Genomic DNA, 251,150 nt, shown 5'->3' with positions numbered 1-251,150 from the left:
AGATATGTGCACTTCGGGAGAAGGTTTTGTGGCTTGAAAAGCATTGTAGCAAAACAACGCCACTGCTGGTATTTTATAAAGACGGACTATATGACTTTTAAGCTGGATTCATATTTTTTGGATTAATGAAGCATCCCTGTCCATCTATAGTATTAGAGGCTTTGCTTTGAAATGTGTATTATTTTAAAGCACATTTGTGAGTATTGGAAAACATTTGTGATTATCTTGGTTAAAAGTCAACATGAAACAACATTTGCATCCAATTTTATGTCCATAACGTGACAACAGATATTTAATGAAACATATTTTAGCCACTGGTAATGGATTGAACAGTGAAAAGTGGGCATGGTTGGAGGAGTGAGGTTGAAAAATAAGTTAAGTCTTATTCTTTTAATAAGATTTAAATAAGTTTTTTTTTTTTTTTTTAAAGATTATCGTCAATTATTTTCTTACATGCTCTGATGATTCATTGACAATACAATCAGAATCATATGAAGAGGGTCTATTTTGATTTCATTTTCACTATAAAAACTGTCGGTGAGATCCACGGTCCACAAACGGATTTGACGAAACACTAAATAACCTGGAATACTTCAAATGAAGATGAAACGTTCACTGCAAAAAATGTAAACATTCACTGCGACACTTTGTTAGCCCTCTGTTTTAATAACCCAATATAACATTGAAAACATGAACTGTTGCGTTGACTAGCTTAGCTTTTAGCCTTGACCTCCAGTTGTTTGAATTTTGAGTTGTGCTGGTGTGACAAAGGAAAAGGGGCTTGTGTGTTTGACGAACATTCGTAAAGCTAAAAAGAAAACATAAAGGCCAACTTATGTTTTGTCATTTGCAGTGTGTTTCTGATGCGCTTTTCTCTCAAATCTCTATTTCATTTTCACACAAAACTTACCCATTCAAGACTTACCGCCGCTAATTCAAAACTGACCGAAGTCGTATCTGGTTGGGGGACAAAAACGCATTTGTTCTCAAAACATTTTCACTTTTAAATAAGAAAAAAATACAATATGACAAACAAGGATATTAAAATTGTTACTATCATAGCGAGATGCATGTTCTATTGCTACCAAACTAGTACTAATCTGTTAGTATTACTCCGATTACATCCCGTCTCTTCCTATTTGAGAGCTACAATATTTCACATTCAAACACAACAGCTTAAATATGACTAAATACATGGGGAGATTTATAGAAGGTGAGCTGGGCACAGAAGGTGAGCTGTGTCCTCTTTCTGTGACATCCACAAAAGTTTGACCTAGACAATGTTTTTGGTGAGAAATTTAAACATTGTGTTCACTGTATACACAATCAAATATCAAAACTGTTTTGGCATACATACATCAATACATTGCAAGTAATATTGGCTGATTTATCTACTCTTATAAACGTCAAACTAACAAGTGATGGAAATGTTTAAAAAACAAGTACTTTCTTATCTCAAGTATTCAAACTATAGTAATCCTGATGGTAGGATTGTTCATGATAGCTTCATTTCGAAATATAAAACAATATCATCAAGCTTTTTCTCCATTAATGTGCTCTGTGGTTGAGATCTGGGAGTCTTTGGAGTGCTGTTAGAAATTAGTTAGCCTAGAGTTGTGCGAAGAAAAATGCTGAAGTAAAAAGCGACCGCTCATTGCTGCATTACACTGAGGCCTGTTTCACACCACAAGCGTAAGCGGTGCTGCAGCACAACTGCAATAGCAGGCTCTATGTGGATTTTTCAAATGGCAGATTTCGTAGTTGTATACTACCCATACTACTCGTATACATGCCTATGGCAGAAGTAGTATGAGTAGTATGCAATTCTGAACTCAGCAAAAGTGTTTTATCTTAAACATTAGCACCGAAGCTTTAGCGCCATTGTTGTGTTCTTAATTATGTAAGACTGCAATTCATAAAGCAACGCAAGTAAATGAAAAGCTCACTGCTGTATTATTAGTTCATTCATAAACGCAGAAGATTGTATGGATAAATAGGTTTATCGTGCATTTTACTACACGTTTTCACAAGGTTAAGAGCTTAAACTATATATGCAGCTCCGCTTCTGCTAAGCAGTGTTGTGCTGCTTCAGCCCGAAACATAATATACACAAGTACTGGAATGCAAATCTTCCTAACTATGCAAGCTAATCTTTGTGTATTGTTACGTTCCGAAATATGACAGACCGCATTTCATAAGCAACGCAAGTATGTGTTGCATTCTCACCGCAAGTGGCATAATAGCGGACAACAGTTAAATGTCTTCTAGTCAGTTTTCTCTTTCAGGTCAACTACTGTCATAGCAGAGCAACAGTTTAGAGTCTTGCTGAGCAAGTTAAAGTCACATGTTACTAGCTGGCAACCAAAATAATAATAGCCGCTTAAATGACAGTACTTGAGCATGCTTGCAATGTGTTGACAAAGCGTTTGCATTGGCATACTCGCAATGTTACTAGCTTATGCGGATGGCATGAATGCTGTAGCCTGTTACTATGGACAACAAAATAAATATACCCAGTGTATGCATGCTGTGTGAAACAGGCCTAAGAAGTATAAATGAAATAATGACTGGAAAGTCAAGTGAAGGACCATCAATGGCATATTAAAGAGAGTCACCTGTGCTTTTGACAAGGAAAAGTTGTCTGGGTCATGCTAGCTGCCCGTCAGACCTGCTCACACACAAACATGTTAGTGATTGTCTATATGAGAATGCACCTCAGTCAACAGTGAGAGAATATAAACAGATCTGCAGCTGGATGTGCTTTAGAAAACCAGTGTGCAAGGTGTGAAACAAAAGGTTGGAGGGGTCTTAAATGTGAAGTGTGTAATTTTAGCACCTCTAGTGACACCAAACATAACTTAAAACAGTTTCCTAAACATTCCCTGGCTGCCATTTGTTAGACAAACAAAGAAATGCTACAGTTTTACTTTTCAGGGTACTCAACCTACAGATGGCTTAATTATACTGTAGGTATCTCTCTATATAATATGGAATAACTGAGTGATATAACATCAAATAATTACACACTCATTAACAGATATCTTGTTCACCTGAGGAGGTTTCCTATAGCAACAGCGCACTGCTCACACGGTTTCCAGATCAGTATTAAACGATATATCGACAAAACAAACAGTTAAGTCTTTATCTCTCACTTTTCAATTGATTTATATACTACAAACTTTTTTTTAAACATATGTCTATGTTTAGACATAATTTAAGATGCTTGGACAAACGGCTAGGGGCGTAAGAGAGTTGGTTGCGCAAAGCGAATCTAAACAGATTGCACCCTGAAAATTACTAGATTCCCCTTTAATTTTAATTAATAATCCTTTAATAGTACACACATTGCCTGTCTGTCTGTGTGTGTGTGTGTGTGTGTGTGTGTGTGTGTGTGTGTGTGTGTGATGGACGGGTGAAATGGCCGGATGTTTGGAGGACGTCCTCTTAACCCAACCAGAATGCAAGACTTTGGTCGAATGAGCATGTACGCACACAAAAACACGCACTCGCACAGATCTAGTGAAAAGACATGATAAAGCTGCTCAAGGAGCAGAGAAGGAAGCATTGCTAATCTACTACAGGTAGATTAAAAGAAGCTTTTGAAAAGAGCTTTCATATTGCATGTTCACAGAGAATACAAGCTTAAATTGCTTAGCCTAGACATATATATATATATATATATAAAATTGGAAGAAAGCTATATCCTAGTATAATGGCTAAATATCACTTTCCAATTCTAAAATAATTAATACCAAGAATATATATATATATATATATATACTAAGATATATATATATATATATATAGATAGATAGATATATATATACTGCATATAAATATACATAAGTACATGGGTATATCTACACATATATATTTATAGTGCCATAGACTATACATATATATGCATATATTTATAATATAGCCACATTTACACATGTGAATATACAATTAAAAATGACTATATTGCAATGCTAAGATTGAGTAAGACTCAACTGAACATTCACATCATTTTAAGTAAGCTTAAAACCCAAAGAAGTTTAAGTGTATTGCTATATAAGAAAGAACCAAGGTCCCCAGCAGGTTTTCGGGAGAAGCAAGTCTAACTGAGTATTGCTTTTGTAAGATTGGTGTGTTTTTGGATCCATAGATAGGGTATGGATGGGTTTGGGTGGAGAGAGTATGAAGTTTGGGCTGTTTCTGTGCGGCGGGGTCAGCCTGGTCAAGCCTGGAGTGGTACGACAGTTTAGAGCCACACAACCTGATGGTTCTAGAAGTCTGAGAAGAGATCTTGAGGACCCAAGTGAATAAAAAAAGGAGCGATGGTCCGCGGCTGGTAAAAGGGATTGTCAATGAAAAGACCACCTACAGTGAGGACAAGAGCAGAGAAAGCTGCGATTAATGGTGCGGACCGGGTGGAGGCAGCCGCATACACTCTGATGGTGGAATGGGGTTAGGGTGTGCCACAGGGGTGGGTACTAGGACCTCTGCTCTTTCGGGCTGTATGTGGGGTTTTCATTGCACTGGGAGCGTTTCAAGGTTAATAAACAAGACATCAACAATGTAAGCTGCATGGTTATCACTTTCCAACAGAAAAAAAAAATCATACAAGAAAAATAAAAAGAACAAAAATGGAAAGAACTTTGGAGCTCATTCTTTTGATATAAAAAGGCAGAGGAAATGTGAAACATATGTAGCAACTTGCGGAGTTTCCATACAGATGTAGTTAGTACATAACTCTGACAAATCAGATCTGTTTTGATTTTGGAGAGAGTATAGTACAATGACAGCAATCACTACCAAAGAGGACAGAGCCATTGGTTTAGAGTGGACACTTGATGATGACCATGACGAATGTGTGGGGGATGAATGGGAATACAGCGAACACTCGTGTAACCATGGAGATTGTATTCCTCTTTGGTAAGCGATGATCATGACCCAACCATCAGCCAGCACAAGCATTTGTCGAAATGACAAAACAAAAAGCAAAGATATTTCTGAACATATCTGGATGCATTACGGTGTTAAACGTTTTTGTTCAAGACTCATCAGCCATTGTTCAGATTCATTAAAAAAAATCTTAAGAAAATCTTACATCTTGACTCTTTGTACAAGCGAGCCAATGGTATATTAAATGAATACTAAATACTAAACCTGTAATACTTTCTTCTATCGAACACAAAATATGGAGCCAGAACAATGACACAAGTATTTGAATTTTTTTCATTTGAATTCTAGACCTTTAACAATTAACAGAATTGAAAGAGAAGAGGGTGAATAAATGACAGAATTCAGATTTTTGGGTGAACTTTTCCTTTAAAGGAGAGATGTGGGGTGTAAGAGAAAAAGGGACAAAAGAGACCCCAAACAAAATGCAATGGATCTTGGTATGAATTTGCTTGTGTTGGCCTTTGGAGGAGTATGAAATAACATCTCACACACAATAAGACACTCACCAATAAGTAAAAAAAAAAAAAGAAAAGAAAAAAAAAAGAAAGAAATTTCAGTAACATGTCTCCATGGATCCCTTGTTGCTGCTTTCGATTCTCCGTTGTGAGGCTGTGACTGGAGGCTCCAGTGTGTGTCCGTGTGTGGTTTGAGTGGTCTTGTGTAATGAGTGGCTTTGTATGGTTGAACTCTCCAAATATCTGCTTGGTTGAACAATAGAGTTAACATCAAGAGCCTGACTAACCCTTCTGTGGGAGACGTGGACATGTTGTTTGATGTCCAAGAATTAAATTATCTTAGCTAGTGCAAGACAGGGCCAACATTCATTCATTGGGACAGAAAGAGGGTCATGTTGGGCAAAAAAAAAAGGGTTAAAAGGCCATCGGGATGAGCGTTATATGCCACAAAAGAGCCACTAAACTACAGGCTGAAATAAGTCTCTGAAGCAAGCTCTGTCTGGAAACACAAGCTGCTAGAAAAGAATTAAAGGAATGGTCCTGGTTTACAACAAGTTAAGCTGTAAAGAAAGCATCAATAAAATCAACTTGTCCCTCAGTTTGTAAAAACAAGCAACGTGTTTACAGTAATACACATTGAATGAAAGTCTACATGAATTATTTGAGTGCCGGGATGACTGTTAAAATACAAACTGATTCGAAAGTATAACCACAAGAATTAAAACTACAAATTTGAACAAGTCATAAAATCGCTTACAAACTTTGCAAATTAAAATGCAATCATTCAACTCCTGTCATGACCATGCAAAGCCAGTAATCCCGGCAACTTTTGCATGAAGTAGTCCCACTTCTGAAAGGACGATTTAGACATTTTTAAAGCACTACTTTTTACAGAAGTTGTAATATAAGCACTTTAACAAATACAAAAAGATTTTGGCTTTTAAACTCTATGAAATGTCTTCACAGACTTCCATTATAAGTGCATTACTATGTTTGTTTTTTGTACTAAGTTGTTTTTCTTAGTACAGTTGTTTTGTACTAAGTTGTTTTCTTGAGTGTCTAATGTATTTTCTGTTGTCATGCCATAAATGCTGTCCTTGGAGCTAATGGTTCATTCGCGTCATGTCGGAATTACCTTCATTACGATATTCCGACTTGTAAAAGTAGTTCAAGTCTCAAATAACACTTAGAAGTGAATTTATGAATTAATGTGGGGATTACTGTTGAAGTCAGAAGTTCACATACACGTACGCCAAATACATTTAAACTCAAGTTTTTCACAATTCCTGACATTTAATCGTAGAGAACATTCCCTGTCTTAGGTCAGTTAAAATCACTATTTTAAGAATGTGAAATGTCAGAATAATAGTAGAGAGAATTATTTATTTTAGCTTTTATTTTTTTCATCACATTCCCAGTGGGCCAGATGTTTACATACAATTTGTAGTAATGCAAGTATTTGGTAGCATTGCCTTTAAATTGTTTAACTTGTGTCAAACTTATTGGGTATCCTTCTACAAGCTTCTTACAATAAGTTGTTGAAATGTTGGCCCATTCCTCCAGACAGAACTGGTGTAACTGAGTCAGGTTTGAAGGTCTCCTTGCTTGCACGCGATTTTTCAGTTCTGCCCACAAATTTTCTATCAGGGCTTTGTGATGGCCACTTTGTTGTCCTTAAGCCATTTTGCCACAACTTTGAAGGTATACTTGGGGTCATTGTCCATTTGGAAGACCCATTTGTGACCAAGCTTTAACTTCATGGCTGATGTCTTGAGATGTTGCTTTAATATATCTACATAATGTTCCTTCCTCATGATGCTATCTATTTTGTGAAGTGCGGCAGTTCCTCCTGTAGCAAAGTACCACACAACATAACGATGGTCATTATGGCCAACAAGTTTAGTTTTTGTTTCATCAGACAAGAGGACATTTCTTGCTGAGCAGTTTTTCATGTAAAGACTTGTTTTACTGTGGATATAGATACGTGTCTACCGGATACCTCCAGCATATTCACAAGGTCCTTCGCTGTTATTCTGGGATTGATTTGCACTTTATGCACCAAACTACATTCATCTCTAGGAGACAGAATCCATCTCCTTCCTGAGCGGTATGATGGCTGTGTGGTCCCATGGTGTTTATACTTGCGTACTATGTTTAGTTTTATAACTTCAATCTAAGTGTATGTAAACTTCTGACTTCAACTGTACATACATGCATATAAATATATATATACACATGCATACATATATACATATATAGTATTATGGTAAATTCAGATCTGCAAATTTTCATTTAAAATTCTATAGTAAAACAAATAAATGCCTCATCACTAACTATAGAGGTTTCAAATATACACCAGTCAGTGCTTAGCAGTTGAAGATAAAGGTTTATTTGTCAGCAGTAGTTTGAATTAGATCTATACATCTTTAACACAGCTCCTGATATTCATACATAGATTACGCCTGTGTAAAAACACAGCCTATTCTCATTCTACATAAAAACAAACAACCATAACAAAAAAAGAAATGCTGATATAATTTAAATTTCCAAGAATGAGGTAACAATTCACAGTACAAATCCTTCAAGTCTTTCTGAAGAACATAAAACCTGTATTAAAGTTAAAATCAAAAGACAGAGAACAAAATAAAAAACACTTTACAAATACCCTTAAATCTGGCCATGCATTTTATAAGATTGTGCTATTTGGCCTTCCCTTCTGATGTCAATTTAAGCTGTGTATGTGTTTGTGTCTGTATGGTGGGCTCCTGAGCTAAAAGAAGGAGTAGTGGGGGACTGGGTAGGCGGGCACTTTCATGATGGGCAACAGAAGCATTCTCTTGGGCAAACCTAGAGAAAAAATGAAAAGAGTACTCCACATAAGTCCAGGATCAAATAGAAGACTTAAGGGTGTTTTGTTTTTAAATGAAAGCTAGTGCAGATTCAGTCCTATTCTAGAATGGGGTTTATACGCCCGAGAAAGGGAAGGAAAGGGAAAAAAGGTAAGGCCAGGTGAAAAGAGAGGGCATAATCAAATAGGAGTTAAGACACAAGCACCTGTCTGCTAAAGTGATTATGTGATAAGCTGTAAGATATACAAGATGTAAGATATACAAGATGTATGTGGACCATTGACCTTGCAAACTACAATGCATATTTCATTTTATGAATAATGGGCCTTGATTATAGGGCTGGGCGATATAGATTGAAAAAAATTTATAATAATAAATAAATAAATATATATATATATATATATATATATATATATATATATATATATATATATATATATATATATATATATATATATATATACACACACTGCATATCTTTTCCATCTTTCAATTATATTTAAATCAGGGGAACCATCTTTTGATTTAAAATGTGTAAAGCAAGAAAAAATTAAGTAAAATATTTATAACGCAAATATAAAAAATTAAATTCTTATTAAAAAATAGATTCAAATGCAATTCACACAAAACAATTACTTGAATACACTTTTCTAATTAACGTGTTTTCAATGACTTAAAGTTTGTTCTTAAAGTCTAAAATGTCATGTTGTGTAATCACCTGAAGACTGTAAAAAACTAAATTCACTTAAAGCTGATCTTCTTGAAAAAAAATTAAAAAGCTGTCACGAGTAGTGCAGAATAAACTTCTAAAAAATAAGCAGTGAAAAAAAAATATTTATAAATATCATTAATATTAAAAAAAAAAAATAAAAAAAAAGTGTCCACCATATCAAACTTATGTGGTGTAACCAACACGTAATTGTGCGTTTTCACACTGTAATTACGAGATGGCAACTTGGACCTGTTCACGTCCTGAGATCTCGTAAATTATTCGTTTCTAAGTAAAAAAGTAAAACGCCAAAACACCTTTGTTTTTGAAAACAGCAAGAAGTTTATCACTACATTAATTCACCACTATATGTTGTTGCAAAATGTTTAAGAACAAAAAATGGCATCAATAGCATAATGAAAGGGTATCACAGAAATATGGGTTCACACCATATTGGTTCTTTTTACATGACATCACGACTGTCAAGTTGGAGCTTTCATAGAATTCTGAGTCTACAACTCATAATTAACAGTTTTACGGAGACATGAACAATTATTCCATGTCGAAATCTTATTACGGTAATTCCGACATGACGTGAACATACCAAGTAGCCATTTTGTTGGCATGTGACAAAAACAAACTAAAAAACAAACAGAGAGGACCCCTTCAGACCCACAAGACTGTTTGCAAAGTTTTAAAAAGAATTATTTTGCAACAAATTAAATATCAGATCTTTTAAAAAAGATCTGATAGTTTTTATGAAAACGCTCATTTTGTTCAGGTCATCTGGAGTAACCCTGAAAAACATTCTTGGAAATATTTATTTAAAAAAATCATGATATTTGTAAAAATGTTCTTTTTTTTATTATTTATTAGAATCTTTTTAAGTCATTTAAATAATAATTGTATTTATTTATTTATTTGTTTGTAGAAAATGCTATATATTTTTTCCAAACGTTTTTGACATATAGATCAAATTTCTATGAATTTGCCACTTGTTTAAAAATTGATTTCAAAAGAACGGACTCACGAAAATGAAAAGTTTACTTGCATATTCCTGAACAGATTTTGAAAAAAAGCTTGTTAAAGTCAGCAAAGTATTCAAATTGTTTGTAAATTTGATATCACCAACTAAATAAGTTCAATAAATCACCCAACCCTAGACTTAACTACTTGACAGATTTTCTGAAAACTAAGCATCTAATCACATGTCTAAAAATGAAAAGTTGAGATCAAGTGTCTGACTCATGCAACTGAACTCTAGGTGGGGGCATATGGAGGGTTTCAGGAGTGATTTGTTAGCTGGCACTCTTATGTGGAGTGTTCATTCTATGGTGTGTCTGAGATGCATGTGTGTGTTTGTGTGAGTGAACAGGACTGTAATTGTAGTCTCACAGTCGTTCCCATTTAGAAATCCCAAAGCAGCAACAGGAGGTAGACAGCGTAAGATGACTGGTGAGAATAACTGCATGCACACAGCTCTCAGGCACCAAACCAGAGAGACGGCAAAGAGAAGGCAGCGCTGTTCTCTTATAACACAATACTGGGTTTCACCTTCCACCTAAAGGAACACTCTTTATGTGGCAGGCAGAGACCAGGAACGACCCCATATCCACCTTTCACACACCCCCTACATTCCCCAAGGAATAAACACACAAAATCCAGCAAACAACCCTCCTAATTTAGCCCTTGTTCTCGCTAACTCCACCTAACCTAGTCCCACCTGCACATAAGGCTCATTCAAAGCATCTTTGACTGGGCCGGCCAGAGAGACGATCTTAATACTACAGACTACACAGATATGTGTGCACAAGCAAGTGTGTGTGTGCTAACGTGTTTACTTTGGTGTCTGTTTATGAATTGCTGCGTGTAAATGTTTATAAAAACTGACAGACGTGTGCATATTCTTCTATTTTCTAGTTTAGATATTTATAAGTTGCAGTGCGCAGGTGTTCATGGCCGATTCTCGAATAGTGTGTCTGCACGTAGTTTAATGGAGTAAATTAGGAGACATATCTTCCTAGGATCCCACGCGGGTACTAGGGGAAACGATGACATTCGGAATACTGAAAACTGAGGTTTTAAACTTTAACAGATTAATGTGGATGTGGCTTCAAATAAGTATGTGCAGCACAGGTGGTTGCATAGAATATTCTAACTGTTTTAGGCCTGTTTTTTACGTCTGCTGTTAACTGTATGTTAAACTGTATCGTTTGGCTGCAATGCACCCAAAGCTTGAACCAATGATAATTAGCTTGTACCAATAGGAATTTCAGTGAGTTCGGTAATCGAAATTGCTTGATTCCTTAGCTTCAAAACATGTTACGCATTCCTACCTTTTAAACTCCATCAGATACTACTCTTGTCAGATTGTTTAGGTGATTTCATCATTTCAGTCTATTATGATGGACTTCAGAAGATGAACTGATGCCAGATCCAACTGTAAGACATGGGATACTTCATATGCTACTGCTTGAATCTTGGCTTTAGGACAGATCTCACCAAAATGACCTGCTAGTTGAACTGCGATGCACCTCACTGATCTCTGCCTGCATCACCTTGGTCTAATGATAGACTACAATCTTAAAATGGAATATATAGACAATCAAATAATGGCCAACAAATCCCTTCATCAGCCAACTAACAAAGGACAATTCATCAATGTGAACTTCTGCAGATAATCCAGGCTGAACTTCAAAGATATTAGTCATTAATCTTCCAGTTCATAAAACATCTTTGTATAAACACTGACCCTAAACACATACTGTACCTTCCTTCAAATTTTAAACCATGACCTACACTGCACATAAATAACTATTATTGGCATATATTCATGATGTTAGCCAGAGGGGAACTGGCCCTCACAGTGAGCCTGGTTTCTCCAAAGGTTATTTTCTCCATTAACCAACATTTTACAGAGTTTTGTGTTCCATGCGACAGTCGCCTTCGGCTTGCACACTGGGGTTATGAATACAATGATTTCATTTTTATACACTATTTACAATCACATTTAATCAAACTACACAATGATGACTAAGACTATAGATATTATAGTTTCATTTTCTGTTAATGCATGATTTTATGTAACAATGTGTTGTGAAAAGCGATATACAAATAAAAATGACTTGCATGCATACTGAGCTCAACGGTGCCCTCCCACTTTCTTTAGTTGTCTTGGTTTCTGGAAGCAGTGGCTTTTAAAAAGCAGTAGCCAAGGGTGTGCCATAGTCCCAGGTCCACCCAGAATATTATAGATTATTCTTTGACTTCAGATATATATGTATAAAATACTTTACAAAATAAATGCATAAATCTTGATTTCTGAACGTGTGAAAGAACTGTTTGAATGCGCCACCTTTCTATTACAGAAAAGTTGGTAAAAAACAGATATGGGGCGAAAATTTGGCCCATCTATTGTTATATTCACCCTTGCATAAAAGAGTTTCCATAGAACATTACGGATTGTGCACATAAAGTCATTAATAAGGGAATGACCTACAATCCCATGAAGCCTTGCGAATGACGTAATCAGGGGAAAAAAAAAGACAAAGATGGAAAAATATAAAACTATTTATTTAAAGTTGTTTTTTATAAGTACAGAATCAGTATATTTAAAGAATATTACAAAATATTCAGATATATGCTGAGTAGTTTGATATAGTAGATATACTAGTTTGTGAGTGTAAGGAGAGTTATTATATCATTCACAGTGCATTATGGGAGAGGGCAGTCACTGCTGGACTCTTTTACCAGCGGTTCTCTGATCGGGGGATCTTTCTCATAAGGATCCATGGGGTAGTGTAGTTGTTCACCAGGAATTCTACACTGCTTTTAAAATATGAGGTTGAAAATTGCAGACTGATGGCTTCAACAGAAGCACTGACCATCGATTAACAACCATGGAAGCTCACGGTAAAATGTATGGGATTTTTACCTCTGGACCTAGAATGTTGCGCTCTATTAACAATATAGAAAATAGCTGCCTGCAGGCGTTACAAAGGCAGCAGATTAGTAAACTGGCTTTTGTTAAATGGTCTTCAGTTTGAGTCATCACATCGCAAGTATACTAGCTTTTACACTGTTAATGTTGGCCTTCAAGCATCTATGTTTCAAATTCTCTCTCTTCGGTCCACCGAGCCCAGCAGTTGCTTTGAATGATGTAGCTTTGTGCTGTAGACAGCATGACTATGCTGATGCTCACAGAGCAGCCCAGACTCAAGAGAAATGGGCCAAGCATCGAGCAGGCAGACTACACGAGCAGAGTCACGCTCAGGCCAGGTGCAGTAAGTCTTGCTCCAACTACAGTTAAGAACCAAAAGGTTATGATTTGGTTCCATCGTCCAGGGAGTCATTTCTCTTAAGGTTTCTATGTGGACATGAGATTTTGGGGTTCTGCTAGGGTTGACAGCCCAATTTGCGAGCTGAATAGTAAATGGGGGCAGATTTGGAAGCTAGATCCTGACTGGAGGAAGGGAGGATGGGAAGGAAGGGGGTACGTACCGTATGCAGGAGTGGCGGCCGCTGCGCTGTACCCGTAGGGAGCTCCAAAGCCTGTGAGAACATGGCATTTATGATGGATGGTAAACTTTAAGTCACTTTCACATGACCTGCATCAGGGCTTCAATAAACCTTTTAACACAAGCATTGTGACCTCCATATGGCAACATGATTGATCATTGGAAGGACGATTTTAGAAGATTGCTACGCAGCAAGAAAGTGGGAAATGTAAACAGTAAACGGTCAAAATATGGAAAGAAAGAGATGTTGGAGAGCGTTGGGTGTGATCTGATTACAAAGTAATTAGGTACTGTAATCTAATTACTTTTTTGTACAAAAGTAGTGTAAAATCACATATTGAAATCTAATCTGATGACAGTTACTGACTTTCAATTTAGTTATTCCTATTTATGCTCATTACTGGTTAACCATTTCTAAAATATTATGAAGAATTAAAACATGAATTATGTTCATATGCACATCTGTTTGCATTCATGTGACAGCTAGATGGCGCTAACCTCATACAGAGTCATCGCAAGGGTGAAAGAAGTGTATTAATTGCATGTAACAATGAACGAGGAGTAAATATAGATATTATCTAGTGTTTGTAGCAACAAAAAAATACTAACTTCTTTGAAAAGTGTTTTGGAAAGCAATTTAAATGTACAGTAATTAGTAATGAGATTACCAATGAAATGTAATCTGCTTACAATTTTAGAGAAGTGGATTACTTTGAGTACCCCAACACTGGTGCTGAAACAATATTTTGTCAATATAATGCTATTCCTTTTCCTCACAATATTTGTATTAATCTATGTGTGTATTCATATAATGTCCAATGTTTCAATAATGAAGAAGCAAGTCATCTATATAAGTGGAAATTTTGAGACAGTTTCTCAATATGGTTAATGCTGCTTCTATGAGGCGTGAGAGCGATTGGAACTGAACTCGATTGATTCAGTCTTTCTCTCGCAGACTTGCCGCAGTTTCAATCATCTTCCAAATTTGTATTACAATATATTGAAACTAGGGCTGTCAATCGATTTAAATTTTGTAATAAAATGTATGTAATGATATGGCAATTAATTAATCGAATTAATCGCAAAAAATTGCATATAATAAATATTTGGTCAGAAAGCTCCTCAAATAACAATAATTCAATATATCAATAAATAAAGATCAAATAACCATAAAAAAAAGTTATATTTCAATAATTATACATATAATATATATTATACAATTATAATTCAGATAATTAAAAAGCATTACATTATTGTGGCAGGCGATTAAAGTGTCAGGAAGACAAAAAGTGGCAATATATTGTTTATTCCACATTATTGAACTATTGACCTACATTCCACAGCAATCCATTTTGTAACTGAATTCATCAATCTGTAAGAATAATAAATTTATTATGAGGGATTTTTTAAGGGGGCAACAATGTACACATGCCTCAGACAATCGCATTTAGAGCGCTTTGGTTGTGTCGCATGTGTCTATGTTAGGTTACACAGTTTGAAACTTCGAAAAACAACTCGAGAAAGTAAAAAAGGATGTCTCATCCCTTAATGTCATGATATCCTTCGAAAGGTCAGCGGCAACCAGGGTCAAAGTCTAAATAATTGCGTTTCACCAATTGACCTGCATGCAATCGCTCCATAGAGATCAATGCACAGGGAAACCCTGATGCAATCATGTGAAAGGACCTCTTAAAGCCGAAAGTTTGAATTGTATATGAATTCAATGTAAAAATGAGCTTATTTACAAGTGGAAATGGATGCGGACAATTCTGTAACAAAAACACCAGGGAGTGGTGTTCCCATTGACATTTAAGGCCTATTTACACCAAGTCAGATGCACCTACAAAACACAAATTATCCACATCAAGTTCACGAAAAACGTTTCATATCAAAACTATTCACACTAATACCAATGCGGAATATTCAGCAATTCACTGAAACATTTTTGGATACCTAAATGAATTGTTCTGTTTCTGATCAACACAAAAAAAGCAACCGAAAGATGAAACATTGCAGTATGATATTTAGGATGCATTGTTGCCAGGCATTTTTTCATGACAAATCTGTAGTTTGGTGTAAACAGGCCTTTAGTCACTACTACGTCTTTGCACGCACCTTGTGTGACATATCCTGGTGCTGCGGCAGAGCTGACGAAAGCTCCTCGCATGAGGGTGGGTCTTCCTCTTCCCCGTGCCGCCTGGACCGTGGTGGCAGACACAGCAGCGGCTGCAGCTAATGCCCCTTTAGTCTGTGGTAGACAGAAACACACTTAACCCAACCATGCACCTCAAAGCTTTAACAAGTTACAACACTATGGAAACCAGAGAAATATCCTTGATTAGAGTCTATGAATTATAGTTGGCATTGATTGCTTTCTCTGAGGAAATAAAAATTAATTACTTGACAGGTCCTTTCGAAATCCTTGTGGGAATATTGATCACAGAATATCTAATGGAGAGGTCATGAATTACAAGGGACTGACCCTGGCTATATGAGGGACACACTGAATACTGAACAGCACGTTCTGAGAAACTGAAGTGGATGTCATTGACCAATAATCAAAGAGACTGATAATCTACCTGAGGGATTATTTTTTTCTTCTTGTTGCCAGCTGCATTGGGCCCAGAGAACAGTTTCTCAAGAGCTGCGAGGGCAGCGCTGGCTTTGGCTACTTTCTTATTGGGTCCTGCGCCCCGAAACTTCTGCCCGTCCACTTCCACCTGCCAATGAGAATAAAGGGATGAGGGTTTTCAACAGGAAGTTACATCATGTATTCATTATAAAGGTCTGAAATGTGAGAAGCATTGTGTTGCAAAATGTGACTATAAGAGATTTAGGTAGAGACTGACCCATTTTTGAGATTGCTGATACTGATAACACTTTCGTGACAAAGCCAATAAACAGTTAAAAGGCTGATTGTTTTGGTTTTGTTTAATCGATATAATGACCGTTTAAGATTTTTTATAAATTATTCATCTTTTCTGGGACTGGGTGGGCCACCCAGACCTAGACGCTACAGTCAAAACTGAATGACATTTCAGATACAGTTTATGGTGCAACAAAAACTTCAATAATACACAGAAAAAAAAATATTTGGTGCATTACACGGTACAGAGGAAGGGTTTAATTAATTTTATACGATGTATGTGCTGCTGATGGGGCTTTCAATAAACTCGCATATGCCTGATTTAATTTAGAACACTAATAAAAGGATGTATTAAAGGGAACATAAAATATGGAAACATTTAGATGAATATTTATTGTCAATAACAACAGATCCCTATGAGATGTCAGTGATAGTTTATTTTCCACATTAATATACTGTGGTCTAGAGGTTGACCGATATATTGGTTCCACTGATACATGTGTATTAGTGCAGATAGATAGATATAGAAATATCCGTTGCATTTTGGAACTTTTGGTTACCAGAAAAATTAAAAGCCGATTGTTTCAGACTATGACATTAATCAGTAAGCGCTCTTCATCCAGCTCAGTGAACGAATCTGTCCACCTCTACTGCGGTCGTATTGTAGTGAAACATTGATACTCTGATCGGTGAACTATCGCCATAGATTTTGCCAATAACAGATATCCCAAAAGCAACTGTTGTCACTGCTTAATCAGTAAAAAAGATTTTTACATTCAAGTCTACTAGCCCCAGAGTACATTCACTGACCATCTCAATTTTGAAAAACTATCGTCCGAGTAATCGTTAGCGGGTCTTCTACCACCTTAGTTATTGGTATCTCTCAACCTCTACAGTGGTCCTAACCTAGTGAATCATTGATAATCAGATTGGGGAACTATTGTTATTGATTTTTGCCGACAATCAATAAAAATATAAATGCTACATTGAAATCTGCTAGACTCAGCCACACAGTCAGTTCACTGATACATATTGCACACAAAACTGTAAAGCATTTTCTCGACCTGGCAAGCTCGATCTGACTAGCTGTTTTGGCATTAAGGGCACACAGGTTTTTTTTATGTCAGATTGGAAGCTAAATTATCTGGGATGATACAAAAATAAACCAATCACTGGATATGCCAAAGTTTGCAAGGTTAGTATCTTAAAATCTTTGAGAAAGTTTTGTTTGAGGCACTAAATCTCAAATTTTGTTTGAGGCACTAAATAGACTGCCGGTCAGACTGTCTATTCCCAGTTTTAGTGTATGGTTCTCACCCAGAATAAGCTACAATGTGGACCACACTTTGAGACTTTGGTGTGGCTCACCTCCATGACGAAGCGTTTGTCGTGACTTCCTCCACTCTCGGAGATGAGCTCGTACTTCAGGCCTCGACGTTTCTCATTGAGCTCCATTACCGGGTTCTTCCCACTGGCCGTCAAAATAGGACCCTGAGTTCGCACCTAGTACCAGAACATTGTAAATATTTAAATGCGCAACACTTTTTTAGTATATGTAGATCCGCCGATGTTGTTTGTGTACCTCCAGCATGTTGGAGTTGTCTGAGGAGTGTAATGTATTATTGCTTAAGTGTGTGGACGTCTCGCTCTTGCCCTCCCCATCTGACTTCTCGTCTGCACTCATGGAGTCCAGGTCAATGTCGAAGCCTGTGGGGTAACCCATTGCTTGCAGCACCTACAAATAAGATTCACAAATAAATCAAATTACATAAATACAGCATGGACACTACAGGTCCAAAAGTAGGTGGACCAATCTTAATTATTTAGCATATGATGACATTCAAGAGAATTATATGGTTCCAACTTTATGGCAACAGTTTGTGGGGGCCATTTTCTGTTTTAGCATAAACAGAAAGATTGGATCTTGATAGTCCCTGGTCACTGTAAGCTACACTTCAAATGTGTAGCATGAACATTAATTTGTGTGTGTGTGTGTGTGTGTGTGTGTGTGTGTGTGTGTTTTCCACTTAAGACAGACCAACAGATTTGGAACAACAGGAGGTCACATAAATAATGACAGAACTTTCAGTTTAAGGTCAACTATTTCTTTTAATGACTACACTACATCAGCCCAAATTTTTAATGAGAATTTAACTTTTGTTACAAAAATGAAACCATAAGCATAAAAGATTCAAGTTGTCAAAGAACCTAAAGAAAAGCTTAGATAAACAAGAGACTTTCACTTTCTCAAGCCAAACGTTTTGAAGCTAAAATATTCCAAAAGGAAGAAACATGCTGGGAAAGTTTGGTTTATCTCTGTTGCCTTCACTGAGCAGGAGGCATCAAAGTGGACTGTTTCTTGGATACTGAGCTCATTACTGAGAGTGAAGTCGCCATTTTGAAAAGACTGTGCTTAATTAAAAGTCAATGGAAGCGATACATCAAATATGTCCACAGCATCGACTCAATGCTGCAGATATCAGTGTCAGTCAAGCATCCATTGTGAGCCAATTTCAGAACACAGTAAACAAGAGCAGATTGAGATAAAAAAAGAAACTGATGTTTTCACCAAATAAAAATGACAACGAACTTTCAATCCTATACATATACTCAGGATTGGGAGGGTTACATTTGAAATGTATTCAACAATACATGCTGTAAAATGTAATTTGTAACATATTATGTTAGATTACTCAAGGTTAGTAAAGTATTCTAAATACTTTGGATTACTTCTTCAGCACTGGTACATTGTTTCACTTGTTTTGACTGTAAAAACTCTGCTAGTACAGCAAGACAAAATACACATGTTAAAAATACATTCTCTGAAAAACCTAAATATCTTGTGCAGTGTTGTTTCTAAAACAAGATTAATTTAATTGATCTTGTTTTAAGGATTTTTAGATATTTTTTACTGGAAAGAAATACTAAAATTATTATCCAGAATAAAAATGTTGCCCTATTATCAAAGGTCTTACTAGAAAAAAAGAAATTGTGATCTAACGTCAATTTTCTTGATAAAAAAATATGATCGTGCCTGGTAACATCTGCATATAAAATGGCTTGAAATAGCATATTAGCTTAGCATAAAGCTGACAATTTACACAAGGTTTATTTCTATTTCTTCTGCTCTAAACTTACTACAAACTTCTCTGTCTGCTCGTATGAATGTAACACATCATAAGAAAGTGTTTCACCACTGTACAAATACACTTTGGATCACATCATTTACATGTATAAATGTTTTCCATCTGAAAACACTAATTATTAAATTAAAAAATGCAAAGTAATCTCTTCAGTAATCAAAATACTTTTTTCTTTTTTTTTTATGGAACTGTATTCTAATGACCAACAATTTAAATTGTAATTGTAGTGGAATACAGTTACTAATATTTTGTATTTTAAATACGTATTCCAGTTACATGTATTCCGTTACTCCCCAACCCTGCATATACTATACAGTACCTCACAAAAGTGAGTACACCCCTCTCATTTTTGTAAATATTTGATTATATCTTTTCATGTGACAACACTGAAGAAATTACACTTTGCTACAATGTAAATTAGTGAGTGTACAGCTTGTATAACAGTGTAAATTTGCTGTCCCCTCAAATAACTCGACACACAGCCATTAATGTCTAAACCGCTGGCAACAAAAGTGAGTACACCCCTAAGTGAAAATGTCCAAATTGGGTCCAATTAGCCATTTTCCCTCCCCAGTCTCATATGACTCGTTAGTGTTACAAGGTCTCAGGTGTGAATGGGGAGCAAGTGTGTTAAATTTGGTGTCATCACTCTCACACTCCCTCATACTGGTCTCTGGAAGTTTAATATGGCACCTCATGGCAAAGAATTCTCTGAGGATCTGAAAAAAATAATTGTTGCTCTACATAAAGATGGCCTAGGCTATTAGAAGATTGCCAAGACCCTGACACTGAGCTGAAATTCGGTGGCCAAGACCATACAGTGGTTTAACAGGACAGGTTCCACTCAGAACAGGCCACGCTATGGTCGAACAAAGAAGTTGAGTCAGCGTCATATCCAGTGTTGTCTTTGGGAAATAGATGTATGAGTGCTGCCAGCATTGCTACAGAGGTTTAAGGGCTGGGGGTGGGGTTAGCCTGTCAGTGCTCAGACCATACGCCGCACACTACATCAAATTGGTCTGCATGGCTGTCATCCCAAAAGTAAGCCTCTTCTAAATATGATGCACAAAAAAGCCTGCAAACAGTTTGCTAAATACAAGCAGACTAAGGACATGGATTTCTGGAACCATGTCCTGTGGTCTGATGAGACCAAGATAAACTTATTTTGTTCAGATGGTGTCAAGCATGTGTGGAATCAAACAGGTGTGGGGTACAAAGACAAGAGTGTCTTGCCTACAGTCAAGCATGGTAGTGGGAGTGTCATGGTCTGGGGCTGCATGAGTGCTGCCGGCACTGGGGAGCTACAGTTCATTGAGGGAACCATGAATGCCAACATGTACTGTGACATACTGAAGCAGAGCATGATCCCCTCCCTTCGGAGACTGGGCCACAGGGCAGTATTCCAGCATGATAACGACCCCAAACACACCTCCAAGACGACTACTGCCTTGCTAAAGAAGCTGAGGGTGAAGGTGATGGTGATGGACTGGCCAAGCAAGTCTCCAGACCTAAACCCTATTGAACATCTGTGGGGCATCCTCAAACGGAAGGTGGAGGAGCACAAGGTCTCTAACTTCCACCAGCTCCGTGATGTCATCATGGAGGAGTGGAAGAGGACTCCAGTGGTAACCTGTGAAGCTCTGGTGAACTCCATGCCCAAGAGGGTTAAAGCAGTGCTGGAAAATAATGGTGGCCACACAAAATATTGACACTTTTGGCCCAATTTGGACATTTTCACTTAGGGGTGTACTCACTTTTGTTGCCAGCGTTTCAGACATTAATGGCTGTGTGTTGAGTTATTTTGAGGGGACAGCAAATTTACACTGTTATACAAGCTGTACACTCACTACTTTACAAATGACCTTACAAGTGTCATTTCTTCAGTGTTGTCACATGAAAAGATATAATCAAATATTTACAAAAATGTGAGGGGTGTACTCACTTTTGTGAGATACTGTATATGTCAAGTATACTAAGCATGTAAACAAAAATGCTTTTAGCTACATAAACTCAATTTCATGCATCTTGTAATGTGTCAGAACGCAATTTTCAGCATTGCAACAACGGGTACTGTAGCGCACAACAGTCTGGTTCCTGAAGTAAAAATCCCATTAATTTTCTCCATAGGGTAATATATTTTTAATGGTAACTTAAAAACCTTAAAAGACAGACCGATCATAAGCTCCAATGTAGTTAATCGATGGTATATGCTTCTTCTGAATCATCAGCATGCACTATTTCAACAATTAAAAAAAAAAGGTGTTTATTTCTGGTGAAGAACTACATTACCCACAATCCTTATGAGAGATCAACCAATCAGAGAATCACTGCAAATAAAGCGCGCAAAAAGAGTTCTTGGTGTGTTCAAGTCATGTCGAATTCGTATTTATGAGTTAGGCTCACATGAACACTACCACAAAGTCGTAATTATGAGTGGGAAACTCCTAATGTTTTTATGAATTTTTTTTTTGTTGAGCCCCATCTGTGTTAAAAATAAACACTCACTAAGCTGGTTTAAGCAGCGACAAGCATATGCAACAAAACTACATTTCCCATCATGTCTACTTTTAAGGTAATTTTTCTCTTTCAGGTTAATTATTGTCATGTCTATGGAAATGTTTCAAGAGAATCTTAAGTTAGTTAACTGTCAAAATGTTTATAGCTAGCTACCTAAATAATGAAAAATAAAATTTGATGGCACAGACATTTCAAGGTAACTATCTCCCCCTTGAGCCCTGTGGTTTGTTACTGCAACAGTAACTCAATAACATAAGTTTAAGGCAACATAAAACACTGTTTACAACCCATTTTATTTCTGCAGTCAACTGTATTTCCACGTTAAATAGGGCATTCAATGAGCAAAAATTTTTTGTGAAAGCCTTGATTTTATCCATCAGGTGGGACAGTAAAAAGTTGGTGTTAAATACCAGCTTGGCACCAGGCGGCTGAAGAGGAGGGCTTAAAATGTACAAAGGCTAATTTTAATAAAAGATTATGAGGACAAACTTTTTTTGACCACTTTTTAAAATATGACTGGGACTGTGCATTAAGAAAGCAAACAGTGTCTTTTTGATTTCATGTTGAATTTAAGCATGTCCAAGGAGACTTTGGACTTGGATTATTATATATTTGTTTTTGTATATTTTTAGGGTAAATGCTTTAAATGCATTAAACGTGTGTCTATGCATAGGGGAAGAACCTCATAAGAACAGCAGCGTTCATTTGTCAGTCTGACCTAAAGTGGTGTTGGTGCCGTTAATGGGTGTAAAAAAGACAGAAAGAGGATTAGTCCAGTTCTGTGCTACACATAGTCTTTGTTCACAAACACACTTTGGGATTACATGGATTTGAGCCTTGTTTGCATCCTGGGATCACTGGTAGGAGGGGGTACTTGTGGAACAAGCTTAACCTTACTGAATAGACTGACAATGGTACGACATTCTATATTATCTTGCTGTAGTGACAGAGACAATTGACTCAAATCTACAAACCTGGTTTTAAACTGGTGGTTTAAATTGGCTATACGATTGAGGCAAAGCAGTATAGAGTTTAAAGGAATACTTCAACCTAAAATTTAAAGTTCTGTCATCCTTTACTCACCATCATGCCATTTCAGAACCTCAAGACTTTTCCATGGGACACAAAAGGTAAATACTTTAAGAATATCCTGGCCACTCATTTCTAAATATTTGTATAAAAAAATGAAAGAGGACTGGGTTTGTAAAGTTCCAAAATGACAAAAAGCACCATAAATATGGTCCATATTACTTGTGCACTATATTCCAAGACTTCTGAAGTCATACAATAGCTTTGTGTGGGGAAAATACCAAAATGTAAGTTGTTATTTACTGATGATATTTCCCTCCGCCAAAGCTCTCAAAAGTCATATGGACTGGCAAAATGACGAATCAACGCCATTTGACCCCAATGATTCCATAATTGACATCAGAGCTAAAGTGGAGGGGAAGATTTTCAGTAAATAGTGACTTAACTTTTGGTCTGTCCCTCAAAAAATGAATGAACGGGTTTAGAGGCTTGTGGCTGAACTTTGTAAAATAGCTGAAATCGCTTTTCTTGTAACAAGTATAACAACTGAATTCCAGGTATACCTTTACAGCCACGTGCAACTTGGCTGTCTTCTTCGAGGAGCCGGAGGCCTCGTAAATAGTGCCGTCGAGGTCTACAGACATGGTGAAGACGGGGGCGTGAACCGGACCAGACTGAGACAGCAGTTTATACTGCAGTCCCGGCCGGATCTGGTTCAAGCGCATGAGAGCGTTCATGGGTTGGTTTGAGTCTATTGCTTTACTGTCAAGAACTGCTGCAAGGGAAAGACAGAGAAACGTTAGTGATTATAGCAAAAGAAAGCTGTCTTTAGATGCACAGCTCATCTTCTAACTTTGTACTACCCTAACTTGTTCCATCAGCAGACTAATTGCTAAATTCAGCTGCTTTGAAAGCAATTTATTTGAGTCCAGAGAGGAACACAGGCCTGGGACAGCGGCGTGGCTCTAAGAGAAATTAAGAATCAATGGCATTGATTTCCCAACGGTTGCATGCTTCCTGCACAAGAGAAAGAGATGGAATCAAAGCAGGTGGAGAGAGAGAAGGGGAAGGCGAAAAAGAAAAGACTACAGCAAGATTGAGAGCATAAACCCAGATAGTTTGCAGATGAAGAGAATCTAGGTAAGAGATCAGCGGAAAATTTAAGATGGGGAAAAATTAGACCAGACATATTTTAATCTGTCTAAAAGACGATAAAAAACAAAACAAACAAAAAAAATAAAAAGATAAAATGTCCATGCCAAACACTGAAAAGCCTACATATCCATGTTGCTCCAGTTGGCAGAGACAAAAAATTCTAATACATGGAAAGAAAAAGCTTGCATTTCAAATTCCAATCACATTTTAATGGATAAGGGAATTTTGAGCAAATATATAAATGCCATCAACGGCACGTTTGTGTGTCATTCAGTTACCACTGAGCCGCATTACAGACGTCAACCAGAGCAGCTCCTGTCCGGAAGAGCGCGTGAAGTGCTTCTCAAGACGCACGATAATTTAAACAATCATATATAAACTCTGGCTTAACTTTAAATGATTGTGCAATGGCAAATGTTCCTGGTCATAGCAGGTTCATACACGCAGTGTTAATGACATGCAGTGACACAGAGGAGGAGATGCACGCTTACTCTGTTTCTGTGGAGTGATAAAATGATCAAACCAAATCTCAAAGGTTTTGTTTCATTACAAATAAGGGCACGAGGGTTTAATCAAAGAGCATCAAATAATGGGCCAGTGGTGGCTCAGTGGTTAAGGCTCTGGGTTACTGACCAAAAGGTTGAGGATTCAAGCCCCAGCACTGCCAAGAAACCACTGTTGGGCCCTTGATCCTATCTGCTCAGGGGAGCTGTTTCATGCGCTCTGCGCTCTGACCCCAGCTTAGTTGGGATATGCGAAAATAACTGCATTTCATTGGCTCTGTACCTGTACTCTGCACAATGACAATAAAGTTGAATCTTCATCTTAATGTGAAAATGAATAAATTAGGACAGAAATATTTTACTTAATATATTTCATAATATAATATAAATATAATGAAAATATATAAAACATTCATATTTTATTGTTATTAAAAAATATAAAATATGAGTTCCAAAAACAACGGATTACATTTAAAATGGACCAAAACTTAAGTTGTCCAAAAAGATACATATTTTAAGTTTTTACAAATATTTTGAAAATTAGAAACATGATTTTTCATGTAATTCACATGTTTTTAAAGCCTTAAAAGAATCATACATCCCTATTTTATTATTTGATTAATATATTTGAAGTTAAATATGTAAAAATGACATCTTACGGTGTATGAAGCACACATGCACCTTGAGAAATATGACAATTTATATGACAATTAATCATGAGAGCCCTAGAAGAGACAATTAATCGACATCATGCCAATTATTTGTTGGACAATTAATTGTCAGGAAAATGTCATAATTGTGACAGCCTTAGAAGACAACAAAGCTTTTAAGGCCAGAGAGTGAGCGAGATGAACAGAAAATACAGGAAAGAGCAGGTTTGTTTATACTGTGGGGTTCAAATCTCAGAGTCTGCTTGTGAAAATGTTTCTATTTTTTATTTTCTAATTTTATAGATTTTATTTCAATACAAATAATATTATCAGCTGAAAAATGTATTAGCCTCTGTTTATTTCATGTCTCCCTTGCACAGAATCTTACATATTTCATATTTACTTTACCATGTTTACTTTACTTTTTTTGTTTATTCTACAACTTTGTGTATTTCAAAGTTTAATTGGAAAAATGAAATCCCGGAATTGTATTGTGCTCTCAGATTTTCGGTCCCCACTGTACTGTATGTAAACAATGTAAACAAAAATGATAAGGGCACAACACCTTACACATTGCACAATAATCAAAAAAGTGCATTATCTATTGACAAGGCCGTAGGTAGATTTTGGAATGATGAAATGATGCAAATACATAACACACAAATGTCTAATATGGAATAAAATGTTGAAATTACTTTAATAATTGTTTTACATAATATAACTCACAAAAAAGTAAATAAGAACATTTTCGTCAACAATGTTTTTCTGGTTTTGACAAAAGGGGGAACTACCACAACTGTAAATCAGGCTGATTCTCAGATGAATGTAATAATTTCAACATGACAAATATTCGGCTATTAATCAGTCGATAATGCATCGATCTTTCAGTTTTCATCACTACTCAAAGTGTGTGTGTGTACGTGCATGCATGAGACCTTTTCTCAGGTTGCGTTTCATCTTCTTGATGAGATCTTTGTCATCCAGCAGACCGTCTTCATAAGGTCTCTTTAGCCCTAGACCTGATATATCACAAGAGTACAGTTAATGTCCTGATAAAAACGACCGCACAATGACTTCTTTTCCTAAAAACACACACGTACATCTAAGGGGGAACACTGGACATCATTTATAATTCGTTAGCATGCATACTCACCTTCTCTGTCTGACCAGGGGTATTTCTGTGAAGGTTTACTTGAAGGGAGAGGGTCCATTTCTAACACCTTATTGATCTGCCCAAATGCCATGAGCCGCAGATAATGCTGAAACGAGCGTGCACGTATACACACACACACACACACACACACACACACACACACACACACACACACACACACACACACACACACACACACACACACACACACACACACTTGATAAGTTACAAAAGGCATCAAGGTTACCATAGAGCAGTGGTTCCCAAACTTTTTACAATGGCGTAACCCTTCAAACATTCAACATCCTTTTGTGTATTAATAAATAAAATTCACACAAGGTCATTTGGAAATATGTCTGTTTAACACAATAATCTTTGCAAAACAACTCCCTCATATTAAACATGTTTTGTACATGTTATATTAATCATATACGTATACTGAATAAATGACTTACCGATTGAGATGTTTAAAGCTGAAGTATGTAATTCCGGCGACACTATAGCCACCAAACGGAATTGTGAAAATAAACTTTGTTTTCAAAACAGCTTTCTTAAAACACCCCTTGTCTGTCGTTGGTTGGTTGAGTAACATTGTTGGGGTGGGTCTAAGCGGCTCTCTCAAAACAAACAGAAATGTTCATGGTGCCACAGAGTTTACAGTTTTCGAGAATATTTACCTAGGAATAGCAGCTACCTTACAGTTGTCTCTGAATATTAAGCTTGGATTGGAGAAAGCATTTTTACATACTTCAGCTTTAAACAACATTATGTCAAAATGGTACAAGCTTATCCTACTCAAATGCATGTAACATCAAATTAACAACAATTAGGTCAGAAGTAATCCAAAAACAATCAGATTAGATTAATTTTAAAATGTAATCCAAGAGATTACATCAATGAGTACAATTTTAGTCATATAATTTGTAATCAGTACCGGATTACAATTCAGAAGTAATCCACCAGTACTGAAAGAAAACTTTGAATGAATCATCACCTTCAGAGGAATTATAGAGCACAGATTACTACATAAATAGTTCATATGCTGCAACTAACTCACACCAACAACTCAATGAAACTCATATTGACAAGACTATTAGCTTTAGTTATAGCCATCAGGATACCCCATAAAGTTCAGTTCAAGGCGTATTACTATGAAAGACATTTGAGCAAATATTGGATAACCCTTTATTTACAATAATCTGAAAATCTGATTCATCTCTTAACAGCTAACAGATGGAGTTGACACTTTCATATTTTCCAATAAACAAGCACTTTGATCAAAGGACTTATTCACAACAAACTGATGGAACGCTTGAAATTCAATATAAGAGAAGACTAAAGTGACATGTTAAGGGAGTAGATAACCCTGATTATCCCGTTTATTACATGACTAATTGCCAAATTAATAATTCAATGAACATGAAATAAAAACCTGAAATGAAGTTGAGTTCGAAATGTATTTCAGTTGAAATTGGAAAAAACTGAAAGTTGGAATACTGCATGCTAAACAGCTTTAAACAATCCACTACATTCACAAACAGAGGTAATAGAAGCACATAAACATGTTTTCTTATTCATTATGCTCAAAAATGATTGTTGTTTTAATTTATGAACCCGGCTAAAATAAGATTTGATGAATTTGTTAAGTGGCTAAAGAGTTTTTCATTTCAGTGGAGTGTATACTGGAAGGAGGAGTGTGTGTCACACTTTAATCTCCTGTGAAACAATTAGGCACATTGCGATTCTGATCTCGACTGCATGAGCGTTCAAAGGAAAAGCACTGCAGAAATCAGAGATGCAACTCTCTCTCTCTCTCTCTCTCTCTCTCACACACACACACACACACACACACACTCCCAAAGGGCAGAGAGTAATGGGTCGATTGCATATTTTTTTTCCCACACTCATTAGCGAACCAATAATCAAGGTGCTCTCTGAGGATATGCGTCTATAGGTTAAGGCTGAGAGTTATGTCGAAAATTCACAATATATTTGCATTTGCAATGATTTTGCTGGTGATTTTGATTCTTCCTAGAAGCCCCCAATTTTCTTTCATTAGACTGATTTTGTGATCCTTACTTGTCTCACAACTTTCAAGTATGAGAGTGGTAAGAACCATGTTAACTTGCTCCTCTGACTTTAACAGCTTCGACTTCAGCAGTGTGCGTGTATGTAAGACATAGCAGTAATCTAGAGAACAGAGATTGAGATAAGCAGCTTTCAGTGCAGCAGGAGTTCAAGACACACACATATTTCTCCTCTTCTTACTGTCATTCTCACAGGCACACAAACACACTATCTCTCTAGGGCCATCACCTGCATTTGACATGGAAGACTAAGGTCTGGTCATACCTGTGCACTGTATGTGATGGCCTCCGCCTCCTCATCTGTCATGGCTGACAGCGTGTTAGTGGGCTCCTTCTCACAGGGATCATGCAGGCCTGGTCCATCTGAGAGGGAACGAAAGACATCTATACTTTACTCGGGAAATGCAGTTGATGAAATAAATCAAACTTTTTAAAGAAATAGTTCAACCAAAAATAAAAATGGACATGGTTACTATGAACTGTCGTAACTGTTCCTTTTAGTAACATACAGAAAGGTTATAGGTCGGAAGTAAATTAAACCCTGCAGTGCATGTCTGCCACTAAGTTATGCCTTGAAGCTACAATAAAAAAAACACAAAATACATTTATATCAATGTGGGACTCGTTTCCCATGCAAGCAGATTAAACATTAATCCCTGCATCTCATTATTAATGAATTAATGAAAGAGAAAGCCAGCACAGGAGTGCAGAGGAATGGACTGGATATGTCAAGCGAAGATAAATGAGCTTCTATTATTCCTCTGGGCCACAGGAACCAGAGCTTTGCAAATGAATCTCAGATCTGATAGTGACAGTTCTGCTGTTGTCACACTGTACTAGATATGGGTCTTCCAGCGACCAATTCCCATGTCCAGAGAACAGGGTAGCTGATGGGTGATATAATCATCATAAATGAGCAAGTAAAATATAGACAAAATTGCAGATTATTTTACACAATATTTACGCAAATTATAATTCGATAACTAGGGGTTTGCAGATTATGGAAGTGACAGTGAGTTGAATCAACACTTCTGTTAATCGGCAAAATAAGCAGTTATTAGCAGATACTGTAACCTTAAAATAACCAAATATTGGCCGATATATCAGTCTATCGCAACACTTTACAACACATATTAACATATTTAACATGCATTTTCAAATATTTGGAATGGCTATGAAAAAACATCAGTTAAGATGATATATACTGATAACTTTAGCCAATATTGATAGACAAAATGTTTATTAAACGGCCCATGATCAATACATTTTTAACAGTGTTTTTATTGCATTCTAACCATTTTTCTTTTATTTTAAGAAAACAAGGGATGAGTTGGAATACATTTTTGTGGTAATTAACATTATGCCATAAATGCTGTTGATTGAGCTCAACTAATATTGAGCCCGGAATTTTCCTTTAAGTAGACAGCTGGCATTGTTGAGAGAAGACAAATGCACTGTCTGAGTAAGAAAAAAGGCATGATAAAACCTGGAAAAACCAGTTGCAAATATCGGGCAACACCAATATCGGCACATATATATGAAGCAACTCTAATAATCATTTGATAGCAAATATTTGGATAACCACTGTTTTCCATCTATAGTTTAAACTTAGGATTTAACTTGATAATCTGCCCACATTCAGATGTTCTGCACAAAATGGAATTACAATCTGCCTGAAGCACCTGTGTTCTCCTCCAAATCTAAAGAAACTCTTCTGTTTTTTACTGATAAATGGAATTTTCAAAATTAGTTTTTTTTTAATCACTTCTTTCTGGGGCAATTCCTACCTGGCAGAAGTATGCCTGAGGCGAGGCACTCCATGACCCGACGCAATGCTTCTCCTGCTCCCAGAGGTCTGTTACACGTGGCGATGGCCTTTTCACATATTAACTCCAAAGGCTGAGGACACAAAAATGCACTTTGAAAGACAGGCCTACCGTTTATGGATCATTTGGCATGTCAAAGATCTAAAGATGTAAAAACAGCCTATTAGACTTTAACAAGACAACGGTTACTAGATGCTGATTGGTCAATAGAGCGTACCAGCTTTGATATATAATAACGGCAATGATGCAAATCACGTGTGATTGAAGAAGATCTATTGTATACTCACCCATCCTTTCAGTGGCTCCCACGCCGGAAGTCTATTGCACATGTCTCTAAGTATTCGCAAGATGATCACGCATGACTTTAGGCAGTTAACTCTAGCCTGAGAAAACCAGAGGAGTCGGCCAATGAACAGAAAGCAACAAAGGCAAACTTTAACCACCAAAACTCTAGATAGCTTGACTCTGCTATAAGTGTGTGTGGGAAAGTGTGTGTTGCTGGTCTGTGTGTTTTTGTGGATGATGGGAGGGAGGGAGAGGGGCTTATGTTGGGTGGGAGTAGGGAAGATACAGTCCAGGAAAAGCACTAGACAAATTCCTCATGATAACAAGCAGGTTATGGAAAAACAAAAACAGGCAAAAGAAAACAAAGTATAACAATTGCTTTTGTAGCCTTACGATACATCAACATTTGTGATGAGGTGTTGAGCTGGAGGAAATCAAGGAAAATGGCATGTCGTTTTGGGTCATAAGGCTACAATAACAATGAGAAGAAGTGAGCGCCAACCTGGAACCATTTGGCATGTCGCAGAGAGGCCAACGCCACCAGGCACCTCTGTCTATCCAACAGGTCCACCGGCTCGCTCGACTCAACGCTCTCTATCGGTGAGAAGAACGGGACAGGAAATCAAATCACACACGCGTAGACACGCACACTCACACACATACAAATACGTTCACATGATGAGGGAGGACTGTTAAGGCACAGCGGGAGGGGAAAAGGAGAAAGCCGATTGGCTGTTGTGATCCAGTGCATCCAAAAGAGATGAAAGCTTGCATCTCTTTGGCTGGCTGGAAACTAGGAGGGATTCGCAAGAGGTTTTAGCATGTGCAAAGTGTCATGAAATGCTAAGAACAGCCTAGAAACTGGATGAACGAGGCTATTTAATGAGAGTTACACCACGTCCTAACCTGGCAAAATGTAATAAGCGACAAGCAGTCAATTTTTCATGTTCAAGATTTATGGTACCAAGAGTTTATGTACTAATCAGCTGACAACAAGTGACACACGACAACACATGTTGAGGGTTGCTCTGGGTAGCTTCACCCCCAGTGAAATCTCATTGATCAAAAATAGGTTCCATATAGCTGTATATAAAGAACAACCGTGGAGTTTTGAAAGTAAAAATCCTATTCTTATATAACGTAAAATGATAACCATTTTTACTGATAATGTATAAACCTTTCAATCAGACCTACCTTGAGATTTCAAGGTTGGTAAAAGATGGTATATTTTTCTGTAGAAGCCGCATGTCAGTATGCTTTCAACTTCATTTTTAAAAGACGTGTTTAATATCCAAATTTGCGAAGAACTACAACACCGATAATGCGAAGAGATTCACCAGTCATACACAATTTTACACTGACTATGCTTAAAGAGAGAGTTCATATTGCATACAATGTAAGTCAATGGGTCCAAAAATCTAAAGATCTGAAAAAACTCAAATAGTTTTTTTGGTGTACTTTTTAAACATACTGAGGTCACCAAAAGGTTGATGGTAAACACTAGAATATGTAAAAGCAACGCTGCGTCTCATTCATATGCAATTATACCAGAATTGAGTTCTTGGCAGTGATTTTTCATTTTCGGGTGTACGATTCCATCTTATGTGTACATGGTGTCCTTGTGTTGTCTGATTTTTTGAATAAACTGATTTTAGTGGTTATCAGTGCATTGGTGTGCATGTTAACATGCTTATTGTCAAGTATAGTTTCATATGTTATATTATTGCTTTTTATTTGATTAACATTGCTTTGTATTTGAGTAAGTCATTTGCAATGCTTCATGGAATAAGTTGTCTATTCCTACAATACATTAAGTACACAGTCTTGTACAGAGTACAAAGATTGATTTGGCTGATTTTAGGCAAAAAAAGTCAAAGTATTAATGTTATTCATCTCATAGATGGTTGGCTTGATTCAAGGCTGGAACCAAGGACGCTGTAAGGAACCAAGGCCGCTGCAAAAGTTGGCACTCACTGTTGCGCACCATTAAACTTCAAATATATTCTGATTGGCTGATATTTTGTCACTTTGAACAGCATTCTGCTTTCATCAAGGACAGATTTTATTTTATTTGTATTTATTTTTTTACTGCAGTTATGTCGTTCTTGGTTAGGTGTTAATGTGAAAAGCAGCCGCACACGCTAACACCTTCAGTGAATCAGTACCAGTTTGTGCTTGGATTGACACTGGAATAATGAAAACATGCAGTGGATATTGTTATTGACCAGTCACAACAAGAGAAGGAAGATCAAACGCTCGCACACAACACACTCGCACACATTTAGATTTTTCAGAAAATCTCTTCATCTCTCCCGCCCAAATAAAACAATCTTCTAATTGTTTCTTTCATTAGCTCAGTAGGTGAGAAAACTTTAAACCAATGATCCTGATAACATTGTATTCCTCTGCAGAGAGAGAGAGATAGATAGAGAGAGAGAGAGCAAATAGATAAAAGCAAACACTGCTGCAGGGTAAATCCAAAAGGGAGGTGTACAGGATATTAATCATGCATGGTGGAGATTATGTGACAATAACTGAAACATTATTCCTTCTTTCATAATTCTTCGGTGGATTTTAATCAAAACAACCCAGCTGAGGCTGGTTACAGAGTAAGATCTGTCAGAGTGATTGAGGTTTACTCCTCCCTTTAATCAATAACACACACATACTGCAAACTCAACATCAATCTTTCATCACCCCACAAACTTCAGCTTACATAGTCAAAATGAGATGAATGGTTCATTCTCAATTATTATTCTTACCAGATGAACATTATTGTAGAATGTTTTGTACAGTACTACAAAGTAAAAATATTTTTTTCTTTAACAATGATCAGTAACAATTAGAGGCATTACAACAAATACTACAATGATGGGAAAAAAATATCTATATTTATTTTTCTCATTTTTAATTTTGGACCTGGACAAGTCATGTCTAATATTGTCTTGTTGTGTGTGGGTTGATGAGTTGATGGTTGATGAGTACTGGCGAGATTAAGCTGTTCTTACACAGACAGGGCCCTTGACCCCGGCCGGGAAATACGAGGTGCTACTGTCGTGATCTACAACCCATCCCTCCATCTCTCTCTCTCCCTCCTGTTATCTCTCATCCCTCACTCCAGGGGCAGTGTCCACATCTGACACATCTGTTAGATGGATAAGGTGCGCACTGGCAGTAGTATTGATTCCTCAACCCAGATACATTATTTCATTTTCTTCCCCACCTGCTTCTAACGTTCCACATCAAAGAGGGTGTGTGAGCAAATAAACAAGGAAACATGTGTCGTTGCCTTTGGAAAAGTGTCAGAATGCAGTTCTTAATTAAACGTTATTCATGGCCGATGCTGACAACTAGAGAGTGAGGTGGCTGATGGCATTTATGTGTGTGAAATACACATACCTACAGTCCATTAAACTTTTGATGGAGTTTTTCCTCAAACTCACTAAAACTATCTGAAAATATTTGACAGGGCTGTTTGTAGATATTGGAAGTGACAAGAAAACTTCACTTAACCCTTAAAGCTATGCTACATTTTGGCTGCCGCTTGCAGTTTTTCACGCCTTAATTTAAAAGCTCACCCTACATGCACACAAAGAACTAATCGCAAAAATGTTTTCTCATTTTACAGAAAATAATTTATAAACAATATTGTATATGATTACAATCTTATGATGTCTTTGCAAGTCTGTGATTCAGGCTCCATTTGCACATGTCCCTGGTAAAAGTGTTAGTTCATGTCAATAGATGGCAGCATGTAACAGGAAAATTCATTTTCCTCCATTACAATATACAGATCTGAAATGCAGGTGGTGCTCTAACGCAGCTGAGCACTCATCATGTGCTCGTACATAGGCATTCAGTCTATTTTGTGATCCCAGGCACCTTTCACATGGTTTCATTGAATATTTTGGCCTCTGAGTGGACTAGAAGCTTAATAAAGTTTTCGTTGGAAAACAGATATCCTCAAATTTGCGATGATAAACAAGATTTCATTGTTGGTAGTCGAGAACATATTTGGTCAATGATTTATAATGCTTTTTCTGATGGACTGCTTATTTTATTCTGCACAGTAAGACATTACTTTGGATTATTCACCAAGCCAGCTCACAGACAAGTAGATAATGGCTTGTTTTGTGGCTACTTGGGGTTTACAGAAGCAGTGACTGGAGCAAACATGAGCCATTTGCTTTGTTGTCTTGCTGAGATCATATTTCACTTCATGATTCTTTTGATAATCATTCAAACTGTGGTGTTTTCACTTCCATTTTTTTTATCTTGAAAAACTTTTATACTCCTATTTCTATATCATTACCACAGGGTGGAACACACAGGCTTTCATGTCTTGTTCTTTTTTGTAACATAAATGCAACTTAGTTCAAATCACTTGGAATGTGTTTAGCCAAAATTTGGTGTGTGTGTGTGTGTGTGTGTGTGTGTGAGAGAGAGAGAGAGAGAGAGAGAGAGAGACAGAGATCCACATCACTGCAGCTCTAATTGTTCTAGGTTAGATGCTGTCCTAACGGTACAACAGCTTCAGCGGCCAAAACACTCAGTCACGGGTCATGGCACCAAAAACTCCCTCCAACAAAATGCTTCCATCCAGACTTAACTGATCTGTGTTCAGCTCTAAAGAGCCTCTGCATCAGCAATAACAATCCGTATGCCCAATCAGACTTCATATAATACATTTGCATTAATGCCATGACTTAAAAAAAGCAGAGCAAGAGGGGAGGATAGTGATATGAGGACATTGGGGAGAGTGAGTTAACTGACAGATGAAAGAAAGGAAAATAACACACTAACACTAATGGCTCTTACACTCACCTGTAGCCCCTGCCATTGTCTATCCATAACACACTGGGCTGCTCTTAATGTTGAGATGAGAATGTAATATATTTTGTGAGAAAATGAGCCTAGTGGTTTATCATCAAAATGTACTCTTTCTTTGCCTCTGAAACAACTTTTGTTTTCTGCTGATGTGACCAAAGCAGTGCAGGTTTTCTTCATTTCTGAAGCAAATGCATGTGGTGCTTGCAATAATCGCCACCACAATGCTAAGGTGCATTGATATGCAAATTTGTATGTACTCTGAATGTTTTGTAGCATGTTTCTGCAGCCTTTAGTCTTTTCTGGAGAGTTCTTGGGTACTGCTAGATGGTCGCTCAGGTGTTTTGGGTGGTTCCTACAGAAGGTGGTTACTTACTAGGGGTGTAATGTTTCCCGGTAAAAACACGAAAAGTACGATTAACCACCCACGGTTCGGGAAGCATTGGCACCGCGGTCGGTTCAACTCAAGTTTAATGATGCAACTGTAGCAAAGTTTTGGTCAAGAAAGCAAAGCGTCAAACAGACACAGTTACAACCTCCGCTAATGAACGTGAATTGGTCTGTAGAAGGAATATTTTTCGCCTGTTTCTCACGTGGGTCAATTTGACGACATCACAGTTCTGGGCGCATTGTGTATAGTTGAAAATTCTTTCTGGGAACATTTTATTTTTGCAGTCAATTACAACAGCACTGGTCAAAAGACGTTTACAAAGCTGGCACTGTTTGCAGACATCTCTAAAAACCAGTGCTGTATACTGGTAATACATGTCAATAACGTGCATGAGAGTTTATTTAAAACGCGCATGCAAGTTCTTCCTGTTTTTCTTTGCACTGCTGTAATCTATCACAAGCATCAATAATGGGCTTTGATTAATGGAAAGGGGCAGGGAAAGAGCCGCATGTGAGCCGAAACTGCACACACTTCCTTCCATTTGTAATCAGGCTCTCGGTGCTAATTCAGACACACATGAAACAATAACTAAAGCACTTGGGGTGTTCATGTGGGATTTCACGTATTATTAAAATACTTGAGCAGCACTATCACAACATCCCTTCTCTAATAGCAAGGTTATTCTTCTATAGTGGCGTACAGCTTCCGAATATTGAATATATGTTGAGATGAGTTTGAAGTGCAATTTATGTTGATGCATGTAGCGTATTACTGCAGGTATTAAGTTAAAACTTTGATTTAATATTTAGAGAAACGTTTTTTTTTTTTTGTCAAGTACCCTAATGAAAATTAACCATGGTTTTACTATAGTATTATTGTAGTCACCATGACTGCTGTCACCATGGTTTTCTGAGCAGAAATCATGGTTTTAATACAATTTAACCATGGTTTTATAACAGTAATGCTGTAACCATGTTTATATTGTGTTACTATGATTTTACTACAAATGCCATTGTTAAACTATGGTTGCTGTTGTAAAACAATAATTGTTTTTCAAGGGCAAACCTGTTGAAGTGTTTACCAAATAGATTATTCTTTGGATTTGGCAGTAATATTTTTTTTCTGAATAAAGCGGTACTGAACCGTAACGAAATCGTGACCTTAAACCGTGATACAAACCGAACCGTGAGAAATTCGAACCGTTACATCCCTATTACTAGTAAGTAATAGGGATGTAACGGTTTGAATTTCTCATCAGTAGACCCAAGTCAAAAGAGCCTATCACTAAGGCTCTATGATACTCTGGGGCCAGATCCCCTCAGATCCCTCCCAAAAAATTAAGTAAATGGGATTTATTCGGTTATTTTATAATCTGCCAGGTAAAATTCTTAGGGTGTTTCTTCAACTTCAGGTACGTTTAACTTCTTGTTAAAAAACATTTTCAAACTAATTTATTTAATTTGTCTACTGACAGGGTCCAACTGTGTATGTACATGTACCACAAGCAGACTGGTCATTTCTTTTATTTAATTTAGAGATTCATGAAAATTCCCACCACAGTGTCATTTTTAGATCCTTAAATCCTGTCTAGTGTTCAATAGAATTCTGTGCTGAAAATGACGCTGATGGAAATATATATATATATATATATATATATATATATATATATATATATATATATATATATATATATATATAGTCTAGGTTCCGTATGTAACCTCCGTTCCCGATGGAGGGAACGAGACGTTGTGTCAGAGAAGCGACACTAGGGGTCTCTCTTGAGCGCCGATATTCACCCCTGAACTATGAAAAAAGGCCAATGAGAGTTGGCAACCAGTATTTGCATGTCCCGCCCCCGGACATACGGGTATTTAAGCGGCGTAAATACGGGAGTACATTCAGGATTTTTCTGAGGAGCCGGAAATGGTCCGGCCACAACAGGGGCTCGGCTCAGCGACGTGGCAGGGGAGACACAACGTCTCGTTCCCTCCATTGGGGAACGGAGGTTACATACGTAACCTAGACGTTCCCCTTCTGTCGCTCTCTCCACGTTGTGTCAGAGAAGTGACACTAGGGGTCCACTTAAAAAGAGCCATGCGCTGAGCCGTGTACGTGATCCGCTGATACAGGAGCGAGCAGGTATTCCTACGTGCAGAACGACCAACTGTATCAGGCTGCACGTACCCTTCCCCAATGCCCCATTTAAGCCATCAGGATTCCTTATCGTTACCCTGGAGGGGGGGAACAAGGTGACGGCCGCCAACATGGGAACGGGCCAGCCTGGCTGGGCCTCTTTTCTCTCTATGTTTCTCGCATAGAGCAACTACGGCCGGGGCCCTTACACGCATTGAGGGAAGGGGGTCTTAGCCCTTATTAGGGTGGAGAAGACCCTGCGGAGGCCACACCTACCCGGGAGGGGAGGCAAATTTTGAGTGGCAAATACATCGCATGGCCTATACTTAGGTCTTATGCGGAACAGTAGTGCGGTGGTAGATCCAGCCTCGCAGAGGGGGGAAGCATACGGCACGGCACCCGAGGCAGCTGTAACTGCCTAAGGAAAATCACGGAGTCAACTCTCATGAGGGGACAGAACCGTGGTTTTACACACAGGGGGAGTCCGAACAGGAGGCCTTAACTGTGGTGCACATATACCAGTACAGGGTAGCTAGTGGTACCCGCAGTGGTTTGGGCCGTGAGTTCCTCCGCAGAACTGCGACCCACGAGGGCTAGGGAGGAGTCAACCAGTGTCCCAAACCTGGGATCTCCTGGGAAAGAAGGCGCACTGTTTCCCCTGGTTAGGGGGAAGGGCGCTGGGTGCAAGCGATTCACCCGGTCTGATCGTGGACGTGCCACCGAGTTCTACGGGCTCGGTACCTGAGAGAACACGGGGCGATACTGACTCAACTCGGAGATTGTAGTATCTCGCAAAAGTGTTAGGTGTTGCCCAGCCCGCTGCTCTACAAATGTCTGCTAGGGCAATGCCCCTAGCCAGTGCCCACGAGGACGCAACACTCCTAGTGGAGTGGGCTCGGACCCGCAAAGGGGGGGGGGCACGGCCTGGGTGTGATAAGCCAGGGAAATGGCGTCTACAACCCAGTGGGCGAGTCTCTGCTTGGAGACAGCATTCCCTTTCTGCTGTCCCCCAAAGCAGACGAAGAGCTGCTCAGAGCGTCTGGTGCTCTGTGTGCGGTCCAGGTAAATACGTAAGGCACATACTGGACACAGCAGTGAAAGGGCTGGGTCTGCCTCCTCCCGGGGCAGCGCTTGCAGGTTCACCACCTGATCCCTGAAGGGTGTGGTAGGAACCTTGGGCACGTAGCCCGGTCGCGGTCTTAGGATCACGAAAGTGTCCGCCGGACCAAACTCCAGGCAAGCGTCGCTAACAGAGAACGCATGCAGGTCCCCGACCCTCTTGATGGAAGCGAGCGCGATCAGCAGGGCGGTCTTGAGAGAGAGGGCCCTGAGTCCAACTGAGTCAAGCGGCTCGAAGGGGGTCTCCGGAGTCCCATAAGGACGACCGAGAGATCCCAGGAGGGAAACAGGTTAGGCCGGGAGGGAGTCATCCTCCGGGCACCTTTTAGGAACCTGACGATTAAGTCGTGCTTACCAAGAGACTTGCCGTCTACCGTGTCGTGGTGGGCCGCGATAGCGGCAACATACACCTTGAGGGTGGAGGGGGACAGCCTCCTCTCCAGCCTCTCCTGAAGAAACACGAGCACTGACCTAACTGCGCACTTCTGCGGGTCTTCGGCTCGGGAAGAACACCAGTCCGCGAACAGACGCCACTTCAGGGCGTAAAGATGCCTGGTCGAAGGGGCTCTGGCTTGGTTAATAGTGTCTATGACGGCCGAAGGTAGGCCGGCTAGATCCTCCGCGTCCCAGCCAGGGACCAGACATGGAGATTCCAGAGGTCTGGATGCGGATGCCAGAGCGTGCCCCGTCCCTGAAAAAGAAGGTCCTTCCTCAGGGGAATTCGCCAGGGAGGGGCTGTCATGAGGAGCGTGAGATCCGAAAACCACGTCCGGTTGGGCCAGTAGGGGGCCACCAGAGTGACTTGCTCCTTGTCCTCCCTGACCTTGCATAGCACCTGTGCAAGAAGGCTCACTGGGGGAAAAGCGTACTTGCGCAGCCCCGCGGGCCAGCTGTGCACCAGAGCATCTGTCCCAAGGGGAGCCTCTGTGAGGGCATACCAGAGCAGACAGTGGGAGGTTTCCTGGGAGGCAAACAGGTCTACCTGGGCCTTGCCGAACCTGTCCCAAATCAGCTGGACCGATTGGGGGTGGAGCCTCCACTCTCAGCCGGGCAAGTTTTGCCTTGACAGCGCGTCCGCTATCACATTGAGGTTGCCGGGGATGTGAGTGGCACGCAGTGACTCCAGTCGCTGCTGACTCCAAAGGAGGAGAAGACGGGCGAGCTGTGACATGTGGAGGGAGCGTACTCTGCCTTGGCGGTTTGAAGCCACCGTGGTGCTGTCTGTCCTGACTAGGACATGCTTGCCACGAATCAACGAAATAAATTTCTTCAGGGCAAGAAAAACGGCCAGCAGCTCTAGGCAGTTGATGTGCCAGCGCAGCGGGCCTCGGTTCCACCGGCCTGCGGCTGCGCACCCGTTGCACACGGCACCCCAACCCAATTTGGAGGCGTCGGTTGTAACCAGAACGCGACAGGACACCTGCTGCAAGGGTACTCCTGCCCGTAGAAAGCAGAGGTCTGTCCAGGGTTTGAAGGTTTGGCGGCAGGCGGGGGTAACTTCCACGCCGTGCGTGCCGTGGCGCCATGCTCGTCTCGGGACTCGAGTCTGGAGCCAATGCTGAAGTGGTCTCATATGCATCAACCCCAGTGGCGCGGCCGCCGCGGAGGATGCCATATGCCCCAGGAGCCGTTGGAAACGTTTCAAAGGGACCACGGTGCCTGGTTCGAAAGAAGCGAGGCATTCCAGCACTGACTGAGCACGCTCGTTGGAGAGACGTGCTGTCATTGAGACTGAGTCTAACTCCAAACCGAGAAAAGAGATGCTCTGGACCGGGGTGAGCTTGCTCTTTTCCCAGTTGACCTGAAACCCTAAACGGCCGAGGTGCTCGAGCACCTGGTCTCTGTGTGTGCATAGTAATTCCTGCGAGGAGGCCAAAATGAGCCAATCGTCGAGGTAATTGAGTATGCGTATGCCCGCTCCTCGTAGCGGGGCAAGAGCCGCCTCTGCGACCTTCGTGAAGACGCGAGGGACAGAGACAGGCCGAAGGGGAGGACCTTGTACTGATACGCCTGGCCGTCGAACGCGAACCGTAGAAAGGGTCGATGTCGAGGGCGAATTGAGACGTGGAAGTACGCGTCCTTCAGGTCTACCGCTGCGAACCAATCTAGATGCCGGACGCCAGATAGAATTTGTTTCTGGGTAAGCATTTTGAACGGGAGTTTGGACAAGGTCCGATTGAAAACTCGCAGGTCCAAGATCGGTCGTATGCCGCCGCCTTTCTTGGGTACAACGAAGTAAGGGCTGTAGAAACCCTTCTTCGTTTCGGTCGGAGGGACAGGCTCTATCGCGTCCTTGATTAGAAGGGAGGCGATTTCCTCGCGCAGGGAGTGGGCATGTTCGCCGTGCACTGCGGAGGAATGAACGCCCACGAAGGGGGGCGGAGACCTGGCAAACTGAATTGCGTAACCGAGTCGGATGGTCCGGTGCAGCCACCGTGACGAGCTGGGCAGTGAAAGCCATGCCTCTAAGCTCCGTGCTAGGGGCACCAAGGGGACGAGTATTTTGGACGTACCCGGCGGGCTTCGCAGCAGTGCGGAACAGGTAACGCGGCGTCGGAGGCGCTGTGGCGTCCCGAGGCTCTGGTGCTGAGAATAAACTCAAAGCACTTACCTTGTTCCGCGCACCCGGCAGGGGCGGGTTCGTGACTGAGGAGGAGGTCTGATGCTGGCGTCCTCTGGACTCGTCTGAACCGGCCGGCCGGGGAACAGTCGTGGGGCTGAGGGCGGAAGCACCGCATCCTGGGCGCCGAGACTGTTGAGGCCTGAAAGCAAAGTGCCGTGAGAACGGCATTTGCGGGCCATGTGACCCAGAGGTAAAGGAAATAGCTCTTTTATTGAGAATTTGGTACCGCAGCCCCGTCAGGGGTGCAGCAAATGAAAAAACAAAAGATTCTCCTCCCGGCCCTCCACCGGGGACGGAGTGGTCTTACCACCTCCGGAGCTAACTTCTCGTCCTCTGGGTCCGCTGTCTCAGGGACGCTTGGGAGCCTTCCGGGTCCTCGAAGGGGTCCGTGAGGCAGGGGGCGTACGCTTCCTGCGGTTTGCTCGACGCCGGGGCTGAGAGCTGGGCCCAGGTTGGGGCGGAGCAGAAGGTCTTCTGGCCGCGGGAGGACACCCTCGGTGAGCAGGTGGGGCCTGGGCCGTGGCGGCAGGCTTGCGGCGCAGCATGATGTGTGAAATGGCCTCCGTCTGCTTCTTCACCAGGGAGAACTGCTGGGCAAAGTCCTCAACGGTGTCGCCGAAGAGGCCGAACTGGGAGACAGGGGCGTTGAGGAAGCGAGTCTTGTCAGCTTCACGCATCTCAACCAAGTCCAGCCATTGCTGACGTTCCTGGACCACCAGAGTGGCCATCGCCTGCCCGAGTGCCTGCGCTGTGACCTTCGTCGCTCTCAGGGCGAGGTCGGTCGCTGAGCGCAGTTCCTGCAGCGTGTCGGGATCAGGGCCACCCCGTGCATGTTGCGAAGTGCCTTGGCTTGGTGGACCTGCAGGAGAGCCATGGCATGCAGGGCGGAAGCGGCGCGTCCGGTAGCGCTGTAGGCCTTCGTGGTGAGCGAGGATGTTGCTCTACAGGACCGGGAAGGGAGTACAGGGCGGCCCCGCCAGGTTGTAGTGCTTCCGGGACATAAGTGGAGCGTAACAGCTCTATCCACCTGGGGGATCTCCGTGTACCCGTGGCGCGCTCCGCCGTCGAGGGTGGCGAGGGCGGATGAGCAAGTGACGGTGCGACAAGTGGAGAGGGGTGCTCTCCACGAGGACGTCAGCTCATCATGCACCTCTGGGAAGAAAGGAACCGGGGGGGGGCGAGGCTGTGAGCGGCGCCCCACGCCCAAGAACCAATCGTCCAGCCGTGATGGCTGTGGGGAGGATGGAGGGTTCCAATCCAGGCCCACGCTGTTGGCTGCCCGGAAAGCATATCAGACATCTGTGCGTCGGCCTCCTCCTGGGCGTGCAAGCCCGGCGGCAGCCCAGAGGAGCCCTCAGCATCAGAGCCCACGCCCTCCGATGTCGCGGCGAACTCATCTGCTTCCATCGCAAGAGGGTAGGCAGACTGGCTGTGAGGCAAGTCGCCGCCACCTCGAGCGGGGACGGGAGTCAACGAGCGTGCCGGGCGCTGGTGGTCCGAGGGGCATACCGGCGAGCTGCACCGCTGCCATCCCGAATCGCCTCCATCGCCAGCCGCGTCATCCTCAATCCCGTGGGAAGAAGGAGCGACGCGGGGCGGCTGGAGTGACTTGCTTACGGTTGTAAGCAAGCCGCGATCGCTAACGTTGTCATGGTCATGTTCTCGCAATGAGAACATGAACCATCCACAAATGCAGCCTCAGTGTGATCACTGCCCAGACACACGAGACAACGCCTGTGGCCGTCGGAAGCGGAGAGTACTCTACCGCATCCAGGAACAACACAGGGGCGGAAAGGCATCTTTATAAAGACGCGTCCTTAAAAGGACGTTCAACGCCGCTGTGTTTTTTGCTCTTTTAGAGGAAATTACTCTTTTAAATAAAATCACTCTTTTATGAATGAAAGAACTCGTGAGAGATCTTTCTTATCTGCAACTGTCGATGCGCTCAGGGGCAGAAGTGCACAGCCGTGCAAACAGGAGAAAGCCGCTGTTGTGTGCCGTAGAATCCAACAGCATGCAGCAGAGGATAGCAGGAACTCGGTGTGTAAAACGCAGCAGTCTGCAAACACGACCATCGGCTCCGAAGAAATTTTCTGAATGAACTCCCGTATTTGCGCCGCTTAAATACCCGTATGTCCGGGGGCGGGACATGCAAATACTGGTTGCCAACTCTCATTGGCCTTTTTTCATAGTTCAGAGGTGAATATTGGTGCTCAAGAGAGACCCCTAGTGTCGCTTCTCTGACACAATGTGGAGAGAGCGACAGAAGGGGAAATATATATACATACCCACACACACACACACACACACACACACACACACACACACACAAACACAACAGTTAGTTTCGGTCCTCGAATCTGATTGGATGAGACGTTCATGAGGACTGATGGTCTGACACCATCAGCACTCCGATGCTTCACTATGTGTGTATCACTCCGCTTGTGTTCGTGCTGTTCTAGAGAGTACATTTTAACTAAAATGTAAGAGCAGTGCAAATGTGTTCAGAGCTACTGTTGGTCTTCTTTTTTTACATTACATATGTTAACCAGCAGGTGGTGGCAAAAGATAATTTTTTTTGTGTGTAATATGAGCTAGTTAGGTGATGTGAAGTGAATCAGTGTCAGCTAGTGTTTACATAAAACAGCTCTTCATGATCGCTTGTATTACTACTACACTACTAAAGCTAGGAAATAACTTTAAACAAACAAATTCAGCATTACAGCTCATCATAGCTGAGAGACACAACAGACTGATCAATTACACAATGGGTGCTGTTTAAAATGTTCAAAAAGACACTGCGTTTTCTATAGTGATAGACTCTTGCGCACCGGGTTCCACGAAATAGGGAGAAATACCCCCAACTTGGATGCTATTTTTCCACTGAGAAAGCTGATCTCTGCTTGGGAGTGGCAACAGGTGATTGCACATGCTCAGTCTCTCTCTCTCTAACTCAATTGTACAGACTGTTGAGTTACCATAGACTTTGTCAGTTCGAACCAGTCTGGAACCACAGAACTGCCGCTCACCGGATGTTTTTTGATTTTGGTGCCAGACGGGCTGGTTTGAATAACGACCATCGGGTTCTTGGTTCTTACCAAGGCCCTTCTCCCCCAGTTGCTCAGTTTGGCCAGGCAGCCAGCTCTAGGAATAATCCTGGTTGTTCCAAACTTATTCCATTTAAGAATTATGGTGGCTACTGTTGTCTTTGGAACCTTCAATGCAGCCGAATTACTTTGTAGCATTCCCCAGATCTGTGCCTCGACAAAATCCTGTCTCTGAGCTCTGCAGGTAGTTCTTTTGATCTCATGGCTTGGCTTTTTCTCTGATATGCATTTTCAGTTGTCAGACCTTATATAGACAGGTGTGTGCCTTTCCAAATCAATTGAATTTGCCACAGATGGACTCCAATCAAAGTGTAGAATCATCTCAAAGATGATCCAGAAAAATGGGATGCACCTGAACTAAATTTCAAATGTCATAGCAAAGGGTCTGAATACCTATGTCAGTGTGATATTTCAGTTGTTTCTTTTTAATACATTTTAAGTTATCAAAAATCTGGTCTTTGTTTTGTCATTATGGGGTATGGAGTGTAGATTGATGAAATTACAAAATAGCCTTCGAGTGATTCCTAAATAAACATTGATTCAAGCTTTTACGCTATGGCAACTAGTTTGGGAACAACTGGTTTAGTTTGTCAGTTTTAAACATTCATATTTTATTATGGATTTTCATACTTTGATATTGAAGATCTGGGTTTGGGACAGGTTAATACAAATCTATGAATAAAAGACTGGTGATAATGAAAACTGTCTAGGTTTAATATGACCTTCATTTAACAAAAAGAAAAAAGTTGAAATCTGTTAGTTACAACAAAAATCAACCCCATGAACATCAAATTGCCTAAAGTTGAAGAAGCCCCCTCATGACTGTATCACAAGTTTAATATTGAGGACTTGGATTGTTTAAATCTGAAAATGTGCTTTCACTCTAAAATATGTTGCATTAAGGAAGTTAAATGCATTGTAATGCTCTCTTTAAATGGAGTTCTCGGTGTTTTATCTCTCTTTCTGCCTATGCTCCTCCAACACTCTCTCTTTTTCTGCACCTCCTGAGAGTGGCCCCCCGGGTAAAGAGTCTGAAAGTGTGCAGACCACTAAACCTGCTGCTGAATAAGCTTGATGTATGTACGTGTGTTTTGAATATGAGATAATCCCTCTGAGAGAAGTCTGGACACAGAATAAAGCATACACAAAATGTCTTTCTTCTATTAGAACATCACTAACAATGCACACACACACACACACACACACACACACACACACACACACACTTCACCCATCCTATCACCTCCCTTCAGGTCCTTTCTTTATGTCTCTTTAAAGTGTAATAAAGCATAAAAAAGTGTGTCCACATTCTAAGGTCACAAAGGTCACATGCAGGCACACGTGCGCAAACCTTGCTCCCCCGTCTCGCAGTCATCTCTAATCTCTGGGGAGGTGAGCGTGATCTTCAGGGTGAGTTTAGGTTCTGTCATAGTGCACACTTGGATAGCAGCCTCGGGAATACAGCTCTGCACCTCATACTTATCCTCTGTTTGCTTCTGTAGGGGACAAAGGTTAAAGGTCAGTGAGCAAAAACCATAAGCAGAAATATCCTTTCCTTGGCATTTGAGTTGAAACTGGTCACAAAAAAATAACTTTTGACTTCACTGACATCAAACCTACACTGTAAAAAAATGAATTTGAATTTGGTTGCCAGAAATCTGTAAAAATCTGTGCTTGCAAGACATATACTGTAAAAAATACGGCGATCATGTTTCAGGCTTTACGGAATGTAATTTTGATGCCTGTTTATTTTATGATTCACTACTGTTTATATTATTAAATGATATAAACTTGATATACCAACCATGCAGAATTATATAAAATATAACACAGAACACCCCAATGTACATAACTGCTATCAATGTGTTGGGTCAAGAAGGGAATTCTAGCAAAGCCAGATACATTTTTTATTGTTATTTTAATAATAGTTTAACGTAAAAAGTTAAATTATTCTCTTGTTAAACATATTAAACTTTTTAAAGTGAATTATAAGGTAAAACAATACTTTTTACTAAATCTAAATATTTACAATATTTTACAGTAAAATTATGTCATGTTAAAAATATTCTATATATTTTTTTACCATATATTACAAGTAAAAAAAAATTTAATTGTTACATTTTTACATTCTTTTAACGTTAAAAATACAGACATTTTTACAGTGTAGTGCAATGCATCTAAAGGCACTATATTTTATGTGCACAAGAACAATTGAGATTTAAGAGCAAATGGGAAGATTTTCACACAAATATTTCATATCATATATTAAATTAAAAGACGTCAATGAACCTGGTCAATGACACACTGTCACAATGCATTTACAAACCAGAATATGAGGCGGGAAGAGAGTTTAGATGCTTGCTTTAATGTTTAATGTAATCTGGTTAGATGTGGGTGTACTAAGTGTTAACAGGGTCTGTAATACATTCAATTAATTCCAGCCACAAATTTCCAATTCACCAAGCTCACCAAGCTCTTTTCATGTAAACCAGAGATCAATTACATCTCCTACCGCTGTGACCTCAGTATGTGACTGAGTGTAACAGGAGAGACTGCAGTATAGAGCAGATTTCTCTATCACACACAAACATTGGTGGATGGTATGACCAAAATCTTCTTTCTATCCATCTATCTATCTATCTATCTATCTATCTATCTATCTATCTATCTGACGCTTCACTGTGTGTGTGAATCACTCCGCTTGTGTTCGTGCCGTTCTGATCTAAAGTGTAAGAGCAGTGCATATGTGTTAAGAGCTACTGTTTGTCTTTACTGTTTGACATTACATATGTTAGCCAGTGGGTGGTGGCAAAAGATAATTTGTGTGTGTAATGAGCCAGTTAAGTGATGTGAAGTGAATCCACATCTACATCTACATACAACAGCTCTTCGTGATCGCTTGTATTACTACTACACTACTAAAGCTAGGAAATAGCTTTAAATGGCTTTAAACGAACAACTTCAGCATTACAGCTCATCACAGCTGAGACGCAACGACTGATTAATTACACGATGGGTGCGGACATTGCATTTTCTATAGGGACCGACTCTTGCGCATCGGCTATCGTGAAATAAGGAGAAATACCCCTGCTTGAATGCTATTTTTCCACTGAAAAAGCTGATCTTCAGAAAACTGACAGCATCTCTGCTTAGGAGTGGCAACAAGTGATAGCACACGCTCCATTTCTCTCTATCTCTCTCGCACGCACGCACGCACGCACGCACGTACTCACTTTTTACTAATTTAAAAAAAAATTATTGATTATTGAACTGTTGTATATAAGCAATATCACACTCACAATCATGCTATGACCGCACTTTTGCTTGTGTGATATTGCTTAAATATATTCATACATGCCATTTTATATCACAAAATAGTTATTTTTCTTTTTAAATATTGCATAAATGGTAAATGGTCTGCACTTATATAGCGCCTTTTTAACCTTAACGGTATTCAAAGCACTTTACACTGTGACACATTCACCCATTCATACACACATTCATACACCAATGGCAGTAGAGCTGCCATGCAAGGTGCTAGCCTGCCATTGGGAGCAACTTGGGGTTCGGTGTCTTGCCCAAGGACACTTTGACATGTGGAGTCGTGTGGGCTGGCTGATTTTTAAAACCCAGTATAATTTAAAACAGTTAGTTCTGATCCTCAAACCTGATTGGACTAGATGTGCTCCAATAGTGCTGATATTTCTGGAGATTGCATATTTACTCGAGTATGTTGTCATGAGTGAGTCATTAAACTATTGACACAACTGATTTGAGAAAAAACAAAATATAAAACAGAGAAGATTATCAATGAAATATTGAAAGTTAACAAGAACGATTCGTTCACTTAAAGATTTGTCACCGAGTAATTTACGAAAGTAACACCACTAGTTCAAAACAGAGTATGAGTGCAGTGGACAGAGCACAGTATGAAACAAGAGAAAGCAGTTGACTGCAATTCCATAAAGAACTGATCCATTATATGGAGACTTGACCTGCTGGCAGCAGACTCTGCTTTAATGGGATTTCAGTCTGGGGTCTCAGTGTGTGTGTGTGTGTGTGTGTGTGTGTGTGTGTGTGTGTATGAGTGTATGGCTCAGAGAGGGTCAGTGGTGCTCAACCCATCCCCCCAGCCTGTCCTGAGTGTCTAATTAGGGAAGCTGGTAGCTGGCAGATTTGGATTAATTACACATGATGCATATAAATAGACTGGATCTGGTTTTGATTTTGCAATTTACTGTGGGAAATCCAAAATGTGTTATTTGCCTCCATCTAGTCTCAAGGCTAAATAATGAGGATGGCCAGAGAATGTGTGTGTTTCGGGCAGGTTGTATAATGCATACTCTTCCCAGATATAATTGCCAATTAATTAGTATTTATTAATTCTGAAGCGATATGATAGGTGTGAGAAAGAAATAGATCAATATGTATTTATTTTTCTTATTCTATAAATCTCCACTTTCACTTTCACATTCTTTTTTTTACTTTTGGCAATTCGCATTCTTTGTGCATATCGCCACCCACTGGTCGGGGCTGGTAAAAGGTAGAGATTTATAGTAAAAAAGGACTTGAATATCGAGGTGTTTCTATCCCACACCTATTATATCGCTTCAAAAGGACATTGATTAAACAATACACAGAGATGTGGGGATTACTTTTATGCTGCCTTTATGTGATTTTTGGAGATTCAAAGTTCTGGCCACCATTCACTTGTATTGAATGGACCTACAGAGCTGAACTATTCTTCTAAAAAAAGTGTTCTGAAGAAGAAAGTAAGTCATACACATGGGATGGAATGAATGTAATTTTCATTTTAGGGTGAACTATCCATTTAAACAGATGGAACCTTATTGTAATTGTGACAATTGTTAGTGAAATGTGCAGAGGTTGAGGGGCCCTTTGTCCAGGTCAGGGGAGTGGCAACCCCCGATTAGGGCATTTATGGATGACCTGACAGTAACTGCAACATCGGTGCCAGGTGGATATTGCAGGGGCTTGAGAGACACATCTCATGGGCAAGAATGGGCTTCAAACCAGCCAAATCAAGAGCATTGGTGCTGAGAGAAGGTTTTGAGGTCATTGATGCTGAGAGGAAGTTTTGCTTTAATATCAGCAGCATCCCCATATCATCCATCACAGAAAAACATGTGAAGAGCCTAGGGAAGGAGTTCAACTGCAGGCTTAAAAACACCCCTTCTATTGAAGCAAGTTACCGAGCTATGGAGTCCTGGCTGGCCACAGTCGACAAGTTTGGCCTACCTGAAAAGTTGAAAGCATGGATTTACCAACATGGAATCCTCCCACGCATTCTCTGGCCACTACTGATTTATGAGGTCCGATTAACAACAGCATTGAAAGAAAAGTAAGCGATTACCTCCGTCGGTGGTTGGGTTTACCTCTGAGACTTAATAACCTCGCTCTCTACGGACACTAGACCAAACTCAAACTCCCCTTCAGTAGCATCAAGGAGGAGTTCATGGTGGCTCGTGCTAGAGAAGTCATGCAGTACAGGGACTCTAGTGACCCAAAAGTCTCACAAGCTTGTATTGAGGTAAGAACAGGGCGGAAGTGGAGAGCGGTGGCTGCAGTGGAACAGGCGGAATCCCGTTTGCGGCATAAGGAGCTGGTGGGGACCATGGCTTCTGGAAGAAGCGGTCTGGAGAGTGGCAGTGCAGTGCGCTACAATGTCGCAAATTGGTTAAGGGAGAAGTTAGAGCTGGGTGTGAAGAGGCACGCATTTGTAGACAGCAAAGGGCATGTATCAGATGGGAAGCAGCAGCAGAAGCACAAAAGGTAACATGGCCAGAGCTCTGGAGAGCAATGCCCCAGCAAATCAACTTCCTGGTATGCACCATATTGCCAAGTTCATCCAACATCTTCACCTGCAGCAATGTCGTAGCACCTGCATGCCCATTATGTCAACGAAATGGGACACTCAAACATATATTGAGCTGCTATCCCAAAGCACTGGGAGAAGGGTGATACCGCTGGTGCCATGACCAGGTGCTAAAGGAGACTGGCAGCACCATCGCTATAGCCATCAATATGATCAAGAGCCTCTAACAGGCAAAGACCTGAAGGAGAGTGCCCCAAGCTTCAAAAGAGACCACAGACAGAGATTCTCATGACAGCCAATGACTGGCATCTAAAGGTCAATCTAGGAAAACAGCTGAGGTTTCCTGAGGAGATTGCAGAGACCAGACATTGGAGTCAACCAAGCAGGTGGTCATGCTGGAGCTCACCATCCCTTCGGAATATTGCACTGAGGCCCATGAGAGGAAGCAAACTAAGTATAAGGACCTCGTAAAGCTGTGCCGCAGCGAAGGGTGGAGAGCACGGTGTGAAAAGGTGGAGGTGGGTTGCTAAGGAGTCGCTGGCCAGTCGCTCAGAAGTGACCGGTGGGCAAGAATAGGGCCATTAAGAGTGCAACAGAGGCAGCAGAAAGGTCCTCCAGATGACTGTGGATCACAAGGAGCGAACCGTGGATTGTGCAAGGTACTGGGACACAGGCCAGGGCCTGATCAACCCTGGCAGGTTCACCTGGGTGAGGGTGTCTGATGTTGAAAGACCAGAAACTCCCAAAGACCCAAGGTTACATCACTGATGATGTGTCCCAGTGCACCAGCAGAACAACAGTAGGTGTGTATTACAATTGTAAAGTGTTACCTGACATACTTTTCCAAGATTTATACAACTGCAAAACACATTTGAACTAAAATCACTTTAATAAACACATTTTAACAAGTGCATTACATAATATTCAGTGCTTCACTGTAAGGACACAAAGCGAGCCACAAATTACAACTAGAAAAACTAGAGTCCAATCATGGCTGTGTAGCTAAATGTGTTCTAATTGGAGCTGATCTTTAGGGAAAACAAGCAGCTGTGTACGGTAATGACAACATATGAGATGTAAATTAATTTACAACATGGCTTTTGTGGGTAAATTTAGCATATGTGGGTGTGCTGTTACCTGTATCTGCAGGGGCAGGTTGTCACAGACTGTGCTCAGAAGTGTTTGGGTGGGTTTCTCTCTGCACATGAGCACTAGCTCCAGGTCCATGTCGCCTTTAATCAACAGGCCTTTGGCCACCAGACCGATCCTCATCACACCACATAAAACCCTCCACCACCACCAGCACCAGCAGGACCACTGCTACAGCTGCTGCTCTCACTGGGAAAACACAATTATCATTACCAACTCTATATCAGATTTACACAAGTGAAATATTTACACCCAATCCAGAGCAGTGCCAATTTTATATGTTTGTTGCTAGTTACATTGTTACATTTTCTGAAGAAAACTTGAGTGACGCTTGCCTGTGTACAATTCGCCACCATGAAGTTAAAGTGTGAAATGTTGTGAAATCTGTACATTTTTCCTAGCATTCACTGGCAGTGCTCACTTTGTGCTGCCTTCTAGCGATTCATCCGCGCTGGTCTCTGTCTCCTCTTCCTGTGTGCTGGATGCATTTGATTGGCTGGTTTGAGCTTGGTCTATCCAATCGGATACGTGTTTGAGGGCACCCTCCACGGTGGAGACGAGATTCTGTATCGCCTCGAGCTCCTCAGAGGATGGGTAGATGGTGGAGTGCTTCGCCATGACGTGACGGTCATCGTTCCCGAATGACCGAATGGATCTCTGAAAGACAGAAAAGATTCAGAGCTTTAATAACTAGTGGATTCAATGTACTCAGAAACAATACAAAATATTGTGTAGCTGTGGATTAGGGCTGAGTAATAAATAGTCATCTTAATTTACGTTATCCAGATGTCGATTGTTAAAATCCCAAGATCAATCTTTAACTTTCAATGATGTGTGTAATTAACATGCATATGCTACCAAATTTCAAGCAATGTGATTAAAAATGTCTGTGATTAGCCACTTGCTGGTACTTCTTCAGAATTCACTTCGCAGTGATTGAGATTTGTAGTGGCGAAGAAGTTTATCACAGAGAGTAAAAGTTTAGTTTGACTCGTTTCATGTAATGTTTGTCCAAAGACGAGATCCACACAATCAATTTGACATTGAATAATGCTGCTTTTAATATCCTTTCTGTATTTACAGTCAGTCATTGATAAAAAGACAACAGAGATAGAAACATTTATTTCAAATCACACACAGCACAGATGTGGAAAAGAAGCCATTCGACTCCACTGTCATTAATATGCACTCAACTCAAACACTTCTGAGAAATGCGACACTCACTGAACTGCCGCCGGTCTTATATATATATATATATATATGCAATTTCATAAATGCAATTTCAAAATCATATTTATTGATGGAATACATGATTTTGTAAATTTTTAAAGAGCTAAAATGTGACTAAATGATGAAAAAATGGATGATAAAATAAAATGTGTAAACTCATATTTTCTAATGCACCTTGTTTGAAAGTATGATAACAGCATTAACTGACAGAGAATTTCTTAAGTAAGCGAAACTGACATTATAACTAAAACATACCAAAATGAATCAGAATACAATTTTGGCACTTTTCAAATGACTTGTATTGATTATTGTTTATATGAACTAAAATAATATAAACAAATATAATAAAACTAATTATTTTAATATCTATCATGTGAAAATGATACATTTTTACTCAAATGACAACTTTCCATCAGTCATTAGCACCAATCAAGTTTTTTCAAAGATTAATGTACTTGTTTTGAGGAAAAAGTGACAATAGCTTGAAATAAAATATGAGATAAGTGATATAGAAAATGATTATGAAACAAAGTTAAGGTAAAAAGTTAAAATAACAGTATTTCTGTTATGTCATTTCCAAATAATGCTGTAACATTTTCAAATTACACAAAAATATATATATTTTTTTAAATGCAATTTAATTTTGTGTATTTAGGATACATAAAATGCTAGCAATAAAATTAGCCTTAGTAAAGCATAAGAGTTCAACACATTTATCCCAAAAATTTAAAAATGTAAAAATTTCCACCACAGAATGTAATAAAACAAAATAAATAATTTGAGATGTGGTGAAAATTACATTCAGTAAAAAAAATATATATATATATATATTTGGCCTTCCGTCCACGCTGAGATTTTTGACAGCGAAAAATTAGCTGTTCGAAAATGGATACATTTGAAAACGCTGTCTAGTGTGGACAGGGAAAACAGAAACTTTGTAAACGATGATGTAATTGTGTTCATGTGATGCAGTCATGTGATCCATTAAACCAAAAACAATAATGATGGCGGCCATTGTAGTAGCAGCAAGATAAATGTATCTTTATACAACCTTAACATTGCGTTCCTTCAAAGACGGCGGGAAGTTTAACCGAAATTGGTGTCTGGAGGCGGAACCCCAGCATAATTGCATTTTAGACTGTACATGGAACAGTGATTTTTGGCATGTGGAGTAAGAGGATTTAAGCATTTTCATGTTTTAGTGTGGATGAGCAACTTTTAGAAAACTTTTAAAAACAGTAGTGTTGACGGAAAACGTTTCGAAAACAAAAACGCAGTTTTCAAATGTATCCAGATGACTGTGGACATAGCCTCAGATATATTCTGAAATTTAGGGTTTCTTAAGAGAATATCTTCACCCTAAAACACAGATAAAGTTGTGTGACGATCAAAAACATGGACTCTCAACTTCTGAAGTTCACCTTGACGGACTTCTTCAATTTATCTTGTAAGTAAACTGCGCGTGTGAGAGACAGGAAGTGCAAGGTTGTAGAGAGGTATTCAGCGGCAAATGAAACTTTAATCAATCAACCTCACCTCTGCTTGCCTCCATGACAAAACAAAAGTCTACACAAGCATCCCATTCAAAAAGCTCACACACACATGACAGAGATTCACAAATGCGTGTCCAAAGCCATATGTCACACCCCACCCATCAGGAACACGCCATCAGACATGGGCAAGCTGTATTAACCAGTGAGAGTTCTACATCATCCTTTCGGGTGGAAATCAATTTTAGCTCAGTGACAGTCACCCTTAAACCTCTTCTAATCAGACATGAACATGCACCTCCCCCCAATCCCCCCCTCGCTTGCTCACCCACAAACCTTCCTTCTTTTATCAACTACTGTCTCTCACCTTCTGTCAGTCTCTCCTCTAACCCTCGACTAGATCAAATACCCAGCAAATCAGTTTCTGCATTAAATGAATAGTTCACCCAAAAATGAAAATTATCATCATTAACTCACACTCATCCATCCCAAATGTGTATAACTTTCATCTTCTCCAAACAAATATATCTCAGAATATCAGAAAAAATATCGCAGCTCTGTAGGTCCATACAATGCAAGTGAATGGGTGCCACAATTTTGATGCTCCATTAAGCACATAAAGGCATCATAAAAGTAATCCATTGCATCCAGTGTTATAATCCTTATTTTCAGAAGTGATATGATTAGTGTGGGAGAGAAACAGAACAATATTTAAGTCCTTTTTGATTAAAATTCTTCTCCTTGCCCAGTAGGGGGCGATCTGCATAAAAAATGTGAATCACCAAAAACACAAGAAGAAAGTGAAAGTGACCTGTTTCTCACCCACACGTAATGATCTAAATATATTAATTTAACCACTGGAGTCTAATGGATTACTTTGCTGCTGACTTATGTGATTTTTGGAGCAACCAAACAGCATCTCAGAACATCATTCTGAGATGATATTCTTCTCACCACAATTGTACAGAGTGCTGATTTACTGTAGACTTTGTCAGTTTGAACCAGTCTGGCCATTCTCTGTTGACCTCTCTCATCAACAAGGCATTTCTGTACACAGAACTGCTGCTCACTGGATGCTTTTTGTTTCTGGCACCATTCTGAGTAAATTCTAGAGACTGTTGTTTGTGAAAATCCCAGGAGATCAACAGTTACAGAAATACTCAAACCAGCTCATCTGGCATCAACAATCATCCATGCAATTATCTAATCAGCCAAATGTGTGGCAGCAGTGCATAAAATCATGCAGATATGTGTCAGGAGCTTCAGTTAAATGTTCACATCAACCATCAGAATGGGGAAAAAATTTGATCTCAGTGATTTAGGCCATGGGGCGGCAGTTCTGTGGATGGAACTGCTTTGTATGAATGGCCAGACTGGTTCAAACTGACAAAGTCTACTGTTACTCAGCAGTCTGTACAATTGTGGTGAGAAGAATATGATCTCAGAATGCTATTCTGAGATGTGGGTTGGTGCTGTTTTAGTGGCACACACACACACACACACACACACTCACACTCACACTCACACACACACACACACACACACACACACACACGTTGGTCTACCTATCATTATGAGGACTTTCCATAGACATAATGACTTTTATACTGTACAAACTATAGATACTATCCTCTAAACCTAACACAACCCCTAAACCTAACCCTAACAGAAAACCTTCTACATTTTTACTTTTTCAATAAAACATTGTTTAGTATGATTTTTAAGCGATTTTAATTATGGGGACACTAGAAATGTCCTATAAATCACATTTATAGCATAATACCCTTGTAATTACTAATTTGTAACTTACAAAATTGTCCTCGTAAATCACAAAAACACGCACACACACACACACACACACACACACACTCACTTTATTTTTATTTTATTCTGGTTGTTGAAAAGCATACTCTACTGTACATCTGCAATGGCATATATTTCATGAATAGGTGCAAACAAACATATGCGGGACACTTTATATCTGTTTAACAGTCCAAAAATAAACTGTTCAAGAAAACAACCAAACGATGTTCTGCATCATAAAAAAAAAAAAAGAATATTTATAAATTTAATAAATATATTTACATAGGAATCACAATTATACACAGCCACAAAAACAAGACGTGCACTGATTAAAGCAGCTGTTTTGAGGAAAGTCGCAGCGATACATCTTCCACTATTGTTGGTTATTACAACAGCGTATTCAATTTGCGGTCAGAATAGACACATTTTAGTACAGATTTGATTTGAAACTTGACACAGAATTTGGCACCGAGACTCAATTCGCCAAAGATTTTAGTAAAAATTGAGAATCATTAAGAATCGCTTTGGAATCAGAGTGCAACTCCCTAAATCAAAATCAAATGGAATTGTGAGGTCCAATTCGATTCTTAGCCCAGTTCTGAAGTGTCACAGACAGCAGGGTAAAAGCAATGTTAAATGCAAATATAAAATGCAACTAACCACATAATCATGAATAGTTAGGATAGCAAAACAAATAAGCTTATTATCATTTAAAGAGGAGGATAAAATGCTTCCCATATCAAACCTTATTGTGGCTTGGTATAAGCTTACCCAAATGAGGCAGATGGATGTGTTACAGGTTAAGCTTCAGGTAATTTAGGACATTTTTGTTTGGTAAAGCAACGTTGGGTCATCAATAGTAAAATTTGAACCCTAAAGCAAAACCATTGAGAATTTTCTAGCCAATTAAATTATTTTTCCAGGCCTGGAAATTCCTAGTTTAAATTTTCCATGACCGTGGGAACCATGAAATGTGTTATTAGCATTCCTTCAATCTGCACTGATTCTACACTGCATGATGGTCTGCTTGAACTCTCTATATAGGAGAAATTCTTCTCCAATAATTCATCAAAATTACTTAATTTGAATGAATATGAATATGATGCGCATCAAATTACAGTGCATGTAAATGTTAATTACAAAGATTATGCAAAAAGAGGGACTCATCTACAGTCTCATAAATGCACAAGCAAAACAAGAACAATTATTCAAAAATAATTAATAACGGTGATGTATTTTTTTCTACATTTCAGGTTGCTCCAAAATGTCTGTACCTGTTATAGGTATAACGCCATGCAATTTGGATAAAGCATCGGCTGAATGACAACTTTCTAGACATACAAAACAAAGTAAATCTAAACATGAACATGGTATTTAACATATCCTGCATTTCATTACTATCTATTACAAAAATGTTGTTAAATGTATTGAATCTCATAGGAAACACATATGGGTCATATAAGACCCACATACTGAATGCATTCTTGGGGTAGTGATGTAAACTCTCTTATAATGGAAAAAAAAATATATATATGTATCCAAATTAATGTCACTTAACATGACAGAGTTAGACAGACACCAGAGTGGCAGATCAAAAGACCACTTCATGTACAACCTGTCCTAAACACTTGGGTTAAAAAACTTTCTTGTATCCCAGCATAGTATGTAGAGGCAATTGTAAGAAAGCCATTCGTAGGCTTATTTTCCCTCAAACGTGTTAACAATGTGGTGCTTTGAAATAGAAAAATAGGTTTAAACTAATGACATTTTGAGTTTAAGCTGGGACTATATGTTTGTTAGACCAATGAAAGATGAGGGGAGTACACAGGAAGCCTGAAAGATGTCATAATTACACAGAAATGACACTGTAATGAGTCTTTGATGTAATGAGTAAATGAATATTTATAAAAAAATTAACATAGGGTGAGACTTGATTGGTTTAGAACCTTTCGGCTATTATATTACTGGCTAAAATAATTTTTGTCCCACCCACACAGCCTTGGTAGCATCCGCAGAAACATTGTTTTGGAGGCAGAAAAGGTGATTTTATGTTGTCTTTAGAGATATAATTCTATCATTTTAAGTACATGCAGCATCCACATAACCACAATTGTACTGACTGATGAATTTATTTATTATATATTTATTATACGAAAATAGAAAGGTGTATCCGACTTTTGCACATTAAGGTGTGTTCTCTGTTGTGCCGACTGCAGGAGGCATGCATGCAGCCAAGCACAGAATGACTCCAAGAGATATATGAAAAGGTAGGCGTGTACTGCAACCAAATCTTCACATCAATCCATTCCTCGCAGTTTCATTCACAATCATGAATCTCAATCATATCAGCTCTTTTATCATTTTCATTCTGTCGGCCTTCCTTTACCATTTCTCAATTCAATAGCAGACACACTCAATAGCGTATCAAAGCTCAATCACCAGCACTGCAGTCTCTGGAGTGCGAGTGACCTTTCACGGAATATAGTCATAAAAACAACACGACCCATCCATCTTCTAAATGACATTTGTTGTTTAACTAGCAAGCAAAGAAAAACTAAATTCATTTGTTTCAAATGTGACATCTTTATGCTGCCAACCCGCAACAAGTCAGCCCAGCTTGTCTGTTGAGCACTTACAGCGTTGATGTTTGAATGCGGCGACCTTTAGCGGAGTCAATCAATTACTGTGTGAACAGTGCACTTTGACACTACTATACAAACTACGCATGTGTGTGAATATTAAAATGAGTCGCCCAGAGTCTGGTCGAGCGTGGAACGGGGTGTGGTCTTTTTCGCCATCTGCGGCAGAGTGTGGTTGGGTAATGAATATGCATATTTGTGTGTGTGTGTGTGTTACTGACAGTGGTCTCTCGGTGGCATGAGGCCAGTATTTAACAGGCAGTGCGCAGAGTTTATGAGGCGCTCCTAATGGCCGCCTGTGAGCGGTTGTAAAACATACTGGGAAGTGTAAAAGAGTGTAAAATAGCCGAGGAGGAGCAGAGAGCACTGCATCTTAATCATGCATTATACCAGAGGGAGAGAGAGAGATAGATTGATTGAGGGGGAAGGACAAAAAGGGATAGAGGGACTCAGTATGTAGGAAATATCCAAACAGATGACAATAGTGCTCAACAGTGTCCGCCCATTAGCCTGGGTTTTCCCCAAATATTTCCGCCATAGTTTTTTCAAAAAATGCTCAATAAAGAGTTTAACTAGCTCTGAGGTGAAGCACAACTTTCCAAAATGTGCTTTCAAAGCAAAAACATTACTTGAAAATCTGAAGGAAAAAAAAAAGTCAAATGTACAGGGTACATATGCAAGAATAAATTCAAGTACTACTCTCATTCAGCATTGCAAATTATATAGCCTGATCAGATTAATCTTAAACCAATTATGCTTAAAAAGCAAACACTTTGTAAGGCCATGTAAACACCTGTGCCGAAGAGGAGGGCGTGGCCAGTCTGTGAGGATACATGCCTGGTGCTGGGTTGCCTAATCGGCGGGGGGTGGTAAGGAAAGGGCAAGGGATGCCAGAGAGAGACACGACAGCTCTGTGTGGTTGTTTATGTTGCTGTTTTGTCAGTGTAACAGTTCGGGAAACAAGGATACGGGAACCGGAGTAACAAACAACAAAACTTTAATCAAACAGAACGTCAAACTGAACAGCAACACACACACACACACACACACACACACACACACACACACACACACACACACACACACACACACACACACACACACACACACACACACACACACACACAAGCGGCTGCGCTGTCAAACAGTTAAAGCTAAAAACAATCGGTAGACGCAGATTTTTACCATTGCACTATTTATGTTTTGACATGAAAACCAGAGAAAGAATGCTGATGTTTGGTAGTTATCAGTGTATAGTTGTGCATACGCACTCATTGTGAATTTTTAACATCACCACATCCAATCAAAATGAACAATGTTTGCGTTAAAGGAATATTCTAGGTTCAGTAATAAGCTCAGTCGACAGCATTTGTAACATAATGCTGATTATTTCAACTCTTCCCTAGTTAAACAATTGCGGTTATATTAAGGCACTTAAAATGGAAGTGAATGGGACCAGTCTGTAAACATTAAAAATACACACGGTTTCAAAAGTATAGCTACAAGATGAAACAGAACACATGTTAACATGATTTTACAGTAGTGTGATAAAATCATTGTCGTACATGATTTTAGTGTGATAACTTACAGGATTAGTAAACAATTTTATCCCACTGAAATCATGTAAATACGTGTAATGTTTACGTCTTGCAGCTAAACTTTTTTTATTGGTGTGTATATTCAGACTCGTATCACTGTGAATTCGGAAACAAAAGTTTCCACACTGTCTCCAGTTGATGAAGCAGGAAGTGAGAACACAAGGACTTGTGAGCGCTCCAGTTTCCAGGTGAAATGTCCACAGAGAGGCGCCAAAAGCGAGTGTTAAAGCAAGTTGTTTTTTTTAGCTGTAAATAATGAAATACAGTGAATAGCAAAGCATATTTTAGAAGGCTAACTCTTCCCCCAACCCATCCCTAAACCTAAATATCAGTGGAGTAAACATGTAATCTTACAGGTAAAATGAAACCTCCAAATTAAGCTAGTCAATAATTTGCAAAAATGATTACTTCCTGGTTTCAGCGTGTGACGAGAATTATTATTTTGTATCTTTTTTTTTTTGGTAATCACCATTATGCCACAAATGCTTTTGACTGAGCTTTACTGGAATTGAACCCTGAACATTCATTTTATACACATTCCTGGTCTAATTATGAATGATTCATTGGTGCATAAGATTCCGGTAGAAAACACTATTGTAGTGTGGATGAGAAGTGTAAACGTAGCAAAAGCAATGCATTTTCCAACTAAAATGTAAAAAAATTAAACAATTTGTATAATTGATTTTTTAGTTTATTCCAAATTACAACACATAATCTAATAGTAATCCTGTATATAATCCTACATAAAAGTGAGAGTAAACCAGGCAAAGGAAGATGTCATCAATTTACTGTTTTTTTTTACATGGTGCACTGCGGACAATCTTGAACTATTCAGCGCATTCAAGATGGACACACACAAAACACAAAGTATAAAATATCTATTATAAATACTTAATACAGTCCTGGCTTCAGGAAAGCATATCAATAATTTTTTTGTAAATAGTAAGCAGGACATTTTAGGACACTGATGTCTCTCATTTTAGGACACTGAGTCATGTGTGAATGTTTTAGAGTGACGTCCTCTAATGATGCTGTATATTTATGGCTCCTGCTTGGGCTATCAGATGGATTAGATAACACCACGACAGGCCCTGGTATGTAAAGCTGACTGTGTGCGTGTGTCAAGTCAGTGTTCAGTATTAAATTGATTACACGCACCTAATTAAAATGTCTTGCAATCCAGCAATCAGCTGAAGAGCTCCTATGGTACTTATTATGGCATGGACTTAAAATGACCACAAACAGATGTTGACTGATGAGTCGTCACGAATGTGTGAGTGTGTGTGCGCGCACGCGTGCGTGTGTGTGTGTATCTGTGGTGAGATTGACACAAACAGACTTTGACAATCAGCATGAGCTGCTCTCTCATGCCTGAAGTGTGTAAATCTCAAGAGGACCTAGGACATAGCCTTAGGGAACACCACTTTAAAAATGTATATTCACACTACCATGTTGACAGAAATACACAACAATCCATGTCTTTAACAAACAGCCCATAGTTAGAGCTGAAAGACTACTGGAGCTGGTACAATGTGGTATTTTTAAATTAACTTTCATATTCTGAATGCCTGTCAGCACAGTACTGTGAATTGAATATTACATTTTTCTAAATTCAACTAAAACAATTTACAGCGGAACTTAATTTTATTTATCAGGAATTAATTGGATTATGAAAATTGTCCATAACATATGACAGATCCAGGTGTTTGGAAGAAAGGGATTGAAAGATGAGGACTAAATGACGTCAGCCAAAAGGGAAGCTGCTTCAGTTCTTTCAGATCAAGTTAGAAAATACAATGAATTACATTTTTCTATGGAATAATTTTAAGAGATCAAATATACACAATAAAACCAGGAAACTGTATTAAGAAGGTAAACAGGGCCAATTTGGTTTCACGTTGACTCCAAAGGAATTCAATATTCTCTACAATGGCATTAGTGGCATAACATTGAGAAACCATAGAAAATAATTTTTACTCTACACTGCAAGTCTCATGTTAAAATGTACAATGTTTGACATTTTTTACTTTACTTTCGAAACATTATTGCGTTGCCTCGATATTCCATCCAGCATTTTTAATGCAATATCCCATAATAGCTTTTCAAAAATTGTCACAAATGCTTTTAACAGAGCTTAACTTGACCATTTGTTTAAACCCAAAATCCTTCAATACATAATCATGACATTAATCTCCACTAGCTGCCATTCACTGCATAATACAACACTGAACAATTTTTATACTTATGACAGGGCGGTTCTTTTGGTGCCATAGCACACAGTCAAGCTGACACGCAGCCAGTGTGTGTGTTTGTGCTGATTTGTGGGTTATGCCTCTTTGGCCACAGTCTGACGGAAAGTCAAGCGAAACCAACAAGGTCACCATGTTCTTTGTAGAATAAATCAATAAAGATACAGACGCAGAAAGTGGAGGATACGGAAAACCACAAGAGTGAGAGAAGCGGGAAACTGATTAATGTATATGTGTGCATGTGTTTGTGTGCGCATCCAAGGTCACCCCAGCTGTGGTGGCGAGGCTGGGTTAGCATTAGAGCTCACGCTAGCAGGGCGCTCATTATGCTGGGTTATTTATGAACCCCAACCCCTCCCACTTACTCTTTAATAATTCAAACAGCACAGCCATACTCTCCCAAGAGACCGCACTCCCCCAAGCCGGAGGTGAGGACCATTTATCAAACACTGATCTCTCTCTTCACCCCCCTGCTGTGCTCCCCCTCCTCTCACCTCAAGCTTCCATCACCTTTTCACCAATCACATCGCGGCTTGTTTATTACAGCAATTTAGACAGAAATATGTAAGAGATATCCTCTAAATTTGCCATCAGTTCTGCACACACAGAACTGAAATACTTAAAGGAATAGTTCCAAAACAATTTAAATTCTGTCATAATTTACTCTCCCTTATTTCGTTGCAAAATCGCATATGAGTTTCTCATGTTGAACACAAAAGGAGTTTTTAATGAATATATTGCTCCCTCTGTTCAATGCAATGGTAGTGGAAAGTGTCTCAAATTAAAGCTAAAAGGTATAGTTTACCCAAAATGTTTAATTCTCTCATCATTTCCCATCATTAATCCCCTCATGCCTTCCCAGATATGTATGTCTTATTTTCTTCTGCTGAACACAAATTAAGATTTTTAGAAGAATATTTCAGCTCTGTAGGTCCATTGTAAATGAGTACCAAAAATCACATAAAGGCAGCCTAAAAGTCAAATATATGACTCCCATATCGTCTAAAGCGATATGATAGGTGTGTGTGTGTGTGTGTGTGTGTGTGTGAGAGAGAATTAGATCAATATTTAATGTAAATGTAAATTTGTTTTTAGCACTAAACGTGGCAAGTTCCACTGTGAACGCACTTCTGACATGCCTTCATGGATATACATATATATATATATATATTCTTTTATTTTTATTTTTTTACAGTTGATATTCATGTTCCACATAAGAAAGTTGTATGGTTTGGAACATGAAAGTGAGCACATTTTGACAGAATTGTAATTTCTGGGTAAACTATTCCTTTAATCATAAACACACAAACTGTAAGCTGAAGGGTTTTACCATGGCGGCTGGAGGGTTGCTAGGCGGTATATGTCCGTGAACTTGTGTGAGTGAGCGCGGTGTGTGGAGACGGGGGTCTCGGGACACCCTCTCCTCATGCGCTCGCCTCTCTGCCCCCCCGCTGCGCCCTTCTGTACCAAAACCTGAAAGAAAAAGAACAACATTATTTATACTGTTCCAGTATGCATTTCGCAATTTTTTGTGTCAGCTTCACAACATAAGTGTTTCAGTGGAACAAGGTATAATGACTAAAATTGATGTACATGTATATTGGGTAGTGGACATTTGTCCATAGCAACATCAAGATTTATGTTAGAAATGAATTGAAAGTTTATAAATTACTGTAGGTGCTGTGGACTAGTCACCATTACTTTTAAAGGAATGCTTGAAAAATGTAAAGTTCTGTCTTAATTTACTTACATGTTTAGAATTTGTATCGTTTAGCATTAAAAACAAGAGCCACTGTAAAAAAGCTCCACTCATAGCACTCATGATCGCTCAATTCAAGTTTTTTTACCCAAAAAATATTACAAATTTGGGTTGTTTCTCACCACAACCTATCGTTTGCCTTTAGAAGCCATGGAAGAGGATGCATGGACAATTTTTATGATATTTTGGGGTCCTTTAAGATATAAAGGGATTTTAAGAAGAATTTCTCAGCTCTGTTGGTCCATAGTATGCAAGTGTATGGTCTCAGAACATTGAAGTTCCTAAAAGGACACAAAGTCAGCATAAAAGTAATCCATACGACTCCAGTGGTTAAATCCATGCCTTCTAAAGAAATGTGACCGGTGTAGGTTGGAAAAAAAAAAAAAAAAAAATCAACAAGTAAGTCCTTTTTTACTGTAAATTCTCCTCCCTGCCTAGGCAATATGCACAAAAAAGTGAATCGGCGAAAACAAACTAAGAATGCAAAAGTGACAGAGGAAATTTAAAGTAAAAAAGGACTTAAACATCGATCTGTTTCCCACCTAAACCTATCATATCACTTCTGAAGACATGGATTAAACCTCTGGAGTCATATGGATAACTTTCATTCTGCCTTTGTGTTTTTTTTTATCTTCAAAGTTCTGGCCACCATTCACATGCATTGTATGGACCTACAGAGCTGGAATATTCTTCTAAAAATCTTTATTTGTGTTCTGCAGAAGAAAGTCATACACATTTGGGATGGCATGACAGAACTTTCATTTTTGTGTGAACTATCCTTAAGTTTAGCCTTCACCAGTTCATTTTACATGCCCCTGCAGTTCATTTTTTCAAATTGATATGCGCTAATAATAACTGCATGCTAAATAATGATAAAAGTAATTAGCAAAATGCTGTTCACAGCACAGGATATGTCAACTTCCCAAAAAAGTTTTAATGCCAATACTTCAATCTCATACTTTAATTCTTTAAAAGATCTCTGTCTCTTTGTTTGAAAATGGAAAATGCAGTAGGGGTGTTATGCATATTTCATGATCTGGGTGCTGCCACTCAAGTGAGACACTGCCTACTGTTTTGCTTCTATTATTTCTGCCAACACAGGGAAATGTGTTTGCATGTGTATACTTTATTTCATAGGGCACTACTGCAGGCCTGTTTATAAGTGTTAACTCATAAAGTGCTTCAGCTGCTTAAGATAAATCGGTCTATGAGTGAAATACATATGAATGCAGAACACACGCTCGGCTCTTACCGGAATCACTCTTGAGTGATGGCAATAACCATAATTTCTGGATCAACCATTGAACTGCAAATTTGTACCCTACTTAATCCCTTCTTATCTTGCCAAATGTTTTCTGTGTATTAATGCAATTTCCCTGGAATATAATTTAATTCTGTGGATTAAGGTTTATAGAGTTGAACAGCTGCACTGAGCCTCACAAAAAAAATTTAAATAATTTTAGGCCACAAATACAATGACATCAGATCAGCTTACAGTGCTAATATGCTGTATATTTAGCTTTTCAGGTTACCACATATCAAATAAACTGTTATAACCTCACATACATATGAACCAATAATCTATAACCAAGATAATGTCAGACAGAAAGAAACAGTGTTGTCCGATAAAACACAGCTTAACTCCTAACCCTCTTTATGTTATCTCTAGTTTAAAGACCTCTTAAGACAAACTGCATCTTGTGAGGGACTGCACACAGCTGCCATCAGGGTAATTACGTACAAATGCCACCCTGCAGATCTGCTGTAATAATGTTCAATGGTGTGTGTGTCTGTACAGAGACACTCGCAGTCTGCTCACTGATGGCCTGTCACTGCCTCATTATCACACGGTCACAATCTGCTGAGGATACAATATGTACGAGGAGTTTCAGAGAGACCATTAGTCCAACAATGAACTGGGTGATGACCATTTAGACATATAAAATACTAACAAAACAGAGCGAATAGAAAGTGAACAGTTATACTGTAACATCATCACTAAAAATGACCATTAATAACACACAAACTTGCATTTCCATATCTTTTCCCTGACATTTCCAGTCATTTTTGATTTCTAGAAACCTATTTATAAAAATGATTTGGACTGATTTACAGCCTCCGAAGGAATTTGTGGGCTTTTTAATGACATTTTTTTAGCTTACTTTATGGGCAAATCTGTAGAAATTGTGCGGAATGTTAACTGTAGTAAACCGGGCTTATTTGTCACTGAAAGCATAATCAAATATGCCAAAATATCTAATAAACAAGGGCACAATGGCCGGGGGATTGGCAGAACTTTGCGAACGACAGATGTTCAAATCCTGTGGAAATCTGCAAAGCTTTCTGCTGAATTCTAATTGTGGAGATTCTGTGCAGACCTGTGTACACTGAAAAAAGTTAAACGACCCTGTCATTTATTTAAAGTAAATTTTTATATTGGTCTAATGTAAAATCATGTTTTCCGGTATAAACCTGTTTTGTTCAGTTTGGCCAAAAGCAAATAACATTCCCCTTAGAAAAACTTAAAAGAAACAATTTAGGTTAAATAGTATTTTCGCTTGACACTAAAGAGGTTTTCGTGTCACGTGACCACGTGACGTTGCATCAGGTCGCTCCGTGTCGAGTTTTTCTGTCGGCCATTACATCGCTTCAAAAGTGAAAACCGTCCAATGTACAAAAAACTATTTTAAACAAGGTTTAGAATAAAAAGAATTTGAAATGTTGTTGTTTTAAGCGAAGCGTGTGTTTTCCTTGCACATTTATTGTTAGTGGCAGGATGGACAACTAGTTTACAGACTGTCTTTGTAAAGTAGTTGTTGCGCGCCAAGGCTAACCGCTCAATTAACCTAATTCAAAGGATGATGCTTTCGTTGCCTCCGTTTGACAAGTGTAATATTGACAAAAGTCAATATTGTTGTTAATGTAATTTCGCTGTCACATAAGAAAAAAATGTATGGTAGTAGTGATGGGTCGTTCGTGAATGATTCGTTCATTTTGAACGAGTCTTTTATGTGACTCAGAGGAACGAGAAGTCTCAGAGAGTGATTCGTTAATTTTGTTTTCCGTGCATGTTCATTGCGCATCCTCTGTTGCTTTGCTATGTGAATAGACTTTTATATATATATATATATATGTGTGTGTCTATGGTGAAAGCCGCATGCGAACAACATTCCCCTTATAAATACTTAAAAGAAACAATTTAGGTTAAATAATATTTTCGCTTGACACTAAAGAGGTTTTCGTGTCACGTGACCACTTGACGTTGCATCAGGTCGCTCCGTGTCGAGTTTTTTGTCGGCCATTACATCGCTTCGAAAGTGAAGACCATCTGGTGTACAAGAAAACAATTTTAAACAAGGTAAGAATTTGAAATTGTGTTGTTTTAAGGGAAGCGTGTGTTTTCCTTGCACTTTAAGGTTAGTGGCAGGATGGACAACTAGTTTACAGACTGTCTTTGTAAAGTAGTTGTTGCGCGCCAAGGCTAACCGCTCAATTAACCTAATTCAAAGGACGATGCTTTCGTTGCCTCCGTTTGACAAGTGTAATATTGACAAAAGTCAATATTGTTGTTAGTGTAATTTCGCTGTCACATAAGAAAAAATAATGTCAGTAGTGATGTATCGTTCGTGAATGATTCGTTCATTTTGAACGAGTCTTTTATGTTACTCAGAAGAACGTAGGCTATATATGTGTCTATGGTGAAAACCGCATTACAAGAAACAGAAATGATTAGTTCATCTCTTTTGGTCCGAGTTGTTCGTTCATTTGCATAGCGTATACGGCTGTCACGTGATAGAAGAACGAACGACTTGGTCAAGAAGATTCCACAGGTGAACAAATTTTTCCGTTTCTCATAATTTGTCCTTGGCTGTATTATACATTTTTTTTTTCTGTTGGGGGAGTCTATTGAAAATTGTATTCTGCTCAAATGAGCGAAATTACCTGAATAATGATTATTTGATTTTGCTGAGGGCATGTCCTGCTCTATGTCTGGGCATGTTTTTGCCTAAGGGCGAGGCTAGGCTCTCCCGACCCACACATTTTGTAATGTAAATATAGGGATATCAATATTATGTAATATAAATATTATTTTATGTGTAATTTTTATGATTACGTACTAGACAATGAGTACTGACTGAAGAGGAACAATTCATATTCCATTTATCTGTCAGTTAAATTTAGTATAATACAATAACATCACTATGTCTAAGGCCTAGTTAATAAATAAGTCTGCTGTGACAATTATGCAAACTGTCCCATCAAAAAACTAAATGTGAAATCTGACCTTTCCTTTTGTGTTAACAGGTTTGCTGTTGTATCCTGAATAGGTCGCAATTTTAGACAAATTGCTGAAGTTGGTAAGTCCCAGAATGAAAAACTGTGAACTTTATTTGCATGTATGTTTAAATACAAAATAGAAATGCTGCACTTTAGAGAATAGCTTGGAGCTTACCACATATGTTTACTTACTAATATTGTATGTAAATTTAAATTCAGCAATTTCACTTGCATTTGTAATGTAGTGGAAATTACATGACAGTATGAAAATGTAATGGCACATTCACTTCACATTAGTATTTTTATATTTATTTTTAAAGAATTGCAAACACAAATCAAAACAAAGTTACCCAACCAATGTAATGTAAGTTAATTTGACCAGACAATAACAATAAATAAAATGGTAAGTAATTTAATGTAGTTTGAAATAGCCTTAAAAATCAATCTAAAATATTAACGTTAAAATAGAATGACTGCTGTTATCTTGCATAGAAAATAATCACTATGTTTTTTTTAAAAGCCTATTTACCTATTTCAGCATTTGAATCATTTCAGAGTATGCATATTTTCAGCATTGCTTGATAAATTTAAAATATTTATGGAAACAAATAATGATACCTCTTGAAAGATTTATACTCTATGAACTAGTAAAATGAAATAAATATCTACTTGGTTTGAAAAGCATTGCTTTCCTGCTGAAGTAGTAACTGCATTTTCTTCACTGTACTTTTTTAATGTTCTATAATTTCCTAAAATACATAAAAAATAATAATAACTGACAACAAACTTAAATATTTCTATCAATTAAATGCAAATGTACTATGCTGAATTTTTGTAAATTGTTTTAAGTGGCAAATGGGTAAGGTGGTTTTTTCCCCCTCCTAGTCTTCTGATGAATGTGGAAATGCAAAGACTGTGGTACTTCTGTTTCACGAAGATCTGAGCTTCTTAAACATTATAAGCTTGAACACAGACATTATGGAAGACGCCATTCCTATCCATGCATCTATTTCAAATGTCCATGTACCTGCAAGACTTGGAATGCACTATTGAGCCACTTGTCAAGATGTCATCAATCATCCTCCCAAACTGAACTGACCACATTTAAATGTCTCTTATGCAGTTGCAATCAACGTTCGAATTTAAAAGACTATTTTCAACATATTGCACAGCATCTGCAAAACAGCGAAACAGTTGTTTGTGTGTTTCAGGGGTGTTCATACAAAACAAATATTTATGGTTTGTTTCGAACTCACAGAAGCAGAAATCATAAGGATTGTTCAGTAAATGACTTAAAGACTGGAATACTTGAGAAACAGGGCTCAAGCTTAGATCTTTCTGTTGAAAGTCATTATTCTGACAGTATCCAGATTGATAATGTTGGTACTGAGCCCTCAGATGATTTAAGTACAGAGGACTTGGGTGATTCTAGTTTTGATGTTCAGGATTTAAATGACTTGCAACGTAATGTTGAGCTGAAAGTTGCCTCTCTCTTACTGAAGCTAGAACATATTTATCTTGTTCCTAGTGTGGCTGTTGATGATCTTTTGCAAGAGTTTAACTATTTAAGCACTGCTTCTGTCCCTCTTATCCATCACACCTTAGCTCAGCACTTACAGAATGGTAACTGTCAAGTAGATGAAACTGTTCTTCAAGAGCTAACATCTACTCTTTGTAAGTCAAATCCAGTTACAGCTTCTTTTGGTGGTCAGGGCCCTCTTTCTACTGCCTGGAAGCGAAAAACCTACTACAAAAAACATTTTAATATTGTAGAACCTACAGAATTTGTGCTTGACTCCCAAAACAGAAAATCCTTTCAATACATCTCTGTACTAAAATCTTTACAGCAGATCCTAAATTGTAGAACTTTTTTGGATGAAACAATCAATTTGAAATCTCCCCATCAAATTCAGTCTGATACAATTCAGTATAAATCCTTTTATGATTGTATTAATTACAAAGAAAGTTTGCAGTTGTCAAAGGAGTGTGCTATTTCACTTATTTTGTATATAGATGATTTTGAAATCTGTAATCCCCTCGGCACCTCCAGAAAAAAACATAAAATCTGTGGAATATATTGGGCATTGGGGAACTTACCAGCTAGTTTTCACTCATCGCTGTCCAATATATATTTAGCTGCACTTATTCATAGTGAGGATGTTAAGTGCTATGGTTATGACCGTGTATTGAAGCCCCTGGGTAGATGATCTCATTATATTAGAACAACAAGGACTGTTTATTGCCAAGTTGGGAAAAACCGTGAAAGGCTTTGTTCATTGTGTAGTAGCAGATAATCTTGGGGCCCACAGTATAGCAGGTTTCGTGGAAAATTTTTCAGGTAAATATGTTTGCAGATTTTGTACAGCAGAAAATGAAGACATTCAAACAAAAGAAGTCAAGTCAGGAGCATTTTGTCTAAGAAGCAAGGACATTCATACTTCTCATCTGAAAGCTATTGAAGAAAATTCATTGGCTTGTCATTTTGGTGTAAAAAGGAAGTGTGTGCTTTCAGAAAATCTGTCATATTTCAGTGTAACGCAGAGTTTTCCCCCAGATATAGTTCATGACCTTTTTGAAGGAGTTATCCCTGTTGAGATTGCTCTTTGTCTCACTGTGTTGATTTCTAAAAAATATTTTACATTAGCCAATTTGAACGAAGTAATAACAACATTTCCATTTAAGTGGACTGATAAGACAAACCGTCCCCATCTTGTGCCCCTCACCTATTCAACAAAGAGAACAATTGGAGGAAATGCTCACGAGAATTGGAGCCTGTTGAGATTTCTTCCTCTCTTCATCGGAACCAGAATTCCTTTAAACGAACCAGCGTGGCAAGTGCTTTGTGAATTAAAGGATATTGTAGAACTTGTTGTTGCACCTTTTCACACTGAGGACTCTATTTCTTATCTTGACTTCAAGATATCTGAACACAGGACAGTATTCCATGAAGTTTTCCCCCATGAAAGAATTCGTCCCAAACATCATTACTTGGAGCATTATCCACAATTGATACGCCAGTTTGGCCCCCTTGTTGCACTATGGACTATGAGATTTGAAGCAAAACATAGCTTCTTCAAAAGAGTAATCCGTCATACAAACTGTTACAAAAATGTACTGTATTCATTAGCTCAAAGGCACCAGTTTCAGGCTGCACATAATCTGCACATGTGTAGATTTTCTAAGCCATCTTTGGAGGTTACTGATGTTTCAACGCTTCCCCTGGATGTTATTAAAGAGGATATTGCACTGGCAGTGAAACAGAAACACCCACATATGGACACTGTGAACCTTGCAAAAAATGCATCCTACAATGGCTTCAGCTACAGGATTGGAATGGTGGTAGTCCAGAAGGCTGGTCTTCCAGAGTTTTGTAGAATAATCATATGAACTATTTCACAAGAGACACTATTTTTAATTGTCAAGAAATTGGATGCCTGGTACTTGGAACATTATCGAGCTTATGACTTGGTCATATCTACCGTTAGAGAACTAAGGCTTGTTGGGGCGCATGAACTGACAGATCCCTACCCTCTGAATTACTACATGTATGGTGGACGTGAAGAGATACATACATGCATAAGGTTGTATGGGTGTGGGGTTAAATGTTTGGGAGAATATTTTTATTTTTTTACTTGCTTGCTTTTATCAATTTCTATTTATTTGTCAGACAATGAAACCTCTTTTCTAAGAATGTCCCCTTAGCCTTTAATCACTCCTGATCTAATTCAGTTCCGATAAAAAATTTTTTTATAGTATGTGATTCAGCTGTGCAACCGACTAACAACATGTATTTAATTGTTGAATAGCTTTGCAATTTGAACATTTTGTGTGCATCAGAGATGTCCTTAAATTGTTTCCTATAAAATAGTAGCAGTATCCTGTATATGATATTAAGACAATTGTTAGTTGGTGTCGTTTATTATGGGAAAGTTTCAGTATGATTCAGACAACCAGTTAACTATAAACAAATAGTTCAGGATAAGATTACACTTAAATACCAGAAAATTAAATGAAAAATACCTTTTGCATTTTTATGAATTAATACTTTTGCGAGTGAAATCAATATTTGCATGCCTGTATGTATACTGAAAAAGAGTTATTGGTGGTAATTATTCCTTCTATATAAACAGGCATATCACTAATGAAAGAGAAAGAGACAACATTTGCTGTCCTTATTCAATGTAAAAATGAGACTCCGCTAAACCTAACATAAGGCCTTAGCAGTTCCACAAATCTTGGGAATGTCCTAAAGTAATATTTAGTATAAAATGTCTAGTTTTCCATTAGAATTCTGAAAAGGGAGAATTGTGAATCCATTAATTTGTTAATGTGAAATACATGCAAGTTATTCATATTGGACATGTTATCCATGGACAATTTTGTACTACAACTAATAGTACTGTTTTAATTATTCCATTTACTAGATCCTTTTGGATGGGCTGACATGGCAGTGAAAAGGCCAGCCAAGTTGAGAGTTATTCTGAATCCTGATGACACCAGGAAGCTAATTTTGCCTGATGGAATCCCAGAGACAATGGAACAGCTTATGGATGAAGTCAGAAAAGTTTGTGGGTTAAATGGGAAATTAAGACTGCAGTACCAAGACAGAGACTTTGGAGATGCACTAGTAAACTTGACATCTACTGCGGAACTTGATGATTTGGCAACTGTCAAGGTCATCCCAATAACTAATGATTGCAGCCCAGGATTTAATCTCACAGACTGTGATGATTTTGTGTCTACTCAATCAGATGATACAGAGCTCCTCTCCACACCCTCCAGCACTGTCTCTACAAGAACTCAGATGTGGCCAAGAGAGTTTCCGGTACCAACTTTCTCCTATGACACTGAACTGCAGTTAGAAAAGGGAAATGCGGTGTATAGGTCAAACATGACAAGGCTGACACCAAGTTCAAAAACAAAGTCAGATATTCTGGAAAAGATAGCTGAAGAGATATTCAAGTACAAAGCCTACCCAACAGATGCTGACTTCAGTGATGTTGCTGAAGCACTAATCAAGAAGCATCCATGCCTCTCTGAATCTGGTTCATACAATGGTTGCTACGGGTGGAAGCAGCGGCTGAAGACAAAAATGGGCAACTACCGAACTCAGCTAAAGGGCATTGGGTGTTCTGAATTACTTGCAAATTCACTTAAGTCCAAAGCTCCAGAGTACGCATTGCCAGCAAAAAATGTAAAGAGACCTAGGAGAGGAGAGGCCAACCACATACCTGACATTTCAACTGGAGAGACCACAGACAAATTGGAAAAAGAGAGACAGTCACTTTTAAGTGAAGTGAAGAAGCGAAACAATCGTGCAGTGATAAAGGACAAAATGGCCTTGACTTTTTCACTGCGAAGACAGGAAATTGTGGAAAAGGAATCAGGAGTGGAAGAGATGAAAGAGAGATGGCCTGCATTGTTCACAATGGATGAGGTAAGTAACTCTTTTAATCAATGACAATAGGTCAGTGGTGGCCTGTAAAGTATATTGATATTATTAGTAGGTTTCATAAGAAACCTACTAAGAAAATAAGCCAAACCAATTCAAAATGTTTTAGTCCTTGATGTCAAAAATAAGATCTTACCACACAGTTGTAATGTAACATGTAAGATAATCACATTTGCATGTGCTATATTGTTTTTTTATAGATCAATGCTGAATTTCTGAGAATTACAACCATTCCACTTCAACCACGATTCCTGGCTTCCTTGGACAAGCACCACAGCAAGCTGATTGAGATAATCAGAAACAAGGGAGGAGTTATCAGAGAGAAGACCCAGAATATACTAAAAGTTCTTGATCAGGTATGTACTAGTGCAATACATCAAAATTAGCCTTATATCACGTAAATAGTAACACTGTAAATATAAGCAATAGTGTTCATTTCACATTTGATTGTGTAGTTAGATTACACATTGGAAGATATACTATGTTTATCTTCTGAGCTTGACAGGCCTTTTGACTGGTTTGCTTAAAGCATTTGTAAATCACATTTGCTGTAATGCCAAGTGCTCATTTGTGTATTGTGTAGTGTTTGCATCTTCAGTCAAGCTGCAAAATTGAATTGTATCATTTTGCATTATGTGTGTGTTTGCGCTCTCACCTAGAGCCTTGAGGTGAATCTAAAAAGAGAGTGTCTGCTGAAGTGCCTCATTGTGTACCTTGGAGAAGACGTGGACAAACTTATCAAGGAGTATCTGGTAAGTAGTTTTGCACTAATCACTTATACTTTAGACAAGATAAAACATTGAATTTTTAAACTTTAAAGCCCATATACATGGTCTCAGGTCCTACAAAAATACTCTTATAGGCTTATTGTATATTTGCATTGCATGTGCCTATAATTAGGGCTGCAACTAACGATTATTTTGATAATTGGTTAATCTACGATTATTAGAATGATTATTCGACTATTCAGTGATTATTGCAACGATTAATCATTAGCTCTTAACTGATTATTCAGCTTGTGCCCCGGCTTAAAATGTTGAATTAAACTTGATTACTAACAACAAAGAGGACAAAATCATCTTTTATAAATATCTCTAAATGACAATCACTTAATTAAAGGGAAAAAATTCTTAAGTTTAATTCAGTAAAGAAATCCCCTGCAAAAAATCTTTTTATCAAGTGTTTTTGTCTTGTTTTCCCATTTAAAATTGTCTAAAAATCCTTAAAACAAGATACATTTACTTGAGAAGCAACATATGAGATATTTAGACTTGCTTTAAGAGAATGTGTATTTTGTTTATAAGTGTATTTTTTTCACATGTTTATACTTCTGTGAGTGCAGCAAAGACAAAATATACTTATATTCATGATCTATTCTCTAAAAGCGACTCTAAATATCTTATATGCTGCTGCTCGGGTGAATGCATGATTTTAGATATTATAAAATATTTCTACTTTTAATATTATATTCAACATTCTCAGATAACAATTTTTTCTTCTGCAGTATTGCTGCTAAAGAAAATGTACGTTGTTTTAAATGAGTTTTAGATATTTATAATGGAATACAAGCCAAAACAAATCGTAAATGTATTTTATTGCAGTGTATAATGGGATTAAGACTCTCTCACCTTTCTGTTCACTTCAATCCATCTTTAACTGACAAAAAACAAACACTCTCTTATTAATAAAGCTGCGTATTGCCAATTTTCTTCACGATAAGAAATGCACAGTGACACATATATTATGATTCATTAAGTCGCAAGCCATCGTGTTATAGTTTTTAGTAAGTGCGGGCTCGGGGGACGAGCGTGCCTCCCTGTGACCGAGTATGCATCAGCCGGATGAAGTTTCAATCTCTCCCCCTTAGATCGGGACATTCACACAACTCGTAGAAGAAGTGCTTTCCACACAGAGAAATGCCAGAGTCTGAGTTTGTAGTTATTTACATGATCTGCTTCCGTATTATTTAATCTTTAATAAAGCTAACGCATTAAAACTGCATTTAATATGTAACAGGTTGTTTCCTTTAAAGAGCTCCAACTCCACTTATTCCACAACGAGTGTGCTTCTATATTATTTGGTATTTTTGTATAATTCCCTCATACTTTGGGATCTACATCACCTGAAGCTGTTTGGAAAGTTTAAAGTACATCTGGACTGTGATCTGTGTAATTCTTCCGCTCCTGAATCAGGTGCGAACTGCAGTGCTGCTCTCGTGCGTCATCATTATAGTTAAGTGAGATCAAACAACTATTCGACAATGACATTTTTTGTCAACAATTTTTTGTTGTCTAACGTTGACTAATAATTAATTATTGTTAAGTTCTCTGTCCCCCAGTGGTCATTAATCTGCACAGTTTTTTAGAATTGAATATGTCTAATGCACAGACAAAGTTTTCTGAGCTGGTTTTTATTTTGTAAAACACTGTATAGTGTGGCTGGAACATATCAAGATATTTTAATTACAGTGTGAAATATTTTCCACTTCAGAGCAGCAGCACAGTGCAGATGGAGCTGTGAAAACCTGGACATAAAATGGACATTATATCCAAATACTGCATTGTAGAAAGTGTCCGTCTGTTACCAGATTATGAAATTAATGAAAATATGAAAACACAAGGCAGTTTTATCTTTTAACATTGCAGTGAATCTTAATTGAAGTAAATGTATACTACTGTATTGTACCATTTAATATTTTTTGTCACAGCAGATGTCAAAAGTTTTTGGAGCATAGCTATTATTAATACTTGTACCAATGCTTTATTTGTGATAAAGTCAAATGTTTGCTATGAGAAAAATACTTGGAGGATCCTTCGTTAACTCTGCTGGACTTTGCAAGTCATTACATTTTTGCATCACTAGAACCCCAATTTAAGTTTTTTTCATTGAGATTTGATTGGGAGATTTGTGTAGATAATAGTTTTTTATATTGGTACATCAGACATGCATTTCATCACAATAACGTTCTACTAAATGTCTTGTCTTTTATCAGGTTGTTCAGAAGGATGAATCTAAAACAGAGCTTGAGAGGTGTACAATGGCAGTGTTTGTCATCAGAGAGGAGGAGGATCCTCTCCAGTCACCACATGAAATCGGGATTGTTATTGAAGGTGTGGAAGTCCTTAATGAGTTACCATCAGTTGCACATGCATTTGCTATGTTGTTTGGCCTCATCTATGCTCTTAACTTGAGCTATCCAATTGCGCTCAAATACACTTTTGATGCGCTGCAGAAAATATTCATGGAGATCGAACCAAAGAAAATGACACGCAGAGTGTGCAGTCTGAGTGTCAAGCTCTAACTATTGGAATAATCAACAGAAGACATTTGGATACAGCATGTTTTTTGTTCTGTTTAATAGCTTGTATTCAAATTCATTCTGGTCATTTTTTTCAAAGGATAGCCAAGTTTTAACACTGTTAGAAACTCTATTTTTACGCTTCTTAATGGATATTACATTACATAGCTCAAGTTTTAAAGGAGAGACGTATACCAGTTTTACATGTCAAAATGTATGCGATTAAGGTTGCAGAATGTTTAAAATATATCGAAAAGACCACAATTTTCTTAAAGGGGTCATGACATGAGAAACCAAATTTGCCTTGATCTTTTGGTATATAAGAGGTCTTTGTATCATTAAAACGTCCTGCAAGTTTAATATTTTAAGACGTCCTCCCCATTCTAAACGAATCATTTATTTAATCAAACTCAAAATACAGCTCGTTCTGGATTCATGGTTAGAAGTGACGTGTCGGTTAGAAGTGACGTAACAGCGTTTGCATATGACCGCCTCCAGCACAAGATAACTACGCTTTAAGCGCAAGACAGCTACGCTCATTTCAGTATCGCCGTGCGCCTCACAAGTGTTCAGTCGATGGACAGCGAGCTCTGACAGAGACTACTTGTGCACAGGAAAATTACGATGCCACACAGATGTGCTGTTCCTGGCTGTGGTCAAACAAAACCTCTGAATAAGCTGCCGAAAGATCCAGACGTCAGGGAAAAATGGATGCAGTTTATTTTTTGCGGACGTTCCAGTCACGGCAGTGTTAACTTAAGCGTTTGTTCTGTACATTTTAAGGATGACTGTTTTGAGAACAAATCTCAATATGATGCTTTCTTTGCCAGAAATCTGTTGCTCAAAGATAAGTCCGTGCCGACTATTCTGGGAACAACGACGACGCAAACTGTAAGTAACCTATTTTAAACTTTAAACTACTTTTTAAAGCGCAATTTCATTCATTGTGAATAATCACAGTGTTTTTACTTAGTTTACTTGCATATTGTTCTGGCTGGGGGCGTCAATAATTGATACATAGGCACTGACGTTAGCCAATCATAACAGTGGGCGTTAACACTGAAGTCTTAAATGGAAAACGCCCCCAAAACAGACTGTTTGAATCAGAGGATGAGAAACAGGGTGGGAAAAGGTCATAAATCACTAGATTTTAAAAGTTTTTCTTAAAAAAAATATATTAATACTATAATTGCACCTAAGGGAACATAATAATACAATAAAAAAAACCATGTCATGACCCCTTTAATTTTATACTTGGTATGTTTTTTTTTTGTTTCCCTTCAACTAGTGTTGATGTGTAAAACACATTGGATAGCTTTATTGTCTGCAGAAATTATTGTTTGTTGTACATAAAAGAAAAGGTGATGCATATTTTAAAAAGACATCACAATAAACAAGGTCTTTCGAAGAGAATATTCCTGTCTTTATTAATAGTAAGTAAACTAAATTAAGCATTGACTAACAAAAATGTTTTTATTTTTATCTTAAGTGAGAATTCTACTTTTTATATTATAGCTACTATAGCTTTTGTTTATTGTGAAATTTAAGTTGTTAAAAAGCACTCATATATATATATATATATATATATATATATATATATATATATATATATATATTATTATATTGACCTACATTAAGTAACATTTTGTCTTGTCTAAATAAAATATATTGATTAACGTATAATTAGAAATTATTTATTCTACATAATCAGAAATTTAACTTGAGATAAGTTAATAAAATGGCCTATAACAAAGTAAAAACTATACTTTAGATGTAATTGTAAATATTAGGTTATTCCAAAATGAAAAAATTAAGTTATAGCAAAGTAAAAAAAAAAAGTTGTACATTCTTTGTAATAAATCATCTTTTTACTTTGTGTGAATGTAAATTTTTGCCTTGGGGAAAAGAAATATTTTTTATTAATATGAAATCAAAATTTATGGCTTGAACCAAATCATAAATATAATTTGTGAAAAACGAAAGAATTTGGGTGTAACAAATTAGAGTATTTTTTTTAAGTTGGTCCAAAGTATCATTTTTTTCAGTGTATGAGCAATAGTGATGCTTGTCTTAGCTGCTGAGTGTTAATGAAAACAAGATCTACAAGCTCTCCTGATATAAGATATGAGGGGAAAATGACACCAAGTGCTATTCAACCTTGTAGCTCGCTTATATCAGGTGACAACATATTAGAGGCTTGCTAGAGTTGTATTACACATACAAATTCCACACATCTCAGATCATATTTATACATCAATTCAAGCTTAGGTTAAACTCAGACTCCATTATTATAGAAGACAGTAGGAGATCATTGCTTTCCACACGGCTAATGTAAAGCAGCGGTCAGATCATGTTTAAACTCCATATTTCAGCATGTAAAGAAAAGAAAAATGCACACATTTAGAGAATTATCCTCCAACGTGGGAAAAAGTGAAAAGAACGAGATAAGCATTTCCCAACATTGCTCCATGACTGACCTTCTGCAGTTAAATGCTAATATCGTCTCCTCAGAGGGTTCACTTTCCTCTTTGACGTTATCAATTTTTTAATCGCTTTTTGGTTCCCTCTGGCGGTTTAGAAAATAGAGGTATAATAAAACATGAGTGAGAGCGGGGTTTAACTGGATTCTATCACCAGGACAGTCTGGCCTTCCTGAAGACAGCCCTGCGGCAGAATCACTGCCCTGCAAACAATTAAAGTCTCGCTTTGTTGCAGAATAATGGGGCAAAACACAAATACATGTTAAACGCCCTCCAGATCATTGCCAGACATAACACTAAATAAGCCCTACTGTATCGCATTCACCAAAGCCTTCAATGAAGTACTCAAGATTCAGTTTCAATTAGAATTTATGTGACTTGTTTCTACACAAATATGAACCTTAAAATAAAACTGTTTGAAAATGAATGCAGTATTTAAGAGGCATCTCAGCAATATACAGAGGAGTTTAAAAAGGAGATGTTTAGCTGAAGTTTCATGCTGCTCTTTACCATCCAAACAAAGTGAATGGTGAACGGACTGTCAAGCTTTAGAAATGGCATTCAAATGAGATCTGACAGCTATGGAGGAGCAGATTTTCTGTGAATAACGACAATTTGGTTGATTCCTCATGCAAACTCATTGCATGGCTTGGAATTGGAATTGGAATCTAGGAATACTGGACTACTTTTATAGCAGATTTTTGGTCATTTTTGGAGCTTCACAGTCCAGTCATTTATGGTGCCTTTTGTCATTTTTAGAGCTCCAAAGTCCAGTCATTCATGGCACTTTGTCATTTTTGGAGCACCAAAGTCCAGTTATGTATGGTGCTTTTTGTCATTTATGGCGCTTTTTGTCATTTTTGGAGCTCCAAAGTCCAGTTATTTATTGTGCCTTTTGTCATTTTTTGAGCTCCAAAGTCCAGTTATTTATTGTGCCTTTTGTCATTTTTTGAGCTCCAAAGTCCAGTCAGTTATGGTGCTTTTTGTCATTTTAGGAGCTCCTCTGTCCAGTCATTTATGGTGCATTTTTGGAGCTCCAAAGTCCTGCCATTTATGCCACTTTTTTTTATTTTTGGAGCGCCACAGTCCTGCCATTTTCACTTTATGGAAAAAAGCAGTGTCAAATGTTTTAAAGCATCTCCCTTTTTGTTCAACACAAGAAAAGAAATCATATAGGTTTGCAAAAATATGCAGGTGAGTGAATAATAACAGTATTTTCATTTTGGGGTTAATCATGTGTAATGAAAAATGCTCATCAGATGTTTTTACTGAAATATACAATTGTTTCCAAATAACACATGATTCCAGTAACTGCACCGACATATGTATACAGGAAATCTTTAATTGTCATTTATCGAGAATGTGCCGTTCCTCTGCATATGTAAATGAGAGAATGAATTGGTAGACTGTGATGACAGAACTCATTTAATCAAAACACACCAATACAACTGAGATTTGAGACAATAGGGAGAACTAGTGTGGAACAACAATGTTTTCGACTACAAAACTGATGCAAAACAGTAGATGGAAAAACAATATATTTTGACAGTTGAAGTAGGCGAATAGGTTTACTATCGAGTCTTTGCCCAGCTTTACTAATTACATGCATTAATTCTCTTTTTCTTTAATTGCCTCTCTCTGTGTTTTGAGGAAATTTGCTAATTTCTTCTCTAGGGTAATCAGCTAATGTAAGACACTATTAAATGAGAAGGCTTTTCAATCCATGTCTGGTTCACAGGATTAGCATGCATTGAACACCATCTATTCATAAAAGTTTGGCATTTTAAACCAGAGAGATTACAAATCATCATTGTCCATCACTTTGCGGAACTGGGTTGTACATTTTATCCATCATTGTTTATATATTTCTGTAAGCCCTTCACTTTCTATATGTACATTAGATTTGCTTTGCTATACCAAATCTTAACATTTCAATAATTAGAAATGAAAAATGACTAAAACGATAATATACCAGCATAATATGCAGAAACAACTGTAAGCCATTCAAAGGTTTATTATAACCAACGTCAAGTCACCATGTCATTGTTCAGTATACTGTTGTAATGCTTACCATTTTTAATGTGATTTATCACAAATACACTTAGCTCATGAGATGATAAGATACACAATATTCAGTTCACAAGAACGGGACGAGACAACATTTTAACACTATTTTTAAGAAATCTTCAATGATGAAATACATGACTGTAAAAACAGTCTTTTATTTGACTGTAAGTCACAAAATGCAAAACAATGCAGGTGCATTTTGAAATGTTTAAATTAATCATCTTGTAATGAATGTCACTTCATTTCTACTTTGAGTATGAATGATCATATGCAATATGCAAGCACTGTAAAAGTTTTTGCCACAAACTGGTGGCACGAGATCGCCTAACACCCCTAATCACCAAGTCAAAAATTAGGTAAATAACATTTTGGGCAACACAACCGCTGTATTGTGCACAGCAATAGAAAGACTACTATATTCTGCAATGAGCATGTGTTCATTTTTGGTCCCTCGTTTAAAAAAAAAAAATCCATTGGATTCCTCTACGGAGAAGCATGTTGGCCTGCAGCACTGGCATGGCTTTATCTTATTAGGATGAGGTTGCCAGATCAGCGCCACACTTCTCTGCACACTGATTATTGGATGGCTACTTGATGAATCTTACACATGGTGAAAGCTAAACCTGCTCCCACTCTGAGCCACCAAAAAAAAGACTGGGACGCTAGTTAGCGTGTGTGCAATAAACAGATGTTAATTTTAAGCTCAAAACATACAAACCACCAGTCTGGGAATGTTGGTGTAATCCTGATTTTATGTCTAACTTGATGGAAAACCACAGAAATGGAAGTGTTATGCTAAAGAGCTAAATATTGAGTTCCGTGTTGAAACTTGGAGATATTTAAATAACAGTGCTCATCAAATTTTCACCTCAGAACAATTTTAACCTGATTGACAGTCTCTTAATTACCCTGTTTTTGAAATGCAGATACAGTGGACCTACAAAGTATTTGGACATTTAAGCCACACTTAAAAATGCTTTACATAAAATATCAAACAAGTGGCATTAATTATACACAGAGCACACAAACACATTTTTCACACAAAAATATTTACAGAAAGAATTTTGTTAGATTTAAAATTAGGGGTTGATGATTTATCGGGTTTTACCTTTACCTATCGGTAAAAATCAACGGCAATAGTTGCCGATAATCTTTCCTCCCTTCTTGATTTTATTCATTTTGGACACTTGTGACCTCTATTTCTATGCCTATCACAGTAAGAAAAGACTGAGATTCTTCTTTTTATTGTAACATTTGATAAATCGATTTTAAAAACTATCGGAAGATTAAGGTGATTAGCCCTCTCCAGTACCTTATAGTTATCAGTATTGCCAAAACCTCTATTTTAAATGACAAAACCATAGAAATACCGTTTAAAATGAAGATAAATTATTTGGACACTTTTTGGTTGTCAAACATTGTGGTAGGGATGCACCGATCGATACCTGGATAGGTAACGAGTGTTGACAGGTATGGTTACAAGCCGTTCCCAAAGCAGTGCTCAGTTTTACAACTGATATTTGGACATCTAACGTAAGTTGAGCGTATTGGACACCTCAGTTTTCCAGATCTTTGGAATTGTTTTGTTAGACGAGTAATAAAGAGAAAAAGGTCCATTTATAAAAATAGTGGAAAATGACATCTGTTATATAAAGCAACTCATTTGCAGTTAATTGTTATTTCTACCTCTTTCTAGTCACAGAGCACTTTATTTTCAGAGTTGTTTAAGTGAGAGAAGATCCTGTAACTTAGTGCAGTTTGGGGGAAATTGTAATGTTTAATAATTTATTTTATTATGAAAATAAAATGTTGCATTGAAGAAAGGTAGATTTTGTTTGTATATGCGGTCAATAATAGTTCTTAGAAAGAAAATCGGAAAACAAAATCGGTATCGGCAGGTCACACTTGCAAAAAGTCGGAATCGGCCAAGAAAATTGCAATCGGTGCATCTCTACTGCAAACAGTAAGACCGTAATCTAAAAACACAACACAATGATTCTATAACGATTGGAATGAAATATAATTGATTAAACATGAAAATAATGTGCAGAAATAGGCAATATAACAGTTCAAATAAAACGGTCTCTGATCATTTCTTTGGTTGCAAATTTGTAATTGTGAGATGGTTACAAGCTAAACGATGTAATGCATTAATGTACATTCCTGTGCTATAAAATCTGTACATTATAAAACATCTTGAAAGAAGCATACATTCATGGGGATCTACCTTGTACCTATACAGACTTTTATAAACAATTTTAAATTGTCTATTGTATTTAAACAGACTATCTGCTAAAACGGCAATGGAAAGGGACAACTTATGCATTTGAGGGACATAAGAAAAAATAAAGAATGAATAAGAAAACAGTGGCACACATTTGACTTGACTTGACACACACACACACACACACACACACACACACACACACACACACACACACACACACACACACACACACACACATTGTGTTTCCATGTTTTATGGGGACTTTCCATAGACATAATGGTTTTTATACTGTACAAACTTTATATTCTATCCCCTAAACCTAACCCTACCCCTAAACCTAACCCTCACAGAAAACCTTCTGCATTTTTACATTTTCAAAAACATAATTTAGTATGATTTATAAGCTGTTTTCCTCATGGGGACCGACAAAATGTCCCCACAAGGTCAAAAATTTCGGGTTTTATTATCCTTATGGGGACATTTGGTCCCCACAAAGTGATAAATACACGCTCACACACACACACACACTTATGGAACCTCGGATCTGCAGCAATGTTATAAAATACTCAGAAGTCATGAATATTAGTAAACATAACAGTAAGGTCACTAGAAGAAAACTAAACTTATAAACACATCGTGATCGGTACACATAACTACTGTTCGATTCATTAAAGCATGACAACCAATATAAGCTTCAACCACCCTACCAGAAAGCATATCCAATCATTAATGCAGGTAAAATCACTTTGCCAAACAGTTCAAAATGCATTAGGAGAGTGATGTCACGCCTCTGCTGTCCTGAAACCGCAACTCATTGAACAGCTGTCACACTCGCTTCCCGCTTCGCCAAGACTCACACGACACAGACGGACCTATTCTCTGATTTTGTGGTAAATCCGACCCGACAGCTCTAAATAAAAATCATTATTGTAGACTTTCCCTAGTGAACCAGGCAAAGACAACAGGGTTACTAACATGGATTTTTCAATGTACTCACTCAATAAATAATTTTTGTTAATTAACCAAAAAAATCTTATGTAGTACAGCTTTAAGTGTGACTTAAGTGTCAAAAATGTTTCTACTTTATAATACTTTTTGTACCACTGTTTATGTACTTCTGGACTGGAAGATGTTTATCACACAGAAGAAACAGAGAATATTTGAATAAATCACTTAAAAAACCTGCACACACACCCACTTTTCATTCAAGATGATTGCTCCAATTTCCAGATTCACATTAATCTTTTCAAATATTGCAAAATATCTGTTTTCTCATTTCTCTCTGTCTATCTGTTCTATCGGTTAAGCACAACATTCAGCTTTTTGTGATTGTAAGTTTGGGTGGGATCAAAATCTCTTCCAGTGATCAAATCATGTTTTATTCAAAAATCAAGTTATTTAAACTGACTGGAGAGAAGTTACAGTGGTAACACTGTACAACAGGTTCCATTTGCTAACAATAGTAAATGCATTAGATTTCATGAAAAAAACATTGAACAATATATTTATTATATCATTTATTAATCTTTGTTAAAGCTACACAATGTAACTACAGAAGCCGGAGCTTATTTTCTCTGTGTACGGCTTTGACAACACGCATGGGCGAATGACGCATGTATCCAATTTCCGGCAAAATCTGTCCCGCTCTAAAATATCTGCTCTAAAATAGAAATGATTATTAAAGGTTTATTAAAGTTTATTTGGGTAAAGACATGGTTTGGAAGATGGGTTTTTGCTGCACTCTCTCAATAAATAGTTTTTTATTTTTTTAACTAAAAAGTTACATATTGTAGCTTTAAATGTTAGTTAATACAAATACAGTTGTTCACTGTTAGTTCATGTTAGTTCATAGTGCTCACAAATGGAAACTTATTGTAAAGTGTTACCATTACAGTTATAAATTTGACACTGATTCAGAGATTTACTGGAATCAAGTGCATTTCCTAGAGTGAAAATATTTTAAAACATTATGAAACAGTATGATTTTACGAAACCTCGGTTGCTGAAAGTGCAGGACCTGGCCAGCTTGATATGCGCTCCAAAGCTTTGGTTCGAAACAAAAGATTCATAAAAAGTTTGGAATCATTGTGAAGAAGTGTTAAAGGAATATTCTGGGTTCAATACAAGTTAAGCTCAATCAACAGCATTTGTGGCATAAAAACGTGAGAATTTTTCATAAAAAATGTTTACCTATTCACTTCAATTATAAGTGCCTCAATGTAACCTCGATTTTTGATTTTTGTAAATATAAGGAGGGGTGAGTCCAAATACATTTTCTGGTAATCAACATTATGCCACAAAAGCTGTCGACTGAGCTTTACTTGTATTAAACCCAGAATATTCTTTAAAAATGCAGCAATCACTACCCCCAAGTGTAGGCTGTATATTCTGGTCTCTATGCTTGCTAATCTTTTCTGGGTCTCAAACGTAATAACAATTTTTAAGGTATCATTCATGTCCGTAGCACAAATGGTGCAGACGAGTTACACACCCAAGTTTAATACATAAGGTTAAGCATTGTTCAAATCCATAACCCCAAGTATAGCAAACACCCCTAATAAATAACAAATCAAATAAACCTTCTCTTAGCAAACAATACGGTCTTGGATTTGAGAGGGGAAAAAGACTTACATTCTACAACAGTGCTAAAGTCAGTTATTTGACAAGGTGAAAGACGGGATTTCACCTTTACACTTAGAAACAAACACTTCAAATTTTCGCCCAACACTTCAAATGCAACAATGACGAACCAACCAGTACATGTAAATTGAAGCTATAATTTAGTGTGAAAAGACTCCTACATATTTGTACCTTTTCACATTTACAGCTTAAGCTAAAGTGGAAATGTGGGAGAAAGTTTGGTATGAAAGTGCAGCTTCACCATTCACCATCATTTGTTGATGATTTGGCAGCGCTGAGCAGGAAATTCCGCTGGACACACTTTCGGAAGTATGGATGATGCCAATATTAAAGATGGAAGGGTGGTCTAGGTCTAGGTCAAACCTGAAGGGACAGAAGGGAAGGAGGGGAGGATAACAAGGATGGAGCGAAGTAAAGGATGGCTGAGGAACAATGTGATAAGATGACACTTCATTCTTGTTGCTGTTCTTCAGTTACATCAAAAGCTTTATAATTTCACACTCTCTCCTTTGTGACTTGACTTGTTTCTGATGCTTTTCTCCACTTCCACAGTTTTGTCACTTCGGTATGATACTGACTAACCAGATGCATCGCAGATGAAAGCAAACAGTTCCCAAACATAACTCACTATTTCACTGACACGATTGAAGCTATTGTGCTAGGCTTTTTTTTCCGTGTTTAAATACTTTCTCCTTTCCCGGTTTTATATGTAGAGACAACTAAAAGCAAGCCATTACTACACTGACTTCTCCCAAAAGTGTCTATGTCTATTAAGCATTGCTCTTTTTGCTTGAGGATCCCACCAGTGTTTTGGTGGGACTATCTGTTTGGGACATGACTTTCAAATGACGGGTGAATTGTTTGAGAAACCTGTTTGAAAAAGATCCCCCACTAGTGGCACCAAACGGAATTGCACAAATAATGATTGTGTTTAAACATGTTTCCAGAATACTATTAATACTATATATACTATTAAACAAATAGTCCGACCCAAACTCAAGCCACTGGTTGATGTTTTGGGCTGGTTGGCATGCTTAAACAGAGGAATGTTATGAAAGTGTAACTATGTTTACATGCGTGCTTATAATCGACCTACAGCAGGTATTTTGCGTATTTGAAGGAAAGTTGAGCAAGTTGGCTGAGTATTATATGCATGTCCTGCATCACTTCTGACGGTCTTCTTCGAGAACAATTGTGGTCTGATTAACGTATAAAAATGCTGGGCAAAGCCAAGCTACAATCGCATTATCAAGAGGTCAAGGAAGGTAAAGGAGGAAAGTATTTGACATTCAAAAAATTATACTCTTTAGCTTTAACAACGTGAGATTATTAAACTATGTCCTAATCTATATGTCCAGGCAACACTATTTTAATTCAGTAAAAGCTAGAGCCATTTAATGTAAAATCATTATACGCACTAACTCAGTTATATGGCATTGACAGTACAGTAGACATAAACCTGATTTACAGTTTTGCCTCACTTGTTTGTGCCATCCCATTAGGATATTTAAAATGAGGCCGGATTTATTAAATGAGATGTATCAAATTGCTTTCTTCTTTGATCTCGGATGAGGACATCAAGCAAACACACACATAAAATCCCCAAGCACATACAACCCATGCTCCACCACAATCTAAACAGCACACACACACACACATATTACACATGAACTAAACATAGTGTGTGCATGTATTAATTTAATGGATAGTTAAGTAGTTCCTCTGAAATGAGAAGCCCATTACTGAAAAAGAGATTGACATAGATTGAATGTCTTCTCACTCAAGTGATTATTGCTGGTTTTAGAGTCATCAAGAATATATGTTCTTTGTTTTGTTTTTAAGTTCAATAAGCTCCAAAGTCCTTTTGTGTCCGAAAGACACAAAAGCAGCACTTAAAATATTCCAATGTACATGTCCCTCTTCCTGTCAATTTCCCTAATAATGCAGAAAGTCAATAAATAAAAAAAGTGAAAAAGTGCATGGCATGGTGAAATCTGTCAAATGGAGCTACATTCTTATTGGTTGCTGAAAGCCAATTTTAATTAGCCAACATATTTCATAAATGAGCAAGCAGTGTTGAACTATCCAAGTAGTGGAGGATGTTGAACCTAATGAATAACGCAGGTTCAAAATCTGCAGAAATTTGCAGTGCTTTCTGTGAAATTTTTCAGGATGATTCAGTGTTTGTCTGCTTATGACACACATACAAATACAAAACAGGGTCTGACTTACACTACAGAGTCAATGTTACATGCATTGTAATTTAATATGATTAAAGACTGTCGATTTAACATGTTAATTTAATGTGATTAATCATATAAAACTAATGTGTTTTAAAAAAGTAACTTTTCCTCCTGAACAGTGTGTAAATGTTGTAGTTAAAATATGTCTTATACTACCTTTGGAGCAATAAAGCTTGAAGTACACCTTTGTTTTTATGAGCCCCATCAGTGGGGGTAGTTACCACACCTCAATAAACCTCAGAAGCAGCACAGTCAGAGAATGAAAGCAGGTCTTGTCATTGGAGGGAATATTCCCAGTATGGAAATAAAATATATTGACTTCTAAAGTCATTTTTGTATTGTCTAATTAATGCTTTACGCACAATATTGCAATATATTTTGACCTGAATATCTGAATTTCTATATATCTATTCTGTATATTAGGGTTGTGAATCAATTAAATTATTTTTTCCCCTAATTAATCGCAATTAAATTAGTATATAATGCATTACAAGAAATATACAAAAAAAATCTTAGCTTTATTTACCTCATCCTTTGTCTCAAAAAACTTTAAATGATTTTATTTTTTGCAGATAGAGTTAATGAGACATATTTTTACAGGCATTACTCTTTGATATAAGTATATATACAGCGAGGAAAAAAAAAAGTATTTGATCTCATGCTGATTTTGTACGTTTGCCCACTGACAAAGAAATGATCAGTCTATAATTTTAATGGTAGGTTAATTTGAACAGTGAGAGACAGAATAACAACAACAAAAAATCCAGAAAAACGCATGTCAAAAATGTTATAAATTGAATTGCATTTTAATGAGGGAAATAAGTATTTGACCCCTCTCAATCAGAGATTTCTGTCTCTGTGTCTTTTATACAGGTAATGAGCCGAGATTAGGAGCACACTCTTAATGGGAGTGCTCCTAATCTCAGTTGGTTACCTGTATAAAAGACACCTGTTCGCAGAAGCAATCAATCAATTAGATTCCAAACTCTCCACCATGGTAAAGACCAAAGAGCTGTCCAAGTATGTCAGGGACAAGATTGTAGATCTAAACAAGGCTGGAACTGGCTACAAGACCATCGCCAAGCAGCTTGGCGAGAAGGTGACATCAGTTGGTGCGATTATTCGCAAATGGAAGAAACACAAAAGAACGGTCAATCTCCCTCGGTCTGGGGCTCCATGCAAGATCTCACCATGTAGAGTTGCAATGATCATGAGAACGGTGAGAATCAGCCCAGAACTACACGGGAGGATCTGTCAATGATCTCAAGGCAGCTGTGACCATAGTCATCAAGAAAACAATTGGTAACACACTACGCCGTGAAGGACTGAAATCCTGCAGTGCCCGCAAGTTCCCCCTGCTCAAGAAAGCACATGTACTGGCCCGTCTGAAGTTTGCCAATGAACATCTGAATGATTCAGAGGAGAACTGGGTGAAAGTGTTGTGGTCAGATGAGACCAAAATCGAGCTCTTTGGCATCAACTCAACTCGCCATGTTTGGAGGAGGAGGAGGAATGCTGCCTATGACCCCAAGAACACCATCCCCACCGTCAAACATGGAGGTGGAAACATTATGTTTGGGGGTGTTTGTCTGCTAAGGGGACAGGACAACTTTACCGCATCAAAGGGACGATGGACGGGGCCATGTACAGTCAACTCTTGGGTGAGAACCTCCCTCAGCCAGGGCATTGAAAATGGGTCGTGGAAGGGTATTCCAGCATGATAATGACACAAAACACACGGCCAAGGCAACAAAGGAGTGGCTCAAGAAGAAGCGGCCTAGCCAGTCTCCAGACCTTAATACCATAGAAAATCTCTGGAGGGAGCTGAAGGTTCAAGTTTCCAAACGTCAGCCTCGAAACCTTAATGACTTGGAGAAGATCTGCAAAAAGTAGTGGGATTAAATCCCTCCTGAGATGTGTGCAAACCTGGTGGCCAACTTCAACAAACGTCTGACCTCTGTGATTGCCAACAAGGGTTTTGCCACCAAGTACTAAGTCATGTTTTGCAGAGGGGTCGAATAATTATTTCCCTCATTAAAATGCAATTCAATTTCTAACATTTTCATGCATTTTTCTGGATTTCTTTTGTTGTTATTCTGTCTCACTGTTCAAATTAACCTACCATTAAAATTATAGACTGATCATTTGTTTGTCAGTGGGAAAACGTACAATATCAGCCAGTTTAATTTGCTGAAGTTTAAAATCCCTAAACTATTATTTTCTCTGGCTGCCGTTCAGTCTCTAAAAGTTTACCTGACTGCAGCTTCCTGAATGTCTAGGTCCTTCTCACACAGATGCTGGGGCTCAGTCGTTTCGCTTTTGAAACAGGTTCAGATGAATGTGAGCTAGCATTTTCGGGCAATGCAAAGAGATATAGCAGCTTGCCCATATCTAAATCACACACAATTTCTGTTTTTCTAATAAAACCTTTGATATTAGGGCAAAGATCGTATTCTTGATAATACTTTTTTTTTTCTGTAAAATAAAATAAATCCTTAAAACAAGATCAATTTGATTGATCTTGTTTTAGAAACAACACTGCATAAGATATTCAGGTTTTCCAGAGAATGTATTTTTAACATGTGTATTTTGTCTTTCTGTACTGGCAAAGTTTTTATAGACAAAACAAGTGAAAAAAAATCTAGTGCTGCAGAAGTAATCCAAATTATTTAGAATAATTTATTGATCTTTAGTAATCTAACAGAATACATTACAAATTACATTTTACAGCATGTATTTTGTAATCTGTAGTGGAATACATTTCAAAAGTAACATTCCCAACCCTAATAATGCACAGTGTGACTCAAAAAACTATTTTACACCATAAATTATGATGCATCTGTGTTTACAGTGGACTGCAGACATTTTCAAAAGACTTGATTTCAAAGACCATTGCATGCTGAACTTTGACCGTTACAAGCAGAAAAGTGTTAAAAAAATTTCACAAAAGTTGGAGTTTTTTTGTGTAGTCTTGAGTTACAGTTAAAAGAGCTCTACAGACTTGCCAGGATGCTTTGTGCCTCTGGTATCTTCTGTAATACATTGAAAGAGCTAAAAATACAGCTGCCCAAGTTACAAAATAAGAGCTTAAGGTGAAAGCAATTTAGAATTGATTAGATCAATTGAGAAATATTAATGCAGCAAGACAAACACACAATAATTGTTCAGCATTTGATGAAAACTTAGATAAAATAGGAAGGGATAGAAGAGAAAATGGAGAAGAAAAAAAAGAGGAGAGAGAGAAGAAGTGATTGGCACAGGAAAGAGGATAAGAGAAATACTGGAAAACTGTTGGAAAGCAAAGAAAATACACTGATCAGCCACAACATTAAAACCACCTGCCTAACATTGTGTAGGTCCCCCTTGTGCCACCAACCCGCATCTCAGAACATCATTCTGAGATGATATTCTTCTCACCACAATTGTACAGAGCAGTTATCTGAGTTACTGTAGACTTTGTCAGTTCTGAACCAGTCTGGCCATTCTCTGTTGACCTCTCTCATCAACAAGTTCTGTCCACAGAACTGCTGCTCACTGGATGTTTTTTGTTTTTGTCACCATTCGGAGTAAATTCTAGAGACTGTTGTTTGTGAAAATCCCAGATCAACAGTTTCAGAAATACTCAAACCAGCCCATCTGGCATCAACAATCATGCCACTGTGCAAATCACTGAGATAAAAAAATTTTCCTCATTCTGATGGTTGTTGTGAACATTAACTGATGCTCCTGACCTGTATCTGCATGATTTTATGCACTGCACTGCTGCTACATGATTGGGTGATTGGATAATCATATGGATGATTGTTGGTGCCAGACAGGCTGGTTTGAGTATTTCTGTAACTGTTGATCTCCTGGGATTTTCACACACACAACAGTCTCTAGAATTTACTCAGAATGGTGTCAGAAACAAAAAACATCCAGTGAGCAGCAGTTCTGTGGACGGAAATGCCTTGTAGATGAGAGAAGTCAACAGAGAATGGCCAGACTGGTTCGAACTGACAAAGTCTACAGTAACTCAAGATAACTGTTCTGCACAATTGTAGCGAGAGGAATATCATCTCAGAATGTTATTCTGAGATGCGGCCGACACACGAGGGGATCCTTCACAATATTAGGCAGGTGGGTTTTAATGTGGCTGATAGAAATATTACTATGTGAGGTTGTTTGTGTATACACAGACTGTGTGTGCGTGCGTGCGTGCGTGCGTGTAGATCCAGCCCACTCAACACTTTATATCCCACCGATAAATCAGAGTTTCTTCAGAAGAGCAGAGCCAGTACAACAGCTAAACACAGCTCTGCGGTCAACTTCAACATCATCCCCATGTTCACATTTCCTCTGAACACTCTGGAAGTAAACCACATTCCCAATTTACAGCGGGTATAAAAGAACCACAATTTTGCCAAAAAAACATTTCTCCTGACATCCACTTATAATGTCAGATCTGTTGTACAAAAATCAGCTAGTTTATGTGTACATCATTTTCTGCACTCTCTCTGATCTGTAGCTTGACAGGCTGTTTTTCCTATTGTACCATTAAAAAAATCACTTCCATTAAAACTTCCACTAAATAACTTCCATTATGAATTGGCTACTCACTTTTCATGTAAAAAAAAAACGAAGAATGACATATATTGTGCTCATTTGAGGTGTTAAAAAAAGTACCTATTTTAAAAAGCCACAGAATCCAGATCACAAATCAACTTCCGAAGTTAAATACAGTTAAATAGTGTGTTGCAGCAAAAGAGTATATATTTTTTAAAGAATTAATACAATTGTATTAAAATAAAATAAAAATTGAACCAAATTCCTGATTTCATGATGTTTGTTACATCATTTACTACCATTCATACGCATGCTTTATAAACCAGGAGGCAAACATGTACTGCACAGGCTTCGACTTTCGCTGCCTATCAGAGTTGAACTCAGACCTGTGCATGTGCATAGTGAAAAGATGAGACATAAACCATGGATAAGAAAGTTCCCAAATATATTATATTTTTTGTTTATATACTATTCTACTATAGTACACCAATTATTAAACAGTTAAAAGCATTCCACATTTAAGTTATGAAATCTGACATTTTTTTTATTGAAATTTTGTGAAAATATTTTTTTTACATATCCTCCAGTCCTAGTTTGCAGTATTGGGGGAAAGTAGGGTAGAGTAAGGTAGGGTTGTATATTTTAACAGTTTGAATTTCTTATTTTGTGTCTTTAAAAAATGTACAATAGCAGCAGCAGCCCTACAATGAGACATCAAATCCTCTTGCCCAAATTCGTTGAAGGGCCTAAAGTGATTTAAGCACATCTTAAGTCAAACATATGGGCCTTTTCCACTGCATGGTACAACTCGACTCTGCTCGCTTTTTGGGGGTTTTCCACTGTGGATCGTTCCTGGTACTTTTTTTAGTATCACCTCAGTCGAGGTTCCAAGCAAGAGGAGACAATACTAAATGTGACGTCAAAACCCTGCAGATCACTGATTGTTCAGACAGAATAGTCACTACCAGCATCACTGGATTTGCAAAACGGGACATCAACCTGCTAGTTTTAAAGTTAGCAACAGCTATAGAAGTATCATTTGCTCATTTGTTCACGACTTTCGAATTGTAAAAAGAAATGGCTGTGCGCAAAACCACTCCGTTGTCAATAAACGAGGTGCAGATGTTCCTCTTGTTAGCGACGAGTGAAATGAAAATGTCTTTCAGGAAGTGTCTCAGCTGTTGGCCGCACACGGCTACAACCGGACCTACCAACAGTGTAGGGAAAAGTAAAAAAAAAATTAAAAAAAATAAAATAAAAAGTGACTACAGAACCATCAAGGAAAAGTGGAAGTGGTTTGACCAAATGGACGCTATCTAGACCGGCGAACAATGGGAGGGAGAGTGCCCTGGACTTAGGCACGGCTGGAGTCCACGATGGAGGATGGTATGTTAACTCAATACTCTGCTTGAAACTTTATTTAGTTTACCAGCTACTGGAAAGCTTGTTTCTAAAACAACCAGGCCAATTTAACTGTTACACTTGCGTAAAATCACCATGCAAAAACTGTTTTATGCAGCACAATGAGCTAGTAGCTAACAGCTAGCGGTCGTGTTATTGTATATGGTCAGTAATGTTTGTGTCGCATTTAAGATGATGTCACTGCAGTAGAGGCGGCGCAACTATTACGACCAGCCTATAATCCCACCCACATTGAGGCAGCACTATACTGCAGTGGAAAAGCAAGCTCAGAAAAGTAAAGCAAGTAGAGTCGAACCGAACCGTAACGTGCAGTGGAAAAGTGCCAATAGAGGTATTTGAAATTACGCAAATGTGCAATTAAAGTAAATCTGAGTCGCTTTAAATAATGCGCTCAGCGCACGTTAGCACCACGAACCAAGCGGAGAGCATATCTGTCACTCGGGATACCAGATAGATAGAATTTGTGTGTATGGAGCACAGAACCACTCTGAAACCACAGCCCATGTACACTGAACTCTTTCAAAAGAGCAAGAAAAATCCTGTTTTCCATGATACAACCCCTTGAAAGGACCTTTACTTAACAGTATAAGGGTAATTTTATCTTTTACTCTTCTCTTTGGTTTTCAGTCTCACATGCTAACACGCAGGACAGAGTGATGCTGCAGCTCCCAACTCGGGTTACATCCAAACTTGAGCTCAGGATCATGAGTACCATCTGTTCATCCTGCGATCATCACAGCAGGCTGCACGCTGCCCCCTGCTACTCTGCACCTCTTGTCTCCATCACGAACGTATGTGTGTGTGTGACATGGGTATCTGTGCCCAGGCCTCTGTGAGGCATATTTATGAAATTGGCGAGACAGTGCAGAACAAACTCAGTGTGTGACTGACTGTGTTTATACAGAATAAGGGATTAAGAAGAGTCGGCAGGGTCCAAAATGAACTTACTGGTACATCTGCCAAATGGTGAGAGAAATTTTAACAGCCATAAATACTTTTTAATCAGCCATGAAACTGTATTTTGCATTACTGTATATCTGTATTCTTGTCCTTATTGCAATGGGACAATTTAAGGTGCGGTCACACTAGACGAGCACCATTCACATGCATCAGAACACAGGAGACCGGAAATGCAAGCACATGTGACAAAAGTTCAAGTTTTGTTAACTCTGACCTGAAGAAGGAAAATATTGGAACCTGAGTGCAGGTAAGCGAAAGAGGAAAGCAGAGAACTGTGTGTACATGCATGTGTACCCTGAGCCACTAAAGGACCTTGCGAATCTGCTGCCAAGTCGGGCGGATCAGTGAATCCATCCATTCCAGGTCAAATTGGGCATGTTACTTGACAACACCAAATCATTAGCACGTTCCGCACTGTCTCACTGTCTCTCTCTCTCACTGTCTCTCACTGTCTCTCTCTCTCATTCTCCCTCCCTCCCTCGGAATAACCCACACACTTCAGTCTCAAGTAATAACCATGGCCAACAATGCACTGGGACATGCAGTGTAGAGTCAAACTGATGCAATGTCGTACATTTTTCAGCACCCGTCTTTCTCTCAACCACTCCTATTGCTTCTTCTCTCCTTCTCCCTTCATATCCATGCATTCCCTCCTTTTTTCAGGCTGCCCCCTTCAGAGCCCAAAGATTCCAAACATACATTTTTCACAAGTCTCTAAAAGCGTAATTCAGCAATCAGAACAGCCTGGTTTCTAGAGGCAACCATAACAAACTAGATGGTTAGATGTTGTTTAAAAGGAATAAATGAAAAAACAGAGCAAACTAAAGGTTTGCTTATCAAAATGGTAGCAGGAAGCATATATATTCAGATGCCCACATGCGCGCTTTCACATGTATTGTTGACCTCAGGTGTGCAGCTCATACACGGCCAATAAAACCTTCTAATTAGAGATGGGGAATTCATGCCAGAGGCCTTGAGGTTGAATGGGTCTACAGCGCTTAGCACACCTCTCGCTGTGGGTATATGATGGGTTTGTGTAAGTCTGAGTACACAGGAAGTGGGGAAAGCAGCTAAAGAGAGAAACACAAGGCATATGTCTGAAAGCAAAACATCGTTTTTCACTCGTTTTTAAAAGAGATCTGCTCTTAAGTAGATAGAGTGAAAGGAAGAGATCATGGAGGTCATGTCAGCGAATCCTGCAATATTAAATAAATATTAGCGCACTGTTTTATGTAATGCAAAATTTTAAACATAATTTTAAACTTCCAACAGAGCAACTTAAAAGTAGCTAATACTTCAGTATTTTCATTAGGCTATACGCTATTCTTATATGTTACTATTTATCGCACTGTTTAATACGCAGTAATACATTAAACACTGCCTATTATTCTTTGCGTTTTGATAAAAATGTCAAGTTTAGCTAATTTTCTTATGGGATACCGTATTCCACGCAGTTATCTCCTTTAAATACTGTAAATGGCAAATGTGTTAGGCCTTCTGGGAAGCCTGGTCTCATTGAATCACATTATTGTACGCATCACTGCAGTTTCCTGATGAAATATAAACTTGAGGCTGCGACTTAATTAAATAATAGTCTGCTCCCTTCAAAGTTTTTTTGCGCTGCTCAGTCCAGTCTATATTGAGTCAGAGCATTGTTACAGTGTTTTCAGAGTGGTTCTGTGCTCCACTACTCCCTCTCATGCTTAGAGTAACAGAAGTGATCTGAGTTCGGTTCCGTTTGCTAACGTGCGCTAAACGCTTTATTTACACTAAACTGGCGCGTCCTGCGTGAATCGCTTTTTATTATTATCTGCGGTAGTAGCATCTCAGTCTCCGCAAGGCACAGGTGTCATAATAATAACGCAGATTACAAGATGGGGTATAATTCAAACATCTTTATTAAATGACTGCCGAGTAAACAGCATTAACGGTAACACCTGTAGAGTCCAGAAACATCTCTTCATTCTCTTGTCATTTGTTTACCTCACGAGAAAGCGTGTCGCACTTATTACAATTCCCGCGGAAACAAGTGAAAGCGGAACTAATATTACCAACATCCAACACAATGAAAAGGAAGGAACATACATATAATAAATCTATATACAATATTTAGTTACTATAATAAAATGCATTGCTAAATTAAATATAATAAAATTATGAATAAAAATAATTAAATGAAATGGTGACAAACTAACCAAAATTTTCCACTTTAAATGTAATTACACCAATGGGTTATCAGTTCAACTTCAGTTTGACATTAAGCCTCATTCTTTAGGACTATCTTATATACAGTAAAGAATAGTTTGTATACTAGTTTTTAAGGCCTAGAATAAGAGTAACATTTATATTTTAAAATGATATTTTGTGTATACTGAATCCTGACAGCATATACTGACAATATACTGACAGCAAAAACTAGAAAACAACTATGGTTTAATCAAAAGGGATATTCAGTTAACAGTGACATTGAGCAGAAAGTTTACATATAACCAGTTTTGACAGAGCTGCTGATAAAAGTTAAATGATCCGCATTGATTGACGAGATGAAAAGAAAATTGGAGATCAGTATCGGATGTTAAAATCCTGATTTGAACATCCCTAATATTCAAGTTGACGGTTTCAAATACTAATGTTGATGATTAGTGGGCTGAGATCCTGTCACAAAATGGACAAAAACAGGTACACGGTGGACCGTAACATTTGGATATAAAGAAGACTTTGTTTCACCGTTTATATATTTATTTGTTTGTGGTTGAATTGAAAAAAGGTCTCAGTTTTTTTTTTTTTAAGAGGGCTCAAATGTGAAAACCCCAGCAGCCTTATTGCAGTTGAACATGTGGAAAATATTACCATCATAATCGCAGTTCAAATCGCAATTGCAATATTTTAAAAAATAATCGCAATGTGACTTTTTGTCCAAATCGTGCAGCCCTACTGCATACTGTATAAATAGTATGGGAAGGACATCAGTACGCTATTCTGAACACAGATAAGTGTCTCTTTGTTATGGACGTAAACAGCTCCTTTCCTTGGGGGTTCAATGAGTGTGTGAAAAGAAAACAGATATGGGGCTTATGAGTTCTACATGAGTGTGTGCGTGTGTGTGTGTGGGGGGTTTACGAGGACAATTTTTTTGGTTACAAACTGGTAATTACAAGGGTATTATGCTATAAATGTGGTTTATGAGGACATTTCTAGTGTCCCCATAATTTAAATAGCTTAAAAAACATAAAAAACTATGTTTTATTGAAAATGTAATGAGTTTTTTGTGAGGGTTAGGTTTAGAGGTTGTGTTAGGTTTAGAGGATAGTATCTATAGTTTGTACATTCTATGTAAAGTCCTCATAATGATAGGTAGACCAACGTGTGTGTGTGTGTGGTGATGTGTTTAAGGAGGTAAAAATCGGCTTGTCTCAGCAAACTGCTGAATTCCTAACAGAGTTCAGTGACCTCCGGGCTAGCAGACATACCAGCCACACAGACAGGAAGATGTGTTCATTTCTGTGTGTGTGCATCTTTCCTTTCCAGGATGCAGTTTTGACCCCTGACCCCATTTCCAGTGCACAGCACTCTTGTCATTACATATGCATTACCTCTCTCTCTCATCCTGCATTCTAAGTGACTCAGTGACTTGATGATCCAGTACAAAGCTGCAGCACTTAACGTGTTCTGAGATTAATGTGACGGGATCTGCAGTGTTTAAGACAACAAAGATACACAAAAAGCAAGCAAAACATTTCTAAAATAATATTTATTTTCTTAAATATTTTTTTATATATATATATATATATATATATTTTATATATTTATATAAAAATATATATTAAAAAAATAAAACAATACATTTTCTTAATTTTTTACAACATATTTATTTATTTATTTATTATTATTATTATTATTATTATTATTATTCATTCCCCTCATATTTTCTTTACACTGTATATACTTATATTCGTGTAACTACTGCCCAACCTGGTACTTTATTTGTTTTTTAGATTTTTATTCAGTAATTTAAAGTTAAAATAATTTTACAGGTTCTCAAATGTATTTTTTTTTTTTAGAATTGTATCTTTTTTATTATTATTTATTTCCATTTTATTTTCTGTGCACTGTTTATTTGTATAACTATTGCCAAATCTGGTGATTTTTTTATATAAAAGATGGCATAGAAAATAAAAATCTAAATAATAATTTTACAGTAATTTAATAGTGTTATGTTTAATAGACTTTAATGTTTCATTATTTCAGTTTTTTCTCTTATTTACATTAGTCTTTCCATTATATATCCTTTTTATTATTATTATTATTATAACTATTGCCCGGCCTGGTATTAAATTATTTAGACTTTTTATATAATAGTTTATGTTACAATAATAATGCTAGAATGAATTGTATAGGTTTTTAAATACATTTTTATAATTATTGCAATTTAAGTTTTTTCATTATTTTTTTGCATTTCAAATCATTATTTTATTATGTTATTATATTTTCCTTTTTTTTTTTAATTAAACTTTTGCCCAACCTGGTGCTTTGTTATAAAATTTAATGTATAAAACAGAATATTATATAAAAAATGTTAGTTTTGGTAATTTTGTATGTGTTTTATTATTTACTTTTTTCCATTATTGACTTTTCATTTGTATAACTTTTGCCTAACCTTGTACTTTTTGGGAACACAAATGTACCATTATTTGACAGGCCAATAAAGAGAAAGAGAGAGAGAGAGAGAGAGAGAGAGAGAGAGAGATTGCACGGAAGATGGACAAAAAAAAAGTGAGTCTCCGTGCCAGCTCATCCCGTGGGAACTGTCGTCATGACTACATCCTTCCAGTAGCAGCTCCCTGATTCCCTTGGAGGGATGAATGTAAGACAGGAGGAGGAGAGAGAGAGAGAGAGAGAGAGAGAGAGAGAGAGATGGATGAAGACAGGCAGAGGAGAGGCAGACAAATGGAATGAGTGTTATTGCCGTGAGAGGTTTGGGATTGAGATGCGATATTAAAACACAAAGTGAGACAGAGGCATTGTCTGACAACTGACACAACCAAACTCAATCTAACAACAATTTCAGCATTAAACACACTCCCAATGCAATGTACAACTGCTCACAAGCACTAGCACAGGTGACAATAAGATAAGACAACATGAAGCAGTTTTGCAATGCATTTATCCTCCGTATTTCTGAAACACATTGTCAAACAGAATGTCTTGTGAGAAATAATGTCCGATGAGACTCAGACCGGGAACATTTAGGAAAATGGGGACAATTTTGATTTCAAGTTGACTTTAAGGTTTGTGCCAAATGAGTGGTTCTTACAGTATGTTCGTCTGGTTTTCGACATTTGTGTAAACCCCAGACCACAGAGCTAAACAAACATGCATCTGTCCGGTGTGTGTTTATCACTATTCATTAGTAGCAGTGGGTGAATCCAGGAGTCCCAGCGCTTGACAGAGTGTAAATCAGAACTCTATGCAGCTGCTGGCAGTGCAGAGCAGAGAGCACTCTCTGACAGCAGCTTATGTTTGTGTCTTCCACTGAACAGCCCTTTCTAACACAATCCAAAATGCATCCCAAAATGATGAAAAACAGATATGTTACCAGAGGGATGAGAGAGAGAAGAAAAACAAAGCCAGGCAGAGACCAAAGTGTTCACAATAAAATAAATTGACACAGAGAGAAAAAAAAGAGAGAGCACGAGAGAGAGAGAGAGAGAGAGAGAGAGAGCGAGAGAGAGATAGCGTCAGATGGTGATTTCCGATTAGATGTAGATTTTGGAATAATGGCAAACAAAACAATGAGCTCGTTCACATGCATGTTCTTACACCGATAATGCTTAATAAGCGAACACCATGTGTGGTCATATAAAGGCATTAAACTGCATTTTTTGCCCGTAATGCTGAATTCACATTGCATGTAACACCTTTACTGGCGTTTTTACTGGCTTATCCCATGTGCGCATGTGTTGCGTGCATGCCTCTTCACAGATTGTTGTCAAAAGCGGAGAATTACACAATTATTTCAAATGTCATATAATCGTGGATTTCTTGCTTTGTCGGGGAAAAAAATAAGATTTTTTTTTTGGGTGTAGTCAGCATATTGCAGTGCATGTAAATGAGTCCCTAAAAACATGGAAAATCAGAAAACAGTAACAGTCTTTACAGAAATCTACTATTCCATAATCAAAAAACACAAAACTTAACGAAACAGAACTAAAATAAAAATAAAGAGTTAACAAAAATGTCAGTTTAAATATATGGTATGATGACAATAATAAAATAAAAATAACAAAATTATAAAATATAACAAAATTAAAATAAAATATATGTGTGATACCCTACTGTGATATCAACTTACTAAATCACAATGGCTGCTCTGAGAGAGGTCATAAATATTTGATTATAACCCGTTATATAAAACAAACTGACATCCATCATGTGCAACTAATAGCAATATATACTTCAATATCAGATCTACTATCTACTACAAACGACAGAGACAGGCGTGGGCTGCCAAAGTCATTGGATTCTCAAGGACACTGCAGTGAAATGGAGTGTGTGTGTGTGTGTGTGTGTGTGTGTGTGTGTGTTTGATCGAGAGAGACGAGCAGCAATATGAGAGGCAGCATGGTAATGCAAACTCACGTGGATCGACAGTACGGTGAGCGAGTGTGTGTGTCAATGTGTGGGACTGAGGGCGGGGCTTTTGGATCCAGTCCATAGCAACCTGGGCAGAATATAGCGATGTCGGCAGGGTTTGGGCCTGTTTGCATTGGACTTCCGGAGAATTGGGCATGTTCTTCAGCCCTGCTATTGAATTGAGGGATACAAGACTGAAAAACAAAGTGACCTAGAGTGGAGGAATAGTGTTGTTAGGCTTCGCCTAGTCTCGTGTAGTCAGACCTAACGAATGACTAACGACATTAGGCCTGGTCCATACTGTAGCTTTTTTCATTTTAACGTGCCATATAGTGGTGCGTTAATGTAAAATATATTAAACCACAATAATAGACCAGTGTCAAAAAAATTCAAATAACTGAAAACATTTGTAAGGCTGAACAATTTGGGCAATTGTGATTATTATGAAACAATTTGCAATTTGAACTGCAATATGATTATTAACATAAAAACAAAACTAGTAAGTGGTTCCTTTTGACCAAAATGAAGGCAAACAAGCTCTAATCCCAATAGAAATAATGTTCAAGAAAGGATGTTCACAATTGAGTTTTCCTAAAAACAACCAGACGCAAATAATACTGCTAATGTCCCCATTCCACCACATCCTAAAGGTGCTCTATTGGACTGAGGTTTGGTGACTGTAGAGGCCATTGGAGAACAGTAAACTCATTGTTATGTTCTTGGAACCAGTTAGAGATGACGAATGCTTTGTGGCATGACGCGTTATCCTGCTGGAAGTAGCCATTAGAAGATGGGTAGGCATTGGCCATAAAGGGATGCACATTGCCAGCAACAATACTCAGGTAGGCTGTGGCATTTAAATGATGCTCAATTGGTATTAAGGTGACTAATGTGTGCCAAGAAAACTTTCCCCACACTATTACACTTCCACATCCAGCCTGAACCGTTGACGCAAAGCAGGATGCATCCATGGATTCATGTTGTTAACTCCAAATTCTGACACTTCCAACACGCATGTCGCAGCAGAAATCGAGATTTGTCAGACCAAGTGATGAATTTCCAATCTTCTACCATCCAGTTTTGGAGAGCCTGTGTCCACAGCAGATTCGTTTTTCTGTTCTAAGCTGACAGTAGTGGTATCCGGAGGGGTCTTCTGCTGCTGTAGCCCATCCGCCTCAATATTCAATGTGTTGTATGTTCAGAAACGCCTTTCTACATAGCACTGTTGTAACGTGTGTTTAATAGGGCTACTATCACCTTCCTGTCTATTGGACCAGTCTGGCCATTCACCTCTGACTTCAGTCATTAACAAGCCGTTTTCACCCACAGAACTGCCGCTCGCTGGATGTTTTTGGCACCATTCTCTATACAATCTAGAGACTGTTGTGCTTGAAAATCTCAGGAGATCAGCAGTTACAGAAATACTCATATCAGCCCATCTGGCACCAACAATCATGCCATGGTTGAACTCACTAAGATAATTTTTTTTCCCCATTCTGATGGTTGATGGAACATAAACTGAAGCTCCTGACCCATATCTACATGATTTTATGAATTACACTGCTGCCTCACTAATGGCTGGTTAGATAATTGCATAAATACGTAGGTGTACCTAATAAAAATGTAGTTTTAGAGTGTATATAGTGAATAATATTAACAACAAAAAACATATTGTATTATTATTATAAAACAGTACCGTGTTTATTTCAAATTTTCTTAATGTGCATAGCTATATATTTTTCTTAATGTGCATGGCCTTTATTTTGGAAAAAGCTTTTACTTTGGCAGTACAATGAAAGTTTGTAGTAGAGTTGACAATAGCCGTTTAATGCAGAGATATATTCTCATCCATTATTTTGTCAACAAAATCCAGTGTTGTGAGGTTCCTTTAGATTTGGATATTAACTTTTAGCAGCTAAGCATATTTGAAACTGTGCAAATGAGCAATTAGTGAATCTAGAGAGCTGTACATAACGTGCTCCGTTCATTAGCCACTACAGAAAACAGAGCTGCACACATACAGTAAGTGCAGCGAGCAGTGCGTGCAGACTATTTATTTAATTAAATCGCAGCTTTAGCATAACACGATTTCGATTTTATTTTGATTAATCGTTCTGCCATAAAACTTTAAAAAAAAAAAAATGAATGGTGCAGCAGTCAATGCAAATGGTGGCATTGAAAAGATTGAAAGTAAAAATAATGGCAAAAATAAGTGACCAATCATGGTTTGTTTTTGGAAGGTTTATGTGTAAGATTAAACCACAATAACAAACCAATGTGAAGAAATTCCAATAATAGTGCAGCAGTCTCGATGAATGGTTTCACTGAAACACCCAAAAGAAATGCTGAAAATGTGACCAATCGCAGTTTGTTTTTATGTTCCGTTTAGAGGCTGGTTTGTGTGAAATAAATAATATAGCATTAATAGACCAGTGTAAAAATGTTATAATGGCACAGCTGTAACTGAAAGCACAAAAACAAAACAAATAAATAGCAAAAATGTTTTTTGTGCCATCATCTTTTAAGCTTGCTACAAAGTGCCTCAGACAAAACTGATTCGTGATACATTTTTCCACAAAAGCACTCACTGTATCAACCTGGTACCTACACATGACTTTGTTTCCAGGAAGAATGCCTAAAAAACATGTGTGCCCCTAATTTCGTTAGTTGCATAAAGCCAGTCAATCCGATTTGAGCTTGCCAGATTGAGAAAGTGCTTTTAAGTTTTGTGTGCAATATGCAACAGACAGTCAGTGAACGGACTGTGGGCAGTATGTCGGCGTGCCGCCCAAGGCTGACACTAGTCTTCACCTGACTGCTCATCTTTGTATCCCAAACCAACAGAGACTGATTAAACAGTCTGGTCATATGGAAGTCTGGTCATATGGGTGCGCTGAAATGGCGATACACTCCATTACCTGAATCTGAAAGGAGCAACAGAACACTCTTAAATCCACTCATCTGCACAAAGAGCCATCAGTGAGTAGACTTAAAAGAGAATATTTTATTGGTAAATTTCAGCCTATGCCAAGACAAAAATCGATGCCACCCACCACCATTACTTGGTTATTTTTTGCTGCATACACTTGAGCTCTGCATTTAGAACTTCGTAGCCATGATAAATGGGCCGTCCCCATGTCAGTGGATTGAACAGAGAATCCCCTTGTAACACAGTTGAAGGATGGGCAAGGAGGAGGCAAGAACCGGCTTGTCAACATAAATTATATTTTAATGAGAAACTCAAAAACACAAACAAACACACATGACGGACATGTCCGTAATTCTCTCTCTCTCCAACAATCGTCACCGGCCGCCTTTATCCCTCGCGCGCCTCATCAGGCTGATTGGGGACCGGGCGCGCGATATTCCGACCGGCCCCGCCCCCCTCCGCTCCACACTCCTCCCGGCGTTATCTCAGGCCGGGGTGCCACCGGCATGACGTACACCCCCCATCCCTGGGGCGGGGTGTATCTTGCGTCCCGCGTGGTCATCCCCGCCTTCCTCGCCCTGGGAGGAGACAGCAGGGGAAGACAACAACAACAACAACAACAAAAAAAAACAAAATAGGCGAGGGAAAAGGCCAACACGGTGCGACAGGGAGAGAGAGAGGAGAGAGAGAAAAAGCTCACTCACCGGTTCTCTGATGTACCGTTGCGTGGTCCTCGAACACTCCTCCACACTCAGGCGGACGACAGCCGCTCCAACACCGGGCGAACCGGAGTGAAACCGCCGACCCCCAGCGGGTAGAACGCGCCTCCGCTTTTCTGGCGGCAAATGGGGACACTCCTCCGCCCCTGGCAGCGGCTCTACCGCTCCGGGCGGTCGGAGAGTTTCTTCCCTCCTCCCCTCGCGGACGGCGGTCTTCCCTCGACCCCTCCGCGTCTCTGGGGACGGCAGGGCACTCCTCCGCCCCCGGCAGCGGCTCCCTCGCTCCAGGCGGTCGGGGTATCCAGTCCCCACTTGCCCCGCGGACGACGGCCGTACCCCGCATCCGGGCGGTCGGGCTACTCCGTCCCCCGGCAGATGGCAGCGGCGCTCCCCTGGGTGGACGGCAGGGTCGAGGACTCTGCGACGGGCATCCCTCCTCCTTCCCGGGTTTCAGCACCAATGTAACACAGTTAAAGGATGGGCAAGGAGGAGGCGAGAACCGGCTAGTCAACATAAATCATATTTAATAAAACTCAAAGCACAAACATAAACACACATGACGGACATGTCCGTAATTCTCTCTCTCGTGCTCTGTCACTCCTGCCCTTTTTATGCCGCTCTCCTCATGTTACTGAAATTAGAGACAGGTGTTAGTCATCATTTAGCTCAGGTGTGAGCGCCCTTACCGCTTTTCTCTCCCGGACGGACGCTTGACCACGCCCCCGCTGCCACACCCCTGTGTGGACATAATAGTGTGTGATTACTTTCCTAGTAGTCTATGTTTGTTCTCCTAGAGGCTGCAGTTCCATATCATGAGTGGTGTTGAGGGTTCAACATCTGTCCATCGAAACAGAACAACAAGGCACAGCCGAGCCACAGACTCTGCATGAATTAGAAACTGGGAATGACAGCACCCAGATATTTCAGATATGTTGTTTGACTGAAGTAAAGGGAAATTCCGGTGAAATTCCCGCAGGACGCACGGGACTCGATTAGAATGCTTGCGGTGCGGGATTAAATTTCCGAGCTGAAGGCGGGAGTGCACGATACTTCCAATGAGTTTTGTGCGGGAGCGGATGGTCAGAGAAACAAAAAAACCACAGTACCAAAAATTAAGTAGTCTGTACCAATACCAGTGAAATTTCACAGTTCTCGATACCAATTTCGATACCACAGCAAAAATATGCTAATATGATCATGTGCTATTGAACACATAAGTTTAGTTATTTGTAATAACTATAGTTTAATAATAATTAGTATTTTCCAGAACATGTTTAAAGTTTAATTTAATAATCAAAATGGTGTTAATTCAATTAATTCTTAAATCTTTTAATTAGTGAATATATTACTTTTTGACCTGTCATTGAATTTTGTTTTGACAAACATTTATTAAACCGCTTGATTGTGATAAACTGATTGATTTATTGATTGTGATAAACTGTTTAATTATTGTTATTGTTATTATTATTATTATTACAGAGAATATTACATTTTACTATACAGTTGTAATATATATATATATATATATATATATATATATATATATATATATATATATTTTTTATTATTAATTTCTTACATTTCAGGTATCTAGCTTTTAATTTGAATCATGCTTTTATTATGACGTGCGTTTTTTGCCGGAAGCTTCACTTTACCGGATAAACAGTTCACAACATGGCCCAGTGTGATCATTGCAGACTTTGTCACGTCTGAAATCTCATCTCTTTACATTGTCCTTTGAGTTTGAGAAATGAAATGTAGGACACATGCTGTGATTTCATTATAAACATATATTTTACATGTGCTGCGTGGTTCACAGTGGATTAGTGCTCTGCTTTGTCATCTCAAACAACGTGAATTATTCTCTGTCTGTGGAGTTTCCAGAGCTGAGCAGTCGGATTTATACATTCATTTAAGGTATGCAGCTCATCCACGCTAAGACTGCAGCCTTCAGCGGTTTAATAAAGCACACTAGGACATGTAACTTGGATTAATTTCCATTTCAGCGTAAAAGGAGTAACAGAGCATGCGTTCAAATTAAGCCTGTGAGCATTTTAAAGCTGTTGTATGCCATACTGCACGCAGGTACAGCAGAAACACTGACTTGGTACCGAAGTACCGATACTTTTGACCGCACTAGTGGTAAACAAATGTGGGGTTGTGGGAACAGGATTAAAAATCACTGTGGGCAAAGTGCGGGTGAACATGGGAGCAAAAATTCAGCCGGAGCATTCGGGTACGGGATAGAAAAAACAGTCCAACGTAGACTTGTAGTCTGGAGTATGTGTGCTAACCACTAGACAACGGCTCAAACCAGAAATCTCTAAAATGAGGAAACAATATTAAGTTTGGAGAAGTTTCCTTGTTTCCATTAATACATTTCTGATTGAAACTGAAAGTTAAGGCTGCATCCTACAAATTGGCTCAGAGCAGAACAAATATCTGTGTGAATAGTTTGTTGACCCACTCTTATCTAAAATATTGTATTTAGTTGTGAATAGAATTTATGAACTGAATCTCTATGACATTTCCAGGCGTTTGTGATTACAGATTTAAAAAATTTATATATTTTGATTGACCAATTTGCTAATTAATCATTTTTGAATCATTTTAATGAATCATTTTTGTGAATCATTATAATTTGTGAACCATTTCACTAATGAATTGAAAAGAACTGACTCAAATGAAGGATTCACAAATCAGACATCACTATGGCTTGCGAGCAAGTTTTGCTTTCCACAAACTGAACTAAGTAGCAATATTTAGAAAATTCTCTCATAATTTACTTATGATTTATATCAACCTCATGTTGTTCCAAACCTGTATGAATATGTAATGTGGAACACAGACGGATATGCTTTAATAAGTTAAATAGTTGATAATGACTCACTTTAAAGCATAAAAAGTAGCAAAAAAGTAGTCAAGTGTTTTGGAGAGAATCAACCGGAATTCTTTTTTTTATTTTCAGTGAAAATATTCACATCCATTGCACATTCATGAGTGCATGAGAGAGGCTTGTTACCAGTGGCTTCCGTAGTCATGTGAGAACTTGAGTTGTTTGGAACAATAAACAAAATGACATTAGGGTTGGAGTAAATACTGGCAGAATTTTACGCAGAAGTCAAAGGGGAAGGTTCTGGCTCGTCTCAGGAGTGAGCAAGTCACGTTCAACTGGTAAACATCTTACTAATGCAGGATCCAACGTGGACTAGAAACACAGAAGCAAGCCTATAAACCCACAATCTCTTTCCATGTCCAATGGGAATACATCCATTATCCAGATTACAGTCAAATCAAACAATCCCTAAAGCAATCCTTTACATGCTTCTTGACAGGCCTTCAACTCAACTCTTGAAGTCTGATATTCTGAGGGTTACTAAATTCTTGCAAACTAAGAGGTCAACACTTAAACTGGATCCAGACCATCCTGTACTATGTAATTATTCCAAAAGCAAGCAGAGGGAGAAGAGGCTTTGTATGTTCAACACAATTCAAAAACATACCCTAAATAAAAGAGCAAGCAGAGCACATATTCGACAAGATTCGGTGGTCTCAGGCACCATTGATTTACACCATCTAATCCTAGCCTGACCCCCTCACCCCCCAGGACGACCTTGTTTGACAAGTTAAGAGAGAAGTCACGTACTGTAAGTGCTTACTTCCTGGCTCTCTTCAGTGGCTGCTTACAGAGGACTAACACTGATGTATCTGCACCTGTTGAGAGAGAAGACAAGTAATTATACCTTTCAAAAAATGTCACATTTTTAAAAAAGCTAAGTGTGCAATTTCTGCAGCAAATGCAATATCAAAATAATCTCCAGCCTGCCACTGGTTGAACAAATAAATAGTCCTGTCCCAAACTCACACCTTTGGTTGAGCCAGTGTTGATGTGTCGAGCTGGACAGGGTGCTCAAACAAATAGAGAAATGTTTGGAAGTGGCAAAAAGCCACAGTGTTACACTTTTAGGAAACATTAATCAACTAATGTCATGTAATGAATGACACGTAATGTAAAGATCGTATGCTCCGGCATTTATTGTAAGATCTCGTGTTTTTGTTTTTTTGTCCCTCTATGTTTGTGATTGTTTTGACGGTTAATATGTATGGTGTTGTTGTGTTTCTGTTTTTCTACGCACCGACGGTGGAAACTAATTTCTAATCTATCTACCGTAATTTCCGGACTATTGAGCGCACCTGAATATAAGACGCACCCACTGATTTTTAAATAAAATATTATTTTGAACATAAATAATCCGCACCCGTCTATAAGCCGCAGGTGCCTACCGGTACATTGAAACAAATGAACTTTACTCAGGCTTTAACGAAACACGGCTTGTAACAAAAATAAATAGGCTTTAACGAAACACGGTGTGGCAGCGGGGGCGTAGTCAAGCGCCCGTCCGGGAGAGAAAAGAGGTAAGGGTGCTTACACCTGAGCTAAATTATGTCTTAACACCGGTGTCTAATTTCAGTAAGCATGGGGAGAGCGGCATAAAAAGGCAGCAGCCACAGAGCTGAGAGAGTGACACACGTCAGTCTAGTGTTGGCGCATAGAAGAATTGAGAAACTTTATAAAACTGATTGTAAACATTGCTGTGGCCATTAAAAGCCTTACCTGGAACGTCAAGTGCCCTGCTGAAAACTGTCACACTGGTGCCCGTGTGACAGTTTTCCCAAGAAGGACACGTGAAGCGGGGCACTTGAAATTAGACATAGTGTTAGACATAATTTAGCGCAGGTGTAAGCGCCCTTACAGCTTTTCTCTCCCAGACGGGCGCTTGACCACGCCCCCGCTGCCACACACGGCTTGTAATAAAACATTTGCAGTAAACGGTAGCCTACCAAGAAAGTCATTGGTCACTATCTTCCTCCTCTTGTGCACATGAAACCACTGAAGTCATCTCCTTCGGTGTCGGAGTTGAATAGCCTCAGATTTAGTTGTCTTTTTGCACTGAGTCAATTCCTCACGCTGCTGTTTCCAGCGTCTTATCATCGACTCATTAAGACCAAGCTCCTGTGCAGCAGCTCTATTTCCTTTTCCTTCAACTTGAAAGCAGCATCATATGCGTTTCTCCATGTCTTTGCCATGGTGAGGGTGACAAAATTACTACCGTAATCAGAATGATGGGAAGTTTGAGCGCGCTCGATTTAATCTAAACAGTAAACAAAAAAAGTTGTTTTGACCTTAACCCGTTCGGCAATTTCATTGGTCTAATGAAAGCTTCACGCCGCCAAAAAACTGAGCACGTCACAGAAAGTTTTTTTGTTTTTTTTTTATAAAATTTGAAAGCGGGAAAAATCCATATATTAGCCGCGTCATTGTATAAGCCGCGAGGTTCAAAGCGTGGGAAAAAAGTTGCGGCTTATAGTCCGGAAATTACGGTATCTAATGACTTTCTTATTGTTGACTGCATATTAAGCTGGTACACAAGAAATAATTTAATAAATTACACCGCTTTTAAACACAGCACCGACATCACCGTTCACAAAACAAAAGCTCCCTCCCCAGTTCAATTAGACTATTAATGAAATCTAAGGGGGTAACTAGGTCACTTCAAGGATTTTACTGATTTTATCCTGGAAACACCAAGTGTAAACGCCCCTAAAGATGCATTTGAGACTGATAACAATTCGATCTTAGGAATGTGATAACTGTAACTGCACTAAGTTGCTCAGGCAACATACATAAACCTTTAGAGGAAAAACCTACTAAAGCATGGCAAAAAGGTCAATGTTTCGTCATTCTGAAATGTGTCAGACAGCAATTTATAACATAACACGGGTACCAGGTTCAATGACGTGACACTCATTTTTTTATATCAATTAAATTATTAAAAAATACATTAAAAATGCAATTCATATAAAACACCTACTTGAATAAACCTTCTATGATGAACTACGATGAAAAAAGCAGTGAAACAATTTTAATTAAAAAAAATAGGACTAATAATTGAAAACTTTTGGCCATCAAATCAAAGTCATGTGGTTTTATAAACATGTAGGTAGCCATTTAGCTGTGATAAAAAAATAAAAATAAAAAAAAAAACATAAAAAGGACCACTTTAGATCATCTAAAAATGAATAAATAAAATATTTTTAAATAATTAAGTTGTGTACAGTCACATTTATTTAAGGTGTAAGGAAGTTACTTTAAAAGTGTCAACAACAAAAAAAGTATAAAGTCATTAATTATGTCATAATGTGTGTAATAGGAGCATTTTGACAGAGCAATTCATCAAATAAATAAAAAAAAAAAAAAAAAGATCACAGCTACCAAATTTAACTTCCACTTAGGTCTATTAACTCCTTTATGTACAATTAACTTTTTTTTTCCAGTGTATCATAGTATCCAATCAGACATATCTGTTTTCAAGCATAGTAACATGAGAACATGCATATTTAGTATGTACAATGGGACCATGTGCTTGTTTTATGATGGCCAAGCTTTCACACTTGCACCTTCTAAGAATGTGTTTTGTCCTAAGTGTCAGTGAAAGGGTAGAAATAGTCTTGTAGAACTAGATTACAACTACTCCGGTGCAAAAGACCTCGACTAACATCATAATTGGACTTCTGGGAATAAGACCTGTACTTTGTTCCTCGCAAATAAATGAGAATCATTAAGAGGAATCTGAACCAGAATTTTTGGATTCCTTACGATTCACATCCCGACCCACGATCCACATTGAGCTGGAAGCACTGCGGGGATGGAGATTGCTTTATCCCTTTAAATTACATTTGAGTTCATTAGATGCATCATCACTACAGTCTAGGCAACATTTGTTCAATGTGGAAACTGTTTAAGTGTTGTCACACAATATAAAATGCACCTCTTGTTATAATGTGCAAAACAGAACATACAGCTTCTGGCACTGCTATCGATGATCTATGAATTATTTTAACTGATTGGTATTCAGTGTAAGTTGTATACATGTACACATTAAAATAAGTTTATTCACAATTAATTTGAAAACATAGTTAAAAAATATATATTTTACTCGCTATGCAATTACATAATAATCTTAATTGAAGTAGTCTGATGTTTGTTGTGAAACCCTAATAAAGCACATGTCAGGGATAAGTGCAAAAAGTATTTAAAAAAAAAAAGCCCCGGGTCAAGCAAATCAAACATTTATTTGTTGAGACAGCACTGTGGCCCCTGAATTGTTGAACAGTTTTTATTTAAAATGATAACATTTACATTTACATTTATGCATTTGGCAGACACTTTTATCCAAAGCGACTTACAGTGCACTTATTACAGGGACAATCCCCGAGCAACCTGGAGTTAAGTGCCTTGCTCAAGGGCCCAACAGTGGCATCTCGGTGGTGCTTGAACCCCCCGACCTTCTGGTCAGTAACCCTGAGCCTCAACCACTGAGCCACCACTGCCATGTATTTCATTCTCCATCTCCGTCAAAAGGCATCATGCCAAGACTTTACTGGTGGTTGCCCAGGCTCTTTCCATGTGCTTCCATATTACTGCAGTGACTGACTGTACAGCACGCCTGATTGTTTGATGATAAATAAGGCGCTGAAAATTGTTTTTGCCGGGACAGGATTGACACTGACTCATCTCTAATCTCCCAAATAGAGAAATTAATCTGCATGGCAGTGAATGCACTTATGAGCTATGCAGTCTCATTTTTTTTAACCGAGCACAGAATGGGTGATGCAGGGACAAGGGTGTTGTGCATTAAGATGAAGAAAGAAAAAAAACAGGAAGAAAAACAGAAGTTAACGGATTAAAAAAGCAGAGAAAGAGAGGAAAGGAAAAAGAACAAACAAAAGCAAGGAAGGAAGGACAAACAATATCAAGGAATGAAGGAAGGAAGGAAGGACAGACAAACAATATCAAGGAAGGAAGGACGGAAGGAAGGAAGGACAGACGGACAAACAATATCAAGGAAGGAAGGACGGAAGGAAGGACAGACAAACAATATCAAGGAAGGAAGGAAGGACGGACAGACAGACGGACAAACAATATCAAGGAAGGAAGGAAGGAAGGACAGACAAACAATATCAAGGAAGGAAGGAAGGAAGGAAGGAAGGACAGACGGACAAACAATATCAAGGAAGGAAGGACGGAAGGAAGGACAGACAAACAATATCAAGGAAGGAAGGAAGGAAGGACGGACGGACGGACAAACAATATCAAGGAAGGAAGGAAGGAAGGAAGGACAGACAAACAATATCAAGGAAGGAAGGAAGGAAGGAAGGAAGGAAGGAAGGACAGACGGACAAACAATATCAAGGAAGGAAGGACAGACAAACAATATCAAGGAAGGAAGGAAGGACGGACAGACAGACGGACAAACAATATCAAGGAAGGAAGGACGGAAGGAAGGACAGACAAACAATATCAAGGAAGGAAGGAAGGAAGGAAGGAAGGACAGATGGACAAACAATATCAAGGAAGGAAGGACAGACAAACAATATCAAGGAAGGAAGGAAGGACGGACAGACAGACGGACAAACAATATCAAGGAAGGAAGGACGGAAGGAAGGACAGACAAACAATATCAAGGAAGGAAGGAAGGAAGGAAGGAAGGACGGACGGACAAACAATATCAAGGAAGGAAGGAAGGAAGGAAGGACGGACGGACATACAATATCAAGGAAGGAAGGAAGAAAGGACAAACAATATCAAGGAAGGAAGGAAGAAAGGAAGGAAGGACGGACAAACAATATCAAGGAATGAAGGAAGGACGGACAAACAATATCAAGGAAGGAAGGAAGGACAAACAATATCAAGGAAGGAAGGAAGGAAGGACAAACAATATCAAGGAAGGAAGGAAGGAAGGACAAACAATATCAAGGAAGGAAGGAAGGAAGGACAAACGTTATCAAGGAAGGAAGGAAGGAAGGACAAACGTTATCAAGGAAGGAAGGAAGGAAAGGACGGACAAACAATATCAAGGAAGGAAGGAAGGACAAACAATATCAAGGAAGGAAGGAAGGAAGGACAAACAATATCAAGGAAGGAAGGAAGGAAGGACAAACAATATCAAGGAAGGAAGGAAGGAAGGACAAACAATATCAAGGAAGGAAGGAAGGAAGGACAAACAATATCAAGGAAGGAAGGAAGGAAGGACAAACAATATCAAGGAAGGAAGGAAGGACAAACAATATCAAGGAAGGAAGGAAGGACAAACAATATCAAGGAAGGAAGGAAGGACGGAAAGAAAGGAAGGACAAACAATATCAAGGAAGGAAGGAAGAACAAACAATATCAAGGAAGGAAGGAAGGAAGGACAAACTATATCAAGAAAGGAATGAAGAGAAAAAGGAAAGGAGGAGGGACAAACAACCATATGGTTGAGTATTAATATTTACAGCTGTAAAATTCTGTATAAAACCGAACTAAATAGGACCAAACCAGACACAATATAATGAGAACAATACATTTACAATCAAATATTCTTAAACCTATTTATAGCTACAGCACAGTAGAGTTGCTCCACAAGACCAGCACACTTTAATGACCTGAACCGGAACGTGGAGGTTTCGACCTAGTCCTAGTGCTGCTACGCATTGATCAAGTTGCATTAAAATAGAGGCATTACCAGAAGAGTAATCAATGCACAGCACTCTAATTCAAACATCAATAATTACACTCTTATGTGAGCTGGTATGATGCATTAAAGCGCTGCACACTCAATTATCTATGAAAACAAATTTGGAGTCTGAAGTGAATAATGGGTACCTTATGAAGATAAAGGGCATGGTAATTTATTTTAATTGCTTTCTGTCAGGGTTACAAGCTAATCAAGCTTTGAACGATAGAAAACAAGAAATTAATGACAAAAAAAAAACAATTTAGTCAATAAGAGCTTGTTATGCTTTATGACAGATGAAGAATGGACTATGAAATTCAATAATGTTTCCAAATACAGCTGGTTAAAAAGAAACTGTAAAAGGTATGAAAGCAACCAAATCATGCACAGCAGTATAACTCAACATGTACCTCTACTTGACGAGGTCTATATATATATATATATATATATATATATATATAGTGGCCCCAAAAAGTATTTGGACGCTTAAGCTGAACATAAAAATGCAGGAATTCCTTTGCAATTGAAAGCAAATCATCAAACCAATTTGCATTTATTGTAAAGACAGATGACATGAGCACACTTTTCAAGCAGAACATTTATACCGTATGTCACCATGTAAAGTGTTATTTCTGCATGTAATTCAGTCTATATCCACACACAAAATCCACAGCAAAGCAGGACGTCAGCTGAGTGGAACGTGTGCCGAAGATGGAAAGGGGAATTCAATTAGCGCTCTCAGACAATGTCTCCCACACAATGCTCCACTTTACATACTGCAGAAAAGATCGCTTTCCAGATGAGAATAGCTCCACTGTAGGTTAGATATTGAGCAGACAGTCTCAGTGCTATGAATTTAAATTGATAAAGCTGTTGTAATCTACTAACAGACGCCTCCTTAAGCTTTGACATCGGATATCTTCAACCAGTGAGCCACGACAAAAAAAAAAAAAAAGTTCACCAACAAATAAAAAGTCTTTATTTACTCACCCTGATGTTGTACAGTTCTGTGGAAATGTATTTGCCCCCAACCTTATTTCTTCTGTTTTGTGTATATCTCATACTAAATAGTTTCAAAAATTATATGATAAAGTTATTTATTGAAGCAAAAAGTAATCTAATACCAGCTAGGCATTTGTGAAAACTATTTACCCTTAATTACTAAATCCCCAAATCTATGAAACAGCATTCATAATGGGGTTCAACTGAACTAGACACACACATGCCTGATAAAAGCCAGCCAAAACCTAAATTGAACTTTTTTTAGAAGCATGAAGTCGGTTAAAAATGTACCCAGTAACACATTATGCCAAGGTCAAAAGAAAATACAGCAATTATGAGGAAAAAAGTGATTGAAATACATAAGTCTGGGAAGGGTTACAAAGCTATTTCAAAGGCTCTGGGACTCCAAAGAACCACAGTGAGAGCCATTATCTCCAAATGGAGAAAACTTGGCACAGTAGTGAACCTTCCCAGAAGTGGCCGACCTTCCAAAATTCCTCCAAGGGCACAGCGATGACTCATCCAGGAAGTCATAAAAAAGACAAAGGACAACATCCAAGGAACTGCAGGCCTCTTTCGCATCAATAAAGGTCACTGTTTATGACTCCACTATCAGAAAGACACTGGCCAAAAATGGCGTCCATGTGGCAAGGCAAAAACCACTGCTAAACCAAAAGAACATTAAGGTTTGTCTGAATTTTGCCAAAACAAACATTGATGATCCTCAAACGTTTTGGGAAAATGTTCTGTGATCTGATGAGTCAAAAGTGGAACTGTTTGGAAGACAGGGGTCCTATTATTTCTGGCACAAATCAAACCCAGAATTCAACAAAAAGAACATCATACCCACGGTCAAGCATGGTGGTGGTAGTGTAATGCTGTGGGGATGCTTTGCAGCTTCAGGGCCAGGGCGACTTGCAATAATTGGGGGAAACATGAATTCTGCTCTCTACCAGAAAGTCATAAAGGAGAACGTCCGGTCATCAGTCCGTGAGTTGAAGCTCAAACGAAGCTAGATTATGTAGCAAGACAATTATCCAAAGCATCGAGTAAGTCCACCTCTGAATGGCTCAAAAGAAGCTAAATTAAAGTTTTGGAGTGGCCTAATCAAAGTCCTGACTTGAACCCGATAGAGATGCTGTGGCAGGACCTTAAATGGGAAGTCCATGCTCGAAAACCCTCCAATGTGGTTGAACTAAAGCAGTTCTGCAAAGAGGAGTGGGCCAAAATTCTACCAGAGTTGTGAAAGACTGATCTCCAGTTATTGGAAGCGTTTGGTTGCAGTTGATGCTGCTTAAGGTGGCACAACCAGCTATAAAGTTTAAGGGGGCAGTTCGTTTCACATGGTTGATACAGGTGTTGGATAACTTTTTTGCTTCAATAAAATTTAGTATGAAAAATACATAAAAACTGTATGTCATAATGACAGAATATTCATCAATGTCAGAATGGAGAACTATTCCTTTAAAACTTAAATGGTACATATGGAAAGAGCAATTTCAGTCACATTTACCCATTGACAGCTTTTTTTTAGGACAAACTTGTGACTCGTTGGGTGACATTCATTTTCTTTTCTTTTGGGTTAACGCCATTCTGAACCTGTTGTGTCAGACCTTTGTAAAAACCACAACAACTTTCAGCATTCCAGAGCATTAGTTTCCACCATAATGCCAAGGGGATTGACAGACCAGTCTGATTGCACACTGCAGCTCTGTTCAGTAATGAGGAAATCAAGATGAATCTGCTGGCCAAACCCTGATTTTCTCTAGTCAGCAACTGCAAAGGTCAAGTGTGCCATTATTATGAAGCACCAGTGCCCTTTAGCTTTGAGGAACTCTGTCCCCTCAGCCTTATTTAATATCCTTAAAGAGACATTTAAAAGGATCTGCCACAATATGATCCAGCAACAAATTATTAAGATCCAAATACATTTTTTAAGATGTTTTTAGTTAATCATCTGTATTTCTTGAAAATGTAAGAAGGTTGTTTAAGAAAGAACCCAGATTATTTTATCTTCTCCAACAAAACAGCAGGAAAAGTTATTTTAAAACATCTCTATTGTGGGAAATAAGATGCACTGTTGATTTATGAGTAATATTTATTTTCCAGACATGCAAGAACAGAAACGGAAGTGACTCATGAAAACAAACCAATGCCAAATTGCATCCTAAAAGAAGAATAAGGTACAATTATTTGCATAATGAAGAACATTTTAGGAACATTTTAGATTTATTAAGACTGAACATTAACATTGAAGTTTAGGAACACTAAGTAGTATTGAATTATTTTTGCAATGTTGCTCACAAATTATTGTCATGATAATTTACTTGAAATTTTCCCCCAAATTCTCATTATCGTAATGAGTCATGGCATTTAAAGTTTGAGTTTCCCATTATTCCCAATGGTGATTCTCATTAGATTCTCATTACTGTAATAGTCATTTTTAAAAATGTGACGCTATACAATAATTTTTATTTATATTAACATATATTAAAGGCAGTACAACACATTCTACAAGAATGCATAATTACATTGAAACATAAATGCTTGATTTTCTTTTTTTCAGTTCCATAATAAGAATTTGAGGGAAATTGTCATGAAAATTAACATCATACAAAAACTCTTCTTTCAGCAAAATATAATATAATTCCGGGGGGAATATCATCCGGAACATATTCTTGACAGGTTTTGTGAGATTCACTCATTGGTAAAGGCTGACCGATATGAGTTTTTAAACAGCCAATGCCAGTGCTGATATCCAGAGAGCAGGGTGGCCAGTAGGGTGGCACTTTCTTTATTCAAAATTTCACACAAAACATTCAATTGTAAAAAAACAAATAATAATCTTCAAAAAATAAATAAATAAAAAGGTAGATTGCCATTTCTTCTGATTTCTGTTTAGCTATCCAATTTTAGTAATTTATCTGCATATAAAGAAATTGTTTTGCATATAATCAATTGTATACAGTACACAGAGAATATTACATTTTCTCATAGCGCAAATGAAGCACTTTTACTTTGAAGTTGCACTCACGTGGATCGAGCAAGCAGCAAACAGTTAAAGCTTACACAGGGATTGTAATGGACTGACCATCATGTAACAGAGTTCTGATCCAGACTGCTAGAGCACACGCTTCAGTTCAGAGAAAGATATTTGAGCACTCGACAGGATGAAAATGCTGGATTAACGCGAAGCTTGTGAATGACATCCTATAAAAACGTGCCTCTGATTGCTCCTTCACTTAAAAGCAGGCGATTCTCGCCGCCGTCACGGCCTTAAGAAACAAATTGGTCAAACGGGAAAATGTATCACCTGATGCCGATAGTTAAAAAAATAAAAACATTTGAAATATATATATAGATCTCAGCTATCAGCTGATTTATCAGCCTCTGTAATATTCGGTCAACCACTACTCAGTACAAAATATCTGATATAGGGAATCTAAAACAAAAACTTGCAAACATTAATGGCAACATAAATGTTGGACAAACTAAAAACATTGCATACGACATGAGTGCATATTCTTGTTAGTCAAATCCTTTCTTCTGTGTCTACGTTTTAATGGCTTTTTTATGAGCTTATTCAAATAACTATAAAAAATCCATTAAGATGTTTCAATGCAGGGACCCCTTAATTATCAGTACCAGCCTTAGACATCCAGATGTTCTCTTCAAAGAGCTTAATGCTGCATCTGAACAGAAAGAGAGAGATGCACAAGGATATAGAAAAATGAATGAAAGTAAAGAGTATAAGACAATGAGGTAGAGAGCCCAAATAATCTCAAACAATAAATCTTAATCAGCATCAGCCTTCAGAAAAGTACACAAAATAGCCAATAATCATGTTAGCGCAGAAGTTCAAATAAAAAAAAAAAAAGCAAATGCGCCTAATCAACCCTTAAGAGCAACAGTAACAGCTATGTCCAATATTGCAGTTAGGGACGTGCACGGTCACCATTTTTAACATCCAGTTAACCACAAGGTTTCATGAGTTGGGACACAGGAATAAAGATTGTTTATTGTAGTGGAATTTCCTCAAACTCTACTAAAAACTGCACCAAATAAAGTGCACAGTGACCTATAAGTCTAAATAGCACAATACACACATCTCCAAATTATAAAATCTTGCCTTAAAATCAAACAAAAATAATCAATCTGTCACTACCTATATAGGCTAGGCACTCTGCCCGGGCAGCTTCACATTTCAATGAGGCAAATGAACACAAATATTATCATGCGTGTAGTCACACTGGTGCAGATAAACAGCCTCTTCGAGGTGCTTTAATTTTGAAATGGTTTAAAATCAAATTACATTGAACTTGTCCAATTATTGTAGTAAATATGCACACCAGAGTCTTTTAAACTTTACTCAGTCTCCAAAAATGTGATGTTCCTGCGTGTGGCGCTGAAAAATAAAGTGAGATTCAGCAAGCGCAACCGTCAAAGATGTCAGTCTAGCGCTTGCCAGTATCACTGATCCATAATAGAAAAACTTGTTTCTCGCCGACTGTTTGTCAGAACTCGTCAAGCTCGCCAGGTTGCAGGCCTGTATTGCACATGTAGAATATTGATTTTGGTATTCGAATATTGCTGTATCGAACGGTTAACTGAATGTGCACATCCCTAATTGCAATCAATTCCTAGTAAGATGAGTATTTCAACAAAATATCCAATGAGCAAATCTGTATAGAGTAGTTCGCAATAGTTTAGATGCCAGGTTGGAGGCATGCCACAGCAGTAGCATCATGGTTTTCTGCATCACTATTCAGTGATGATGCCACGCCATGGTAAAACACATTTTGCAGTACTAGCTGAATGTGACTGGATAAAAAGCAGACTAATCTCACTGTGAAATCAGCGAAAGAGAGTAAAAAGGATTTTTGCTGAAATCAGTCTGTGCTTACCAATTCAAAATTCCAACCACTGCCCCCCAGTGGCTGAAGCTGAATTGTCTACAAGTTTAATAAAAATTCGCCCAGCCAACTCTAGCAAGTTTCAGACGTTTTTAAGCAAGGACGCAGACATTCGTAGTCATACATACACCTGAAAGCTCATTGAGAGTCGCCTACAAAAGGTCAGAGTCATGCGGCTGGCCTCTGCTGTGAAAAGCTCACTACCTCTCAAATGATGAAACCATTCTCCTCTGCCATTCAAAAAATAAGGCTTCTCAACGGGTTACAATTCCCTTCCATGAGACCAGACGGATCCTGCTGAGATCTCTCACAGAGACTTCCAGCCCTGTTTGAGCAATAAAGCAGTGCTCTCCACTGCCAAAGCAGTATTGTTAGCCATGATTTCTGCACACAATGGCTATCATAGCAAAGAACCAGATCTCTCCCTGCCCAAGAGGGATATAATCCTCAACAGTCTGTTTTATAGAAAGATCCAGACTTTAGACCCTGACTCAGCCATAACACTGTTAAAGAAGTATAGGCTGGTATTCTGGTAAACATACAAAAGGAAATGTTGGTTACTACATGCAGAAATTCCATGAAGTGATCCAAAAGAGTCTGAGTGTTTAAGCATTGAGGAAATTGGACCACAAATGATCCTGCACATCTCAATTACAATCTCTTATCTGGCCAAACGACTTAAGTACTTGTGACTTTTGGTGGTGCAGCCATTTATTCATTCATCATTTTTACTTGGTAAAAGTGAGAGGGGTACATATTAGGTTCAACTTTCATCAAACTGTGCTACAATTTGTAAACATTGGCTTGGAAACATGTGAAACATTATTCTACATTGTTTAGAAAAGAATTCTAATGGCAGTGTTGGCAAAATTTTGGGGTTACAGTATCTACTGTCAAAGAAAAGAAACACCATTGATACATAGATGGCACTCTTTTCAGGTGAAATACTTTTAAAAAAGCTTGTGTTTAAAACCTCAAAACTCGACAAATGATTCAACAAAACCAAACTTGAACTCAACTCCTCCTGAATCAAGAATAATAGTATAAGAGTTCAATAAGTCTGGAACCAAGCAAAATATAACCAGTCAAATTGAAGACCCATTATGAGTTGGGTTTCAAACTTTCCTCTTACAAAGTGTGCTCAGTTTATCCCTGTAAAAACACTCCCAAATAGAGCACAAACCAGGACCTTACGTGTTTCAACCCTCCACAGAGCAAGTCCCCACTCAAAGTCTGCATCGCATTTCCTGGCATATCCTGTATTGGACATCAAAAAGCCTAAGTCTTACACTGGTTTAAAACGCATATTCAAGTGAGGTAGGAAAAAAAGCACAGAGATTATAGATATTATGTGAGGGCTTTGACTCGATTATTGCAATACAGAGAAATTACTATATTAAAAAGTGATGTAATAGCCACCAGGCAGGGTTATGGTTTTAACCATATTATGGAGTTTTCGACTCAGTGACAACCAATCTAGACATGTTTTACTCAGTGCAAAATGAGCAAAACTACACTTTTTCCAAAATCGACTAGTCAACAATTAGTCAACTAGTCGGTCACAAGTATCCCTGTATAAAGGGTTATGAACACCACAAATCAATCAGTTGCATTTTAAAAGGGCCATTCAAAATAGTTTTCAAAAGTTTAACTATTTTACCTTGAGCAGACACATATCTTAATAAAACAGACATGACAAGAAACTCAATAAAAAATCTGTATAAAACAAAGCAATGTACAGTTTCTCCTGGCTCATCTAATTATCTCTAATGGCACTATTCATACAGTAATGTGCTGAGGTGATCAATGCAAATGGTAAACGCCCCCGACTGTGCCGTAAAAACAAAGTCCATACACTTTTGTGCGCGTTTGAAAGACAGCACGATACACAAGTGAGAAAGCTCCTGTATAGTGACGAAGAGTTAACATTTTCCTCAGAAGAAGAGCGGGACTCCGATGAACGTTTGTATTTTGAAGAGAGACTTGATCCAGATGAGGATACAATTTTGGACGAGTAAGTCATTTAGTTTTCATTAGTTGACATGCTTTTTTTTATATAAACATGTACATATTTTACTAGTGGGACTGTTTACAGACTTGCCAGCCAGGATTTAGAGTATTGAAATTTTAAATATGTCCTAATGAGCAAATTTTAGTTACATTTAAATGCTGTTTCGGCTAAAGCAGGTATTTAAATTGTATGCTGTATGAAATAAATATGATATAAAAATTATATGAATGTTTAGATTATATTTTAACTAGTGTTTATGCTGCCTCATTATCATCAACAAAGCTTGTGCTTGCAAATATGTGTTCAGGTTAAATGAGTAAAATGCACTTTAAATATGCCCATATTAGAAAATCAGCATATTATAATGATTTCTGAAGGATTATGTGACACTGAAGACTGCAGTAATGATGCTGAAAATTCAGCTTTGATCACGAATTGCATTTTACAATATATTCAAATAGAAAACGGTTTACAATGTCACTGTTTTTAATGTATTTTGGATCAAATAAATGCAGCCTTGGTGAGCACTAGAGAATTATTTTAAACGGTAGTGTAGGTCTAAAATTAAGTAAAGTCTTTATGTAAAGAAAATGTATAGTCAGATTACTTCTTTTAACTTAAAACTTGATTTTGATCATTAAGTCTCCTCACATTCATTCTCTTTCTGTCACATTCCTCATTGATAGGCCCAGGGGAGGGGTCTTTTGTCTCCTCAGGTGTGAATTACAATCAATATTCATGACGACTCCTCGCATATTACCTTTCTAACACTAAAAGTGTCTTACAAAAGTTTAATTACTATATTGTTTTGTATGAACAAGTGATCAGGATGGTTTTCACATCATTTTGTAGCAAAAACTCAAGGCTACAAGATCCAGTTCTCAAAAGGCTTGTGGACACATTTTTAGTATGTGTTATATGGCCTTATTTAAATGACTTAAACATTTTGTTTTTTCAAAAAACATGCATAAACGTTATTTTCTCAAAAATATTTTTGCTCACATATTATTGTAGCCCAGTTTGTGCTGAATACAGTGTTATCAGACTTTAGCCATTAATGTGTTTTTAAGCAACTGAAAATAAGCACAAATGTCAAGGCATGTCATAACCTCTCCAGGGCCCAAAACCCCCTCAGACCCCAGAGGGTTAAATGCTCAAAGTTTAAAGAAGAGTTTCTCATTTACCTATCACTACAAGAAAAGATCACAAACAAATAAGCTTTCAAAAATATTGAACTACATTTAGGCAGATCAGGTGCAGAAGAAGCAACAGAACTGAACAGAACATGTCCTGAAAAACTATGTGAAAAAAAAAAATATTATAATGTTTTATTAGATAATCACATTTATTAATAATCACATTTAAAAAAACATTTTACATAAAAATTCTACATTCTATCAGATAATATTATTTCTTGAAATATTATATATAATAATGATATGAGCTGCCAATGTTTGAAATAATGTGTACAATTTACAAGTAATAACATTAAGTTTACATTCATTTGTATAAGCGCTATAAAGATACTGTCACTTTAAAAGTTGTACATGCATCTCACAGACTCGCACAGCTTTTGCGGTTCATTTATTAAAGAGAGAGAAGCCTAGTTTTTTTATCTGACTGTAAAGAACAGAAAGGATATTAAAAGACACATTATTCAATGAAATATGAAAGTGGAGCACAGGATCTCATCTTAGATACATACATATTACACAGAACAGAAGAAATGGTCAGTTTTAATTTCAAGCACTTTTCAACATTCAAGGTGATTTTCCAGGTATTCAAGTACTTAAACTTCTAAAAGCTAAATTCAGGGGTAAAAATCAAGAGATAGGGATTATGATGTTGAGGGGTCATTTCTTCTATGTTCACATGGACAGAAAACAATCTTTCTTTTGTTTTGCCTCGATATGGCTTGTAACTTTATTGGTTCAAAATATATCAATTCTATATATCCTATCCCTAGCACATAGACTAACACACACACACACACACACACACACACACACACACACACACACACACACACACACACACACACACACACACACACACACACACACACACACACACACACACACACACACACACACACACATATATATGGTGTCTAAAATCACTTGCCAGAAATGCATTTTTGAAATGTTAAAATAAAAAAAGAAATTTAACTTCTCAAAGAAAGTTTTATTATGCTAACAGTTACTGTAAAACATTTTTGAGATGTTGCATCTCTAAACCCTTTTTTTTTAAAGCATAGCTACTAAAAAATATTGAGCTCACTTATCTTCACAAACCAACTAGTCAGTAGTCAGGACCTAGTCAGGTGGCTGATTATCCTGACCCATTTCTGGTTCAAAGGAAGCTAGATTTAGGAACAAAAAAAATAAAGAGTCTGGGGGGGAAAAGGCCCTCTTCATACATCACTCTTAACATAATCTGGGCCATGCCCAATTCTTTTACTCCTGTAGTTACCATGGAGACAGGCTCCCTCCCACTCCTGAGTGTTAGAAGACATTGCTATATAGAGGCCAAGTTTTACGCGCAGGGCAGTGCGTGTTATCACCCAACTTGTTTTCTCCCAGCTGCTGTCTCTGAACGCTTTTTCCGCCATGGCAGGAAACAGCTGTTAACTTGCAAATAAGCAGAAGAGGACTCGGTCAATGCCACCTGATTCTAACAGATATGCACAACAAGCAAAGCTTGTCTGGATGCTTACAAAATGTGCCTGACTGTGTTAATGGAAAATCGTGAAATCTTCTCGTTGTGTCCTGACATTAGCAGGCATACTGCACTGCAGTATCAGAGTTAGAGAAGCTGCTGACTTATGGCCCAAATTTTTGGTGTGTTCCGGATCAGCTCGCGCCTGGTCGAACACGTTGCCTTTGCGATTCTCTTCTGACCGCAAGCGAATATGAACACTTTTGACACATTCCCACTACAACTACTTTGTGATACTCTTTAAGTAGAGTCAATGGCCGGAGCATGTGACGATGACTGCATCCGTGAGTCAAGAAAATCTAGCCGGCGCACTGTCAGGTTGCGTGGACTAAATTATGATGAAATTACATCACGCATACTGTGCGCAGAGCGATGGCCTTTGGTGCGCTTGATTATTGCCTTATGGATGCACAACAGAATGTGGTACTAAAAATATTTTTTTCATGCTGCTGCTTGTTTGGAAAGTAGTTTGTTACTAGAATTTACACCATTATAAAAAGCTACTGAAAAAATGTAAAGTGACTTTCAGTTATTTACTCCACCACTGTGGGGAACAGCAAATAAACAAATCAAAATAAAATAAAACATGAAAGCTTCCATAAGGTGAGAAAGTGAGAGCAACAGTATCTCTAGGACACATTTGCCGTGTTTTGGAGACTAGGATTTGTTACCGGCATTACCAGCAGAGAGCATAGAGATCCCTAAAGCCTCTAATCAGATTAAAATTACAAGCTTATCATCAGTGAGGTCTTTGTGTCCCGAACTGCCTGCTGAGATGATTCTAAAGCCAGTTCATGACTGTCAGCATCTCAGACCACATATACAAAGTCAACCAATTTTGATTTTTTCACTGATATCGGTCATTGATTGGATCTTGTTGCATGCATCTAAATAGATCTACATTTTTAACATCAGTTTAGAACGAGGTTCTAAATAAAATATGTATCCGATATCTGGCTAGTATTTTTTTTAATCAGTTCAGATTTTAAATCCACCCTTAATTTATGCAACCCACTGACAGGACAGAGCAGACCAGTTTTGCTCAATCAATTGAAGCAATGCACTATCTGGCATGGTATCCATGTTAACACAGTCAAATTTGTCTTAAGATAATGTAAACAGCCAAAACAAAGAAATCAAAGGCGTGTCGAAATATCGGATCTGTGTATTATGTCTTGCAGTGTAAATGGAGGCTCAGTGACCCCTCTGTGAGTAATGATCCAGGTTTGCTGTTCAAACACAGAGCCTCCAGAGACTGCACCATCCACAACAAGTATTGCACCATCCACAATAAGTATTGCTGAAAGCGCAACCGCTGACAAAGGCAATTTTTGAACATATGCGAGTGTGTGCAAGCAGATTAGTGAGTGCGTATGTGTATAGTGCTTTTGCCTTTCAATTACAGACACTGCAATTTTTTTTATTTACATGGAGCAAATAACACATTAAAGCAGCATTTGACAAGCACCTAGAAGTCAAACTAGTGCTTGATCCATTACCTCAACCAGAACCTTCCAAACCTGTTACAAAAAAAGGTGAAGTTGCAAGACCGAAATGAGGAAAAGATCAAATGTAGAAGGACAGACACTAGAGAACTGCCATTGTTTTGTTCTAATATGTAAAAATAACCCCAACTGAATGGCAAAGTGGGTCAGAGAATTCCCAAGATACCGCAGAGAGGCAGCCAGTTGTATCATGGCAGAAACGGTGCTCAGCCCATCCCAGCTCCAGCCTCACAGACCTGAACATCCAAATATGCTTTGAAACACATTGCGATGCTCTGTGGTCATGTCAACCATTTCTAAAAGCTTCTTTCAATTCCTAAATAATATTTATGCTAATGTATAACTGCTACTTCTCTACCCATCTACCTAGACTAGAGCTGCAGGATTAATTGTTTAAAGATTAAATCGCAATCTCGATTCAGACACCAATGCAATCTAAATGACAACGATTCTGCATGTATATTAACGTTCCCATGGCATGCATTGGTAAGGTGGTCAAATTTTTATTTGAAATTCACTTCAAGGCGTGTTTCTAAATATTTATCTTTTAAACTTGATATGGCATCTACAAAACACAGCGCTCCTGCATGAGATGCTGAATAAACTAAGATGCAACAGCCAAAAACGATTGTCCAGCAGGGTGCAGCCACAATTAACAAGTGATGGAATCTTGCTCAGTTCAATATTTAAAATGCCACTGATGATAAAAATTACAGATATTACCAAGATCTGACAAAATTTGCTACCTGTGCGCGATTACAGATGGCTGCTCTCAAACACTCACTTGTGTGTATTCCGTGCGCTTATGGTTCGTTATGAATGCAGCGCACCTGCACAAGACGCCACTGTATTTTCTCTCTCTTCTTTTCTCCCCATTTTGGAATGCCCAATTCCCAATGCGCTCTTAGTCCTCATGGTGGCGTAGTGACTCAATTCGGGAGGTGGAGGACGAATCTCAGCCGCTTCCGCTTCTGAGACCATCAATCTGCGCATCTTATCACGTGGCTTGTTGAGCGCATTAACGTGGAGATGTAGCATGTGTGGAGGCCCATGCTATTCTCTTCAGCATCCATGCACAACTCAACACGTGCCCCACCAAGAGCAAGAACCACATTATAGTGACCACAAGGAGCTTACCCCATGTGACTCTACCCTCCCTAGCAACAGGGCCAATTTGTTTGCATAGGAGACCTGGCTGGAGTCACTCAGCATGCCCCGAATTCAAACTTGTGACTCCAAGGTTGGTAGTCAGCGTCAATACTTGCTGAGCTACCCAGGCCCCCCAACCCATCTTTAGGCGATATTAATGTAAACACAGCTGTTAATGAATTATGAGAGTGTAAACAGATAGGATTAAATCTGCACTGCCTTGACAAGATATTAAAGTGTAGGGCCTCATGTATTCAGATACAAGACAAAGGCAGGCCTAACACAGTCGTAAAGCCTGACTGAGGCCCACAAAAAAAGTAGTCATAAATCTTACTGATAAAAAACGCGCCAAAATCAAACAAAGGGAGTACAAAACAGACTACAAATCCCAAGAAGCCTTGCTCACTTTACAACTGTGTGAAATTCCAAAAGATCGAACTCTCAACTCCTATTGGATGAGGCACTCAACAGAACGCACCTCAACTATGATGTCATCAGGAGTAGAAATGCAGCGAAAAACGTTCTGTACCTCACTACCAGTGACATTGCATGCCGTATGTAGACGCAGTCCTTGCTGCTCTCAGGTATTGCCTCGTTGCAAAAGGAAGTAACGTGCAACTTGAAACTGCGGCCATACAATCTCCATCTCGCTGGACGAGTTGAGATTACATTGTGTTTCACTGAACACTTTAACGGATCCAAAGGAAACCGCCGAGCAATCTGCATCTTAATCCGTTTGCCTGCAGAAGAGAAGAAGGATCCCCTTTCCTCTTCAGTCAAGTTGACGTCGCTGATTTCTCCGCCAGCCGTCGAGAATCATCAGCCGCCCGCCGACAGAGCGAGAAAACGGACTCCCGTCATCACCCAAGCCTCGAGGAACTGAGTCGGAGTCAAACGACGGATGAACACATGTTCATTATCTATGATAATTATTAATTATTGCTAATAACCAAACCAGCTCCTAAACTGTGAGCCCTACAAAAGCAATGTCTAAATGCATATAAGCTGCATGCTGTCTGTTATAGGTATTCAGGCATTCTTTCTGCATCAAATCAGTATTAATGTATATCTAATAATGACACTGTAAAGAGTGTCAAATATATAAGTAGTTTCATTTTGCATTAAATTACCTTTTTAATGTTTTTATATTAGAATTTGTATAATGTTTAATTGCTAATGTTACTGGAACACTTAAAGCAATGTTTACTCAGTTCTCTATTTAACTACTGGCTCTTGAATCATTCCTTTAAAAACTTGAAGCAATTTGTGCAAGAGAAACACTGAAGGCCTCAAAGTTTTAATTAATTTGTTAATAGTTTTTTTTTACTTTTGTAAAAGTAACAGTGTTATATTGCATATTTGCGTACAAGTGCAATACTAAGTTAACATAGAACTGTTAATAACCACAAATTTTATTATGCACTTTTTTTTGCAATAATATCTATGTGATGTTTCATAATGTATTCATTGCACTCTCTTGTAGACTTATGATATTTTAAAATGTATATCTTTGACTTACAACTTAAATAGCATTTTTGCATAGATTGAAGCACAGAACATTTTGTCAGAACCTCTAGTAAATAGTTACTGTGTTAGTACCCTTATGTCTAGGTTTTGTAAATCACTGAAATAAGCATTTTTCTTCAGAATCATAAGAGAATCGTGATCTTAATTCTAAGCAAAAAATTCATGATTGTTGTAAAAAACAGCACCATCACTATTTGAATTAAATAATGTACAAATCAACCACTGAAAACCCATATTGTTCAACCACTAATATTTATAGTGGTTATGGCTCTCCATATGCACAGGGTGCATTTACTTGCACACCAATATGCTTATAACAAATCAGTTTGGAAAAAGAAAATCCAACAACAAAATAAAACTGTTTGTATGAGACTTGAATTCATCAGTTATTCTCTGCAAGATCTTGCACGTAAACGCACTCAGTAAAACATTACCAGGTCGCTTACATAGATCAATCAGATCTGCTCATCAGCGAGACAACAGAGCCCAAAATAAATGTTAACTACAGTATTTGCGCTCTTAAATCAATTACAAGCCCAGAGCTGGCGTTTATCTTGGCACTGCTGTTCATGTCCGTTTGTTTATTCCTCTAAGAGTGACAGGGAGGTCAAGACTGTGCCCTGGATCTGTAAATAGACAAGAGACCGGGAGTGGGTCAAAATTAGCAGCAGCTGACAAGCAATCTGTTGTGACGCAATCAGAGTTCAACCTGAAAAAAGAAGGTTTACTGCTCCACATACAGTAAGCCACCAGACAATTTAACATGCTAACGAGGCTAGCCCAGCTATTGCCGCACACATTAAGCCTGATCACTGCATGCTAATCAGGAGATATTTAAAAGTAATCCAGCGAGAATAAAAACACTTAGCCAGATTAAAGGGTTTCCTTGCTGTTTGCTATGTGCATAGTGTCCTATGGATATTTGTGCATGCAAACACAGTATTAAATAAAATATAAGATCGAGCAGCTCCGAAAAACTGTGGAAAAAACAGTAAAATACACCAGCAAACATTGATTATTTGTGTGAAAAAAAAACTGTACCTCAGGTAACACAGCATGATAACATAATTACTTCCCTGTTGTTAGGGAGCACCCAAGAGCTTTGTGGGAGAGAGACATTTTGCCTCCATGGAGAAACATTAGCATGGCTTGCCAATTTAGCTAAAGATTTGCAGTGTTGCAATCCACATTCACTTTCCTGTGGAATCAACAACATTTTCTAAAATAAAATAAAAAAATAACAGCGCTGTTTACATTCTCACCTTTTGATTTCATGACAGGACAACACTTTCGCAAACTTTGCATTTTTGCTCTACGGTATGTCCTTGTGACAAACCATTTGCATTGAAATAAATGGATTTGCAGACTTCTCTGAAGCAACGATTGGCACTTGCACTGTCCTCCAGTATCCCAGTTCACCTTGGCCAGTGATGCATGTGTGCGCATACAGTACATATGTGTGCAGGGAAGCCACTGAGAAATCCCTGGGATTTGTCAAGCCCAACAAATTAAGGAAAGATATGCAGCACGGTATTTTCATTGGCGCACGGGACATTTCCAATTACACGCTGCTCCTGTGAGCTTGGCAGTTGGCCACAGTTTCGAACAGCTATGGGAAGGTTGAGAAAGCCAGTTTCTGATGCTCAATGACACTTGGATAGAGAACAATCGGTTTGGGAAAATCGATATTCAAGAGTCAAAAAAGTAGTCCAGCTGAGAGATGGAGGGTACAAATCATTAGCCTAATTAAGGAGAGCAGTTGAGACTGTTTATTGGACACTAGCTGGTGTTGTAAATGCGCACTATGGAAAGTTCAAATTGGACAGATGTGACAAGAGCTACTAGGTGCCATTACAGAAGAATCTTTCAAAAATTCAAAAATTCCACAAAAGCTAAACCACACATAACAAGAACATAACAAAAAAGCTCATATAAAAACAAAAAAACAACAACAAAAACACACCACAAAACAAAAAAGCCCACAAAAAGAACCAAAACAAAAAGAACTCCACAAACAAAAAGCTCACAAACCCCAAACACAACCCCACAAAACAAAAACAATATCAAAAAGCTCACAAAACAAAGCAAAACTAAAAGCTCAGAAAAAAACACAAAACCATAACCAAACAAATTCAAGAACAAAACAAACACAAACTAAGAACAATAAAAAAAAATAAAACAACCAACAACATGAAACAAAACCAAATAAATAAACAACACAAAACACAAAAACAAAACAAAAAACAATTAAAGATACACTTCCTGTATGAAGCGTAGAACTGCAAGTTACTTGTGGAGGAACATTTTCATGGTAAATCCATCAGTCGGCAAAGATGATATTAGACAATGATTGCTATTCATATCAGATAAAGTCAAATGGTGCAAACCATTTCTACTTAGCTAGCAGGCAAATAGACCAAGATAGTAACAGGTTTAGAGACTGGCATTGTTACCAGCATAAAATAAAAAAAATTCCCATTGTCCTTACTTGAAAAGGAAATAAAGCACTGCAGTACCACAATCCATAATAAAATGCCCCATTAAATTGGATAACGCTATCTAACAAACTACCGCTCTAAGAGATCTTTCTGGCTAACTATCTGTCCAATAAAATCTCTTATCTGTAGAGCAAGAAAAACTCCATCTTTGGGTCAGTTTTAAATTCTTTACCACCTCTGAAAAAGACAAGCCGATGTCGATTTGTGTTTTATTACAGGCTCGGTCCCTTTCCCTATTCTTGCAAGACTGTTCGAGGTTTCTTTCTTTTGAAAACGTGCGATTCATCAGAGGGATGCCTTTTTAAATAATCTCTGGTCAATGTTTCTCATGAGTTGTGGCTTCAAACTACTACAACACCTATCACCACAGATATACACCAGTTGCATAGTTGGACCTTCTTTTCTTTATTTACAATGCATGACATACACACACACACAGATAACTGACTGACGTATGCAATTTCCCGCCAAATACATCCCGACAGCTCTAAAATATTAATTATTATTTTAGGCTAACCGTAGTGAATCGGGGTATGGCAAATAAATGGTTTGGAAAACAGACTTTTGATGTACTTGACCAGTATGAGGGAGTGTGAGAGTGATGACACCAAATTTAACACACCTGCTCCCCATTCACACCTGAGACCTTGTAACACTAATGAGTCATATGACACCGGGGAGGGAAAATGGCTAATTGGGCCCAATTTGGACATTTTCACTTAGGGGTGTACTCACTTTTGTTGCCAGCTTTTCAGACATTAATGGCTGTGTGTTGAGTTATTTTGAGGGGACAGCAAATGTACACTGTTATACAAGCTGTACACTCACTACTTTACATTGTAGCAAAGTGTCATTTCTTCAGTGTTGTCACATGAAAAGATATAATCAAATATTTACAAAAATGTGAGGAGTGTACTCACTTTGTGAGATACTGATATATATATATATATACATACTAATATATATATATATATATATATATATACATAGTATATATATAGTTTGTTGCTACAACAATCCATCTGAGAGTGAACAAATTTGTCATGATTTTACACAAACTCTTTCATGAATTTTATATATATATATGATATATATATATATAAAATTCATGAAAAGTTTGTTAAAATCATGATTCATGATTGCGTGCTGTGCAGCAAGCCCGTAGTCACCACAACAGAATGGGTGAAAAGTGGCACAAGACACACTGGCGCGTGCTCTAAAAATGTATTCAATAACTCGCAAGATTATACCTGACAAAACCGCATATGAACGCACACGATCCGACTGTCACCAGTGGCGACTAGATTTTAAATTATTGTCACAATCAATTATGTTTGGTCGCATTTGCGAATATTTTAATTTCAGTCTGGAGCCCTGCTAATGCAACCATGTTGGCAACTACGTTGAGCCTACGGTGTAGGTTCAACACAGATGTATACACTCTCCAAACACTTTATTAGAAAACTATGTTGCTGATAAAGTGCCCAACATGGTCTTTTACTGTTGAAGCCATTTGGTCTCAAAGTCCGACCATGCATTCTGAGATGCTATTCTGCTCACTACAATTCTACAGAGGGGTTATCCGAGTTACCATAGTCTTTCTGTCAGCTTGAACTAGTCTGGACATTCTCTCAGCAGAACTGCTGCTCACTGAATGTTTTTTTTGTTTTTGGCATCATTCTGAATAAACTCTAGAGACTGCTGTGCATGAAAATCCCAGGAGATCAGCAGTTATAGAAATACTCAAACCATCTCAAAACTCAAATCAGCCTTAAGTGCTCATCTCTTAAATGTTTAAGGGAGAGTAGAGAGTACACACACATTATCAGACACATTTGTGTTACGACAACCTAATACAAACATTCCATCATCATTGATCTTTATTATAACTTGTCCACTTACAAATTCAAGCCACCCGCACACACACACACACACACACACACACACACACACACACACACACACACACACACACAAATCCAGAACTGAGCAACATTACCATCTAACAACTATCCTTAATGAACAGGCTGACAGATATTAATGTGCTTTCAAAGCCACTAAGGCAGTTCTGAGAACAGTGAATAAGATTGGTGTCAGATAAGTGCAGTTCTGTCACAAAAGTACAATTCAGTGTGGATAATTTCTTACAATTAAATCTGGCAGCTTAATCCTGTACAAAAGAAATGAATGCAGCAAGGCGAACGCAATAACCCTCACTTGTTTTATCAATATTCTGCTCACTCATATATAGGCTAAACAGAGGGCTCCTTTCATCTGTCTAATAGAGTGGCCAGCCACCACACCGGGCCAGGTCTAATTGGTTAATTCTCCAAGGAGGCAAAGGAGTCAGGACCGTCAAGACAGAACAAACTAATGTGACATCTTTTTTTCTTCTATCCTTCTAAAAATCAGTCCTCGCAATAGCACCGTGCTGGAAACCTCCTTTATTAAATTATGCACACTATCAGATGGGAAGCACTTTGCCTTCCAGCCTTTAATTGAATATCTACATCAGCCATGACAGATTTTTTGAACAAGGAGGTCTAATGGGATAGATTAATTGCTACATGCAATAACGTTCAAATGACAGGAGCTCTATTCCAAAACCTAGAACAGTGCCTACCTAGATGGCATTTAAAGGAATCATAGGTGCGTGCCCTTGAAGTGAAGGCTTTTACAATAGGTAGATTGTAACAATGCAATGTGATGAGCACAATTAAAGAGATGTAATCCAAGATGGTGGCCGAGTTGAGAGAAATGTCAAAACTAGTGCCCAAATTTGTCGGCCGATATTAGCCTTTCACAGATATATCGGTATTGGCGTATATGTTTTCTGATATGTGCAGATATGAAAACTTTTTTCAGAACATATAATGCAGAAAAGAATGCTTGGGGTGACTTAGAATTGGTGTCATAACAGAGTTCATCCAGCAGAGTGCACTCCGGATTCTGTTTACAGAGCTGAGCTGATGGGGGTTCTGCTGATGGTGCGGAGTTAAGCGGTGTCTTCACGGTAAGTTGCTAACTAGTTTGTGAAATACATACTGGAAATTCAATGGCCCCATAATTTTCCCTTTTCAATACAACTAATATAACGTTAACCCTGTCTCTGACAACCATGTCACTCATGTTTATCACATCTGTTTGCCATGTTAGCCAGCTATAGTTTGTCAGTACAGCCAGTAATATAGCAGATTGAAATTAAGCATCAGAGCATCTTTTGGCAGCTCAGCAGACATGGATTGTGTCTGTTGAGTGTTGATTTCACCCTACATTATTACCTAGTTGGTGAGACGCAATGCTGGAAAGTAAACAAGCAACATCCATCTTTTACTCTCCATGACAATGAGCTTATAGCTAACTAGCTAACCATGTAGCTACTTTCATAACTTGTCAGCTGAGTGGAAGCTTATGTGTAAACATGTATTCACCAAACTGTTTTGTTCAGGATTCACAGTTTGGTACCCCCTTCAACTGAATAATTCCAGTCCTTGCATTTACATAAGGTCAAATTTAAAAGTCTGGATTTCCACAGTTGAACGTTTCCCCTGCACTTGTATAGCAGAATACGGTGTAACACTGCTGCCGCTGTTTATCTCAGGTCTCGGCAGCACCGAACCATGAATTATTGTTTGTGACCGTTTTGTTATACATTAATAGCTAAATATTGTTGATGATGTTTTGATAAGCAAGAAAACTTTACTTTATTACAATTTAGAGGTACTTGTACTTTACTTGAGTATTACCATGTCATGTTCTATTACTTTATACTTTCACTCCACTATATTTCAGTGGGAAATATTGTACTTTTTCCAATGCTGACAATGTATAATAATAATGTTATTCATTTTATCAAAGAATGTAAGTTTTTGATAAAAAACATTCGTTTAAGAAAGCAGCCTTCTGAGTACCTTTGCATAGTCATATCGTTGCAAAATCGGTGCACAATCCACATAGAAAAAGTCTGCTCAAAAATTAACTACATAGGCCACCATAGCCGTAATCGATGAATTTCCATCCCTCTAAAATCGGTATCGGTTTATAAATCCATTATCGGTCGGCCTCTAGTCAAAAAGCAATACATTCAATACCGAAAAGTATTAATAAAATAGTTGAACCCAATTTAAAATTGACTAATTCACCCAATATTTGTGTGTGCTATGTATTTTAATGCTTGTTCGTGTATTGCATATATTAGCATAGCAACATGCTAACATCAAACTCTACTCAAAACGGTTATAAATTGAGCATCATGTGCGGTTTGCATCAGAAGCATAGAGTTGCTGCCTATATAGGGTGTTTTATTTTATTTTTTTTATTTTATTTTTTTAAACAGACATTCTTGAGGTTCCCTATCAGTTAGGTAGCTGCCTACGTAGGAAGTAAACACCAAGGTAGCTCAAGTCAAGTGGTTTTTATTGTCGTTTCAACCATATACAGTTAGTACAGTACACAGCAAAACGAGACAACGTTCCTCCAGGACCATGGTGCTACATAAAAACAACAAAGGACCAACACAGGACCACATGAGACTACACAACAAAATAAAATACCTATATAAAATACACTGTACTATGTACTCACTATTTTTAGCAGCAGTGCTACTGTCACACCATAGAATACAAATAGTTCAAGGTAAATAGAAATCTGCACAATCTTATCAGGCTCTTGTTTCCAAAGAGGCAGCTAGTTGTCTTACTGATAGGAACAAACAGTATATCCAGAAAAAAATCTGGCTTGCACTGAGAAAGTTTAGACTAAATCCACAGATAGATTTGGGTGTATATGTAATAGTCCTGAGTAGACAGATGCAACCTCATGCATAACTTGCATACATACAATAGATTTTTAGTGGTGCTTGCTAGGCAATTTCTTATTACTGAAGTTAGGGGTTTGTTTGAATTCCTAACCCAAAGTATACAACTTTAGGGTGTAAGAATGATGAATTATCCCTCAAATCATATGTTGTACTAATTGTTTAAGAAACCAAACTTAAATGTTTTGATTGGCAGACAATAAAAACAAGCAAAAAAAGAAGAAAAAAAATCACATACATTGAAGAAGGGACCTGAGCCATATGAAGAGTGTTCTTTTAACTTGGATCAGCAAGCAACTACCTAGTGACCACCCAGAACACTTCAGAATGCCCCAACAACCACTCACAACACCCTAGCATTGTGTCACCAAGTTTTGCAAGGGCAAGCAACACTCATATTTTCTTCAGAATATCGGTCATCTCTTAAAAGTTTTTATTAGCTCTTTTTTGCTTTTTTTTTTTTTCAAACAAGTTTATTATCTGCATGTCACGTTGCTCAGGTTCAAATATATATATAAAAAAAAATGTCAGCTCCATTTCTGACCATAAAATAACATTCTACATATAAGATTAGATTTGATTAGATTTCAGAAGGAACTGTTCCAAGGTCAGCGTTTAAATAGCATGTTTTGTAAATTAAAAAATTAAAGAGCACACAAGGTTTTCTACAAGCACAAATCAGCTTTGATTTGAAATGACTTTATAGATTTATAATGCAAAATTGATTAATTTATGACCCGTGTGGGGCAGTGTGATGTCACGCACAGAGATAGCGCTTTGTTTAGTTCCAAGTGTTAAGAAATGCTGCCATTTCTGTGTGTGTGTGTGTGTGTGTGTCGTCTCGATGGAAGAATGGTGACCTGCTGGGTCCCTCTCTCTCAGACACCTTACAAGGCAATTCCTTCACCATGCCTGCGTTAGATCTGGATTCTGCTAATCTCTGTATCTGTTTCCACTGGTCCTGTCACCGCATCAGCTACCTTACACACGTATACACAAACTGCCTGTTGACACAGCACAGGGCACTTTCCACTGCATACCCTCTTGGGAGCCCCAGTCCTCCATCCCATAGCGATAGCATCCCATATGCACTCGCTCATGACCAAGTGTACACTTGTACCCTGCTCTCTACTAGCTCCCTTTGAACCCAAAACAGCAAACTAAAATTCATGTATCGAACTAAAGTCACATGATGTTGACCTGAGGTCTTTTGCAGCTTTTGTAATTTGATAGATTGAACAACAAACAATTACCTAGCTGATTTAGTGTTTATCGGTTCGCTGATGCATCTACAGCAAAACAAACAAACAAAAAAAGTATAATTTTACCAGAGTTTGTATTTTACATTTTTTTTATTTATATAATTTATTACAACATAGCTCGTTTGCGAATGTGTATTATATAAATTGTTTAATAAAAATCTAGTCAGTAAGTGTATGGAGCCAATTTAGGGACTAAAGTATTTTTAAAAGTTTGAGATTTGTAACTTAAAAAGGAATGATCCAGGTTCAGTACAAGTTACGCTCAATCAACATAATTTGAAGCATAATCTTAGTTACCACAGAAAATGTTCTCAACTCGTCCCTCATTTATTCTAAAAAAGCAGAAATTGTGTTTACAGAAAATATCTTACAATGGAAATAGGGCCAGTCCATAAACATTCGAATGTTTCAAAAGTATCACCACAAAACATGAAGCTCATATATGTTAACAAGACTCAAATAGTGTAATAAAATTGCTTACATGGCTTACCACCATTATGTTGCCAAGGCAACGATGTTGTAATATTGGATATAAATTTGCACGAATAGGGTTATAGTAAGCGACTCAAGTATAATGTTAACGTCTTGTGACTATACTTTTGTAATAGTGCTATTTGACATTTGTGGACTGGCCCCATTCACTTCCATTGTTTTATTAACAATAGAGTGAAAATATTTTTTTGTGATAATACACATTATGCTATAAATGCTGTCAATTGAGCTTAACTTTGAAGATATTTGGACCTTTAAACCTATTTGAACCTAACTTTGGTGTATTGAACCTGGAACATTGCTTTAAGTTACAAATCTCAAACTTTAAAAAAAATACTTTAGTCCCTAAATTAGCTGCATACACTTGCTGACTGATATTTTACATGACAATTTAGATATTATACTTGAAGAGCTAGGTTTTAATAAATTATATTAATTTTAAAAAAAGAACATTAAAAAGCACATTAAACATTAAACTGGCTTTGTGCAGGCCAGTCAAGGATGTTCACTTTGCTCGTTTGGAGGAAGTTCTTCACCAGAAGTGAGGTATGCTTTGGGTCGTTATCATGCTGGAAGACGAAATGTCGACCCAAACCAAGTTTTGTTGCAGATTGCCTGAGGTTGTCTTTCAAAATCTTCTTGTAGTCTTCCTTTTCCATGATTCCTTGGACCCTGATGAGATTCCCAATTGCAGACGCACTGAAACATCCCTAGAGCATTATACTCTTTTAATTTGATTTATTTTGTCTTTGCCATGATGACAGTTTTATATTACTTCACTAGTTGTTTTGCAAGATACTAATCCTCAATTTGAAGCACAACTTAAAGGCTTGGGGGAGTAATTAGGTTAGTTAGGTTAATTAGACAAGTCATTGGATAACAGTGGTTGTTCCGTAGCCAATCAAACAGATAATATCTTAAGGGGGCTAATAATATTGACCTTAGCAGTATTATTTTATTCCAGGCAAATTGAAATAAATAAGGCTTTCTCCAGAGGAAAAATATAATAAGAAATACTGTGTTAAAACCCCCTTGCTCTGTTAAACATCACTTGGGAAATATTTGAAAAATAATTGAAATATTCATAGAGGGGCTAATCATTTTGTCTTCAACTGTATGATGCAATAGTTTAGTGGATGGTAAATCAGAGCAAATAGATCCAGTATAAATGCACAGCTTTCTTTGCAGTTGTTCAGCTGTTAGCTTGATTTTGACTGTGTGCTGCATGCCAGTTCTTTTATGGGGTCATTCATGGCTTGTGCCTCGCCTCATTAGTCAGACGGAGGTGAAATCCAGCAGCCAATATGCAAATAAACCACAAGCCAAATTCAGTTGGCACAGCAGGACTTGTTGCCCATAACTGTCTGCTGTTTAGTAAATGCCCACCAGTTATAAAGAGTGAATACAGATGTTCAGTATCTGCCATTTGTTATCATTGCAGAGCATCTTGTCCAGTCATAAGACCGCAAATAAGTGGGAAACATTTGTAAAAAAAATCTTTGGCAAAAAGAAGATTTCCTTCCCCTTTTCCTTTCTCAAACACACTCACTAGAATGGCTTTCTTTGTCATGCAAACAGCAGACAGTAAATCAGATGTCCTGGTGGCAGATGGAAAAGGGGTGGACAGTGTCTGGTGCCCGGCTCTGGAGGAGGAAGTGGTCTTTGGCTCGAGTCAAGCTCAAATTCCCCCCTCTTCACAATGTCAGCTATTCCCATCAGCTCAGAAAGCAGGCCAAGAATAGCCCTGATCGGTGAGGGGAGTGAAGGAAGTGAGCGAGAGAGATAGAACATAGAAATCCCACCTTGTTCTGTCAAACAGCCAAATATACTGCATATTAATCTAATATATAGAGAGAGCACTGTTTGGTGTTCATGGGATGTTTCAGCATAAATTGCTCTAAAAAATTATGCCAAAACTCAAAAATGAAAATTCTGTCAGCATTTACATCATGTTTTTCCCATTTTTACTCCACAGTCAGACACGTTAAAAGGACGGTTACTTCTGTACCAAGTCGATCCTTAAATGAAAAAGATGTCATGATACCAGTGTTTTAGTAGTGCCAAATGCGGCAGTACTGAATTCGAAACCTGTTTGCTGACTGACACACAACTGCTTCCATATGCTCACACACGACTTTGACATATTTGGGACAAAAACTAAATGCACAATTAATCAATTTAAAATCGTGATATGTCCTAGTGTGACTATTACACTGTGAAAGGCAGCAATATCTGTCTGCATGATTCGCTTGCTTTAAATGTGTGAAGCAAACAACTCATAGACTGGAAACTCCACAGACATGTAGAATAATTTGCATTGTATGAGATGACAGAGCAGAGCACTCATCCACTGTGAAGCATGCAGCACATGTAGACTATTTATTAATATATTTAAATCACTGCATTTGCACTTTAATGCTCAAACTGAGTCATGTAGTGACTTCCTTTATCTGCTCCTTTATAAAAGCATGATTCAGTATAAAAGCTAGGTGCCTGAAAATGAAGAAATTGCAACAGAAATATATTGCAACTGTATTGAAAAGTTTTATTTCCACTGTAGTTATAATAATAACAATAAATAATAATAATGATGATTAAAAAATAATGATTATAATTAGGGCTAAGCAATATATCACAAGCAAGTATGCTGTTGTACTGAAAGGTTTGGTAAAAAATGCAATGGTGATTTGAAAAGTAATTGTTCTGTTTCCATTTGCTAAGAGTTTTAGGAACTAATTTGATTAGACACCATTTGATAATGAAGTTAAATAAAACTTTAAAACATATGGAAAACACAGGTTTTGGGGGAAAAAGCAAACAGATTTTAGTTGGGCCCTACTTAAAATACACTTAAGCACATGCATTTGTTTTCATTTATTATTTACATTGTAATTTAAGTTTTTAAAATGGGCTAAAAGGAGTGTGTTCAACAGCACATTACCATATAAGCATATTTTTGCTGTGGTATTAAGAACTAGGAGTGAGTAAAAATATAGATTTTCAGATGCATCTTCATTTGAACGATCTCGATAAGGGCCGTCTCACCAGCCACCTCACGATACATATGTCACAATTCAATATACATCACTATACATATATCACGATACAGACTTGATTACAATTCAATTACATTTGAAGTTCAGTTCATTTGGGCATATTGTAGTTATACATTCAATTTTGCTTACAAACAGTAATAACGAAATTCTCTTTCAGCTAATGTGGTTATTAATACAGAGGATGTTCTTACTTTTGTAAATTGTACAGTAATATAATTTTTTCATCATTTTGTCACATTTTCGCTTTTTAAAAATACATAAAGTCCATGTATTTGAACAATAAATATGTCTTGAAATTGAATATGTTGTTTTTGATCAATAAGTGACTGTAAAGTACAGAGAGGATTTTAAAGAGACGTTATTCAATGACAAATTGATTGTGTGGAGCTCGTCTTTAGAGCAGAGCTGATCACATGATATCGCAGCGGCTTCCTATGATGATTACAAGGCTTTGCTTGATAGCGTGGTCACAGCCATTTGAATTCTGAAAATGTCTAATTTCAAGTGCTATCAAGGAATTCAAACAGCTAGACTGCCCTAACATTATTCAGCACTGACGAAGAAAAAACACTGCATGCGCTAAATGTTTTAAATTACACATCATCACCCTTGCATAAATGTATCACAGTAACTGTGGTGTTTTGACAATTGTTATAGCTTTAAATAATTTATAATATATATATATATATATATATATATATATATATATATATATATATATTACAAATTTGGCAGGTGTAGACTATTCACATTGACCTAACCACAGTAATCATTACTTAGCCTAAATCATTAGGAGACTGATGAAAAAAAAGTGATACGTTACGGAGTGGGAAGCATTTTTATAAGCACAGTCCCAAATCAGTGAAGTGCTATCTACTCATGGGTTCAGTCAGAATATAATAACTAGTCCTATGGAAATAAGGTGCTAATTGAATTTAGTTTTAACTCACATAGCATCTTAAAGTAAAAATTAAGTAGTGAATTCAAAAGGTTCCAGATTCTAAAATGATGCAAATAGTACAATTTATGCATGTAAACAATAAACATGTAACAAATTATATATAAGCAATATAATATCTGCAATTGCTGAATTAAAATGACGCTAAAATGTGACCAAAATTTTGAAAAACTAATGATGTGGTAAAATTGGTCAAATTAATAATTTTATAATGTATCAAGTTAGAAGGTCCCCTGTATAATTAAGAACATTAGTAGGGAACCAATTTTCTTTGATATGTCAGCAAAATGGACATTATAACTGATATATACCCATATGATATGAAGCGATGTCGTATCAAATCTGGAATCAAATCGAAAAATGTGTATCAATAACCAGCCAAATTGAGAATTTCACTAGTTTCGGTACAGACTAAAAATCTTTGACATAGTGACAAAACTAACAGTAGGAAAAACTATCAGTTGAAGGAAGAATGTTAAGAACCATTAACCAAACAGAACTGAAAGTAATGAAAATTATTTGGTTCTGGCATTTTGTTTTTTCAAAGGACTTGTTTCAGAACAAAAACTATTCTGTTCCCAACTAATGGGTAAATTTTCTAGCCCCCCCAAAATGACAAAGAATTCCCATTTTAGCAGCCAATAGGAGCACTAGGCTATATCCCCAAAGTCTTCACAAACTATGGGATAGCTTTGTGCAAAGAACAGACTGAATTCACAAGGTTTGACGTCATTGAAGACAAATGCCATTGGTTTTTGTGTCTCATAACCAAAAACAACACAAATCTGCATAATTGTGGATGCGATTTGAGAGCTGCAACAGAAGGGAAAATTTTTAGCGAATGGATTAAGAATAAGTAATGAGTTTTTTGTCAAATTTAGAGCACAATACGTCCCAATCTCCTTTTGTGTTCCACAGAAGAAAGTCATTAGTTTGGTACAACATGAGGGTGAGTAAATGATGGCAGAATTTTCATCTTTGATTGAAACATTTCTTTAAGAAATGCTCAATAAATTGTTTTGTCATATAAAGTGAAGACCAGGCAAAAACAAAAAAATGGAAATTAACACCCATTGCAAATTAGAGAAATTGAAATAAATTAAAATAAAGAGCCTGACTGCACACATTAGGATTAATCCAACACTAAATCTGATGTTAAAAAGACAGATCTTTAGCACTTGCCTGAGAGATAACAAACAGGATAATTTTGTCTTGCTAATTCACACAGACAGCAAGTGAAACCTAACGATGCAGAAACCAAAACATACTGAAAAGTTGACAGCATCCGCGACCATCGACTCCCTCTGCCTTCTGGATACAACTGCACAAAAGAAAAGCTTTTTAATGATTATTCAAGCACTAAACTCTAGCAATAGACCATGAGAGTCCATTTCAGCCCTTCTGGGACCTCTATGAGACAGAGAGAAAAAAATTAAGGTTGTGTAAATCAAAGATATATACAGACACGACACAAATCTATGACCTCGCCACATCTGCCCTTTGACCTCCTGAGCACCTGTCCTCTGCTATGGACAGTCTGCAACTACATAACAATCAAAAGATCCTAAAAAAAAAATAGTTCATCCAAAAATTCAACTTGACATTAACCCGTTTAACCCATTTCAAACACATATGACTTACTTTCTTTCAAGGAACACAAAAGTAGACATTTGGAAGAATGAACTGATTGCTCTTTTCCAATCACAATACACAGAGACTGGAGATTTCACTCTTGAAAAAAGATGCCAAAGCGAGAGGTTTGATAAGGTTAATAAAAGTATACAAAAGATCAGTGTGAAAGGACAACTTAACCCACCACCAATAATTAGCCTTCATTAACAACACTATAACCATTATATGTTGTTTGAGGTTCACTTTTAATATTTGTTAAAAACAGTCATATTTTTGTAAACATGATAATTTTTCACCCTATTTCTGACCCTCTGTCTGAAACACTTGGATTTGGGCTGCTTCTCCTTTAAGACTTGAGTAAACTCCCACTGTTATGATTGGCTCTCTGCTCTTGATTGACCTGCTCTCTCACTGCTCACCACAACTGGGCGGGGCTATGGAAGTGATCAGGTAAAGTTGGAGTTGATGTGTTGTTGTGCAGGTGGTCAGATGCACATATCTACCACTTTGTGACATCACAATGTAGAGGAAGAAGAGAATGAGTCGTTTTGGCAGCTTGGTTTCAAAAAAAGCTCTTTTTTTGGGAAGTTTTGAGTTCTGAGACTTCCAGAATGTTTTTATATTACAATGACCTCTTAGCCTACATATATATATATATATATATATATATATATATATATATATATTTAAAAAAAAATTATTCCTTATTTCATGGAACCTTTATACAAAACTTGAAAACACCACAATTTGCATGTTTTCAAACATTTGTTTCTGCACAAACTGTGACAGCTTGGACCCATGCAGAAATGAAAAAAAAAAAGTTTTAACTTGTCTCTCTCTTGAGGGAATTTCAGTCCTACAAACTAGTGCAATATTTCACATTTCAACCTGAGGCAATATGTGATAGCCACAAGCTATTTTCAGCCAATGTGCCAAGCAATTTCCAAAGCATTTCAGATGATGGGATCACAGCAGTGTTTGTGTCACTGTGAGAGGAGAAAGCGTGTGAGAGACGGAAGCAACACATGAACCGATTGCATGAGGAAACAGGCTTCACAGTTACGCTCTTTGTTCTTGTCAAAGGAAAGTGGAAATTCAGGATCATGTAGATAGCACACAAACATGTATATGTAGAAAACAACCACATTGCGTGTAACAAGTTAACTTTAGCAGGGAAAAAATGAACTGTTTACGCGCACCCTCGCAAACATATGCCATGGGAAACCATAATTACTACAGCAATTATTTCTACAATAAAATTAATGTAACATTTAATTAGCCACCACTGGTATCAGAAATTGAAACAAAATGACAGATTATGAAAGCTGTTTGAAGGAGATCCTATCTTTACTTATTATAGGTTTACTGTAGTCACTAAGGGTGTTTCAACCAATGAATTTCCATGAAAATTAATGGAGTATGTATTTTTGAGACTGCCCACAAAAAGATCAGTTTCTAGCCAGAGCTTAGTGTAACTAGACAAATGTATATTTATTAAAGAAACGTCCGTGAATTTTTGAGATTTAAACAAAAATGTAATATAATTTAACATTAATAGAGGTTTTTGTTTTTTTTAAAGATTCATTTCCATGAGTTTTCCAGGTTTGGAAATCACTATTTTCACACTGTAAGTTCATACTGTACCCGGTCGCTAAAACAAATCAAGACACAGCACAAGCACTAAAAAAAAAAGTTAACCTTTTTTTTTTTTTTTACCGAACATGGCACATAAAAGCATGGCACTGGGAGAAACACTGTGGATGATAATTTGTTACAAAACCATCCATGGTGACTTTATTACAAGTGAATGCAAAACTTTTGCGATGGGATGAAAAACATATTGAGAGGGAACAAAACGTTTTGTGGGTGAATACAAACTATTACAAGACTATCACGTGACTAAAAATATTTTAAGAAAAAGAATTACCTCTCTGTCCTTTAAGAACAAAATACAGTGTAAATGGCCAAATTATCTACAAAATATCACAAGGAAAAAAAAATATATTATCTGATGCAAAACAAATTCCACCAGCGTAATGAATATCTCAAAATATCAAGTTTATTACTGATATTGATTGTAATAGTTGTGTCATGTCGACTAACAAAATATTAGTCGTTGATTGGTCTTATGGGTGCAGACATAAAAAGTGCACACAGTAATTTTTTTGTTTATGTCGTCTTGGACTTACACTGACTCCAAGTGGTGTGGATGCATCATCAATCAAACGCAGTAGATTGATTCAGTTACAATGCCATTGCAGAAATTAACCATTCACAGTCAGCCATGATTCATTTAATCCATTAGTTAAAGTGTCCAATAAAAGGCCCCCATGAGGGGACCCTTTTGACTGGAGTCTTCATCTCATGTGAATGCTCATGAATTTAATACATACGTTTCAAAATTACAATTAATTTATTTAGGTGTGAAACCTTTCAAATTAGAAAATAATGACGGAGTGCACCTTTAAGATTCCATCCGCAAACCTGAAAGTTTTCAGTGTCGAATATAGCCTATACTATATACCATAAAAAGGTATACTTAATTGTATTCCTCTGTATTCCTGGCATTGTGGCATTGTGGCGACAACAACAATGTGGCGACAATGTTGTTATTGGTTACTGTTACTAACATTAATATATATATATATATATATATATATATATATATATATATAAAATAAAAAAACGCGTCGCGGTGAATACAGCTTCGCTGATTTGCGGTGGGTTTGTCAAACTGCGGAAGTCTCTGCAATGCAAGCACCTGCTACGAGATAATCATCAGACTTTACTTAACCGACCTTACACATCTGTGTCTGTTTGAAAAAGATAACTAAAACTCACAGAACTGTCTGTAGCTTACATATATACGCATGCATCTTTAAATCGAAACAAATAACACAGAAGAAAGCGTTTCACTTTCCCAATAATCAAACGGCAGTAAAACAGCCAGCTTCCTCTAGATAAGCAGTGGACGGTGAAACTTATAATATAGCACATACAACATGTAAATACAAACAAGTCTAAACAAGGTGGTGGTAACGTGTTTGCTTGCGAGAACGAGAAAGTCTTGAGCGGTAAAATGCAACTTTTCGCAACCGCTGAGGCAAATGAGCCACAAAAACACGTTAACACAAGCGCAGAAAGATTGAAAAGCGCTACTTACTGGTGAATGAAGAAACGTGTAATAATCCAAATGTATCTTGAATGTGTCTGAGCGAAGGTTTACACTAACGTTGTGGTGTCAGCAAGAGTCTCACACAGCGTGGGTCGCCTGCTTCTGCCTCTCACGCGCACCGAAATGATTAAGGAACGCGCACAGGCGGGCACGAGCTCAATTCATTATCCACGCCGAGGACACCAGACTGTCCTCCTCGAGTTTCCCCAACAACATTCTGTGGCTATCATTATCACCTCTGTACATTTTTGTCATAAATCTTCACTAATCTTCCTTCATTAAGTGAGGATCTGACTGGCAGTCAGGTTGTATACCCTGTGCATGTGTCATTCTATGAAACGGATGCCTATTACAGTTTGATTTTTATTTGATTTTTTAAGATTATAATCATTTAATCAGATACATATTTTTAAGTGTTAATACATTGCACCGTGTCATCTCAAGCTAAATTAACACATTTTATACTGTGCACTATAGGCTATACATCCGGCGTAAAAACCTGTGCCAAGTCAAATGCGGATCACGGATGGTCCTCTGAGGCGACTCCTAACGGGAGCAGTCGAAAGAAGAATAATAAGATACTGTGCCCACTGTACATCGGGATATACTGTCTGAAATACAGAATTGATACATTAAAGCCTTAAAAAAGGTAACAAGGTTGACAGTTTATGGTTAATTTGACATTACAAGGTGTTCAAGGTTGTGAAACTATATCATTCTTAGATAGAGAATTTGATGCAGCTATTTCTACAAATATCCACTTTCATGGGGTATACTGTACTTATTGTCTACTACACAAAATCATTGTAACAGTGTTGACATTTTAAGATCACCCCCTACTGGCAAACAAATAATTACATACACTGCAAACCCTAAAGTTGTCATTACTTGATATGTCAAGTTGTCTTAATTAATAATCACCTGAAATGTCATGTTTTGGGCTCATAACTCAAATATTTAAGTCCACTGAAATTATCTAACTTAATAATCTATAGACTTAATATTTTGAGTACAAAATTGAGGCTATGGGGAATACCCACAATGCCTTGCATTTGAATTATTTAATTATGTTTTCTTGGTCAAAAGGAACCTTTTTGGGGAATTTAAATAGGTGTTATTAAGAATTCACAGAGGTTTTAGCTCTTTTGCTGTATTATTTATGTTGATTTGTTGAAAATATTTGTTTTGTGTAACGTCACCATTAGGTTGATCAGTGTGTTGGACACTTTAATTGTTATCATAGTGTATCTTAAACATGTGCAACGGAAGTGAAGGTATCCAGTAAGCATATCTGTTGCGAATTAATTAATTAATAACTGACCTATGATTAGATATCATCATTAATTGAGCAGATGCTATTGTTATATCTAAAATGGAATGAACTCAATTTTAATGATTAACAACAATAAAAAAAATCTATATTTAAATAGCAAATCTGAGTTAATTCTACTTACATCTAACTCAACTTATATCAGTTCATTCTATATGGACACCAAGTTAATTGAACTTAAATTGAGGGAATTAATTTACTCAATCAGATGAGTGCAATGAACTTATAAGGGTTTGCAGTGTAGGATAAGTGATAAATAAGATACTTTAACTTATCACTTCTTGAATAGATGATGTCATTATTATGACATACCTTTATATATATATATAAAGTTAATTTGATAAAATCAAATTATTACAGACAGAGAGAGAGAGAGGGAGAGATAGATAGACAGACAGACAGACAGACAGACAGACAGACAGACAGACAGATAGATAGATAGATAGATAGATAGATAGATAGATAGATAGATAGATAGATAGATTTTACTTCATAAATACATTTGTGATGGCAACAGGGCTGATGCACAACATAATTTATTGTCTTTTTAATTAGACTATTTGTTATGGCAACTATAATCAAAAATGTTTAGGCTAAATAAAATAAAAACAAAATATTAGAAGCTTTTTCCATGTATTTAATATTCATCAAATGTACATTTGTTAGGAAACCAGGAAGATCTCCAAAAGAAAAATAACACAAATAAAAATATGTTGCTGATTTTTTTGTTGCGTTTAGTTTATTATATAAACAGAAAGTTGGCACCAGCTATTCCTTATTTTTTGTATACATAATGGACACAAACTGTACCCATTTTGTATAATGGCCCATATGCCCTGGAAACTCATTACACGACAACATTTGACGGGTTGCGTTGCCTGCACAGACCTTCAAAGTTAACACCAAACCATAATTTATTTACTGCAATCAAACAACACCATGTCATGCTTGTGATGAGAGCCCAAAAGTGTATGCTGGCAAGCATTTAATTCTTTCACTTCAATGAAAATACTCTCACATTACATCCCCAGTGTTTATTCTCTCTACTTCAGCCCCAGCTACAGCCCAATACATTATTCAACTACAACAGACGCACCAGCACAACCTCAATGTTCGCAAATGCAGCAGCACAAACAGCGAGGTTAAATTAAATACACGCGCGTGAACGCAATTCAATTCGCTTTGAAAGCCGATATAAAATTCATCGTGCGAGGTGCGCTATTGCATTGCATTGCATTTCTTGGCAAAGCATCAAATAACAAGCACAATTGCATCGCTAGGTAAAACTATCTATAGATCAGTTGCTGATAGATCTGCTCGGCTCAGCATTTACTGTATAGTAGCCTACTAACAGCTGCACCAAATGCGTATAGATACAGACAGATGATGTCCTGCATGAGCAGATTAAAGAGTCATCGCAACAGCAAATCATGCATTAAACTCTCACGTGCACACCATTTAAGCCCGATCGGAGCTAAAAGAGTCCAGAAGGAGATACATTACCGTAGAACTGTCTGCCGTACTCCCCACTGTAGCGATATACAATACCTCCAGTCAAGTGTTTCTTTCTCCGGCTGTCTGTCTCTAGCTGCTTTCCAACTGATTCAAGTATTTGGACCACGGGCGCGTTCACGTCATGAAATGCGCGTACTCTGCGTGAAGACTGCTGCTCTGGAAGATCTGATACAGTGCACATCAAACTATGCATGTCAAAGTGTTACCTTTCGACTTAATGACTCATTACAGCTGAGTTTACCTTAGCTTAGACAGACAGACAGACAGACAGACAGACAGACAGACAGACAGACAGACAGACAGACAGACAGACAGATAGATAGATAGATAGATAGATAGATAGATAGATAGATAGATAGATAGATAGATAGATAGATAGATAGATAGATAGATAGATAGATAGATAGATAGATAGATATTCACTGTCTCCTCACTGCTCAGCCTTGAACGTGGAGGTGAGGTCTCAGATTTTCTCTCCTGCATTTAGTTGTGTTGCCGGCCATGAACCACATGCTGTCAAATAGCTGTATAATAATCCAGTGAGGTGAGCATGATTGACGAGATACACAGTGAATTCAATGTTTATGAATCAGCTCCCAAACAAGCGCATGAATGTGTGGTACCAGAGAGTACAACTGCATCATCCAATCAAGGGTCTACTAGTAAGTGTATGAAAATAGATATGTGTGCACTGAGAACAAATCAGTTCTGTGAATATTCTAGGATGGAAGACAAAGAGTATGTAGAATATTCTGGTGAGAGCCTTTCACAATCAGGCAGATTTAACACATTAGGCTGGTCTCTCTTGTAGAACAGCATGCCACACACACACATACAGAGAGAGAGAGAGAGAGAGAGAGAGAGAGAGAGAGAGAGAGAGAGTAAAGCTTCACAGATTATAGAGCTTGAATTCCTATTCTTTCAAAGGGTGTGTTTGTGTGCTACCATATGTCACTTATGCGCAAGAACAAAAGAGCATACTATCCAAACAAGGTCAAACGCTTCTATATGTATCATAAACGGGTTGGATCTCACTTAATAAAATGAAACATCATATGATTGTCTATTAAACAGACATTCCCCTCTAGAGGCAAATAGTGTCCTAAGCAGTGTTGGGGTGTTACAAGTTACAAGTAACGCACGTTACATATATTCCTTGTACATGTTAGGTTGGCATTTCCCACTGAATTTTATCCTGATTTTTGAAAAACATCTTAAGTTGACTCTCACATTGTCGATGGGCACAGCACATGATGATATACTGTGTATGATGCAGGTTCAAGTATTAGACTTTGCTGCTTTATGTAAGACAGTGGTTATTCTTCATTATTCATATGAGCTGTCATGTTGATGGAAAAACAAATCATGAATATTCATATTATTGATTCTTTATTATAAATATGACGTGAACCTACTTTCTAAATATCTGTTTGTTTACTATGTTGTTTTGAGTGCTGTACTGTAGCTAGCATGACCTGTAATGTCTCTTGTATGCAATGCATGGCTTAATTTTATGGAATGCTTAGCATAGCAGAAGAGAGAATGGCTGTGAGAAAAAAGTAAGGCAAAATTAATGCAAAGGTAACGTAATGGGTTACTTTCCATAAAAATTTACTTTTTCATTAATTAAGTTACTTTTTGAAGGAGGAACGCAATATTCTAACAAGTTACTTTTAAAAGTAACGTTACCCAACACTGGTCCTCAGTTATCTCTATAAGAGGTGAAATTTTCTAATAAGTGTGCATGTATTTGCATAAACGCATAAATTACTGAGCTTCAACCTTTAATATTATCATTTGGTAACACAAGCTCCTCCTTCCTATCTTTCTGATTCAGAATGAGCTTCACAATGTACGGTGGGGAAAAGATGGACATTAAAGCTTAAATTTCGTGTTATTTTTTTTTTGGTTATTTGAATTACAGCTGCTACAATTACACAATTAAAAAAAATAAAAAAATAAAAAAGAAATAAAATGAAATTGTCAAGAATTACACGAATGAAGCTTACAGTTATTTCACCATGAAGGACACAGATTAATATCCTTTTTTGTCCAGGAACAACATTCCTTTCAAGAAATCAGGTAAGGTGGGGACTGTGGTTCGGGGTTAGGATACAACATTGTATGCCAAAGGTCACTGTCATTTTGCCAAGTAGCATATGTTACTGGATCATTATCTTATATTGGTCCTGGAACAAAATTCCTAATTTAAAAAAAATAAAAAATAGTCCCAACCTTCCATTACCTCAGCACGAACTAACGCTAAAGTCAGGAAATAAATGGGTTGTTCATGCCCCAAACCCATGCCTATAGCGTAACCCTAAAATTGGATTGGTTGATAGGAATACCGTTCCATAAACAACAAGGATGTTGGACCAGGAACATGTCCAACTTGGCAAAAGTCCCGCCCCCGGACATACGGGTATAAAGGGAGGGAAATGTGTCTGTTAATTCAGAAATTATCTTCGGAGCCGACCGGTTGTGTGAGCAGCGAGCTGAATTCACAAAACTGTTCACCTCATCTCTAAGAGCGTATGCTGTTGGATCTACGGCACATATCAGTGGCTTTCTCCTTCTCTGCACGGCAGTGCAGCTGTGCCCCTGGGCGCTTCGACAGCACTGTCTCACCTCACAGCCAGTCTGCCTATCCTCTTGAGCCCCCTGAGCTGGATGATGAGCTTGCCGCTGCATCGGAGAATGTTCCAGCGTCTGAGTCTGAGTCAGAGGCTGATGCCCAGATGGTCGACATGCTTGCCCGGGCTGCCGTCAGCGTGGGTTTGGACTGGAACCCTCCGTCCTCCCTGAAGCCTTCACGGCTGGATGATTGGGTCCTCGGGAATGGGTGCCGCTCACAGCCACGCCCCCCCCCCCCGGGTCCTTTCTTCCCGGAAGTGCATGATGAGCTGACGAGGTTATGGAGGGCAACTTTTACTGCCCTTAATCGACACCCTTGCTCATCCGCTCTCACTACCCTCGACGGCGGAGTGGTCCACGGGTACTCGGCAGTCCCCCAGGTGGACAGAACGGTTGCGATCCACCTGTGTCCTGAGAACGCCGCCATTGCCCAGTGCTCCCCTCCAGGGCCTCCGGACAGGCCGCTTCCACCTTGCATGCCATGGCCCTCCTGCAAGTCCACCAGGCCAAGGCACTTAAGGATCTCCACTTGGGTCACTAAGGTCACAGTGCGGACACTCGGGCAGGCGATGGCCACCCTCGTGGATCAGAAACGACATCTGTGGCTGAACCTGGTCAAGATGCGGGACGTGGAAAAAGCACGCTTCCTCAACGCCCCTGTCTCCCAGTTTGGTCTCTTCGGCGACACCGTCGAGGACTTCGCCCAGCAGTTCTCAGCGGTGAGCAGACGGAGGCCATCTCTCATATCATGCCCTGTTGTGCCACCAGCACGGGCCAGGCTCTGTCTGCCCACTGAGGGCGTCCTCCTGCGGCTTCCAGAAAACGTGCAGCTCCGCCTCAACATGGGCCCAGCTCTCAGCCCCAGCGTTGAGCGCCCTGAAGGAAGCGTACGCCCCCCGTATCACAAAAACCCTCCAGGACCCGGAAGGCTCCCAAGCGTTCCTGAGACGGATGACCCAGAGATCAAAACATTTGCTCCGGAGCTGGTAAGCAGACCACTCCATCCCCCGGTGGAGGGCCGGGAGGAGAATCCTCATTTCAGTTTGTTTTCTTTGCCCCTTTGGGCTGCGGTACCCACATTCTCAATAAAGGAGCAATTTCCTCTTTCTCTGAATACCATTCTCATGGCACCCCGGTGCCACACCTCAATAGTCCCGTCACATCGGACACGGACCTCCCGCCTCCAAACCCACCACTGTTACCCCCCCGGCCGGCCAGTTCTGACAAGTCTAGAGGACGTCTCCATGGGACCTCCTCCTCAGTCACTAACCCGCCCCATGCCTGGTGTGCGGAGCAAGGTAAGTGCTTTGAGTCTTCCCTCAGCACATGAGCCTCGGGACGCGCTTTTGCCTCCCGACGACGTATAACCTGCTACAGCCCTTACTTCATCGTTCCCAAGAAAGGCTGCGGCTTACAGACGATCTTGGACTTTTGGACTGAGTCTTCAACCGGGCATTGCACAAACTCCCGTTCAAATCTTAACTTGCATCCGGCATCTAGATCGCAGTGGTAGACCTGATCTGGATCTGTGTCAGCAGTGCATGTACACGGTTCAGCGCATGGCGTGATTAAAATTGGACCCCTAGTGTCGCTTCTTCGACACAACGTCGAAGTGAGCAACAGACGGGGAACGTCTAGGTTACTGTTGTAACCTCCATTCCCTGATGGAGGGAACGAGACGATGTGTCCTACCGGCCACGTCACTGAACCGAGCGAACCTCATTGTAGGCTCCTCAGGCAAAATCCTGAATGAACAGATGCATTTCCCTCCCTTTATACCCGTATGTCCGGGGGCGGGACATGCAAATTCTATCTGCCAATTTCTCATTGGCCTTTTCCCAAGTTCAGAGATGCGCGAGGCTGTCAAGAGAGACTCCTAGCGTCGCTTCTTTGACACAACGTCTCATTCCCTCCATCAGGGAATGGAGGTTAGAACAGTAACCTAGACGTTTTATTAGCATGTTCAACATATTACATGCTGTTTCAATCATCATGCCCAGCTATGACACATATGGCTTTGAAATGTACTTGATATCTCAGTATACTGTATTTCTACAAAAGAATGATACCTCAAATTGTATAGGTTGTTGTATAGTTTTGTTACTTTTTGATCGCACTACTATTTTTTACCTGGCGGATGAGAAAACCCATTGACTTGTAATGTTTTTGACTTTGGCCAGTTAACAACATACTAGCAACTACTGCAAGCATGCAAACAACTTCCCAGAACACCCTAGCAAATGCATAGCAATGCACTAACAATCACTCAGAATACCTTTATAGCCACATAGAAATGCCCAAGGAACCGCCCGCTAAACCAGGGGTGGGGAGCCTATTTCTTATTAAGGACCATTTGTGTATTTACAAAATTATTTGCAGGCTATACAATTGCTTGCAATTTCTGACTGTGGGTTCAAATTAATGTACACATTCCGTTACATGCTCACGCAACAAAACCATTTTTTTTTTCTATTGTACAATATTTTGTACAATATTTTGTGTTGTTATTACTTACTCACCCAGCCCACTACCTTTCTGAACTGTTGACATCTGGCAGGTGCTACAGAGCACTGAGCACCAGAACCATCAGGCATAAGAACAGTTTTTCCCTCAGGCTATCCATCTGATGAACAGTTAAAACGGCCCCATTGAGCAATAATTAATGTCCAATAGACAGCTTAGTCTATTTATGTTTATCCAACATACCATACCATATATATATATATATATATATATATATATATATATATATATATATATATATTCATTTTGTGTATTTCTATATATACTTTATTTTCTATTCACTTTTTATTGTTATTCTATTTTTTTTAATATTATTATCTCTGTCTTGTTGCTGTATTGTTTGTGCACTGGAAGCTTCTGTCACCGAGACAAATGAGTAAGCATACTTGGCAATAAAGCTCATTCTGATTCTGATTAAAATTATTTTAAATCATTCATTTATTTTAATATTATTTTATTTAGTTAGAATTAATGGAACAAAGGCCTTTATTTTTGCTTTTAAAATTATTTAGCAACCACTTAGAAATGCCCTGGTAACCACGTTCAACACCCCAGTCACTCAGCATTGTGTCTTCAAGTTATGCACGTTAATTCACATTTGTGCAATTCCAAAACCAAAGTGTGTTTTCTGCACCACTAATGTCACCAATAGGAATTGAAAAAATATATAGAAAGGTAAATTGTCTGAAGAAGATGTGAGTGGTGCTTTCCATGGCAAAGCTTGCTGCCACAATGTCCCACATTGGACCTCAGTACACTTTCCCAAGTCAAAAGAGCCCACTCCCATGTCTCTTTAATGCTCTGTTGCCAAGATATGGTGTTCTGGGTGGTTTCTAGGCTGTTGAGGGTGATCATAGCAATAGTTACAGTATAATGGTGCCTTGCAAAAGCAAACCCCACTAATGATTGTTTTCAGGCTTCCCAAGGTTTTAGGTTTCCAGAACAATTCCCCTGTCTACCATTGGTCTGACAAACAGACAGTTCTATCCAAACTTACTTCAATGTCTTTGATCTAGTTATTGTTGTATGTGCTTCCTGCATCACACCTCCGTGACTGGAAGCTCCAGCCTGACAATCGAGTTGTCTGTCCCCACAGGACTTCTTTCCTGACCTTCCAAACCCAGAACACACAGTCACCCTCTCATCCCTACCTGTAACACAACAAGACAAATGTGGCACAGATGGTCAGCACTCTCTCCTCCCCCCTCCATCCCTTCCTTCCCACTTCCCCAACCTCTCACTCTAACTGACTCGCTCTCTCTCTCTCAAGATGACCGCTTCCCTCCTTAATCATCACAACAAGCCAGATATTCAACCCCGTCCTTTAGGATTTAGCTTTTCTCCATCTTTCTTGAGGAGGTTGGGCTTTGAGCTCTACAAATTACTGTCTTTCCCGCCCATCTGCTGACTCGAATTCAGGTAAAACCACTAAAAGGGTTTCCACCTAAGGGTCATCTTCACTTCAGTCTAAGATCCTGCCAAACTCACCACATTTCCTGTTGTGTCAGTGCCATTAATGACTGGAAGTACCGGTGTTGTTAGACATTCAGAGACAGAGAGAGATAAATAGAGAGAGAGGGAGCGAGAGTGGGCATGAGTGACAGCTGTGTTGCAGGCCCCTTGGTGTATTCTGACCTAAATGACAGGTGGCCATTTCAAAGCTGAGGCTGGGGTAAGTTGGGAGTAAATAACAAGGGGCTGACCCAGCTGAACAGAAAGTGCCTCAGAGGAAATAGCCAAAATATACCTGAGGCAATAAATTTGCTACCAGAAAAGAAGGCCATTAAAGCATCATATCCTCAAATCAGTTGACTTCTTCGACATACAACTGAGATGTTCTTTAAAAATGAGAAACTTCACTGTAAATACTGTGCCATGCTATGAAAAAGATCAACTTATGGTCATCAGGCTGGTTTTTGGAACATGCTAGCATTCTAGTTTTAGGCGGTCAACCATCCCTAACTATCTTGTCCAAGATGAACCACAAGGTTGAAACCAGGTTCACCAGATAGCTAAATCCACCATATAGACCAGCTTGGACTAGCTAATAACCACAAACCAATATCTTGGACCAGCTATAACTCATGTAAGCCCAGCTATCACCTGAATTTCATCAGGGTATTTGTGTGGAGGTTAGCCACTATAAAAATGGAAGCCTATGCGATAATTCTGGCAGACTAGTAGTAGGATTACTTAATTCATTAATTCAATCAATTCAGGCATCTCATCCAATCATGATCCAACCTCTGCCTCAGAAGCACAGCACAGCTTTCCCTCATTACTTCATTTTGCTATGTTGCTTTTACCCCCTACCACCCCATCACCACCAGTTTAGGTTCCATCCTGCTGTAAGAGGTAAGCTTCTCTCCCCTGCTCTCATTGCATTCCGGCAGGATCTGACAGTCTGAGTGAAAATAATATCGCTGAACCATAGGATAGGGCTTGTGGCAAAGGCAACTTTTCTTTCACTAAACTCATGTTATCTTATACTCTCGAGTCCTTTGAGAGAACTTCAGCCAGATCTAGACTCAAGATTGGGTCCATCTCATCCACAAATAATTTCTCATGTAACATTTATGATTGTACAATTATGATTCAAGTGCAAATACTACAAATATACATACACATTCAGTTACATAGAAAAAACCAAATTCTCCACATTAAATAATTAAACTATATTTATACAACAAATTTGGCACAACATTAGCAGCCGAGTTGGTTATGTATTTATGAAAAAGTGTTTTTATTTGTGTTTTCTATGGGCCTACTGGACAAAGAACTGTTGGAGAGACTATTTAGGATTTTTCATTTGACATTAAGAACTTTTACACCCAAACTTGGCATCAAAGCTTACTTATCTAATTTTAGTTATAGTTAAGAGAAGTATAAACAAGTTTGAGGTGACTTTTATGACAAGCACTTATCCATATTTTCAACGTTGCTATCAGAATAAAAGATTTGGGGGAGTGATGGTACGGGCACCACCTGGCCACTTACCCAGTGCCAGGGCGGCAGAACTCATGCTGACATTCACCAGATGGTAGTGCCAGCGTGGCACCAGCACCAGAGAGCTGGCGACGATCTCAGCAGGTGGCATCAGAATAGAGATGAACCGCGAGGGGGAACGAAGGACCGGTGGGTGCTATCGACAACACTGCGTGTGTGAGAAAACAACATCGGCAGTCTGATGCCCTTGTCAGTCCCTGTTTTTAATTTTCAGCAGATGCCTGGTGTCAACAGCAGTTCCATTCAACAGGTATGATACATGGTGTCAGCTGTTTGCAGTAAATGGACACTCTGTTGTCTCAGAATGATTGATGAATCTCCGTTTCGTAGGGCACCAAGGCCAACGGAAAGAGAAAACTGGAGAGTGGGGCCTTATTAAGTGGTTTATTTGGTGCTTGAGTTCCTGCGTGTGGGTGTTAGAGAAAGCAATTTATTTTAGGATACCTGCTTTGTCTGTGTTCTCTTGTTGGCTTCTCCTTTTCTTTTGCTGTCTCTTTTTTTCTGTCTGTTGGCCACCATCTCATAAGCACACATACACAAACATGCACACCTGTCAACTACCTTACATGCAGTCTGGCTGCTGAGTAAACCTTCATTATAAAAATCACCATTAATGGACGACAGTGGACTGAGCACACAGATCATCCTGTCATCCTATCACAGATCATCCTAACCAAATATGTAAGCAAAAAGTGTTTGCTCTATACCAAAAGTAAGCTTTGTGTCAACTGACAGCAAAGGCAGCTGCCTGCTAATGCAGTCTCCTAATTGATATGGAACCTCATAAGTGACCAGGGTTGGGGAGTAACGGAATAAATGTAATGGCATTACATATATAAAACACAAACTACAATTAAATCATTGGTATTTATAATACAGTTACATTGAAAATTATTTTGATTACTGAAGAGATTACTTTGCATTTTATTGTCATTTTTTTCATTTAATATTTAGTCCTTTCAGATGGAAAACATTTATACATATAAATGATGCGATCCAAAGTGCATTTGAACAGCGGTGAAACACTTTCTTATGATGTGTTACATTCATACGAGCAGACAGAGAAGTGAGTTTGAAGTTTGGAGCAAGAAATAGAAATTAACCTTGAGTAAATTGTCAGCTTTTTCTAGCCATTTTATATGCAGATGTTACCAGGCAAGATCAAGAAAATTCATGTTAGATCATAATTTATTTTTTTCTTGTAAGACCTTTGATATTAGGGCAAAAAAAATAATTTGTATTGATTTCCTGTAAAAAAATAAAAAAATGTTTAAAACAAGATCAATTTGATTTATCTTAGAAACAGCACTGCATGAGATTTAGGTTTTTCAGAAAACGTATTTTTAACGTGTATTTTTTCTTACTGTACTGGGAGTTTTTATAGTCAAAACAATTGAAAAAATCTACCAGTGCTGAAGAAGTAATCCAAAGTATTTAGAATACATTACTAACCTTCAGAAATCTAAATAAATACGGCGGGAATCGGCTGAGCAGTCAATGTAAACTTTTAATAAACAAATAAAGCATAAAACTGCTTTCCAGCATAACACAAAACACACAAGACTGATGCATGCGTCTCTCTTTCTCTTTAACTGGTGTCTCCGGCTCCTCTTCATCCCTCTCCTGGCTGACTGGGCTGATTCAGCATAGGGCATCCATCGTTATGGCCTGGCCACACCCTCCTCGTAATCACATATCCCAACGCCTGATTCAGGCTAGGGAAACCTCCGTCCTGACTTACCATCCTGGAGGGGAGGTGTGCCCTTTTGGCCATCCTTCCTCCAGCTGGTCTTCCCCAACTCCTGGGAATCTGAGTAGGATGAGGGGAGGGAGAGGGGAGAGGGAAAGAGCAAGCAGGAGAGACAGATAGAGAGAGAGAGAGAGAGAGAGAGAGAGAGAGAGAGAGAAAACTGGCTCACCGTTCCCTGAAACATGCTGTCGAATGGTCCTCAGCCAGCTGTGCAGCAGCCCTCTGTGATGCCAGGCAATGGCACTGGACCTTACCTCCTGGTGGATGGCAGCAGGCTCCTTCACCTCCCGGCAGATGTCAGCGGCTGCTCCGCCTCATGGTGGACAGCAGAGGCTTTCCTTCGTCTCCTGGCAGACAGCAGCAGGCTCTCCACCTTCTGGCGAACTGCTCCGGTACCACCAGACCATATCTCCTTGGCATCGCAATCCTCCATCAGTAGTGAGGGCTATCCGACAGCGCATACCTCCTCCTTCCCAGGTTTTAGCACCAATGTGACACAGTGGGCAAGGAGGTGGCGGGAACCGGCTGAGCATTGAACATACATTTTTATAAATAATTTTTATAGCCCGCAGCCTTCGAAACAAGACACAGCTTCACATGCAGAGAAACACTTACAGTAATGCTCCTGTCTAAAACACTAGGCTCTAGATTTCCCAAAGTTGGCAAGATTTATTCTATGAAATATTTTAATAAGAGAGTAACATTTCTGTGCTGCTAGCATAATGAAAATGACTATTTTCAAACAATTTTCCCAAACACTCCCCCCTGTCTTCAAATGGTCTCAAAAAATAGATAGTACAAACTTATGCCATTGGTTGATGCTGCTTTGTCAGGATGGTTGGAATGCTGAAAAAGCAATGTTCTGATAGCAAAAGAGCCACAGTGTTTACACTTTTCAAGGAAATCAACCTCAACCTACAAGCTGTTATTGAAGAAGGTATTATAATATTTAAATTACACACATCACATTCAGGCCTGGGTAGCTCAGCGAGTATTGACGCTGACTACAACCCCTGAAGTTGCAAGTTTGAAACCAGGGTGTGCTGAGTGACTCCAGCCAGGTCTCCAAAGCAACCAAATTCTGCTTGCTAAGGAGTGTAGAGTCACATGGTCAAATATTACTCCATTACAAGTGAAAGTTGTATAGACAGATTTTTACTACAGAAGTACTTGGTTTTAAAAGTAAAAGTACATTTCCTTTTTTATGTCAATGCATTGTTTTATTATTGTTGCATTGTTGTATGTAATACTTACAATACCTTATGCCTCTGAAGCAACCTACTGAATACACTGACTAGCTTGTAGTATATGTGGAATAAAGACCTTTAAGATGTTACAAAACCTATAGAAATGAAACTGAATTGAATTTTTTTTTAATTTAACACTCCTACCCACCCCCACAAAAGCAGCATGGTTGTGTTCTCACACAGCCCTGGCTGTGTGCACACATGTATGTGTATACATTCATCCACATTTTAATCAAATGGACAGTGAAATTGCTGTAAATACAGACATGACCACGCACTTTGGCTGTAAGTCCAGGACTAGGAAAGACTGTTTATGAAGCTGTATCATACCTATACATGATAACTGCTCTCTCTGGCTCAGCAACAGTACCAATGCAGATTTGAATGTTCCGGGATGATTTTTATCAAAGGTTTAACCCATTTAATCCCAAATTTTTCCCAGAGATGACATATATGAATTTGTGTGGTATTTGTAAGTATATTAAACAATCAATGTCAATAATGTAAAAAAAATATTTGAAAAGTCCAAGAAAAAATGAGTTTTATCTCTGGTCACAACTGTGACCGGTGGTAGAACACAGGGAGTCTAAGTCTAACATTGAGGATGGCCTCCCTTGTCCTTTTGGTGCAGTACCAAATTTTTTCAGGAGACTTTGGGCAACTACTCGCTGAAATCCAAGGAGATCATAGTCACCATTCATGACATCTCTGTGGAACAGCCAAGTGTTGACCACAGCACTGTGAAGAGTCCAGGTATAAATTGGCCACCACCACTTTTTTGATCTTATTGTGCTGTGGTAACGGGACACCTGAAGATCATGTAGATCTACTCCTCCCATTTGCTGGTTGTAAGAGTGGATTATTTGAGGTTGCTGGAGGTAGTCATATAGGGTTGGGCGATGTCCCCTAAATTGGCAGTTGACGATGTTGACAGTAAAACATCACGATGGATCGTCGGTGGGGCGGGGGGGGATTATATAATTTCATATAATTTTCAAAAATTATATGAAAAATTATTATTTCGTTATTTTACTAACCCAACTATTGACTCGTCGGCGCTTTATCAGTAAGTTGCACGACACGTGAAGCATTTTTTTTTAGCTTTCACTTAAGAAGAGTTGTGCACTTTTTATTTTAATATATCTCTTTACATAAATACTATTTTCCACTTAAAAACTATAATTTCGTTATTTTACTCACTGATGAGCAAAAGGTCGAGGCAGAAATGACCATGTACCTGCAGGAAATGGCCATTGATGGGGAAGAGGACCCGCTGACTTGGTGGAAAACGAACGACAAAAGGTTTCCGTTCATGGCAAGATTAGCACGGAAATATCTGTGCATATGTGCTACCAGTACTCCATCAGAGCGGGTCTTCAGCACAGCGGGTAGTGTAGTTACTCCAATCCGCAGCTTATTAAAACCAGATAAAGTGAATATGTTGGTATTTCTGGCCAGAAACATCGAAATTTAAACATGGTCTATGGTGAAAGATATTAGACTTCTTTACGCATTTTTCAGCCATCCGTTGTGGAGCTATTCGATTTTGCATATTATTTTTTAAACATTCATTTGTGTAGTTCATATGACCACTTTACAATATTTCAATAACATAATTTATTTTGTAGCCTGTGCTGAAGTTAATTGTGCTGCTAATTATAAGTGAAATGTTAATGCCGAGTTTCGGTCTGAGTGTTGTTCCCGTTTTCCTGTTCTTTATTTGTTGTTCTTCTATGTTTTAATAAATGTGTGTTATTCATATTCACCTTGTTTCTTTCATTTGATTTGACATTATGGATTTATGGCCAAGGAAATTTTTCTTTAAAAGTATTAACCAGACAAAAGTTATTTGATGTTCGCTGGTCTGGGTTTATCTTAAACTGCCGCTTCAGTGTATACAAGAGCTTTGTGACAATGAGCAAGATTTTCTGAGACACTACAACTACTAATAATTAATTAATAAAGGCTATTTTCTTGTAGCCTATAACATAACATATTTTAATCTAAATGTACAGTGTAAGACATGTAAAAAAAAGACAAGCTAACAATGTCAAGATCAATATTTGTGTAGCCTGCCTGACACGGTATTTTCACAGACTAACACGTCATGTCTCTGGCATATACCACAGTATTTAAAATAGCATATATGCATTAGTTATATTCTCAATTTAATTTACAGCGCAATCCCTGCAAAGTTTTTAGGTTAACTATAGAAGAGACTAGGATTAGTGAGTCACACTAGCAAGACTCGCAAAAGGGGGCGTGGCATCACGATGGTGGCTCTACATCGTGATGTTGGTCAGCCATCACGATGGACGATGATATCGTCCATCAGCACAACCCTATAGTCATATGCCTTTCTTTCCTTGTTCCATCTCCTAACTGGTAACTCAGAGTAGACCTTTTCCACATTGCTTGCAACAGTGACCACACTGTTATCCCTCCACCTCACCAGTAGCTTTTCTCCTTCAGACAGAACTTCTGTGAAGCCCCTCTGTAACTTTTGGAATTCCTTGAATGGCACATCAAACAACTGGTTTTGCCGCATGGTCCCAGTGCACCCATATCCTCGCTTTGTCATCTCATCAATCAGGGATAATGTGGTGAAAAGGTTGTCATGCGTGAAGTTGCATCCTCCTGGAACACCAGCTTGTTCAGCCAAACCCAGCACTACACTGGGCCCATGACCTAACCCAGTCTCTGGAAGAAGGGTATGCACTCCAGCATAAGGCTCCATGTGGTAGAGGTAACCCCCTGAGGACGCCAGGCTCCAAACCTTATAGCCGTAGCGGATTGGTTTTATGAACTGCTTGTACCCGTGGCGCCCATAGTAGGGAATCATACTCTCATCAACTGACAGCCATTTACTGCATGGCAGAATTTTGTATGCGTTATTGAGCTCCTGGAAGATTGGCCTCACCTTAAAGAAGGGGTCATTGTTGCACTTTGTGTTGTCCACAACATGGACGGAAGCCATAATTTCATCAAATCTGTTTCTTCTCATAGCATTGGAGAAGCTGCTGTTGTGGACATCACCATCTAGTGACCAGAGCAAATGCCGTCGAGGAACAGTACAATATCCAAAGGCGAGGAGCACACCATAGAATACAAGTAGTTCATCCATGCTTAAATTAAGAGGTTTGTATTTGTTCTGAACAGAGTAGAGATTTGACATTTCTATTGTAAGATCTCTCAGAGATGGGAAGTACATTGCTAAAAACACATCCAATGGATTCGGATTTGTTGCTTTTAGACATTGTGCTGCTGTTGGTTCATACACAATGTAGTCAGGCAAATTGCTTTTTGCTGTTTTTTTAGACTTTCTGAAACACCTACTCTTGTTGTTCCTTTTAATCAGCTGAGCAGGGGTGCTTTCTGCCAAGGGCACTGGTATGGTGGTAGTAGTAGCATCTGAAGATGGCAATACAGATGATGAAGCAGCTTCAAGTTGTTTTGTACGATTTCTTGTTCGGATTGTTAGTTTTGGTTGGTCGCCGCAGGCAGGTTCAGGGATGTTTTCTGCCAAGGGCACTAGCATGGTGGCAGTGGTAGCATCTGAAGATGGCAATAAATATGATGAAGCAGCTTCAAGTTTTTTTGAGAGATTTCTTGTTGAATTGTGAGTTTTGGTTGGTCCTCGCATTCAGGTTTAATTTCCTCAAAATGATCAGATCCAAACAGTTCTGCAGTAGAATTCAAAATTCTTGATGGTATGTGAGCTGAGTCACCAGTAAAATCCATGTCAGATGCATCGCTATCACAGTCGCTTTCTATTGCATCCTTCTCTATCTTAGGGACCATTGCTATATTAAAAATTGCAGGCTCTGGATCATCAGTGTCAAGTAAATCCATAACTTGACTTAAAGTCAATCTGAAAGAGAGTTCATAAAAATAACACAGAATTACATATGGGGAACATAAAACATTCATAATACTCAAGTAAGGTACAGATACTCAAAAAGTGTACTTTAGGACAGTACTCAAGTAAATGTATTTCGTTACTGTCCACCTCTACACACATCACATTCAATATCTTCACACAATATAGCACACAATTTGTTTTAATCTGGATTATTCAAAGGTATCTGAAAAAAAAAATGAAAAAAAAAAAACATCCAATGGATACACTGTTTAAATCTTTTTCAATGGTATTACAAAGAATCCCCACTTGGTGCAAATGCAATGGTAAGTTTTCTGGGTTCCAAGAGGATATAACAAAATATTCTAAATATTGAAGATGATCAACCTTCCTCCCACAGTTGACTTTGTGTGACGTACATGAATACCACTTTTTCATCAAGAAAACAGGATCACAGTTTGTGATTTGCGCTCAAGGGATTTCTTCATATAGCAGTTCTCCATGATTAAAGTATATTTTCCTGCTTTGCTATATTCTGGTGCATCTCTGGTCTTTTGAAAGCTGCTTCACAGGTTTGATGTGGAGAAATGAATCAGAGCTGGTCTGAATCAGAGCTAGTAAATATTTGTGTTTTGTGTGGCTGCTCAAATATGTAGTGAATCTTGGGTCCCCCCTGAGGCCAAATGGAGGTTTATTTTAGGGTTAGAAGAAGCTAAAATGGAAATAAGAAAAGAAGACAAGAAGAACTGGGACTTTTTGTGCAGTTAAATTTGACGTGGTGTATATAAAGTATATGTGTGTGATTAACTTTGGGGACAAACAGGCTTGAACATGTCCTCATAACTGCAGTAAATGGTGTTTTTTTTTTTTTCTCCAAAAATACAAAAGATTTTATATGGGCAGGGTTAAGATTTGGAAAAGGGTTAGTTGACATCAAAACGTAAACAGATAATGCACACAACACTTGTACACATTGGAAAAGCCATCAAGAATGGCGGTAAAGGTGTCTCTATCGGGAAGACACGCAGGCTTGAGTGAAGTTTGAGATGCCATTTATTTGATAGATGTAAAACGGGAAATGGTGTCTCTCTCTTTGGCGTAGGCCCCGTCCGGCAGTCCGAGGGAGTTGTACCCGGAACCGTAATGTCCTGCCGGAGATAGGCGGCAGGGGTGAGGAGCCCACCCCCCTGCGGGACAGGGCTCAACTGGTGGTGGTGGGGAGGTGGAGGTTGCAGTGTTAGCACATCGAAACAGCAATGTGATAGATTGTGAGCGGACTTATAAAGCAATGGCTTACGTGTGATTGGCTAGGAGTTATCCAGCTAATGATGTGCTGATGTACACCTGCTGGTCTTCCCGCTAGAACTACGCTCCACTTCCATTTCCATGCAACATGAAATCGGGGTTATGGGCAAAAATCTGCATGTGACGATTGTTATTGCTTAAATCGTTTTTGTCCTTCCCACAATAAAGGAAAAGCATTTAGGTGTTTTTGTGACCTTACACGTTGTCAGCTTATTAAGCATAATAGTGTAAGATAAAGCATGTAAATGTGCTCATTGCTATCAGTATTAGGGCTGCACTCATTAATAACGTACTTTCAATTAGCATTCATTCTAGTGAAAAGGGAGAACGATTTCTAGTCATCTCATGCCAATGCAATATCTCAACACCCTTTTAACCCTAGCCTGATTCCACAAACACACATACACCTAGGCTCCCTAATGGCTGCTCTGGTTTTGGATCCAAAGTGCTTTGATGAAAATAAGCATGGTTGTTTACCTTTTTAAGTTAATCTATATGTAATGTGGCTGGGCCTTTTATCGGCTAGATTGTGTGAATTGCTAGCCTTGTTTAAATGTGCTATTTACCACTGCATTTAGAATGGCATGTGCCCATCCCCTACTGACGATGATGTAGAAACGTGGGTACACATTCACCCCGCCTAAAATAACACACACACACTGAACACATTAAACCAGCCTATGCTGGCTTGCTGGTCTTAGCTGGTCTCTCAGCTCTCTATTGGCTGGTTCTAGAAGTGTTTGGAGCTGTTTTCAGTAGGTCTGGATGGACCAACCTACTACCTTAAGCCAGATAAAACCAGCTTGTCAAGGCTGGGAGACCAGCTTAAACCAGTTAAGAAACACACACACACACACACACACACACACACACACACACACACACACACACACACACACACACACACACACACACACACACTCATGTTGTGTTTCCATGTTTTATGGGGACTTTCCATAGACATAATGGTTTTTATACTGTACAAACTTTATATTCTATCCCCTAAACCTAACCCTACCCCTAAACCTAACCCTCACAGAAAACATTCTGCATTTTTACATTTTCAAAAAACATAATTTAGTATGATTTATAAGCTGTTTTCCTCATGGGGACTGACAAAATGTCCCCACAAGGTCAAAATTTTCGGGTTTTACTATCCTTATGGGGACATTTGGTCCCCACAAAGTGATAAATACACGCTCACACATACACACACACACACACACACACACACACACACACACACATGTTGTGTTTCCATGTTTTATGGGGACTTTCCATAGACATAATGGTTTTTATACTGTACAAACTTTATATTCTATCCCCTAAACCTAACCCTACCCCTAAACCTAACCCACACAGAAAACTTTCTGCATTTTTACATTTTCAAAAAACATAATTTAGTATGATTTATAAGCTGTTTTCCTCATGGGGACCGACAAAATGTCCCCACAAGGTCAAAAATTTCGGGTTTTACTATCCTTATGGGGACATTTGGTCCCCACAAAGTGATAAATACACGCCACACACACACACACACACACACACACACACACACACATTAAACCAGCCTAAGTTGGCTTGCTGGTCTTAACTGGTTTGTCAAGATGGTCTGTTTGGCTTCTAGGGGGGTTTGGGACTTTTTCATTTGGATAAGTTAGACTTGCTTAAACCAGCTTGACCAGGCTTAGAGACCATCTTAAACCAGTTAAAACCAGCTTGGCCAGGCTGAGACATCATGTTAAATCAGTTTAGACCAGTTTTGCCAGGCTAGGAGACTCTTAAACCAGATTACACCTGCTTAAACCAGAGAAGACCAGCAAACAGGCTTATGCTAGACCAGCCTATGCTAGTTTTCTGGTCTTCGCTGCTTTAAGCAAGTCTCCCAGCCTGGCCAAATTTATTTTAATTAGTTTAAGCTAGTCTCAAAGCCTGACTATCTAAAAAGTGCCCAAAACCCCCTCTAAGACAAGCAAACAGACCAGCATGACCAGGCTGGGAGACCAGCTAAGACCAGCAAGTCTGTTTAGGCTGGTTTAAATATGTTGTTTTTCAGCAAGGAGAACGTATTAAATATAATTCTAAGAAAAGAATAAAACCCATAAAATGTAAGTTGAGGAGACAGCTTGGTCAGGCCGAGCATTCACAGAGGTGAGGCAGGCGAACGAGTGGGTGTTTGCAAGCACACGCACACACACACACACAAAGGAAACATTTGCGCCTCAGTATTTAGTCACTTTTCAGCGTTTGTTTACTCCTGCAGAGCAGCTTTGGAACGTTAGCTTTGGCAGCCAATGTGCAAAACCCTCAAGGCCATTCGCTTTTGCAGCTCATTCTTCACCCTGGATTTGAATATATATTTCATTCAAATGGGTTTCTTCCCATTTTTTCTCTCTTGCGCTCTTTCTTTTTTCTCTTCCACTCTCTCAATCCCTCATCCTTCGACTCTTTCAAATGTTTATGTAAATGTGTTCAAAAACGAAATAAACTTCCATCACTCAAATGATCAAGGCATCAGGGATGCTTGCGTGCATGTCTGATTGTTAGCATGTTGTGCTGTATTGAGCGCTGATGAGCCTACTCGATTTTAACCTACACGCAACCATCCCACAACACTCCCAGACTCATTTGAATTCCCAGATTAGTATTGGAGGGAACTGACTGTAATCCCCACTCAGGCATTTGCCTATCTCCTGCATTATCCTCAGGTTCCACTGCGTGTCTGAAAGCTAAACATAGCAGTCATCCTCTGTCTGCTCACTTCTGTCAGACCCATCCACGTCTCTCTGACCCCCTCTGCCCGTCTCACTGCCATTATCACACCCACTGGAGGATGTCAATATGTACAGCACATGGTTTAGTGCTTTTGTCACTGTATTTTGTCATGCTGGGAACAGTGCTGCTTGGAAATATCGGTTTCATGATCCCATACTGGGATTTTAAAATGTAACATTAGAGTTGGTGGACTACCCTGCTGAAAAGACCAGCATATGTTGTGTTTTGGATGCTGGTGTGCTGGTCTTCCACATGCTCTCTAGTTTTATGTTATTATTATGGATATTTCACCCACATATTATAATTCTGTTGTCATTTACAGTACTTACCATCATGTTTCAAATCCACATGACTTTCTTTCTTCCATCAAACAAAAGATTATATTTTAGATACAATGGGACTGACATCATCAGTCACCATTCACTTTTAATATTTTTTAAATAATTAATTTAAAGGGATAGTTCACCCAAAAAATGTAAATGCTCTCATCATTTACTCACCCCCTTGCCATCCCAGATGTGTGTGGATTTCTTTCTTCTGCAGAACACAAAAATGTTAAGAATTTTTCAGCTCTGTTGGTCCATTTCAATGCAAGTAAATGGTGACCAAAATTTGAAGGTCTAAAAAGCACATAAAGGTAGCATAATAGTAATCCATACAACTCCATATAATAGGTGTGGGTGAGGAACTGATCAATATTTAAGTATTTTTTACTGAAAATCGGCACTTTCACATTCACATTCACATCTTTTGTTTTTAGCGTTTTGCATCCTCATGCATAAAGCCACCTACTGGGCAGGGAGGAGAACTTACAGTAAAAAAAGGACTTAAATAATGATCTGTTTCACCTATCACATTGCTTCTGAAGACATGGATTTAACAACTGGAGTCGTATGGATTACATTTATGATGCCTTACTGGCATGAGGATGAGTAAAGAATGAGAGAATTTCGATTTTTGGGTGAACTATCCATTTAATTTTGGTCTGTTCTTCACAAACCTATTGTATGGCTCCGGAAGACCTGTGAATATAGTCAAATGGACTAATTTTATGATCATATGAATGTGTTTTTTTGTCCTTTTTGGCATGACAGACCTTGAAAAAATGTCATGCAGCTCCGAAACAACAAAACAAATCCAACTTTTCTTTTCATAGATCAATATTGGATGAAGCTCTGAGCTTCAGTTGTGTCTCTCATGCAGAATCACTCATCCACTATTTCCCACGTCCCTCTTATGGATTATTTGCGCATGTAAATTAGTGAGATGTTTGGTGAAGTAATTATGGCGAAATCAATTAAGACTCAGACTAATGGAGAAGGGCAGTAACCCACTTAGCTCAGCTGTTGAAACAAAAATATCTGGAAATCTCATATTGACTTTGACAACACCAACATCTGGCCTGCTGCACGGCAACACACATTGCTCAAGAGGGAAGATGGTACGAGAGAGAGAGAGAGAGAGAGAGAGAGAGAGAGAGAGAGATGGATGGATGAATAGTGACAGAGGAAAAGAAACACGGTTTATGTGTGGTGGTGTATCAGTGATCGACCGACACTCTGATTGAGGTTCAATTCACACCTCCTGGACACTGAGATGTGTTACCTCATCTAGTCCTGTCTCTCTCCTTCACTCCCCTCTCTTTCTCTCTTACACAATATGTTTCCATCTCTCTTATTCTGACATTTTCCTTTATCCTCTCATTTCATATACTCCTGTCCATCTTTCTCTGCTAAGACAAGCATCAATCTTATTACTGCTCATATTTAGAGTTAGGGGTTTAAACAAACAACTAACCCTAAATATTAAAATTTGGCTCATAAATCATCCTGTGCTTTTTGCGCTACAGACATGAATGATACTGTAAATCAAATCTTTCTACATAATTTAAGAAAGGTGTTTTTTAAGCCGTCAGACTAATGGTTTTGCCTGATGGACAGTTCCTCAAAAAAGTAATCCACTACAAATTATTAATTACTTCTCTAAAAATTGTAATCAGATTTCAGATTACAGATGTAATCAGATTTCTCCCTTACAGGTTTCTCTTACAGATTTATCCCTGACTCTATACGTGGTGCACCCCCTTCAGCTTTTAGAAATGCAAACAAACTTCCATATAAGCATACTTCATGTTTTAAGTTCTACATGAATAATACTATTTTAGAAAAATAGATAAATAGAAACATTTTGAAAATGTGATGTACCTAAAAGTAATCACCATAACTGAAAGTCAGTAACTGTTCTCTGATTACTAGAATTTAAAATGTAATGTGTTGCACTTTTTGAATAAAAGAGTAATTAGATAACAGTATTATTTTGAGCCTCATTTCAAGTAACTAAGTCATGTCTAGGGACTAGAAAGTCATAGTGACTTGGGAGGGAGGCGTGGCAAGCAAGCAACCACCCAGAACATCCTATCATTCACATAGCAACTTGCTAAAAAAACACTGAACACTATTTCAGCAGCTACATAGCAACACCATCGGTCATTGGTTGAACCAATGTTGTTATGTCGGGCTTGTTGAGATGCTCAAAAAAACAGAACAATGTTCTGAAAGTGCAACAAAGCCACAGTGCTTCCTCTAAAATAAGTCTCTGCATTTAAAGATGGGATAAGAGAAAGTATTTAACATAAAAAAAAATCCACATCTCACCTTCAACAACCATATAGAAATAGCAGGGCAACCCAGACTGATCACACTGTGAATTCTGTGACTGGAGGTCGAAAGTACAGCACTTTAGCTGAAATCGGTTTGTGCTTACCGAAACTCAAACTGCTGCTTCCAGTTTTCAAAAGCTGGAAGTGCTGTTGAATGTATGAGCATGTGTGAGCTCAAGTTTCGAGATGAAATGTACAAACAGTGTCGCTAAAAGCAAGTATTATTAGTTGTAAATTATGTAATACGATCAGCAGAGATGCATATTTTATTAACCCTAACCTTTAACCCCAAACCTAACTCAACCATAAACCTAAACATCAGTGGAGTAAAACTGTAATATTAGAGGAAAAAAACTGCAACCTCCAAACCACGCTGACCATTGCTTATGTGAACATGATTACTTCCTGGTTTCCACGAGACCAGAACCCGTGTCTCTGTGGTTGTTTGCGCAACGGGCTATGAGTAGTACTAGAATAAAACATGTTCATGCTTGAAATAAAATCTGATAGGGGATATCTAGGGTTACCAACTTTCTACCAGCCAGATACCAAAATGTCTCAATCAGCTAAAATGTTAAAAATGGCAAAATACAGGACAAATAGAGTCCCGTATGGATTCAATACGGAATGCAATTTTATTTACGCTGTACAGTAGCTTGGTTGATTTTGGTTTAGATTTGTTATTATCTGTTTTTTTATTCTCAATGGTGCATTCGTGTGATTATCCTGGATGTCTCAACCAAGTGGAGAACATGAGATTACCTGGGTATCCATGGCAAAGCAACTACATCACATGAGCGACCACTTGGACTCCACCCTCTCCTGAAGCGTGTGATTATAGTTAAAAAAAAATACTTAATTATTTATCTTTTCTCATACTAAAAGCAATTGTATCACTTTAGAAGACATTAATTTAACAGCTGGATTAGTATTGATGTTGTATATGCTGACTGTCTGTGATTTTGGACCTTAAAAAGAGAAATCGCAATTAACTTGCATTTTAAGGACCTACTGAGATAAGACATTTTAAAGTTTTTCTTCAAATGTGTTCCGGTGGTCATACAAACCTGGGATATCATGAGGGTGAGTAGATGATGAGAGAAGTTTCATTTTTGGGTGAACTGACCCTTGAATGTCAGTGAGACCAGTATCCTGTCAGTTTCTACAATATTTTGAGGTGCTGCTGTTCCTGCACAGAGAGACTCTCATACAAAGCTCATACTCATTCAGAGCTGTAGATATGAAAGACTGAAGTTTATAAGCATTATAGATTATAGATTTTTTTTTGTAAGGGCAGCGACACGTAAAACAACTCAAAACGTACTAGAATGTACCAATTAGCAATACACAACCAAATAGAAAGTTCCGGCGTGACCATTGCTGATGATGCCATATGCCCTAGGAGTCTCTGAATGTATTTCAGAGGGACCGTCATTTGCCACCTAGATAAGTTCAGGCAGTTCAGCACTCGTTCGTGAGGCGCGCTATCATTGACACTGAGTCTAACTCCATGCCGAGAAAAGAAATGCTCTTTATCGGGAAGAGCTTGCTTTTTTCCCAGTTGACTCAAAGCCCTAAACGGCTGAGGTGCATGAGCACCAGGTCCCTGTGTGCACACAGTAACTCCCGAGAGTGTGCTAGAATCAGCTAGTCGTCAAGGTAGTTCAATATGCGTATGCCCACTTCCCTTAGTAGGGCAAGGGCAGACTCCACAACCTCCGAAGACACGGGGGATAGGGACAAGCTGAAGGGGATGCATGACAAAATGGGCTTCTGTGACAGCATCTTGAACGGGAGTCTGTGCAACACCCGGTTCAGGACTCGCAGGTCCAGGATTGGGTGCAACCCACCGCCCCTCTTGGGAACAATGAAGTAAGGGCAGTAAAAGTCGCTCTTCATCTCGGCTGGAGAGACAGGCTCTATCGCATCTTTCCGTAGAAGGATGGCGATCTCCATGCTCAGAACGGCATTGCTCTCGTTCTTCACCGGCGTGAAGAGAACGCTGTTGAACCGGGGCGGATGCCGGGTGAATTGAATCGCATCGTCAAATCGGACGGTTTTGGCCATCCATCGCGATGGGTTGGGAAGCGATAACACACGCCCAAGCTTGTGGAAGGGGAAGCAGGGAGAAGGATCATATCCGACTTCCTGGGCGTGGGGCCTCTCAGTGGGGGGAAGCAGGGAGAGCCGTGTCAGGGAGCGGGGCTCCGACCCGAGGCGGGAGCGCTGAGGGGATCCTCCAAGCAAGGATCCTACCTTGCTTCGTGCGTCCGGCACAAGGTGGGCTGGCGACTGAGGAGGAGGTCCTCTCGGGGCATTGGAGGTGTGGTTTGTGTTGTGCAGCCAGGCACGAGAAGGCGGGGGCCACGTTCGATGTGCCGGGGCTGTAATCGCCTGGTGTTCGGTGGCGCGGGGGTGGCGACTGGGAACGCTAATCTAACCTGAGGAGAGAGGAAACTGCTCTTTTCTTGACAATATGGGTACCTCAACCCATGTGGTGTGCGGCGAACAGAAAAGAAGGGAACAAAAGATTTACCTCCTGGTGGTCTGTATACCAGCTCCTGGGTTCCTGCAGTCAGCTCCTTTCTCAGGTGGCCCGTCTCAGCCCTTATAGGGGTCTTGGCGGCCGGCCGAGAAACGAGGGGCATCGCTCTCCTGCGGGGGGCTCTATGCCGCGGGCGAGTAGTAGGCTCAAGCTGAGGCGGAGCCGGCTGGGTTGCCACAGGGGGATGCCCTCGGCGAACAGACAGGGTGCACACTCTTGAGCCGCGCCGGGGCAATATGTGCTGTATGGCCTCCGTCTGTTGCTTCACCGCCGAAAACTGCTGGGCGAAGTCCTTGACGGTGTCGCCGAAGAGGCCAGCCTGGGAGATGGGGGAATTAAGGAAGTCTGCCTCCCTCATCTCAGCCAGGTTCAGCCATAGGTGGTGCTCCTGTAACATGGATGTGGAAATAGTCTGCCCGATGGCCCACACTGTGAAGTTCGTCGCTCAGAGGGCGAGATCGGTCCCTGATCGCAGTTCTTGCAGCACATCGGTATCAGAACTACCCTCATGCTGATCTCTTAGCGCCTTGGCCTGATGGACTTATAGAAGGGCCATGGCGTGCAAGGTGGAGGTGGCCTGACCGGCAGCACTGTAGGCTTTCACCACCAGAGACGATGTCGTCCTAAAGGCTTGGAAAGGGAGTGTCGGCCGATTCCGCCAGGTGGCGGCGCTCAGCGGACACAGGTGTGCCGCGATTGCCTTATCCACCTGGGGAATCGTGGCATAACCCTCGGCCGCCCCACCGTCGAGGGTATTGATGGAGTATGAGCCAAAGGATCGGGTCCGGGCAGCAAAAGGTGCCCTCCACGACCGTGGCGAGAAACCAGTCATCTATCGCGAGTGGTTGGATGACTAGAAACAAACTAGAAATTAGCCATTCCTGGGAAACACAAAAAAGACAATGCAACAGACAAGAATGCTCCCATATTTATAGCAACATGCCACAACGTGCTCTCATTACCAATACAACACAAATTTAAATATTTTATAAAGAGCGAGCTCATTTTCAATGTGAAAATAATGAGTGTCGAATTCACATCAAGTTTGCACAAACACAAGTTTTTTTTTTTTTTTTTTTTTTTTTTTTTTAAGGGGAGTGAGGTGAAAACAATGCAACAAACTAGAATGCTTCCATTAACAACAAAACAAACTAGTAGCTTTGTAGATAAGTGCCATGCAATCAAACTAATTACAATGCTTAGTAGCTTTCCTTAGCATGTCATATTTGTCAGAGAAAAGCAAAATTATATTTATTATGATAAAAACTTTCAAAAATAAATCTTTTGTTTGCATTTGATTGTGTTTGTATGTTCTGATGATAGTAACCCTCCAATAGTTTGGCATTATAAATCACTTGACATCCTGTCGATTTTTGAACCATATGGTTGAAATTTTAAATTCATGACAGTTCAAAGTACAATATACCTTTCGGAAAATGTGACGCATTACCAGTAAATCCAAGATCATAGCAAATTTCCTAAATTTTTTTCCATTTGTAGACACATTTTTATTGTTGAAACTCCAAAGACATACTAATTCAGAATTAACTATGGAAATTGCTTTGATATCTATAGATAGTGAGACAGTATCCATAGTTAGATGCCATTGTTATTTATTGAATCCCTTATATATATATAGGGGATTCAATAAGCCATGACAGTTTTTAAATCAAACAAAAACTGCATTGCTGCAAAGCACGCAAGTGGTGCATTTTAGCATCTGAGCAGTTATTAACAGCTTAGGAGCCAAGATAAGCGACAGGATGTGCTTTTTTTAAAGGAAGCGCACTCATACAAAGTAAGCCGTCAGCGTTAAAACATTCTTTTACAGAAAATGATAATGAGGAAATTCTTTTATTAGGCAAAAAGTGGAGGCATGCTTTACATATACACTCTCAGGGGAGAAAAGATCAAAGAGAATATCTTCACATACAAAGCTAAAGAATGTCCTCTCATAAAAATAAATTGTACACTGGAATGGCAGGAATCCACTGATGAGAGGGAGAGAGCGAGAGAGAGAGACAGAGAGAGAGAGAAGGGAAGAAAAAGAGTGAAAAAGAAAGAGAGAGAGGGAAAGAAAGAAAGAAAGAGAGAGAGGTTCCTAAGAAGGTCAATCCCAGAAATAAATGGCACATTCTTTTAAGCTGTATTTCCGCAGCTAAGATTACATTTTTACTTCACTGATGGTTAGGTTTAGGGTTTACTGTATTAAATCATTTACAACTAAAAATACAGCTCACTTTAAGCACCACTCTGTGGACATTTCACCCAGAATCTTGAGCTCACAATTGCCCATCTGTTCACAACACTTCCACTAGGGGCAGTGGCTCAATTTTCGGTAAGCACAGCTGAAGAACTTTTTACCTGTTTTTACCAAATTCACAGTGCGATCATGTCGGTCAGTTAACTGTCTCACACTGACAAAAATGTTAATCAGTATTTTTGTCTTGTTTTCCAGTAAAAATAACTTAACATAAATCTACTAGCAGATGTAGTAAAATCACAATAAAATGTCAGGTATTTGAATTCTAATAATTGCTATTTGATTAAGCATCACAGCATAATTACACTGCACATGTGCAGCACTGTGAAGCAACGTATGACCACACACTCTGTATTGTGAGTGCATGCCAGAGAACAATAATGCACATCATGGTTGATGTGATACTGACTTTAGATGCTTTCTTAAATATGTGTTGTTAACCAGGGAAGTGGAACAGCAGAGCAGGCAACATGCATCATTACATGCAAACTAGTTTTAAGTGTGAAATTGGCTGTAGTAACTTTAATGATTAAAAAGAAAACAACTTTGTCATGGATGATTACTTAGATGACAATAAATGTGTTTTACAAGGCGTATGTTCAAAAAGCATCAAATCACTGAGTTTACAAGCCCACCTATAGCATGCATCCAGCTAATAAGTACGTATGACATATTTCTGACCAAATACACCCCCGTGTCTGTAAATATAGCTCTTTTCATAGTCAGCAGTAGCACAAACAAGACTTCTATGTGCGTAATGTAACTACAGAAAGTGCGTCAGAACAGACAAAGCAGCATGTGTGAGCAAGTCTATTATTTGTATTGTTTTGTAGGTAGAAGATACATACATACAGGTGAAACTCGAAAAATTAGAATATCGTGCAAAAGTTCATTAATTTCAGTAATTCAACTTAAAAGGTGAAACTAATATATTATATAGACTCATTACAAGCAAAGTAAGATATTTCAAGACTTTATTTGATATAATTTTTATGATTATGGCTTACAGCTTATGAAAACCCCAAATTCAGAATCTCAGAAAATTCGAATATTACATGAAATCAATAAAAAAAAGGATTTTAAATACAGAAATGTCGGCCCTCTGAAAAGAGGGCCCCCCTTTTGCATTAATTACTGCCTCAATGCGGCGTGGCATGGATGCTATCAGCCTGTGGCACTGCTGAGGTGTTATGGAAGACCAAGATGCTTCAATAGCGGCCTTCAGCTCTTCTGCATTGTTTGGTCTCATGTCTCTCATCTTTCTCTTGGCAATGCCCCATAGATTCTCTATGGGGTTCAGGTCAGGTGAGTTTGCTGGCCAATCAAGCACAGTAATACCATGGTCATGGAACCAGGTTTTGGTACTTTTGGCAGTGTGGGCAGGTGCCAAGTCCTGCTGGAAAATGAAGTCAGCATCTCCATAAAGCTTGTCTGCTGAAGGAAGCATGAAGTGCTCTAAAATGTCCCGGTAGACGGCTGCGTTGACTCTGGACTTAATAAAGCACAGTGGACCAACAGCAGCCGATGACATGGCTCCCCAAACCAACACAGACTGTGGAAACTTCACACTGGACTTCAAGCATCTTGGATTGTGTGCCTCTCCATTCTTCCTCCAGACTCTGGGACCTTGGTTTCCAAATGAGATGCAAAATTTGCTCTCATCAGAAAAGAGGACTTTGGACCACTGAGCAACAGACCAGTTCTTTTTTCTTTAGCCCAGGTAAGACGTTTGACATTTGAAGCCCATGTCCAGGACCCGTCTGTGTGTGGTGGCTCTTGATGCAGTAACTCCAGCCTCAGTCCACTCCTTGTGAAGCTCCCCCACACGTTTGAATGGCCTTTTCCTGACAATCCTCTCCAGGCTACGGTCATCCCTGCTGCTTGTGCACCTTTTTCTTCCACACTTTTCCCTTCCACTTAACTTTCTATTAATGTGCTTTGATACAGCACTTTGGGAACATCCAACTTCTTTTGCAATTACCTTTTGAGGCTTTCCCTCCTTGTGGAGGGTGTCAATGATGGTTTTCTGCACAACTGTCAGGTCAGCAGTCTTCCCCATGATTGTGAATTCAACTGAACCAGACTGAGAGACCATTTAAAGGCTCAGGAACCCTTTGCAGGTATTTAGCTGATTAGAGTGTGACACTTTGAGCCTACAATACTGAACCTTTTCACAATATTCTAATTTTCTGAGATTCTGAATTTGGGGTTTTCATAAGCTGTAAGCCATAATCATCAAAATTATATCAAATAAAGTCTTGAAATATCTTACTTTGCTTGTAATGAGTCTATATAATATATTAGTTTCACCTTTTAAGTTGAATTACTGAAATTAATGAACTTTTGCACGATATTCTAATTTTTCAAGTTTCACCTGTACATACAAACACACACAGCTTTTAAAGTCACATCGAGTAGCCAACTAGGTTCACATAGGTTAGATTTCCAGGTAACAATGATCAGTTGACTAAAACTGTGACAACTTCTATACAAACCTATTGAACATCACAATGATTTAGTTTTTTTGATCAGAGCTACATATAGAGTGCAGAAAAGCAAATGTGTTCTCTGAAGATTTCAGAGAACAAATCCTACAAATATCATCCTTGTTATATGACAGTCAATGCGGTGTAATCCATTAGACACAAGCTGTTCATGTGATGAATTGGCATGTGCAGATGCCATTCAAATTCATTATTTCTTGATGGAATATTCTTTGTGACAGCTTTATTTTAACACAACTGCATGCCTAAACTGCTGCTACAATATATATTAATAAGTGGTGTTTGCTAAGGCAATCATCTCTATTAATATTATACTTTTTTATTTTTAGGGGTTAGTTGTGCCAATTTTGTGCATGATATTTAAGCGCAAAAACCTTCGTCTTTTGTACTGATCACAAGCAAGCACAATTTTGTTTATAAATGACTTAAATAGTTAAGATGCAGTGCTATTTCAGCGCTGATTGCACCTGCTTAGAGGAATATTCTGGGTTAAAAACAAGTAAAGCTCAACCGACAACAGTTGTCACATAATGTTGAGTACCACAAAAATGTATTTTGACTTTGTTTACCTTTTAAAAAATTAAATAAAATCACAGTTACAGTGGAGGTGAATGGGGCCAATCCATAACGTTACAATACTAACTGGTTCAATTCAAGATGTAGAAAAATGTGTGTTAACATGCTTTTAGTGTGGTAAAATCTCTTAATAACCTTTTCTGTGTAAAGTTATAGCCTTTTAGAATTTCATTGTCATGACTATGAAATGCCAAAAATAATAAAACCCTAAAATGACAGTAAAAACCAAGATTTAAAAAACTTTACAGAGTTTCAACAGAAGGACTAATGTGTTTTTTTGTATTATTATTATTATTATTATTATAAGCTTAACATTTCTGCCTTTTAACCCTCAAAACATTGGCCCCATTCACCTCCATTTTAAGAGCCTCACTGAATCTTTGATACGTGCTTTTTCTTAAAAAAAAAAAGAAAGAAAAAAGAAAGAAGACTGGTTATCAGTATTTTGCCACAAATGTTGTCGATTGAGCTTATCTTGTACTAAACCTGAAATATTCCTTTAAACTATATTGCTGATGGTTAGTGAATAAGACACATTTTTTCACTGCCACACGCAAACGTGCGACAACTATTTATTCCTCACCCTTAGTGTTGCACAGCAGGGATTTTGAAGCTTTAGCCAGGTCTCATTTTATAATATGAAAATAACAAACACTATATGAAAAACTGAACAATCACCAGCCAACCGTTGTTACAACCAATGCAAAGAAGCTAATGTTTCCTGTGTAGAATAACTTCCAAGGAGAAGAAGGAGGAAAGAATAACACATGATTTGTCTATGGAGAGGGTGAAAAAGAGGAATGGAGATCCCACAGGCTCAGCTGTTAAACACACTAAAAGCTGAAACAATGATAGAGAGAAGAAATAAACTCACTGTATATCATAGTTACTGTGCTCATATTACTTTCACAGGCAAGAGAATCAGTTTCACAGAGTGGCATCATGGGATACAATCAGCTTGACTCAGAAAGAGAGGAGTGACCAAGAAGAGGAATGCAGGAAGACAGATTGTCACGTTTAAATGTGTTTTTTGTTCATGTTTTGTTTTCATGCCTTTCATTTTGATATAAGTTTACTTCCTGTCCCTGTTTTTGATCATGTGTCCTTGTCATGTGATTTTCTGTTTCCCCTCATTTGTTCCTGTTATTGTGTGTATCAGGGGCACATTCATCCCCGACAAAACGTAGCAAAAAGTTTATTTAAATGGAAACAGTGGTGCGTTGAACACCCTGTTGTGTTACTCAAGCGTTGCAACTATGGCAGCTGAGAAGGCAATTCTTTGCGTTCTTTTCGAAGAACACTCGGAGCCTGATGAAATTGGTTTAAATACGTGTTTAATACCACAAATTATGCTCAATGTTACAGTCACTGCCCTTGCCATCCAGAATAGCAGAGAACATCCCAATCCAGTGAAGGGATATGTGGAAACTGTGTTTCCTAATCATGGTGATCCAACATTTCTCTCGTATTTTAGGATGACAACTCACTGGATTGGGATGTTCTCTACTATTCTGGATGGCAAGGGCAGTGTCTTCAATTCTAATGTCTTCAATTGTTGCACACACCACGCTGCAGTGGACACATTTTTAAAGCACTTTAGTTGGCACACTGACATCGCTGCTGATTGGTAACACCTCTGACACACCCACTGTAAGAGCCACCTGTAAGTCTCCCATGTGTTCTATGTTTATGGTTTCATTCATAATATTCACTGCACTCGGATTGTAGGTGGTGGGCGTGTCCACCGGGGCTTGGGCGGAAGTGATAGTGGTCTATTTGTTTGCTTCACCTGTGCACCTGAGGACAATGGGGCTTTGACAGAGAGAGGGAGTGAGCCTGGGAGCGAACACTTTCTGTTGACCGCACTCGTGCACTTTCACAGCAATCTTCATGACGTTGTACCTTTAAAGGTGGGGTATGTGATTTTCTTTTTTGACCATTTTTTCAAAATAACTTGAAATCCTATTCCTAACCCACTTACTGGCTGTAAATTAGAAGCACTGAAATGAAAATTAAGCAATTTAATCATCTGTGGAACGGGCAGGACTCGAAAAACTCCAGCCAATCATTTTCAAGACCATCTAGAATCATTGGACAGAAAATGTGTCAATCAAACGGTCGTACCATGCCCCCTCCCCACCACCCTGGCTAGCGTGTCCCGTTCGATGCGCATACTCAAAGCTCGTGACCCAGTAACAGGAAGCGATTGTATTTATGTATGGAGAATAGAGCTTTTATAGTGCTAGTGGGGTTGTTCCACATTTCTATGAATCCTGTTTTGAATAGAAGACCGCTGTACAGGCGCCAGGGCTGGCTATGTTCTTTTTTTTTACAGTTATGAGAAAATCAGCTCTACACCTTTCAAGAGTGGTATGCGAACCCCTCCTCCTGCTGTGTCAACAATTTGCTCTGAAAAATTGTCTGACAGGTGAATGCACTGTTTGACTAGTGAGTCTAGAACACTGCTAGAACACTGCGCATCTGAGTTTTCGCTCGTGCATGATTGCGCGTCCATGTTTTTCGAATGGGTGGAGTCAGGGCCAGCGTTGGAGGAGAGAAGGTAGGACCTTAGAGTTGTGTATTTTCAAAATCTAGCGGCCGTTTTGCAAATCACATACCCCACCTTTAAGTGTTGAAGTGAAATAAATGCTGGAAGTCAGACAGTTGAGTGGAAATGAGTTTTTGCGCGTCGCAGTGTTTTCAGTCTCTCAGTGTTTAGTCCCTCGCGGCTGCAACTTTTGTTTTTGCGTTGTCTACAGCCGCTACAATTAGTCAACAGAAAGGTTTTAAACCAGAGTGTTGTTCTACGGAAACGAGCTGTTCAACAAGGATTCCACGGATCGCAACGGGACGCTTTGGATATCAGAGGAAACACGGAAATATTTGTGGCACCGCTGTATTGGATGGCAGTTTATTCATTACCGCTCGGAGGATAAAGACCGGCGCGATTGATACAGCAACGGAAGCGGTATGTAACTTTTCCATTTAAGCTGTGCAAGTTGTTTGTCTGAACACAGTGTAAATAGGTTACTGCCGCTCGTCCATAGGGGACGCATTGTTGCTTGCTGGTGTTTATTGTTGGTCTTTGGATGTGGTTTATGACGCTAGCGGTTGATTGATTGATGGATTGATGTACTGAACGGTGTGGATTCTTGGATGATTTGATCAACAAGTGGATCAAAATAAAATTCAGACGTCAATGGTTCAGAGATGGATGAACAAAAGAGAGAAATCAAACTCACTGCCAAGGCCTTGGTGAATAAAATTGAAACACTACAAAAGGAACGTAGAAAAAATGTTCATAAAATTAAAAGTCTAATACAGACAATAAAGGATCTCATGCAAAAGATGATAATGCCCCACAAGTGCGATCCCATCTTGAGAAAATGAGTCAAATGGTGGATCGAAACTACTATGTTACATGAGTCTGTGATTCCCATGCTTCCTGAAGAGGAACAAGAAAAACAAAAGGAATGGTTTGTGAATGTACTAAAATGCCACAATGGATTTATGGAGGATGCAAAAGGATGGCTTTCTGAAATGGGGAGACAAACAAGCCGTACTGTTGCTCATGTTGTCACAAATGATGCTCCCATATTTGTATCGCAAAAGGAATCAATGCACAAGTTGGACTGAACCTCATAATGATAATGAGTCTGATGTTTCAAATCACTCTGGGCAAAATGTTCAAGCCTCTGTTATACAAGATGAAATTAAACCAAGTGATAGTGTGTCAAACATAGGAAGTAAATGTTCGAATATTAAGCAGAGCTCGGCTGGAAAAAGGTCCAGTGTCTCAATAACATCATCAGCACGCATTAAAGCAGAGGCAGATATGGCTGCTCTCATTGTAAGACAAAGATTATTGAAGGACAAACATGCATTAGAAGAACAAGAGGAGCAGCTAAGGAAAAACGGGAAGAGTTTGAACTTGAAGTGGAAATAGCCGCATCAGTGGCCAAAGTGAATGTGCTGAGAGGCTCAGGAGGGTCTCGTGCTTCAAGTCATCCATCTGTGAAGTCTAATGGCATGAATTCTTATCTAGAAAGGGGACAAAGAAAAACCAAAACACTTAATGCTGAGGCAAAAGCATTTGTGCCTGAAACGAATATTCCAATACTTGGACAGCCCAATCCACATTTTTTGGGTACAAAAACTCAAGTGGAAAATGTTATTCAACCATCACAACCTCAACCCACATCGTCTAGATGTCCAGAAGTCACGGGACATCAAGATACAGTACAATCACGTCCACTGTTTCAGCACAGGAGTCATCAATTGGCAACACAGGTGACAAGCAGCAGTGATCAAAGTCAAATAATTACGGTTTTGGAAAAACAAAATGAAATAACTGCTTTATTGGTTCAGCAACAATCTCTTTCATTTCTGCCTAAAAGAGACATTCAGGTTTTTGATGGTGATCCTTTGCAATATCACACCTTCAAGAGGGCTTTTGAACACAGCATCGAAGAGAAGGCTGACAATCCTAAAGACTGCTTGTACTTCCTTGAACAGTACACCAGGGGCAGCCAAGGGATCTTGTCAGAAGCTGTCAACATATGGCACATGATAGAGGATATGCCAAGGCTAAGGCTTTGCTACAAGAGCATTTTGGTAATGCACAGAAAATTACTTCAGCCTACATGGATAAGGCTCTTTCATGGACACCAATAAAATCTGAAGATGTGAAATCTTTACAGGCATACAGTCTTTTTCTACGAGGGTGTTGTAACGCCATGGAAGATGTTGAATATATGGAAGAGTTGAACATGCCTACCACTATGCTGACCATCGTAAAAAGTTGCCCTACAAATATAGGGACAGATGGAGAACTGTGGCTTGTGAGTTGCAGGAAAGGAGAGGCCGGAGAGCCACATTTACAGATATTGTCGAGCTTCGTTGAAAGACAAGTGAAGATTGCAAGTGATCCGCTATTCGGGATATACAGGATACACCATCAACAACAGCAATCAAGGACGCTAAGGAAGTCTAGGTTTGAGCCTCGTTCTAGAGCCAAGGGGAGTAGCTTTGCTACCACCATTGCAACAGTGGAAAGGAAAGTTGAATATGGAACAAATTTAAAAGAGGGAAGGTCAGCTGGTATGAAGGCTTGTATGTTTTGTGGAGGTGAGCACACATTGGATCTGTGCCGCCAGTTGGACAAGAGGGTGCATAATGAGAAGATTACTTTCTTAAAGGAACATGGTGTGTGTTTTGGCTGTTTGTGCATTGGGCACATGAGCCGAGACTGTAGGAAGCACCTCTCATGCAAAGTATTCAGTTTGAAGCACCCTACTGTACTCCACATTTATCCAAAAGAGAAAGAAATTAATTTGATGCAAACCAAAGGAGAATCTGAGACCGCAGTGGGTAGTGCTCTGATCTCTGTTCAATCCAGTGGTCTCACTGGGGCCGGTGACCCAGACTGTACACTCTCCATAGTTCCAGTTCAAGTGAAACCTAGGAAAGGGCATAAGGTGTTGATTACCTATGCCTTCCTGGATCCTGGGAGCTCAGCGTCATTCTGCACAGAGCGGCTGATGAACAAGCTGAATGTCAGGGGACGAAGAACTGGTATTCTCCTTCGGACTATGGGTCAGGAGAAGGTCGTTGGAAGCCATATTGTTTCAGATTTGGAAGTGGCTGAATTAGACAGTGATTGTTTTTGTGAACTACCTGATATTTACACGCAGAAAAACATGCCAGTTCATCGAGGCAACATTCCTCGTCAGAAAGACCTCCAACGATGGCCACATCTGAAACATGTCCAGATAAGGGAGATTGATTCAGATATTGACCTGCTGATAGGAACCAACGTCCCCAGAGCACTGGAGCCATGGCAAGTTATTCGAAGCAAGGAGGGGGCCCATACGCAGTCAAAACGATGCTGGGCTGGACTGTAAATGGACCTCTTATAGGCTGATGAAAGTAGAGAAACTATTTGTGGACAGTTAGATGTCACTGTCAATAGGATCTCTATTGCAAACCTCAACGATCTGTGGAAGCAGCAGCTGAAGGTAGATTTTCCTGAATGTAGTCAGGATGAGCAGATGGGGTTATCAAGAGAAGACTGTCAGTTCATGGAGTATGTTACAAAATCTGCTAAATTGGTGGATGGCCATTATAGTATTGGCTTACCTTTAAGAAAAAGGATGTAAACATGCCAAACAATAGAAAAGTTGCCGAACAGCGTGCTATGAGCCTCACAAGGAGGTTTGAAAAGGATGCTCCATTTCATGCTGATTACACGGCATTTATGAATGACATGATCTCCAAGGGCTATGCAGAGAAGGTACCAACCGAGAATCTGGATCGGAGCGACGGCAGGGTATGGTATATACCACACCATGGTGTATATCACCCGAAGAAAGGAAAGATCAGGGTCGTATTTGACTGTAGAGCTACATTCCAGGGAACATCTTTGAACGTTCAGCTCCTACAGGGACCCGATCTTACCAGCATGCTAATTGGAGTCATGACCAGATTCAGAAAGGAGCCTGTTGTACTCATGGCAGACATCGAGGCTATGTTTCACCAAGTCAGAGTACCAGCTGAGGATTCAGATCTGTTGAGGTTTCTCTGGTGGCCGGATGGTGACCATAAGCAGAGCCTAGTGGAGCACAGAATGGTTGCGCATCTGTTCGGAGCCACATCTTCGCCAAGTTGTGCAAGCTTTGCTCTCAGAAAGTGTGCGGAAGATAATATATGGGTGTCTGGACCTCAGTTCCTTGTTGGGCCTGAAGAGGGGTGGCCTAAAACCCCCGATGGCTCTGTGAGAATTCCACCAGATGACCCTGAGGTCAAGATGGGCTTGATTGTGAATGCTGTGCAGGCTGAAGAGAGGATCGATGCAGTCACTCGCTTGATTAACTACTTCTCCTCTTGGATCCGTCTGAAGAAGATGGTTGGTTGGATCCTTAAGCTGAAGAGTCTACTACTGTACTTCAGTCAGAAGAGGAAGCAACTGAGTGTGACTCTTGCTCATTCTGGCTTGGATAAGGACCAACAGGGAAAAGAAATAGAAAAGGAGATGCAGAGTATCAAGGCTAAGACTTGCAGTGGTCTTCTTTCAGTTGAGGAACTTAGAAAAGCTGAGATGGAGATTATTAAATTTTGTCAGAGAAGGAGGTTTCCTGGAGAATTCAACAGTTTGCGAAAGGGCTGAAAGTGTGAAAAGGACTAGTCACATTCACAAACTCAACCCAATACTTGAAGATGGTATTCTGAGAGTTGGAGGACGACTAAGCAGAGCAGCTATGCCGGAAGAAGCTAAGCATCCTGCCATATTGGCAAAAGATTTACACATTTCTGACATAATTCTTCAGCACATACATCAAGAGGTGGGGCACAGTGGTCGTAACCACATGCTAGCTAGCCTGCGCCAAAGATATTGGATCCCTGGGGTTAGTGTGGCTATAAGGAAAACCCTGTCTAAATGTATTGTCTGTCGACGACTGCATGCTGCTCCAGGCCAACAGCAGATGGCAGATTTACCTCAGGACAGAGTTTCTCCAGATGAACCTCCATTCACTCGGGTTGGAGTTGATTACTTGGACCTTTTGAAGTTAAGCTGAGGAAGGAGTACATTGAAGAGGTATGGGGTTCTCTTCACATGCCTCTCCATAAGAGCGATCCACATCGAAGTTGCATCGCCCTTGGACACAGATTCCTTTATTAATGCTCTTCGACGCTTTACAGCAAGACGTGGACAAGTATTGGAACTGCGCTCAGACAATGGAACCAACTTTGTCGGTGCAGAGAGAGAATTGAGAGAGGCAATGGAAGGTTGGAATCATGCTCTAATTAACAGCACCCTCCTTCAGAAAGGAATTAAGTGGGTTTTCAATCCCCCACAGGATCACATCATGGAGGGGTTTGGGAAAGGTTGATAAGGTCTGTGAGGAAGGTCTTGAATTCCACCCTGAAGTTGCAGACCCTTGATGAGGAGAGTCTTCACACAGTTCTCTGTGAAGCAGAAGCTATTATCAACAGCCGTCCTATTACCAAGGCATCCACTGATCCCAATGACTTGGAACCACTAACCCCTAACCATCTGTTGCTGCTTAAGATTATGCCATCTTTGCCACCGGGTCAGTTCAAAAGGAGGACATCTACGCTCGTCGCAGATGGAAACAAGTTCAGTATATATCTGACTTGTTTTGGAAACGTTGGATTAAGGAATACTTGCCTCTTCTTCAGGAGCGCCAGAAGTGGTCTGGTGTCAAGCGCAACTTCCTTACTGGAGATATTGTACTCATAGTTGACTGACTCAGCACCTCGTAACTCATGGCTTACAGGAAGGATTGTGCAAACTATCTCTGACAGAAGAGGACTTGTTCGTCAAGTGCTAATTAGGACGAAGACCAGTTATTTGGACAGGCCTATTACCAAGATTTGCCTTCTACAGGAAGCAGAGGAGTCATGAGGATATCCAGCTGACCTTTGAACTTCTTAGACTTTGACTTTAACCTTGACACTGTTATACTGGACCTTTTTTCTTTACATGACTGACTAAGTGATTGTGAAGATCACTCTTACAAAGACAAAGGACTCTGTCTCTTTCTTTTGTTTGGTCTAAAGAAGAAAGGATACTTTCAAAAAGACTGTCTTATCCTGAAGAAAAGAAAAAAAGATATATTGTTGATCTCCTACATAATGTGCAGTTGTATAATTATTGTGTTAAAATAATTAGGGGCCGGAATGTAAGAGCCACCTGTAAGTCTCCCATGTGTTCTATGTTTATGGTTTCATTCATAATATTCACTGCACTTCGGATTGTAGGTGGTGGGCGTGTCCACCGGGGCTTGGGCGGAAGTGATAGTGGTCTATTTGTTTGCTTCACCTGTGCACCTGAGGACAATGGGGCTTTGACAGAGAGAGGGAGTGAGCCTGGGAGCGTAACACTTTCTGTTGACCGCGACTCAAGCACTTTCACAGCAATCTTCATGACGTTGTACCTTTAAGTGTTGAAGTGAAATAAATGCTGGAAGTCAGACAGTTGAGTGGAAATGAGTTTTTGCGCGTCGCAGTGTTTTCAGTCTCTCAGTGTTTAGTCCCTCGCGGCTGCAACTTTTGTTTTTGCGTTGTCTACAGCCGCTACACCCACCAAATGAGAGAAAAAGTACCTCAAACACCGTTTCGAGGAAACATGTCGTTCAACCCGGAAACCATAGCAAAGTGGTGCACACCGTTTTGAGATTGAACGTGCCCCTGGTTTCATGTGTCTTGTTATCTTATTAACAGTTCCGTTTTATTATTGGTTCCTGTTTATTAGTCTTGCTATCATGTTCATTAGTTTAGTCTCATCATTGGTTGTCTATGTCATGTGATTATCCTTGTCCATGTATTTAAGCCCTCATGTTTGCCATTGTCTTTTGTCAAGTAGTGTAGTTGAGTAACACTCTGTAACTCTTGTTCATGGTCTTGATATTGTTCATATTCTTATTCATAGCTCTCATTTCATGTTCTCGTTCATGGTTTCATTTAGTAGTTTATTCAAGTTGCAGTCAAGTTAAGTCTAGTCTATTTTGTTTCATGTTTTGGATTTCCACGTCTTGTAAATAAACTGCAATTGGGTTCTTCACATCCTCGTTGTCCTCGTCTCGTTCTGTTTTCAGATGCTAACCCAGGTGTGTCGTCATACACACCTGGGATGGCATGAGGGTGAGTAAAAGATTTGAGAATTTGCTAACTAAAGATTTGATGTTAGAGATTACCTCAAATTTTTTGAGCTCTGCTAAATTATGGTTTACCGTTGAACCTCTAATATTCCTTTAATGTAAAGCAAAGAATTACTGTAATACAATAATGAAAATCAACTTTTTTCTGTAATGAATGAAAAGGTAAGAGAGGTGGAGCTAATCACAGAATTTAGTAAAAACAAACCCAAAATGTCAAGAAATACAGGAAACTCAATAAACTGGAAACAAAAAACCACTACAGCCTATAAAGAAAGAAAATTGACAATGAATGCAAGGGAAAACGGAGTAAATGTCAGGATCAGAGTGTACGGAGTGAGAGGCTCATGACCCAAACACAAAGTAAAAAATAATGGGTTTATTTTATACAACAAAAAGGGAAAAAACAAACCAAAACGCCCACGAGGGGGAAAAAACAAACATAAATTACCCCATAGGGAAAAAAGGTATACAGGCTGGGGCAGAGGGTAATGGGTAAACGGGACCAACCAGGCCGACAGAATGAGGGAAGGTAATCCACACCGACTGGAATAAGACTCAAGACCGACTGAACACAGAAGACTGGAAAAAAGACAAACTGGACAGCAAACAAGAGGAGACTAAAATAGGGAGATAAATCAACAGGTTAACAAGACAGGGCAGGTGTGACTAATAAACTAATAATGAGCAAGCAAGGATGGGGGGTATGATGTAAGACAGAGAGACACGTGGCGATACAGAAACAAAACAAAGCCACGTGCTCTCACCAGAGGCAGAGCCAGGAGTTTTTCACAGGGGTGGCCGGCAGGGGCCAGCGATCAGTCTGTGGTGGCACAGAAATTTTCGGGCAGTACATGTTAAGTCTTCTGCTCAAAAATGGCAATTGCAAGTTGGCCTCCCCAAGCAACACCCTAGCTCCGCCACTGGCTCTCACAAGACAACAAAACACTTGAATGGCATGGGCGCACATAGCCAAGACAATAAGGCAATATACGACCATGCCAACTAACAAACAAGATGAGAATGCATAGCAACAGCAAACAACGTGATGCCACGCATCCTCACATTAAATAAAACCTGAGGAAAACGCCACACGATGCATGCAACAGGCGACAAAGATAGGACACCTGTGCGAGAGATTGGCCTCACACACTCCCAACACCTTAGACCCAAGTGAACGAACCTCAGCACAACATGAAGACAGCTCACGACCCGGGTGTAACGTTTGGGGCCCAAGGAGTGGAAGAGAGGAGATGCAGGAGTAGAATCTTTGAGACTTTTTATTATACAAACTGGAGTAGAACAAACACTGGTGTGGAAAGAAACGCTGGACTGGAAACAAACAATAAATCTTAACATCAAACATTACAATGTAAAGCAGACATGTTTACTCACACGACCCTCCACTGCAGCACTGCTGAACATGATGTGAGTCACGCATTGAGCAACTCGTGATGATAGGTGGTCGTGTGAAGGGTTTGTCCGGACTGCACGCTTCTGCTGACTAGTACTGTTTAGTAAAATTTTAGATCTGGTATGAAGCTGCGAAGGACTTCAACATGTCGATAATTAATTCTCCTGTCTCTTGCTGTCGCTCGTGTGTGAGTAGGTGCAGATTTAGTGATTTGGGGAAAGTTTTATGGAATAAAAGAAAATATTCTAGCACTGACTAAGGATACATGGACACCAGAAAGCAGCTTATTGCGAGAAAGCGGGTTACTGCAAGAAAACAGCGTTCCCGTTTACATGCACTGTTTAGGTGGTGTACATTACTCTATACATGTGACTCGGTCAGAAAGCAGCTTTCTCCAATGCAATGTAATTTTCCTGCAATGCTTGTGCAAATTTCCTGCAATACTTGTGCAAATTGTGCTATTTTACTCTCTGTTGATTTGCTTATTGCAGAGTTATTAATAATGTCTGACAACACATTATAAAAACACTCTCTGGCTACTATGAACTACAATACAGTATATACCACTACAATACCTTTTTTCTGTCTCACTCTCCCTCTTTCTTAATGCACTTTTCCTCCATCAACTTGACCTTGAATTAACTATATCCAAATTATAATTATAATAAAAGATGATGTACACATTTCCAGAAAGCTTTGATCAACTTTTACATTTGAAAATGTGAAAAAGATTTTTATATTTATGCTGCTAAATAGGGCATTATTTACAAGTGTCAATGCCCAGATCATAATCATCATCAACACTGTGTATTGGTGACTATAAGTGAGTGCTTTGCTCCTGGAAGCGGTGGTAGTGCAGGTAGTGCAGAATATCCGTTTGGAAAGATATTGATAGGACAGGGCTCTTCAACTACTTGCTTGCGGGAGCTAGATTATCGAGATAAAAACTAGCAGGGGACAAAAAAAAAATCAGTATTCATGTTACTTAAAAAAACACATTTAATACTGTGCATTTATTCATATTAAAATAGTCACTGGGTATACTGCATATTGAATTATATTTCTTTAAGGTCTGGCCTTAAATTCCTTCATAAGATCTGGCTGAAAAACAAACAGGACTTATACTATTAACTAACAAAACATTTTTGATCAACTACTATACAGGTCCTTCTCAAAAAATTAGCATATTGTGATAAAGGTCATTATTTTCCATAATGTAATGATAAAAATTAAACTTTCATATATTTTAGATTCATTGCACACCAACTGAAATATTTCAGGTCTTTTATTGTTTTAATACTGATGATTTTGGCATACAGCTCATGAAAACCCAAAATTCCTATCTCAAAAAATTAGCATATTTCATCCGACCAATAAAAGAAGTGTTTTTAATACCAAAAAATTCAACCTTCAAATAATTATGTCTAGTTATGCACTCAATACTTGGTCGGGAATCCTTTTGCAGAAATGACTGCTTCAATGCGGCGTGGCATGGAGGCAATCAGCCTGTGGCACTGCTGAGGTGTTATGGAGGCCCAGGATGCTTCGATAGCGGCCTTAAGCTCATCCAGAATGTTGGGTCTTGCGTCTCTCAACTTTCTCTTCACAATATCCCACAGATTCTCTATGGGGTTCAGGTCAGGAGAGTTGGCAGGCCAATTGAGCACAGTAATACCATGGTCAGTAAACCATTTACCAGTGGTTTTGGCACTGTGAGCAGGTGCCAGGTCGTGCTGAAAAATGAAATCTTCATCTCCATAAAGCTTTTCAGCAGATGGAAGCATGAAGTGCTCCAAAATCTCCTGATAGCTAGCTGCATTGACCCTGCCCTTGATAAAACACAGTGGACCAACACCAGCAGCTGACATGGCACCCCAGACCATCACTGACTGTGGGTACTTGACACTGGACTTCAGGCATTTTGGCATTTCCTTCTCCCCAGTCTTCCTCCAGACTCTGGCACCTTGATTTCGAATGACATGCAAAATTTGCTTTCATCCGAAAAAAGTACTTTGGACCACTGAGCAACAGTCCAGTGCTGCTTCTCTGTAGCCCAGGTCAGGCGCTTCTGCTGCTGTTTCTGGTTCAAAAGTGGCTTGACCTGGGGAATGCGGGGATGTTTCTACTCCAGACTCAGTCCACTGCTTCCGCAGGTCCCCCAAGGTCTGGAATCGGTCCTTCTCCACAATCTTCCTCAGGGTCCGGTCACCTCTTCTCGTTGTGCAGCGTTTTTTGCCACACTTTTTCCTTCCCACAGACTTCCCACTGAGGTGCCTTGATACAGCACCCTGGGAACAGCCTATTTGTTCAGAAATTTCTTTCTGTGTCTTACTCTCTTGCTTGAGGGTGTTAATGATGGCCTTCTGGACAGCAGTCAGGTTGGCAGTCTTACCTATGATTGCGGTTTTGAGTAATGAAACAGGCTGGGAGTTTTTAAAAGCCTCAGGAATCTTTTGCAGGTGTTTAGAGTTAATTAGTTGATTCAGATGATTAGGTTAATAGCTTGTTTAGAGACCCTTTTCATGATATGCTAATTTTTTGAGATAGGAATTTTGGGTTTTCATGAGCTGTATGCCAAAATCATCAGTATTAAAACAATAAAAGACCTGAAATATTTCAGTTGGTGTGCAATGAATCTAAAATATATGAAAGTTTAATTTTTATCATTACATTATGGAAAATAATGACCTTTATCACAATATGCTAATTTTTTGAGAAGGACCTGTATATATATAACTAAATATGATTTTAACATGTTAGGGCTACTGTTTACAAATGATTAAAACTGAGGAGAAACATTTAGATCTGCAAATGCCTTCTCACATTATCAACCCACAAATGAAAACAATCATCATAAAGTGATGTCATATTTAATTAAGAATGCATTAAAATTTGTCTTTTTGGAAAAAAGAGATAAAATGTCTGTTCTTCCATTTTATCATCTTATTCAGTGAAGAAAAAAATAGTCCTGCAAATTTTTTGAATTTGCACACAATAGCTAGTGTAGAAGTCAGATTTCTTGTAGGTAATCAATGGCAAAAGAAGAAAACATTGATGAAAAGAAAAAAAGATTGAGTTGATGCTGTTTGTGATTGAGCTGGCTGACTCACAGCTCTATGTAGAACCAAATATAACAGGATATTTTCAGGTTCATTATCAAAATATAATTTTTTCCAAGCCCTGCAGACCCTGAACAGACGAGACATGATCGTTTGACACTTCAAGAATAGCGAATAGAAGCAAACAATTCAGCGCATTTTAATTGAATGGTCGGTTTTCAAAATCTATTTCTCTTTTGTTGCATGTGCATACTAAATGTGCTGACAACATTTCTGTTACAACTGCAGTGATAATTTTTCCATCTGTAGATTTGACTGCACTCCACATGACCAAGCAATTTTATATAAAAACATTTGATTGAAAAAGACGTGATGAAATGCTCACCTAAACGGTGCGATCCAACTTTAGCAAAGCAGTATAACTAAACTTTCGCCAGAAAAGCTTAAACATGCGCTCTGGTCTGCACAACTGATGATGACTGAATGCTGTTGCATGCGCCATTGAGCATTGTTAAACTTACCGCTGATTGCAGTGGCTTGCACCTATGAATGCTGAGTTCCCTATCAAAAAGCTATACTTTGATGCTGCGCTGATTTAGCACTTTGGGAACTTCTTTAGGAGTGACCAGCTGTGAATATGTGAGCAACATGTCAATGAAATTGACTAGAATTTATAGCCTGCGCCGGTGACATCATCAGGATACACTGGTACAGGGGTTATAAATAGATGCGCCACAAGCGCATCATCAGATCTTTTGTTTTCAGATCACTCTGTATGTGTTGTGCTTCTTGACCTGTCAGAACTTTCTACTTTCCTCTGTTAGGAGTTAGAATTTGGTAGGCAGTGCGCAGAAACCTTTCTCTTTAAAAAAAAAAAAAAGAATAACTGATAAACAAAGCAAGCAGCAACTAGTTTTGTTTTGTGTGTTTTGGGGAAGAGCATGCTGCTCTTGCGTTGGGGTGGGGCGGGTGCATGCATTGTGATCTGTTCTCAGTCAAAATGCTTCACACTCATCTGGCTTACTTCCGAGAGTCAGCGCCCACTCTTCCATCATGGGGCTCTCGTATGGATCTGGCTGAGGAGCAAGAGACAGGTCCGTCCCTATCGCTCGCTCTCTCCCCAGATCCAGCCAGTCCTTCTCGTGATCCTGAAGCTCCGGCGCCTCTTTGGTTCATGAGGGGGACCTTGAATCTCTTGAGTTTGCGGACTTCGAGCTTCCCACCTCTGAGCATTCCTCGCATGATAATAAAACGGCTGAGGAATGACTCGAGGCTTCAATTAGACTGGCCACGCGAACAATAGACCCCCAAGTGCTCCAAACTGGAGGACAGATTTCTGTCTAGTGGCCAGTCCCTTTCTTTCTTTGATGACCTCCATGACGGGCTTTCTCATTCATGGAGGAAACCTTATACTTCCCGTGTCTTCATGCCCTCGACATAAACATATTTGACTATCGTGGGTGCTGAGGCACGGGGGTATTCCGTGATGCCGCTGGTAGAAGAGACACTTGCGGGTTATCTCTCGCCTGGATCGGCATCATCGCTAAAGAGACCCACTCTCCCCACAAAGCCGAGCAGGACCACCTCTATGCTTGTTGGGAAAGCTTATCAGGCAGCAGGTCAGGCTAGTGCTGCTCTGCACACTATAGCAGTGTTACAGGCGTACCAGGCTGACCTGTTGAAGGACCAAGGTTGACGAAGAGGCTTTCTCAGAGCTTTGTTGAGCCACGGTCTCTCTGCACGACCAAACAGACGGTTCGCGCCATTGGCCGGTCTATGGCTGATTTGGTCAGCACAGAGAGACACTTATGGCTCAACCTGTCGGGCATCAGAGACAAGAACAAAGTTTTCATCCTTGATGCCCTGGTTTCACCTTCTGGCTTATTTGGTGACGATATGAACACAGTCATCACCAGGATCCAGGAGGCAAAGAGTCATGAGGAGGCCTTTGGGCAATTCCTTCCTCACTGCACCGGTCCTTCTAGAAGGGAGGCTCAAAAACAGAGCGTGGCGAATCGCGCTCCCCCTCTTAGAGACTGAGGGCCGGTTCATCGCCCTCAGCAGCCTCCAAAGCAAGACCTCAGGGCCGTCATCTCAAAGTAGAGAAAACCCTGACGGTTTTGCGCCCAGCCTTGTGAGGGTAGCCCCCTTCGGGACGGGGCGTGTGAAACATCCACCTGTACCTTCCCGATACCCCCACGAAATCTCTCCATTCCCACCTCCTCTGGTGTTTCGAGAGTTAGCGGTTTCCAGCGAAATGTTGGGTGTTCCGTTGCTTCCTGCTGTAGTCCAGGACACGGAACACTCAACATCCCCTCAACAGGATGTGTCAAAATTGATTCCCATCTCAGAGAACCTAGCAGCATGGAAGCTACTGCCAGGTGTTTCTATGTGGGTCCTAAGAACAATAGGAAAAAGGCTACAGAATTAAATTTGCTCACCGTCCTCCGCGTTTCAATGGCGTGGTTTCCACTACCGTGAAACCGGAACAAGCATGTCTACTGTGGAAAGAACTGCAAAATCTCTTGGTCAAAGGGGCTATAGAACATGTTCCCCTTCCAGAGAAAGAGTCAGGTTATTACAGCAGATACTTCCTGGTTCCCAAGAAGGATGGGGGGTTGCGTCCGATTTTTGACCTTCAAGGCTTGAATCGCTCAGTCAGGGCATTCACGATTGGTTGGTCATGATTGATCTCATGGACGCATACTTTCATATAGAAATTCTGTCACAACACAGGAAGTTCCTGAGGTTCGCTATCGGGGGCGAAGCTTTCCAATATCGTGTTCTTCCATTCAGCCTAGCCCTATCACCCCGGACATTCACGAAGTGCATGGATGTAGCACTGGCTCATTTGCGACTACGGGGCATCTGCATTCTGAATTATATAGACGACTGGCTGATACTAGCACAGTTACAAGAACTGGCATTACAGCACAGGGATATCGTCATAGCTCATCTGGTTTCTCTGGGTCTGAGACTCAATGTCAAAAAGAGCGTTCTCTGTCCCACTCAGGAAATTACCTATCTGGGGGTCATATGGAATTCGATCATGATGCAGACACAATTGTCTCCTGCTCGAATTGAGACCATTAAGAACACCCTGAGCAAAGTCAGGCTAGGCCAAGGTTGCACTGTTAGTCAGTATCAATGAATACTAGGTCTCATGATATCTGTGTCCTCAGTGATCCCTTTGGGCCTCCTGCACATGAGACCGTTTCAGTTGTGGCTCAAAGCCAGGGGATTTCATCCAAGGGCCAGTCCCCTAAGGCAGAAAAAGTTTACGTGCCGCACACTTCATACCCTTTCTATGTGGTTCAGACCCTGGTTCCTCACTTTGGGTCCCATTCTAGGTGCATCTTGCTGTCGCAAGTTGTTAATGACAGACGCCTGCCTGACTGGCTGGGTAGCGGTCTTGAGTCTCTTAAATAAACCATCAAGGAGGTCTATGTTCACACCAGCTGAACAGACTGGCACTGCATTTTCTCCTTTCGGCCCAGGGCAAGCTCCTGTCAATCAGGGCAGTTTATATCCCTGGATGCCTGAATGTGGTAGAAGATTTACTGTCCAGACAGAAAATACCAACGGGGGAGTGGAAACTCCACCCCGAGGTAGTGGAATAAATCTGGTTGAGATTTTACAGAGCAGAAGTGGACCTCTTCACCTCCCAACAGACAGCTCAATGTCCCCTCTACTTCTCTCTGAGTCACCCAGCCCCCCCTGGGTCTGAACGTGATGGCACATACATGGCCCAGAATGCGCCTCTATGCATTTCCTCAAGTTTCTCTGCTCTCGGGAGTCTTGGCCAGATTTCGCCAGCAAGGGTCCTGTCTCTTACTGATAGCGCCGCATTGGCTGAACAGGGTATTGTTCTCTGAGATAATGTCTCTCCTCGACGGCTCGCCTTGGGCGATTCCGGTCAGGAGGGACCATCTCTCTCAGGCACAGGGGACAATATTTCATCCCCGGCCTGAGCTGTGGAACCTTCATGTTTGACCCCTGAAGGGTACCAACTGAGGGACACTGGGCTTTCACCTGAAGTTATCGAGACCATTCTAAGTGCTTGGGCTCCCTCTACTAGAAGAATTTTGCCAATAAATGGGGTGTCTTTGAAAGATGGTGCAGTGCACATTTTTAGAAACTGTCATCTTTTTGCACTACTGTGTACTGGTCGGCGCCGCACTGTATAGGTATGTTATTAGTCTGTGTAGTCTCACGTGGTTCTGTGTTTGTCCTATGTTGCTTTATGTAGCACCATGGTCCTGGAGGAATGTTGTCTCGTTTCACTGTGTACTGTACTAACTGTATATGGTTGAACGACAATAAAATCCACTTGACTTGACTGACTTGACTTGAATTTTCTAAAAAGAATTGGGTATCTGTAGGCTCTGTCTGTCTTGCCATCCTGCTAAGATTTTGCCCCAGGAATGGATAAAGCAATATTGCAACCTCATCCTGACTACCTACCTAAGTTTCCTTTCCCGACCATACATCCAGTCACTCTCGAAGCCGTTTACAATGCCGGAGCAGGAAAGACTTCACAGACTGTGTCCAGTCTGTGCCCTTCAGACTTATGTCCACCGCACTAGCCAGTGGCATAAATCAGGGCAACTATTCGTTTGTCATGGGGGGCGTAACAAAGGGGCGGCCGCCACCAAGCAAACTATGTCACATTGGGTGAGGGATGCTATTGCCCTGGCCTACAAGGCGCACGGTAAAGCATCGCCAGTAGGTATCAGGGCTCACTCTACCAGAGGGGTCGCCTCCCCTAAAGCCGTGGCTAGAGGTGTCCCTCTGCATCATGTTTGTAATGTGGCGGGTTGGTCCTCTCCGCATAGATTCATAAGATTCTACAAATTGGATGTTCATGCCACTCCAGGCTCTTATGTCCTTGAGTCTACATCACAAGCTCATGTCTGAGACCTCTCGCGCTCTTGTGAGCATAACTACACAACCGTAAGGGGTCCGGACATCCACAGTGCGGCGGCGTGGGTATTCTCGTTCAAAAAGTGCTAAATCAGCGCAGCATCAAAGTGTAGCTTTTTGATAGGGAACGTCTCGGTTACTTAATTGTAACCCTTGATTGAAAGCGGAACGAGATGCTGCGCTTCATTGCTGAGGATGCCCCAGGACTGCTCTTCAGACAAAATACCTGACGATGCACCTGTGGCGCATCTATTTATAGCCCCTTTACCGGAGCATCCTGATGATGTCACCGGTGGAGGCTATAAATTCTAGTCAATTTCATTGACGTGTTGCACAAATATTCACAGCTGGTCACTCCTAAAGACGTTCCCAAAGTGCTAAATCAGCGCAGCATCTCGTTCCGCTTTCATCAGGGAACAGGGGTTACAGTTAAGTAACCTGAGATGTTTTGCCCAGAGAGCGCTCTGGTATTTCAGATCGGAGGGCTAGACAAAGATGATTGGTGGGCAAGATACCAGTTGACTAGCCCTGCCTTAGGAAGTCTAGATTCCATTAGAAAAAATTCTCTCCACAAATTCAAACCAAACTGAACTAGCAACAATGTAGCATAACTAGTAACTTGCAACAGAGTATGAAGAGAAATCACACAAAACTGTCCAAGCTGTTTGGCTAACTTTCACCTGTTAGAATATTCCACTACAGCCTGATCTGAGGGGGAAAGGGGTTGCTTGCATTGATGGTGCTGAAAATAACAGCAATTTCAATCATATCACTGTTGTAACAGTGAAATAAATCATTTCAGCATTAATGATAATAACATATTATCATTGTAAGCATATTATTTGTATTTTTAGGGGGACCTTGGCTTCTGTGGGTGCTAGGCTGATGCTTACCTTTACCTAGTGCTAAGTCTGCCCCTGCGTTCGAATGAGTGAAATATTACAAACGCCACCAATAGTGGATCAAACAGTAATTTGCGAACCCCCTGTTGAAGACCGTGGGATTAAAAAAAGCAGCAGCTTGTTCTCTTATTCCAATGTAAATCCTGTCCTTTTCAGTCATTATAAAATCTTTAAGTCATGAATTTTACATGGTTCCTCGATAGCCGCGGTTTCTGTATTTTGAAGAGGAGAAAGGCGGTGGATGGCTGAATGAATCGAAGCAGCAGAGCTTGTGTTTACGAGACATCAGCAGCTTTGTTTCATGACTGCTTATGGCACACACTGTAAAAGATACAAATATTTTTATCTTTGTGTGCCTGCTGTGTGTCATTGATCACTCAGACATTACTTAAATCAGCTGGCATTTAGCTTTTCTTTCATCAGTTTTCTTAAGAACAGTCTAATCGATTGCACCCTATTTTCTATAACAGGGCTAGTCAACTGGCGGCCCACGGGCCAAATCCGGCCCGCTAATAAACTTTGTCTAGCCCTTAGACTGATTTTTTTTTATAAAACTGCCTCGCCATCTGAAAAACGAGAGCACTCTGTGAACAGTGTTCGTAGCCAGGCGCAAGCCTCAGCAATCAACGGTGAGTTTAACCAGAGCCTTTTTAGCAGAAATGGGCCACTTCTATTAAAATTAATGGGAGAAATTGGAACGCTCAACTAAGAAGCTCTAGCACCCAACGTTCAACAAATGTTGAAATGAAGGCCCACCTTACAGGTAAAAATCATCTCGAGAATGTGCATGCGCATTAGCTATTAGTGTTTTTGTAGTAAACTGAGGTAAAATAGAACAATTTATGATACCAGCGTTGTCAGATTTTGCTGCTTATTCGAAATATGTTCTTCGTTCGGAATCTTGACCAACTGTTTTTAGATTTCGGTGTTCCTCCAAACAAGTAGATAAGACCTGCACTGGCATGACTGGAAATAGCGTCCCGGGAGCATTCAAAAGATGGCAGACAGTGGACTGACTTTCTAGAAAGACTTTGGTTTCACAGCACTCAATGGCATGTGCAACAGCATTCAGTCATCATCAGTTGTGCGGACCGGAGCGCAAGTTAAAGCTTTTCTGATGATAGGTTAGTTACACTACTTTGCTAAAGATGCATCGCACCATTTAGGTGAGCATTTGATTTCGTCTTTTTCAATCAAATGTTTTTATATACATTGTTTAGTTGTGTGGAGTTCGGTCAAATCTACAGATATAAAAAATTATCACCGCAGTTGTTACAGAAATGTTGTCAGCACATGTGCACATCTTAGGCAATAAAAGATAAATCAATAATAAAAATGTAATGTTCAATGTAAATGTGCTGAAATGTTTGCTTTTATTCACTATTCTTGAATTGTCAAACAGGTGTGTCTCATCAGTTCAGGGTCGGTAGGGCTTGTAAAAACAGTGATACGTGAAAATGAACCTGCAAATATCCTGATTATATTTGGCTCTATTCAGCTATGACTCAGACATCTCAATCACAAACAGCACCAACTCAGTTTTTTCTTCTTTTGCCAATGATTATCTACACAAATTTCTGGCTCCTGCACTGGCTATTACGTGCAAATTCACAATATTTGCACAACTATTTTTTTTCACTGAATAGGATGATACTTAATAGAAAATGGAAGAAGTTTGCCCCAGCAAAGTTTTCATCTGGATAATCAGGCCCCCGCAAGAAACTAGTTGAAGAGCCCTGTCCTGTAGAGTGTATAGGCTACTGATTGGGTTTATCATGGGAAACAAAGACAAGGAGAGGGTTATATTATAAATTGCATAATTATACTGGCTAAAATATTTTTACACAAATCTACATTCATTTGTTTTCTAAAAAGTGGCTGTCCACTTTTTTTTTTCCAGTGGTCTTGGTTCCGGAAGTTTTTTCTCCAATTCATTTTCTCCATAGGGATTTCAAAATAAATAAAGAGTCTAAGACATGAACCAAACCAACCAGCTTTGATGTGAATCATAACATTAAAACCTTGAAACTTTTTTATAACACTTCACAGAAAAGTTTATTTTTCTCCTTGACAAATTCAAAATAATGTCTATATTTTCTCCTTGTTCATTGTCACACATAAGTAATACATTATTAAGCATACGTTACTGGGCACAAACCCTTCAACTGTCAGAAACGCAAACAGACGTACACATGAATGAATATACTTCATGCTTTAAATATATTCTGCATAAAAAATATATTATTTTAGAAAAATGTGTAACCCAAGTAATGTTTATTGTACTTAAGTAATTAAATGGAATTTAGTAACTAATCTGATTACATGAATTTAACATGCAATGTTACACTACTTTTTTATATTTTATAAAAGCAATTAGATTACTGTAACTAATTACTTTGTTATAGGATTAAACACAACACATCCCATGAAGCATTAAAAATTACATGATCAAATAACAAATAATGGTAAAATATGAATCTAATGATTTATAGTCATTGATTGTAATTAAAACAATATATTTTAAGGTTAATGGAAAATATTCAGATATTAACTATGCTTCTTGGGAGTGGCTTGTCACTGCTGAGCTTATGTAGCGATTTCACTGATTGGTGGATGTCTCTTCAGGATTGTGGGTAGTGTAGTCCTTCACAGGTAATTCAACTATTAAATTAAACACAGTAGAAAAAGTTGAATACACACATACTTGTGGCTTCTACAGAAGCATTCAGTATATCATCAATTTCTCTATGGAGGAAACAAATATGATTTTTACTTCAGGAACCGTACTGTTAACCTGCTTTCTAAAGATGCATGACTATTTTTGTATTCTGACCATGGTGTAAAAATACACTTTCTTAAAGACTTGTTTGTCTCTCTCAATGTCTTATGTATAATGCATCAGACTGAAGGATGATTTGATTCTGTATCTCTGTTCCTCCTGATTCCACTTCCTCATCAATTACATATTGGTTATCTCTTTATCTAAACCAGGGCTTAACCTTGACCGCCTCCTCAAGGTCGCAAATCACCTCTAGTGAGTCATTAGTGCCTGCTCATCTTGAGAAAATGAGAGAGAGAGATGAAATTGTCAAGTAGCATTTCAATTTTTAATGACTGACATTGTAACACTTTTCTGACACTTACTATTTTATAGCTGCATGTGATAAATCTGAAATCTTTATTATTTTCTTGTTTAATACATTTTTTATTTGGGGTTCATTCATTTTTAATAAAGACTTTCAGGGCACAATCTATGGCTGTGTATTCTCAAATCAGAAATGGAAAATACTGTATTATTATCATGACATTTTGAGTGACATTGGAGTAAGAACTAAGTGAACTAAAATTTAAGGGGTACCCCACCCAAAAAAAAAAAAAATATCTCATCATACCCTCATGCCATCCCAGATATGTGTGACTTTATTTCTTCTGCAGAACACAAAGATTCTTTGAAGAATATTTCAGCTCTGTAGGTCCATTCAATGTAAGTGAATGGTGACCAAAACTTTGAAGATCCAAAAAGCATATAAAGGCAGCATATAATGAAGCATGTAATGGTTTAATTTCCTAAGCGATCGTGATTTCAAGCTTGATTACTTTCCTAGCGCCATAGCATTCTGCACTAGGAAGTGTAATTGAGCTTGAAATCATGTTTCTTACCCACATCGATCTATCTATCACTTCTAAAAATATAAGGATTTAACCACTTGAGTTGTATGGATTAATTTTATGCTGCATTTATGTGCTTTTAGGAGCTTCAAAGTTTTGGTCACCATTCACTTGCATTGTATGGACCTACAGAGAGTAAAAATCTTAATTTATGTTGTGCAGAAGAAACAAAGCAATATGATGGCATGAGGGAGAGAGATTGATGAGAGAATTGTTTTATTTTTGGATTAACCATCCCTTTAATCACTAATAAGTAATTTACAAATGCATTATACTTCATTGATATGCAGTTTTATATATACAATATGAATAAAGGGCAGCTTTCAAATTGTTTCCAAATAGTTAGCAATTTACAGTACCAAACATGTTATAAATGCTTGATTGATATTGTTATTGATACTTATATTAATCAAAAACAAAATGCCCTAATTCCTGATTTATGCCACAATGAAGGGAAATAGAGTGTTATAGTGAGATTTAAAAGTGGGAATATGCCATTTTGATACACTCCGATTTTGTCACTATTCCCCGTTGTCCTCACTGTGTTCTCTGTTTCTCTTGTCACGTCTCCATGTGGTCCGTCCCATGTTTTCTGTTTCACCCTCGCAGTCATGTTCCATGTCGCCCTTCCTTGTTATCCGTCCCGTGTTTTCTGTTTCACCTAACACGCTCCCTGTCATTTCTTCCTTGTTGTCCGCCTGTGTTTCACTGTCTCTGTTAAAAACTACACTTCCCTTCTTCCTCACTCCTCATCACCGCTGTCACAGCGTTATGGTCCGCACCTGTCGCTTGTTTTGTTATCACTGTGTCTGTCTACTTAAACCCCGTCGTTTCCTCTCTCCGTTGTTGATCGTTACCGTTTCATGTTTGTTCCCGAGTGTATGCTGCTGTCTTGATGTTCGCTTTGCTCCCCGTCTTGCCAGGTTTATCCGTTCCGTGTTCCTTTGATGTCTCCCTGTTGTAGTTTCGTTTTACCCACCGTGGTTGTTTTATTTGCAGATGTTTTATTTGCAGATCGCACAGATGTTGCGATCTGCCGGAAATCGGAGATTACACCTGGCAGGAGTACGTGGAGCTCATCGTGGAGACGTTTGCATCAGAGGAACCATCTCTCTCAGTCCCGGTCTGCGAGCCAGAGCCCACGCCTGTCACAGTGAGAAAACTTGTGCCCACGTCAGCCACGATCTACGAGCCAGAGCCCACACCTGCCTTGGTCAGTGAGCCTGCACGGCCCACTTCGTCTGCCCGGAGGAGGAACAGAAGACGGGCTTCCGCCTTCCGGCCAACGTCAGCCACGGTCAGCGAGCCTGTGCCCACGTCAGCCATGGTCAGCGAGCCGGCACCTACGCATATCACGGTGAGCGAGCCAACGCCTACACACGTCACTGTGAGCGAGCCTGTCGCCTCTGAAGTCAGTGAGCGAGCCTGTAGCCTCGACCGTCCCTGAGCCAGCGCCTGTAGCCTCGACCGTCCCTGAGCCAGCGCCTGTAGCCTCGACCGTCCCAGGGCCAACGCCAGTAGCCTCGATCGTCCCAGGGCCAGCGCCGGTAGCCATGACCGTCCAAGAGCCAGCGCCGGCAGCCATGACCGTCCAAGATCTAGCGCCGGCAGCCATGACCGTCCAAGAGCCAGCGCCAGCAGCCATGACCGTCCAAGAGCCAGCACCAGCGCCAGTGGCTAGGACCGTCCAGCAGCCAGTGCCCCTCTAACCCTCTAGGGCTCTGCTTCCCGAGCCTTCCACGACTCCTCCTCTCGAGCTTTCCAGAGCTCCACCTCTCGAGCTTTCCATAGCTCCGCCCCTCGAGCTTTCCAGAGCTCCGCCTCTTGAGCTTCCCGAGCCTTCCAGGGCTCCGCCTCTCGAGCCTCTCGGGCCATCCAGGGCTCCGCCCCTCAAGTCACTCAGGCCTTCCAGGGCTCCGCCCCTCAAGTCACTCGAGCCCTCCAGGGCTCCACCTCTCGAGTCTCTCGAGCCTTCTAGAGCTCCGCCCCCTGAGCCTCCTACGGCTCCGCCTCTCGAGCCTCCTTCGGCTCCGCCCCCAGAGCCCCCTACGGCTCTACTCCCAGAGCCTTCTGAGCCCCATACGGCTCCGCCTCCCGAGCCTCCTACGGCGCCGCCCCTAAAGGCCCCTACGGCCCCACCTTCCTCGGCTCCGCCTCCAGGGCCTCCTACGGCTCCGCCTCCCGAGCCTCCTACGGCTCCGCCCCTAAGGGCCCCTACGGCGCCAACTTCCTCGGCTCCGCCTCCTGAGCCTTCCTCGGCTCCACCTCCTGAGCCTCCCACGGCTCTGCCTCCTGAGCCTCTCACTGCTCTGCCTCTTGAGACCCCAGAGCCTCCCTCGGCTCCGCCTCCTGAGGCCCCAGAGCCTCCCTCAGCTCCGCCTCCTGAGCCCCCAGAGCCTCCCTCAGCTTCATCTCCAGAGCCCCTTGCAGCTCCGCCCCCAGGGTCTCCTGCGGCCTTGCCTGCGCCTCCTTCGGCGCCACCACCCAAGTTTCGACCGCTCCATCTCAGAAGTCCTCCTTGGCTCCGCCAGCTCCCCTAGTGGCCACTCTTCCTCCCAGGCCTCCTGTACCTGTCCCTGTCCGATGGCCACCTCCCAGGGCCCCTAGACCTGTCCCTGTCTTGTGGCCGCCTCCCAGGCCTCCTCGAACTGTCCCGGTCCTGTGGCCACCTCCCGGGTCCCCCGAACCGGCCCCTGTTCTGCGGCCATCCCCCAGACCTCCTAGACCTGTCCCTGTCCTGAGGTCGCCTCCCAGGCCTCCTGGACCTGTCCCTGTCCGATGGCCACCTCCCAGGCCCCCTAGACCTGTCCCTGTCTTGTGGCTGCCTCCCAGGCCTCCTCGAACTGTCCTGGTCCTGTGGCCACCTCCCGGGTCCCCTGAACCGGCCCTTGCCCAGTGGCCAGCTCCCAGGCCCTCTAAACCTGTCCCTACCCAGGGCACGTTCCCCAGGCCACCCGACCTGGTTCCCTGCACACACCCCCAGAGACTGCTTACCTGCCCTCTCGGCCTCCCTGGTCTGCCCGTCTACCCTTTGTGCCCCTGTGGACTGCCTATTTGCCCCCGTGGTCTGTCCCCATGTCCCTTGAACTTCCTTGGACTGTCTCCGTGTCCCTTGTGCCCCCTTTGGTCCGTCTGTTTTTCCCCTTGTCTAGCCCCTCTCGCCTTGAACATTTGTTTATCCCTGCTGTTTTTTCCCTTCTGTTTATTAAGTCCATCTGGAATCCGGCCCTTTTGAGGGGGATTCTGTCACGATTCCCGTTGTCCTCACTGTGTTCTCTGTTTCTCTTGTCACGTCTCCATGTGGTCCGTCCGTGTTTTCTGTTTCACCCTCGCCAGTCACGTTCCATGTCGCCCTTCCTTGTTATCCGTCCCGTGTTTTCTGTTTCACCTAACACGTTCCCTGTCATTTCTTCCTTGTTGTCCGCCTGTGTTTCACTGTCTCTGTTAAAAACTACACTTCCCTTCTTCCTCACTCCTCATCACCGCTGTCACAGTGTTATGGTCCGCACCTGTCGCTTGTTTTGTTATCACTGTGTCTGTCTACTTAAACCCCGTCGTTTCCTCTCTCCGTTGTCGATCGTTACCATTTCATGTTTGTTCCCGAGCGTATGCTGCTGTCTTGATGTTCGCTCTGCTCCCCTTCTTGCCAGGTTTATCCGTTCCGTGTTCCTTTGATGTCTCCCTGTTTTAGTTTCGTTTTACCCACTGTGGTTGTTTTATTTGCTCATGTCTGTTTACCCTCACCATTGTGTTCATTAATAAAAACCGCATTTGGATCCGCACCTCTTGTCTTCCCATTCTTTAACTGTGACAGATTTGTGTTGATGCTATTTACTGCAAAGTCTTGACTCACGTGTGTTGTCACTGTCCTTGTAACATTGATGTTTTTACCTAGTCCTGTTTACCTAATGTCTTCCGCAAAAACACATTTAAGGTCTTCTTCTGAATTCACAGCATATATCATATAATAAAGCCTAATGAACATTAAACCATACAGAACTTTTACTATATGTACAGGTTGGTTACTCCTTGATAAATGCTTCAAAGATGCCCACTTTACATTAAGATACATGTTTATAGGTTACTAATGTTGAATAAATGTTATTAAGCATTTATAACATATGAGGTAAATATGCGCACTATTTGGCTGGTTTTGCACAAAAATCATTTGTAAATCAGTTATCGGTCATTCATGAATCCCTTTATAATCCCTTAACAAAGGAAACAATGTGTTCCCCTAGGTATAAAGGTACTGGTATAAAAGGAGCTGGAATGCAACCACTCATTCAGGTTTTTTATTTGGAACCAAGCGGTTGTGTTCTGCCGATCCATTCACCTCTGAATCCACTGAAGCTGTTGGATTTACAGCAGATTTCAGTGGTTGTGTTCAGAGAAGCTAAACGATTATATATTCCACCATTAAAATAATATATTTACTTTTAAAAGAGAGGCACCTATGAAAGCGTGTTTTTCAAGATGCCTTTTTGTTTGTGTATTATTCAAGGTTGCGGTCACAATCTCTCCTCTTCTGACAGCCACGATTGCTGTCTCATGTGTCTGGGCGCTACCCACACGGAGACATTGTTCATGGATGGTTCATGTCCTCATTGCGAGAACATGACCATGGCAACATTGCGGCTACCCGCCTCAGTCCTTCTACCTACGGGTATGAGGCAGAGTCTGTTAGCACTGGGGGCGATTTGGGGACCTCAATGGGAGCTTCTCCGCTGGGAAACTCCCCACGCGGCTGCGACCCTCGTGGCTCGATGATTGGTTCCTGGGGCCACAGCGCCGTTCACGGCTGAGCTATGCCCACATTCCTTTCTTCCCGGAGGTGCATGAGGATCTCACGTGATCGTGGCGGGCACCTTTTACTTCCCGGACCTGGTTTGTGGGCTCCTCCACTCTCACTCTCCTCGATGGTGGGGCGGCCAGGGGGTACTCGGGGATTCCACAGGTGGATCAGGTGGTAGGGTGCACTTGTGCCCGCAGAGTGCCGCCATCTGACGGAGTCACTCAAAGCTCCCGTCCAGGGCCTGTAGGCTTACTGCTGGACAGGCCGCCTTCTCCCTGCATGCCATGGCTCTCCAGCAAGTGCACCAAGCCAAGGCACTCAAAGAACTGCACAAGGGTAGTCCTGACCCCTTGATGCAGTAACTGTGCTCGGAGAGCGATCTCGCCCTCCGGGCAACAAAGGTCATGGTGTAGTCTCTTGGGTGGACGATGTCCACCCTGGTGGTCCAGGAGCACCACCTTTGTCTCAACCTGGTCGAGTCAAGGGAGGCTGACATAGTTAGATTCCTTGATGCACCCATCTCCCATGTTGGCCTATTTGGCAACACCGTTTTAGACTTTGCCCGGCAGTTTTCGACAGTGAGGAAGCAGACGTAGGCCATTCAATATATTCTGCCTCGGCGCGACTCAAGGTCTAGCACCCTGTTTTCTCGTCGTCAAGGGCATCCCCCTGCAGCAGACCACTCCTTTCCCGGTGTAGGGCCGGGTGGAGAATAGTTGTTTTCCTTTTCTTATGATTTCACCGCACCCCAAACGAGCTGTGGTACCCACATTTTCAAGAAAAGTGTAGATTCCTTACTTCAAGGGCCATACAGTCGGTGTCCATGGCCGTCGTTATCACGACCGCTGGACACCGTTTCCTTTCGACAGGTACGGCGCCTCGGATGCGGGCCTCCCGCACAATTATGCCCCCGATATGAGGGTCTTGACAGGTTGAAAGGAGATTTTTCCTCCTACCCTGCCCCAGACTGCTCCGGGGTGGGCACAAGGAGGGACGTAAGAGGTTTGATGTCCCTGGACTTGGCACGGCCTCAAGTGGCACCTTAGGCTCCATCCCGTAATGAGGCCCCACCCACCGGATATCCGACACAATTGTTCCTTTGGTCCCCCTTGCTCAGAGTTTTCACTCCCCAACCTGTTTGCTGATCAGGACAGTCCAACTCAGCTACGTGATTCAGTTTGCCAAGCGCCTGCCCAGGTTGCTGAATGCTGCTGCATTGTGCATGTAGATCGCGTCCCTCTACAGAAGGATGCAATAGAGCCTGTTCCTCCAGCTGAGATGAAGTTGTTGTTTTACAGCCCCTAATTCATCATAACCAAAAAAGGCAGAGAGTTGTAGCCAATCTTGGACCTGCGAGTTCTAAACCCTGGCCTTGAATAAACCCCTGTTCAAGACGTTGACGCAAAAACACATTTTTGTGAGCATCCGGCATCAAGATTTGTTTGTGGCGGTAGACCTGAAGGATGCATACATCCTCAATTCAATTCTACCTCAACACAGGCCCTTCCTGCGGTTTGCTTTCGAGGGCTGGGCATACCAGTACAAGGTCCTCCCCTTCGGTCAGTCCCAGTCACCTAGTGCCTTTACAAAGGTCGCAGAGGCAGCCCTTGCCCCATTTAGGGAAGTGGGCATCCGCATCCTCAACTATCTCGGTGACTTGCTGATTCTAGCTCAGCCGACTGGAGCTTCGGGTCAACTGGGAAAAGAGCAAGCTCTTCCCAGTTCAGAGCATCTCTTTTCTCAGTGTTTTCTCAGTACTGTCTGAGAACATTTATGCGGAAAAAAATCAGTCCCACGGAAATAATTTCAGAGGCTCCTGGGGCATATGGCATCCTTAGCAGCGGTCATGACTCTCGGGTTGAGGCATATGAGACCGCTTCAGCACTGGCTTCAGACTCGAGTCACGAGATGGGCATGGCACCATGGCGCACACCACATGGTCGTCACGCTGGTCTGCCGCCGTCTGTTCAGCCCTTGGACTGATCTGGCGTTTCTATGGGCAGGAGTTCCCATAGAGCAGGTCTCGAGGTGCATCATTGTTATGACGGATGACTCCAAGTGTGGCTGGGGCGCCGGCCCTTGGACTGATCCACGACTGCGTTGGCACATCAACTGCCTTGAGTTGCTGGCAGCATTGCTCGTCCTGCGGAGGCTTTTGCCGTTGATCCAGGACAAGCACGTGTCGGACTGGACAGACAACACAGTGACGGTGGTGCATCTCATCCCCTCAAGGCACCTCTCTGTGGTCCTTCGGGGCCTCCATTTGAGCCCCTAGAGTCAGCTGATTTTAAGGCACTCATTTTGAAGACTGCCCTCCTGACGGCGAAACGTGCCTGGAGATCTTTCCGGGTTACTCTCACGTGATCCTGAGACCCCGATCAGGTTCCTATGACCCCATTTATGGATCAGGTGGTGAACCTGTAAGCGCTGCCCCAGTAGGAGGCAGACCCAGTCTTGGTGTTGTTGTGTCCGGTGCACACTTTGCACATCTATTTGGATCGCATGCAGAGCTTTAGAAGCTCCGAGCTTTGTCTGCTATGGTGGACAGCGGAAAGGAAGCGCTGTCTCCAAACAGAGGTTCGCCCACTGGGTCATTGATGCCATCGCTATGGCAGATCACACCCAGGACGTGCCGCCCCCTGTGGGGCTACGTGCCCACTCTACTAGGAGTGTGGTGGCCTCCAGGGATTTGATAAATGTTAGCAGACATCTGTAGAGCAGTGGGCTGGGCAACACCCAACACCTTTGCAAAATTTTATAATCTCCGGGTTGAGCCAGTCTTGTCCCGTGTGTTGTCAGGCACGAGCAGGTAACTTTTGGGATAATTGGCCGGGTATACTGACGCTTGGGAGGAGATGCAGGGGGATGCCCTCAATAGGCAGACGGTGCACAGACTAGCCATGAGGGGTGAGGGGGGGACGGAAGTTTCCAGTACAGCCTCGCGCTCACAGCGGCCCGGGAAAGCATAGCGAACATCCGCGAGTCAGCCTCAGATTGGGTGAGCAGACCCGAAGGTGGCAGCCCAGTCTTCAGAACCAGACACCTTTGTGACGCTCTCCGATGCAGCGGCGCAAGCATCATCTAGCTCACGGGGTCTGAATAAGACAATGGATTGGCCGTGAGGTGAGTCGGTCTTGCATTGTGCCCGGACGGAAGCAAATGTGCGTGCTTGGGGGGCGGGTGGTTCGTGGGGATTTACCCACTGAAACCGAAACTGTTGCTCTTCGTCACCGGATGCTCTGGCCTTAATTCCAAAGGAAGAAGGCGCGGTGCGGGTGGGGGGCTGAAGTGCTGGGGGGGCGGCTGAAGTGGCTTTCCCTCGGAATGGAGAAACCCGTGATCGCAACGTTGCCATGGCTATGTTCTTGCAATGAGAACATAAACCATTCATAAATACTGCTTCAGTGTGATCGCACCCCAGACATGCGAGGCAGCGTTTATGACCATCAGGGGCGGAGAGAAAACAGCAGCATCCAGGAACTACACAGAGGCGGAAAGACATCTTTAAAAAGACGCATCCTGAAAAGGATGTTCAAGCTTGTTGTGTATTGCTCTTTTTTGTGAATGAAAATACTCTTTTACAGTATCTGATAGAGGTGAGTGGAACAGTAGTAAGAACAGCTTTCTGCTGCACAACCGCTCGGCTACGAAGAAAAAATCTGACTGACAGATGCACGCCCGCTTCCCGTTATACCTGTATGTCCGGGGGCGGGACATTCTGTCTGCCAATTTCTCATTGGCCTTTTCTCAAGTTCAGAGGTATGGGAGGCTCTCAAGAAAGACCCCTCGTGTCACTACATTCGACACAAGGTCGAGTGAGTGACAGAAGGGGAACGTTTCGTTACTGTTGTAATCTCCTGTAATTTCCTTATGGAGTGAACGAGACGTTGTGTCCCTCCTGCCACAACATTGAACTACCCGTTGAAATGGCCGGGACCTTGTCTCGGCTCCTCAGCACAAAACCTGAAGGAGTGGTTGCATTCTAGCTCCTTTTATACCCATATGTCCGGGGGAGTGGCCTGCAATTTCCACTCGCCAATTCCCATTGGCCTTTTCTCAAAGATCAGAGGTGCTTGTGGCTCCCAAAAGCGACAACTAGTGTCACTTCATTGACACAATGTCTCGTTCCCTGCATCACGGAACGGAGGTTACAACAGTAACTCAGACGTTACCTAAATATTTTTACACCATCTTGTCCGCCTCATGTCAAAACTAGATTTACTTGCTTCCATGGAACACAAATGAGATATTTTGCACAATGTCCTTTCTGCTTTTTACCATAAAACAGAAGTGAATGGGGGCTGTGATTACAGAGTTAAAAGAAGAAAGACTAAATAAAATCACCATAAAAGTATCATAAAAGTAGTTAATGTGTGCTATATTCAAGTCTTCTGAAGCTGTAGCTCTCCAATCTCTATGAACCTGGTGAAATGTATCTTGCAGCACCAAATACTGTATGAATCTATACAAACATTATGAGACTGACAGCTGTCATGGAGGGAAAGATTTTCATTGAATAAAATGTATTTAAATATTAGTCGGTTCCTCTCACAAAGCTATAATATATAAGTGATATAGACTACCTTTTTGTCATAATTTAAGAGCTCAAAACCCTCAGTCCCCATGTGCAAAATTACTCCTTTTGTGTTTCATGGAAGACAGAAATTTATATGAATTTGGAACCGCTCAAAAGAGAGTAAATGATGACAAAATTTCTGTGTTTAGGAAAATGATTCCTTTAACAAACCATATTTTCTACATTGAGAAAGAACACTAAAAATGTATTAGAGAGAAGAGGTGTTTTGATGCATCTTTTTTCTTTTGGTTGAGTGTTGTGGAGCATTAAAACTTAGCATTGTTCCATTATACCTACTCTAGATGTGCTTTTATATGTGCTTTGTTCATAGTTAATTACATTAATGAATTATTACAGCACTAAAACAGACCGACTGTAGGGAGGCAATGGTGCACACAGCTGCATGTTGTCGGTGAAGATTCAAGTTAGAAAAACTGGGGCAGAGCGGGAGATTGAGAAAGAGATAAAGATGGGGTGAAAAGAAATGGAAAAAAGTGTACCAAAATGTTGATGACAAGGGCTGTTCTGGGTATGTTACATAGAAACTGTTTCATTTTTACCTTGTCTACACTGCAAGCTATTGATGCCGTGCTCCAATACAGGCTACACTTAGAGCGAATTACAAAGATAGTACACTCCCATTATGATCAATACAGCTATCAATCCTCCAAGTGAGCGACACAACAAAACTAGTATGCAATATTGCATGCAATGTAAAGAGCTTTTTTGATTGCAATGGGAGCATCCTAGTTTTGTTGCATCACTCCCCTGTTGTCTAGACACAGGCAGAGTTCCGAATTGCATACTAATGTACCATACTGCTCTAACTAACTGCCATAGATAGAAGTAGGAAGAGTAGCATGGGTTCTATAACATTCTGAACTCTCAGACACGGTCTAAAGATGCGTTCACACTGAAAATGGTTTTCAACAATAAAATGTCTGGAAGTCATCCAATTACAAGGGCTATTCACACTGACAGTGATTTGCGGCGAGAAACGACATACCACTTCCTGTCCTCTGGTTTCAGTCATACACACAATGTTCGAGCATCTGAAAGGTTCATGTCTCCAGTAACAACATATATCATTGGACACACCACAGACACTTTCCTCAAAGCTCCTGTTTATCTGCATTGAAATTCAATAAAATAAGGACACACAATAAGACTGAGAGAAATACCAGTAAATCAAAACTGGATTCCATTACTGTATAAACATTATGGACACTCTTCAGCCTGGAAAATGCATCAAAAAGAAGAGTACTAGTCTACAAGTACCTGGATGATGTACTTCTTCAAAAAAAATAATAGTGTGGGGATTGTTGAACTCAAGTTGAACGTTTTGACCTATGTTGTGGAAGGGTCAGTGTTACCTGGCCGTGATGGTTGCCTGACAAAATTATTGTAATGGTGAATGTGGGAACTAGTGAAACGTCTGTGAAGAGAGCACCTTCCAAATATGAGTTTGGAGTCACATTACCAGTTCCTGACATAGCAATCCAACCAGAAATGGACCCAGCAGGAATTAGTTTTTTCTTTTGTCCCAACTTCCCCTCCATGACTGAAAGGCTATTTGAGCTTCAGCAGGATAAGAAGTCAGTGAGGGAGTATGCTATGGAGATTTTGGTGATAACTTCGGGCTGGGCCACATCTGACCAGCCTCATGCAAACTTTTAGGGCTGGTTTGAGTGAGCCCATTATATCCTGTGTGCCTGAAGACGGTGAAGGAGGAAGTCTTTGTGCCACCATCAAGTTTGCATTGAAGTGGGTTCATCTCAGCTTGCGCTTCTGAAGACTTCCTTCCTTCATCCCAGCTGTAAGAAATCATTGCTCCCTCACTGACAGGCAGTTCCTGTTGCCGACTGCCAGGAGGCGTAGGCTGTTCTTGCTACCGACTGCCTGGATGCAGTGGTCGTTATTACTGTAGTGCCTCTTATTGCTCGGAAGAGGAGAAGAAGTGTCCCTTCTCTTCAGGCGTCCACGGCCACAGAGCTCATTCCCCTGTCACTGCCAGTGCATACGGCCGCAGAGGCATTTTTCCTGTTGCCTCACCTTGCTCATATCCTGGGGCTGCCTGTCCAGTTCCCTGTGGTCGTCGACAAGCCTGTTAAGTTCCCTGTGGCTGTTGACGAATCCGTTCAGTTCCCTGAGCCTGTCCAGTTCCCTGTGGCTGTCGACGAGTCTGTCCAGTTCCCTGGGGCTGTCAATTAATCTATCCAGTTCCCTGAGACTGTTGATAAGCCTTTCAAGTTCCCTGTGGCTGTTGACAAGTCTATCCAGATCCCTGAGGCAGTGAATGAACCTATCCAGTTCTATGTGGCCATCAGAGAGCCTGTTCAAACCCCCGTGTCCAGTCAAGTCTTTTCGTCCAGTCGAGCAGTCACTTCAAGTCTAGTCACCAAGTCCAGCCAAGTCACCAAGTCCAGCTAAGTCACATGGCCAAGCCCAGTCAAGCCACCTAGTCAAGTCACCAAGCCCAGTTTAGGCGCTCCACCCTGTCCTGCTCTGCCAGTGCCACCCTGTTCTGGGAGAGAGAGAGAGAGAGAGAGAGAGCGACCTGAGAGCACAATCTCGACGTGTATTGAGTGTATTCAAAATGCAAGACGCTGAAGTCAGAAAATAAAAAACTTGCCTGCACTGCTTCATTTTCTCCTGACTCCTCCATTGCCCAAAAAGAACTTACTACAGTACGTAATGTCAGACTGTTATAAATTACACACACGTTCATAAACTAACACCTACAGATTCAACATCACATTGAAATTACCTTTATTTCATGGTTAAATATTTGTGTTCAAATTGGGGGGGGGTTGCGTGATATGAGCATGAAGCGATCATCTGTGTTCCGCATCTGCTTTCGGGTCCTTGAATAACGTGCGAGTAAGGGCAGCCAGTGGACTTTCTGGTGTCCTCCTAGGGTAAAATGGTCTGCTTATAGGGAATGGCGGTACTGAGCAACCACCACATTTAGCTGCCAAAGACATGTCCTATCTTATCTCTGTTTCTAATTCACAGTGTGTGTTCACTGTAAAAGCTACTTCAAGTGGCCACTTTAGGCTTTCTTTTTAAATGTGTTGTCTCGAACAGAGAGAGAGCTTGTATTAATGGCAGATATATTAAAAGAGCGAGTGGCCAAAGCCTGGTTTACACACACACTCAAAAGCCACATTCACAGAATACATAACAGATTAATGCACACAACACACACTGTCCGAAATTTACTTTTTTAAATTATGGTGCACTATTTGACATTTTTTACCTTTAGCAGGGGGGAAGGTTTTTATCAACCATATAAAAGATATAGTTCATTTGTGTCAAATAGTTTGATTGAATCAATAAATCAAATAGATTCTCAGTCTGAACAATTATTATATGGCTGTTACCTACAAATCAAATTAGCATAAATGCAAAAGAAGTTGTTAAGATATAGTAACACTATAAACACTGCTAAAGCCAAAGATAGATAGATACTATGTACACTTAGTGTAATAGACTGCATATATATTTAGATTGAGAGTAAATACTGTTACAGTAGATACTGTTTGCACCAAGTGTAAATAGCAACAAATTGCATCTTATTTACACCAACTGCAAATAGTTATAGACACTATTTACACAAACGATAAATAGAAGTAATATGCAAGTGAGTGAAAATAGCCTTTGCTACAAAAGTTTAGCTATTTGCACTTAGTGTACATAGACATTGACTTTAAACAATTGTATAGGGATGATTCCAATGTACACGAACATTTGGAAGCAGCATGTTGATTTCCTGTGTGATGATGTTGGTATTATAGGCTATATTAGAAAAAAGATGCCCTCTGAAAGGTATAAAATGTGCCTAAAAATCAATATCAGGTGGCAAACATAAATAGTTTATTGTTAAACATAAATGATTAAAAATGAATGATTAAATAACATTTACGTTTCTGACAATGCACTTTCCCTTTAACTAGATGTCTACAATAGTATATTTTGAAAAATGTCATATGTTAGATAACACATTAATAATGTAGAGGAATTCACTACAAAGTTATTTTTGCATCTACATTTTCAATATCTGAATAATTTGTGCCACATTCAGTGGCATTCTTGCTAAAAATCATAGTTAATTTCTGACTGATACACAGAGACCCAACCCATGTATAAATGTCAAGAAACGTGGACATGAACACACTGACACATTTACACAGGGCTTCTAATGAGGATCCCAGAAAGCTGCTCTCACCAAAAGGCAATCAAGCAGCAGAGTAAATACGGCTATCTGACTGCATGATGTTTAATTATGAATCGGCAGGCGGTACCACAAACAGCGGCACCCATCACTCCCCAGTGACTGCACTACTCGGTTGGTGGGAGGGAGAGAAGCACTCAGCCCAAAATCAAATACATTCAACCCCAAAGAACAGCAGCACTCCTTCCCATATCCACTTTAACCAATAGTAAGCCTTATTGATCAGGTTAGTACTGTGAAGCAGTGCCTTTTGAACTCTGTAAATTAAAAAAATGTAAATGAATTGCTTCCTTAATTTGTTTTGCAACATTTATGGTCAAGCTCAGATACTTAAGGCCAAAACATTCTCTATGCAAGTATGTGAACACAGATGCTTCTAGGTACGCAAACTCAATTTCCTGCGTTTTAATGTTCCATGTTCCAACAGTATGAATTTTCATATAACACAATTCATAACACCATGCAAATACGCATTGCTTTCATAAGCTTGCTGCAACGGGCACAAAAGCAAACATTAGTGTGAACTGTCCACTGTGAGTTTTCTGTTTCAAGCTACTCTCGTGGTGGAGTGACAGAAGAGAATATTGCTGTGCAAGTAAGTTAGTCAATATATTTAAAGCAACTTACCTGAATAATAAAAAATCCTGGTCATTTACACAGACTTTTGAAGGTTTCGCACCCTTGAGTACTAAGGGTTTTTAACTTGAGTGATAATGTTTCTGGCCTTAAATTGTTATTCTTTTTTTATTCAATAAAAATAATAAGATGCCTAACATAATAAAAATAAAGAGCTACATTTTACTAAGTGATGGATTTAGAGTTAAAACTTGAAGGGCTCTGTTTTCGTGAGCATGCAATGTGCAGCGCTACATGCTACAACTGTGCACTTGTTTTTATCCAAATTTCAAGAGAGCACTAATTCTAAGTGCTATTATTCATGCCAGCACAAAGCACCCTGTACTTCATTCAGGCGCAGGTTTGGTTAATATCAATAATTAATAATTATCAAAGATAATAATTAAAATCAACAGAACATTGATTAGAATCAAAATTAGCTTTTCAATCCTTTAAATCAACAATCATCAAAGATAATTATTAATTATTAAAATCAATAGAACATTGATTAGAATCAATATTAGCTCATTAATCCTTCAAATCAACAATCCGGAGAACATTGACATTCAAAAGGAAAACAATGAAATCTTTAATCTGAGCACTGACATCCCCTGCCAGCCGTTGGCTCAAGTGCATGCAGAACAATACCAAAAAAATTAACTTTAAATATAACTAAGTTTATTGATGCAGTAATATCAATTAATAATCAGTACAATGCAGTCAAAAAACGTCCGACTTCTGACTTCCAACTACAAACTAAACAATAACAAGATTTGATATGGCTATAAATAAGCCTATAATACATGAGGCGTGTGTGTGTGTGTGTGTGTGTGTGCAAATGTGGGTGGAGAGACTTGCTAATGGCATCTGTCCGTTTAACGCATGTCTCTGCTGGCACAATAACTTAGGGACAAAGCTGGGCTCTATCTCCAAGTTATCTGCTCACTAAATGTGTGTGCGGGTATGTTTGTGAGGGGTTGTGTGTGTGTGCATTTAATACGATGGAGACAGAACAGAGTGACGACACCGAAGCCAGTTTTAGTGATCGTGGGCGAGAAGGCAACCGTTATTTGATCACTCAGAGACACGGTGAACGGATTGTAATCTGTTTGCTGTGGTCGTTGGTTCTTTAATGGATAAACTCAGTGTTCCGCGATGGCGGAAATGTACAAACAGTCCAATGTGGTATGACGACTACACAGCAAATCTCATTCGGGGTAACAGTAAGTTACAATAATACCTTGAGTATTATTAGCAGCAATGAACGGACTTGGTGGTCTGTAAACTGTACAAGTAATAACCTTGATACACAAGAATAACACACTATAATAATCTATCTCTGCCGAGACGTAAACCTCTTAATTGGGTCATTTGAGGATGCAGGTAGAATGTGTTTTCTTCCGTTGTTTGACTCCGACTTGGTCCCTCGATGTTCGGGTGATGACGGGAGGCCATTTCCTCGATCTGTCAGTGGGTGGTACGGCGGCTGATCCTCGGCGGGTCGGTGGAGAAATCAGCAAAGTCGACTTGGTTGAAGAGGGAAGAGAAATCTTCTTTCTTCACTTCTGCAGGCAAATGGGTGAGATGCGGATTGCTCAGTGGTCTCCTTCGGATCCGTTAGCGTGGTCGGTGGAACACGGAGAAATCTTAGCTCGTCAAGCGATATTGAGATTGTATGCCAAATTCCAGGTATGTACGTTACTTCCTTGTGCAAGCACCTGGGAGTAGCTACATGAGGCACATACTGTCACAGGATGCAGATGCCCAGAAAGATCTCAAAGGTTTTATAGACTATCGATGACATCATGGTTGAGGAACGCGATCTGTCATGCGTTTCATCCAATAGGAGTTGAGAGTTCTAGCCTTCAGAATTTCACTCCTAGGTGTAAAGTGCGCAAGGCTTGAAAGGATCTGTAGTCTGTTTAGTACTGCCTGTGGCAGTGGGGGCATGGTCAAGTGTCTGCCTAGAGAGAGAGAAAATGCTGTAAGGGCACTTGTACCTGAGCTTGATTATGTCTAACACCTGTCTCTAATTCCAGAGAGCTTGAGGAGAGCGGCATATAAGCAGCCACACCACCAGCAGAGAGGGAGAGAGAGTCCTGGGTCCAGAAATCTGTTTGTGAAGAGTTTGTGAGAATTATTGTAATCCTGACAAGTTATTGTGAAGCTGTAAACTAGAAAAGTTGCCAATTAAAAGAGCGCTGCCTGTGACTGAAGAAACCTGGTTCCCCATGTCCTCCTTCCCTCTAGTCCTTACACTTTGTTTGATTTTGGCGCTGATTGTGTTATCAGGCTTCCAGTGTTCCTACATGCCACAGTCAGGCTTTATGACTGTGTGTAGGCCTGTCTTTGTCTCTTATCTGAGTACATGAATCCTAATAGGCACAAAGTGCAATTTGATATTTTCCTGAAATAGGTCACTGCACTAAGATGTTTCAAAACCATGCTGCGTTTCCCTAAAGCATTGTAAGCCTATGTAGGCCATTGAAACCATTGGCGACAATAGTCTCAACGTAATCTTACGATGCTTTTGGGAAATGTAATCAATTGGGAAATGCAGACCTGGTCTGTTTTCATCACAAAGTCTGAACACAATTCCTGCATTTACAGTTTGGAGATTCCACCAACAGGTGGTAATAAAGTTCATGTCCAAACTCTGAAAAGATGTAACAGATGTATGCATATAAAACATAAACAGATGTAGCCATTTGTTGAAACAACATTTTATTACATTTGTGTTAAACTATCTATAGGCCATGGTTTATTTTTCTGTTATTATTCATTGTTTATATTTTCAATTTAATTTAGGGTCTAAATTGTTTTGACATTGTATTTAGTTGTTGTAGAGTGATATTTAAAACTGAAGTGTTTAACTCTTTCTATGTTGAAATACTTTCTCCTGTCTAAGCTTAATATGCAGAGGCGACTATAAACAAGCCATTCACAGATTCATTTTCTCAGAAACTGAAAGCCCCATCTCTGTAGTGCTCTGAACATGCCTTTGTTTTGAGAAACCCTTTTGTACAAGCACAATAGCATTGACTCAACCAGTGTCGTGAGTTGGGGGCAGGACTATCTCTTTGTCTGACCAACAGCAGACAGGGGGCATTTTCAGAAAGCTGTTTTGATAACAAAGTTTTGTTTTGCAATTACATTTGTTGGTGCTAGTGGCAGAGAAATTACATGCTTCAGCTTAAAGTCACTGCAAAAGAGGCTGGTGGAAGACATTGGAGAGAGTTAAATGTTTAGATTTGGTATGATATGAGCAGAGTAGGTGGAATTTCTGGAGACCAGGACGGAACTGGCAGAGGGTCAGGGGAAGATCTGCGGGAGGAAAGGGCTCTGGGGGCAGAGCCACACTAGGCAGAGGCTCAAGAGGCTGAGCCGGAGGAAGTTCAGGGTGCAGTACAGCAAAAGGCACAATAGGCAGAGCAGCAGGACGTTCAGGGGCGGTACTGCAGGAGGCTCAAGGGTCAGAGCAGCTGGGAGTTCAGGGGATTGTGCCACAGGAGGTGGAGCCACAGGAGGCTCAGGAGGCAGAGCCACAGGAGTCTCAGGAGGCGAAGCATGAAGAACCATGGAAGACTGAGGGTGAAGCCACGGAAGACTCTGAGGGCGAAGCCACAGAAGACTCGGAGGGCATTGCCACGGAATATTCAGAGGGCGGACCCACAGAATAATCGGGAGGAGGAGTGGGCGGGGCCACAGGAGGAGGAGCGGGGAAAGCCACTGGAGGAGGAGTGGGTGGAGCCACTGGAGTCTCAAGAGGAGGAGCGGCCGAAGCCACTGGAAGAGGAGCAGGCGGAGCAGCAGGAGGAGGAGCAGGAAGCAGAAGGGCTTCCATTGAGGGGGTCTCCGGAACCACCGGAGCTAGTAGCAGTGGGTCCTCCGTCGAGGACTGCAGATGTGGCCAGGGCAATAAATTGCAATGTCCGTACTGTGAGACACCTAAGACAGCGCTACAGAGAGCTGATCATCCTCACAGTGGCAGACCACGTGTAATAACACCTGCACGGGATCGGTACATCCGAATATCAAACCTGCGGGACAGGTACAGGATGGCAATAACAACTGCCCAAGTTGCACCAGGACCACACAATCCCTCCATCAGTGCTCAGACTGTCCACAATAGGCTGAGAGAGGCTGGACTGAGGGCTTGTAGGCCTGTTGTAAGGCAGGTCCTTACCAGACATCACCGGAAACAATATCGCCTATGGGCAAAAACTCACCTTTACTGGACCAGACAGGACTGGCAAAAAGTGATCTTCACTGACGATTCGCAGTTTTGTCTCACCAGGGGTGATGGTCGGACTTGTGTTTATCGTCTAAGGAATGATCATTACACCGAGGCGTGTACTCTGGAGTGTGATCATTTTGAAGGTGAAGGGTCTGTCATAGTCTAGGGTGGTGTGACAATGCATCATTGGATTGAGCTTGTTGTCATTGCAGGCAATCCCAGCACTGTGCGTTACAGGGAAGACATCCTCCTCCCTCATGTGGTACCCTTCCTGCAGGCTCATCCTGACATGACCCTCCAGAATGACAATGCCACCAGCCATACTGCTCGTTCTGTGCGGGTTTTCCTGCAAGACAGGAATGTCAGTATTCTGCAATGGCCAGCAAAGTACCCAGATCTCAATCCCATTGAGCACGCCTGGGAGCCGTTGGATCGGATGGTGAGGGCTAGGGCCATTCCCCCCAGAAATGTCCAGGAACTTGCAAGTGCCTTGGTGGAAGAGTGGGGTAACATCTCACAGCAAGAACTGGCAAATCTAGTGCAGTCCATGCGGAGGAGATGTTAGATTTTTTTATTTAGTTCTTTTTATGTTCATACAAATATTACACATGTTAAGTTGAAAGCAGTTGAAAGTGAGAGGAAGTTTCTTTTTTGCTGAGTTTATCTACACAGACAAACAAGGTAAATGTGGCACATCTGGGAAGCAATCAGGGAAAGAACCAGGAACCGAGACATAATGAAGAAAACACAGAACTTCAAAATAAGAGTCCTTGGGGGGGAAACACAAGAATGACTTGACAAAGAAGAACCTCATAATTGAATTGTAATTGTAAATAAAAAAAATAGGAGGTAGTGTAAACGAAGATAATTTTGACATGTTTTAACCATCTTTTGAAATGTTGATAATATCAAGCCAATTTTCATAATTTTATCAAAAAAGGATGGAATGTTTTTGAGTGAAAAAAAGCTAAAACAGCACATAACAGAATTTATCAACTCAATCGCTAATACTTACTGATGTTTTCCCACCACAAATGATGAAAAAACCTATACACTGATTACAAATTTATTTAAAAAAATTCCAATATTGCAAAGAAATCATACTTTGCTTGAAACGTTTCGATAAGAGAAAGTATAAAACATAGAAACACCTGAAATATTACTTTATTTATTTCTAGTTTTTCATTTAAGAAATTAGTGCATAGCACCTGCAGACATGGCAAAAAAGGGTAACATCCACTCAAATGTTGTACAATTATTTAGAATTCACCTCTGTTCACTTAATTGAAAAAAGAAAACTAACCAATAGATATTTTATATCCAACATATTAAGACATCTTTTATCAAATATATTAAAACATAAATTAATAGGACTAAACTTTTTTACATAAGACTGACGTGGTCAATAGTTTGCAAAAGCAAGAAGACTGTTCTAAACGTAGAAAACAAAATGCATGCAGGAAAGCCAAATTCAGTGACATAAGAGCAGTTTTAGAGAGTCTTTAAAATGCAATACATTATGGATCTAGTTTAATATTGTATACTATCAATTACTATCAAGCTTTAAACAAACATTTTCTTTATAAACCATCAACAAAAAAATTAAAATGAATCTTTTGTAGCTGTGAATACACATAATTCAGAACTAACAAGAATCCAAAGCCTTATTGATTAGTTCTTCACATGACATCTCTCGGTTCTTTCATAAGAGACAATTTGCCGCCACAGTGTAATTTTTGCAAGTGGTGGCTAGACGGAATATTAATGCAGGCAGATTGACTGACGGATTGATTCACAGTGAGAGAGGAGCGGAAGTGGGCAGGGCTTAGCTTCTGCTGAGCTGCGGTTTTGCAATCAAGCTTCATGCTGGCCCTGTGAACTCCGGCGTTCTTATTAGATTTACACATTAATGTTTGATGACTTTGCTCATCCACACTGGCACAAGCCAGTCGACTGCTGCCAAAGACGTTCAAGGTCAGGTGGTGACACATCACTTTCCCCGGTGGAAGTGGAGGAAGGGGAGAGGGTGGAGAAGGGTAAGGTGTCACCTTTACAAGCCGTCAGCCAATTAAAGGCACAGTGTGATGCATTGTGGAGTATATGTGACTCCATGTGATTGTGATATATGATATGCACACACCACCTCTACTGCAGTGAGTCTGGAGAGGAGATTATGTGTTCAGAAGGATGGCGGATAAACAAATGGCCCTATTTGTCCAGAAAATTTAGTCGACACATTTCACTCTGAATACTTAAGCGAATGCTCTTCATCTTTATCCTGGGGAGAGAAAGAGAGAGATGGTTGAATGTTTGGAGGTGAAAAGGGAAAATTGAAAAAAAGGAGATAGCCAGGGAATAAGGAGAATAACAGAATAGATACAGATGGAGATTGGAGTGAAAGATATCACTACTGAAAAGACCATTTTAGACCAGCTCAGCAACGGCTGGTCAGAGGAAGCTGAGCCTCTTCAAACATTCATTAAAAAATAACATAACAACAAAAGTGATTGAATTGCCTACTAACATATACAAGTCAGATGACTTTAATGGAAAAAAATGTTTTGGTTCTTTTTCTTTCATGCATGGTAGCCAGGTGAGTTTAAATAAATGTATGAATCTGTAAGAATACCACAGAGACTGCTGACATAAAGCCTCCTGTTACTAGTAAACTGACCAATCAAAATGTATATTCAAATGATGCAACGTCATCTGGTTTTGTCCAAAAAAGGATGCAAAATGAAACTTACCCCCTTCTGCATTCATAACCAATCATTATTAGAAGTAACCATTCAAGCCAATCAGCTTTCAGTACCACTTCATACTTCATCAAGACTGCTTGCAGTTAACATGACAAGTAAAGACTTTTAAAAATTTTTTTAAATATGCCTAAATATCAATGGAATTAAAGTTATGGGAAGATCTAAAAACATGTAAAAGACTGAATGACAGGATCATATATCAATTTGACTCAATGAAGCGCTGTGGGATGGAGATCTTCTGTACATACTGTATTGGGCGAGTAGAAGTTAGGGTAACACTTTCTATGAAGCCCATATTAGTAATGCATTTTAAAGTCCTTAATATGCATTTGTTATATATCATAGTACACCTTACAATATACACCACATTACATTATGAAACATTATAACACTAACATATTCATATATAAACATTAGAGTATAATTATAACACCAGCAACATCCAATTTTATCTGCAGAAGTTATATTGTATTGTATATATTTCCCCTTCTGTAACTCACTCGTTGTAGTGTCGATTATAGTGACACAAGGGGCTTCTTTCTGGAGCATCGGATACCTCTGAATAGGAAAAAGGTGAACAAAATTTGCATGTCCCGCCCCCCAACATAGGGGTATAAAAGGCAGGGATCGTGCATCTGTTCAATCAGATTCTTTCTTCTGAGCCAAGCGGTTGTGTGTTCAGCAAGCTGAAAAATTCACTATTGTTCCACTCACCTAGAAAGAGAGCTTTGCAGTTGGATCTATGGCGCATTGCCAGCGGCTTTCTCCCTCCTCTGCACAGCAGTGCAGTCCACGCCCCTGGGCACTTCGACAACCACTCCTCTAAAAGAGTATTATTTTCCCTAAAAGAGTTAACGCATTGGCGTCGAACGTCTTTTTAAAGACACGTCTTTTTCACGATGCCCTTCCACCATTGAGTTGTTCCTGGATGCAGCAGATATCTCTCCACCTCTGGGTCGTGATCATGCTGAGGCAGATTTGAGGATGGCTCATGTACTCATTGCAAGAACTTGACCATGGCATCGTTGCGGTTGCGGCTTTCCTTTCTGTCTTCGACAGGGTAAATCCCAATGAACCACCCGTCACCCAGTACGATCGATTGCTTCCGCCCGTGCTCGACGTGAGACCGGCTTGCCTCATGGCCAGTCTGATGTCTCCATTGGCACTATGGAGCAGGATGATGACATCGCTGCTGCATCGGAGAGCGTCGCGGCATCTGAAGTGGAGGACTCAGCTGGGCTGCCACCTTTAGGTTTGCCTGCCCAGTTTGAGGCTGATGCCCAGAATCTGATATGCTTGCCCGGGCCACCGTGAGTGTGGGGCTGGACTGGAACCCTCTGTCTTCCCCTCAACCCTCACGGCTAGACGATTGAGTCCTCGGGTCAGGGCACCGCAGGCCACGCCCCTCCCGGTTCCTTTTTTCCTGGAGGTGCACAATGAGTTAACGAGGTTGTGGAGGGCAGGGCACCTTTTACTGCCTGGAACCGACTTCCTTACTCATCCGCTCTCACTACCCTCGACGGCGGGGCTGTCCACGGGTACACGGAGGTCCCCCAGGTGGACAAATCGGTTGTGGTGCACCTGTTCCTGCAAAGCGCAACCACTTGGCGGGATCACCCTGCACTCCCCTCCAAGGCCTGTCGGATGACGTCATCGCTGATAGCGAAAGCTTACAGGGCCTCCGGACAGGCCGCCTCCGCCCTGCATGCCATGGCCCTCCTACAAGTTCACCAGGCCAAGGCACTAAAAGATCTGCATGTGGGAAGTCCTGATCTTGATGTGCTGCAGGAACTGTGCTCAGCTACGACCTCGCCCTCCGGGCCACGAAGGTCACAGCGTGGGCACTCGGACAGGCGATGGCCACCCTTGTGGTCCAGGAACGTCACCTATGCCTGAATTTGGTCGAGATGAGGGAAACTGACAAAGCCAGCTTTCTCAACCCCCCCAGCTCGGTCTATTCAGAAGACTTTGTCCAGTAGTTTTCAGAAACATAGAAACTTCACCTCCACGTCTGTACAGTATTCACAACTCCAGCCAGCCAGTTCTGACGAGTCCAGAGGACAGCTCACTAGGACCTCCTCCTCAGTCACTAACCCGCCCCCTACCGGTTACATGGATGGAAAGAGTTTTTTCTCAGGACGCAACTTTGCCTCAGGACACAACACTACCTGCTCCCCACTGGGCATGTCAAAAATGATCATCCTCTTAGTGCCCCTCACGCAGTGATTGGAAACGTGGCTTACGCTTTCCAACCCGTTGAGCTAGCTGGCCAGGACCATCAGACTCGGCTACGCGATTAATTTCGGCAGGCGTTCGCCCCGGTTCAGCAGCATCCTTCCCACTGCGGTGCATGGCGAAAAAGCCTGCACACTGTGCGCGGAAATAGCTACCCTTTTGCAAAAGGATGCAATAGAGCCTGTCCCTCCAGCCGATATGGAGAAGGTTTTCTACAGCCCTTACTTCTCCCTTGGACCTACCACCGCACCACTTCCATGTGTGGCGTAACAGGCCCATGTGTCGTTTTTGGCACATTTCACTTCCCCAGCCTGGGCAGGATGTGGTCTCCACGGGGTCTTTTCCCCCTGAAAGACTAGGACTGGAAAAGAACGCCTACCCCGATGCGTGTTATAGCTAGATGGCCCTAGCCACATCTAACACTCTATGAGGAGAAACATAGAGAGAGAAAAATCTGCGGCTGGCGCGGCATGCTCCCATGCTTGTCACGTCACTTGTTCCCACACCTCAAGGGAAAACCTTGCTCGGATGCCGGGAACCAAATAAAAACAATATGACGTCTTAGTGGGGCGTTGGGGAAGGTTACCTGCAGTCTGATGCCCATGCTCCTTTGGCATGCTACAGCTTACTGCACCAGCATCAGCAGATCACGTAACACGGTTCAGTGTAGGGGCCCCTTGTGTCACTACATTCAACAAAATGTCGAGTGAGTGACAGAAGGGGAACATCTAGGTTACTACTGTAATCCCCATTCCGTGATGGAAGGAACAAGATGTTGTGTCCCCTTGCCACAACACTGTACCAATCCGCTGTAATGGCCAAACCTTATTCTCGGCTCCTCAATGCAGAACCTGACTGAACAGATGCACGATCCCCACCTTTTATACCCGAATGTCCGGGGGCGGGACGTGAAATTTCTGTTTGCCAATTTGGCATTGGCCTTTTTCATATTCAGAGGTATCCGAGGTTTCCGAAAGAAGCCCCTTGTGTCACTACAATCGATACAACATCTCGTTCCCTCCATCAGGGAATGGGGGTTACACTAGTGACCTAGGCGATTTGTAATATACTGTACATTATATGATATGCATGCTTTAATTAAAGTGACAAGAGCAATTTCTTCTTATAAACATTCAGAAGATATTTTAAGTGGTTATAAGACTTTACAACTCATGCTGTAAATTATACACATTACACATACACAAAATACATAAAAACACCCAATGTAAATTTTTAGATATTACAAAAAACACTTGTAAAGCTACAAAGTTAAAATAAACTCAGCAAAAAAAGAAATGTCCCTTTTTCAGGACACTGTATTTTAAAGATAATTTTATACAAATCCAAATAACTTTACAGATCTTTAATGTAAAGGGTTTAAACAATGTTTTACATGCTTGTTCAATGAATCGTAAACAATTAATGAACATGCACCTGTGGAACGGTCGTTAAGATACTAACAGCTTACAGATGGTAGGCGATTACGGTCACAGTTATAAAACTTAGGACACTAAAGAGACCTTTCTACTGACTCTGATAAACACCAAAAGAAAGATGCCCAGGGTCCCTGTGTGAACGTGCCTTAGGCATGCTGCATGGAGGCATGAGTACTGCAGATGTGGCCAGGGCAATAAATTGCAATGTCCATACTTTGAGACGCCTAAGACAGCACTACAGGGAGACAGGAAGGACAGCTGATCGCCCTTGCATTGGCAGACCATGTGTAACAACACCTGCACAGGATCGGTACATCCAAATATCACACCTGCAGGACAGGTATAGGATGGCAATAACAACTGCCCGAGTTACACCAGGAATGCAAAATCCCTCCATCAGTGCTCAGTCTGTCTGCAATAGGCTGAGAGAGGCTGGACAGAGGGCTTGTAGGCCTGTTGTAAGGCAGGTCCTTACCAGACATCCCCGGAAACAACGTCGCCTATGGGCACAAACCCACCTTCGCTGGACCAGAAAGGACTGGCAAAAAGTAGCTATTCACTGACGAGTTGCGGTTTTGTCTCACCAGGGGTGATGGTTGGACTCGAAGGACTCAAAGGAATGAGCATTACACTGAGCCCTGTTATCTGGAGCGGGATCGATTTGGAGGTTCTATCATGGTCTGGGGCGGTATGTCACAGCATCATCGGACTGAGCTTGATGTCATTTAAGGCAATCACAATGCTGTGCGTTACAGGGGAGATATCCTCCTCCCTCATCTGGTACCCTTCCTGCAGGCTCATCCTGACATGACCCTCCAGCATGACAATGCCACCAGCCATACTGCTTGTTCTGTGCGTGATTTCCTGCAAGACAGGAACGTCAGTGTTCTACCATGGCCAGCAAAGAGCCCGGATCTCAATCACGTCTGGGACCTGTTGGATAGGAGGGTATGTCCGGGAACTTGCAAGTGCCTTGGTGAAAGAGTGGGTTAACATCTCACAGCAAGAACTGGCAGGAGAAGCACTGTAGTACTTAATGCAGCTGGTGGCCACACCAGATACTGAATGTTACTTTTGAATTTACCCCCACCCCCCGCCCCCGCCTTTGTTCAGGGACACATTATTCAATTTCTGTTAGTCACATATCTGTGAAACTTGTTCAGTTTATATATTAGTTGTTGAATCTTTTTTATGCTCATACAAATATTTTTACATCAATCAAATCAAACCAAATCACTTTATTGTCACACTACCATGTACACAAGTACAACAGTAGGTGAAATTCTTGTGTGCAGTTCCGAGCAACATAGCAGTCATGACAGTGACGAGACATATACCAATTACAGTAAACAACATACTTACACAAAACAATTTACAAATCAAATGTACACATGCTTACACAACACAATAATTATATACAATGTACAGTAAACAATACACACAATATACAATACACAATATACAATACAATAAGTAAGGAGTATACATGTTAAGGTTGCTGAAAATAAAAGCAGTTGAGAGTCCCCACAGATGTTTTTGCTGCATTTATATAATAAACTAATAAAATATATATCTGTAAAAAACATTTGGCGGAAAGAGGTATACATTTGGATGCTGGTGCATTGGCATCTGTGTCTTCAGTCTTCTGGCATTGGAGGCAATTGGAGATGGAGATTTTCTTTTAAGTCTTCTTTGAGCACTCGCCAAGAATAAAGCCTCCATCTGATACTCAAAGGTAAACTGTAAAGCCAAAAATACTCCAGTCCTAGAGCTTAAAAACTTTAACAACGCCCAGCTGCGTTCTGCTTTAGAAAACTCTGACCATCTGTTTCACCTTATTGAAACCATCCCTCTTCCACAGCAGGACCTTCCCACTCTAACTGGCCTAGCCATCCATCCACTGCTAAAATCAGTTAGATAAAGCTGATATCAACATGTGCTCCCTGATGCAGCTCTGCCATAAGGTCCACTGTGACCAGCTGCTGTGAATCCTTCCCATTTTGGTGAGCTCAACCTCCAAATCCCCCAGTGGATCCTATTGGGTAAATGATGAACAATATTCCTCTAGTGCCTAATGTTGCCTCCTCCACAGCAGGTTCCTGCTTTCAAAAGCTCTGCCATGGCCCAATGGTCCCAAAGAAGGAGCTGCATGTCCAGTCCCATATGAATATTTTGCCTTCCCCTATCAAATAGCTCAACTTTAAAATCCTCCAGTAGATCCTGTTGGCAAATGATTAACTAAACTTAACTTGGTCTCTAATAATGCCTCCACCACAGTAAAAACAAATTTTATCCCAAAAGCTATGCCATCCATTCACATTTATGATCACTTATCTTAAAGCTGAGATCAGCATGAGTTGATGCAGCTCCACCACGAGGCACACTGGTACCAGAGCTGGAGCTACATGACCAACTCATGTGAACCTTCCTCTTTGAGGGAGATCAACCTTAAAATCACCCAGTGAATCGTATTGTGCAAATGATTAACAAAACATCCCCCACTCTAATGTTGCCTCCTCCACAGCAGGATTTTCCTGTGATAAGAGGCTCCATCCATCCTTCTATAGCTACGATCACTTACCATAAAGCTGAGTTCAGCACCTGCTCCCTGATGCAGCTCTGCCTATAGGCCCAATGGTCCCAGGGGTGGAACTGCATGACCAGCCTCATTTAAATCTTCTGCCTTCCTCTTTCATGGAGCTCAACCACAAAATCCCCCATTCATTCCTATTGGGTCTTGATTAACAAAATTTCCCCTGGTCTCCATACATTGCATCGTCCTCAACAGGACTTCCCTGTTCTCAAAGGCCCTGCCTTCCATCCACATCTACAACTTACCATTAAGTTAATATCAGCATGTGCTCCCTGATCCAGCTCCACCAAGAGGCCCACTGGTCCCAGAGGCAGAACTGCATGACCATACCCATGTGAATCTGTGCCCTTTCACTTTCAAGGAGCTCAATCTCCAAATCCACAGTTGATCCTTTTGGGCAAATGATTAACAACACTCCCCTTGCCTTTACTGTCATCATCTACAAACACACACACAAAATATTTAACACACCATAAATCCTTTTCCCCAGTTGCCCAGCCGACAGGGAGCATCACTTAGGGAGGGAGCCAGCAGCAGAGAAAAAGAGAACAAACACAGCTGCGGCTGCTTTCCAGAGCCTCATCACGCACAGTTACAACAACTGGCAGCACAAAAAGGAACATGAGCAGTAAAATATCAGCAGGGGCCATAATTTGTAGGACTCAACATTACAAGAGTTCTTCATTAGTAGCTGGGTGCATAATAAAAAAAAATTCATAGAGTAACAATCTGCACTAGCACTTTGTTGAGTTTATCACCTATGTTGTAGGTGAGGACAGGGCTACAGAAATTGCCACATGGGGAATTTTTCACAAGGGCTTTATCTCAGTAAAAATAAGGTTTTGAGTTGACAGTTCAGTTGCACAAACACTTGATTTCTCCAGCTATCTATGGTAGTTTCAAACTTCTAGTTCAAAACGTCTTCAATTAAGATGGTTTAATATGTGTAATGATGAGGATCTGCCGGGTAGGAGTTTAGAACCATAAAGGTCAAAATGAGAGCTGAGCTAAGCAAATGAAAACCAAGCAAAACCAGCAAGAACTCACCAAACTACACAGACATCAAATAATGCAAGACAACGGACAGGGAAAACATAATGAGTCAAAGGGAACACAGAAAACAGTGGCACAACAAAAACCAAACTTCAAACTAAAAGTCTTAAACCTCCTAGCAACCTCTACTGGCTACTAGGGAAATTGTCCCAAATATTACAATATTGTTTAATATTTTTGTATCGTACCTTTTAACTTTTAAATGTTCATAAATTGTTGAATCAGGTGTTTCATAATTGCTCTACTGTTTGTATTTGGCTGAAAATTTGTGGTAAAATATTTAATAGCATTTCCCAATGTAACAACTTACCCAACATAGTAGACAACAAGATTCTATTGAGTCATGGTGTGTTCAAAGAACATGATCTTTCTTCCTAGATGTTAAGGTGGAAATGTTCAATAGATTTTGTAGAGAATATAATGTATTTGTCTATGTAGAAGTTGACCTTAAAAATAGCCCCAGTCATAGAAATATTCACTGCACTATAAAGTAAGGCGTAAAGTTCTGATTCCAAAACTAGACAATATTATAAAAATAACAAAGCCGAGATGGTTCATGAAGCATCTGAAGTTACATTTTAGATCTTACCTTTTTATACAATTTCTGTTCTCTTTGAGGATGGCCTCTTTTCCAGTAAAATTAACCCATGATATCATCCAATAAAATCTAATGCCTCGATTATTTACGTCATCACTCCTTCTAACAGGACATTCTGGCTTAACTTTTTTCGGTTCTGGCAAAAGCAAAACTATTTTATTTTATATGCATAAAACACACTGTAATCACTTCATATGGTTACATATTTTATGTTAACTAACAATCATTACTTTCTGCATTAATTTGTTAATTATATTAAATAATTTCCCTTATTTCAGTTTATTGGTCACATGCAACACATCACTGTGAGATGAAGTGTCTGTGATGACACAGGTGATTTTTTTTATCCTTGAGACTTCCTCTTTACGCATGCATCTCAATTCACCCCAATACTCCCTATTTCTCTTGATGCACGCATCCCGATTCATCCCAATACTCCCAATTCCACATATTGTCTGCATAAAATCATGCATTGTCTGACTCTAGTCTATTAAAAGCATTCACAGAAAGGGCCTTACAAGGAGACACAGAGAGACTGTAATTCTCCCTAGAGAAGTCAAGCTGCATTTTCCATTGATTTGTACTTTATTATTAAACTGAGTAAATGATAATTAAATCAATATATTAATGACTAAATATCTAACACTGATTACACATTGTCATTTTAGGTCATTGTATATTGCATACATGTTAATTCAATCATCAAAATAGACTAACTGAATGATTAAATTAAACCATAATGTAAAGTCAAACTGGCAATTAAAAAACCCACATTTATGTAACATCACTATTCTGAATATGTGTCTATGGCGGTTAAAGCCCTGCTATAAATGCATATAATGTATAGCTTAACTAAAGCAGATAAGGCTTTAGTAGTACATGGACAGCAATATTAAGTATACAGAGCAGAATAAGTGACAAGGGAATAATTACAACACAAAGAGAGACAGATTCTCTCAGCACCATCATGTGGCAAGCATGCCGTTACTACTGCTACAGTATGAAAACTAATGCATTATGCAAACTTAAATATTTTAGACAGAAATAAGAAAAAAGTTTTATATTGTTGTCACAAAACCTCATCATGTTGGCTGCTTAATATATATATATATATATATATATATAGAGAGAGAGAGAGAGAGAGAGAGAGAGAGAGAGAGGCTTAAAACATATTTATTTTATCATTTATCATATGTCAATCCAATATGTCATCCAAAAACTACAAAAATATAAATAAATTAAAAATAAATTAAAACACAATCCCATCAATACAGATTGCAGCCCTTTCATTACATCTTTACAACCAACATTTCGTCCTCCCCAACCTCACACAAAAAACCTCCCACTGACCACACTGCAGAAAAATCCATAATATTATTAACTAGTTTGAAATAAGCATACTCAATTTTAATTCGAGCAGTCACCATCCCTTTCAGAACTCTCTCTGCATCAACTGAACCAGTTCCCAAAATCCTGTTTTTACGTGTCTTCCAAATTGCCATCTTAGCTGTTCCCACAAGGTAATTTAATAAAACCACTTTCCTTCGATCACTGACTTTGTACTTTGGACCACTAATAAAAACTTGACAAGAAAATTCCTCACCCATGCTTTCGAAACAAACCTCTAAAAAGTTAAAAAGATCTCTTAACCTCTCACACTGGATAAACAAGTGATCAACCGTTTCCTCCGTTCCACAAAAAGGACATTCCCTCCCTACTTCTGGATTCAGGTGCCTACGTGTCTGTTCAGTAGCTATTATACCATACATCAGTCTCCACTGTAAATCTGCAGCACGCTTCTCAATAGGAGGTTTGTACAGAGATCTCCAGCACCCTCTGAAGTCCGGCCCAAACACTTCTGTCCACCTCCATGTTTTAACCCTTCTCAAAACAGTTTGATGAGACATTTTAACACACACAATGTATAATGCCTTTTGCCAATGTCTTGAAAAAATCCCAACTCTGGGGTTTTAAAGGACACAAAAGAATCCTCATCATCCGGCCTTTCCCGTGCAGCAGAGACCCGTAATGCTGGAACTCTGTAGCTCCATCCCTGCGAAGGCGCTCCCAGTGCTTCTCTACAGGCTCCAGGCAGTGCTGACTGTATTTCCTCCAACATCCGATCCAAGAGACGTAAAGAACGTATTCCTGTCCTGTGCTGAATTGAAATTGCCGTCCTCCACCCATTGCCATCCCTTAGGTGTTTGATCTTTGTACATCCCGCTCTGACCAGACAGTTCCTCACACTGCTTGAAGACAAAATATTTGTTTGTATCCAAGAGTTGTGAAACAGGGGTTCTCCCATAATCCAGTCCTGTGGTCGCAACAACTCTCTGGTCACAGAAAACGTCATGTTCCACACTTTTAGCATTGATTGGTAGAATGAAGTCAAGTGATTAAAATCCAGTTCATTAACCTTCAGTAAAAACAGCTGCTTGTCGTATCCCAGATTCGATGTTCTTCTCAACAGAGCGCATGCCACATCCGTCCACCCCACGTCCTCCTCATACAGCAGTCTCTGAGCTGCCTGTAATCGAAAGGTGCTGATCCTACTCCTTACGTCAACCAAACCTTGTCCCCCTCTTGAGTTGGAAGATACAGAGCTGCCGCAGGAATCCAATGCTGTCCTGACCAAAAGAACTCCACCAGTTTCCTCTGGATACTTTTAACAATGTCATCTGGTGGCTCTAAAACGTTGAGTCTGTGCCATAACATGGAGGCGGCCAGGTTATTTGTAACCAAAACTCTACCCCTGTAGGATAGCTCTGGCAATAGCCATTTCCATTTAGACAACTTAGCAGACACCTTCTCCAGCAAACCCTCCCAGTTCCTTCCTCTATAATTTTCTACTCCTAAAAACACTCCAAGAATTTTAATACCTTCTCTTCCCCAATGCAATCCCCAGGAAGTGGAGGTGGCCCACCATTTTCCCACTGGCCCACAATAAAACCATTACTTTTCCCCAATTGACTTTAGCTGAAGACGCTTTCTCGTAGACATCCAAACTCTCACATAATATTTGCATATCTTCTTGCCCAGTGACAAAAATAGTTACATCATCAGCATAAGCCGACACAAAAAATCTCGACTCCCTTGGGTCACCTGGGACCATAAAACCCCTTAATCCATTTCTTAATTTGCATAACAGGGGCTCAATTGCTAGGCTATAGAGTTGCCCTGAGAGAGGACACCCTGTCGAATACCTCTTTTCACCGGCAATGGATAAGTCAAACCATTCCCCATCTTAAGCATTATTGAAGCCCCTTTATACATCAATTGGATCCATGAAATAAAGCAATTCCCAAACCCAAAAGATTCCAAGACTTTGAAAATGTACTCATGACCCACCCGATCGAAAGCTTTCTCCTGATCAATAGACAAAAAACCAACATTGCAATTTTCATTAATAGACACATCAATAACATCTCTTATTAAAAACAGATTGTCCATGATTGTACGACCCGAATACAATAAGTTTGCTCTCCTTTGACCACAATATGTAAGTATTTTTTTAACCTATTGGCTAAAACTTTTGCCAATATTTTATAGTCCGAGCACATCAAAGAAACAGGGCCAATTTTTTAAAAAACCTAGATCTCCATTTTTTGGTAAGAGAGAGATCACAGCCCTCTGACAGCTAGTTGGCAACATTCCCTTTTCAAAACATTCACAACAAACTTCATAAAAGTCTTCACCTAAAACAGTCCAAAAGTCTTGTAAAATTCAGCAGGCAAACCATCTATTCCTGGTGCACGCCCTGTGGAGAGTTGCTGAACTGCATCTGAAAGTTCGTTAAGGCTGATCATGGTGTCAAGCTTTTTCTTATCCTCAGGTTGCAACTTTGGAAGTCCTTGTAATAATTGTACCATGTTCCCAGAGTCACAGTCAGTATGTCCATACAAATCAGCATAAAAATCCATTGCCATTTTCCTCATTTCTGTTGGATTTGATGTTAAAGTTCCATTTTCCTTGCGTAGGTGAAGTATGCGCTTTTGTTGTGCAACTTTCCGCTCAAGATTAAAAAAATAAGAAGTGGGAGAGTCGATGTCCTTGATGGAAGAAATTCTTGCTCTAATTAAAGCGCCCTTAGCTCTTTCCTCTAAGATGGATCTTAATTCAAGTTTCTTATTCCTTAAATCATTGGAAGCACCCAAAACATTTACATCCATCACATTTTCCATACCAATGATTTCTTTCTCCAACTGCTCAATTTTCTTTTTAACACACACAGTAGTATTATAGGAAAAATTTTGACAAAAAACCTTTATCTGTGCTTTCCCCACCTCCCACCATTGTGTTATTTTTTCAAAATTACCTTTATTCAACTGCCACAATTTCCAAAAATCACCAAACTTTTCACAAAAAGACCTATCCTGCAGCAATTTAGTATTGAAATGCCAGTAAAACCTTGGACGTGCTAAAGTAATAATGTTAAAATCTATGGTTGCAATATGATGATCCGAAAAACCGTTAGGGAAAATATTAGCATTGGATACTCTATTCATACTTGTTTTACTTATATATATTCTATCTAATCTTGCTCCAGTTACATTAGAGTCTAGTATTTTAACCCATGTATACTGTCTAATTCTCTTATTCATGTTCCTCCACACATCCATCAACTCAAATTCATCAATAATATTCTGAAGAGCATTACTAGAAGGTGGATGAGACTCCTCTCTGTTCCTGTCTAAAAGAAAATTTGTAGTGCAATTCCAATCCCCACCCATTATGATGCAAGAATCATTATCACATTTTCTTAATGCACTCTGCAACTTCCTAAACACATCCACACGATCTGAGCCATTGTTTGGAGCATAAACATTTATAAAAATAAATTTTAATTCATTTATTTCTCCAGCAACCATTAAAACTCTACCCTTATCTATTTCTTCAGTTGACAACATTTTCAGGTTCAAATTTTTTGAGAAAAGAATAGCTACTCCAGCACTCAAATTTGAGCCGTGACTGAAGACGCTCTCCCCTCCCACCATCTACACCACTCTAATTCATTATTACAGTCTGTATGTGTTTCTTGCAAAAAGAAACACTTACATTCTTAATATTGATTAATTCTGCCACCATTGCTCTCTTGCTCCTGTCTCTCCCTCCGTTAATATTTAGAGAAGCTACCCTTATCATCTCCATAGAAATTATAAAGAGATAGAAAAGAGAGAGAAAAAAATGAAGAGTGTAGTAAAGCCATCCTGAGTGATATATAAACCATTGATTCAATTATTTGAATTTACGTTTTATAGGGGTTTTACCCTTCAGCAGTTTTGCAAGAAATTTTTTAAACGAAATCTCTTTCACCGACTGAGTTCATCTTCTCCAACCTTCCTCTGCCAATAACAAACAGAAGTCTCAAACCTCTTCAGATCAGAAAAATGATTCCGTACATCAACAGGTTTTCCAAAGGTTTCGTCTAGGAATTTATTTATTTCATCTAGTGAATAAACCTGCTCACAGCTTAATTGTGAAACATCTGACACATCTGAGAAATCAGATAACCCACCACCATCATCATCATCATCATCATCACCATCGTCATCCATCTCCTCATCAACCATATCTGATTGCACCTTCTTAATCAAAGATACTATCTTTCCTCTTTCCAAAACATCACCTTTCAAACCGCTTGCATCATCATTCGTCTGGCTTGTATTCTCTGAACTCTCCACAGTATCACCCTGCCCAGACCCCTGTACCACAGTATCACCCTGCTCAGACCCCTGTACCACAGTGCTTCCCTCAACAGCCACATCGGTTACAACATTAACTTTCTTCATTTTTCCTTGTTTTGTCTTACTACCAGAAGCTTCCTCTGTATCTTTCTCATTATTAGGGGACGGGTCTTCTATTATCATTCCTTCCTTCAAGTTTGAATCCACATTCTGATCCTCATTATTCACCACTGCTGCTTCATTTAGATTTGGTACACTACTCTTTTGCACTTCATTTTCCTTCCTCTTATCTGAAATATTGCTAGGGCCTGCTTCATTCTCAAGTTCAGCTCTATGAGGACAAGACAGCCTAACATGTCCAATACTCCCGCACTCAAAACACCGCATCTCTCCCGTGCTCGCGTACATCATGTACGACTTGCCCTCAAAAACACAGCGAAAGGAGATATTCAGTGTCGGTTCATTTAAAAACATGTACACCTGTCGCCTAAACGACAACACATGTTTTAAAGCGGCATTTTACAGCCGAGTGAAACAGTTCTAATTCCACTGGCAAGTTTTCCAAATCGAGAAAGCTCTCGCTCAATGTCCGCGTCAGGAATAAAAGTCGGAACGTTAGAAACCGTCACCTTCGTCGTGATTGAAACTAGAGGTTGAACAGAAACAAAAGTGCCACTTACCGATATCCCGCTCTCGATCAAACCATGAACCAGATTCTCTTCCTTCAAAAATACCACAACGGCCTTGTTCATCCGAGACGCCGAAATGATGTTCTCATGCCCCACGCGCTCTGCCACGTCCAGCAACACATCCTCTACAGGCACACCTGCCTGGGTCACACACCTGATCCCATGCCGGAGCGACAGGCCTGACGCCTGCACACTCGCGTGAGTGTGAGACGCCATCCCTACCTCCGACACGAGACAACTCTCACGGAAAACAAACTCAGTGTTTTTTTTTTGTTTGTTTTTTTTTTTATATATAATTTTCTTTGTACTTTTTCTTTATCAATTAAAATAATCAAAAACAAGAAAAAGCAAGAAAGTGAAAATTTTTGAAACTTCCCTCTCACCTAGATCACCCTCCCATGCATTCCCTTCCCAATTCCCAGCATGCACCAGACACAGAGAGAGAGAGAGAGAGAGAGAGATTTTTTAGGGATAATCCATGGTTAGGTGTGCATTAAACAAAGAACCACCCGGCACAAAGCGGAGTGATACAAACAGTGAAGCATCCGAGTGCTGATGTTCTGAGACATCAGTACTCATGGAGCATTTCTCAGCTAATCAGATTCTCGGACTGAACTAGCTGTTGTGTATATATATATATATATATATATATATATATATATATATATATATATATATATATATAAACACACAGTGCCGGTCTTCCCATTAGTCGGCCACCTAGGGCGGCATTGCTTCAGGGGTTCCGACCTACCGAGCTTACTTAAGAAGCCATAACATATTTTATTCCAACACTGTTTTTATTAATGTTTTGCTAGATTCAGGTTCGGGGGAGCATGTTAATTTGAATCTGAGAAACCACAGCCCGCGAGTAGGAGTATATAATCCGCTGCTTTCTCTACTTGACACTGCTGCAACAGTTGCCCGCCATGCCAAACATAATAAAGTTGTATTCTTAACTAAACTTTTGCTTTCCTCAAAGTTGCATATATACGTAATGTATATGTTTTCCATAACTAAACTTTTGCTTCTCTTACAGGTGTATATAAAGGTAATATATTCATGTATTCTAACTAACCATTTGCTCCCCCTACAGGTAAGTGCACACTAACCTTTGCTTCCCTTACAGATCTTAATAAATCTAAGAAAGTAATTTGTGCACTACTTGATACCGCAGCAACTGTGTCCTACCTGACACTGCCGCAACAGCCCTACCCATGCCAAATGACTGTACACAGAATTATCTCCACAGGCTCTTTCAATTCTTAAGTTCCATAAATTACAGATATGTATATACAGCAGTGGAAACACCACAGCGCTCCCACAGGAGCTCTTTACCATGCCCCCAAATACTCAATCCACTGCAGCAACAGTAAACTCTAAACTCCACTCCTGCAGGAGGATCACTTACACCACTTCTATGCTTAGTGGAGGTGTCCCTTTCTAATTGCAGCATAGCCCCCTCGACCAAATGCCACGCAAGCTCATCCACGTGCTCGCATCACTGGATCTCCTCTCCGAGGTGATGGATGGACTTTTCATTTCAGATGCAGAGTGGACCTCATTTGAATGCATGCTTGGCTTACCCGTTTGAATGCCATGAGCTAAACCACTCTCTTATTAGAGCAGTCTCCCATTCGAATCGCAGTGTGAGACCTCCCTTTTTCACTCGTTCTCACCTTCAACTTGCGAATGCCGTGGTTCTGCCTCCTGAGCCTCCCTCAGCTCTGCATCCTGAGCCTTCCACGGCTCCACCAACCACGGCTCCACCTCTGGAGACTCCCTCGGCTCTGCCTCCAGAGCCTTCCATGGCTCCGCCTCCTGAGCCTTCCACAGCTCCGCCTACCACGGCTCCGTCTCCTGAGCCGCCCTCGGCTCCGACTCCCGAGCCTCCCACGGCTCCGTCTCCAGAGCCTTCTATGGTTCCGCCTCCTGAGCCACCCATGGCTCTGCCACCTGAGTCTTCCACGGCTCTGCCCTCCAAAACTGTCCTTGTCCTGTGGCCGCCTCCCAGGTCTCCTGAACCTGTCCTTGCTCTGTGGCCAGCTCCCAGGTCACCTAAACCTGTCCCTGTCCTGTGGCCGCCTCCCAGGCCTCCTGAACCTGTCCTTGCTCTGTGGCCAGCTCTCAGGTCACCTAAACCTGTCCCTGTCCTGTGGCCGCCTCCCAGGCCTCTTGAACCTGTCCTTGCTCTGTGGCCAGCTCCCAGGCTACCTAAACCTGTCCCTGTCCTGTGGCCACCTCCCAAGCCTCCTGAACCTGTCCTTGCCCTGTGGCCATCTCCCAGGCCTCCTGAACCTGTCCCTGTCCGGTGGCCGCTTCCCAGGCCACTTGACCCAGTCCCCGTCTTGTGGCCTTCTTGGACTGCCTGTCTGCCCCTTGTGCCCCCATGGACTGCCTGCCTGCCCTCTGTGCCTCCTTGGACTGCTTGTCTGCCCCTTGTGCCCCAATGGACTGCCTGCTTGCCCTCTGTGCCCCCTTGGACTGCCTGTCTGCCCCTTTGTGCCCCTTGGACTGTCTCTTTGCCCCTTGTGCCCCCCTTGGACTGTCTGTTTGCCCCTTGTGCTAGCCCTTCACTCCTTGGACAATTTTGTTTTTGTTTTTGTGGGGTTTTTCATTTTCTTTAGGATCGTCTGGAATCCGCTCCTTTGCCCCGTGTTTCACTAGTCTGCCCCGTGTTTCACTAGTCATTGTCACAAACTACACTTCCCATAGTTCCCTGCCCTCATCACTGCCAGCACTCAGTCATTGTTCTCACCTGTATGTCATTTAGTCCTCATTACCCCTGTGTATTTAAACCCTGTTGTTTCTCCATTCCCTGTCGATCGTTGAATGTGGATGTTTGTATGTAGACTCTTGAATGTTAGTGTTATTGTTACCTTTGCCCTCCGTGGATGTTTCCCCAACCTGTGTTCTGGATGTTTTTTGTGTTTATGTTTTGTTCTCCCATCGTGGATGTTTTGTTTATACCAGTCATTAGTCTTGATCATTTTCAATAAAGCTGCACCTAGATCCCCACTCCTCGTCTGCCTTCTTCTGCTTTCATAACAGTACCGATCTTTCACCATAATGCCTTTTTGGGGTGTAATCAGGACTCGAGTCGAGTCTCGTGCTCCGAGCCCTCCAGTATACGGACAGCAATCCAAAGATGCTTAACACTTCAACACAAGATTACATTAACATATAAACAACTGAAATGGAGTTAATTAACAGAGGTTCGGGGGGAGCATGTTCATTTTAATCTGAAAAATCACAGCCAGCGAGTAGGTGTATATCAGCTGCTGCTTACCAGCTTCCCGTGACAATTCTCCTGACATCCCACCTCCACCCCATCTCCACCTATTCTCTAGATTCATTATTTATCTAAATAAGTAAAGTCCTCTCTGTTAATTTTTAACATGCGGCATTGGGGACTCGCTTAGGGTGCCAAATTGTGTAGGACCAGCACTGTATACACAGTACATACTGTATTAAGTAATATATTATAGTAATTTAATATTTTCTGAATTTACAGTAATTTACAAGGGTTAACAGGGTTAACGGCATCCTGTAATCCATCCATAAATACATTTGCATTCTGTGCACATTATACACACCCCAGAAAAAACACATACAAACATATGTTGTTCTCTGTATAGTTGTTGTAGGTGGGGTGAGTAATCAGACAGCCAATAAACTTTGTCCTACATATCATATAATTGTCTGTTCTCTGCAATCAGAGCTCATATTCATCAAGTACACTACACTAGGATGTTAATCGTCTAGTGGTATAAGATCTAAGCTTTCAGCTAAAAGGTTACAGTTTTGATCACAAGGCTAATGAGAAATGGGAATTAACTACTAAACTAATCTAAGATCTGTCTACCCTGTATTAGCAGTCAGAAGCTGTATATGTGCAGAGACTCATGGAATAGTTTATACATCTCACAAATGAATCATCCGACCCCTTACATACTGCTGTTCTTAAACACACAGACAAACACAGGAGTGAGTCTACTTCACAGGATGACTGTCTACCCTGCAGACAGAGTTAAATGGAAAAGTGTGTAGGTGGGCAGCAAAAAAAAAAAAAAAAACGGGTATAGGTTGGGATTTTTAAATGTGTGTTTGGTAATATAGAGCTTAGTAAAATGTGTATGATTGAAAGTGTGCATAGAGGTCTCACAGACAAACAAAATGATTTAAATTTTTTTATTTTTTTTTTATTTTCTCTCATGGAAGAAGAAAAATAATGATGCCGAGCATGAAAAGCAAGAGAGCACAAGCCACTGCTGAAAAACTAATTAAGGATACAACTGACATCTGTTCCCCTTCTGTCACTCACTCGACGCTGTGTCGAATGAAGTGACACAATGGGTCTTCCTGCTACCCCAAATTTCCTCTGAGCCTGAGAAAAGACCAATGTCAAGTTGGCAGACAGAATTTGCATGCCCAGTCCCAGACATACGGGTATAAAGGGAAGCGGGGCAGCAAGTGCCAGTCTGAATTTTTCTTCAATGGTTGTGCAACAGCAAAGCTGAGTTCACCTCTGTTTCACTCAACTCTGTTGGCAAGAAGCACTGCTGTTGGATCTACGGTTCGTTTCGCCCCTGGGTGCTTTGACAGCGCTTTCATTGCCTGAAAGAGTTTTTCTCCTCCTAAAGAGTTTATTTCCTCTAAAAGAGTTTGAGTTCCCTCTCATATAAAGAGCAATACACGGCAGGCTTTGAATGTCCTTTTCAGGAGGTCTTTCCGCCTCTGTGTAGTTCCTGGATGCGGTTGATTTCTCTCCACTTTTGACAGTCATAATGCTGCCTCACATGCCTGGGCAGACACACGCAGGCAGCGTTTTATGAATGGTTCATGTTCTCAGTTCTCAGTTCTCTGTTGTGGTCGCGGCTTTCTTTTATCATGGAAGAAAGCCACTTCAGCCGCCCCCGTGTTGATTCTTTCTTCCCACGGGATTGAAGACAACCCGGCTAGCGATGAGGGCGATTTGGGATGACGACGTCTCGGTTTTGCCGGGTAAATCCCCATGAACCACCCGCCCCCCCTGCATGCTTGCTTGCTTTTGTCTGAGCTCGGGATGAGTGCGGCCCGCCACGCGGCCAGCCGGCATTCTCCCTTGAGCCCCCGGAATTGGATGACGACATCGCTGCTGCATCGGAGAGCATCACAGCAGCGTCTGATGCTGATGACTCCTCTGGGCTGCCACCTTCGGGTCTGCTCGCCCAGTCTGAGGCTGACGCCAGATGTCCACTATGCTTTCCTGGGCCGCCGTGAGCGTGAGGCTGGACTGGAAACCTCCGTCCCCCCCTCACAGCTACTCGATCGGTTCCTTGGGTCAGGGCGCCACTCATAGGCGTGGCTTTGGGTTCCGACCCCTCCACTTGTCCGCTCTCACTACCCTGGATGGCGGGGTGGCCCACGGGTACACGGAGGTCCCCCAGGTGGACAGAGTGGTTGCAATCCACTTGTGTCCCAAGAACGCCGCCACCTGGCAGGACCGTCTGGTACTCCCCTCCAGAGCCTGTAGAATTACGTCATCACTGACCTCGAAATTCTACAGCACCACCGGACAGGCTGCCTCTGCCCTGCATGCCATGGCTGTCCTACAAGTTCACCAAGCCAAGGCACTCAAAGATCTGCACCTGGGTAGTTCCGACCCCGACGTGCTGCAGGAACTGCGCTCTGCCACTGACCTCGCTCTCAGAGCCACGAAGGTCATAGCGCAGGTGGGCGATGTCCACCCTCGTGGTCCAGGAGCGCCACCTCTGGCTGAACATGATCGAGATGCACGACGTTGACAAGGCACGATTTCACAAAACCCCCGTCTCCCAGCTCGGCCTCTTCGGTGACACCGTCGAGGACTTCACCCAGCAGTTCTCGGCGGTGAAGTAGCAGACGGAGGCAATTTCTCACATAAAGCCACTGAGGCGCCCAACCAGCGTGCCCCGCCAGCTCACAGAGGGCATCCCCCTGCGACCAAACAACAGGCAGCTTTTTTGAAAAGTAACCGTTTTTTAAAAAAGTAACCGTATACCCTGATGAAACAAAAATTATTGCAAGCAACATTTAGATCACACATATTATTTAATAGGTTTTTCTTTTTGAACATCTTTAAAGGAATAGTTAAATATTAAAGTTATGTCATTATTTACTTACTCTCATGCCATTCCAAATGTGTATGACTTACTTTCTTCTGCAGAACATAAATTAAGATTTTTAGAAGAATATTTCATCTATTTAGGTCCATACCATGCAAGTGAATGGTGACTTTAAAGCTCCAATAAGCACATAAAGGCTGTGTTCTTTTATTGTTGTAGCACTGTGTCTAGCTTTTTTTAGCACAAGTATGCATTAAACGTGAACAGCCCCTTAGGCCACATCCACACTAAAGGATTTTCATTTGAAATGCATTGATTTTAACGCCTCTCAGGATTTACAAAACATTCTACATAACCGTGTACTTTGGAAAACGATGTTAGGAAAGGAGTTTTCAAAATGTAAAAGGATTAGAATGGACAGGACCTAAGTTTGATACCTTAATTTTCAGTTTCCAAACATCATAGTTTTCTGATGTGGTTAGAGAGAGCATTTTCAAAACTCTCCGTTTTCAGTAGAGGAAAATGCCATTCAAGTTTAGATAAGAGGTTGGAGGCTACTGAATACTGAAGACTTAAGTGGCCTACCACCCGGGTGGTAGACACGTTCACTCAGGCCAGGGCCCCTCAACGAGGCACCCTTATGGACAGCGGAAGGGAAGTGCTGTCTCCAAACAGAGGATCGCTCACTGGGTCATCAATACCATCACTTTGGCATACCATGCCCAGCACATGCCACCCCTGCTGGCCTACAAGCCCATTCTACCAGGGGTGTGCGGCTTCTTGGGCATTGTACCACGGTGCCTCTCTTGGAGACATATGTAGAGCCGCGGGCTGGGCAACACCTATTACCTTTGAAAGGTTTTATAACCTCAGGGTTGAGCCAGTTTCGTCCCCTGTGTTATCAGGTGACACAAACAGATAAGTTCGGCTCAGCTGGCTGGGTGTATCGCTTGTGCATAGCACCTTTCCCCTCCCTTGAGGCGAAGACGTGCGCTCTTACCCCGGTTGCGTTCGCAAGAAGTGTGAACCCTGGACGTTCTTCCTGGACGAGTTTTCGAAGAGGCTCGCTGCCACCCCAGTACGGGCATCACCCAGGCCCCCGTACTGAGGTAAGTGCTCCACATGTGCTGGTTATCCCCCTAGGCAACCCCGTGTGATGTATATTTCGCAAAATGGTTTCCCTGCCAGTAAACCACGTCTTCCTTGGGCAGAGGGCCCTCTGTCCTTGGTAGCCTTGTTTGTAGTATCTCCTCCCCCCTTCGGGTAGGATCTACCACGTCGCCGCTCTGCACGATGTGCTTCTGCTCCTGCTTGTATTCCACATGAAAATCCCCCCCCTCCTTCTCGGGGCGGGGTGTGGTCTCCGCGGTGTCCTCCTCTTTGGTGGGACACCCCCTAGCTTGGCCCCCAGCCGAACGATTTTGTTCCTTTTTTGGGAGAACATTAGAGAGAAGGCCATGGCTGGGCCAGCCAGTCCTTATACTTCTGAGCAGTTAGCCATTCCCCAAGGTGTAGTGGCCCGCTTCATGCCTGCCAGTGTGTTGGGGTAGTTATGCGAAGGCTTGCTGCGCTGGCTATGAGGCACACAGAGGTCTGCCTGTCTAGCACCGCCAGTCTGTGTAACTCGGTTCAGCTCTTGTGGCGTTTTCCATTGGGACACTTTGTATTAACTCATCAACACAACGTCGAGTGAGTGACAGATAGGGAACGTCTCGGTTAATGATGTAACCTTGGTTCCCTGATATAAGGAATGAGATGTTGTGTCCCTCCTGCCACAATACTGATCTAACCGTTGAAATGGCCGGGTCTTTGTCTCGGCTCCTCAATGCGATACCTGATGTGCACTTGCAACGTCACTCCTTTTATACCCGTATGTACGGGGGAGTGGCATGCAAATTCCACATGCCAATTTTCATTGGCCTTTTCTCAAGATCAGAGATGTCTGGGCTCCCAAGGAGCGACCCCTAGTGTCAACTCATCGACACAACGTCTCGTTCCTTCCATCACGTAACGGAGGTTTCATCAGTAACCGAGACATTTTTAACCATCTCTTTCTTGACTTATTATGTTTCTCTGACTGCTAAATTTGGATTAAACACAAACTTGGGTTGAAAATGCTAAATGATCGTATTAATTTCAGAGGTCACTGTATTATACTTGCAACATGCCAATGTAGTGGTCAACACAGGTCATGTGACAACAACATGGCATACTATCAAATGAAATGTCTATCGTTGCATGTTGCATACTGTTTTTTCCACATACTTAAAAATAATAACAGTAGTTTATACTAAAGAGTAGGCCTATGCAGTAAGCAGTGTACTGGTAGGCCCTACCTTTAAAAAATAGCCAAGAACATTTTAATCTAGGCACAATGATTTATGTTCAACATACAGTTTACAATTATGTACTCAGCACGTTAAAGGAGTACTCGGGGATCAGTACAAGTTAAGCTCAGTTGACAACATTTGTGGTATAATTTTGATTACCACAAAATTTTATTTTGACTCGTCCCTCCTTTATTTAAAAAAAGAAAGAAAGTGCATATTTAACTAAAATATGTGACAAGTAAGACAAGTAACTAGAAACAGAATGAAAAGAGTCTAAAAATATGCACAATTGTATATTTATTATTAATACTTGTAAATATATGTAAAACATATTGCAGATGAACTTGACTAATAAGAGTCTGGATCAGCGCTGCAAACATGATTTATCCAATCAGCCAATCTTGTTGTAGACACTGACTCCTCCCTAGAGTTAACGCAGACAGACACAGGACAGACCAAGAAGCAAAGGGCAATGAAATACTGATCAACTGAGATGTTAGGAAATTATAGCAGCAAAAGTCTGAAAAAAATAAATATTGAAAATATTTGTTTAATCTTAAAGCTAAAGCTCTAGAAAAAAAGAAAAATACTTACCTGAGGAGTGAAGCTTGATGTCCAATCGAGATAAAACTGAGTGATGAAGTAAAATAATTTATTTCACTGTTCATCTGGATAAAACCTGAAAGAAAAGAATAAGTTTAGTTAATTATCAAGGAAATCGGTAAGTTTAATCTTTTATTCTAAATATAAATTAGAATCAGAAACGTAAGCTTGTTTATTGAGTGAACTTAGTTGAGAAACTGTGTTGTGTAAATGTTACCACGAGGTATAGCAATCTGACCTAAAGCTAATGAGTGTATTTAGATTTAAGAAAGTTAAAATAATCGTCTGAAATGTTAGGAAAATGTTTATGAGAATGTTTTCCTGCTTTGTGCAGGCCAGTTTTTGTATATATGTGTTTTGTTCAAGTTGGACCACGTTTTCAGCAAGGATAGTGGACTAGTGGATGTTTCTGCACTAACTTTCTGGAAAGTTTGGTGGTGGGCCAAAAACCCAAGAGATTTAACTGTGAATATCTTCTGTTCGTGGATTTCCGATAAATCTTCTGTTCATCTCAACTTTGAATTCAATGAAAAGGTTGAGGTATTTGTGAATCTGGACATGTATTGAACGCTTATTCTTTAACTCTAAATTTAGTACATTTGGTAATTCAGTTGATTGATTATTGTTGGTTTATTTGTTTATTTGAATTGTATAGGTAAGTAACTGTAATTTAATTTGTTTTGTTTTAATTACATTTCATTGAGTTTAACTGGGAAAAAGAGTTACAAAAGTTACATTTGATAATTGATTAGAAATTAAAATCGATTTTATTAAGCTTCAAACAAACAAAATAGGCATAATTAGATTAAATTAACAGAATTTGAAGAGAAAGAATATTAATTTTAAATATCTAATAGTGTTTATTTTAGTGTTTGTTTTATTTGTGAAGTTTGTTATTCAATATAAATCAGTTGTGTGTTTGTGTACCTTTTGCCTCCATGTACCCTAGCTATCTTCTGATTGGCCAAACTCAGGATCAAGCAGTGGTCCAGTCGATAGTGGCAGTGAGCTTCATAAAGTAGGTCGGGATTTCTCAAACATTTATGCAGCACTAAAAATTATCCAACCTGATCACAAGAATGGACGATGTTGGAAAAATATTTCTGGAGTTGGCCGAAAGAGAGCTACAGGCTAACCCGCCTGCTACCAAGGCTGATGTGGAATGGATGTAGGAAAAATTAGAGGATATTGCTCGAAATTGAGAGTGGCCGAGACATATTTTCTACTGAGCTACTGAGGAATAAAGGCAAGTTGTGCTGAGAGGACCACAACATCATGGTTTTTCTGCACTTTGCTAGAGCTACACAAGCGAAGAAGGATGGATTAAAAGAGTGTAAAAAATTGCTGCATCAACAGAAGATGGGCTTCACACTGCCTTATCCTGCTAAGTTGAGTATTGACACCAAGGATGGACTTAAGGCTTTTTACATGCCCACAGCAAGCTATGGTTTTCATTAAATCAATGGTGAGTGGGTAATTTTGCCTGTACACTATCAACAACACAGTCTAAACATCGTACATTTTACTGATGCAGCCTGAGAGGGTTTGTTGTTTTGTTGTCTGCCCACTGGCTCCTGCTTGACTCTTTTTTCTTCTCTCCCTTTGTTGACTTGCTAGCTCATTTCTTCAAGAGATAAGGGAAGAAGAATGGTAGGAGAAGGGAAAAAATTGTGTGTATGTGTGT

The 251,150-nt window shown here is 40.0% G+C and overlaps 1 protein-coding gene across 1 annotated transcript; it reads right to left on the bottom strand.

The window, feature by feature from the left end:
• Positions 1-7,776: 7,776 nt before the first annotated feature.
• LOC127635981 (spermatid perinuclear RNA-binding protein-like) lies at positions 7,777-148,921 on the bottom strand. The gene is given in 20 exon segments (XM_052116311.1): positions 7,777-8,249; positions 13,461-13,511; positions 15,593-15,725; positions 16,057-16,197; positions 17,712-17,846; positions 17,926-18,078; positions 23,596-23,804; positions 26,276-26,359; positions 26,494-26,599; positions 28,846-28,943; positions 30,368-30,479; positions 30,694-30,789; positions 31,194-31,285; positions 46,243-46,387; positions 51,865-52,013; positions 52,016-52,065; positions 52,298-52,533; positions 64,216-64,358; positions 110,184-110,251; positions 148,797-148,921. Coding segments are annotated over 18 exon segments (2,070 nt in total). The 5' UTR covers positions 64,219-64,358; positions 110,184-110,251; positions 148,797-148,921; the 3' UTR covers positions 7,777-8,172.
• Between the last annotated feature and the right edge of the window lie 102,229 nt (positions 148,922-251,150).

The sequence above is a fragment of the Xyrauchen texanus genome, chromosome 43 (assembly GCF_025860055.1).
Source record: "Xyrauchen texanus isolate HMW12.3.18 chromosome 43, RBS_HiC_50CHRs, whole genome shotgun sequence".
Lineage (NCBI taxonomy): Eukaryota > Metazoa > Chordata > Actinopteri > Cypriniformes > Catostomidae > Xyrauchen > Xyrauchen texanus.
Note: the sequence above shows the minus strand (reverse complement) of the source record. Positions and strands in the feature narration are given on the sequence as shown.